This window comes from Apus apus, chromosome 4 (genome assembly GCF_020740795.1).
Source record: "Apus apus isolate bApuApu2 chromosome 4, bApuApu2.pri.cur, whole genome shotgun sequence".
Classification (NCBI taxonomy): domain Eukaryota; kingdom Metazoa; phylum Chordata; class Aves; order Apodiformes; family Apodidae; genus Apus; species Apus apus.
This window is the reverse complement of record NC_067285.1, coordinates 75,823,958-76,069,684: the sequence shown is the minus strand read 5'-3', so window position 1 is coordinate 76,069,684 and position 245,727 is coordinate 75,823,958. Positions and strand designations below refer to the sequence as shown.

Here is a 245,727-nt window from a genome sequence, read left to right as displayed (position 1 = left end):
TCACTGAGGGCAAAAGTGTTTGGTGGCAAGAGACTTGTTTGCCCTGAAGAAGTTTGCGGTGCACAGCAGTCAGTCACTGCCTCTCAAGGAGATCTGCATGATTTGACATGTGGCTGCTAGGAAAATGGTAGAAGGTTAATCCTAAATTTTTTTGCAAAAATGTTTAGACTCTCTAAATGTTTCAGCTACAGTGATAGGCTCCTTATTAATAAGACTGACCAGGACCTAGATTGTGCTATCAGTGAATGATGCAGCACTAAGTCCCTGCTGTGCAGGAGCAGTCTAGCTTTCCTTAATTCAGGAAGAGGGAAGTCAACCTGATTTGTAGAAATGCAGAATAGAGAATATAGAAAACCAGATTTATTTATTTTTCAGAATAGTGCTCTGACATCAGTGCGTCCACAGGAGAAAATGACATAGAAAACATCATGGCTGTGCAGCAGAAGTAAGACAATTTCTTTGGGTTGGGGTTTTTTTGGTATTCTAATTATTAGGTAATTCTAGTCTGTGTTTAACATTTGGCTTGCCAAAGGTGCCTGAAATCCTCTTCACCCTCACTTCATTACTGCTGTGTTGTGGCAGTCATGACAATTATGATAGTTTTGCATAGGCTTAAAAACATGGCTTCTGAGCTTTCTGGCTTTTTTCACAGGGCTGCCAAAATGTTTTAACTGGCATGTTCTTTTCAGTAGCTTAAAGCAAATGTGTTTAAAAGTGTATATTGACTTTAATGAAACACAAAAATCCACTTGTCTAGTTAAAAGGGTTTGTATCTGGCATTACAAAAACTCCTACAGTATAGTCTTTCCTGTATGTGCACAATAAATAGTGATGCCACTGGTTTCTGTGGAATATGCCAATGCATCTGTCATCTTTGGATTCTTGTAACTAATCTGCAGTTGTCTGCTTCTCAGATCTTTTCCTGCACTTCGATAAATGTTTACTAGTAAATCTTATAGTGGATTTGAGGCTTAACTTGAGCAAAACCAGTCATTTAAATGACTTAATGATTCATAAGCTGGCATGCTTGGATTATTTTTTATAAAAACAAAAGAGCTGAGAATTATGATGGTGGATGGTGAGGACATGGACACTAAATGTGGGGAAAAATGGGAATGAGAAAAGGATTTTGGAGACCTCTGCATATGGGACCTGAATCTTAGCTTATTTGTGGTCTTAAACTCAGTTATGAGACTCCAGCTCTGTGAAATGACTGAAGAGGAACTTGGATTTCTAAGGATGAAAATGCAGCCCTCAGCCTTTACCTAGTCTCTTAAGCTTGTATTTGTTTGCTGCTTGTATCTGGAACAACTCCTGTTGTTCCCAGGCAGTAGGCCCATGTTGTGTCATTGTTCTCATGTCAAAACATACCTGAAAATCAAAACTAGGCATCTCTGTTCCTGAAATACCGGGAAGGCTTGAGTTGCCTGGTAGAAGAAGACCTGGGGGTACTAGTGGATGAAAAGCTGGACATGAGCCACCAATGGCAATTGCAACCCAGAAGGCCAACCACATCCTGGCTGCATCAAAAGAAGCGTGGCCAGCAGATTGAGAGAGGTGGTTCTGCCCCTCTACTCTGCCCAAGTGAGACCTCACCTGGAGTACTGCATCCAGCTCTGGAACCCCCAGCACAGAAGGATGTGGACCTGTTGGAGCATGTCCAGAGGAGGGCCATGAAAATGATGAGAGGGCTGGAGCACCTCTCTTATGAAGACAGGCTGAGGGAGCTGGGGCTGTTCAGCCTGAAGAAGAGAAGACTCCAGGGGGACCTTACAGCGACTTTCCAATACCTGAAAAGATCCTATAGGAAAGCTGGGGAAGACCTGTTCACAAGAGCATGTAATGATAGAACAAGGGGTAATGGTTTCAAGCTAGAGAAGGCTAGATTTACATTGGACATTAGGAAAAAGTTCTTTACTATAAGGGTGGTGGCTCACTGGAACAGGTTGCCCAGAGAGGTGGTGGGGGCACCATCCCTGGAGACATTCAAGGTTGGGCTTGATGCGGCTCTGAGCAATCTCTTCTAGTGTGAGATGTCCCTGCTTATTGTAAGGGGGTTGGACTAGGTGACCTTTAGAGGTCCCTTCCAACCCAAGACATTCTATGGTATCCCATCTGCAATGTGGAAAAACCATTCAAAATGCAACATAATAAACATTACTATCAAATCATAGTAGTTACACTGAATATAATATTAGTAGATGTCAGAAAATAGCGTTTATCCTTTCCTTTTATTGTACTCTTTCCTGTCAACTGTATTATTTTGCTGAAAAGAGAAGTGGCTGTTCCTACTCAGTGGAGTAAAGACAATTTAAACGCAGTAAGGTTAGCCTTAGATTTCAATTATTCACAGTTATACCTGGCTTGTAAAAACTCCTCGTGGCACATGTAAATGAATAGCACTCAGCTGCTCTCTGCAGCCAACTCCAGTTGCCTGTATTATGGTTCTATACGTGGCATGCAGAACCCAAAGGTCTGATGTTTGCATTGAGTCCTCATTTAGATCAAAACCAATTCACAAAATGTGTCCAAATGCTAGATACATTCTAATTTCAGAGTGGTGGGAAAAACCTGTACAGGAGTGTGGAAAGCAGAAATTTGGCTATCACAACAAGAAAATACATACTTTAATTACAAAGGCAGAAAGAAAAATGTCAGGATTTAACAATACCTGTACAAGTGTTTTCCTGTCCCTGCTATCTTAGATGGAGTCCCATTCCATAAAGCAAATGGACTCTGATTTCCCCCCACACCCTCCTTCCCATGAAGGAAGGCAATATAAGCCTTCAAAATATCCAGATTCTTTAACGTTAGAACACATGGCTGGACCCTCAATTACTGCAAATCAGTGCGACTTAACTGATTTTGTTAAACTTTGCTGGGATATACTGAATATTTCCCCTGCTGTTAAATAGTGAAAGAAAATATCTCATCTGCCCTAGAGGAATTAATGTCTGAAAGAAGCTGAGCTGGATGATGTTCATACTTGGAAAATACAGAGCTGTTTGGGCTGTGTTATCCTTTTCTCAAAAAATGTTTGTCCCCACGGCTAAGGCAGTAGATCAAAGATGATGCTGTGTGTAGCTGCACTGTAAAGCATGGGAGACTTGTTCACTTTTGAATCAAACCTATAAATTTTCAGATCCACAATTGCATAGTAGGGTTTGGTTTTCTAACAGCTGCTAGGTTCCAAATCTTTTGTGGTTAGTTGTTGCTGTGTTTTCTCATGGCACATCTGTGGATGCTTGGGAGAGAAGATGAATCAGCAGCAGAATGACTTTAAAGTGGTCATTGACTTTGTTTTCCACAACAAGGGACGTGCCCTAGGTCAAATTTCTTATTTCAGCTGGTTGAACTTCTCAATAAGCTGAAGAATGCCAGTTCTGAAAAGTTTACAGTTCAAAGGCTTTTTCTCCACTCCTCTTTGCTAGGCAATCTGAGTGTGTCTTTTGAATACACACACAGATCAGGAAATTCTGCTTATTTTTTACTCCTTATCAAAGATTTACTCTATGCCTCTATCCAGCTTCTAAGTTTATAGTACACAGGTAACTCTATTCCCTTGCTTATCACTGAGATTCTTTCCATTCTGTAATTTAAGATCAGCTTTTTCATGGAGGGTAAGAAGACATGCAAAAAGAGAAATGTTTTAAAACTCTTAAGAAATGGGTACTCACCCTACCTAGGCCTTCAGTATTCTTGATTACTTCTATCTAATGCATATTCCTTAATACTGAATTGGTGATTTCTGCCACAGACTGCTAGACTTAATTCTCAGAAAGCTCGAGTGTTTCTGTTGAGAATGTATCCAGTAAATAGGAAAAGGAGAGCAAGAATAATGACTTTCAAATTCCGTCTGAAGAACCACACTGGTTCAGGACCAACTTCCAGTGGCCCAGTTGTGCCTGCCACAACCACAATGCTATTTGGAGGTCTGTTACGTGTAAACTTAAGAAAATGGGAGGCAATATTACTAATTTGTTCTTTTTCTTATCTCTAATATTCCTTGATAAGGAAATCCATGTTAACCTGGTGCCAAATGCATATAAAATTTGACCTTAACTGCAAAACACAGCAGTACTCTTGTAATTTGGTTTCTCTGATTTGGTAGTGCTAGTGAACACTTAGATGATCCAAGAAAAATTAAATACTAAAATATAAAATTCTGTGGTTAACATTTCTCATCTGTTCTCCGCAGCAAAGGACCAGCCAGGCTTGAGCAGTAATTTCTGAGTCTGGGAAAGCTGCTGCAGTTCTCTTTGCAAAGACTGACACGCCAGCAGTGAATGTGCCAGTGGGGAATGGGTGGGAGGAGAAATATCCCTGTAATTAAAGAGATCAGTGAAACATTGTTTGGTGCAACCATGACTATTTCTTTTTTTGACACTAAGCTATCCCTTAGGAAATGATGCTAATGCTCCTCCCCCACACTAGGTCAGTGAGGTTTGTTACTGGATGTGACCAAGCATTTGGATGCCTGGGAGGTGAGGACCACAACAGAACTTGGCTAGTTACGTGGCTGTGGGGCCTCTGCGATGACAGCTACATGACCAGAGCCCCTGTGTGCAGGCATAGTCTAGGCTGATGGCAGGAACTTCTGTTGGAGCTGCACAACAGCCTCAGACAGCTGAACCAAGCTGTGAAAGATGTCTGCTCCCGCAACAGTTCCTTCTCTTCAGAGTCATGCTGATGGAAAAAGATCAATCAGTAGGATGCGTCTGCCTTTCACTGTAATATATTTATATTGGCAAGCCTTTGTTGTGTGGACTCTGTGTAAGCATGTTACTGATGGACAGGATGATGTGGGAATTTTTCCATCTGCTCTGTTAGTACTTTTGCAGATCTGTGGTGTAACAGGTTTGTTTTTAAAGACTGTGAAGTATCACACTCTTGTCGCTGACAGTAATGGCGTGTACTCACGCAGCTGTGATTTAATTAGGCTACAGCCCTGTTTTTATTGAGTGATGGCTAAATCCACCAGTACAAGGAGTATCTTCCGTAAAGTACACGAGCTAGTTTGAAGAAAAATTATCAAACATGTACTTTTGAACTTCCTGAACTCTTATCCTCACATAATGCTAGCAAAGGCTGGAAATCTTTCTGGTGGTTAGTGTGTGTCTGAAGATTGGTCTGCATGATTCTCTTTTACAGTCCTGTCAAAAGCAACATTTTTAAGGAAATTGTTCTTTTTTTCAGGGACAAATACTAGATTCTGGTCAACTTCTGGTTAATATTTTTTATTAAAAGCTTATTTGTGTATTGCATTGGCAAAAGAGAAAAAGAAAGTTCATGTTCTTATAACTAACAGCACTGTTGACAAAACTACAATAGCTTATAGCTGGCCTATGTTATCTTTTTGCTATATTTAGTAATATAATAGAATGCTTTTGGAAGAGATACTAGACACTGAAATAGTGATTCCAAATATAAAAGAGGTCCCTAAGGCCTCTTTTGTAAGGTCTTGCTTATAACTTTAAATTACTTTTTTATAGCTAGAACTAGCATGTCTAGTGGCTAATTATAATGTAGCCTCTTCTTATACCCAGCCACCTCCTCTGTCTTTCTCATATGCACCACTTAATCTTCTTGGCCTTCATTTCCTGAACTATTAAGTCCATTGGACTCTTACTAAACAAAAAAAATGCAAACAAAAATGTGCTGTTAAGCACTTCACAGAACAGGAATGGATTTAAACATTTTCTTAAATGTGTGTTGAGGTGTTTTGCTGAATCTTAAGGGTTTTTCCCTCTGGAAATAAAGCGGCATGGTTCTAGGAAGAAAGCAAGCAACACAAGAGTACTTACAAATAGAAGTTATTTATACTTTTATTATCCTGAAAAAAAAAATAAACTAAATAGACATTTCAAACCTGAAATTGATTTCTTGGGTGCTGTAAGACTTAGATGTGAGGGGAAAGTACAGCACTTTGGAGAGACTGGGAAATGTTTTCTGTTTTCTAGTTTGAGATTTAATAGTTGTGATTCACAGAATTGGCCTACAATACTCTCTCTCCCTTCTTCCCACATTGTGTATTAGTCACCGTGGCTGTGATTTGGTGTAGCCCTTTAGTGTGTGCACTACAGCTGTACTGACCTCAGCGGGAGTTTCAGGTGCTTGTGAATTTTGCTGAATCGGGGACTTTAATTATGCCTTGAACCATGCTTAAGCAAATAATCCCAGAGCCTTCACTAACTGGGTATTTTAAACAAGCCTGCTGACACAGACACTGAGAGCAGTGCATGTCCCCACTGAAAGCAAGCACAGAGCAAAGGCCTTCAGTTGTTGTAACTGGGCAGCTCAGCACATGGATCGAGTCTTGTTCCAAGAAATCCTGGCAATGCTGACCCAAAAAAACAATCTGCTTTTGCGTCTCCAGTGTTAGTCATGTGGAGTCTCCACTCACTGCTGCTAGAAAACTGCTTAAGTCTGGGATGAAAAATTTATAGATGCAGAGTTTTATAAGGGACCAAATTATTCTCTTTGAGGAAAAGAAATAAAATGCTAGGTGTAAGCTAGACACTGGATAAGGCGTCTAGTATAGGTGCATAGGTTTGGTTTTGGTGGCAGGAAAGAAATACCTTTGGTATGCTGGAGGACTACTTTCCCAAGCTGTGAAGGAAAAGCAAGTTGAATGTTACCTGGGGTGACAATTTGAACAATAAACATTCAAAAGTGGGAGATGGGAGAGGGAAATATTTTTCTAAAACAGATATGGGAAGCTCTTCAGGGCAACATGCCCAAAGGGTTGGAGGGTGTAACACTAGTGCATATGCTTTTCTTTCTTCCTTTCTTTCCTCTTTCTAAAAAGGTAAGCATTCACTTTGGGGAAAGGAAAGAGAGAACTCTGATTCTTCATCTTACAGGTAAATTGGAACTGGAAGCGTATCAGTGAGTTGGAGCACTAATTCTGGGATTGGTACTGTTGGATATCAGCTGCAAGAAGTACTGCAATAATCTGACAAAATTACTGTGCCTGGGAATTGAATGGCTGCACACTCTTAACTAAAAAGATATATGGTGACAGGATGTGGTAAAGGTATGAAAATGAAGGCAAAAGTGGAACTTGTTAATGACTGCAAAAATGATGTGCCTTTCATGTGATGTATAAAGAAAGTAGGGCCTGCAGCATTACAGTGCTTTGTCCTCCGCAGGAAGGTACATGGATGAATACTATGCCATTGGTATTTGTATGGCTGTAGTTGCCATTTATGTGTTAATGTGGGTGTTCTTGTGAAAGAACTGAAAAATGCTGTTCCAGAATAAATGGATTTTATTATAGAAAACAGAGCTATAGATGGAGCTGTGATCCAGGCTGGTGATATATTTGTTTTGCCTATAAATTCTTCTGTCAGCTTGTGTGTGCTTTGCATAATGCATATGTGTGTTATAGATAAACCTAGAAAATTCTTCTTAAAAAAATAATTATATATAAAGGCATGAGAAATGCAAACAGCAGTGTTACTGTGAGAGAGCTTTTTAGGTAAAACTGGGCTTTGTTTTGCAGTTTTCATTTATACACAAGTATAAGTCTCTCAGGTTTGGAAACACTTGGAAGGTTGATACCATCGGGTCATGTACTGTCCTGTATGTTTTTTACTTTGGACAGAGGAAGTGAACAACTGATTTACTTGCTAGGCTGATACAGTACACAGAAATGGTTAGTATTGGTGACAGCTGTGATTTCTCAGCTGGTATAAGGATCTTCAAATGTGTGCTGCTTTTTGAGTTACCATGAGTATTTACTGCATCCTGCCCTTTATAGCATATCCATTTTATCATCAAATGAATCTCTGCATGGCTGCCTTGCACACGCCAAGGGAGGCTCATTAGGAACTGATACCCAGCAAGGGCTTGTCTCGCCTTCACATAAATTTGCCAGCACAGACAGTGCACACTAATTCCACATACATGGGTTTCCTCATCCCTCAGGGAACAGTCTATCTTATCAAAAACAGAATGACCCTCTTATCAGCATAACAGATTTATTAACTTACAAGAATCTTGTTTTGAAACCTCCTGCTGTGTTTTAAGGTTCCAGATGGCAAAACACAACAGCATGGTAGCAAGGGTATTTGTTTACAGCCTCCCCCCTCACCCTTCACTGAGGGCCTTGTCTTTGCCATCATAATTTCTGTGTGACGGGTACAGAATTCTCAAAGCAAAAGGCTTCCATTTACAGCCAAACAGTGGAGTTGAGTGCCTTATTTGTTTCCCAGTATATTTATTTTCCCCTCAAATGCTTAGCAAAATAGCAAGCCTAGATTAGTTAAAGTTATGAAGGATGTTGGAACTGGATGCAGCATTACAGCCAAGATGGGTTATAAAACATTTTGCTGAGTTCTGCTGCTAAAAATAGCTATGCATTGAAGCTGAGAAAATGCAGAGGCTGGATAAGGTCAGCTGGCATAACATTACCAAGTTCTTGCAATGGAGAAAATTTACCCACTGTTAGCCCACATGTTATTAAGGAGGTGGTGTCCTGCTGTCTACTGGATGAGGCCTTACTGTTTTAATGCTTATTCCATTTGGTTTTATGTTGTACTCTTTCTGTTTATTCCCTAGGCTGTTTTCTGCAGGATTGCAGCTTGTTCTTTTCTCTTGCATCGTCATCAGGCAATGGACCAATGTGTCATAAGTAGAATTGCTTAACATGTATTTATCAGATTGTTTATTCACATGTTTAACAGCTTTTGAATGACATTACTACAGAAAACCCCCTCTGTTTTTTTTAAGCATTTGCTTCTTCCAGAAAATGGAAATCTTGCAGTTTTCAGTAAATAGCATATATCTTATTTGAAAAATTGCAGGAAATATACTTACTGTCAAACCCTTTTGTTTTGTTTTAAAATCAAGCACTATTTTTTGGAAACCCCCCCAACCTTTCCTAACCTATTTATTTCTAAATTTCCTGAGAAAAATTAATTGAGCATCTCTTCTAAGTGGAGACATGGCCTTTCTATATGGGGTTTGAGGTCTATATCTGGTAATTCAGTTTTTTTCAGGTGCAGTCCTCTTTCTACAGTAAGACCTAAAAGTGCTTCCACAGAAAAAGACAGGAAGTATAGAGCTTTCCAAAGGGCTGTGTCAATATGGGAAGTTGACAACCATTAGCCTCAACTGAAGATGGGAGAACTGACATTTGGAGGGGAAAAACTAAGTGACTTGGCAAGTCTTAAAAGAAACTTGCAGCCTGCCCCCTGAATCTCAGTTCATAAGGACATTCTTCCTCTGAGAAATGTAAGTAGCCTAATGCTGTAGCATCTCATTCCCTTGCTAGGTTTTTTTCCCCTCTTCATGCATCTTGGAAAATCAACTTGGACCATAAACTCCTGGGAACAGGAACTGTCATCCATCTTTATTCTCTGAAATGGCTGGCATGTTCTTAGTTGTAGGAAATTAAATTATAAACAGAATGTAACCACTTCCTTTTTCTTTTTTTTCTTTTTTTTTTCTTTGTACAGTCTATAAATACATTTTTCCTTTCTTTTTCTTTTTTTTTAATTTTTCAAGTGGTGATCTTCCTTAAAAACTCATATTCCAATGGATTTAATGAGTGTTTGGGAGCCAGATGGCATACCATATTTTTTTCAAAACATTTTAAAGCACATAATAGACAACTAATGTTGACAGGAGTGCTTCACTGAGGTGTCTGCAAAGCAAATGCATTACTTGTTACTATTAGAGCAGAATAATTGTTTATGAAAGACATCCTGAAATTGAATAATGATTTGATGAAGTAAACAGAAATGAATTCTGCTGTGTAAACACTGCACACTCTGCAAAAAATGTTACTCGCTTGTATAGGTTGCCTGAAATAATTATGATCTGAGTGGAAATGCATGATGGAGTGTGATATTATGCAATGATAGTCACTGAAGTCCAGATTCAGGCAATTTTGCTGGAAAAATATTCAGACTGTGGGCAATTTTATGGAAAAAGCTACAGTTGCAGACAAAATAGGTGACTTTGTTTTTCCACTAAGATGGGAAGACAAAAGCATTTTCAGCTTGTGTGTACAAGGAAAAGAGAAATACATGAAGGGTATAAGCAAATAGAAGAAGGAATAGACAGAAAAGCAATCAACTTTCCATTCTAGTTAAGACTGGCTAGTACTGCAGGTACAGCTTAAAAAGTCATACCTAAAGAACCTCTTGCTTCAGAGTCAGCAGGAGGAGAGGCCAGCTATCTGCTTTTAGGAAAAGAGCAGGGTCTTGGATAAATGCTTGGTCTGCACATACCTTATCTGGTTTAGTAGCTAAACTGTGAAAATTATGAGGGAATTACTAGCTTGAATCTTCTCAGAATATTCATTGTTTCAGTTAAGTAACTCAGAAAAGGTAATCTCCAGCTGTTAAAAAATTTCAAACATGGACACCTGTACTTAATTCCTAAATTTTATTATTTTTGTGTGTGTGTAATTTTCAGTGCCCTTCAGAACTTGTTTTTTCAGAACAGGACCCTGCTCAAGCAATGGTATGTTGGTATGTGAGTCTTGTGTCTGTTGAAAGAACTTGGGTAAGGGAGAGAGAGAGTGTTTCCTTTTCTCAGGTAAAGAGAACATGATGTGTAGAAATTCGATGAAGAGAGGCTGAACTCTGACAGAAAGGGGAGCTTGTTCACAAAAGGTTGGGGATAATCTACCACTGGAAACAGAATGTGTAGAATACAGTATTTTCTGTATGTTTGGTATAGAAACAATACAAAACCTATTTTGGAAGCCCCATTCCTGGAAGCATTCAAGGCCAGGTTGGATGGGGCATTGAGCAGCCTGGTCTAGTGTGAGGTGTCCCTGCCCATGCAGGGGAGGTTGGAACTAGGTGATCTTTAAAGTCCCTTCCAACACAAACCATTCTATGATTGTATGATTATAGAGAAGATTTAGGCAACTGAGGAAAAAAATGAAGTGTATTTACAATATAGAGGTGAATTTTTCCTGTTCTGGAAAAAAACACATTCCTGTAGCACCCTACAGCTATATCAGCCTCCATTACGTGGCTTTGAATCAGGAGAGCTGTTAATAGCCTTTGCTATTTGTGGTAAATATTGAATTGTCTTTTCTATAAAGTGAATAACTGTAAATATATATGATTAATAACAGTTCCCTTCTGGAGTTTAGGGACAGTAGCTTCTGCCATCCTGTTTCTGTAAGACACACTATTACCTGTGTGTGGTCAGGCAGGAGTGGTTACCAGACCTCTTGTGGAAGCTAGAAAAATGTTTGCCTTCTAGTAGAATCTCATCATAAACTGTGCTCTTGAAAATCAAAACCTATGAGGAAAGAATTAAATAACCTTTTGAAATAAGCTATTTATTTTATATAATCAGCAATTACTTGATCTGACATAGTCTGGCTCAAGCAATAGTTAATTCTTTCCAAGGATGATAATGGCTTCTGATAATTTTTGAAGGAAATTATTTACTGTGATAGATAAATTTTTAAATGGTGTAAGCAATCATCTAAAAATACCTCTTCTCATCTTTAATGGCCTCCTTCCTACTTCATTAAGTGAGCTGATTGGGTATTATTATGATTTACTACTTTGTTGGAAGGACATACAACAGTAAGGGCTTCTGTATGTCACAAGCAGATGAAGTCTTCAGCTGCTCATTTAAGTACTTGAGTAGGATGAAATGACAGCAAACTATTTCTGCAAGGAGATGAGATATGAGACTAGATTTATTTAGGACAATCTGGTAGACAAAATTGAATGTTGGGAATTGAGTTCTTTGAAAGCTCTCCCAAGTATTACTGTGTGTGTTTCAGGCTGCAGAATGGGTAACAGCTGTAACAAATAATGGTTTTGACAATTCCTAGAATACTGGTGAAGATAAAGGAGGTGAACAGTCTATGAGATATGAGTGTTTTTTACTACCATGGTTGCCATTTATTATGAACTGTGTGCAAAATAATTACTGGCAAATAATCAACTTAAATTTTGCCAGTGTAAGTCGTTCTGTTTAGGGTCACAGCTATTTGCAATTCTGGGGGAATGACTACATGGTCCCTTGACTTGCTGCTTTCTGCCAGTAAGTAGATGTGCTACATTAAGTTGGTATTCCTCTACTTAGTAAGTCTGGTCTTCATTAGGGCTGACCTTGCAGACATTTCCATGGTCACATAATGAACATATGCTAAAATAGGTGAGGTTGCAATAACGGTTTAATGTCTTCATTTTCCTGCTTCAAAGAGCTTTGGTCTCTTCATAAATGTTATGAATTTCAAAGTGGATATTAGGAGGAATCATAGAAGTATTTCACTTCCACCTGTATCAGGCCTGCTGTTTCCTAGGGGCTAACTGCCAGGTTTATAAAACAAACACTTTACTTGTGTAAGTCTCTAGAGATTGTCATGAGAAGGGAGGTGAAGGCTACAAAAGGCAGAATGGAGGAAGTCACAACTGCATTGATATGTGGGAAAAAACAGATAAATGATGCAAGGTCTTGATTGGACTTTTACAAATGGCATTTGTAAGTGCTGTTCCTGAGGCTACTTATTTTCTCTATTGAGTATAGTGGTTGCAATTAAAAGTAAATTGTCTCTAATAGAACAGGACGAGAGTTAATTCAGTCATGGCTATTCAAACAGTCCTGCAAAACTCTTGGATGTCACTGTACTAGACTTGTAGTGGATACTCTTAACTTACAAAATATGCAATATACAAAATTGTCAGCGGTGACTCCTGGGAGTGAGACTTGTCTGTGTTTGGTGGTGCCAGTTTTACTTGTTTTACCTTGCAGGGAGATGCTGACTGCTCCATGTGATGTTCTTTGCAGTTTTGAAAAGCTGTCTGTCTGAAAGATGCTGTACAGAGCAGTGAGTTTGCTCCCTGGATGGCTGTTTATTTCCTCCTTGTTCCCAGTTCAGTGGCCAGACCCACTGGCTTGGGACACATGAGCCAAACACTGATAGACTCTGTGGCGGTGCAGTCCTTAAATGAAGCCAGATGTACAGAGGGAAGCAAGAGATTTTGAGAGACACTGAGATTCCAGTTACCTGTCTCTTTGGTCTGAAGTCCACTGATACACAGCAGGAGTGGCTGGTGCCCATGATCCAAACAGAGCTGTGGACAGAGGCTCAAAGTGCAGGAAAGCTTCTGTTTCTTGAAGAGATTTTTATGGGGATTGCGCAGTGGTGGTTATGTTTTCTTTCAATATGTAAGGTACTGTGGGGCAGCACTGGGAATGACTTGTTTGATTCTAGCAACAGATTGAGGAGCTTCTCTTTGTTCCCTTTGTGGTGTGCCTGATTTCTCAGCAGAAGCAGCAGTTGAGCGACTGTGCTAACTTAAACAAGGCCTCGCACTGCAGTGTGAAATAATACTACTTGTAGTGGGGAAACCTGTTTAGCCAGGAGGATACGAAAACAGTAGGTAATTTGCCAAAGCCTCTGATGGCTTTATTTTGTGCTGGTTTGCTGTTTGTTGTTTTTTTTGTTTTAGAGAAAAGGCTTTTCACAGGGGTACCAGGAACACGTTTCTTAAGAGGAAAAGGTTTACCCACATATTTGTTGAAAAAATACATGTAAATTGTACAAAACTACTTCATGTTGGCATGATAAAAGTTCACTCTTACAACACAGCAGCAAATATTGCAGATTTTGGACAGTTTGGAAAAACAGAAGAAAGTGCAGTGTAAGAAAAAAAAAAAATCAAGAACACAGTTATGGTAATTGGCCACTTAAATATCTGAACTGGTGTGCTTGGGGAAAGTTTGCCAAGTTGCAAAATAGTGGGAGGAGAGAGGAGTGTTTTTCTTTCGTACAACTAGGTGATTGGCTTTTTCCTCATTAGTTCATCTCAGGCTTTGCATCACTTGCCTAGAAGGCTGAGGCCATATCAAAGATATTTGGGAATGGCAACATATAGCTTGTTAGTTACATAATTTATATATATTTTATATACATGTGTGTATAATCTGTGTGTATATATGTATATATAATTAGTAACTAGATCTAATTTTCCCAATGCAAATCAGAAGTGCACATCTGATGAAAGGAATAACTCAAGCTTGACAGGAACAAAAAGTCTCGGAAACCTAAGTGCTGACCTGCCCAGGCAAAGTAGAAAATTATGAGGAGCCCTGATAATACTGGTCCCCTATGGTCTTGAGGAGAACTCACCTAGGGCGAGCAGTGATGGTCTTTTCTATCACAGGAGGAAATGCATAGTGGTTTATTGACTGTGTGAGCTGCCACCCAGTTATCATTTGGCCTGAAAAGAAGGAAACCACCTGTTTTTAAACTCTTCACTGGCTTAATTTTGTCTGAAGTCCATGACTGCTGAATTCCAGAACAATGTCCTCATCATCAAGTTTGCTTAAGTAAAATAAGTAATTTTTTACATGCCAGTTGAAAAGCAAAATAGTTTCTTGAATGAACTGTTCCCCAAGCTCTTACATCTCTGGACATTAGCCTGTAGTGTCAGTCAAATCTCTGTGACTCACCTGGATTTTTTTGTTGTTGTTTCTAGAAACGAAAGCAATTTCAGACTGATGATTATGACACTCTTGTTCAATTGTGTGAAACTGTAGTCAGTGACCATGTTTCCATTAAGATAGATTTGGAAACAGGTTTTATTATAGCTGAGTGGTCCAGCCAGCAGGCTTTTGTTTAAAATGGGACTGAGCAGTAGGTGCAGCCAGTTCTCCAGTTGCTTTGTCCTGGGTGTTACACAAAAGCCATCTAACGCGGTAGGTATGCTTGCACAGCAGTGCAGGAGCACTCTGAAAATGCTGCCGGACCCTTGAGCAGCGTGACTCTTTCATGTGTGACTTCTGGCAGAAGTTTATGAGCCCACAGACTTGGGCACCAATGTGGTTAATGATTTGTGCTTAAGTTCCATTGTAAATCTAGCTTCAAAATCCAAACCCAATAATAATTTAAAATAGGTGATACAGGGGACCTCAGTTACAGCAGCAGCTAGTTGCCCTGTTTTGTGTCATCGTGCTTTGATGTGCATTTTATGCTTTTAGATACATTAAATATCCTGTCCAGTTTGAAGATATTATGGTTTTTCCCCTCTTAAGAGAGAAATACTTACTTGAAAGCAGAAGCTCAGTTGTGTGGAAGAATGATTGAAACATTTTAAGAAAAGAAAAAAAAAAAATTAGGAAGTGTTTTTAATGCCTGAATGCATTAGGCTTCAGGGAAGACAGCTGCATCATTTTGTATATTGTGGGCAGGTTGCAAATGTATGTGTGTATGGTCACATAGAGAGCCATACCAGAATTATTAACTTACAATTCCACATTAATAGTAATCCAGGCATAATAGTGGCTGGTATGGAACTAGCTGTTACAGATCTGGACATGATTGATGGAGCAGGTCCATCAGCTCAAGTTCATGTATCAGGTGCTGTCCCCCAAAAAGGAGAGGTACTCAGTATGACACTGGTTTCTTTCTTGGATGCCACTAGCTCATCTTGCTTTAATGGGAAGTCTGTGTGAATAAACTGGCTCAGATGAATTCTGCTTAGACTAGCTGATCTCATCATTTACCCAGGCATCCGGAGGAAAAAGGCTAATGTCACTTTGGCCAATGAATGAACACACATCTTGTTTTAAACACTCAGTTAAAAAACAAGAATTGAACAGAATCTTGTCTGAACTTTTGAAAAGGATATTTTACTTGGTCAACTATAACACAGTTCTAAAAAAAATACAGTGAAGCTCATGCTTACTCTGTGTCAGCAAAGTCCTAACAGTACAGCAAAGATCAGCTTTTCTTTAACTTCTTTAACAAGGATGGCTCAGCACTCTGGATGAAGACAGAGATCACAAATAGGTTAAAGTCATAATTCCTAATATAATTTTCACATAAAATCTGCCTGCTGCTGTCCTCTTACGATATAGTGCTCATAGTTATTCTGTCTGTAGCACACACGTCTTCAGAGAAGATGCCATATCACTAAGGACGTTATTTTCCCCTTCTGTGTTCCTTTGCTTATATGTCTTACTTGAAGAAAAAGCCATCATTTCCCCCTGTGAACCTTGATCCTTACGCTAGAGACCAGAAGTCTTGGTCTGAGACTATTCTGAGTCACAGTCTCAGCTCTCTTACTCATCACTGGGATCTCTGACTTTTCAGAATATGGCATATTCTGAAATGTTACTGGATCACAAAATCTCATTTACTCTTTTGAAAACAGGGCCAGTTTACGATATAAATATACTTGCTAAAATAAACTAATTTTGCACAACAGCTTTTCTTAAAGATTTTTTTTTTTTTTTACAAATGTTAATTTGTTTAGTAATCTAAATCTGCTTTTCCTTCTACATGTAAAGACTGATCCATTGAAAAAGAATCCTACATGAATACATGTAATGGTATTAAATTCTCTACAGCTCCCCTGGAAACATTTATAATCTGAAATCCTGAATAACTACTTTCAAGTCAAAAGCAAGAACTGTAGGAAGTTACACTCCCACTGAGCTCATTGAAGCTCCAGTGTGATTTTGACTCATTACTTTGTGGAACCTTCTAATGGTATTTTTTTAAATCTTAAATATATATATATATATATATATATATATATATATATATATATATATATATATATATATATATAAAAATCAAGAGTGTCCTCTCATCCACAATTGTGCTCAGGTTCATTCTTATTTCTCAGGTGGAAAAATGCCTTCAGGAGGTGGGACTTGGGAGTCCACAGAAACTCCTCCAGCAAATCATCAGACATGTTAATAGCATTACTGTTAAAACATAGCAGGTTTTTTGTATTAGTTTAATTGCATATAATGAAATTTTTTTTGGTTACTAAGTGGGAACTCTCACAGGTGTTTCATTACTTTGGGTTTATCCATCTTTGGTTCCAGTTGAGCTCTGCTGGTATAGTTATGCCGCACGCAAGATCTTAGGGAATTTGGAGCAAGGAAATACGAAGGGGGGAATGAGGGACAGGGCAGCGAGCAGCAGGTTAGCGAGGCAGCCTCCCGGGCCTGGCCCCAGGCCTCCCGCTCGCCCCGGCCCAGGCCTCCCGGGCCCGCCGCCCTTTCCCGCCGTCACCGGCGGCAGCGGCTCCCGCGCCAGGCGCTTCGCCCCCGCTGCGCACCCGGTGCCGCCCGCGTCCGGGCGGTTCAGACCCGGAGGAGGACAAAAAGCCTCCGGAGGGAAAGCAAGCACAAAGGCGCTGGGAAACCAGGCGCCCTGAGGTACGTTATAAAACCCGTTTTTCCTGCAGTTTCCTGGGGCCACGAGCGGCCGGGGCGGGGGGACACGCCGCCCGGCCCGGCCCGGCCCGGCCCCGCGCCTCGGGCTGCACCTCGAGTCCGGCCGCTGGGCAGGGAGCAGCGGCCCCGCCGCTGCCGCTGCTTCCGCCTCCCTCCGGCCGGCCGGCCGGGCCGCCCCCGGGCGCCGAGGCCCTCCCCGCTCCCCCCCCCGCTCCCCGGGGCGGGGCCGGTTGGCCCTCGCGGGGCGCGCGCGCGGCCGTTGCGGGCGGCGGCAGCGGGAGGGCGCGCTGGGCCGGGAGGGCGCGCTGGGCCGGGGGGGCGGGGCGGGAGCGGCGGCCCGGGCCGCGGGAGGGCGGAGGGAGCCCGGGTGTCTGCGCTTTCGCCCGAAAACGGGAGGGAGAGGAGGGGAAATAAAAGGTTTGGGGCGAGACGAGTACGGGTTGTCCGCGGGGGCGGGGGCTGGGGGCGATGTCCTGACCGGGCGGCGTGAGAGGGCTGAGCTCCGCGGCCTGCGCGGCCCGGCCGGCTCGGTGTCCCGAGTCGCCGTGGCTGGAACGTTCTCCGGCCGCCTGGGGCCGTGCGCCGTGAGGGGCTGGGTAGCGGCAGTGCCGTTTGCGGGCCCTGGTGGTCACAGGTTCAGTACTGCGTTCTGAAAGCAGAGAAGGACTCCGGAGGGCAGAGGTGGAACCGGTGCTTGTGTGTGCTGCGCGGCGACCTGGAAAAGAACCTGTCGCTCAAAAGGTGCTCGTCTTCCTTGCCTTTGGTTGACCAGGGAGTGTAGCTTTATTCGTCCTCCTTCTGCAGTATTCCCCAGGTCACACCTCTAAAGAATCTGTATGGCTCTTTTGTGCTAAAGCACAAATTGCATATTGTGGTGTTGGAAGTAGACCTTGTCCGCCTCCCGTAAATACCTAGCTGTTGCACAGGGGGCTTTCACTCTGCTTCCAGAGAATGGTAGAATCACCAAGAGCTTTTCCTTTGGAGAGAACAGGAAGGGTAGATCCATACATTTTAAAATTTTCTCCCCACAGGCAGCTGTCTGGGTCCTGTGTAGCTAAGCATGTTAAGAATTTTTTGTAAAAGAGCATATATATATATATATATATATATATATATCTGACAGCATTTATAAATAGTATAAGATGTCTCACGTGTCATTGCTTGGGGTGGAGGAGTTAGACAAGATGACTTCCAGAGGTCCTTTTTAATCTATATTATTCTGTATTTCAAATAAAAATAAGAGAGTAGGTATGGTCAGTGCTGGTAAGAACGAAGTACAGAGGAGGAAATGGAGAAAAAATCCTAGCGCAATATTGTTGCAACAATCCAAGGGACTTTGTGGCTAAGTCTATAAGAGGAGAGCAGTGGTGGTGGGGAAGGCAGACTAAGACTGATGCTAACAAATCTGTCATCTGTCATGGGTTGCCTTTAGTCTGCTAAGACCATCAGAGGTTTAGTTACTGGGGTTCAAGACCTCTTGATTAATCTCTTGCAATCTAGCTACCTAATGAAGACTGCCCAAAACTTGGTGAGGTATCACTGTCTTTTTTTATCACTAAATAATTGCTTTCGTGCAGGACGTAATTTTGTATGTATTCTTTCAAAAGGGCCACCACCTGAGAAGCAGATATTTAATCCTCTTCCAGCTCTTAGGAAGCCAATTTAAGCTTGCTAGTGGAAGTAGACACATGGGGTTACTTTCTGTTGCAGAAAAGGCTTCTCTTTCAGGCCCTGTCATAGAAGACTAAAATCAGTTTGCCATTGTATGAGTTGATGGTGTCCTTGTATGTTTGAGACTCTGTGCTTTTCTGGTTATTGCACATCAAAAAAGGTATAATAGACCTAGGTAATGCAAAGAGTGGGCTGGCAGGATTAAGAGTTTGGACAGTCTTAGTGAGATACAGGATGGCTTGCATGGGTGTAAGAGTAACTAAATAGACCCAGAAGAGGATACAGGAGGAGAGTAATGTGCAGAAGAGTAGCTTCAGAAGTTACAAACAGTAAGGGAATGGTATGAAGAGAAATGCACAGTAGTCTCTGATCAGAAAGCAAGTTAAGAACAAAAGTAAGTACTTTTTCATAAATAATGAAACTTTGTTGACTCAGGATGTTATGGAGACAAAGTTTAACTGGGTTCAAAAAGTATTTATTCATCTGTATGGAAAAGAGGTTAATTACTATTGCTTGGATTCTGGCTGTGGCTTGTCTGGAAATCCCAGAACAGCTGATTGGTTTCTAGAAATTGCAGAATAAAAGCTCGTTCTACAGAAGTTCTTTCTCTTAAACTCCTTTCTAGACATCTGAGCTAGCTAATTCACAATCATATCACATTTCAAAAAGTGTTTTTTTTTCTTCAGAGGTAGAAACAAAAAAAACCTAAGGCTAGTGGTGAAACATAGTATTATGTAGGGTAACTTAGTATAAAACTAGTGTGAATGCTGTAGTATTAGATCATGCTCAGTAATGTTTGTAATGTGGAAATCCAACACAGATACTTAAGATGGGGTGAGACCTTGAGGTTAAATTACTTTAGTACGAGTAGTGCTTACAAGAACAATAGAACTACTAGATTGGCTTTGAATAAACAGCTGTACAATATGTTATGGTCTTTAGATAGTAAAGTAACACATTTCATCAACTGGATAGGAGTTTTAACCCTAGAGTTGAAAGGCTAGGTTACATGTGTAATTTTTTTACTAGTTCAGAAATTATTAAGAACTAGCTTGCATTTGTAGAAGTGGTGTCTAATTTAGTTCAAGTATTAATTTTTTGGTGAATAAAAAAATTAACAAACCCTAATTCTGTAATCTGATGTTACAAAACGCTGCAGATTAGTACAGGCTGTGATGCTGACAATAACAGTGGTTATTCTCTGCTATATTGAATGTGAAAGTCATAGTTGAATTGCAATTTGTGAATTATTTTTGAAGATGGGCAAGGTTTGTGCCATTTTCGGAGGATCCCGAGGAATAGGAAAAGCTGTTGCAGAATTACTGGCACAGAGAGGCTGCCGCTTGGCAATTATTGCTAGAAATCTGGAAGTAGCCCAAACCACTGCACGTAATCTTGGTGGTATGTATACTGCTATGCAATACTTTCTTCATTGTCTAGTGATTAGTTAACTTTTAAAAGTACTAAGTAATAAAGTAAACCTCATTGTTTTACCTAGATTAAAATGAAATTAAAAGCTGAGAAATTTGAAAGAAAGCCATATCGGTACAATTTTCACAATACTCTTTGGGAAAGTTAAGTATTCTACAGTTTATATCTTACGGATAGAACAGGTAAGATGAAGAGAGTTGTTCAAGATCACAACAGGGTGGTAATATGAACTGAGTCATCCATGGTTCCCAACCAAGCCAGAACTGACCAGTCTGAGCTTCTGGTTTCAAAAGGCTAAATAAAAACAAGAAATTGTCATGTAACTAATCAATACAATACTTGTAAAATTATTTTTATTTAATTCTCTGGTGATAAAATGGGTTTCTCATGTTACAACTAGTCCAATGTCTATTTTAACAATTGACTTGATAAATTCTGAAGAAGGTTTATGAAGGGTATACTGTCTTTTGCTATTATCATGTTGTGCCATTACTTCATTACAGCAGGACATCTGGCACTTAGATGTGATGTATCCAGTGAACAAGAAGTCCAAAATACTTTTGAGGAGATGCAGAGGCATTTAGGTCCTATTAACTACCTGGTTAATGCAGCTGGAATCAACAGGTTAGTTATATGTTACAAGATGATATGTAACTCTAGATGACAGCATCTTCATGTAACATGGTGTGAAGGGCCTTTACATTTAGTAAGAGTATTGTTAACGAGTACAGCTGAGAACAGTATTAAGCACTCACCCAAACTTCATTCCTGATGTGAAGGTAGAATTCCAACAGGGGATATAGCTTTCACTGTAATTTCTGTTCTGAACTTATTAATTCCCCCTCTACTCCTGTTTCTTCCATTTCCCCCTGAAATGGTTCAAAACAATGTTTGATACCTATCTGCAAAGGACCCTTTGCTGCCAGAAGAATGTCTAATTTTTTTCTTGCTACGCATCATCTTTGCAGTGTCATAATTTTGAATGCTAGAATCATATAAATCCCCAATAATATTCCATGAATCAGTGGTGTTTTATTATGAATAAATGTAATCATTGGGATTGTTCAGTGAGTTCTTTTGGGTTTTTTGGTCTGTTTGTCAGGGATGGCTTGTTACTGAGAACCAAGACTGAAGATATGATAGCCCAGATTCATACTAACCTATTGGGAACAATGTTGACATGCAAAGCTGCTGTAAAAAGCATGATACAACAACAGGGAGGTGCTATTGTCAATATCGGTAAGTTGCTTGTCTAATCCAGTTGGATTCTATGCAGTAGTTTTTTGGAAAGGTTTAGCAGGTGTAACATGCTGAAATGTTGCTGATTACAATTGACTAGTTTCTTTGAATTTAGATCTCCTGTGTTTAGCATTTCTTCATTAATGCTTATGTAAAACCAGCATATTTCAGTAAAAAACACTTCAGAATTTATATTTTATTGAAAAAATAATTTTACCATTCTCTATCAGCTCTTTCAGTAGCTAAATCTACTGACAGCTAGTTATTCACTAAGAATCAAATAGGTACAGTTGGTTTCTTTTTTTTCCTCTTTGCAAAGGTATTTTTTTAGAAAGCTCTTGATTTTACACTCCTGGTGCCTTTTGGTCAACATGAATATACGGATTCCACAAAAATCACTGATAATCAAGGTATTTACTTATCCCAGCAGTAGGCTATAAAGTACATTTAGTAATATATTTTTAATTCCTTTTCTTATAATTTCATTTTCCATTCCAAATTTAAAACTAAATAATAAAGCTAGTACAAATTTTCTAATTAGTAATTGAATCTCTCCTTCTATTTGATGTTTATTTTAGGAAGTATTGTAGGACTTAAAGGCAACTCTGGTCAAAGTGTATACAGTGCTACCAAAGCAGGATTAGTTGGATTTTCACGCTCTCTTGCTAAAGAAGTGGGGAAAAGGCAAATTCGAGTCAACGTGGTTGCTCCAGGTTAGTTCCTACTTCCTTGACTCTTGCAATACATGATCAAAACTGCTGGATATTTCCTGTACCCTGAAAGTAGCTTCTATTATTTTCTTCAACTTTTGTAAGTTAATGTTTTTCAGTTTAAAGTGCAATGTGTTCTTGTACAAAACCTTTAGGATTTTAAGGGAACACTGAGAAATTTGGAACAGTGTGTCCACCTGTTACTCTATCCAGTATTACATAATAAATTTCTTTTTTGCTTGGTTCCAACTTTACATCCTGCTGTCCTTGCAGATGGGAGCATTAGAATTCATTACATACAGACAGCTACCCTCATCTCCTGCTAGAGAATGCTTATTTGTTATTAGAGAAGCATGAAGGACTACAAGAAGCTGGTATGAAAGCATCCTTGTGTATCCCTGTAGTAAAAGGAGAGGTTCTGGAAAGAAAGTTTTGCAAGGACAAGGCTGTGATTTCCTAAGACCATCTAGCCCAAGCAAACCACCACCCTTAAGAAAAATCTTTGTCTTTTCTGACTTTTTGCACTTACAGCTGTGTACTCTGCAGCTCACCTTGTCCTTGCTCTAATGCCTTTCAGACCTCTTCATGAAGCAGTTCAGCTTGCAAACTAGATGGGTAAAATACTTTTTATTGTTAGTGATTTGAACAGCTTTATGACAGGTCCAGAGCCATTGTAAAAGGGAAGAGCTGTGCAGTAGAAAGCAAAACTAGGACTTTCCATTTTGGTGGTAGCTAGAAGGCTGATCAAGTCAGCTCTTTTTGAAGCTGCAGCTTATGTGAAGAGAAGTGCAGCAGCAGGAAAACTGAATCTCAGATTGTAAAGTGTCTTTCTGATATGTCAAGAAATATTCTTACAGTGAATGCTATCTTAGAAATGATGCAAACAGTGCTGTAAATTCCAAAATATAATAGAAACACTTGCAAGCTGCAGGGGTTTCTTGCCAGAGATTTCATACTCATGTTTTTATTTAGAGTGTTTTGGTGAAATAACTATTTTGTCTTTCTGCAAAATGATGCTAAATATGGTTTTGGGACCAAATTTTAGTTACCTTTTTATTTATTTATTTTTCTTAATGGACTTCTAGAGATCAGTGCATTTTGATTGTTACATCAGTGCTTCCAAAACTGGGAGATAATTTATTGCTTAGGTTAAAAAATTGGTCTTGGCAATAAAATTATGTGGACTGACTTCTGAAACCTTGAAGAGTGGTAGCTGGCCCTGAGTCCTGGTAGTAGATTTCACTTTGGAGGATTCCAGGGAAAATACACTAGAGGAATTTAGTTGAAGATTAGGTAACTCTTCAAATATCTCTCCTCTCTTAGGCTTTATTCACACAGAGATGACTGCTCATTTGGAAGAAGATGAGTTGAAGAAAGCAATTATCCTTGGAAGATTTGGAGAGCCTCGGGAAGTTGCACAAGCTGTTGTCTTTCTCCTAGAGTCCCCTTATGTTACAGGGAGTACTCTAGTTGTAGATGGAGGTTTGCAGCTTATGACTTAAATACTACCTAGAATAAGCATCTACTTAAATGTCATTATGGGAGTATATAAAGATATAATAGTTAAAGGGAGGGGTATGGAAGTTAGTTGGAGATTGATATATGTAATTGACTTGATATTATTTAATCAGAGGAGAAATTCAGCAGCGGTGAAGTCCAGTGTGTACATTTAGCTACCTGAAGAGTCCATTTGGTATTATGAAGTCTGTGCATATAAGAATTTGAAAAAATCTGGTTTTGGTATGTTGATAGTTTTAAATAACATGCTGTATAATTTTTAAAGCACTATATTTTTTTGAAGTTATGTTTTCCAATTTGGGATAGGGTCAAGATTTTCTTTCAAATATCATGTTACACAAAAGTTAATAAAGCGCAGATATGCTTATGGCTTGGCAGGTATGATTGCATTAAGTTTTTCATCTAGGGTGAAGGTTGCAAACTGTATAATTTTTTATTCTTATCAATCCCTACAAAGTGGCAAGCAGTTGCCTTTGGTTTTTGTTTCTTTGCAGCTAGTGCTACAAAGCTAGGAGCTTCTAGATTTCCAGCATACCTAAATTGTGTTTAGGAGATTATATGTAATGTGTTTTTGTATCGACAAAACCTGCTCAGTACCATTCTTGAATGTATGTACAGCAACTCATTTAATCCGGTAGCACGTGCTATATATTGAAGGACTGTTCATTGGTCACTGGAGTTGCTAGTTCAAATGTCCAAAACTGAACAAACAAACACTCGCTGAGACCAGTTGCCCCAGAGCCATCTACATCAGTGACCGGAGCATCGGATCTTGGTGGACAGGGTGGATCAGAGCTTCCTTCAGCAGAGAAAACCCAGGTAAGAGGAGGAAGCTGCCAGGACCTGGCAACTTTCACAGTAGGGGCTGATGTGGTGCAGGCATTGCCAGGGTGATGGCCAAAGAGAGCACTGCAAGCAGCCCTTGGTGCTTTTTCTGAAATTATTTTTAAATTTTTTTCTTCCCTGAAGTGAGTTGAGTGGAGCAATCCCCTTCCTGAACTGACCATCTTGTGAGAGAGGGAGGTGAGGCATGGGTGGAGCTACAGCCCCAGCGGGCTATTTAAACACCTCAGGAGTGCAGGGGTCACAGATCCCTGTGCAGTGATCAAGATGGAACAAAGTGGGTGTGGTGAGTCATTTAGGCATGTCCTGGCAGTGTGCCTGCTTAGTCATTCGAAGGACCAGCTATGGTCGCAACTCGGCCAAAGGCTGTTGTCCAAAGAAATGTGGAGACCCAGACAGGTCCCATGCAAACATGTAGGTGTGTCCAGGCTCCCCGGCTGCAGGGAGTGCCTCCTGCATCCAATAGGGGATGAAGGGTCTCCCTGTTCTCTCTGTTGTTAATATATTTATAGAAGCTCCTATCCAGAATAGATATGAAGCGCTGCTGGAAGACAGCCAGTCTAATGGGGATGTGGATGATAGGCAACCTATACCAGAGGTCTTACCATGGTCAGATAGGCCTTCCAGCCATACAACAGCCTCTTCCACAAGGAAGAATAGAAGGTCGGCCCTCTGTTTTCAGAAGATGTAAGGGGGGTAACTAGGAAAGCTAAGCCCTCCTTGGAATTAAACCTTGCAACAGAGGTCAAGGACAACAGAAAGGGCTTCTTCAAATACATTGTGAACAAAAATAACAGTAGAGGCAGTATAGGCCCATTGCTGTACAAGGTGGGTGCCCTGGTGACAGGATACAAAGAAGGCTGAGTTACTGAATGCCTTCTTTGTCTCTTTCTTTACTGCTGGAGACTGTTCTTAGGAGCTCCAGACCCATGACTCCCCAGAAGAACTCAGGATAAAGGAGGAGCTTACCTTGGTCAATGAGGACTAGGTTAGGGTCCATTTAAGGAATCTCGACATCCATAAATCCATGGATCCTGATGGGATGCACCCATGGATGCTAAAGGAGCTGGTGGAAATCACTAGGCTACTCTCCATCATTTTTGGTAAGTCGTGGGGAATGGGAGAGGTGCCTGAGGATGGAGGACCCAGGTAACTATAGACCAGTCAGCCTCACCTCTATTCCTGGAAAGCTGGTGGAACGACTTATCCTCAGTGCTGTCTCTAGGCGTATCAAGGATGAGAGGGTAATTAGGAAGCTGATAGCCTTTTATGAGGACATAACCAGGTGGATAGATGATGGTAGAGAAGTGGATGTAGTTTATCTTGATTTCAGTAAAGCCTTTGACAGCATCCCACAGCATCCTCACAGCTAAACTGAGGAAGTGTGTCTGGAGGATGGAGTAGTGAGTGGATCGTGAACTGGTTGAAGAAGTCAGAGAGTTGTGGTCAATGGGACAGAGTCTAGTTGGAGGCCTGTATCTAGTGGAGTCCCTCAGGGGCTGGTACTGGAACCAGTACAATTCAATATATTCATGAATGACCTGGATGAGGGAACAGAGTGTGCCCTCAGCAAGTTTGCTGATGACACTAAACTGGGAAGAGTGGCTGACACACCAGCAGGCTGTGCTGCCATTCAGCGAGACCTGGATAGGCTGGAGAGTTGGGTGGAGAGATGTTTAATGAAATACAACAGGGCAAGAGTCTTCCAGCTGGGAAAGAACAACCCCATGTAGCAGTGTAGGCTGAGGGCTGACCTGCTGGAGGGCAGTGTAGGGAGAAGGGACGTGGGGGTCCTGGTGGACAGGATGATGACCATGAGCCAGTGATGTGCTCTTGTAGCCAAGCAGGCCAGTGGCATCCTGGGGTGTATTAGAAAGGGTGTGATTAGTAGATCAAGGGCGTTTCTCCTCCCCCTCTACTCTGTCCTGGTGAGGCAGCATCTGGAATATTGTGTCCAGTTCTGGGCCCCTCAGTTCAAGAAGGACAGGGAACTGCTTGAAAGAGTCCAGTGCAGAGCCACAAAGATGATGTAGGGAGTGTAATATCTCCCTTAGGAAAGGCTGAAGGAGTTGGGTTTCTTGAGCTTAGAGGAGACTGAAGGGTGACCTCATCAACGTTTACAAATATGTAAAGGGTGAGTGTCAGGAGGACAAAGCCAGGCTTTTTTCAGTGACGTGGAATGATAGGGCAAGGGGCAGTGGGTGCAAACTGGAGCATAGGAAGTTCCAGGTAAACATAAGGAAAAACTTCACTGTGAGGGTGACAGAGCACTGGAACAGGCTGCCCAGAGAGGTTGTGAAGTCTACGTCACTGGAGATACTAAAAACCCACCGCCTGCATGTGTTCCTGTGTGACGTAGTAAAGGGGATCCTGCTCTGGCAGGGGGGTTGGACTACATAATTTTTCGAGGTCCCTTCCAACCCCTAACATTCTGTTATTCTGTAATATTCGGAGTTGGAGCTGCACGTGCAGTGGTGAACAGTACAGTTGCAGACTTTGCCACATAAAAGACTTCACTGACTCTATAGATGTTTTGAAAACACCTATCCCTTTCAGAGGGTGAAATTAAGTTGTTTTACTTTATGTCATCTTGAACGCTCTGTTCCACTACTGTGTTATGTAGATGCTCTTTAATATGTATGTGTAGTCAATAAAATAGCCATCTATTTTATTCAAAGCAGCTTTTCAAGCAGAGTAATTATTAAGCTGTAAATGATCCTGAATGCTCCTCCCTTGCTGAAAAATTACCCAAAATTTGACCTCAGGCTTTTCTATTGAGGTCAAGTAATTTTTGGTAATCAATGTTTTTATCCTCCCTGAAGAAAGCTATGAATATCGCTTAGGACCTTCACTTCTTAGCTCCAGTGTTGCATCATGATCCAGATGTGGATTCAGCTTTTGAAATTACTTCCCATCTTGGCACAAACCAAAGTACAGAAAGAAGAGATCCCACTGATGATAACTTTGAGTCTTCAAAGTCTGAGATTTTCTTCATTTGTGCAGCTGGGAAATGTTACGTGTGTGCCAGAAAACAGTGCATGTTCAAGCTTCTCGCAGGTATGTATTGAGAAATGATACAATAAATGGTTGTATATTCAGGGGGATTTACGGTTGGTTGTGTTATCACTTTGGAATATAAAACATCACTAAAGCTAGTCCTTTCAGGAGTCCTTATCTTACTTCTTATCTCTTTGTAGAGGGGTAGCGTTACTTGCTGTGAAGAGTTGTCTCTGCAACAAAAATAAAATTGCTAATTATGTTTCTCTTGCATAGGAGGAATTGGTCAGAGAACAGGTGAATTGTTTTCTGAGGGTGCTGAAGGTGTGAAGGACAGCTAGTACTCCCATTTTTACTAGTCAAGTAGTAATATGTCAGTAACTTGACTGCTACCCATACCTGTCCTTAATGTTTTAGAGGCAAAGTCTGTGTGACACACCTTGACCAGAAGCCAAACTTAGGAGGCTGAAAATAATTTCCCCTGAGTGAGTTCTGACCCTAGTTATTATTATCCCTTTCTTTTGGAAGGTAAGGGAACTGTTAAATAAGTTATTAGCAATGGCATTTTTAGTTTATATTTGTGATTAAAACCTGAAGTAACACCCTCAAAAGAATCTCAGCATGCTGCAAAGGAATTTTTTTTTTTTTAATATTGCAGTGCATACTGTATTTTCATTACTGATGTTTCTGTAGGACCAGACTGAAGTGTTGGTAGCCTAAAAGTTATATTTCCTAAAGGCATTTTTTCCCTTTTTCTTCAAACTGAGAACTAGTTAAAAACGGTAATCCATTTTAGCATTTACTGTGTACACCTACTCTAAGAAATAATGTTTGCCAGATTAGGGTTCTCTCTGGCTTTGTATGATCTCTTTGACAATGGAAGTAGTGAATGCATAGGGTAGTATCAGATCAAGGGTGTGGTGATGTCTCCTTAGAAGGCACTTGTACCTCCAGTAATTTGTGATTGATATGTTGAATCTGCCATTTGTTAGTTCTGTTTGAGCAGAAAGGGGCAACTCCACTGCCAACTGTTCATGGCCACCAACCCTCCACCGGGTGCTTCTACACCAGCACAAGTGGGCCAGCTAACATGCAGACAGGATGGAAGGTGTGTGGGGAGAAATACAGGAGGGTCTTGTTCAGGAAGCTGGGGAGCTGGTGGCTGCCCCACTGCAGGGAGGACTGCAGTGGCAGGAAGGAACAGCACAGCGCCGATCCACATAGAATTGTTCTGGCTGAGAGTCAGCCATGAAAAGCGTCTGGCGTAAGAGTTGGCGGTGGACAGTTGTCCTAGACCCCTGGTTGAGGCTTAGGGGTTCTTATATTTGATGTGACACTGTATCAGCCCTCTTATGTAGGCATCTGTTGTATCCTGCCTGCCTCTGTTGTTTCTGTTTCAGACTTAAGAGTTGTATTTCCTTTAGTTCCTTGTTGCTGGAATGCTCTTGAACCTTATGTTGTCTTTGTTGTCCTTTGCTTTACTTTTCAATTTTCTTGAGGGAAGAGCAGGTGGAACCACTTAGTATCCACTGTGGATTTATCTGGGAAAAAAAAAAGAAAAAAGGGTGTTTTGTTTGATACTGCTTCCAAAAATAATACCTAATTGTTTTGCCTTTTCCTAACCTTTACACTTAAATTTTCATAAGCTATATAAGAATACTATATGAGTCCTGAATATGAGTTCATTTTCCTTATATATGTATTTAGGTCTGATTTTTTTTTTTACCAATGTGAATTGTTCTCATTCATCTACAGTGAAATCTGCTGATTTTAACACCTGTTTCCTCAGTGAAATTGTTCTGCAATTCGTATTTTATTTGATGAGTTGATATCCCGTTTGATGACTTTACAATGTTTTTTGTATCAATATCTTGCTTATTTTTCTTGCTTTCATTGTATTTCTGGTGTGCCTGTTATATCACTGTCCTTGATTTAAAACAGACATTTAGGTTTTATCTTGCACTGTTAGCATTTATGCACAGCCAAACACAAATATTTTGGGGTTTTTTGCATGTGGTTGTCCTTGAGTACTTCGCTGACATGATTTCTCAATTAAAATTTGAAAACTTCAGTCCACACTTTTGCTAGATATACAAAGTTTCCGTGATTTCTTTCCTAGTGGAAGTGAGAGCATGTGTTCTTATTCATCTGATGTTTCTTATCTGCCATATTGCTTAAAATTCTCTGTAATCTTTTGTTAAATACCATTGGAGTCTTACTTCTGCTTATCTCTTAAGAAATGTGTTTGTAACTTACAGCTTGCTGAAGTGAGCTTACTAACTTAGTCTTCTTTTGAGGCACAAATTGCAATTGATGATTATCAGTTAAAGTTTCTAGCATGACACAAAACTTTGGTGAGGTGTATTTTTAATATTGCAGCTGTAAGAAGGAGCTGTCATGAGGACCAACTTTTACAGACTTTCTTTTATGATAACAGATGCATTTGAAGTGTGTTGAGCGTGTGTCGAGTTACTGTGTCAGTGTGTGCTATCCCATGAAGAGGTATCATTTTGGCCTCCTGAGGGCAGCCCATCCTAAGGCATTATTATATTGGCAATATTCGGTTAGTGTATCTGTAGTTTTAGGAAAGTGGAGTTGCCTGTATAGATACCAGCTTGATAGCTGGCATTGCTGTTGCCAGTTTTGTAAAATCCAAATCCATACATCCTCAGCTATTTGGAGATGTAAGGCATGATTTTTAAAGATGGAAAGGATTTAAATGAGCTCACTGAAACTTTGATAGAAAGTGATTATCTAAATCCCAGTCTTCAAAATGTTGCATAGTGTTGGGTTGTACTACATGAAACTGAAATGTGTATTATGTGACTTTTTTTTTTATTAAAAGCATAATGTAGTTAGTTTAAGTAAAGCAAATGAAAACTGAACTTGTACAGTACTTGTAATGAAAACTGAACCAAGTACACCCACTTAGTGCAAGTAATCAGTCAGTCATTGAAAACACAGGGCAAATGTAGTGGTGGAGAGAAATCTTTAAAGAGCACTTTAAGAACACTGCTGAAACCCCAGATTACCTTTTATTTTCACCCACACATTATTTTCAGTTTCAGACCATGTGCTGAAGGCTCCTTTTTGCTGTAGATATATCTATTTAGTTAGTTACAAATATTACCTGTACCTTGCTGGACATGTTTAGATCAGTATGACTATGATCGCAACAACTGTTCTATTATTTTATGCTTTTATTTTTCATATTAACAACTTGTATCTGTTCAAATCTGGGGTATTTTTTGTTCATTTCACATAGAATAAAAGACAACATTGAAACTTACAGCCCTATGTATTTCACTCTAAATAACATCCAATCCAATTCTACTATTTTTTCCTTCTCTTTTCCCTTTGTGTACTTCACCATTATAGTGTCATATTCTGGAAAAAAACAGAACTTTCTGTCACAGTTGTTCAAACTAAAATTGCTATGGCTATTTGGCAATCTGGTAACAAATTGCCAGTTTGGGTATGATGATGTCAGACACGTTTAGACAATATATAAGTAAAACCCACTAGTCTTGTTTGGTATCATATGCACAGTGGCATGATGTCAAAGGGAGCGTGGGGGGCAGATGTCACTGAGCTATCACTGCTGTCCCAGCGGACAGGCTGCATGGATGCTCCTTACTGTTTCCCAGACTGCTGCCTGACACTGTTGATGTGGCCTTGCATGTGTAGCCTGTTGATAGGTTTGAAGCTCCTGCGTTATTTTGAACAATTTGTGTAGGGATAACTCCAAGTTGGCTGCATGTTGTTGCTGAAGCATGTTAGCGAAGCAGTTTGATGCTTTGTTAATTCTAATCTGCAGCTCTTCCAGCTCTGTACTTTTGATGCTAAAAGGATACGTTGCACCTCTTGTGTTGGAGGTTGTATTGTAAACAGATCTACACTAGGATGTTGAAGATGTGTTAAGTCACAGTGTTTTGCTTCCTGCTGCTGTCAGTCTGGCTTTCCATCCTATTTTTCCGGGTGGTTGGCAGACTTCTACTGAAAACTTCCTGCAGCCCTAGAGAATGTAGTGGCATGTGTCTTGTACTGATGCAATTTAGTGTGTGTATATGATTTTTGATGGTGAGACAGCTCTGCCAGACTGGAACTTCATCCATTCCCTGCAGCTTCTTGTAGCTCTGCTGTTGGAAGGCCTATAGAACAGAGAGCACCTGTAGTCTTAGTTTGCCATCATTTTTAGGGCACCAGAGTGGAAGTCATGCTAAGCTTTCTGCTGTGCAGTGAAGCATTATTCAGTCGATCTGTAAATGTTAGATTAGCAAGTTTAATTTACTATATGGCTTTGCAAAGCTCTTTACTAAGTTTTCTGTTAAATCTTTGTTTCTACTAGCAGTATGGACTTACTTCATAATGTGCTATTCTCTGTTTTTCAGTAATGCTAGTTATGTGCCTGTATCTCTCACTGATGAGTTAATGTAGTGTCTTTTCATTTGGAGGAGAACCAAATATGCTAGTTTATTAATAGGAGAGGTGAGTTTTCTTCATAAGAAATGATTTATTCAGACATACTCAGCTGAAGCTGTCCATGGAGAGGTATTTAACACTGCCAAAGTAATAAACTTAGTTTTGCCTCTAAAAGGACGGCTCATTTGAGCTCCTAGTTTGTATTATCCTTTGTAAAATAGGAACTATATTTCTACTGTACAAACTGCTGATTTATGTTCAGGTTCCTCTGACTTCCACAGAGATCTCAACCACACACACCAGGAGTTCAGTCCTGAATCCTGATTTGACGTCTGTCAAAAGCAGCCAGGATAAATCTGAACTCTGAAATGAGGGCACTGGAGATGCACTGAAAATAAACATTCTTTTTTTTTTTCCTACTTAAGGTGCTGTGTTCTTTTTGCTTCACCTTAGGCTTGGATGCCACTTTCCTTGGGCAGATAGGTCACTGATGTCTTGGTCCTTCAAATTAGTGACTGGATACACCGTAGCACTCCATCTCTGCTTTTAGAATGTACAGGCTGACCTGAAATTTGTTATTTTAGAATGACAGTTATTAGCAGTAGCTTTGCTTTTTCTTATGCTAATTTTTATATTTTGTGAGATAATCACAAATTTTTGTTCTCCTTTTATGAAATTCGTACTTTAATGGATTTTGATGCTCAGAAAAAGCTTAAAAATAATGAAAAAATATTTAATTCTTCTATTAAGATTTTTAACTGTGTTACGCTTTTTATATATAGGATTTTGAGGGAAAAACTAACAGCATATTTTAAATTTTCAAATCTGTGTTTTCCAAGTGGAAAGAGGATCTGGAGCTTGAAAAACTGAAATTCTTGAAAGCTGCTGTTCCATACCTGAAATGACATCATTGACATACAGATCAGGTTTTTGGATTTACTAACAGTTGGGCTGATAGAAGAATTACATTTGATTTTAGGCTTTTATTATACATTATTAAAAATGAATTAGTAAATTATCACAAACTACAGCTGAAATTAATACAGAATGGTAAGAAAGGTAAAACTTTTATTGTAGTTTAACAGTATATTACAAAAATGTTCAGTGAATCCTGATTCTGAAGTAGTGTAGGAGGAAGTGAGTTAATATGTTAGTAAGAAACAGACTTGTGCATTATACTATAGAATAACGTGGTAAAACAGGTTTTCTTTTAGACAGGCACTTTCCTACAAAATGACTAGCAGTTTCTCAGATGAATGCAGCAGGTAAAAGCTCCAAAATCCACTAGTTCTTCATCTGCAATACTGTAGAGGTTTGTTGACTGTTGTATGGGAAGTCTTATCTTACTAGGAATTGTCAAAACTTTTTGCAGTAGCTTGAAAAGGTCCTGTCCTTGGCAGTGTATTTTCTTTACCCTCAGTTCTTTGTAGAAACGTCTCTCTGTGATGTCCAGGCCAAGAGTCAACCAAAACCAGCCTGACAATACACTTCGTTGTGTGTTTAACAGAACAGTTTCAGGCAAAAAAAAAAAAACAACAAACCACCCTAATCCATTTAGTGTGATGAGATTTGGAGAGCTCCTGCAGTAAATGATGATTCTGAGTGGTGGCCATGTGCTGTTACTGTTTTTTTCATTTTTGTTCTGCAGCTGTTTCTGGACTCATGCTACGACAGAACTAGAAAGTGACAGTGGTTCCAAGACTTGGCCCTTAGCCAGGGTTTACCTGTTGCCCTGATGTTGTTCTACAAAGCAAAAAAATTCTCCTTCCTGGTGGTGTTGAACTGAAGTTCATTCATCTTCCTGCTCTATATAGCTGCTGAAATAATTGCTGTACAAATACTGCTCCTTGCAGTCTGACTTTTTTTGCTCTAAGCACGAGGTGAGCATTATGTTGCAAATACTGACATTTTTACTGATGATTCAGTGCAATGTGTAATATTTTATGTATTAATCACTTTTGTAAAAGGATGCAAATTGTGGCTTAGTTTTGAATTTACAGCTTTAAGACATGTTAAAGAAAACTGTGTGCTGCCTGAAATAGACTATACATTTCTTGGGGCAGGAGCTGGATTTTCATCTGCCTGATGTGTCTTACATGTTGGTGGTTCTGTTCAAACAAACTGTGCAGGGAGAGGGATTTTTCTTTTAGCCAGCTCAGGAGAACCAGCTAAATGTCAGCAAATTCTGCCCCTTCATTGTATGGCTCAATGGCATGGCAGTGAATCAGGTCTTTTGTCAACATGCATTACCTGAGCAGGTGTTTCCCATCTCTGCATTAATGCACCAATACTACAGAGGGTGGATTTGGTAGCTGGGTCATGGAGCCAGAGCATGCAGCTGAACCCCTCAGCCTTGTGACATGATGGATCATGTGATCTCTATTAAATGTTTGGGCTGCTTGCAGAGATAAGGATGGAGTTGTCCTAATGTCGGGAATCAAGGCATGTATTAGTATACAACCTAATTTAATTAAAATAGTTTTTGAAAGTGATAATACAGAAATAAACTATGATTTATAATCAAGGGTTTCAAATTGGACCATAATTTGGTTTTGATCCCCAACCCCCAATTCACTGTGATCAAAAAAAAATGGTGTATGTTAACTGATTGTTACTGTTGTCATGAAGCTGCAGGGTAAAGGCAGCTGAAAAAACCTTCATGCATGGGAATTCGGTGCTTTTGACAGAGGTTTTTGTCATCATCCTGCATCTAGTTGCATTGAATTTTCAATTGCTTTGGATCTTCTTGGATTGAGCAGCTTCCTAAATAATTTGAAGTCTTCCCATAGCTAAACCTGAAATCTTGCAAAAAATTAGGACTTCTTTTAGTAGTCTAATGACATTAAAAAAAGTACACTTTCAGTTCATACTATCTATGAATGGTGATTAAACTTAGGAAAGTTACTTTGATGCTTCCAAACTTCCAGAATTTTGGCTTGAAGAGTGTGTTGTTTTCATGTGCCACACTTGTATCTGTGAATTTGTAAACCCAAACAGTCTCAGTAACTAAGGAACAGCACAGCTCAATGTTTTCATAAAAACAACTTTGCTGCTTAGAGATATGATTTACTACTTAAGTGTGTCTCTACATATATACGGAGGAAAAAAGTGATGATGACCTCATCTTAAACCAGCTCACAAAAGTGGTCTTAATTTTTTAGTCTCTAAGCCAAAGACAAATTTACTGTATGCAGACAGAACTCCAGTGCTTTTTGTTGCGTATCAGCATGAATGTCCGTACTCACTTAATTGCTGCTGAGAAAGTTCTGTTTGTAGTGATCAATGCTTGAAATGTAAACCTAAAAAAAAAATTATTATCTTGCATCTTTCCCGGTATCTTTGCACAGAAAGGAAAGAATGAGAAGCTAGTTAATATTCAGGATTTTACAAGTAAATCTTGACATTGAAATTTTTAAATTTTGATATTGCTACCTTAGAAGATTGTTCTTAAACCCATTTAACAGCACTTGGACCATGCTCTTTACTTAGAATCAGTTGTAAGTGATGCCATATTGCAATTACTAGACACACAAAATGTACCTGCTTATTTTCTAACCTATTAAAAAAAACATCCTCAGGTACTTCAATTTCATAAATGTTTCTCAGAATTCATGGGTCACATTTCTCTGTTTTAACAAGATTCTAGGTTACAAGCAGAATATTCTGATAAATTCTAATAATTTTTAGATGCCCTCATTTAATCTGTATTCATATTATTTGTAAGTCTTACACTTGGATGTTTCTACTGAAACAGTTAATAGTCTTTACCAGAAGGAAAACTTTCTATTTGTGTAATATTTATTGATGTTAAACCCACATTATATCAGCACAACAATCCAAAGTAATGATAATACATTTTTTTTTATAAATACAAATAAAAGGTGGCAAAATAATGCTAGTGAAGCTAAACAAAAAAGTGTATTAGCATGTCACAGTTGAGAAAAATTTGGCAAATGATATGACATACTTTTTCTAGAATAGAATCAGATTATTCCCAGATAACAGACTATGACGTTAATCTAGATTAACGATCCCCAAAACTGGTCATATCCTGCACCTACTACCTTATGTGCTAAAGTTTATTAGTCACTAAAAACAAAAAAACAAAAAAACCCAAACTTTGTGTACTTACAAAGCAATACGTGTATAGCAGTAATGCAATATATGGTGTACACAATTACAAAATTTAAAAAACCCCTAAGTACAGGACTTCTGAATAACTGAACTGAGATAAAAATCTCAACACTTTTATTATAAATAATGAAAGATACCATATATGTGCTTCATATAAGGAATACAGTGTTTTCCTTTCATAGCAAAGTATGCTCGTACCATCAAATGCTCATTTTTCTTGTCAGTCCTAGAAATTCCTCCATCCCTCCCTCCCCTTCATCTGAAATTCATTTGGTTCTAATATGAAACTACTTAGTCAGGTATGACTGTGGTGGGGCTCCAGTTTGATATGGATTTGCCTTGCATTTTGAAAGCAGCCTTCAGGCTTTTCCTCTACGGTGCACAGATGCTACCCTTTAAAAAAGAACTGTCATTTGCCTACAGTCTGGAGAATAAACAAAATGAAAGATAGCAGAGACAGCTGCTATGTTAAGATGACAAAAAAAAAAAAAAGAAAAAAAGGGAAAAAACAACAAAATTGATTTTTTTTTTTGTCCATCTTCATTTTCTGCTTCCTCAGATCTGCAAGTTTATCAGGTGTGGTCTGTATTTGTAATTTAGATTCATATCGCAGTCTCAACCCATTTTTTCACTTGCTATACATTTCTAAAATCCTCATACACATTACACAAGCTTTACACGGTTGAACATACCATACGTACACTCCCTGGTTTTCAGCTCACCTTAGAATTTCAGATTCTTGAATGGGAGTATTAGAAGGTTACAGACTGGCTTCAGGAAATCCAGAGAGGTCCAACATTTTGCCCTGTCCTCCTCCCACCCCTTGCAGCAACCTACTGCAGTGGTTCATACTGTCAGCATTTTTTTTCCCATCTAGTTACCAATATTTATAGTCTGAAGTAGACTTAGTACATGTCCACTCTTTGTCTTCATTTTCTTGAAGAGGTTTATTTAGTTAGGCTTAAACTGTCTTTGCTGTATGTTTGTAAGTAACCCTCCTCCTGGATGGCAAAAATGAAAACAAAAAACTGTAGTTATGGTGTTGATGTTGCTTTATGGACTTGTCCATACTAACAGCATTTAAGGCAAGATATTTTTCATTGTGGAACAGAAGGCAGTTTGCAGAGCTACAGCATTTGCTCACGTTTCTCTTTCTTTCCCTTCCTGTTTTATTCTTATAATATTGCACATGTTTGCTGTAGCTATCAGAATGCATTGCCATTTTAGAACTACAGATTGCCAGTCTAATTTTCTTTGTGATCTAAGGGCTTCAAATAAAACCTCTTGCACCATTAAGATTGTGTAGCATCTACTTTCTGCTTATGAAGGCACGTAGTGATAAATAGCATTTTCTTCTGACAAATCTGTCTCTCTGATGTATTTTCGCTTTTATGAAAAGTTATTCATAAGAGCTGAAGCAACTTAGGTATAAGGAACTGGTGAACGTGATTTGTTGTGCAATGTGTACATTTCTATTAATAATCTATCTATTCTTCTAATTTGGTATAATGAATACGGAATATACGGTTATTGTGTTGGTTGTTTAACTTTTGTACTTGAAGGTGTCTGCCTTTGCATAAAGTGACATAGGAGTATCATCGGTCAAGGCAATGGCTTTCAGTGTTTCTGCTTTGAAAGAAAATGATGGAAGTGGCAGCTGGATCTACAGATCGTCACTCTCTACCAAGCCAGATTGCATTGTCAGGTGGACTGGGTTTGCTTCAGGCTGGAAAGCTGCTTTGATGTCTAGTCCTTGGTCACAAAGTGCAGCATATCGGCTGGCTGAGGGCCGCACCTTCTTTGGCTTGGTTGTCTGAGTTGGTTGTTGCCACTGAGCTATAGATTCAAAAGGAAAGGAAAAACATTAGCCATCCTGAGCTGTGCAACAGTGTGCCAGATACAAAGTCAGCACTTTGTTAAGGAGATACTGATTTTTGAGCAGAGGAAACCATTCTATTATTAAAGGTAAGCTTGTTTCATTTCTTGGTGTGTTTTGTTGGGTTTTTTTTTCCTCAGCATCTAGTTTCACCTTCAAAGTGGTAAGTGAAACAATAGTGTCTCTGTGTGTTACTTTGCCTTTTCGGCATTGCTTTCTGCCTATTCTTGTGTCACTGAGAAGAGGGGATCAGCGAGGGGTTTGTTTCTGTGCAGTAAATATTATCGTGACACACCTGTTGGAGGGCTAATTGTTCTATCTGAATCACATTGCCATTGCCACCCGTTGTATGCTGAATAATGTTGAGCCAAGTCTCTTAATTCACAAGTCCCTCTACCACCACCACCCCTGAAACCATTCTTTATCATTCCAATCTCTCCCTTTCCCCACCTGCCACCCCCTTTTAATTCTTGTTATAAGAAAACTGGTAAGAGGTTTGGGTTTAAGAAAACATTCACTATGTAAGGGACTGCTTTGGAACAAACCAAATAATTAAGCAGAAGGCCATAAAAACATCTACTACACTTCTGGTAGCCGTCACAAGTGCATTACAGAGTAATGTACAGAAGGTTAGGGAAGTGCTAGCAGAGCAATAGTAATAATGATCCACAAAAATAATGTAACCATGCCATTATCTGTTAATTAGCTGTATTTAATATACTAAGCCAAAACAGAAAACATGCATGCTTGTTTTGCTTTAGGTATCTGAAAGATGGTGCAGTGTACTTTGACAGAGCATTTGTTGTCTTGATGTGGATCTTACTATTGAGGAGAAACTATAAACAAAAGAGAGAGAGACCAATGTAAACCACTCTGAACAAACTGAAATTTACAGAATGTTGCTTTTGAGGGGTTTTAATGTGATGAGGATAAAGTCACTTACTGTAAACATCCAACCTGGCAGTGCAAGACACAATCCCAGCCTCATTCTTAGCTGAAACAGTGTACCAGCCAGCATCCTCCTTTGTAGCTCCCTGAATAAGCAGGCAAATGTAGCCGTAGTTATCCTGGTGCATGCTAAGCAAAAAAAAAAAAGTAGGAAGTTACTATTTCAATTGCAAAACAGTGTAGGCTATTTTAAAGTGTAAACAATCCTAGTTACAGATTAATTATAGTCCACTTTTAATTAGTGTGGAATTTCCTCTGAAATTCGCAAGTGGAAAATAAAACCTTGAGTGTGCTTGAATATTTGGGCAGTTTAAGATCCTATACTCAAAACTAAGAAGCAAAAATGCATGAAGTAACTTCTCTTTCACAATTACAGATTAAGACATCTGGAAATCTGGTTTAAGTAGAAAGGATGCGAGAACTTACCCAGACTTTCTGGGGAATGGATAAAAAACTGGAAGAACAAGGTACTGAAAATGCTCTTAGTTATTTAGAATAATGTATTGCACTGTCATATCAGTAATAAATCCCTTTTCTTGCAATGTGTCAGGAGTTTGCTTTTAAACATTTGTACAAAATGCTATCAAATATTGAAGACAAGTTTGTAGATCTTAGAATATAAAAAAATTGAATCTTATTTCACTTCACAGCAGTTACAGAATCAAGGTTTCTGATGAGAAGCAGATAGCTTTATGTTTTCACCAGCAAATTTCTGTAAGTCTTTGTTCTAGAGGAGAAAAACTACTTCTCCACATCTTAAAGGCTGAAGATAGTTAATTTAAGTCCAAGGCTGAAAAACAGAACTAATATTTTAATTCCAAATCAGCCACCAGGCTGGCTGCAAGTTTGAGTAAATGTAATAAAATGTTACAGTAACTAGTTATGAGCTGCTGTTCACACAAAGCATTCTTAAGACCTTCAAGGTTTTCATTTGTGTTACAGGACAAATGTTCTTTTACATGATACACGGGGAGATTATTCTAAGTCAGTCTAACCTCACTCGGTCAGTGTTGTACGTAAGTGATTCATTCTCTTTCTTCCAAAATATCTGAGGAGATGGTTCCCCAGAGATTCGACACTCCAGTCGCACTGGGAATCCCTCTGTCACACCTGTGTTTTGCAGCTTCTCTATAAACGCAGGTGCTTTGTGTACTTCCTTAGCTGTGAAAATAAAGATTGCAGTCATGTGGACACTAATCTGAAAACACAGCCTTTCTTTCAGCAACAACAACATGCTAAAAAACAATAATGAAAATTCTAAATTGACGTGGGAAACGTCAGTGTTGCCTTCATTAATCACTAAGTCCAATCCGGGTTCATCCAAAGAAGACAGTCACATCAGTATTTAATAGGGAAGAAGTGAGTGCTAAGAGAGCTGAGTGGCTTGCTCCCTTCCCCAAAAGAAGTGAAATGCAAAGCATGAAGACTCAGTAAACTGGCTGGACAATGCTTGTTAAACAGTGCTCCTTCGTATTCCATAAAAGGATGGACTTTTAGTTATTGAAGGAACAGCTCTACCAGAAGGCTTGAATGGCATTAGTCTGACATACTGTGAAACACACAGATCACCTCATACCAGCTACCTGGTAGATCCAGGTCTGCAGAAATTGCTGTTAAAAACCCCATTCATGTAAATAGTCCGGCTCGTGGACTCAACTGTGGCAACAGCCCTTTCGCTCTTGCTCTTCTCAAGTGTGCGCACAGGGCTTATCTGTCAGTCAACTTAGGTCACAACATAAATGTACCACCTATAACTATGTTATAGTTCTATTACTGCCAGGTTTCCTTTTCTTACTCCCCCTCCCCACCACTCAGCCATCTCACTTGATGCCACTTAAGAGTCTCCTTTTTGGAGTTATCCCTACAGTGCTCAGTGTGGAAGCACGGCACGAAGATGTTACCTGCAACAGTGAGCTCCAGGCTGAAGGTATTTTCACCAGCTCGGTTGCTGGCGATGCACGTGTAGATTCCAGCATCTCTGGCTGTGACTGGTTCTATGATCAAGGAGTGCACACCGTTCTCACGCACTAACATTTTGTGAGAACTATCAGGCCGAATTGGTCTTCCATTAAGTTGCCAACTTAAATCTGGAGTTGGTAATCCACTAACCTTAAGTGTAAACAGAATAATGGGAAATGGTCTTAGCCATACAAAACACCAGAGGCGTCCTGACTTGTTCCTTCAGAGAAGCTTAGTTTTGTTTGCTACTGCAGGTGTACCACAAGATTTAAAGATGTAATTCTGTTCTGAATTACACATTGACTCAGTTGTATTAATTTACTTACTTTCTGGCCAACTCCCTGAATTCCATGATGTCTTATGGGCGTGACTGAAAAAAGATCAGTGTTTTGATATGATAGAAGCTAAATAATAATACATTGCAAAACAAAAGGCACAGTGACACCTTTTGTCTTTATTTTCTATTGTTTGCTCTTCACATGGAATGAGAAGATACTCCTTTCTAGATTAACTTATTGTGGAAAACTTGCAGACAAACAGGTATGAGCTGACAAATTACTGAACTCTAAGTTCCACTCCTCTTAGGTGTAACCCAGTGACAGCTCCACCTGCAGTAGTTAGTGCTTGGTCTGTGTGAACAAGTCTTGTACTTATGAAAGCTGTGCCATTGGGTACTACTTGAAAACAAATAGCTTCATCTCCTAAATATATCAGCATAAAGTAAACAGAGGTAATCTAAGCCTTAATTAAATCTGTTCAGCAAAGTCATAAATCAAGATTATATTGTTTGAAATTTCAATGGGGGATCAAAACTCAAGTAGTAAAAGGGCTTTAAACAGAGAAGCACACTGTCTTACAGTGTATGCTGCTTCCCTCCACACCCCACCATAGCACAGTAACAAAAATCAGTTTCCTCTAAGCTATAAGATTTGCCTGAAGCACCTTCGCTGGAAAGGGGGACAAGCTGTTATTACTCATGAAAAGGGAGATTAGTCAACCTATTGACAGTCAGTGAAAGTGCCAATAGGAAAAATAAATAGCTTTTAAAAGAAACAAACTTGTTTTTTGAGTCAGCTAATGTTACCGAAAAGCTGCTGCTACCCCAAGTGTGATACTTGCCTTGCAGTCCATTCTGCATAGTTTGCCTTCTTGAACAGTCAGGTCTCCAGGAGCCTGCAGAAAATGAGGCCGGAAGAATCGTTCCTGAATTGGTTCATTTTCATCACCACTGTCCCTTGACCGAGATCGTGGTCTTAAAATAACATGAAATAAAGGTAAATTATTTCTTTTTCTCTGCTAAATCAGAAGAACCAAAATAATTTGTAAGACTGCATTGAATTCTGAATCACTTCTTTGACATATACCATAATCACTCTATATTTACACACATACACTGGTAGCTTTTGGCTCAGACTGAGATAATTATAACACTATACTTACTAATTACTTTCACTTAATTCATATGTTGTGGCAAAATATAATCTGGAAAATAATCTTGCTACAGAATTGCTTGCAATAATAATGTATTTATACAGGATAGTATTTTTGTTTAGAGTCTTTAAATCACTGAAATACAAATAAAATAAGTCTGTAGGCCTTAGCATGTAGCTTCAGCTCCCCATTTCTAGTGTCCTGCGTATTTAAACCCTCCACTGTTACTGATTACACCAGAAAGTGCAGGTATTTTAGTTAATCATATTTACCTTTCAAAAAATAACAAGACCTAAAAGCTAACTCAACTCAGTTGAGAAGAGGCTTGCCACATTAGGCTTACTTGTAATCTCCTCTTGTTCTTGACTACTCAAGACCATACAGAAAATTCTGTGGATTGAAGTGCTGTGGATATTTTTTTTTATTTAACAGGTTTTTTGTTCGAGGTACTCTCAAACATTTTCAAAGCCACCAGATTGTGGTGTCAAAACAATGAGAATTTAATATGTGTGCAATAGGAAGAAAATATTTTGTTGTTAAATAGTTCTTCATAAATGTACTGTAAATAGATTAACAAAAAAATCTCCTGACCCTAGCAACAGTATCAGTCACCTTAACCTTCCACAATATCATTTAATCCATTTTCCACATTGGCTATTCCTGCTTGTTAATTTAATCTATCAAATCTTCTTCTAAGTGGTTCTTTGTTTAACTGGATTTTTTCCCAACTGAAATTAACATTATTCTATCTGAGCGATTTAGTAATCAAAGAAACTTGTAATTGAAACAAAATTTTAGATCTGTTTTTAGATCTGTTTTTATCCTTGCCTGATCAGCTCCCAGGGATTCCATTCTGGAACCAGCTGCTGCCTACAATAACATTGTGTTTCAGCAAAGAGGAGCTATGAAAATAATCTCCAAGATACCTTTTATCAATGACACTTTACAGTGAAATTCTCTCTTTTCTGAGTTCCATTTTCCAGTAACTTTTGCCAGTGTTTCTGTTTTGGCCAGTATCTGCAGTATATGTGGCTATACTGAGTTTTCTGCTGCCCAGGGACATTTCTTTATACCTTCCAACTGTTATATTTGGAAAACAGGATGCTCTACTACTTTATGGAAAATAAACACTCTAGCTGCACACTCTGTTCCATGGGGTTGTTTAATTGGAGTTGCTTGGATTTGGTGTATTTTGTCCTTCTGTTACTGTGCTGTTTGAATTTTAACCAGTCATCACTTTTCCTAGAGTATGATCTGTCATAAATAGATCAATTTTGACTTTTAATGATCATCACAGGCTTCCCACAGCTATAACTAAAGGCAAAAGGGGGGAGGCAATGTAGCCCATACTGCTGATTAATGTAGGAATGGACACTGAAATGGGCAATGCAGACTGGCACCTTTGCACACACTAAAAGCTGATCTAACTATTCAGGTGTCTAAATCCAGGTCTTAAGCACCTAACATTTTTTGCCCCTCCAAGCTGCCTCAAGGTACTTTCAGCAGTTCCTGCACTACAGCTCATAGACAGCCCTGAGCTCTAGCTGGGGAGGTTCTAACTGGTTTTTCCAGACAAACATACCTTGTGCATGTAGATGGGATGGAAGACAGATAGTAATAAAGAAAAACTGTACTCGTATCTTCAGGCAATTAGTTCTGATAGACCAAGTAGAAATTATGGTATCTAGTCAAGTGAGTGCTACAGAGTGCAAGCAACCCATGTAAAATCTGCCTTTGTGGTATTCACATTCATCCTGTTTAGATGCTGTTGATAAGACTCCAATAAAGACCCAATAACTAGGGCTTCTTAATGTCTTGCAAGGCTGAGCCAAACAGGTTACTAGTACCACAGAAGTGTAAAAAGCCTGAAAGCCACCATATCACTGCTAGAGCTGCATAAAAAGGCAGCACTGGTCAAAACGGGGTGGGGGGGATTAAACCAAATGAAACAGGAAACAAAAAGGTTAAGAGTTTGCGGCCAAATATAGGGGGTTTTGGTAGTATGTTCTTGAATCATGAAAACTAGGTTTTAAAAATTACACATCTGTAAAGAAACCTAAATCAGCGTGCTGTTTAGTCTAGAGTTAGAAATAATTAATGCATTTTTTTAACTTTTTTGTGAATTTACCTCTAAAGTTGCAGACTATTTTTAAGCCTTTACCTTGAGAGGTGAAACTAGGGCTATTTTAATTCTAAAACAATTTGTGGTTTTAAAGAAATAATGAAATTAATAGAGCCAAGAACTTCAGATGTCTAGGAATGACAAATTGCAATAAACTGGAATACCCTCAGATTAGTTGTGGGTTCTTTATAGTTGTGATGTGGGCATTAAATTGGAAGGATTATTTTCAGCAATACTGACATCATGTACTAAATGCGTCCAGGGGAGACTCCATGGGTTGGTGTGGTGCAATGCACTAGGAATTTCTGTGAGCAAGAAGCTAGGAAAGACTATGACTGACCATATGATAATGATCACTAATTTGAGATAAAGGAGATTAAGTTCAAATTAATTCTTTACTTGAGAGTAGAGGCAATAGGAATATTTCTTTTTTAAATCTTGCTTAGATCTCGTGCATTTTAAGATGATGTGTTTGGTGCTGTGGCTGCAGTGCACGGCTTAGGTGCTACAGCACTGAGCACTGTGTCATCTGAGAGATTGAGTCCAAGCTTTGTACATGTCAAACAGTTCAAAAGTTCCTCCTGCCCATAAAGCAATGGTAAGAAGGTAATATTTGCAACCTAAGCAAATTTCAGAAAAATACATTACATTGAAATAATGACTATAAAGAGTGTTTTAAAATGTCAGTGACATAGTGAAGATGAGAAAAAACAGAGTTCTGCCAGAATGCATTTTGTATGAGATTAAAAATACTTCAGGAAAAAGCTTGTCAACAGTATAACCAGTCATAAAGTTCACTAGGTTAATAATAATTTTTACCCATTATTTGCAGGTCTCAAGTGCCTTACTGACTGGATGCCAAAAGGACACAGCTTTTTTTTGGCTGTTCTCACACTGCAGGGATAACAGGGTATTCCGCTCCATAAGCAGCCTGAGCTTTGGGCTTAACAGGCCTAAATGTGCGGTGTTGGAGGCGGAGCTGGTAGGACACCTCAGCAAGAGAGAGACCTTGGGAAATGCTTTCAGGACTGTGGGAAGCCCAGTTTGTTCCATCCAGGAATAAGACTACTAAATTCTTTTCAACCAACAACCTCACTTCCTAATACTTTCTAGTTACCAGATGGGAGGAAGAGAGCCTGCTTCACATGCAGCTGTTATACAGTATGTACTGCTACCACTACTAATAGTTACAGGAATCATTTGCATATCAACTATGTAATTACATCTATTCTATATTTACAGTTGTACAGTATTGAGATTCTATGGCCATTGGAGCCATTAAAGGTGCCCCATCACAGCAGAATCCAGAACCAGAGCCCTTGAAAGCAGTTCTCTTTGGGTAACCAAAATGCATTTTTTAGTATTGTCTAAAGCTGACTAAATTGTGCTAAACAGCCTCAGAAATGCTTTGGGTAATGGAAAAAAAACAAGTTTGAAGGGAAAATTCCCTTATATGGTCCAAAAACATAAACCAAAGCTTCGTATGTGAATAACTGTAAACTCACCAAAGATAAGTTTAATGCTTTATTTCTGACTCATAATTCCTTAAAAGAATCTGAACTGAAATCACTGAAATACTAAACTATTTCTAAAGTAAATCTAATAAACTTCTTTGGCATGCAGTTATTTCTGCCGTTTCTTTAATGAATACTTATTAGAAGGTGCAGAAAGTAACAGCTTCCTGGTAGAATTTTAGTCAGATGAAATGTTTTAAATAAACATGACAACTGGTAGTGTAATTTGAGGTAAGGAGTAATCAGTGAACATCACAAAGAAAGAGGGAGACAGGAAAAATTAAAGATACTTAAAGTCATGTCTTTTCAGAGGTTGCTTATATGTCTCCAAGCTTTGCAGAAATGTTTATATAGCAGAGGTCACATTTCTTCCTGAATGCCATACTTTTAACTTCTTACTTCACATTCTTTAGCTTACAATAATAATTTTGCAAAACACATATTATTAAAATTAACCAAAAAAAAGCCAGAACACCATCAATTACCTTCTTATGTGAGGCTGACCAGAAGGTGACCAAGGACTGCGGCCTCTTTGATTTACAGCTTGAACCATCAGCCTGCCCGTGCAGCTTACTCTGCCCTGTTACGAAGATGGAGAAGAGGAACGTTAAAAGACGAAGTATGGGATACTAATAAAAGTTCAACCTGATCTTTTTTTTTTTTTTCTCTTTTTTTTTTTTTTCCCCCCACCTGTTACAGATTCTGTAACACAATGGCTTCTTTCACTAACTCACTGAGAAACATTTGTGAAGATACTTTCGGATACAAAACTGTTATATCAGCTTGCGCTCTTAACACAGAAAAGACTGGAATAATTGTAACTATTACACTGTCATGGTTAAAATGTTCCACCTGGAAATTTTTCTTTTAAAAAAGACTATTAGTACCACCAGTAATTAAGTCCTTAAAACAGAGGTCTTTCTGTGTATGGCAAGTGGACAGAAAGACAATTAGTTCAAGATCTTGACTTACAGCATTTGGTAAGTGTTGGCTGTTAATGAACAGAGCTGCTGTCTCCAAAGTGGATTGAGCCACTTGATCTGGTGGTGGCACTGCTCAAAAAAAAACCCCATGAATGTAAGAGAAACAAAGGAATTCTACAAGTACTGGAAGGGTCCTCTTTGAAGAGTGAGCTTGGCTGGAGGGTAGGAACTGCACTGAAGCCCACAGGTGTGCTGGTGGAGATAGGTCAATCATCTTAGGTTTTTTTCAGTGAATGACAAATAAAATGTGAGCTCTATTGTATTTGGTTCCCTTTTTTGTTGTTGTTTTTTAGAATACAGGTTGTTGACCACAAGCACTAGGGCAAGGTGTTTGGAATGGGACTGTGTGCAGCCAGAACTGCTGGCCCCCAGGGCTCTACAGAATTCACCATGTAAGAGGTAAGAGCATCTGGTGGTATTAATAAATAGAAACAATAGATAAAAATTTAAAAGCCATGTTTAAAAAATAACACTGTAGTAAAAATTTATGTACTTTTATATAGCAATGCAATAACTTTAATAACTTTAAAATTATAAAGTAATTTGATAAATGATAAATAGCTGTCCATCTGTCTCTCTGCCCCCTGGGCTGGCAGCACTAAGGCAACATCCACATCAGCGTTGCAGTGTATTTCAGTTCTAAGCTGTGAGCTCCACACTCAAGTCTGTCAGCATAAAAGTGACAAGTATTTCTGCCACAGTAATTTGAGGGATACAGATGACTGTTCATTAACATCCCATTGAAAAACAGTTTCACAAGCAGCCTTCAAGTGGCAACAACTTTTATGTTACTGTTGGACTGGTAGAAATGAAGTCTCTGTGTCCCACTTTTATTCCCATGACCCATTTGTCCCCAAGACAAATACTTGCATTAAGCCAGTGTGCATGACATGCAGCAATTTCTAAAGCAAAACCTTCTTTCTTTTCTGTGTTACAAGACCATTTAAAACATCTGGAACAAATACATTTCTATTTTAGGCACCACTGCATATTAATCTTCTTCTGGCAGGTGATGAATTCACACATTTTGGGATAATTTCTGTGTGTCCCAATACGTGAAGGCATCACAAATGGAAACACAAAGGAAAGTAAGGAAATTGGACAAGGAAGAACAAGCAGCAAGCCAAAAGTTGAAAAAGTCATGGGATGAACAAGGAGAAAGCAATGAGCTGGAACTAATTAATGAGAAGATGGCCTAGAAAATAAGGGAAGTCCAGACTGAGGACTGTGAGTGCATACTGTGAAGAAGTGGAGAGAACGGGGTAAAAGAAGGTGAAAATCAGGACTCAAGTCAAGCCCACACAGCTCACAGAAAGGGGGGGATGTAACCTATAAATAAAGGCCTAACGCAGGCAAGGTTTTGTGTTTGTCTAGGCCCAGGGTCAGTTTGCTCTGGATTAAGTTAAATGGCAAATCCCACTGCAACCCCCAGAGGTTTGTCAGAACCTTAATCCAGATCACAGCACTTTACATCACAGGCGATGGCGCCTGCTGCATTAACTACCACGGACCGTTTCCAAGGTGTGTCAACAATTCATGTTACATACATAAATCCTGTAGTATTAGTCCAGATTGTGAGATGGCATAAACTGGCAGAGCTTTAATGAACTTAATCCTTTGCTTTAATAAAATCAATATCTATCAGCTAAGAACATGCCTTTTTGCTTTGCAGCTTGGTGGTTCCAATAGCAATGACGAAAACACAGCAACAGCAAATATCTACCAGTCCATCAGAACTCCTGGTGTAGGCTCCCTTATATTTACATATTTCACTTTTCTTAAGGAAAGGTTGCCAAATTTGCCTAAGTTTGTGATAGCTTTGAGATGTGGACAACTTTCCATTAGAATTGAGGAGGCAATGCCAAAATTATTTCCACTCAGGATGACTTAAAAGAATTGGAATCCAGATCTTTGAGTGTGAAAGGCTAGTACATTAACTCACAGCCCTTCTTTGCCTCCATTGTACTGTTAAATGCATAGTAGAAGCAAGCAAATAGTAGAAGAGATAAGTATGTTTGCTTGGGAGTTACACTGTAAAGAAAGAATAAAACAGGCTTGGTGAAACAGATGTTTTGTTTAGGGGAGCCAGAGGAGGATGCTTCTGGTTCTTCTCCAAAGAGGGGGAAAAAGCACAGATGCAAAATTTTATCATTTAACAAAACTGCTTTTTCAATCCCCAAACTAGAAACAATACAAAACCAGCTCATTTTAGTACATCTAAACACCCACAAACAAACTAGGGTCATCAATGACCAGAACTGATCATTGTGGGTTACTGCTGTAGCTCATTAAACGAGCAGTATCCAGAGTAACAAATGCTAAAAAGTAGGCTCTAAATATTCAGAGACAGAATCCAGTGCCCAAATACAAAGGTTTATTCACCAAATACTTGGTTTATTCACCAAGTTCTCTAAGACTTTGGGTCACCCAGTAGCACCACCTATGGAAGTTCTGTACATGCACTAACACAGCAATTACAGGAAGATGAACAGGATTGACTTCCTAGCATGTATGTATCACTTGAAAACCTGCTGCGAATTTCCTTAATTTAAATAGTACCAAGTGTTATAATACAATGGTCATCTCTGTGTAAAAGCTCCCAGCTTGACGAATTCCCTTGGCCTTATGCTATTTCGTTATTATTTCTTTATTTCTGTTATTTGTATATGTAGAAATAATGTTTAAACTCCCTAGATTTAAGCACTGCAGTTTGTGGGCTCCAGCCTGAAACTGCTGTTTGCGTGTCATCTGCCTGCACAGTCCCATGTGCTCCCAAGCAGGCTGCAGTGTGAGCAGACTGGGCAGTGAGAGAGCAAGGCCGAAATGGCAGTGTCATGCTAGGTAACCCTAGCAACACTCACAACAGAGCACAACACGCCTGCTTAGATTAAACTGTGTCTCAGTGATACAGTTTGTTATTTTACAGTGTGATTCTACTTGCAGGCTGGGTCTTGGCAAGATGTTTGGTGCTACGGAATAAAATAATTCATTACATTCCCTAAAGCTACGTTACTGCCTTGATTTCTCACATGCAAGCCTTTCCCCTCAATTTGCTGTGCTGTAGGAAAAGTGGATTGGAAAAGTTGCTTCGATCAGATGTGTGAACTGTAAGTTTAGCTATGTCAAATCCACTAGCAGGTTTCTGTTGTATAACTCGGCTCTTGTATTGGGTCTGCGAAGAACAAATAATATTACAAAGCTGTTACTGGCTTTGGGTTCAGAAAAATGTTGCTTAAGATTCTGGAATCAACACAGGAGACCTCCCCCTGCTACATATGAGGGGCTAGAATATTTTGCCTTTCAGAATTGCAATCAGAACTGACTAATGTAAACATGTTGAGGTGTGATATACTCCCACTCGTTAAAAAAAGTTGGCCTCAGCCAGTGAGTACTGTCAACAAAAGAAAAATTAACTCGCTGGATTGGGTTACTTCTGCTGGTAAACTGGATTTTTTTTTCCTCCCTTTAAAGAATGTATGCTCAGTTAGGATACTGAGATGTTATCAGCTGAAGCAAACGGTGGAAGAGTGATTAAAAAACAACACCCTTCCCCCCTCTGAAACCTCAAACCATAGAAAAAAACCTGCTGTTGAGTTGCTAATCTCTTGGAGGTAGAAAGGTCCCACCCTACTGATGCAAGATGAAAACAGAAATCGAACTTACATACTTTATGGTGACTTCATCTTTTAATTAAATCATGCATACGTAAGATGAGATAGTTTTCTGAGGATTTATGTCCAGGAGTACGTTTGCTCTGGAGCCAAACCTTCATTTACCTGTGGGTTAGCAGCCATAATAGTGTAATTCCCATCATCATCCAGGGTGGAGGCTGCAGTATGCAATGAGCAAGTTCCATCAGGTTCTCTTTGAATTCGGTAGTGATCACTTCGTTTAGAAATTTGCTTTCCATCTTTAAACCAATAAATCTGCAGGAAAAAAACAAGGCACAGCTGATAAGAAGTGGGTGCTCCTTGTCATCATTTCTTAATTAATAGTGCTAATGAATCTTCACTGCTGAAAACCTCTCTGGTAAGCATTAAAAGAAAGCCAGTTTGATCAACTAATATAAATGCAGAACCACTCTCCATGAGCCACTTCCACTACAAGTTACTGATTTGCAGTTGTTCAGAGAGGAAGACCACAGCATGAGCAGTTTCTGAGGAAATTCACAGGTGCATGAGGGCAGTACCCATCCTGAGGACAGAGCAGCAGCCAAACAACAACTGAAAACAAATGTCATTACAAAGAAAAGTTCCATTTCAGAGATCACTAATTTTCAATTTTTATTTCACTTCAATCTAAAGAAGCTGGAGAAAGAATGCTCTTGCCTTTTTTTTTTTTTTAATTTATTTTCCTGACCATAAAACAAGCAATTATAGGAATAATTAGTTCAATGATGAATAGAAGTAATGATCTCACTGTTGAAACAAAAGTTGCATCTCAGATCCATTATGCTGACTGGACTGGACCAAAGAGCCAGAAAGGGACTGAGCTGCTCACGCTGGCGCTGAGCCGCTCAGTGTGTGAACGGGCCAGCTCAGTGTAACCACAGGATTGAAACCAGCAGTGTCACCTCGATGTGACAGGCATCTACAGAAAAGGACAGCTGTACAAAGTAACAGGAAATACTTCAAAGCAAGTCAGCACATAGATGGCCTTTAGGAATTCTATGCCAACACCAGTACCGTTCCAAGCTGCACAGAACAGTTACATGATCTATCAAACAGAGGTCTTTTCCATTACTTTTCTGATACATAATTTTATTCCCTGGCTGACCCGAGATCTACTTTCAGACTGCCAAAAAAATGATGTATGCAGAATAGTATCTTCTAGTAATCCATAAATTACACAAAAAACATGGATGTATTTTTAATGCCTCAAACTTGAGGTGAAAAAAAAAATAAAATTCAAGTATTTTGACCTAGCTTTGGGGTTTTTTTTGCTATATTTAAAAAATAATATAAAACTTGAAACTGAAATCTGCTGGAATGAAAAGAAAAATCTGGAGTATGCTTGAAAACACACACAGAAATATGTGAAAAAATTTATGCTAGGAAGGCTGTACTCAGCTCCCCAAACCAATATTTGAGTAGAACATTACTCACTTGTCATTTCTGAAGCACGTATTATTCCACAAGGTCAGTGGTGTTCAGCATTTCTTTAGGCACTTGTGTGGAGACCTACGCAATTTCTGTGAAGTTAACTCATGCAACGTAGAACAAATGCATTTGTCCTGGTTGCATGACTGCTGGGACTATTTAGCATGAGGAAAACACACATTTTCCTCAGTCAAATTCCTGAAGTGGGAATTCAGATCTTGGAGTGAGGAAAGGGTGCTGGCTTTCCAGTAAAAATGTAGTGACAAAACGAAGCACGATTCCTGGTAGAGGTTAATATGCCAGGTTTTTCATATATGCCAACATTTCTAAGCTCTAAAGTCACTCACTTGGGGGGAAAAAGTTAAGGTTATACTTTTAAATTCCACAAAAATACAACGGAGAAAATTTTGGAGGGAATGAGTGGAAATTAACCTTAAAATTAATTACCATGTATGGTTTTTATATTAACAAGCATTATGTGTAACAAGAAATGATTTCATTTCCTCACTAGCTGGTTATACTTGTTTCCCATTTTGTCTGTCAGCAGCCTTGCAGAGACTGTGGTGCTAACAAAAGATTTAGTCATGTCTTCTCATCAGCTGACAGAGCACTTACTGGAGTTGCAAAAGATGTTTGATCACTTATATACACATGCTAATGGATGCTGGTAACAACATAGCTGCAAAAAACGAGTTTTAACTTGCATGCTTTACATGTGTCATAATGTTGCTTGGAAATCTACTGCATTAAGTAGTAATTATTTAATAACAATGCGCTTATCAGAAATATCAGGAGACATGCCAGTAATTATTACATGGAAATACATGCAAATATTAACTGAACCAGTTATCCAAATATCATGCATATGTTGTTCAATACTTATTTCCACTAAGTTTAAAAGCACTGGCATCACTGGCTTTTACTTACAAGTAGTAAATTATTAATGTTACTTTCATCTGACGTGGAGTTACTAAGTAAAACACTACCACTGCTGGAGACAATGGCCCTCGCACTCAAGTATTGTTTTATTTTCTAGGATACCTTTAATAAATGTACCATTACACTATGTAAGCACTGAGCACTGCATCTGGATTGCTTTGATTTGCACCAGATTTTCAGAAACCAATGTGTAATGACTACAAATACAATGGAATACACAGTACAAAAGGGGTTTTGATCTGGGCAGCAGAGGCATTTTTAATCACTAAGAATTATATTCAGCCATGTGAAGAGCGAGCAGCACGAGCTTTATGCAACATTCATGTTGCATTAACTTTTTGTGTGGCATTGTCCTAATTCTGAAGAGAAAGATCCCTTAAAAAGAAGTATTCCACAATCCCTCCTGTATCACCACAGATTCTCATTTTAATGAGAAAATTGTTCTACATTACACTGAAGGTTATAACCAACGTAGACTCAGATATAAAAGGTCGTATTTATGAAAACAGAATTTGTACATCAGTATTCAATTTACATGGCATGTTCAGGGGAAAAAATAATCAAGCCAACAACCCGCTTAGAAAAATCCCTTGTAATGAAGGCCAGATTTTAGAAACACTACAGTCCTTCCCAAAGCCATTCCTTGGCAGAGCTGACAGAATACTTAGAAGGGAGGAGCTTCAAGTTAGTAAATTATTTCCAGCTTTTCATTTGCCAAAGTAAAGAATTTATTCAGGGACAACACTTCCATCCAGCTTCAGAAAATGACAGCAGAAGGGCAGCCCTCAGCCACTAAGCATTTCAAAATTGCTATCTTGGCATGCTCTGGCAGATGAGGGGAAGATACAGCGTTTGACATCTGCAAAGCCCAGCTGACAAGCAACCATCCAACAGGCCTGAAATCCCTTCTATCCCAAGCAACTTAAATTGCAGAAAGCATCTGCAAGTGAATGCAATAAAGGGTCATGGTCCCAGGTGCAAGAACAAATCACCTCTTAATGAGCATAGGTTGAGGCTGCAGGAAAACAGAACATGGTATCTGAGGATCAACGTGCATTCACATCACAGTCCCCTGTAATGCTGCGCTTCAGGGGAAGCACTAACAATGTGGTTTCTTGGCTGTGCCATCTAACACCAAAACAAGGAGAGTGAGGGAAAGGAGACATCCTCTTTCACCCATCTTAGATCAGATTAAGATGACTGTGAAACTACACCTTAATTGAAAACTGTGAAAATTAGGGAATGGCTAAGTTGACTAAGGCTGACTCATAATAGGTGATCCAGCAACTCAGTCAGAAGCCTCAGGCAAAAAGAGCACCTCTCCAGCAGCCTGTGCCTCTAACACCAACCAACACGTTTGCCTCCCACCCTTGTTCAGTGCAACGGACTCTTCTGCACTGTGACCTCAAAAGTAATGCTGGACATCAAAGGCTTGGTTTCAGTCAGACTGTGCTAATCTTCTCAGAGTGTGTCTTCAGTTTAGTCTGAAGCAGGAGTGCATTTTTGATATGAGTATGCGGATCAGCCCCACTTACTTTACAGTGGTTCACATCGTGTTGTGGTCTTGGAGCACAGTATTGGATTCCTTTGAGATGAAACTAAGCCAGAAAATGTGCTCCAAGAACACATCTAATGCGCAGCATCTGCTTCAGTCTGTGGGATGAGATTAGAGCTAGCCTGAAGTAAAACCTCCTGAAAGGCAAGCAGGGATAGATACCTCATTCTACAAATTTGCTTCTTCTGGTCTGCACTACTTGTTAATGTAGATGGAGCCCTAGTTCTCTGTCATTCTTTCTCTGCTACTTGACAAAGTCCATTTTTTCTTTCACGGTTTGTGCAGTATCATACACCGGTATCACTGGACATGTAAAGACATTTGCATTTATCTCTGTCCAAAATCCTAAATATCTGTAAAACTGTCACTAGATGAGAGACTTAGATGTGGCTGCTACTGTGAAGATCTTACCTAAGAGAAAAGGCATCTTTGATCTCGTCTAAGAAGAAAAGAACACCTATCCACAAGAGGTCACTGTAAGAGCTCCAAGGACCTCACAGGGAAGATACTGGCTTTGGCAAAGAAGTTGAAGAAGCTACTGCTGTTTGCTTGCTGCATAATGAGTCAGATGATTGCCAAGCAATTTCTGAAATGGTTAAACACAACCTACCAAAAGAAGGCATTCTTCCAAACTAATGACATAAACATTTACATTTGCTAAAAGGAAATGCTTCCCAAGCCCAACCCTCCCTCAGAAGCTCATTAAAACCTCACCATCATGTCTCATCTTGCTGCTGGGATATACAGGAGCTTATGGTATTTTAGTGTGCCCTCCTCTAGCTTTCAATAAAACTTGGTCTTGCTAGGGTGTGTAGATACAAACTCTGAAACACCAAAGAATACTGAGATACCATGCTGACTTCTGAAGCAGAAGCAACAATTTTTGCATTAGGATGTTGCAGTGCCTGAGCTAATTACCCATGTTAACCTGATGAGGCTGCTTTTGGGACTACTGTGCCAGCTCACATGGGGTTTTCTAGCACTGCACTGCATTCTGTGGTACAGATGTACCCTGCAGGTACCTCTGAAAATGATGGAAGTATTACTTCTAGGTAATGTAGCTGAGATGAAGTCTCAAGAGCAAGTAACTAAGAGACGAACCCTCATAGTAGGACTTTTGCCTACTATAAAGCTCAATAACTTGAGTCATGTCAAAAGAGATTTGACAATTTATACCAGCTAGGATCTGTCTTGTCAGGAGATGTCTGCTCTTCCTTTAAGATGCAGTCTATAGGGTCCAGGGGCTCACTGCAAGTTACCAACACAGAACAGTTCAGAGCATTTCTAGGAACATTTACACTCTCTTCTTACCTTTGGCTTTGGATTTCCTGCCACTTTGCATGTAAATGTGACTGGCATTCCCTCAAAGATTTTGTAATGCTTCAGCTTTATCTCAAAATATGGTGACATACTGTTATCAGTGGGTTCATCTCCATGTTGCACCTCATCATCTGATTCTTCCACAGGAGATCTCTCCAGCCTGTATTCAATTTCACTGATCAGTCTTTGCTCAAAGCTGGAGACTTTATATTCCTGTCAAGTAAGAAAGGTACATATTAGTATCCAGCTTCAACATATCGCTCAGCAAGATGTGTTCCTAGTATGTTGTGTTGTTTTTTTTTTTCATTCTGTGGATCTTTGACAATCTATTAAGGTTTTACATATAAAAGGAAACTGTATCTTGTTGAAGAACACTGTAATCCGTGCCTCAAATAACTTCCCTTTTGTTTTATACGAAAGACATCTGGTATGAGGCAAAAATTCTATTTAATGTTATCTTAGGATCTAATTTATAAGAGGAAGGAAAGTAATTGGCTGCTTTCTTTCCATTTTTTAAAAAGCCTGTAAGAATAAAAGTATTCTGGAGCAGTCCATAAAGACAAAAGAAACACAATAATATTTCCTTGATGGTACAGGCAGATGGGGGGGAGGGATTTGTTTCCAGATGGCCAGAAAACCATATGGTCCACATCTGCTATTTGCATAGATCTGTACCAAAGGCTGCACCAGAAGGCTAAAATGGTTTTGGTTATGGTTGCCAGTAAAATGAGGGGAAAAAAATTGAGAAAATGTAACACTGGCAGTCCATGATAGTTGCCTCCCTCTATTCCTGTTGCTTTGGTTCCCTTTGTCTGGTTAAAAGTGTCACTCCTTCCTTAAAAAACAAAATTTGTCATAAAAGACACAGGATGAAGAGTGGCAAGTTTCATCCTGTGTAAAACCCTACTGCTTGCTTAAATGCTGTATTCAGATACTGGGAACGTTACCGTGACACAGAGTTATGCACTTGCTTGACCTGTTCACTCTTATCTACTTCACAGTACAAAAGTCCTGCTTTCAATCTTAGTGATAACAAAGATAATGCCAGAAAGCTCAGAAGCAGAAAAAAAAAATAATAAAAAAATTAGCCAATACTCTCCTCACACAGCAGAAATTCAGGCACTCTTTCAATTGACCTTTTCCCATTGTCTCTGACCCTTATTTTATTTAAGAGAGAACACATCTGCTATGAAACCTCCTTTCACATGCCCATTCTCTACCATTGACTTTGGTGTGGGAATTATGTGTGGTCTTTCTACTGTCTGGTCACAGAACCCCTCATAGCCCTCAATAACAGTAAAAGTGGAAGAAGAGAGAAATACTTTTATAAACTGCAGACATTTTTAAAAATGTCTTTGTTCCTTGAAAGTTTATCATCAAGGTAAACAACAAAGTAGATATGGTATATATACAGAGCAGCTGATTTGGATGCACAGCAGTTAGGATCAGTGTATGTTATCATGGCAGAAAGCTCCTGGAGCACACACCATCACTGCGGTTATGCGGTTAAGCTGCTGCACTCAGACAATTAGGCTTAGAAACAACTTTAATGCCTGGAAAGGAGTGCAGCCCAAACCTCCCCAGTTACTAGTGCTAGGTGACCTCTTACTATTAACCAAGAACAGCAGAAAGGAAAGGGCAAAAGACGATAGAGAGAGAGAAAAAAAAAATAATCAATGGACAAAAAGCAAGACAGAAAAGGTGAAAACATTAACCTTTTGAATATCCACAGGGCTCCCTACAGAAGCACCAACAGAGCGAGCTTCCTGCAAGGGTAGAAAAAAAGATCAAGAGGCAGAAAGAAGACCAAGAGGCATCCATGACAGTTTCTCAGAGTTTTTATCAGGAGGACATACTTTAAGTGGTAACATAAGCAAACAAATGCTACACATTTCCGAATAGCAGCTCCAGCATCTAACAAAGGAGAACATGTACCTGGCCTTTCAAGCAGACTTTCTGTTGTGGTTTTGGTCTGCATCCAAAAAAGTGCAGATTACACACATAAAGAGAAGGTAGTTTCTAGATAGTAGGTGTATTTTTGCCTTGAGAGACTTAAAGGTCTCGACAGAATAGGATAAACGGAAGAGTTTAAAGCAGAGAGCAGACATTTGAGAACTCTCAACCTTATTCAGCATGGAAAAAATGAGCAATAGGCATGTGATCCTCCAGTTTACTCCACTGATATGTAACATATGACTCCTGTAATCAAAAGCATCCTATCTTGTGTATATTTACTGTCTCATGTAGGACTTCTTTTAAGAGAATCACAGCCCATAAAAAAGAAAAATTGAAATATATTTTTATTTTCCTATGAAATTGTAGAATTATGTGGCACCTGTATAGCAGGCTCCTCTTCTGGTTCCTGTATATTGAAGACAGTCGCAGCACTGTCTGCTCCCAGCAGCCGACGAGCCATTTTCTCCTCATACGTCAATCTCTGCACAGAAAATAAAAGGAGGATGAAGAAGAGGGAAATTAAGAAAAGTTCTTGTTTCTCATTAAGAACTACAAGGCAGTTAGACAGTAATCAACGCTTTAAGTAATGCTAATCAAGACAGAAGCAATATGTTTCTAACAGAAATTTTCTACCATGGTTTGTAATGCATTTTTTTTGCATTACAAGTGGCTCTTCTGGCTTAAGCAAACCCTTGCCCTGACTCTGCCATGTGTTTCCATCTTCTTGCCAGGAACCTGGGCAAGAATGAGCAATAGGAACTGCTTAAATCACCATGGCCATCAAAAAAGTGCATGTCAAATCATTCCAAATCTTACTCCTAGTCATTCTGCTCAATTTTAACCTTAGAACGACACGGCAAAAAACTCTGCCAAAAAAGCTAAGAAGATACTTCACTACTTGATTATTTTGTCAAAAATATGACAGCTTTATAGAAAAATATATTCTCTAAGTTTTTTTAATTTCTATTTCTTTTTACTCTGTTGGTAATTAAGGACACAGCTTATGAAAGACAATTTACACTCAAGAAGGTAAGGCAAGCTAAAAGAAAAACCTGAAGTGCACAATTCACTTTTTTAATTATTATTTTTCCTTCTACATTCAATAACACATTTCAGGCACTTTGACACTTTCTTACAAATCAACAGTGAATGAAGGGTGAACTCATTACATGGTGAAATGCTTCATTTAAACAGAAAAATGAAGAAAGAATGGAAAGTAAAACATTACATTTATTTAACTCTTCAATTTTTTAAAAAGCCTGTTTTAATTAATTTTTTTAAGATGTCATATTGTAGCTAAACCAGCAGGCTGAGACTCATGAAAACTAGGTACCAATCATGGCTTAGTTACAAATGTCTAAGCAAGTCATGAACTTTTCTTCACTTTAATTTCTCTGTGATCACTTTAAGTGCCCACAGCCATGATTACACAGAATCACCCAAGACAGGAATCTGCAAGGCAAAAGCCTCAAGGCAAGTGCAAAAGCAGAGTTTACTTGGTTCAGTCTCCCACATCATCTGATCACAGTTTGGGTTGTTGTTTCTTTTTATTCCTTGGGCCATGTGGGCTTTCTCAGGACATTCCATTCATTTGTCCAGGCCAAACATACTCTCTCACTTTCCAAAATAGGCATTGACAATCATGCTCAGACCACCTCCTTTGAAAACATGGGAACTTATACACTATGGGAGTGGTTTTGCTTAGCCGCTACAGAAAACTGCCAAACCCTATGCAGCCAATGGAGAAAGGTTCCTTTCTCCATTGCTGCTACACAGCAGCACCAGTACCTCTGAACATTTTCCCTACTTCACTCTTATTAAGAACCAGAATCTGCCAGCTGTGGAGTAGGTGGTCTGACACAATGGGCTACAACACCATAGTCCTCAGACACAGTAGCAAACATTGCAAACTCCTGAGCACAGTCCAGAGAAATGTAAAGTGCACTACCTTTCAGTGACACCAAAGGTATCCCGAGGCATTCAGATGCTTTTGAAAACATTTCATGGACAGGAGTGGCACTCTACATTTAAAAAAAATATTTTCCTCTAAGAGAGATTCCTGCTTCAAAGATATTTAAGTCCATGCCTTACTAACACTAATCAAGTCCTCGGACACTTGCTGCTTATCAGCACTGAGAATTTGTTACTTTATCTTTTATGCGTATCTTAAAATGCACAAAAAATTGACACATTGCAGATGTGCATTTCAATGGTTTGATATATTTGCCCATTTTAACTGATTTCTTGACTTCTCAAGCAGAGAGTTAATTCTTAATAAAATCTTCCCGTTAGTACTACAGATTGCTTTTTATTCTACTGGTCAAAAAAGTCCCGCAGCTGAAGGATCTAATGATGCCTGAATCCTAACGGATTTGTTTCTCATGATGAACTGCCCTGTCCCTTTCCATTGTCCACTTACCACCTATTCTTTCCCTCCATTGTCTGACAGCTCAGCAAACGGTAGAATGAGCTTAGACTGATCACGAGCTATGCATATGCTTACTGGCTAACCACTCAGTGATGAACAGTCAAAAGCAAATTGCCTCGGTAGCTGAAAATACCCTTGAGGTACTGTGCAGGCTTCTTATGCAAATTAATCATCTTTGAGACATCCACTGCTTTGAAAAGTCCAAGTAAAGTTGCCCAACAGAAGAGGGACTGATAGGCGAAAACATTTCCTTACAGAAATGCAGCTTTGGAAATGCAACTTAAAATAATAAATCTATAAAATATAAGAATAATCACAGGATTATTTTATATGCAGCACATCTGAGAAACTACCCTTGATGCCCACTCTCATTCCCCAGAGGATTTTATGTTTTTATACCGGTTGCCCATTGTTCAAAAGGTCTTCCTTGAAGCGAAGTTTTCTTTCCAGATCCTGAATTACAGCATCTTTTGACCCTTGAATCTCTTCATCTGATGCTATCCTAGCAGTTCTGCCTGTTTTCTTGGGAAATCCCCTGCAAAACAGTACAGGAAAATTCATGAGCTCTCCTCAAATAATTGGTATTAGGAATTTGTCTGAAATCACTGCCATTAGTGAAGAAAACTACATCATGTCTTTGAAATTAGAGGTCTGGCATCTTAACTATTATGCTATCTTTTCTAACATCACTGATTAAATGGTTAGTTTCAGGACAAAGTTGAAACTATGCTTTATTCATGCATCGGTTAAAATAGGGCTCAGGACTGTGTAGCAGTGGCTGTAAACACCACATACTCAGAGGAAACTGAGAAAACATGAGCAATGGCAATAAAGCACAGTGAGAGGAAACACAAAAGAGAAAGCATGACTAGATAAGTGGGGATGGAAGACAAACTAGATTCCTGTGAAGTACCAGGCGGACAAAGATCAGAAAGGCATAAGACAAGGCAGTTAATTATTAATTTACTATATTATTTATTAACTAATTCCTTGTTACAGCTTTGCAATACACAATGCATAACTTCATGTTTATTCTTCATATCTCTGTGAACACATACAAGGAAGGCAACATGCAACTGTTGTTTCTGAAAGAAGAGGCATTCACAGGGTCTAGGTTACACTGACAAAAAGGAAAATTTATGCCTGTAAAGCAGTTTTCAGCAGCAGTGTTTCACAGTGGAATAGCAACCATTTAGCACTTTGAATTCACTGGGCTAAGCTATTCCTCATACCAGTATACAATTACAACGGCACTTTCAGGATGTCTTGCTCCCATTTTCTAGAAAGGCATAGGATTTATTTTTTTTCCAGCCTGCACTCATATTTAACACTTTCCAGTAATGTTATGATGGCTCTGCTGCTGGAAATGCCCAACAACAGCAATTTCTACCAGAGATCAGCTGCTCTTACAAGTTGTAAAGAAATCAATATTGCTATCAGTATTTGAAACCTGTAGCATGTCCTGTTTCTCCACTGAAGTCATACATTATCATTTAAAACACTGATACTGGTCCAATATTAGCTTTGGGGTCTTTTCTTAACTTCATTGCCTAAATAAAGCTCAGCCCATTACATGGGAATGACTTAGGCAAAGTATGGAACTGAATCTTCAGCAAGTGTTTTCAATGGTAATTTTTAGCATTAGTTAAAATGAAACAATACATATATGCTGTCAAAAAGAAAAAAAAATATTAAATTAATAGATGGAGAAGACAATAATTTGAAACATTTCTGTCTAAATTCCTAAAACATTTCATATTCATTTACTTAAACTAACTCTACAATGGAAAAATGGTGAAGTTCTTGTAAACTGTTTTCACATTACATCACAGTAGAAGAGCAGACATTTGCCTAATGTTGCAAAAACCCAGACAACAACACCCCTCACCCTAGAAATACTCAGCCATTAGCTGAAGACCACCTCAGTCACCCAGCAGAATAATTCCCTCAGCATTTGACCAGGGATGTTCTCAGTCACAAGTAACAAAGTCTCCTCCACTCTGTTTTGGTGAAGAAGTCAGGAAAACTATCCCTTCTACAGGGAAGCAAGAGAATACTAAGAGGAAGGGGTAAGATGTCTTCAAGAACGAGATGCTCCAATAAGTCAAGAAATTTGGGGACAGTAAATGTAAAGGAAGATATGGAAAGAAAACAGACAGGAGAACGTGGGAAGAAAACTGGTGAAAGGCTGGTAAAATGTCTCTCTCCTCACAGACTCTCTCCTCACCTTCCAGCCTCTTACCCCACCCAGCCTAGCACTGCCATTAAATTGAATTTTGTCACTTTTTGAATAAGGACACACACACACAAGTCCAGCCAACTTCAGGGCAGCAAATTTCAAATTTAGTTTCACCTTGAAGAAGCCCTGTATGAGCTTTTAATGGACACATGCATCCTACCTAGAAAATTCCAAGTAATACATTAAGAAGCTCAGTTCAAATTCTTACAGATTTCATACTTGAGTGATAAGAATCTTAGCAGAAACAGGCCTGCTGATGCCTGGCACTGAAAAGCCTGTCAAGGTAAAATGTACAGTTTACCCAAGAAAGGCACAGTTCATGAAACAAGGGGGATGGGCTGGAGTGGATTTCAAGTGAAAGCATTTTCTGAAGCATTATCAGTTATTGCTGAAAGTAAAAACCCCTAAGCAAACACACCCATTTTTAAAAGGGGAAGCAGTACCAACAGAATTACAAATCAATAATTTCAACATCCCTACTAAACATAAGAAAAAATTATTAAAGTCTGTTTCAAAACAATGTAGGGTAATAAGGAAATGAAAATGGAGTCCTATTAAACCTCACTAATTTCTCTCTCTCTCTCAGGTTCAAGGGCATACTGATAGGCAAAAAGAATACCCTTGATAAACTTCAGTTTATGTCATCTAAGTAAACCTTCAAGGAGCTGCAGAAAGTTCCCAAGTAAATTATGGAAACAGAATCTGGCTGAAATGTCTATTATGTGGCTGTGTAACTGCCTGAAAAACCTTTTATGAGAGTAGTATTTTTTTTTTCCCCCCTCTATCAAACTGGAAAAATACAGACCAATGTGGTCTTTCAAAGGTCTGTGTATACTATGTTCAGTACCTAGTATTTCAACTTTAACAACTGTAATACTGAAATAAAAAAGCACATTTATTAAACTGGCTGATGACAGTGAACTTGCAACTTACTTGAAGGTAACAACTGTCATTTACAATTAATATTAATAATTAATCTAGAGGTAGTCTAATGATGATGAAACTCAGCAAAAATGTTCAAAGCATGATAGGATTATGAACGGAAAATTAGCACTAACATATTAAGCATCTCTTAAGAATCGGTGATACTAAAATTTGGATGATCACACCATTATTTCAAAAGGAAAATAAACATAATTCTGGGACACATTAGCATAAGACATGAAACTTCATTTTTTTCCATATCGTTGCTGTTGGACATTGAAACAGTTTTACTGCTGCACTTACAGAAAAATATGGCAAATTGGAAAGTTTTAAGAAAACTATCAGATAGTGTAAAAGCATTGCTTTTGTGACAAGCTATGTCACAAACACACAAAAATATCTTATTTAGTCAGGAAATGAGGGTGAAGACAGAGAGGTGAATCAAACATAAAACATCAGAAAATAGCTGACATTCAGTGATTCTCCATATCCATTGAGGATGATAAGCAGACAAGAACTTGAAGAACAACAGGCCTAGCTTAGACACAAACAATGTAGAACTCTCCTCTCTCCACCCTCCAAAAATGACAGTTAAACACTGGAACAAGTCACTTAGGAAGGAAGCTCAGGAATTTTACTTAAGAACAAGGTATGCAAATATTTCAGCAATGGCCTGGGGATACGTGGGAGCTTTTAACAAGAGAGACAGACTTCCTAACAACCTTCCAGATCTCTGGTTATGTGCCAGAACATCCTGAGCTTTGCACACTGGGTGTGGATGTGTCATCCAAGATCTGGTCAAGGCAATTTGCCTTGCAATTCCTCTTCTCTTTACTTACACTTACAAATTAGTATTTAAGCAAGGATGTAGTCAATTTAAAAATAGAACTATAAAAATGAGTATCAGTCAAAATTTCTTGAAATGCCTTTAGAAAATCTCTCTCTTTCATGACTATATTATATGGGGGCAATAAGAGAGGTGCACAAGGAAATCTAATTCTTCCTGCAGATGCACTGTTTCCACCCACCCGTTAGAATCTCTTTCTGTACATATGTACATTTTAAAATATTTACATAAATGCATATGTATGTCTTATGATATACGTTATTGAGATTAATTTCAAAATGTCTACAAGGCAATGGCAACAAATAGAAGTCTTTGGTAAATCTACCCTTTGAAGCACAGATCGATTCACCTTGAGAAGTGGTCAAGGCAGCCTGGCAGCAAACTTCATTCAGCTATTTTTGCAAACATTTTTCACCATCCTTACATGTACTTATCTGATGCATTAAGCTCCTCAGATTTCTGTCCTTCTAAGTGACTCATCAGCTTTCTTTTTGTCTTTTCTGAGGGATAATATTAAACAATCCATTCTGCCAATTCATTTGTGTATCTGTAAGTTCATTCTTTACCTGATGCAATTTTCAGAGTATATTATGAGTATTAAGGTAGCAGGAGAGAGCTGGCAAAGGCGTATTTCAGTATATTGACACCATTAGTCTCAAGCACGCTACCACCACCACAAATGTGCAAAGAAATTATCTGCCTTTGAGAATCAAGCTGAAATTCTCATAAATTTTAACCACCTCTGAAACATGCATCACTTAAGTCACTGAGGGCCTGAAAACAGAGATAGATAAAAGCACACAAAGCTGAATGCTTTTGTTCTGAAAGGGCGCAATGAAATTGCCAAAACTCGGTCATCTTAATTCTCACAGAGATTTTTGACAGGAAAGATTTTTGCAACCTCGGCTTGGCTCTCCTTAGTTTTTAATATCTGCCCTAACATTTATTTAGAAAGAAGGCCAATTCAGCAGTTCTTTTAATGTTTTTATTACACAGAGCGCATGCTGGATGCAATTCCCTCTTTTCCTATGTACCTCTTACAGTGTAAACAAGGGCAACAGGCTGGCTGTTGTTATCCTTCCAAGAACAAATTCCTGTTTGCAGCCAACATGGCTCCATTTCACAGAAATCCAAATCAGTTCTCTGGTACTGAGGTAATGAACAGTAACTTGATTTTTACTTTAAAACTAAAGCCTTCCAAAAATACAACTAATTCCTGCCCAGTTAACACATTTTCATTTACTGTAAGAAGAAAGTTACTATAAGCACTGGAACAGGTCACAAACTCTGAAGCAGCAGCTGCACATTAAAGTTGTTTTCGTCTGATCACTGTGGAGAGCAGGAGTCAGCTCTATTCAGTAATGATGCTAGGTGCATCTGAATTAAGGGAATGCCTGAGGCACAGACCTAAGGATGACTTGCACTAAATGAAACAAAGGTAACAAAAGTTCAATTTTTTTCTGCTACCCAAGGGAAGTTTATGAAACTGTAGTCGGGAGGAAAAAAAAAAAAAAGGAAGAAAAAAATCATCATGCCTCAGCATTGGATAGGATCAAGATGGACATGAGTAATACGTATTTCTGAGTAAGTCAGATCCTTCTTCATGATTCCACAAGGCAGAGAACAGCTCACCTACAAAATGCATGCCCACCACCACAACCTTATTTTTCTAAGGCTTATCTTTAAAAATGCATTTTTACTCATTAAAGGAAGAAGTGCTAGTTTTTCATTCTCCTTTTCAGTTCCTTCCTCACACAAGCAAGTTATCACTCTGCCTCATGCTGCACTGGTTACCAAGATATATAAGTGTCATTTGATTTTCAAAAGACGTTCACATATTTGGAAGTAAATTGAAAAAATACTACTGATTTTGTAACCAATAATCTTACCTGCATTTCCAATTGTTACCACCATTATTCTAGAACTGATTGTCAAGAAGAAATCACTGAGGCACTCCTAAAAAAAACCAAAAACCACTGGCTGCTCCTGAATGTAGAAAAGGCTGACATAGTCCTCATAATACTGAGACTTTGAAAGCAGGTAACTGCCAGAACCACATGAAGAAAAACCTATACTGGACTGAGAAAAGACAATATATCTAAAATATTAACCTTTACTCCAGCTGATGAAATGCTGCTGGTTAGTCTTCATGACTACCAAACACTGTACTTGGCTTTTATTTCTGTGTCATTCAGATCTGCTTAAAGTAAGGAAGTTGTAAAATTAAGTCCCTCTGAGAAAAAAAGCTGCAAGGCAATACTGCAAACAGCCTCCGTCTCTTCTCAACAAAGAAGTATACATATTAATTCTCCTAGTTATGTTAATCTGTCATTTTACAACATACTTAAGCAACTGCAAATACCATTTAGGAAAATAACCTGAGACATATATCTTGGAAATTAAGATTACTAGATGCAGTGATTATCAGGATACAGTAGGTCAATTATTTTGGCTACTGTCTATGTCTTGATGTTAAATCCTTGATGTCTACTTTTGAGCAATTTCAATTGATTAGGTCTGTGGCACAATCTGGATTTCAAAGTTAAGTGGAACGACCACACATTCATATTATTTTTAAAAGGCTGATACTGATATGTATTTTATTATAATCAAGTGCATATGCGTAATAAAAAAGTGTTACATTCTGCAAAAACAAAGCCCCCGATATGAGCCTCTTCTTAGCACAATCAACAAGAAGTGATCTGGTATCACAGAAAAACCACTCAGGTGTTGGTCTAACAGCCACAAATACTACCTAAGCCATGGGAAAAGGAGGTGCAATTCAAGAAATTAAATAAAAATGGTCTAATGGACAAGAACAATAGCTTAAGAAAATTCGGGGCTGGGAATAAATGCAAACCCTAATATTTGCTGGAATTTTTCCATTTACAGAAATACTTGTCTTGGAATGTATTTTCCTGTTATCCAGGTATAAGAGGTATGACGGACTAAGTAGCATACAAAGATGGGGAGAGCTCCTCTAGAAGCAGGAAAATATCCCGACCTTTCTCCTCAGTTGGATGTTGGACTTTTTAATCAAAGCACTTCCTCCTACACATCCCTGTTTTCACATCAATCATACTGTAGGTAACATCCACCTTTGACATTTGTGACAGACATAACTTACAGAAATGGTAAGCATGCAGTCTACATAGCACAGCAATACAATTTACTCTAAACAAAAAGCTGGCATTTGTACCACAAGATTGCTGAAAGCTGCAGGAGAAATGTAGCTTTTGTCAGTGTGGTCACCATCATTGCTAACTGACTGAGGGTACATAAGGGTTACTAAAATATTTGCCTCAGTGCTATTTGAGACAGAGTTCAATGGACAAGTCACAGTACACAGCTGCAAGAACAGACCAGCAGCTCTGATTCAAAGGGAAAACAGCCCAGATCTCTCTCTGATATGGCCATCCTCACAATTCCCACAGAATCTCCTTTAAGATCTATATTTCAGGTTCTTGAGATTGTTAAAACAACAATTAAATGTATTATGCACAGTGATAAAAGCAGCTTATTTAATTACATTTTACAAGATACTTAAGACAATCTAGTCTTCAAACCGATGTCCCCAATTTTCCATTCTTTTCCAGAAAGCAGTAAATCTAGAGTCATGTTCTTTCATCAGTTCTGTACACTTAGGGTATTTTCTGTTTGTGTCTAAGGCAGTATTACTGAAGATACCCACTTTAAAAAAAAGTCTACTTTAAGGAAAAGTGTCTGCTTTAATAAAATACTGTAATACTGCAATTTCTGAAGTTGCTTTCAAAAAGATATATGTACAACTGAAAATACATGTTTTTATATACTGAAATCCATTTCTCCAAGTTAGATGAACCTAAATCTTTTTGTAGGATAATTTATCCTGTTATTTAAATATTTAATAAGCAGTCACTAAATCCTTCTAATGGTATTAATTCTGCTTTCACAAATGTTCATATAAATGTACCAATGTGGGTACCTAGAATTTGCACAGATATTTATTTCTTTTCATACAGATACAATTTTGTTGTTTGTTTTGGTTTTTTTTTAATCAACAGTGAAGACCAGATTCTAGCTTCTACAGATTTAACTGTGGACAAAACCCCCTCAACTCTAGGTTTCTGCCACATTAACTCTGCTCCCGGCAAATCTTTTGAAACTGAAAGCTAACCAGGGTCCAACATATACACCCACCCTAGAGTCTTATTTAGGTAAAGAAATACAATTTTTAAGAACAGTTTCCAGCAATATTATTCCACCCAAGTTTTAGCTCAGAAATAACTGACAAGTGTTCAAAATTCCCTTAAATACTTGATTAGCTATGCAGTTCCACCACCACTTCTAGTTTAATAACACTATACTCTGGCAAGACATGAATTCATCGAATCTGCCCCATTAAAGAAAAAAAGGTTATTCCCAAAGCTAATACAGCCACAGTCACTGTCTGAAAATGCTGGTAACTTCAATGTGGGATATATTTTATTCTAACAAAACATAAAATTGGTGCAAATAAATGCTTAAAATGGGCTAAGAGAGTGAGCACAGGAATAGAAGAGTTAGAAATGTTCTGTCTGACCTCTTATCTAATAAAAAGCACAACACCTTGGATTAATTTCTTTTTTAAGTAGAACAAAGATGATGCATACAGTGGAAAGGAAATGCCTGAAGAAAGCTGATGGAGGGAAGGTCTAACCCCATGAGAAGAAATAAAGACTGCTGGTTTCTATACAACTACTGTGTCTTCCATTTTACAGAAAACTTCAGTGATTCTTTGACCATCCCCAAAAATAACTATCTTCAATCATCCCAAAAATAATTATCTTCACCTGCAATGTTTATTACTTTACCTTTCTTCTGCTCCTACCAAAAAAGCAATCCAAAGAAAATAAGAATTATGCTTACTAAGTATTGATTCGAAGGAGCAGATTATGCTAAGATTTAGTAATTAAAAAATTATCAAAATGTATGAAAAATAAACAATTATTCAATAAATTGCACAGTATATCAAAATAGGTAACTTTTGAAAATAGTTTGCAGAATTCCTTTGTCTGTCGTACAATGTTTTTTGGTAATACAAGAGACTCTGACAAGGCTAAATAATAATTTTTTTCTTTCAGTTATTTGGCCATCAGTGTCACAATACTCATGCCTGGGAGAGAAGAGAATCGAGTAAACAACTATGGTAAAAAGACCATATAATCAAATATGAACAGTGTATTACCAAGCCCCTGAAATACATACACAAAAAAGACAAGGCAAGAGGAAATAGCCATGTAAACATGGAAAGCAGACAGAAAAAACTGTTTGAAGAGCATCTTATCTCTTAGATATGCTTATCGACTTGATATTGAAGTGTTGAAGAATGTAAATGCAACGACAGATACAAGTCTACTTCCACTGGTGTTAAAGTAAATATAATGATAAATCATAAAGTTACCACCTAAGGAAGAAATCCTGCCACTTCAAACACTGTGTTGGGCATCTCTAGTATAAAATGTATCTCCTTCCATGAAGGGTATTTCAAACTCTGCCTAGTTCATCTTCAGCAACCTACTATCATATTCTTAGTATCACCACTATATAACTGATTAAGAAGCAGAGATAAAAGCTAAATGGCTTGACTAGCATTTTAGGTGCTGAGCTGAAACGAAACTTTGAATATTCCAGTTCGTTCCTTGCACCCACTCTGTATAGCACACTGTCAGGGAACAGGATCGTCCTTTTTCATCAGTGGATCTTGGAGGTGTCTGGAGTACTATAGGCTGATGTTATGGAATATTGTGAGTGCATCAAAAGCTGGAATGTCTCAGAATGGTAAATGTGTTCAATAATAGAGGATTTGTAAGGATGGAGCAAAAGGTGAGGGAAAAGAAGCAAGAAGTGAAGATGGGGGGGGGGAAGAACTGAGACAATAGCACAAAGCAGAGGAGGCCAAAAGCAGTTGAGGGCAGGGAGACAAGGAGAGGAACCACTCCCGAGCAGTATGAGAATGATGGGTAAAAGAATGATTTTACTCAGCAAGACACACCAGACATTCGTAACCTATGTAATAAAACAGAAGAGACCAAGGAAAAATGGGTATCAAAGATACATAACAATAGTTTTTTTGCATCATGCAGTAACATGTTTTACTATGTTTTAATGTTGTAATTCGATGACAAATGCTCATTGTGTACGTGCATCCATATATATATACACACACACACACATCACAGAATCACGATTCTGTGATATGTATATATACTTAACTTATACACATACACATTCAGCACAGTTAACATGATCCAGTTCCCATCTGGACTACATCTCCTGAGGGAATGCAGGACAAGCAGCCAACCCTCTCATCCTCAGCTCAGAGCCTGAGGCTGCTGCCTTGTCCTGAAGGGTTAGACACACACCATCCCATGCACACCCAGACTGGCTGCTGGGCTTCGGGCAGTGAGGGGCACAGGGAAGCACCCTTGCAGGAGTTCAGTCTCTCTGCCCAGAGGTTGAAGGGAATGAGGAAGATGACACCTACTGCCTCAAGTGAGAACATGGAGCACAAATGTAGTGTATGAGGAAAAGGCTGCTCCCAAAATCTGTGGGACACAGCAGAGGCTTGAGCTGCTGCTGACACCCTCACAGCACACAGAAGGGAACCTGAAAGAGAATCTAGCTCCTATTCAGAACTATATAGCTGCACTAGAGGCTTTCCTGGAAAATCAGAGGTAGTTGCAGGCTTCTGTGGGCTGTGCTTACCTGTCAAGCTGTCAGTAAATTAATCATGCAACTCTGCGTCAGTATCAATAGCGAAATTCAGTCAGTGAAAAGGACACAGTAAGACAGAAAATTACTACTTTTATGATTGCAAGGTCAAACTGTACTATTAATTCATTTTTTTCATAACTCTATTTTATGGCTAGAATCCGTAATGAGCCATATGACAGAAATTAAGATAAATAAATGCTTTTTAAAGGATATACATGATTTATTACTTCAGTATCTGTCTGCTTTCTTCCTTCTCTTTTTTTATATCTTGGACTGAAATAACAGAAGTTCCCACCACAACGATACGTAGTTGAGCAAGTCACCTAGATACTGTATATATGTTTAGACAAACTTCTAGACAAAGCTATAAATAAACCTTGGATACAGCTATTCTCATTTTTGTTCTTCAGCATGTCTCTTTGTTCTCTAAGGATGGAATGAGATTCTAGTGCCAGTGGAAAGACAAACTGATCTATGATGGGAGCTGACATGCTCCAAAATACTATTTTGGCCTTTAGAGAAGACAAAAGGGGAAAAGAAGTATGCGGAGTTGTTAGGGGGAGGGATTCTTTTTGTTTTTATGCACTGCTTTTCTAAATCCCTTCCTAAGCCTCCTTCCAAACTTCCTCGGACAAAAAACTCTAGCCAAAAGTCAAGATAACATTATTTCTTGTCAAGACGTATACTTTAATAGCTTATATATGAAGTAATCACAGATCTGTAGGGATTTCTGAACAATGCTCTTTAGTAGGTATTTCTCTACCTGCAGACATAATAGGAATATAGATTTCAGGTATCCCTAAAGTTGTGACTTTAAAAGAACTGGGTCATGAGAAGGTTTTTATTGGATCTCCTTCCACTGCCTGGGGCATGCCGAGCCTTTTACTGATCCTTTCATATTTTCATCAACTCCAATTTAAAGTTTTGGCTTCTCCTCTTTTGTCCTACTGTAGGACTCTTTCAGAATCTCACTTCTGTAAGGGTTAGAAAACTGTATCCCATTTATCGCACAGAGGCATTTCCCTCTCTGGTAGCAGGTAAAAGGAAAGGGCCCTAGAAAATTATAAAATGAAACAAGTGCAATAATCTTCCATACAATCTTCAGTACAGTTAAAATCAAGGAGCTCATTAGCTAATACTTACGGAGGCGTCACTCCTTTTGGGAGGCCCAATGCATTGACAGAAACGGGTGGTGGCTGGGATGGCAGCATGGAGCTGAGAAAAGCTGCTGGAGACTGGCCAGAATTAGGAAATCTGGGACCTGGAGACAGGCTGTGGGAAGGTGAAGAAAGTGAAGGAAGAGGAGGGGGTGGAGGAGGTGGAAGTGGAAAGGAATCACATGCTGGATATGTAGCAGTTGGACTAAAGACAGGTGGAGGTGGGGGTGGAGGGGATGGAGAAGAAGGAGACCAGGCATACTCCCCTTCTGGAGCAAACTGCTGAGAGAAAGGGGGAACTGGCATTCTTCCAAACTGTTTCTGAGAAGCAGTTGGAGACATAGGAGAAGGAAGGCTGGATGTAGATGATCCTGAAGATGGAGTCACATAACCTGAAGCAGGGCTGATGTTCTGAGCAGCAATGAACTGCTTAGGTCGAGCATAGTTGAAGGAGCCGGAAGACTGCATTGTTGGGGAAGTATGAGAGTTAAGAATACTCATTGGCACAGGAGAAGTGACAGACTGGCTGGACTCGAGCTCCTGGAAGGAGGGGGGAGGAGGAAAGGAAGGAGAAGAGGGAGGGTGCTGATGATGCTCAGGTTGTTGTTGGTGACGATACGACTGGCCACTTTCTTGCTCCAGACGAATTTGGTTCTGCAGCTGCTGTATTCTTATAGGGTCTCTGTAAGAAAGAAAAAATAGACAAAAAGATCATCAGACAAGCGGTGCTCATTGGGGAGGAGCTAAAAGTTTCACTGAGCTATGGTCTAGGAAAGTCAGAACGCAGGGAAAGTTCAAAGTGTTTGCATATCTTGAATAACCCAATTTCTTTACAGCTAAAACGCTGCGACAAAAGTTCATTTTTTTGAGCTTATGATGCAGGGAAAACAAGTATATGCATAATAGCAGTTAACAGAACCTTCAACTCTTAAAAAGTTAAATTTGAAGAAAAAATTAAGATGCTGTTGATATTTTAAAGGAGCAATCCAGCTAATACAGGTAATGGTAAAGATGTTTAAGTTCTTAAATTCTTCTTGCCTATTTCATTCACTGGCCCTGTTTCAGTAATAAGCTTCAGATATTTAAGCCATGACAACTTCAACCTTGATTTTTCTGCGGTAGCCTATCGTGCTGGGTTGGTACTGGCGTGGTTTTGGTAGCGGGGAAGGCCTCAGGGGTGGCTCCGGTAAGAAGCTACTAAAAGCTTCCCAGCTCGGGTGGCCAAGGTGGAGCCATTAGAGAGACAATGGACGCGCCTCTGCGATTACCATATGAAAGAACTGATAGAAGAGCAAAAGCAAAGGAGCAGGTAGAAGAGCTGTGCTGGCGAGGTGAGAGCAGTGCCCAGCGGAGATCCCGAGGTCGGTGAGGAAGAAGGGGAAGGAGGTTCCTGAGCAGAAGTTCACCTGCAGCCCACGGAGAGGTGGCAGCTGTCCCCCTGCACCCCATGGAGGAACAGAGCAGGTCATCCCCTGAAGGCACCAGGAGGGGCAAATGGGGACCTGCAGCCCATGAACTTGGCTCTGCAGCCGTGGAGGGCCCCACCCCAGGGGAGGTGACTGTTCCCAAAGCAGACTGTGGGCAGCCTACGCTGGAGCAGCTCCTGAGGGAATGTACCTCTTGGGAAGGCCTCATGTGGGAGAGGGTCATGAAGGAGGGAGAGGCCCCATGGGGAAGCAGGGAAGGACTGTGAGGAATCCTTCTTCCTGAGGAGGAAGGAGCAGCAGGAACCACCAGCCTGTGAACTGACTCTAAACCCCATCCCCTGTCCCCCTGTGCCGCTGGGGGGAAAGAAGAAGAGAAACGGGGAACAAAGGGATTTGGGCCCGGGAAGAAGGGAGGGGTGGGGGTAACGTATGTAAGCCCTGCTCTGTGTGTTGTCTGTGTCCCGTGTGTGTTTGATTAGTGTTAAGTTAAATTGTATCTTTTCCCCAAGTTGAGTCTGTAAGTCTGACCTTAATCGGTGGAGAACCCTCCTTATCCTGCGTCTCAACCCAGGAGCTCCTAGTTGGGCTTTGTGCTGCCCATCCCTGTGTGTGGGGGGAGTTGAGCGGCCCTGTGACTGGTTCTTTGCGGTTGGTTAGGCACAAGACACCTGTGCACCTGTCTGGGCCTATTAGACCTAATTACTGCTATACTTTTAATGAGGTGCTTGGAAGCAAGGAACCTACACCTGTGTTAGAACCACCCATGCATCTGTAGATGAGCAAAGACGACTTCCATGAAATGTGCAACCTAAGGAAATGGTGAACTGAGCTTCTTCATGTCTTTGGTCCTACTTTTTTTTCCAAGGCTTTATTCTTAACTGTAGGTCCTGAATTCAGCAGGTACTGAATATAGCTCTACAGAATTACTAATTGCAGCTCAAATAAAGTCAGGATTTCTTTCAGAAATATAGATATTAATTAGCAGAACAATAAACACTAAAAACTAATTCGCAGGAGCACTCAAAACTGTTAACGAAGTAGTAGGAAACAAAAAAGGCACAATGTTCAAAATGTTCAGCAGCAAAGCAACACAGACCATGCACGGGCTTTTGCTTTTGCCCACAATGCAGTTGTTTGAATGACATTGAGATAAAAATTAACTGTGTGGTCTCTCATCTTAAAATACATCAAAACTGACTTGCTTAAAAACGGTCACATTCCAGCTGGAAATCCACTTTATCTCAATACTCCAGATGTCTACAAAGTTTCAGCACATGCACATATACCTTTTCTGTATATTTAATATATAAATACTTTATAATATACAAGTGTGTGATTGTTTTTATATAATTCAGGTCATTTATGCAGAAATTTTAGAAGCTGTCTACTTAATGCATGGCATATGAATGTATGATTCTGGCATAAAAAAAGATCACCTTCATGGCCCTCCTCTGGACTCACTCCAGGAGCTTTATGTCTTTCTTATGTTGAGGGCTCCAGAGCTGGACAGAGAACTCCAGGTACAGAGCAGAACAGAGGAGAATCACCTCCCTCGACCTGTCGGCCGCATTTCTTTTGATGCAGCCCAGGACACCATTGGCACTCTGGGCTGCAAGTGCACATTGCTGGCTCATGTTGAGCTTCAACATCAACCAACACCCCCAAGTCCTTCTGCTTAGGGCTGTTATCATTCCATTCTCCACCCAACCTGTATTTGTGCATGGGATTGCCCCAAACCAGGCGCAGAACCTTGCACTTGGACTAGAAAGTCCTGTAATACTATTACTTTTAGCTCTTTATGTATCTTCAGCCTATTTGCAGACCTACTGTCCAATAGATCTAAAATTATTTACAAATAATACTTATTTTTCATCATAATCACCCCTAATTTATTTTTTTTATTTATTACAGAGAAGCTAAGGTTAAAAAAAGGGTGAAATCTAGTACTGTAAATGGTGTGTTGAACACAGAAGAAACTTAGCTGTCTCCAACACTCCTATGTTTACCCAATATGTGCTGAAAGCAAGTCAGAGTTTCTTGGCTTGGGACTTTTTTATTTTCATTGCCAAGTCACATGGCAATGTGCCCAGCCAACAGCATAACACAAATGACCATCTATGGCCCTCTCAATGGTAAGTATACTACTGCAGTGCCCACCACTGAACTGCTGCTGTACCAATCTAGGCAGAAGTACAGAGCAGATTTGGGGTACGTCTACAAAAGGCTGGCAGACAAATACAAAGTCACACTAAGCTTGACTTGAAGCCACAGCAATACACATGCCTCTGTGTCAGGGTTTTTTACTTCAGGACAGCACCATCTCCATTTGCAAAGCTTTTGATCAGCTTAAGGTCCAGACAAAGCAAGCGCATGTCTGCTTGAAAAATAACATGCAGACATAATGATTACCACATCAGTCCATGTAGCAAAAAACCTAAAGACCTTCTTAGAGCAAATTTTCATTCCAGTGGTAGAAATGCATGATCCTTGTCTGCAAAGGAATGTTCTCCACCTCATAGCTTTTCTTTTAACAGCAGATGCTGCCCTATACTTACTGATTTCTTAAGCAGATGTGCCCTAGGGATGTATCATTATGAAGAAGAAGAAAAAAAAAGAACTACCAATTCACAAGTGTTTCTTTGCAACTACAGCTACATCAGTGGAAGCTCTACCTAGGTCACTAAAAAGGTAACACTGATATGCAGCAGATACAGAGAGCTCAGCAGTCAAAATTATGCAAGGGAACCAGTCTGTTATGCTGCCCTCATCAGCAGGGCAACAAAGGCAGCATTTAAAAAAAAAAAAAGTTCAATTGTTCAATTTTTGGATGATAGTACAGGAAAAATTAGTTTAATTTTAATTACATCCTCTTTCCAATTAGCTGAAATATGTTTAGTAATCCCAGTGTTTTAAAGGGCACACAATTTCAGGGGACACATCAAGCTTTTTCAAACAATAGAGAATAAACTTATTTTCTCATGCAGATGTTTTGGATTTGCCAAATAATTAATTATTACAACATAAGAATGAACAGTTAAAAGTAAATTCTTTACTAAAAGTCAATCAGTGAACCGAGGAAAAAAAAAGTCATAACCAATGTGAATATTGTGAAATTTCAGCAACTCACTAAGAAGTAGGCCTAGCAGTACATAAATATTTTCAAAAGGTCTGCTTCAGGATTTGTGAAATTATTTTAAATACCAAATTTTCTTACTCAGGAATTTGATACACATTTCCAGATGTTCTAATACGATTGATAAAACAGTTAAAAGAAATGCAAAAAGTAAAGCAGTAGTATTTTCATTGAAGCAGATATTGATTGCAAGAGAGGGAAGAACAGTATTTATGCAGTTAATATTTACAGTTTGAATATGTACTTATTTGCTGTCCACAATGCTTAATCTTTTCTTATCAGCTGCTAGAACAGGAAGGCACAGACTTTTCACCTTCACTTACAAATCTGTCTCAGTTTATTTTCCACTTTTATGTATATCTTTCTAACTGTGGAAAGAGGAGATGGGAGAATGAGAGGAAGGAAAGAAAAGCGGTTAAGGATGAGGATTTATTTGATCGCTAGCAATATCCTGTGCTAAAGGATGTGACACTGAATAGAACTTATTCCTGGAGCACTGTTTATACTGCACTTTGGTTTACTTTATAATCTTAAATACTGAACAATACAATATATTTTTTTTATATTTCTGTTGTCTATTTAGGCATTTTTTTAAATATACAGGTGAATAACAAGATCCCAAGTATTTCTACAACCTTGCTTTCCTCTCTGTCATTTCTAAGAACAAGGAACTGAATTAAGATACAGCAACTTATTTTTTTAAAAATTAATTTATTTGCTTACTTCATGGAAATGGAGCTAAATTAAGCTAAATGATAGAGAGAAACATTTGAAAACAGATGTTCAAAGGGAAGACTAGAGACATTAGGTTTCTTGGTGAGGAACTACAGAAAACTATCTTTTTAAAAGAAAACCAGTCTGGTCATATGAGAAAACAGTGGACAGAAATGATCAGAATCTTCTCTAAGGAAGCTGGTACATACAGCGTATTTTAATAGTTACTCAATAATTCACATTTTGAGGTATGCACTTGGTTTAGATAACAGGCTAGTTCATATTTTTATCCCATTTTCAAAATGTTTTTCCTTCCTGGTAACTTCTTTGTATCACACTGTTTTGAAAATTAATAGAGCAATCCTCTCCTTTGAGAGCTTAACTGTCAAGAGCCATCATCAGGAACCATAACCCCAAGCCTAGGCCAAGTGCCTGGACACAGTGCTACAGAGGAGGAGAGATAGGTAGATCGGTTGTACACCTCTGCAACTCTCAAAAGGACCTGGCTACTGGATTGCAGAGTACATTACAGCAGATGGCATTTTCAGGAATGCAATAAAACCTTCATACTGAAAGTTCTCTGTCAGGCTCATTCACAGATTCCCATTAGGATATGTACCAGCTTTATTTTTATCTTACATCCCTGAGTTCGTAAAGTTCATGAAAAAAATTGTATTTGGAGGAACAATGCACCAAAACCTCTTTTGGAAAGACCCCACTATTTGCAGTGTCATAACCTCAATATAACCTACTATTCTATGGATGTTTTACACACAAAAGTTCATATGGAAGCCCTTATATTCATTCTGTCTTGCAAGATGGGTTTCTGTAATGGTGGGGAGATGATGTCCAAGCCTTGAGAGGAATCAACCATACCCAAAATGAATCCTATCCATGTAGTGTCCACCACAAAGTGTGGTAAGGGCATTCAAGTTTATTCCATTTTTTACAAAACAATATGCAAAGTAGATTGAAATAAACTGCCACAGATAAAGAACTAAGATGAAATACAATTTTCTATGTTACAACTTTTTTAATTCCTGGTTTTGGCTCTCCTTTGTCCTCCCTCATGATTTCAACAAAAGAAAATGAGTGAATGGAAAGCAGATTTTAAAAAAGCAATCTTTTAAAGAAAGAAAGAATCCTATGTCTCTCATGTATGGAAGCACAACAAGCTCATTTTTGTCTTAAGTCATTCCTGAGTGAAAGCAGACTGGCCCCTTCACAGTCTTTCCAGCAATCTGCCCTTTGAGAAACAGACAGTACAGTTCTACAGAATTATACTGAACTGTAACTCTGAAATGGAAGTACAGGAATATTTTGAATTAAAATAACCAGAATTAACACAAATTAAGCTTGAACTAGTTTTCTAAATTAAGATTTGAAACCAATGCCCCAAAACCTCTGTATTTGCATCTTGGGGTAATGACTGATCTCCATGAATTCTAGGCCTTCCAATGAAAGCCTAGTTTCTAAATCAATATTGCTTCAGAATCATGACACTGCTCTACAAAAAGAGAAAGAGTCACCATCATGATGTGTTAAAAGTCAAGTGCTCTTCTCAGGTAACACTGACTTCCATGTCAGTAAATATCTGTTTAGGTATATTCTTATACGTAAGTATTTATATCTATATTTAGATATTTATACAATGGATGCACAATTTTTAATTATAATTTATTACAGTTGAAATGTATTAAAATTCAGCTATACCTCATTAGCCTCTTGGCAGTCCAAATAAACATTCAGACATATTTTTTGTCTGTGCTAGCAGATTTCAGGGAGGATGCAGGGCTGTCATTATAATTTAATCCTTATCGAGTGCTATAGCTAAGAACCTTCTCCACCAGTTGCAACCTTTAAATATTTTTATTACTTGCCCTTCAAAGCTTAACAATTTGAAAAATGCAGATTTGTCACAAATAATATTTTCCATATTTCAGGTTAATATACATAAGTGCTTATCATTAATTTTACTGTAACCTAATGCAGTTTCCGGAAAATCACTATTGTGCAAGAGCTAACACAGGTACTGTGTTATGAGCATACTATGAAACTAAGCTTGACTTTTCATCTGAGAAACTTCATACACACAAAAGATGATAAATGTAAACCATCTGCATTGTACCTGCATTGTTTGTGAAGTCTCTTGTAAGGAAATCCTGCTGTAATTTGGCTCTTATAAAACTTTTCTGCCCATCCTAAAAAGTGCCTAAAAAGTGGCAGTTGTATCTGTGCCTGTTTTCCACTATTGTTTGATTATCTTTCAAAGGCATCATGGTAATTTCTTACTTAGGAAACCAACAGTAGTAATAGTGCCAGTTTTCAGTGAACCCAAGCAACTCTTTTAGTGACTGGAAACATTTTTCATCTCTCGATACCACTGCAGGGACATTTTTCAAAACATGCACCAGTGAGATAACACATTTAGCCTGACTACAGAAAGAGAGGAAATTGTGCTCTTTGTGCACATTCATTGTTTCCAAAAGTCATAAACACACAATACAGCTTTAGTAAAAAGGCTAAGCTTCATATCTCTTGTAGGGTTAGATCTTAATAATTAGTCTGGTAGTCAAAAATCTGCCTGGCTTGGTAATTCAATAGTGCTACATAACTAGTGCACACAGGTAACAAGTTTTACTGGTAAAGGAAGCAAAAAGTGTTATGTTATTAAGAGGTAAATTGTATTAAGGCATTAACAGCAACACAGGTTTCAACTTACAGCTGAATTTGCCCTAAGTGTAGGAAATACTGACTTGGAATGCAGGAATGAACTGGCCTGCAAATGAACAAATAGGTTTTCTGCCTCTGATTATGCTATAGCTTGTGGAAGCTTATATTTTGTGACTTATACCAATTCAAAGAAAGTATGGGAAAAAAATATTAAAGTTTGAAAAACTGTAGTAGCCTAAAACCAAAACTGAACAGAAGATGGACTGCCATGCCTCCACTTCTAGATGTAATATGATACATTTTCTCCATGCTGCCACTGACAGTCCACGCACAGGTTTGGTTTTGGTTTTTTTTTTTTGTTTTGTTTTGTTTTTTTTTAATTTAGTTTAAATGAAAAAAAGAGAGAAAAAGAAAAAGAAGCACAGGAAAGGAAATCAATGCATAAAACCTGGTATTTATATGAAATAAATACATACGTTTGAGATTCGCCTGCTACAACAATACGCCTTACTTTAGCTGTCAGCACCATCTTAGTACCATAAAGTTTTAGTACTATACCATTCTTGCTGAAGTCCATCTATACACATAAAGATAACCCCATCAACAACATGCACTAACTTTTATGGAAGGACAACAAACACCAGGAAGTAACAGCATCTGCTGAAGACAGTAATAATCTTCCCGCCTGGTTCTCAAGAGCATAGGAAAGTGAAAATAACTTGCTCTCAACTTTCATGACATTGATTAAACCAATGTAATCCTAACACAATTATATCTTGTGCTCAATCCATGTCACGCAACCTAGGTTGGCAACCTCAATGAAAGTTATGGCAGTGAAAAGAAAGATACTTAAAAGGACAAACAACCATGTAGACCCTCTGCACACAGAAGTTTTCTTCTAGGGTATCTGAAGTTACTGCCATTTTAGGGATTCATATAATCTAGAGACCTTAGGCAGATACACTGGGAGAATTTTTTCTCCCAGATGCCCTCTTAGACAGCCTTTTAAAAGCACTGGTGAAGCCCTTCTCATGCATTAAATGAAGAAACAACAGACTTTCACTGCTTCCCTGCTGTTGTTCTCTGGCACCTGCAACTGGGAACAAATAACTACACCCTCCATGGGACATAGCTGCTTGGCTCCCGCTGCAGTTAAGTTTGTTCAGGTATGGACAAACTGTTCCAGCTTTCTTCACCAAACAGGCTAGCTGGTAGACAATGCTCTGGTTAAGTGAAATATTCACTTTGTGGCAAAGAAACAGTATATAAAAAAACAGCTGAAGTGTCCTCAGTGTTTGCATGTGTTGCAGCATTGCACATAAATATTTCTGTATGAAGTTGGCAAATGCTCAATCAGTTCATGCTCAGCAGACTCATTTGTGGGCTACACTCCCCACAGAGCAGAATGAAAACTCCAACACCCACCAGTAAAACAGCAGCAACAGAATACCTTAGTAAAATGAAAACACTTGGCAGAGTGGCAGATGTGCCTTATGTCAGCTACTGCATTTAGAAGACTGAAAAGAACTCTTTGTAGACTTGGCTGTAACAGTAGACTTAACTTTATATGCTCGTGTAGACTGGTAACATCTTTTGGCTTTATCACATTTTTTTTTCTGTCAGCAACTTGCATTGATTCCAGTGATACCTGCCTGACATAGTTTTGTTCCTGATATAGAAGAGGTCACAATCTGTTAATATGTGGATCTCTATTCATCTTGCTGGACATATTCTGAAAAGTGTTTATATGGCACTGTCACTTCTTATCTAGCTAGACATGTACTTCAGACGTGCAAACTTTGGGGGTTTATTTTGTTTTTAAAAGGCATCTTCCCCAAAGTGTAAAAAAGACAAGAAAAATTATGACCCTCAAATCTAGGGGTGCTAGAGCACCCCTAGATATGCAGAGGTACTGCTTATTACAACTGCAGCATAAACATAATTATAATGACGACGTCTTAGGTAAATCCTAAGGTGTACTTGCAGCCTTACTCCACGACTGAATTCTATACCTTACAGTAGACTTTCCCCATTTTTTGTTATAAACCAAAAAAAGTGAATAACTATCAGCAGAATTACTGAGCAAAGGCAAAATCCACCCACAGTACACAGATATCACTGTAGTCAAAATACACTTTTAAATATTTAGAATATACTCTACTACTGAACAGACCTGACCAGAACTAGTCCCATTCTCTGTCATCACAAAAAAAACAACACATCCTGAAATGACATGCATTTGGAAACAGACACTCAACTTGAATGAGCTTCATGGGCTGGCAACACATGATTTTAAATAGTATTATTTCCCAGGCAAATAGATGTAGAGATTTTATAGTGAGAACGTAACTTTTTAAAAACTTTTTTTTAACTGCGAGCTAACTGTAGAGCGCATTGTTCTGAAAAACTTAAATGGAATACCTTACATATAACTGACAGAGTAAATAATTACTTCTGTACTTTGAGTGAAAATACATTCCATAAAGATTATTCACTTCAAATACTATTTATTTCTTAGTATATCAAGTAACCTTGGGTATAGGAGACTTGTACAGTAAGGACTTCTTCCCTGAATTAAGATGTGCCTTAAGTGATGTATAACGACAATAAAAAAGGAATAATACAGGTAAATTGTGTAATGATAGACACTTGTTATAGCCATACACTGTGGCAGTGATTATAAACGGCTGGTACCTTCTCTAAAACTATTTTGAATCTCGCTTAGTGCTCAGTGAAAGGAGTCTGCCTTCTTACCCAGAGAAAACAAGAGGAAGGACCAAGTTTCATTTTTTCCAAATAAAAGCAGTAACCAACCTGGTGACTGGCCAAAAACAAGGAACCACATGGACTGGCACTTCTCCTAAGAGGACAGTAAGGACACATCAGCATTTGTGCTCTAGCTTGGATCAGAAATGTGCTTTTTAAGTAAATCTCCTACTGCCCTCATTTGCTCATTCTCCAGTTTACATCCTAGAGAAGCTTCTCAAAAACATGAACGGGTTTTCTGTCAGGTGAAACAACTGCAACAACCTCCAGCCACTAATGGGCTTCAGTCCATAGGAACAGACTAGAGCTAGTGCAAGGCAAAAAACCAAAACCCACAAATTCAGTGGCTCTGAAACGTATCATGTAGATACCGTGCCCTCAGCATATTTTTTTCACTCTACAGAGCCACTCCTGTTTCTGTGTACTACTTGCTAATGTAAGCTATGCTTACAGAGATATATAAACTGGCATGAAATATCTAGCTATACCATACAATCTAGAAGGCTCCTTTCTTCTACCATGCAGTAAAAACCTACCAGAGAAAATAAAGCTCTCTTGTTCATCTTCAGTTTGATCACAGGTCAGTCTGTAAAACGCTAGTTACAAAGCAAAGTGTATTCCTCAAGATGCAAACCTGTTTTGTCTGACAGTTAAGAAGGAATAGTCTCTCTTTATGGACTCATTGTTTTGATGACTTATGCACCTTCCTAGCCTGGAACTGCACACTCTTGGAGAAATAATATTGGCCTAGAAAAAGCATTTGTCTGATTTGAGTGTCCCAAGTTATATTTCCCATATTTTTATTTATTAAGGTTAGATTCATGTTAAAATGAACATTCCAGAATAGATGACAAGAAAAGCGTTTATTTGTTCCTACAGTGAAAGCCAATTTAGTTTATCTTGACCAAAGACAGTTTATGTCTTGGCCTACTGAAAAAGGTTTTACATTGACTAGTTAGCAATGTGCTTAATATAACCTTAATATAGCTAAAGTACATTTGGAAACTACTGGTAAATCACTGTTGGTAAACTGGAAAAAAAAAAAAAAAAGAAACAAAACATGTGTTTTTTTTAATATTATTGTAAGTGCTAAACAGATTCTCAAGTCAACACTGCCTGTATGCAAAAATCTTTTCTTCAAGGATCAAGACCACTTGGACTGCAAGCTCTCCTTTACCTCACAAATATCAGATGATAGAATAAAGAAAATCTTATCTGCCTGTGGTTTAATAAACAACCTATAGCTTGTAGGTTACTTCAAAGACAGGGGGATTTTGACAATACCAAAGTTGGTAGCACTACAGTCAGCAGCAGTGTGGATCATATGGTTCTTCCTGTATGAATCATGAGATTCCACATGATCCACTGTTCCTCTCAGCAATACTCAGATCATGGTATAATGCTGATCTGTCTTCAGTGTTCCTTCTCACTGACCTCCCTTTCTCTAACTGCTGCTATCACCACCTCTTCACCGCCCCTGTGAGCTTCCAAAGTGTTAACTAGAGCGTAGGATAGCAAAATTGTAAATAATGTGATTTTTTAAAAAAGTGAATAATGGGAAAAGTGAATAATGACAGGATGAGAGGAAATGGCCTCCAGTTGCGCCAGGGGAGGTTTAGACTAGATATTAGAAAGAATTTCTTTACCAAAAGAGTGGTTGGACACCGGAACAGGCTGCCTGGGGAGGTGGGGGAGTCACCATCCCTGGAAGTGTTTAAAAGAAATAGAGATGTGGTGCTTAGGGACATGTTTTAAGCACTGAATGGGTAATTACATTATGGTTGGTGGATTTAGGTTATGGTTGGACTTGATGATCTTCAAGGTCTTTTCCAACCAGAATGATTCTGTTTCTGTGAAAATTAATTGCTTTACCTTCTACCTCACTTCATATGCTAGCTTCACTGGAAAGGATGTGTCACTCTTCAGAATAGAGTGACCTAAAATATCTTTGTCTACAAGTTTTCTACTGTAAACTAACCGAAGGAGGGCCCCGAGGATGATCCAAGGGCTGCATCACCTCTCCTATGAAGACAGGTTGAGAGAGCTGGGGTTGTTTGGCCTGGATAAGAGAAGGCTCCAGGGAGACTTGGAGCAGCTTTCCAGTACCTGAAGGAAAGCTGCAGGGGAGGGACTACAGGAAAGCTGGGAAGGGACTTTTTACAAGGGCTTGTAGTGATAGGACAAAAGGTAATGGATTAAAACTGGAAGAGGGGAGATTTAGGTTAGACATTATGAGGATATTCTTCAGTGTGAGGGTGTGGAAGCACTGGAACAGGTTTCCCAGGAAAGCTGTGGATGCCCTATCCCTGCAAGTTTTAAGGCCCGGTTGGATGGGAATTTGAGCTACTTTGTTCTAGTGGACAGTGCCCCTGCCCATGGCAGAGGGGGTTGGATCAAGCACTGGCTGGACAGTCAGGCCCAAAGAGTGGCGGTCAATGGAGTCAAACCCAGCTGGCAGCCAGTCACAAGTGGTGTTCCTCAGGGCTCAGTGTTGGGACTGTTTCTGTTTAACATCTTTATTGATGATCTTGATAAGGACATAGAGTGTATTATCAGTAAGTTTGCAGATGACACCAAGCTAGGCAGGAGTGTTGATCTGCATGAGGATAGGGAGGCTCTACAGAGAGACTTGGGCAGATTGGATCATTGGGCTACTGTCAGTGGTCTGGGCTTCAACAAGGCCAAGTGCTGGGTCCTGCACTTGGGCCACAACAACCCCAGGCAACGCTACAGGCCTGGGGAAGTGTGGCTGGAAAGTGTCTGGCAGAAAAGGACCTAGGGATTCTAACGGAAAAGCAGCTGAATATGAGCCAGCAGTGTGCCCAGGTGGCCAAGAAAGCCAGTGGCATCCTGGCTTGTATTAGAAATACTGTGACCAGCAGAAGTAGAGAGGTGATTGTCCCCCTGTACTCAGCTCTAGTGAGGCCACACCTGGAGTATTGTGTCCAGATTTGGGCACCTCAATTCAAGAGAGATAGAGGTGCTAGAGCAAGTACAGACGAGGGCAACAAAGCTGGTGAAGGGCCTAGAGAATCAATCTTAAGAAGAACACCTGAAGGAGCTGGGAATGTTTTGTTTGAGAAAGAGGAGGCTGAGGGGAGACCCCATCAGTCTCTACAACTACCTGAAAGGTCATTGTAGAGAGGTTGGTGCTGGTCTCTTCTCACAGGTAATTAGTGACAGAACAAGAGGAAAGGGCTTCAAGCTGCAACAGGGGAGGTTTAGACTGGACATTAGGAAAAAAATTTTCCACAGAGAGAGTGGTCAGACACTGGAATAGGCTGCCCAGGGAGGTGGTTGAATCACCATCCACACCTGGATGTGTTTAAGGGTCATTTGGATGTGGTGTGGGTAGATATGGTTTAAGGGAGAACTTTGTAGAGTAGGGATGATGGTTGGACTCGGTGATCCCAAGGATCTTTTCCAACCTGAATAATTCTACGATTCTATTTGAGGTCAGCCACTTGATTAGACAATGCAAAATCCGATTATTTTTTTTGCAGTGCAAAGAATTATTAAATGAAAGAAAAAAAGCTAGAGAAACCAGAGGATATTTTAAATTACTGTAGTTTTGGCACAAAAGACAAAATAAGGCAAAGACATTTCAGTTCTCTGACTAGTTGTGCCATATTTTAGGGAAAGAGGGCACCCAGATTTCCAGAAAGACTGAGCTTAGTATTTTTATTTAGAGGAAAGTCATTTCATCCACGTACAGTAATCCTTTTTCGCTTGCCAAGACTCTAACGAGTCCATGCACTTAGACTTACCACATTAATTACATTCTCACGCCCTAAAGGCAATGTTGTCTGAAGCTGTCCATTTTTTTTCATTTCATAAACCTTCAGAGACTGCAGTTTTCCAAATGGACTTCAAGAGTTCAATACTGAAGTTACTTTAAAAACAACTAATCCACCAGACCTTAGTTTTAAAAATGGGGAAATAAACTTCACTAAGAAGAATTCATAGCACATAATTCTTGCTGTACACTATCCAGGCAATACTTCACAGATTAGTTATGTCTGATCTTCTACACTAGGGAGAACTTTTGTCCACAAAAGCCTAGTACTAGAAATGGCATCTCATGATCCAAGGTTTTTTTTGTTTTGTTTAAATATGTCTTATGTTTAAAATCTGTTATTTGAAATTAAGAGGAATCTGTAAGGCTAAAGGCCCAGCTTGATTAACATACTTCATAATTGCAGGAAATGCTTTTCAACCCTTAGTTGACTCAAAATTTTTTCTCATGATTTTTTAGCAGCATGATCTACTTCCCTAATGAATCATTCAGATTGAATGAGAAAAGATCTGTATACTTGGAAATAGCAACAGAATCTCACAATAATTTTGAAATCCTCTATATATTAAATAGCTTTATCTTTTCAAAACAAGCTCCAGATGTGTAAAACAATGACACTTGATTTGTAATAGGTCTAAAAGATCATTTGCCTTTTTATTCTTGCACTTCAGTTTGCTGTCATGTTGCTCCAATTCTCTAGTCAAAAGGAGACACACAGGGAAGTGTTCTCATCATCTCATCTTTGGCATCTCACTTACATGAGTAGTAGTACAGCCTCCCAGATCTAGCAAAACCTCCAGAGTGCAGTTCAGAGTGTGTAAATTAGATGTTAAATATCAGAATGTATGAAGACCCTCTTAAAAAAGCATATTTAGAAGTCAACCCAATAAATCAAACACTTTGAAATGAGGACATACAATTCAGATTTGAGCAGAAAACACATAAAACATCCAACACATCCTCAGTAATGCAGACAAAACCAGCACTACTCAAAACTTTCCCCTGTCCACAACTTAGTAGCTCATAAGTCAACTGCAGATCTTACAATACATCACACTATTTCACACTCACACTGGACTTAACATTTAACTTATTAAAGTACCAGCATTTTTTTTTCATATAGATTATGTAGTTAACGAGTGTGACAGCTCTTACTTTTCCTCAACTAACAAATGTACTCGGCTACTCTTGATAAGGAATATTCTTTTAGGTGGAGTTAATATCAGTCCAAAGTTCCAACACTACCACACCCAGCTAGGGTCACAATGTAGGAGTAAAATTAATAGAAAAGGTCAAATTATTCAATGACATTATGGAGTAACATTGTTAAAGTCAGGAAGAAATCTTGTGATTATTTATCAACACCATCAGCTGTAGAACAAAGAGCTGAACACAAACCAAGCAAAAAAAAAATTACTCATTAAAAAGGAGACTTGTTTATTCATTTAAAAGGCAGTCCTAAAGGAAAGTCAGAGAAGAAAATCAACAAAAGATATGCCAGACTGATTTTAAACATCACCAAAAAAGCACAGTATCACACTGTACTCTGTATGAAGTTTACTGCAAATATTTCAGACCTGAAGACCAGACCGGAATGTGTTTGGCAGGATTGGTTTTAGTCACATAGGTTAAATGTGAAGACATCTGCATTGCTAAGGCTAAAAAGACTCAGATCAATGTAAATAACTTCCTTGTATTTTGTGTTCTTTAAACAATCAGCAAAATACTTCAATTAAAATGTATTTCTGTATTAAAAAGTATTGTTTAACGTATGTTGCAAGCAAAAATGCTAAAAGATACCCTAAAGTCTTTCTATGCACCAGGAGCCAATCTGGTATTTACTTTTCCCAAGTTCAACATGTTTTATTTCAGTAAGATGCACCCAAATCTTTTTATAATTATTTCCATTGCATATAAACATAATCTTCTGGTATTAGTAAATTAGCTTGGCTAAATATAGCATGGAGCACTCATGTTTTATGGGGCATTTTCTTTGGTATGCAGCTAATATAAATAAAATGAGCAAAGAGAAGCTGGCAGTGTTCCACTGACATTACATCACTTTTCCTTAATAGGAAACCTCTCTGCAACTTAACGTCTTGCTTTAAACACTCAGAAGTGTCCACAAAGTCTTCAGTGAAGATTATCATATAAGGCCAGTAGGTAGCTGCAAAGGACTAGAACACAGAGCTGGAGCTCCCAGTACAACATTGAAAAGAGAACTTCTAATGAAAACCACCTTTAAATTGCCACCAATTGCAGATCAAGAGAATTGCATAATCTCTAATAAAAGATAAGTGTAAGGTGTACATAATACCAGTAAAAAGAAAGGGATGAAGTTAAAATTCCTATGACTTGACTTCTGTAGACTCAGCATTTCCTCTAGAAACCTTAGAAAATTACAAGCTAAAAAGAGAGGCCTAATCCACAGGTACAAAGCTGGAGAGGGACAAGCATCTACCATGTATTTATTTGCTGATTACTCTTTGTGATCATGAAAAAGGACAAGCCCTCTATTTTGTGGTACCATCGGCACCATCCTTCATCTCTACTATGATGTTACCTTGAAGAAATTGGTTAATCACTGTAAAATATTACATGACATTAGTTTTTAAGAGCCAGGTGTTACCACCCATATGTATGTTGAGCTTTTCACCACAAATAATAGGACACTATGACTGTACGCAGTAAAAATGAATTAATTGTGGAGCAAAACCCCGTGGACCTATAAGGTTTTCTGAGAAAAAGATAGTCCTTGCACTCACGTTTTTGCATCTGCTGCTGAAATTGCTTTTTATCACTCAGCATATGACACAAACAATAAAGTCTAGCATGCAACACAGTACATGAACAATAAAAGCGTCCAAAGAAATTTATGTTTATGCTGTAATTAATGTAAACATAAACTCCAGTTATTGAATTTCTAATGCACAATTGCTGAGCACTAATCCAACTCCTGCTTCAAGCCTGCACACAGTATTTGCTGGCATGGAATTTTATTGAGAGCATAATTTATTTAGGCACTGTCACACACACACAAATAAAAATGTATTTGCCACAGTACAAAAAGTCAGAGTAGGTCACTTTGTCCTCTGCTTTTTCCAATAAAGTTTGAGAGGAGTTCCCTGAGTGGCTCCTACTGTTTTTAGTTGCAGCTGTGCAACATACAGTCTTTGTTACTTAACAGTAAATGTTGCCATGTTTATATCAGTGAGTCTAAGAAAAGCAAATGCTAATCAAGCAAAGGTATGAAGCAAATCAATGTAAAATGGAGTACACTGAATACTACTGCAAATGCTTTCATTTAGGAATCTCGTGGTCTTAGGATACCATGGATTCTCTGTCCCCCTTACTCAGTAAGACATTCCCAAATACTTCTGTGTGCCCTTCCCTGCTCTTTCGCATCCAGTTTTGATGGCACAACAATTTAGAACCCTTGCAGCAGAACGGGCAAGTGAGTTAAAAGTTGAATGTAACCCTAGAATTTGCATGGATTAGTGGTTCTGGTTGTTGGTTGGGGGATTTTTGTGATTTTGTTTTAAGCTTTGGGGTGTTCTTTGTTTTGTTTTAAACTTGGATCTGTTCACAGCTTTCATTTAAAGAGCAGCCGTCCAAAGGGTTCTGCAAGTGCCACAGAAAAGTAGTGCTTGTCCAGGAACAAGCATCTGAAATCTGGACCTCCCTCAGCTTGCACTGCCAGCGAGGAAGCCCCTTCCAAGGTAGGGTTTGTGAATTCACACCTTTAGTTTGTAATCATGAAGGTTAAGAAAGAACTTCTATATCCACTTTAGTTCTGAATGGCAGCATTCAAACAATGTCTTTATGTTCTAATTCACACATTAACTCAACTGCTCTAAAATTAATTATGTCTATAATGGAGTAAAGCCAAAGTTTAGGCTATAGCAAAGAAAACTGATTTTAAGCTAGTTAGTGTGCCCCATGAATAACTGGAGTAAATTTCACCTCCATTGCTGGAACTATCTAAAGATTTCAAATACAAGGGTATCTGTGCAACAACACACTCTCTCCAGGTACACAGTACAGGCCTTCAGTTCACTAAAAATGCAGACATGTAGCTAAGAGTTGACTGCCTGAATGACAAAGGTATAAGTACCAATACAATTCACTTGACAAGTTTTATCTTCGGGTACTTTTGTCGATCCATGAATTGGCTATTTACTAAATAATTATGTTTTCTTTATTCTAAAACTATATGCAGAATTATCATCCTCATTTTCTAAAACATCACTTTAGCAGTGATTTCAATTATTGCCTACTGTTCAGAAAAGGTCAGGGAAAGCAGAGGAATTCAGTTAAGACTCAAACCACAGTTTTAACTAGTATGGCATTTTTATTTATCTAACATTAACCAAATATTAGTTACGATAAAACTTATCAACATCTACTAACTGGATGACAACAGCTCCAGCTAAATAAGTTATAATTTGCCATTAAGTTTCAACTGTTGTACTGTGTTGCATTGTCATTTTGGAAACAGAGAAAACATCTGCTAAAATGAGCTGTAACGGAAAAAATTCAACTGTGAGTCTCTCTTGCTCATCCATCCTAGCACTATTATTATGCAAGTTAGCCTACTATATATAGCAGCCACAAGAGGAACTGATGCTAGCTGGGCATGTACATGTTGAGTCTATCATCTTTTTGTTTTATGACAGGAAAAACAAGCTGCAACAACTTTCCAAATTTGTGTAAATTAATTCTGGAATTCAAACCATTAGGTAATTTGTTCAGGCACACAGACGTTCCACTGAAACTAATGGGACCAATGGTAATTAGTAGCTCTGAAAATCAGGCAACTTTTATACTAATTTAACTTCATTCAACTAAATTTGAAAATTTACATTTAAAATTTCCTCATGTATGACACTAATTTGTTTCAAATTTTAGTTTGTGCTTTAAGAGTAACTTTTTAAAAGGTGAGTTAAGTATCTCAGTAATTTTCCTTTATTTAAATGCCACAGAGATTCTTGGAGATGCAAAGGTTTCATCCAGGCCCCTAGTTAAGTCCAATCAGTAGAGACAGAAACAGAAAACATCTGATTAGCATTTGATAGTATAATTGAAGTGAGTCAATCTCCACTCTTCCCAGAAAACTTGTCATGAAGTCTAAATAGACTCTTTCATCTCAGCCTTTATTAGCATATTTAAGCAGCGAAAATACAGAAAATTCTCTTTCATGCCTGGGAGATGTCTCCATAAACAGAGGAGTGTGGGAAATTTTTTCTGGATGCTAACAGTGTCCCTGGTGTTACACTGGTCCTTCCCAAGTTTTAATTAAATATTCAGAGCACAAGGAACACTTATCATGGCACACAAACCCAGGTAATTTAAATAACAGTGACTAATAACATCAGCTGCTTCAAAAACTAGAATAGAAAAACCTTCCTATTAAGGGACATAGCAGAATTTCTCAGGAAAACTTCTTTTGCTAAATGAAAATGGAAAAGGCAATAATATACAACTTGCAAAGATCCATGTATGTGTATAATAGTTCCAATTTCAGGTACTATTAACATATTTTAGCATCTTTTATGGTGTACACTGTTTAAACTTGCTTTGTTACTGCTATTTAATGATTTGACTGCCTGAGCTACAGGAAAGCCACAAAGATACCAAGTCTTCCCAGTATAGACAACTTTAGAAAAAAAACAGTAATTTTAAATTAAAATATGAATTCTGTATTGCAGAACTAGCATAAAAAAAACGCAAACCAAAATAAATTAAGTCTTGAGAAAGCTCAGACCAATGAAGCCTCACTTAGTTAACTGTGGCTTATTAACCACTTCTACTAATTTTCAGCACTATTTTATCCTACAGTATTACAGCTTAGACATGTTGCTTTTTCCTGTTTTGCGCTAGCAAACTAGACATGAAAAAAAATCAATTGGACTAGTCCACAGGCAGAATTATACCAGAATAGATACTCCTACCACAACAGATACTCCAAACTACTTACACGTACACACTTATTTTGGAACAGAAATATCCAAGTTTAGAGCTAATGACATGTAACTAAATTAAATTAAACTTGACACTTTTCTAGAGACAACTTTTATAACTTTCTGTTATTCCGAGCCTGACTTGACATGGCCTAAACATGATGTCCAATGCTCATTTCCAATTGCTCATCCTTCAGTTTTTAGGCCAGTGTATAAAATTCATCAGCAAAAGTAAATGTGATCCCAATTTTATTGGCAAATGAAAAAATCTTAATATGTCACAGATAAATCTCAGGAGTTAGCACCTCAAAGAGAATTTTATTAGAAAGGCAGTTACTAAAAAACTAAGTATCTCAGCAAAACTATTGTCTAAAAAAAGGCACTGAAATGGTTTCATTAAAGCAAAAGCATGATAGTTTAGTTTACACACATGCCCTTGTCCCTACAATATGTCAATCTGCACATCAATGGACAGTATTCATGAGACAAAAATCTGAATAATGCAAGACCTGGTAACAGATACCAAGAATGTTAGGCACCATCAGCAACTTACAGGACAAGAAATTAATTTAGACCTAGATGTATACATGCAAGAGCATCCACAAAAACTCTGAAACACTGAACTGCTGCTCAGACCAATTAGGGAAATAAATGTCCTACATCTTCTGAAAAGCCCCTTCACCACCTGTTTCCTGTCCTTTATGCAGCATGCTGCAGTTACCTCTACCAACTACAAAACACATATGAAAGCTTCCATTATTCTATAAATTTCACCAGTGGCCAGGGGTTTTAGCAAACCCTAACTTTCCTAAGGTCAATTAACTGAGATACTAATTATATTGGTAGCTTCCTTCCTTTTTAAGTAATTCTTGTGAAATACATTTTCAATTTAATTCAAAACAGTGGACAACCTGTAACAAAACTCTTGAGGAATCCTAAGTAATTAAATAGAGGAAGCACTTGAGAATAATCTCAACAACAAAGATTAAAGTCTGTAACTCAGGAAGCTTGACAGCAGATTTCTGTGATTCTTCCTCTATCACAAAGACCATCACTGATGACAGAGACAATTTCTCTAACTCAAAAGCACATTAAGTATTATTTAATTATGGCTTTATGAAGCCAATTTTTAAAACAGTTTCATCAATTAAAAAAGTACTATTCACATGCCTTACAAGTGTCTCCCAAACATCCCAGTTTCACTCTAATTAGTCAATGCGCTGTTACTGTGCCTAACCAGCTTTTCTCTGCCAGTATTGGAAATTCTGGCATACATACTCAACCTTTTTGGAAAAAGGGAGGATACTTAGCAAAAATATTAGGCATCCCAGAGCTTTGTATGTTTATACAAATTCACTCAGCCTTCCCAGACTGTCATCTACTCCAGATCAGCTTCCGGCCTATATGCATTCCAATTCTATTCTGCCCTGCTCTTTATCAATGAACATGTTACTTCAAATATTAGCATTGCAAACAGTTCCTCTAATTCACTACTCATAGAAGAATTCAATTAGTAAACAGGGCCTGTCTTTTTCATCTGCAGGCATTAATGCTTAAAGTACAAACATCTATCTTCTCAATCCAAAAAAGGACATAACGTGAGCACTGTGTTTTAGTTGCAAACCAATGATTAGCCTCAGAGAAACATGGAGCTCTTTTGTAGTTCATTATAATTAACTGTCCTCAGGTCACTCCCTTTTCTAGTTAAAATCACCAAAGCAGCCACCAAAAAAGTCAGAAGTTGGTACAGAAACGTAAACTTTACAAAGTTGCAGAAGTACTACAAAACAGTCCTCAAAGAGTGTTCAAGTGAGGATGATGAAGTAGCCTTGCCTGGCACTTTGTAGGAGAAGCAGACTGCAGTCAGAAGAGGATGAAACTAGTATTTTATTGCCTTTTAGTAAAACAACATGTTAAATCTAGCATTAAAAATATCAGTACCTTTTCTGAACTGAACACAAAGAGCCATGGCCATAGATAACAATCAGATCCCTTTAAGAAGTGTAAGAATGGCTTGCTTTACCTCAAGACATACATGACAAAAGATCCTGAAACTAATTTATAATTACAACATTAGCATTCCCATGTTTATGCCCTGATTTATTACTGCAGCCTGTAACAAACAGAACATCCATTACCTGTCTGTGTGGTTCTGGGGTCTGAATTTCTTGATACTTCCCTGAACCTGCAGAGTCACTGTGATCATTTTTTGTGATCATTTGTTTGTGATAAAGAAACTTTGAGTGAGGCCTCATATATCAGCTAGGTGTCTTGAAGCTCAAAAAGACAATTGCAAAATGCAGCTCCTTAAAAATGACAGCTCACTCTCCAGAAAGCATTGCTTCCCTCCCCAGAAGATTCCTCAGGAGCTGAAATTGGGTCCTTGATCTTGGCTGAACTAGTGACGCATGTGGTCAGTGCAGAGTTTCCCCACCCCAGGAATGGATCCACCATACGCTGCTCCGTGCGCCACATGACATGCCTTTGACATCAAGACTAGATTACTGCAGTATGTCCCAGCTAGCGCTGCAGAGAAGGCTGATGTGTTGCTTGCTGCTGGTTGCTGACAGCAGCCATACAATTGGTGGGGGAGCAAGGGAAACCTGGCCAAGAGATACTGATTTCTGAGTTTTCTAATAATTTTCTGGGTATTTGAGTCAGATAAAGGCCATTATTCACATTAATTGGCCTTTTCATTAGCATGACCATTACATTTTGAAGGGATGGGGACACAGGAACCTAGAGATTTGGAATCAGTAATTTTTATTTCTAAAATCTCAGAAACACTTAAAGACACTTTGTTTTATGGGCCACAGGCAACCAGAGAACTAACCTCAGGGTCAGCAGCTAAAAGTTCATTCTTTGTTTGAGAAAATGTTAACATATCACCTTGAGTTTATGTTAATAGACACTCCTTTTTTTTTTTCCTCTCCATGTATGTGGACAAATCCATATGCAATACTCACTCCTCTAATTCAGCTGTATTTATATGAAAGCAGCTTCTGATCTTGGCTTTTTTAATCCCTGAAAGCTCTGTGTTCTATGAGCACAAATGTTCCTGACATACAACTGATACTACAACCTTTTTTCTGTGTTTTTTTTTGTTTTGTTGTTGTGTTTTTGTTTTGTTTTGTTTTTTTGTAAAAGAAAATATTTAGAGGGTATTTTAAAACAAAGCAGGAAATGGAAGCAAACATTTTTCAGAAATTCCCGATGAACAACTTAAGAAAAAGTTAAATGGTTAATCACCTCAAATCTCTAGCAGAAACTCCAAAAGCCACTAAAGATAAAAGAATGTAAACCACATGTAACATCCTAGACATTCATAAGACAACATAATGTACTTTCAATATAGTTTGAACTTACATGGTTTCATTTTATAAATCAGATTTCATATGTCTGCAGAAACTGACAGAAGAGGTGTCTCTTTTTTACATTACATACACATCTCCAAATTTTTGAAATATTAAAAAAAAAAAAGAATATTCATAGGAATCAAGACCTTCTCCTTTAACATAGCCAAGTATTGTGGCGAACTGTTTACTGCCTAAAAAAATAGGCTACAAAGGTATATGTGAAAGAATAAATGTAATTTGGTGAGGACAGCGAACTTCAGCCTGTGAGATTTATCAAAGATGTGTGAAAATTATCAGGTGTCTTTAGAAACAGAAAAGCAATAGAATCAGATGAGGAAACATGTCTGCTGTGGAAAAGAAAACAGAAGTATCTGACTCCTCACTGAAAAGAATCTGCGGTTTATAGAGCAAAATACAGTCTAGTGGCTTGTCAGTTGAGTAATACTGATGAAGACTTCTGAAACCTAGGTACTATTTCCATTTAAATGTCTGAAAGCCTTGCATCAACACCTCTGTCAGTGTGGATATCAATACTGACTCAAATTTTATTATTATTTTTTTTACCTAATTCTGGTTTTGGGCACCTCAGTTTTGCACAAAGTAAATGGCATCATCTTGCAACAGGCTCACCATCAGAAACACAATACTAAGTAACTCATGCTTTCATGTAATGCCCTCAAAGTTTTGATAGGAAGCAGATGACACACGAATAGAGAATGCATGAAAATACCTCATCCACAAAGTATTATTACCACCCATGGGCTTTTCAAGGTCTCACTCGTACTAAAAAAATGTATTAGATCTTTGGCCACCACCAAATACACTCATAAATCAGGGTGCCCTCCTGAAACCTTCAAACACTGAAAAGAAAGGCTTTATATTTCTGAGCCAAAGTACAGTGAGGTGGGCTGGAAGAAATACAGCACCACTGGGTTTCTGCACAAGGAAACTCTCCTTTCATTTGTGCAAAACCTTCTATGTTGCCTTGGTGAACATGCTCCACTAGCCAAAATTGGCTGTTGAAATTGTTTTGCACTTTAATAGCTACTTTAAACAAATCATCCCCATGAGTCAGATACAGATTTTTACTCCTCCTCTGTATGGACACAAACACATATATATATTGCATGCCATCACATACCATTGCATACCATCACATACCATTGCATGTATAAGCAGACAGAAACAGACTTGCATTACCTTATCTCATTAAAAAAAAAAAATTTGTATTATCTGTTCTTTGAAGTCAGAAACATAAATTCTACACACATCTGCATGTACATACTCATATGGTCTTTGAAACAGGACTACGGGAAATAATTCTGTTTCTAGTGACTACTTTGATACCGTGAATCAGCCTATTCAGAAGAATAAATTCAGCCATGGAGTAAATATGTAAAAACACAACAGAATCCAACTACAGGAATAACATAATGATCCTTTTTAAGGATGAGTCTTCCAAGTTGTGAGTAAGGTGCAAAAATGGGTAGGAGCAAACCCAGCTTAAAGCTTGGCCTAAAACCAGCAGGTTGGCTCTCCAGAGAAAAGTTGTTGTAACACAAGCAGGTCTTGATTTCAACCAGATTTCTCTTTTCAGTGTGGCTGGAGAACTGAGGTCATACTTCTTAAATTATTCTGTAGCAGAAGCAGCACCATACTCTTTCTATTCTCTGGACCACAGACAGGAGTTCCTAATGAAGTTTCTCCAGCTCAAAAGATACTGCCTTCCTGCATTTCTTACTCTCTGAAGCAGGTTCTTCTCTATCATAGGAGAGGAATTCTTTTAAAATTGCAATTTAAAAATTCAATCTAGCTGACTGAATCTCCATCTAAATTCCATGGGTTTAAAGCAAGGTTCAGCAATTTTCTTTTAAGTGCAAACATTAAAACAATCCCATCCAAGATCATAAAAGCAATAAGTTTAAATACTGATGTTGTAAACTTAATTCCCCATGTTTTCCCATTATTTACATGCACACCTCAGGTACTGTGTGGCCTTAATGGCTACAGTAGCACACAAGATAAGAATACCAGTCTTCACTGTGAATTTGGTGGGGTAGTTGGCTGGCATAAATGTTAGCTTTACTAAACCAGATTTTTGTGTGTTAATCTATTTTTACATCTCAGCCTGGAATAAAAAAATGTAACCATGTTGCCAATGAAAACCAAAAAATCTTTTCCTGTACATTTCTGCTGTCTGACACATCATGTCTACAAGTAACCGTTTTTCTCTAGAAAGCCTTCACTTTACACAAATCCCAAAGGACAAGCGAGATATGTGCCATCTTAGGAACATTTACAGAAACTTGGGATACTGTGGCAGTACAGTATAGCAGCTCCTGATGCACAGCTCTAACTCTTAAACTAAATAACCCACATTTTTAAGGCTGAAGTATGAACACAAGATCACTTTGCTGCTTTCTGTGTGAAATATTCTACAGTGAACTGTGTTATAAGACTGGTTTCTTCAAAACGAAGAATCAGAATCGTTCCTTTCTTCTCCTGTGTTTTAGACCAATACACACAATAGAGACCATCTTCTGAAACTGGTAACATTTCAAAGTGGTATTGCAAGAAGAGTATGTTTTGGTGACATGAAGGAATAAAATTTCCCAGTCTTAAAGAAAGGCCTGGGAAGGAATGGAATGAATTCTACTTACCTACTACCAAAGGATGGTTTTAAATAATCAAAATTAATCCAAGATTTCTTGTTCAAATAATATCTGGAGATACACGCACACTGTGCAAACTAGGGAAAGTAGCTTCAGCTGTTTCGTGGCTCATAACACGCAGGTGCACTAGGCAGAAAAAGGCCCAGCAATAAATTGAGCCCATATTATTTATTTATTTATCTAAAAAGAAATGCCATTTATCTTAAACTCCTTCCCTTTGTGGAAAAGTGCTGGGGAGTGCCATACACAATACACTAATTACAATCACCTTCTGCTTCAATAAAGGAAATACAGACTTCCTGCCTTGGCAAGGGCTAGAATGTCTTAAGCAGGTGGGAGAAGGACCATGTTAAGTGTCTAGACAGCAATGTGCAGGAAAAATATTTCCTAAGTTTGTGCGCTAATCCAGAAAGCACATTTCACGTATGTGGAAATAACTGCCTTAATTATTGGTCTCCTACTATAATTATGACAGCATAGTAGGCATTATTTTTTTTAAATTATATGAAAACCACATTCAATGAGCTGTAAAACTCTGACACTCATGGTAACACAAGACTCCTCAGTTTCTACAGAATCACCAAGGCTGGAAAAGACCTTTAAGATCATCAAGTCCAGCCTATGACCTAACACCATCACATAAGAGGTTAAAATGAGTCTTCTGGGCATACTTTAACTTGGTTAGTAAGTACTCTATGTATTCTTCCCAGTTCTTCCAAATGGATGTATTATCACTATGAAATCATTGCTTAGTATTGCTATTACTGAGTGGGAGCTTCACTCCAAAGGGAAATTTATTACTTAATCTAGCACTTGAAATGCTCTCTGGTAAGAAAATGGGAATATTTCCAAGATGAAAGATGATTCTTTAATAAAATATTCCTTAGGCATATTTTGATTAAATAACATTCCCAGCATGAAATAATTCAATTAATTAATATGTTCTACATAGCCCTGAAATTTTACCAGGAAAATAAAATCTTAGGGCACCAACACTTCTCAGGTCACTAAAGGTCCAGTAGGTCCCCAAAAACTTTAAGATTCCTTTATGGGAGAGTAAACAGCAAATTATAAAACATATGACAATAACAGAGAACACTTGATATGAAAATTACATAACTAATAGGGCATATGCTTATTTTAAACAGCTTTTAAAAAATCGAAGTTCTTTATCTTCATGTCTTTCGGCTTTAGTGCTTACCACTATTCATAATCTACAGGAAATGATGCTATACACACAGATAAAACCTACACACATGACATCACACTAACTGATGCTCTACTCTGCTCCCAGGCACATGGGTCCCCATTAATGCTGACATGAGTAAAATCACAAAGCAGCTACTTTAAGCAGAGCTAGTTGAGAAATTAATTTGTTCTTTGAAGAATATGATAATTTGTCGTCAAATACATCATTTTACAAGTAGATCAGTTTACTTTGCCCAGCTGAGAACCAGGTAAACTTATATAAGCCCAATCTCTCACGGATCATTTTCAAGCAGACCAATAGAAAGAAATTCTGTACAGGAGGGAAAGAAGGAAGTCTCCATGTAAGTGGGGTGCCCAGAATCCCACAAGTCACTACCAGCCAGACTGTTCCCTTTGACTTCCAATACCCAAAACCCAACAGCTGAACATTACTCATCAGATTTACCACCGTGTCCTTGCAGAAATGGAGGCATGCTGTTCTAACATAGCTAACATAGCTATTACGAATGGCCGTTGCAGTCATACAGACCACAAAGTGGATGACAAAACTGCAATCCCATTCCTGTTTGTGGAGAGGTTAGGTTATCATGCTCTCCATAACTTTTGTATAAGCTCAAAAAATTGTTCTGTGCAGAGCAGAGAATAGCAAGTTGCTTTCTGTTGCTTGGAAACATAGATCTCAATAATTACTTTATAATAATTGTAATTGTACGAAAACAGTAATTACTGTAAAACAACACTTTGAAAAGTTTTCTATGTTGCAATCATCACACAGCCTCTGCAAAGAGAAAGCAAGTAATCTCAGGCTATTCAAGAATTATAGGCCTACAATAATAGGTGCATGAGTGTCCAGCAACATGAGCTTGGCCAGGACAAAATATATAACTCTCCTGCTCCTAGCAAGAAAAAGAAAAAGAAAAAGAGAAGAACAATTTGAAAATAATAGACTAGGACTTCATTAAGCATGAGACATTAAAACATCATTTTACAGCAGTACTTGTTAATGTAAGCCTGAAACATCAGGCTGCTTACTGTTACTTAAAAATCAGAATTTAAATTTTCAGAACAGTTTTTCACTGACAAAAAAAATAATTTGCTTGGCTAGCATAAAATCTAAAAGAAAAGCTATGTGACATATATCTGCCAACTGCTATCAATGTTTAGCATACATCCACCTTTCAGATTTTAGGAAAGCTTGTGTGGCAGATTGCAGTGCATGGTAACTTGGTAAATTCTGACTTTGAGATAGTAGAAAACTGATAAACACAAAGATGAAAGAAATGTTTTTATCCCAATGAGATACTCTTAATTCTAACAAAATACTACCTGCATATTGCTAACAGTTTCAAAAGTTTTAAGAACATCTGTATACTTCCTACTCATTCTTCCCCATTTCTTTTATTGAATCTCATTCCTTTGCCCCCACATTTTCCCCACACAGTTTCTCCTCCTGTCCAGGAAAATTAGTACCAGAATATTATTTCACAGATAGCCAGTTCCTTCAGGTTTTGTTCCCCATTCAAAAGCAGAATGCAGCAGAATTCCTCTCAGAATTCTCACAAGTATTTGCCCCCTTTTTCACAGTGAAGTGGTATAGATACAATCAAAGCATGGCTGAGAGCCATTTAACTTTTTGTGTGTTTTTTCTAACCTCTTATCAGTTCTGTATCTTAATCCTTCTATGTCTGGTATGTATTGTGAATCACAGACCAGCTCTGGATGCCTGGGAATGGTTGGGCTTCATTAAGAACATCATCATTAATTTTTCCCACCCCAGAACTCCAATGTATTTCAACGCTAACAGACTTGAGACTTGTGAGTGGACATAAAACTTTCCGTACAATATGTAACACAATTTATGGAGTTAATTTCAGAAATATAAGGTTTGGTCTCAGGAATCATGGTTTCAGGCAAATACAGCCACAGAATACTGTGGAAAAACAGCTCCTTGACCTCAAAGCCTAATGAAACATTGAATGTGTCCGCTCCTATTTTTAGATGTATGCTCTGCAGTGCCATATTCCTTAATATAAGGCTGACCCAAATGTTCCAACAGCAGACGTTGGTTTCTCTTTGATAGCCAATGCATATCTCTGCTTTCCAAGTTTCTGTAAACACATCATTATAAGGAAGGCCAGTCTTACTTTTCCCAGCCTTCTTTCTAATTACGCGCCTGCTGCCAGGAAACTTTCTCTTTTTTTTTCCTTCCTTCTTCTTCTACTAAAATTTAAACAAACGTCTGCTACAGACTTGGAAAAGAAGAACAAAAAAATATCTCCAAAGCCTTTAGTGTTATAAGTTTCAAAGTTACTAAGTAACACCAAATTCCTTTCAACACGCAATGATAAACATTCGACAAAAAAGTTAGGTACAAGAGTACATCACTGCTAGATCACCAAATATGTCTTCCCTACAGACTAATGAATTCCACAGGACAAAAAAAAACCCAACAACAAAACATATTTTGCTTGAGTTTGGTTTAATTTTGGTAAGAAGCTATAGTAAGTTTTCTGAGTCTCCTTTCTATTGCCAACTCTCTTTTTATCGAGGAGTATCACCGGATTCCTACAGAAGTCCAAAGAAGGCTGCGAAAGCACTCATATTTTACTGCTCTGCCACATTTACTACAACCTAATAACTGATATAGCAAGTCCTGAGATACATGGGTACAGTCGCTGCCCCTCAACAGCATCCTCTCTGTATTAGGAAGCACCAAGCAGATGGCCAAAGTCGGCAAATAAAGTGCAGCAGCCAAACTCGGGTGCAACTACGGACGATGAGGCAGGCAAGAAACAGTCGTGCAAAAAATTAAAACAAACCCACAACCCACCATCAAAAAACCCCCACAAACCTCGAAAGAAACGCGGCCAGCCCGATTCCATTACAGCACGGTTTCGTTTGCCCTGACTTCTCGCTTTCCATCACCGCGCTCGCCTCATCTAAAGAAAACAACACGGCGCACGACCTCAGGAAAGCACCCTGCCATCTTACCTCGGCAGCCGTGTTCGTGGGCAGCTCTCACATCCCCGAGCCCAGGCTTTGGGGAGATGCAGGAGCCCGGAGGCGGCGCGGCGGCCGCAGGTACCGGGCGCTATATAGGGGCCGGGCCGGGCCGGGCGGGCTCCGCGCCGTGACTCAGGAGCCTCCGCCGGCGAGTCCCGCTCCGGCAGCTTCACGTTAAGAGTCCCGCGGTCACCCCGGGCTCTCCGGTGCCGGCGAAAGGCGTTCCCAGGCTGCTGGGAACGAAGGGCTGGGAAATGGGGCGGGGAAGGGGGGGATTCCCGCAGCGAATCGCCGGCGGGTTCGTCTTTCTAAGCCTTAACTACTCTCCCCTCCGAGCTGGAGGAACTGGGACTTTCTTTACACTTTTTGCTAAAAAAGGCTGGGGTCCCATGCTGGAAGTTCACTCTCTGCCCTCCAGGCACTCGGCATCCAGAGCCAGGAAGAAAAGCTTGAGAATCGCCTACAGGCAGCTGCAGCGCCTGCTTCTGCTTCAGGAGAGCAGAGGAAAAATCCCAGGCTCTTCCATACTGCCATGCAGATGCACAAAAGTGCTGCCACGAGAGTTTGCATTAGCTTTTCTGCATAGGAACAGTTTCTATGATTTCACTTGCCTGCATGGCAGAATGGGAAAGGTGGCCACGTGTTGTAACAGAGAACGGCAGAAGCAACATCTCAAGTTATTACTCCAAGCTTTTTAATACTTTTCTACTCTTTTAAAATATCACTTATGCCACTAATAATCACTACTAAGTCCCTGAGCTCCCAGCTTAAATTGAATTTAAAACTTATTCCAGAAAAACGATATCACCTGCACACTTTATTCACCTGTTCTATGAACAATCTCCTGCATCTTCCTCACCTGTCAAAGAATAGCACCAGAGTTCAGAGAACATGTTACAAAAATAATGCTATTTTGCAGTCTAATTATGCAGAACCACTCAGAGTGTCAAACACTTACCATAAATACATTAATTACCACTGCATATTCCATTAAGAGCATCATTTGGAGGCAGATACTTTTGTTGGGGTTTTTTTCTTCCTTTTTTTCCCCACAAGAGATGAAGCCTGAAGAACAGATTTCTGTTGTTGGCCCATACTCTTCTTACTAGAGCCCACTTGGTTTGGATTCAGTGCTTTCTTACAGACTACATGCCAACATCAGTTTTATAAGTAATCACAGAACACAACTAATAATTTGTAACATCTACTTAAACATCTGCTTAAAACAAGATGGACAATCTCAAAAGATACATCTATAAAATCTCTGTTTTCAAATCCATGCTCAGTCCACAGAGGAAATCAGATTTTTCTACAGTGTGGACAGGAAAAAGAAGTGTATGAACCTGTTGCCTTCTGTATCATTACTATTAAACATACTGGACAATGGTTAAGAGATTTTAGGACAACTGAAAGTAATGGCACTCCTTTTTCTTCTTTTATCCCCACATTCATAAAATTTGGGTTGGAAGAGACTCTAACTATCATCGAGTTCCAACCCCCCTGCCATGGGCAGAGACACTCCCCACTAGACCAGGTTGCTCAAAGCCTCATCCAATCTGGCCTTGAACACTTCCAGGCATAGGGCATACACTCTTCCCTGGGCAACCTGTTCCACTGTCTCAACACCCTCACAATAAAGAATTTCTTCCTAATATCTAAAATCTAAATCTACCCTCTTCCAGTTTAAAGCCATTACACCTTGTTCTTCTATGACTGCATGTCCCTGTAAAAATCCCCTCCCCAGCTTTCCTGTAGGCCCTTCAGGTACTGGAAGGCTGCTATAAGGTCTCCCTGGAGCCTTCTCTTCTCCAGGCTGAACAGCCCCAACTCTCAGCCTGTCCTCGTAGGAGAGGTGCTCCAGCCCTTTGATCATCTCTGTGGCTCTCTTGGGCCCACACCAATTGGCCCCTTCCAGCCAGTGTGTATTACAGTTCAGCTCTGGATGCCTGGAATCTGTTTGGTTTACACAAGAACATCATCATAACTATTTTGCTCCAGGTATCAGCCTCCAAAATGAGCAAGGCATCTAAAAAATTTCATTCTATGTTGGATGATGCAGAAAAAGGTGGCACTGAAAATTCCCCTGCTTAGTTCTCCCCTTTCTACCATTCAGCCCTTGTTAGGACTCAGAACTCAATCCACATCACTCAGTGGGGCTCCAGAATGCAACAGAGAGAACAGAGGAATGCTGCCAACTAGGAAAAAGGGAGAGTGAAATTAAGCATATCCCCATTGCTAGAACAGAGAGTGACATGCCAGATCATGGCAGCAAGAAGACTGGCACTGCACTAGCACTCTGTTTCCAATTCTGGTACGTGACTGTGGGGAAGAAGCATGGTAGCCCATACACATAGCATTAAGATAGTACAAAGATAGTAAGAGTATTGCTCATCATTAGGCAGGTCTCTGTATGATTTTGGATAAGTATGCTGGACAAATATAGTTTTTTATCTAACAAGCAGAACACAGCTGAACCAGTACTAGCTGCAAATAATCTAACATACACTACAAAAATGGACTGATGTATATTAGGAAAAGGCAATTATAGAAAAAAAGTACCTGGACTTCACATCTTTTAGCTGCACCTTCTCCTTTGTGTTTGATTATAAAAGAGTGAGTTCATACTGCAGCAAAGGCAATCAACTTCTGTAACATTTTCTTCTATCACAGCTCTTACATTGCACACATTTTGCACATATGTACCCAGAATTTTGGAGAAGAATGTAATGTCTATGCCTATAGGCTTGTGTTCATGGGAATGGAAGATGAAAGCAAAAAGACAGCTTGTGCACATCAGCTTAGTTCAAGATACTTGCTTCACTGTGATTCCACAAGCACAACTGGGCATGGAAAGTGAAAATGAAGCTCAACTTACTGGGAACTAAACATGAGGCACAATGTGAGATAACGAGCCAAAGAGAAAGGAAACAAAACCATATGCTTAACTGAAAACTTAATACAATCTGTGATTCTTTCTTGTAAACAACTTTGCCTATCATTCCAGCTCCAAGAACATTTGTTTCTAGTTTAAGAAGTTTCCAACTACATGTACAGCATGACTGGCAAACCAAAATGAAGGGAACTAATATACACTTTAAAAGACAATTGCATACAACTCCAATTAAGTCCTAACATTTAAATGAAATATTTAAAATGTAATGAGAATTATAACAAACAGGTTTTTGAAAAATGCAGTAAAAACCCCAAAAATTATTTCTGTGAACTAATGGAGATAATGGTAAATGCCATTAGTAAAACAGACAAATATCAAACTGACTGAAGCTGTATGAAGTTTCTTTGCTAGCATTCATTCAAGTTTTGAGAATCCTCATAAAATGAAGATTTTTAAATGGAGATGGATTTCTGAGAGAGTCTGTCAAGTTCTTAAACTACTGTGGAATAATTTGTGGTATTTAAATGAAACCTTCTTGCTTGCAGTGTAACTTAATTGAAGGAAATATGTTTTAACAGAATGTACATACATTGTCATCCAAAACAGCTAGTTTCCAGGTGCTACTATACTATAAATAACTACATGCTTCTATTTCCTTTCTCCAGTTGGTCTTCCCAGTTTTCCTTCAGTATGATACACAAAACTGTAGCATTCTATCTGATGAATAACAAGACATTAAAAGCTACAATGGAGTGCAGAATTCTGATCATGCTCGTTAAAACCAGATCTCTCATATTTGTGAAAACAAACCAGAAAGTTTTTCCAAAAAGAAAACAGCAATAAAAATACCAAAAAATGTCTGACGTCTAGGAAGAAGATGTGACTGAGATTCAAATGGTGTTTTCTACATGGGGGAGATAGATGACATGAGACTCTTTTGGTCTTAAAAGATGGAAATTAATTCAAGAACATAGGCATGCCTGTAAATCAACGCAAAGAGTATTCAGCTAGCCACAGTGGAGCTTTGCATCATATTACACTTCAAACATCATTAAGTTCAGATTAAAATGGCAATAACTGACACTGAAAGACTAGGAAAGGGAACCAAAAGAGTTACAAGCTTTCAAACTGATTCATATGCAGCTGACTGAATTCAACGATTTATGGAACCCAGTTCAGCAGCCTCCCTTTATTTCTTACAGAAAGGAAATGCATCCCATTTACACTAGCTACGCAAAATTAGCTTTGACATGCCAACCATTGCGGAATCTAAAATTTTTATTTAAAACAAAAAAACTCAATAAAATTACATCCCCTCCCATATTGTACTTGACAACATTTAAAAGCTTTGAGGAAGGTTATATAGCAACCTTCCAATACCTGAAAGAGGACTATAAGAAGGCTGGGGGAAGACCTGTTCACAAGGGCATGTAACAATAGGACAAAGGGTAACAGTTTCAAGCTAGAAAAGGGTAGATTTAGGTTTGACATTAGGAAAACGTTCTTTAATATGAGGGTGGTGAATCACTGGAACAGGTTGCCTAGAAAGGTGGTGGAGGCCCCATCCCTGGAGACATTCAAGGTCAGGCTTAATGGGGCTCTGAGCAATCTCTTCTAGCTGGAGATGTCCCTGCTTATTGTAGGGGGGTTGGACTAGATGACATTTAGAGGTCCCTTTCAACCCAAGACATTCCGTGATTCTATTCTATGATTACTAAACCACAAACAGGACACCTATTTTCTTAGAAGCATGAGAGCCTGAGATTTCTTTAGAAGGCCTGAATGCAAAGTTTTTCTAAAACCAAAAGGGACTAACTATACCTCTGAAATGACAACTGCCAAATGTGCAGCAGTACAAAGCATTTAGCACTGTTTCAAAAGTCTCCTGAATTCCGCATTACAAGCATCCTGTACTACCTAACTTCATTGGTGTTGGCAGACACTGAGGCCATAACTGTAAATTGCTTTGCTTGGTATTGTTTCTTGGTGATGAAATTTGCAACATCTCAACTAGGAGTACCAAGTTGTTTGTGGCTTTTATTTTTCTTAGCACTTCTGGAAAATAAAGGATCACACATTTGTTATAAGAGAGATTACTTAAGTAAACATTTTGCATCACTTTCAATTCTGCCAATACACATCAAAGTTATGAGTTTTACAGAGAGGAAACCATGGCTACAGCCAACATTTGAAAGGAAATCATACTGCAAAGTCTGATCTACTAAAAGATGATTCAACAAAAATAAAATTGAGGACCTTTTTCCAAACTCCTAATTATACATAGAAGAACGCAAAAATCTTAATTTTCTATTGCTGAGATAACTTTATAAGAAGGCAATTACCATTTTAACAGACATACATGCATACACACATATGTATGTGTACACACATGAGGATGCAGTGACTCATGGTTAAGTCTTCTTTCTTGTAATACTAACTACTTCACTTTTCAGATTAGATAGCAAAGGTGTTCAGGGCACAAAATTGTTTAAATGACATTGATTTGACTTGCTGTGTAACTCCTATACGGCATGGAGAAAAAAACATGGGTGTACTACACAGGCATTTTCTAAAAAGCAATCGGAACAGGGATGGTTGAACAACAAGCAAATATAGAGAAATCAAGCATCCCAAAGGCTTCCTTAAAGTACCTACATACTTGGGTACCCACATTCTTAGGCTGTTTTGACCATGAGTAACCCATGAGAACTTCCTGGCCTGCACAACTTGTGGTATAGCAATGTGCATGAGCTCTAGAGATAGCTACATCAAATATAACAAAATATAACCTGTAAAACTACTCACTCCTCAAACTCAAAAGGATTTTGACCCTTGTTAAGCTGCCGGTTTCACTAACACTACAAAGGAGAACTATTTTGTAAGTTTTTGTCCAATTTCTTTTTGCTTCCAAGCTGTGAGACTGGTTCTGCCCTGTATTCATTTCCCAACTCTTGCATCTCTGCTTTACACTTTCATTCTCTCTCACTCTACTACTCTTCTCAGATTCTCTGTTGTTTTGGTGGGGTTTTTGTTTGTTTGTTTTTTTAATGAAACAAACTACAAAGACACTTGTAATACTCTTATGTTCCAATCAACATATTGGGATAAAGAGCAAAATAACCTTGCCTAAAGCTTACCCCTCCATGGTTTTGTTGGTATTGTATCTATGATTTCGTCTTTACTTCATAGTAAAATTGGCATAACACTCTTCAGCTGTGATATTGAAATCACATGTGCAAGCATCGCTGTGGATCTATGGCAGATCTGCCTCCACTTCAGATCCTTAAATTGTTAGGAGCCTTATGTAAAGTCTCAGGTGGTTGCAGCACCTTAGTTCATGTGATTGTTTGCTATAGAGGCTGTGAATTTAGATGTTCTGTTGCTAATGTTTTGAAACCAGAGCAAACCAGGCCAGTATGTTAAATGTTACTGCTGAAGTTTGTGCCCACAGCTCTTTAGTTTTCTCTGATCTAGCTTTCACACAGTCAGCAGCGACCACAGCTGCTCCTTCATTTACTGAATATTTCCGTTGTGTTGATTCCAGCTCTAAGTCTGAAGTGAAAAGGTGAATGGTGCTCTGTGCCTTTTCCAACTAGGAATAAGACCTTTAAAATTCGGCTCATATTAAAAAAAAAAAAAAAAAAAGTCCTGAGATTCAGGGGATTAGGATCACAGGGAATTAATTCCATACCTATGTTTAAAGCAGCAGCTTGCTTGCATTTCTGAAATCCTTCAGTATTTTCCTACGAAATAATTTTGTCATGAAATTATTTTCTATCAGATTTGTCAGGATGGGTTTTTTACTTGTAATTTTCTTTCTTTTCTCTTTCTCTACTTCTCTCAACTGCAGACATGTCAGCCTTTAGGGGTACATATATACATTTTTAGATGAACTTCTGAGTTTTCATTAGAACACTGCAGTAGACAAAAATTCATAACGTGCTTTCGGAATGCTTGAAATCATCTACAACGGGATTTTTTCGCCCGGCAGAGGAAGACTCATTTATCTTCAGGCTGCTAACCAACGGGGCCAAAACCCCCTCCTTTATAAACAGAAATCTATAAAGAGCTTTCAGAAACATCAGAAAATATGACAAACACAGCTTGAGCTCTTCAGCTCTGCTGGCAGAAGATTACAGAAGGATAACGTGAGGCTGCATCCCCTATCTTTACCACCGCGCTTTTACAGCAGCGAGCAGCTTCCTGCAGAAAGGCGGCTTCCCCGCCATCTCCCCCCACCCACCCTGCTCCTATTCTGAAATCCTCCAGCTCCAACTTCCTTATTTGGTTGCCGGGACTGTTCTTTGTCTGGCTGAAGCCCGGGCTGCCCCGCCCCCGGCTGCAGCGGGACACCCCGCCCGGGCCCCGGGCGAGCAGGGGCAGCCGCCGCCGTGCCCATGTAAGGAGGGAGCAGCTCCCGCGCCCCTCGGGCAGCCCCTTCCTGCGGGACGGGGAGCGGGAATCCTCTGGAGAACCGCCGCCAAATGTCTGTGGTGGTTCCTCCCTTCGTCCCCCTTCCTACAGCCTTACCTTCCCGGGCACGGAGCCCCGCTGCGTTTCCTGAGCAGGATCACTTTTGTGTGTGTGTTTTAAGCTGCCCTAGCGGTGTGTGCGCGCCACGGGCAGCGGGGAAGGCAAAATGAAGTTAACAAAGTTGTAATGTAAAAAACTCACAGATTCCTGTCATGTTTTTCTTTGTTCTGTAGAACAGGTTACAGCCTGCCCTTTTGTGGGTTTTACCGGTGCTTCCAGCAGAGAAAAGGAATCCTTCAACACTGCTACCTATTTTTAAAAGTGAGTTTTATTTCACGCTACGTGAAGAAAGCAAACGAGACTAGTTTTGCTCTCAGAACATCCCTAAACTCTTCCAAGTAGCATTACAAAGAGCTGCTTACCTGCTGGAAGTTGATAAAAACTTGCTAGCAGAACACTCCCTAGTGTTATTACTGTTGCTTGATTTTTATTTTTAGGAGTGCATCAGGTACTTAATGAGAAACGTGTATAGTTAGACTGTAAATTTGATACGTAAAACCAACAGCAACCAAGGAAGAACACTTAAATAAAAGAAGTAGCCCTGCTGGTGACTGTATTTTTTTTTTGTTCACATAGTTTATATTTAGTCTTTTTTGAAGTGGAATATCATAGGCATTTATGTAATAGTTATTTTTTTAAATAAATACTAAGGAATCCTGCAGGAAGTTATTTCTTTACATTTAAATGAGAAAATTATAACTGTTCAGCAGAATATATACTTAGTGTGTCCAGAATGACAACTGAAACAAACGAAGTTCATATGCAGAGATATCTCTATCTGACTAAGGAGATTACTGAGCTGTGACTCCTTAAAAGGAATACCCTTCACAAAGTAACAATTCAAAATCAGTTGAAGTCTTGTGAGACAGTGCTCTCTAAGGCAGCGTGACAAGAAACAGTACTTTGCAACAAACTAAAGAAGAAATTGGAGCTAAACTTCTAACTTTCTAGTTCTGTTCAGGAGTCTGGAAGCATTCCTATATTTCTCAATATGGTTTCTTAGTATTAAGTTGTGAAAAGAAGTCCTTAAGTAATGCTAAAAGTTCCGTCATTACTGCAAGCTTCTGGGGGTGTTAGGGTGAAGCAAAAAACAAGTAGCAGACTGGAACAAAGAGAGCACCGTGTTCGGTCACTGATGTATAGGACAATAGTGACTGTTCCTGTGCACAAGTGCATGGAAAATAATAATTAGGAAGAGTATAAAGACCACCTTTCTATAACACTCTTTCAGCTGCACTCAGCACATTAAGCCAGTTGCATTTTCAGCTCAACAGAAACCGACTGGTATTTTTATATTGCATTCTTGCCCTCAACAGAGGTCTGAACAAGTTTGTTTACTTGTGAGAAACTCTCAAACTAGACGAGCTTAAGAAAACAGCTTAATAAGACTAGCAAAATAAGAAATATATTGACCATATAGTATTTACATTACGTACATAATCTAAAAATTCACCTCAGAAAAAACACAACCACCCAACAAACAATTTATGGAAAAATAAGAATAACAGAATGACAATTTGGTAGAATTTATGTCCAGAAAAATCTCCTGGTTTCAAGTTATTTGTCTCAAGATTTATTTATAACTGACACTGCAAAAAAATAAAATCCAAAATACAGAAGAAATTTAAGAAGAAATTAAAAGTCATAAGGACATATGATTGTCAACTAGTGATTTAAACCAAAATTGGATATCTCATGGAGCTCATCCACTCCACTACTAATGGCTGCAGCAGTACAGGTTTATTTCAGAACACCACCATCATCTCCAACAGGTGTTCAGGCTACTGACAAATAACTCACTGCTGATTCTGCAAACAATTTACTGTCTTGGCCCCATCATCTGACATCAGTTCTTCTGAATGGAACAAATGACACCATGATAGATAAGTTCAGGGTAGAAGGACATATCCTTCGGCCTTTGAGTTGCTGTGCTACATTTGCTCTTTTGCTATTGTGTCATATTGCCTTCTGCACATAGAAGTATGTCTCTGCTGAATGAGGATTTTGCAATGCTCTCAAGAAAGCTATCTAAAAACTAAGATAAATGCATATGAAAGCTTAGGCCTCTACCCTGGCAGAAAAGATGATCTCCTAGAGATCTGGAGATCATCCAGATGATGATGATCTCAAGCTCTACTCAACTGACTTTCAGTGATAATTCTGGGCTTCACTCTGTCTGGTCAAACAGGTTTCATAGCACAGGTTTTTCTCTCTCTGGATACTCCATGGAGTTAAATTGCTACCATTGATCCCAGTGGCAATTGTTCAGCAAACAGAGCATGTGTTCCCCATGCCCATGCTTATTTTGGTAGCTGCCAGTTTGTGCTCGCACAATTGAATCCTCCCTTCCCCTCCCTCAGTGGACCCACTCACTCAGACTACTCCACTGCACACAGTAAATCAACAGTGGCAACTAGACTGATCTCTGGCAGCCTTTCCCACTGGCTTGAAGTGCTGCCCTCAGAGAACTGCTCTGTATGCTGTCCCACCTGCACTTCTGCCAGAGTGTACTCCTGCTGTCCACCTCCACATGAATGTTACAGCAGTTTCATGTCGTCAAAAATTAGAAGGCTCTGCAGGAGCAATGGAAAAGAAATGTGCCAGGAACGATCACATCATTAACCTGATAGGCCTGAGTAGTTTTACTGTCTATTGTATATGAAGGTGTTAGGTACCAGTGCACAACCGTTTATCAGGTTTAGAGTACTGGTAACAGCTGTTCCAACCTGCTGCTGGGGAACACTGAATTAATAAATTACAAAATCCTTTAATATTATCAAAGGAATTATGAAAACAATTGAAAATCCTCAGCATTTTATCAGTAATGAAACTGAATTCCTGTACTAGTGTTCAACCTTGTAATAAAAACTAAGAATACTGGCATTGTAACATAAGCACTAAAACATTTAGTGTTATTGTAAAGCACATTCAAGAACACAATCATATTTTTCAGACATAACAGCCTAACATATTCTAGATGTATAGACACACATGCTGATAATAATATATTTAATACAGAACTTCAGCAAATTTCTTGCCAAAGTATAAGAACATATATTGATTTAACTGATCAAAATAATTATTTACAGATCTGTTGTACCCAAACACTCAAACCCTCAACACCTTTCCCTCCCACCTCCTCTGCTTGGAGGAAGGGGTTTTTCTATTGGTTTGTTTTTTTAAACATAAGCTATCTGGAAGAAGAGGCAGATGTGATCATCAGTGCCAGGCCCAGAACAGTTCTGTGGGAGTTCAACTGGTTATCTCCAGTTCTTTTGAAAACAGACAGTTTACTTCTATTTTTGGTTAGTTTCTTTTAAACGCTTATTTTTACTCGGGTAAGAAGATGTATTTTGTTAAGCCTTTATCCTTTGGCTACTTAGTTTCTTTAGAAGCCTTTAAAAACAGACTATCTTAAAAGCCTTTGGAATTCCAGTGGACAGTATCAACTAGACTTTACTCATCCACATGGTTCATGTTGATTCTTTCTAATAGTTTGAGTAGATTTGTGAGGTGCTACTTCTATTAACAATTTCCCCCCAAAAAAAACCCAAAACAAACAAGCACAAAACCAAACACATTATTTTCATTATCTTACTTTCTTTACTCTAGATCACACTGTTATTTCTATATTATCCACCAATTTATCAGAATTTGGGTTCATCAGTCAAGACTTGTCCCCTGAAAGTCCTTGGAAAGCCTATTTAAAAATCATTATATTTGCTGCCTTCAGCTTATTAGCTAAATATACTATTTCAAAGTACCATCAAAAATTTTTTTGGCCAATGTATAATCTGTAGGCTTAATATGTTTTTCCTTTCCTAAACAGTGTAGGTATTCTTGAAAGAAACTCACATTCACATTGAAACTAAATGGTACTGCTTGCTGCAAATTTCTCCTAGAACTTCCATAGAAAGACACAGAATCCACACATCCAAGTGCACAGGTACCCACAGGCAGCCACGTAGACAGAAGAAAAGGATGGTTATCTCCCAGTTTAAAATTAATTTGTTCAGTTTTGCTGACCATTAAAATATATTTGTATGGAGTCACAAGAAAGATGGAGACAGGGCATTTCTATCTTGGTGTTTTCACCAGGATAAGAAAGGCAGACAGCTGATACAAAAAAGAACTCGACAGCATGCACTACATGCATGAACTTAGAGTGCAGCATTATATATCTAAAACTATCTGTGCAGAAAAGCTTTTAATGATGCTGTAACTATTTTATCTTAAAATACCTTTCCCCCCCCCTAAGTATTACAGATTTTTGTCAAATAAATATAAGTGGGACTTTAAAAGAGTGCCATCTTTTACTGAAACAAAAAACCTTTGCTTAATATCAAGTCTTTGGTCAAGAATATTTAATTACTACACATAAATTTGTTGTTTGAACTGAATAATCATTTAATCTTAGTGCATGCTTTTCTAATTACAGACCCACGTGAGCAACATTAACAATCTATAGATCGGAACGAAAACCCTGTGCATTCATATGAAGAGTATTACCAGAACGTTCAGTGCAGAAGTACTAAAGCACATCCTGAGGGAAACCTGAATGAAAGCTATACTGAAATATAATGCAGTTATGAGTGGTAAAAATTTGACTTATATTTTACAGCAGCAGCCAACAACAATGCTTATACATGAGAGAGTTGGGCACAAATTCACAGGAATAGGATATTCTCCACATGTATAATCGAAATGCCCCCTTGTATTGAATTTAGATCTGGAAAACATTTGCCAACATTTTTTCATCAAAATGGAGGGAATATACAGAATGACAGTCAATTGCAAGTAGATAACCTCTTTCCAGTCTGTTTTTTGTGAGAAATATATGCTGCATGGCTTTGTTAAATGACAACTAGTATTACCTGCAAGAGGTAAATAGTTAACAAGCACAGACTACATTGAGGAGTGGCAGAATGAAATTAAGAAATGACAAATTGAAGCTGTCTATAACAGAAAACTTGGCAGCATTATTCCACAGTTAACTCGTCTCAATCTGTTGAGCAAAATAGAAGATCCACAGATCAGGCAGTACTAAACAGAGAATAAAGCAACATTAGCTCATCAATACAAAATCATTTTTATATTAGCCCTCTTGGTGCACTGTACTAGTGAGATCATCTTCCTTTGTAGGAGTCGTGTTTATTAGATGCTCAGGAGAAGACCAGAACTTTTGAGAGACCAAAACCTGCTATGATGTATAACAAAAAGACATGTATTGTGAAGTCTTGGACTGTCAATGCACAATATGTTACAGGAAATTTTGTCCTTTAGAAACCAGGTTTCTTCTTCCTAGACATTACAACATATTTAAAAACAAAACAAAACTTCAGTAGTAATTTGCAGTAACTGATCTTGTGGGTAATGTACTCCTAGTGGGAGTTCAGAAAGACTTAGTGTGAAGATTTGTGGACAAGATTTCTATGCTCTGTTTACATTTTCTGGGAGCTTAAGAGAAAACAGTCTGAAATAAGCTGCAGCTAACATGCTACAGGAAATGAAGGAAGAGAACCAGACTCCTCAAGAAAGATTTACATTTATATAATGGTGATGGCTATGTTTTGGCTCAGAAAAAGGAATGCAATTGTTCTAAAATACATGGAAAAGCTGTTGACTGGCTCTTCTCCTTACTTAGTGGATCATGAACAACTCCAGCACTGAACTCTGTATCAAAATGCTTTTTAAGGGAGCTCTTTCCCCATTGCATGGTGCTTTATTTACAGACAAAGCCTTTCATCAACAAGTCCCCTCTCTGCATGGCAACCAAGGAGACACTAAACCAGCACAACTCTCACCTCTGCCAAAAGTGTTAGTGTGAAACCCACCAGAGTATTTTCCATGGTTACAGGAGAAAGTGTTAAGACAGTTTAGTAATATGCTCTTCAAAGTACAGCATCAACTTCTTTAAAAGATGTCCACAGCACATTGCCAGAAGAACCTGGAATCAGCTGCTAGCTGCTTTGCAAAATTTCCATTTGTGCTGAAGTAAGGCATGCAAATATCTAATCAGAATATTTTTTATGGTTTTGTTTGTTTTGGTGTGGTGTTTTTTTGTTTTGTTTTGTTTTTATTTGTTTTGTTTTTGTTTTTGTTTTTTTTTAAGTTTTATACAGAGAAGTTTTAGGTGCCTTTGAAATTAAAGTTTTGATGTTGAACTAACACTGGAATATGCTTCTAACATCTTAAGGATGTTCTAGCATGTGAACTCTTCTGTAGAGAATTAATTTACTTGGCAGAGGATCTTTCTAGTGCCAGAAATAAGTATTTTTTTCCTCTATACTAAGCTATGCCTATATTTGGCTGGATCACAAGCTATTTTATTTTAAAATAAACAGAAACCTTTCCTACCAAAAATTCAGCTTTGCACATGCTCAGTATGACATCAGAATTTCCAGACGGATTTTTTCCAGTAGGTTAGAAATCCATGGATCATACAAATAAGATTGTCTACGCTAGATCTCTGGACTGTTACTGGCTTAGCAAGACTTTCTTAGAAATCCTCTTCTGAAATGCTGATACAAGCCATGAAAACTGAAAGCAAAGAGTTTGTTTTGCCTGCATTCCCAAAGTTTGCTCAAGATAATGACAGGGCAGCTGGACGAGATTCGCTGTGAAGGTGAGAGTAGAGATTAAAGGGAGATCATAAAACTAAGTTTTTTACTCGACTTCTAAACTTCATGTAAGTTTTTGTGATATGGGTAGAAATACATGAACAAACTTGTCCAAACTAATTTTAACTTCAAGATTAATCCAGTTTTATATGCTCAATTTCCACAGAAATCCTTTAAGAGAGAGTTTGCACCATACATCTCTTTCTGGCCTTCTTAGCAGTATTTTTAGGAAGCCTCAAAATTTGCATACATCGCCTGTTGGGCTGAGATGAAAATAAACAAAGGAATAAGGTATCTTAAAATTTCATTTCCAGAAATAAAGTACTGTTAAGAAAAAAACAAAGTGTTTATACTGCATTAAGCCTGAATATTAAAATGCTACATTTAATTCAACCAGGATTATTGCAACAGTTTTGTAAAATCTGTGAGGTGTAATATAAGAATGTTTTGATGTCTCCCTAAGATGTAAATGACCTCTTAATCTAAATAACTTCACAGTTATCACTGCATTTTTGCTATCTAATTTCCAGTGAATGCTGTTTTTTTTTTTTTTTTTTTTTTTTCCAGGACAAGAACTGGTAAAAAAAAAAAATGTACCATGGCTTAAAATGAAATTTCTGCTATTTCGTCTTGAAGTTTGGTTACAACTTTTGTCTCTCTCCCTGTGCAATTCTATTAAAATCAGTGATTTGCACTTTAAACTCAGTTAAAACATGCAATAAATTGCCCACATTTCTATTGTGAAACAGAAATGCCAATCCACAGATGTTCAGAAGATTCCGAAGTTCCTCTTCTTTTCTAAAATAGGGCTTTTCATCATTAAAATAAAAAATAGATTGAAGCAAAATGCAAAGTCTCTTTAAAAACAAAGTTAAATAAGTATCATGGATTTGCCAGTGACAAAAAATTCTGAAAAGTCATTGAAGAAGCAGACATATAGACTTTCTTAAAAGCAGTTATATTCTAGTTATCTGCATAGGCTTTCATTAGGTACAACACCTTTGTAAGTATGCAACTTCTTAAAAAGATCATGCTCTGTACAAATCACAATTTTGATTTTTTTTGTCTTACATGAATTCTCTTGAATGACATTTTGCTTCCACATGGTTGTATTAGTTTCTGAGTTACTACTGGAATGTGTAAGCAGGCTTTGAAATTGTAGCAGACTAAAAGAATGTGGACAGAGTGCGGCTGCTAACTGATGACACGTAGGTGCTAACAACCTTTGATACTTCCCCTTTTATTGTTTTAGTTCGGCTACAAGGCAGCCTTTTTTGGACAAAGCTGACCAACACACAATATTTGTATTGGAAAAGCATGACAAAGACTGTTACGTGGGGTTTTGGTTGAGGGATGCTGGTCTGGGATGCTGGACTTCAACTCAAACTTCTAAAGGTAAAAGTTCCCTTGGGAAGATAAGGGTGCTGAGGGAGCTGGCGGAGGTCATTGCTAGGCCACTCTCCATCATCTTCGGTAAGTCATGGGTAACTGGAGAGGTGCCTGAGGACTGGAGGATAGCAAATGTCACTCCAGTCTACAAGAAGGGCAAGGAGGACCCGGGTAACTATAGACCGGTCAGCCTCACCTCCATCCCTGGAAAGGTGATGGAACAACTTGTTCTTGTCGCTATCTCTAGGCATATCAAGGACATGAGGGTCATCAGGAGCAGTCAGCATGGTTTTATTAAGGGTAAATCATGTTTGACTAACCTCATAGCCTTCTATGAGGAAATTACTAGGTGGATGGATGATGGTAGAGCGGTAGATGTGGTATATCTTGATTTCAGTAAAGCATTTGACACTGTCTCCCGCAGCATCCTTGTAGATAAGTTGATCAAGAATGGGTTTGGTGATCAGGTAGTGAGGTGGATCAAGAACTGGTTGAAAGGAAGGAGTCAGAGAGTTGTAGTCAATGGGGCGGAATCTGGTTGGAGGTGTGTGACAAGTGGAGTCCCTCAGGGGTCGGTACTAGGAGCGGTGTTGTTCAACATCTTCATCAACGACCTGGATGAGGGTATAGAATGTACTCTCAGCAAGTTTGCTGATGACACCAAGCTGGGAGGAGTGGCTGACACACTGGAGGGCTGTGCTGCCATTCAGAGAGACCTAGACAGGCTGGAGAGTTGGGCGGGGAGAAATCTGATGAAGTTCAACAAGGGCAAGTGTAGAGTTCTGCATTTGGGGAAGAGAAACCCCATGTACCAGTACAGGTTGGGGGCTGACCTGCTGGAGAGCAGTGTAGGTGAAAGGGACCTGGGGGTTCTGGTAGACAGGAGGATGACCATGAGCCAGCAATGTGCACTTGTGGCTAAGAAGGCCAATGGCATCCTGGGGTGCATTAGAAAGGGTGTGGTTAGTAGGTCAAGAGAGGTTCTCCTCCTCCTCTATTCTGCATTGGTGAGGCCGCATCTGGAGTATTGTGTCCAGTTCTGGGCCCCTCAGTTCAAGAAGGACAGGCAACCGCTGGAAAGAGTCCAGTGCAGAGCCACAAAGATGATTAAGGGAGTGGATCATCTCCCTTATGAGGAAAGGCTGAGGGAGCTGGGTCTCTTTAGCTTGGAGAAAAGGAGACTGAGGGGTGACCTCATCAATGTTTACAAATATGTAAGGGGTGAGTGTCAGGGAGATGGAGTTAGGCTTTTCTCAGTGTTGACCAGTGATAGGACAAGGGGTAATGGGATCAAATTGGAGCATAGGAGGTTCAAGGTGAATATTCAAAAAATTTTTTTTACTGTGAGAGTGACAGAGCACTGGAACAGGCTGCCCAGAGAGGTTGTGGAGTCTCCTTCTCTAGAGACATTCAAAGCCCACCTGGATGCGTTCCTGTGTGATGCACTCTAGATGACCCTGCTCTGGCAGGGGGGTTGGACTAGATGATCTTTCGAGGTCCCTTCCAACCCCTAGGATTCTGTGATATGCCAAGGTAGCAGAACTGCAGGCCAGTGCCTAGCTGTGATCTATGGGATGCCAAAAGTTTCTTGAACTTCTGCAAAGATCCATCTTGAGAGCAACTGCAACAGTAGCAGACCGCAGCTCTTAGGCAGGAAGTTTAATTCATGGTCTCGCCAGCCATGCTGGTGATTGATCATTTGCATATTCACTAATTCTACTGATATCAACAGTATGGGTACTGTCTACTCATATTAGTAAAGGAAAACTGGAGAGTCTTTTGAATTTATCTTCTAGCCTAACAACTGCACCTGGAAGAGTTATTTTAAAAGCAGTTCAGAACATTTGTTACATATGGTATGATCAAAAGAAAAACAAAACAAAACCATCCACCCAGCCACCAAATCAATGAACAAGAGCCCCCAAACCCATATCAAATGAGGATTTTTCTGTATCACATCAACAGTGTCTTCTGGATGGAAAAGGCCTGCATTGCAGACTTATAGGTCAATAAACTGATACTGAACAAAACTGGAGTTTTAAGAATAACTTTTTCCCCAGCAATGGGTTGTTGCCGATAAAGAATGACTGATGATTATATCTTTTCCCTCAAAATTCTACTATTTTGATTATACTGAAAATGCAATATACTTGCAGCAAGGTTTTGCTACAATACTATGTCACATGTATGACTGACATTTGGAGAAACACAACACCTTTTGTTAAAAACACAGCCCTTGCAATTAATATATGCTAACATATAACACTGGCTTACAACATTTTATTATGGTTGTCTTGAACTTACAGAACTAGAAGAATCTTTTTTTTGGGAAAAAAAAAAGAACAAACCCAAACCACTAGGAATTCTGTAAGAATGGTGGAAGGGGAAAAGAGTAAGACAGCTCCCCAGTATACTAATTGCCAAACATATTCTTGGACTACTTCTTTTCCAAATTAAAATTCTTTTTTTGGGTTTGGCATGAGAACTCCCTATAGGTATCTCGTATAACGAAACACTTTATTTTGCTGTGGAGTCTATTCAGTTTGTGAAGAGTCTGTTCAGAAAAAAACGTCTGTGTTCCTTTTACAACTTTACCTTTCTGTAAAACCTATCCTTCCTTCAGCATCTTAGGAGGAAAAGAGAAGGTATATAATTCTCTCTAAGATATTCTACTCTGTTAGCTGAAATTGTTAGTATTTAGAATTTTGCTGTAGGATGTTTACAGGATTTTGCTGTAGGAGGTTTACGCTAGAAGACTTGGGAAAAATGAATTGTCTAATATACTGAAATCAGCACCTAGAGAAAATGCTTCATAACATAATAAGTATACTGTCAAGACCCTTATCTGAGAGTATCTGGGCCCAGGAAAAAAACACTGTCTCTAAACTGAATCAATATTCCTTGTATAGACATTTCTAAACTGAACTCCTGTTATGATGACCTGTTCAGAGTAACAAGCTGAACTGTATGTATCTCTCACTGAATATTTATAGACTTATAAAATAAAAAGGCATTCCAACTAACAGCTGTCTATAGCTGTAGTGAAATTTTTTGTATGGCCTCTCTCACTAGATTTACTGCAGTTCCTATACATTATTTAAATATTTTACTTTTTTATTGTAGAAATATTTTACCAACATTTTCCCCTTTAAAAATATAATAAGAAAATCCCCAGCTCGGTCGTCCAGTGGTTGTAAAATAACCACCCTCTGCGGAATTCATTTACCCAAGTAACACTTTGGGGAAAAAAGAGAATGGTCATGGGAAAAGGTTTAGCCATATTCATTTATAGGTAGCGGGGCAACAGCTCTGAAGGATGGCCACATCTCTCCATGACAGGCCTCCAGCACTGTTCTAGCTTTGCAGGGGAAGAGCTCCCAGCTGATGTGTGGTTCCTGTGCCAACTTCCCAATACCCCTAAAAGAGATGGGCATGCAGAGAAACTCAGAGGAGAAAAACTGGTGGTGGCAGCATGCTTTACTCCAGTGGTCCTTCTCTAGCCAAGAACCACATCAAACTGCTGCTGTGAAGAAGAATATGAAAAAACTCATATTTCAATCCCAGGAATTGTTCAGGGTGCTACAGGAAGAAAGCCTCAATAATCAGGTTTGTCCCAAGAGGCTTCTAGATTTCAAGCAGCAGCAACACCACATTAAGAATCTAATATAGGTGTGAGGAGGTGAAAGCATAAGAATTACAAAATCAGAAGGAAAAGGTTGTCTGAGAAAGTATTAAAGATAAAAATTGTATCAGTCTTACAAAGAATGTGGGAAGTTTATTTTGACTGGACAAATGTTCTATAATTCAACTATAGTATACAAAGTAAAATATAAAAATATTATTATTATACTATTTAATATTTTATTCATAATGAAATAAGCACATTTGAGATCTCCACTAAGTACATATACATATTTATCAGTGGGAAATTATTGGGAAAGGCTACTGTAAAATAATTGAAAAGCAATCCAGATGTAACACCGCTAAAAATTTGACAACATGAGGCTGAATTCCCTCAATTTTTTCAGAACCAGTTTTAAGCAGCAGTTCAGCATCTCTAAAAATGTGACAAGGGGAATCACTTTTAGGATAAGCCATGCACAAATAAAAACACATTTCTACCAAGAGATGTCTCAACCATAGTGACTTGACTACCCTTAAGAGTGTCTTTTCTCAGGATCTCATAAGGCATATCCCAAACAGAGGAATTCCTCAGGCCTTTACCTCTTGGGGGACAGTAGAATTGGAGAAGGAAATTCCCCAGTTTGATTATTCTCACTCTGCTACTAAGATTACAACAGTTGTCACCTGTGACTAATTCAGAAGTTTATCACAGTATTTGTTTGCTTCTTCAAAACAAGTATGATTTATGTCACAGTACTTAGAGTATTGTATTTAAAGACAAAAAGCATGTTTAAACAACTCCAGAAACAGAAAACAAACCACACCAAAAAAAGTCTTACCTTTTCAATGAATAAAGGAGGAAAGTCTAGCATGGTTACTGACGTCTGAACTATTTGTTGCACACAGCCTCCCCTTATCACTAGCTGACCTTTTCCACTGGTACACAAGGAAGTCAGTGTCTCATTACGATCGTAAGTTACTTTCTTTTCCCTGAATATTCTCTCTTGTGTTTTAAGAATCTTTTGTTCTCCCTAGCCCACCATAGAGAAAGATACGCAAAGTTCCTCCTTGGATACAGTCAGCTATGTAATTACACCAGCTCACGTTTTCTTAGGGCCTTCAAAAAGCTGTGCCTCTTTGACTGATTTATTTGCATCACTATTTCATGGCTTGTGCTTCCAAGAAATACTGTATAACTTCCTTTAGTACTCATTCCAAAGAACACAACACACAGTGTTGTGAGGAAACAGTCCCACATATATGTAAAAGGCGATACAATGGGATTAAAAAAAAAAAATCCCAGTAAGCTACTAGAAAATTATGTCCTAAATAATACTGCCAGAACGGTGTTATTGATAGTGTGATTTGATACATGGTCTAGGATGTGAGTCTCAAAAAATACAATGAGCCTGATAAGGCTGATCACTACGTGTACTTTCTTATCCTACTTTAATTAGGTTTTGCCTGGATAGCATCTCATACATTCTTCAATAAAACAACATTTAAAGGTCTGGGCTTTTGAAATAAGCTGCTGCAATTCTAGTCACTAGTCTGGGACACTAAAAGCCACCAAAATCCAACATCACAATAACCACTGAATCAAAGCTGAATCATTTCAGACAGAGAACTGGTAAAAGAAAAAAACCCACAAAAACAAACCCAAACAAAAGGAAAAAAGCAACCCACACTTCAATAAAGCCTGAAGGAATCAACTGGCTTCAGGCCAAAACATGCTAATGGAACACACATTAGCTGAGAAAAAGTGAAATAAGTTTCCAAGAGTCATGGAACTTGTTTAAGATAAATGCTTAAGATACAATGGTACTGGGAAAAAAAAAATAAATGCAATTCCACTGGACCATTTTCCAAGTGTCTGATCTTGCATTCCTTGTACACCCTAATTCCCTTTAAAGTAATTATGAGTTTAGGCTACATGCCAAGGTTATATAACTGTCTTAAAAGACAAATGCACGGTAGCACAAAGCAAAAGTATAGGATTAGGAGAAAAAAATCCATAGCTGTGGAATCAAAACTAGAAATTTAGAAAGAAAAGAACAATGAAAATAGCTAAAGGTGAGGTACATTTCTACTCCTGTTCTCTAGAACTGGAAAATATTAAGGAGGAAACTCAGAGTAAAGGGGGTGAAATTGGAACAGTTAAACAGACTTGTCAAATAACAAAAATATTTGAGTTAGATTTCCTAAACTACTTTAAATAGGAGTAAACTAATGAGATGACATCTGAAATTGGCTGTACACCCACCACTTTGGTTGACTACAGGATCAGTAAGGCAGAGGACAGACATAAGCTAGCATAGCTGAAAAATGAATACAAATATAGATAAAGCACAGATGAAAAGTATTATAGAGCAGCTGGAAACACAAAGAAAGAATTCTGTGGATCTATACTGATGGTGTAACTTTGAAAAATATTCTCCAAGTATGAAAGGGCTTTACAAAACAAACAACTTTAAGAAGTGAAGTTAGACATAGCCATACTACAGAAAACAGGCTGTGCTACTCTGAAAGGCTATTGTAATATTTCTGATTGGTTTAATAAAGTTACCTTTCAAATAAGTCCAAACAGACTTGCTAATAAAGATCAATAAATCCTTCACATAATAATGTCACACAAGTATGACAAGATCCATTAATTGGGCAGAAAACAACTGCCCAAAATTAAACGGGAAATTCTAACCTGTTTCATTCCCCGTTACTTTTCTTCTGTTATATATTTTGGTTACATTTGCAGGTACAGTTTCTTGTATGGTGCAAAGTTTTAAAGAATTCCTGGAAACCTTTCAAGACATTCATCAATGTCAAGATTTTTATCCTGTAGGGAGTCATGTCAGAATCAACACAACAAATGTTACCATGAAGTACTGCTAGTGAGCCATTCCTACAAGAAAGTTTCTCTCTGTACCACTGCACAGAACAGTCATATCTCATACACATCTATATTTTGACATCCCCTTTTCTAAAATACCCTGCACCAAGAGTAACATTTAAAGGATTTTTCTTAAAGGTGTACTTAAGCCATGTTCTGCACCAAGGATGCAATTTCCATGCTAGTTTAAGCTGATGTAAACTTGCGGCAATGCTGAAAGGGTGCCACTGTGGCTGAAAAACTAGGGTGTTATTATTATTATTATTACTTTTCAAGTATTTTGTCTACCTAATTCAGCTGCATGATTTCTGGTGCCTTCACAGGGGAAGAAGTCTTAAGAAGGGGGTTGGGAAAGACAGGTTTACGCTTTTTGCAGTAAAATATAGTCCTTGGTGCAGCATGAACCAGTCAACAAACTACATGCTGAAAACAATATGAAGACACTAAATTTTGCCATACATCTCCTTGGGGAATACGTGATATGTGAGATTGCAGTTGAAGAAAGTCACAAATCATAAACTACCATACTTAAAAAGACTGAACAAACAATACATAATGAGAATACCTAAAATGCTTTTTTTGAAGAAACGATGAAACTCAATGGATAGCAAATTGACTGAGTAGCAGGTTACAGGTATTTCACTGAGAGGACAGAACTCCACCTAATTAAGAAAGCCAGCTCATTTATGAATCAGGATAAGATTTCTCTTACCCTTTTTCCTCTCTGTATTGATAAAAGTTCCCTCTGTTCCTAGTTTGCAAACTTACAAAAAGCCCTTCTGACAGCAAGGGCACACATGCTCCATTACATCTTGCAGTCCTATCCAAATGGTGTAGAATGGTTTACTTAATACATATTGGAGGTTACTAATCATATATTGAATTTACAAGTTGAAACCAGAGAGGTAGCTAAGCCTTTTCAGACGCTTACATGAATGTTGATGTTGGTGATAATTCAGAAGATCTTGTGAAAACAATAGACCATGTAAAGATTACAACAGCCCATATATGACACTTAGGAGGCAGATATGAATAGCATTTGAAGACAGATATGAATTTAAGCAGTACTGTTTTCTATAAACTGTTTCTCACAAGAATGGATATGTATGACTCCCATTCTTCAACAATAATAAGCAGTACCTTTCAAATTCTTCTTTATATGGATACCAAATAAAGAGCTATGGTATTATCAAATACTATAATTTTTGCTGTTGTTTCTACAAGACATCAGTAAGATTTTAGAAATAAGTGCAGCACAAAGGTCTCATTCCCTCTTTAATCCTCCAACTAGCAGTCCAAGGAGCAGAAGCAGACTCCTACTTGGCAAAACAGCCTGGTTTGTGTATTTCTGTTGGTGGATGGAGAGGTAATTTGCACTACTCCACCTATTTGAACAGATTTTTCTCACTGGCAACGACCTTCACATTGGGAGTGTGTTGCTAACTACACTGGCAGAGAGAAACCTCCAAATACACATGCTTGCCATTCTACCCATCCAGCACTACCAGCTCTGTCCTTCTGCAGTCCCATTGCAAGGTCTGGGAATGTCAGCTACATAAGGCAACAGGACACTCCATCTGGAAAGAGTCACTACTAAGTCTCTTGTGTCTGTAATCCATCCTTACTGAATACACTAATGAATTATGCAATTGTGTTTGAAAGTGCTCATCTCAACGCAAAAAATATCACTCAGCCATGCAACTAAGCCTATTTGTGTGCAACTGCCGTAAATCTAAACCACAGTTATCTCAGCTTCAAGTCACTGGACCAAGAGATATGTGAGGCAGTCTGTCTGGCTAAATTTCCATGGGACAGGTCATGTCTCACTGCAAGGGAGTGGGGGAAGGGAAGCTATATCGAAAGTCTTTCAAGAGCTTCCCCGAGCATTTCCAACTACTTGGCAAAGAACTCTTTAGGATATATTAAGACTAAACTATGATGCTGGGCCAGTTCACGAGAATAATTCTGACCACAAATAAATTTCAGGGATATTGCTTCATACTCAGTCCAGGACTTAGATAGTTTTGATGTCAGTCTTGATATTTTGCAGGGCACTGACAAGCACTTGTCTTGTTTAGATTCTTCCATTGGGAGCTTCAACTCTTAACTTTCAGTCATCTGTCCAATATAAGATGAAGCTCTCCTCTCCTCTCACCTCATGGTTAAGGTACATAAATTAATATTTAAAATTATTATTTTTTTAATGAAAAAGAACTGAAGGAGATTTTAGTCATTATCATACACAGCTGATTAGTAATTTTCAGTCTCAACCATTTCTTGATCCCTAGTATAGCAGCAGTCTGGGGAAAAAGTAGAAGGAAAGTACATGAAAATAAATCAAATGCTACACAGCTTATGGTACTGAGACTGCTGTGTTACTGAAAATGAACAGTCAAAGCACAGAGAAGAAAATCATGATGGCATGTTGCTGCTACAACTACCATTTGTAATAAAATCTTCAATTTCTGTGTAAAGTGAATTTGCAGATTAATTTGTAAAGTGTTAGTAACTCAAAAAGTGGAGGTTTTTAAAAATGGTGTTGTTCCCTAGTGGCTTGATTCCACCAGTTAACAGTCCTTATTAAAAAAATCTGCCAGCTTTTATAATCTACTAGATGGTGGGTGAAAGTGAATGACTGCTTTCACTGAAAAGATTACAGACTGGTCAGATTCTTCCCAAGACTTTCAAACTCCTGCCAATATATTTTAACACAATTTTGAACATAATTTTAAATTTTTTAATTTTCAATTTTATTTTTAATTGTATTTAATATTTCAACTGAATACAATGTTTTAAAGCAAGCGGCCTTGCTTTAAATCTTTACGCTCTGAAGATACAACCAGACATTCACAATAAGTCGAGCACCAGCTTAATTTTGAATGTGTAGGTTATACCACATTAATTAGAAAGTAAGCATAAATAAGCAAAAACAGTGGAACTGCCATTCTACTTGCTTAATATATTTTTCATGAAAAGAAAGGGAGCTTTAAATGAAGAAGGTATATTCCCAGATCCTGAATATATTTTTGAAAGAATATATAGTATGACACTTTCCTCATCATGGAAAATGTGGATAACAAATTCACTCTTTTCAGCAATATTTTTTACTTTGGACACGATTAATATTTGAAGGAGAGATACAAGCTATGCTAAAGTTATCTGTCTTGGTACTTTGTTTTTCAGTTCAGACTTCTAAGAGCGGAAGCTATGAGCAACTTAGCTTAGAAACTAGCGAATGACCAATAGCATTGATTTGCAAGGACATGAAAAGAAGACCAAAAAAATCAGGCTTCCTTGATGTGGAAGTAAAATTTGAGAAGAGGGGATGGTGCATCCTTAGTCTCCTCATGAGATAAAATCGTAACATGGCTTGATGGGATTCCTGGACACTGAAATGATCCTGAAGTTGGCTCTGCAGGCCAATAACCTGAAATAACCCCTGTGAAAGCTCTCCCCTTACTAACCACATAGGAGGTGATGCATCACTGGCCTTATAAAATAGGCTTCTTGGTGTGCATTAAGTAGTGTGAACAACTCATACTCCTTTGCAAGCAACCTCTTTTACAGTGACTAGTAAGCATTTGCCTTATGTCAAATGCTGAAAGTTTTTTGCCAGACAAAGAACTCACCACAAAGGAAAATAATTCCAATAGTTTGTTGATAGGTGTAATTGCTCTATGTGGTGCTTGCTAGCTAGACCTGCACTCTGCAAAATACCGCCATTAATATCAGACCTAACCTGATTTTAAGGCTGTGAAATCATAACTTTTAACAAACCAGGAAGTTTTTTCATGGGACCTTGGCTACTAAAATAGTAGGTCTAATAAGTGACCCAATATTTTGAGAACTGTTTTAATCTAGGAGCATTTGAACTTGTTAGGGTCCCAGCAATCAGATTAAGTTTGAAGTGCTTCATTGGTGGTCATGAGTAAAAATAAAAAAGTAAAATATCCTGACAATCAAGAAATTACAATAAAATATGGGCTTCCTGAATTGCCTCCTGTAGGGAGGTTAAACTAGGAATCAGGGCATTATAGCATGCCTTACTGTTAGACCAGTGCCTGGAATTATCTGAAGGAAAGACTAAGTAACAACTCATGTTCTGTAAAATTCAGTGGAAGAGCCTTTAAAGCCTCTTTCTAGTTTACAGAAAGTGGCTACAATCTTCCCTAGTAGAGTTTTTCCTAATACAATAAAAAAAAAAGGTCCATTCAGATTCTTCTCTAAAAGGCAATGCATGACTGTTCCTCATTCTGTTTCCAAGCAGACTGATAAATACATGCAAACAGATACATGCCCACAGGGAGAAGAGTCTGGTTCAGCAAGTTAGTATAATTCATTCTGAAATGCTTGATTGTTCTGTCTGGAGCAGCCAGTGTTTTTCATCTGCCCAGGAAAACCCATTTTTTACGTTGCCACTTCAGTAAAAGAAAGCCATTGTGGAAGCTGACTTAGTTTTTGCTTTGTGTAAACAGTTTAGGATCATATCTTTAAAATGAAACAAACCAGCTGCAATGTACAGTTTCTAACAGTGCACATGGGTCCATACTGCAGCCACCCACAAATATCTAAGCACAGATACCCTACAACCACTTTTATGGATGTTTAGACTAAGTGCTAATATAAACACTACATGCAATTATACATATACTTTTTTTTTAAACTTTATTTCCAAAAGCAGAACTATGATCAGAAAAAAACACATACAGACCCATTTACAAAACTGGCCTCAAAAACTCAGGATATTGCATTAAAACAGAAAAACCCCTTGGTGATGGAAATTTGACAGCTCACAACAAAAACAACCCCAAATGTTTTTGGATATGCACCAGGGCTTTTGATCAAGAAATGGAATGACTGCATTCTAATTTTTCTGGTCTAGTTTACTTTCTTTCTAATTCTAAGAAAAATATGCAACTGCAAATTTAAACTGCAGAAAATGAACAGTAATGTCAGGAGTAAATGGTATGTAGAAAGTGCAAATTATTAACTTATGGGGAAAGCAACATTTGCCGTATTTTTTTACTACTTTAACTGTTTACCTCAGTTTGTACTGTTAGATGTATTTTAGCCACACAGTTTGATGCCTCATATAAGACTGATTTGAAAACTGTGACAAATTTTGTGAAGTGTCTCTATGGTTCTGAAATTATCATAACTCTGTAGAAATTATCATAATGTATCTTATTCATAGATTATAACATTTTCATTACATTTTAAAGCTGTTTCTGTGTCTCAGACACACACAATTGGTCTTGGCACAACCCAAGAGAGATGAACACACAGCTGGGGACAGAGAATGAAAACTTTAAGTAAGTGGAACAGAAGCATTTTCCATCAGTAATTTTAGGAATTTGTCTTTTCCCCTCCTATTCAGTCTTTTCTTCATCCCTCTAGGCACCATTGTTATAGTTTCCCACCTCTCTGCTAATACAATTGTTTGTGAAATTAAACTCTCAGGTGACAGAAAAAATATTTCTGTTAAATAATTATCTATTTTTTGTCACCTCAGAGACACACCATTTATTTTGTTATTCTTTCACAGATCAGTCACTAGCTGACCCATGAAGCAAAATTCACAGTTGCATTAGAGAAATTCTGATGAGAATAACTAGTACTGAAGATACACAACGCAAGACTCCCAATAGCACTGTCACTGTGCAACAGGAAGAAAGATGAACTCACTGTGAAGAAGACCTGTATTTGCTAATTTTCATATTAGTGGGTTTGCCTGGCTTTGAGTAAACAGAAGAAAAATGGAAGGAATCTGGGGAGACGCTACTATGTTTGAAGACACAAGAACTGAGTTGGGGGGGACAGAACAGGGGGTGATTAGGATACTCATTATAGCAGCTTTGTCTTTTCAGTTACCAGACCTCAAGGGACTGTAAATCCATGATGAGTAATAAAAAACATTAATGGAAGGTGCAAATGAACTAATGGATAAAGATCCTGGGCCAAGAGTCCTTTCTGTTAAACTAAAACCCATTTATACGGCACTGTTATGAAAACAAACAAACAAACAAACAAAAACCAACACAAAGAAAAGCAACAAAAACATTTCTCCCAGTAGACTTATTGAGCAGAAGGCCACCATTGCTTGAACAGCAGGTGTTCTGAAGCCACAGCTTCACATACAGATATTTCAAGTTGGCATTATTGCTATTAGGAACCTCCTGCTTGCTGTCCCTGCTTTAGTGGCAGCACAAGCATTTATGCAGGCATCTGCTGTATGTACTACTTCTCACCTGGCATGGTATCCTGGGCTAGTTTGCCCTCTGCTCCAATGGAAGAAGTGCCATGAAGCCAGGCTGGCTCAGGAGAGGCCAGAAGAGGGTGACAGCAGCTTTGACTTACGCTTGTTTAAAGTCCATAAATGAGACTACAGCTTAAACTAATCCTCTCACATCTTTAAGTACTGGCATATTGAAAGCAGATCAAAGCAAAAGAGGCCTCCTGGAGTGTGTATCACTAATATTATCTACTATTGGGAATCCATTAAAAGCCTATGAAAAAAAGCCATATAAGCTACAGAAGGCTGGAAACCTGTCAGGCTTCAAACCATCTAAGAAAAGTGGGTTTGCTGCAGCTAGTTTAAAAGCACCTTGCTACTATCAGAATCTCTTGCTAAGAAATTATTCTTATCATTAAAAATTCTATGAAAGAACAAAGCTATACAGTGTACAATAAAAACATTCTTGAAGCAGAACACTTTCCTAGGCTTTCTGTGGAGTATGTGGGTCACTGGGTTACTACACCTGCCCACTAAAAATAATAACTGAAGGTGTGTAATTAATTGGTCAAGAAACAACTACCGTCTTCTCTCCTACCCAGATCATGCTTACAGTTGTTTGGAGTAACCTGCCTTGCCTTGGCAGGCTGTCTCAAACTGATTGAGCTGAACAAACCAGTTTTAAAGGGACAGATTTACTCCACCTGAAACATATTTTGGCAGTTTGGTAAAACTAGAATGTAGTTTGCACTAGAGCTATAGGTATTTTTTGCTTTGTTTAAGAAAATTCTCATATAAAATTGACCTTGCAACTATGCACCACCAAAAAACTCAAGATAATGTAGGCTCACTGCAGAAACTGCAAATGCACTACCAGAGTTTTACATTTTTTTGTGCAGCTTTGGCAGCCTTCTTTTGTCATAAATGACGTTTATTAAAAAAAAAAAAAACAACTCCAGTTCAGCAAGCTTAGATGACTACAAATTTGCTTCTAACAGATTGTGTGAAGACTGACCTCTAAATGACCGTGTAAAACCAGCCTCATCAGTGAGACTCACACTCATGACACACTGAAGATAAACAGAAGACAAAGCTCAATTGATCAAATGAAGTGAGCTGTGAAAACATCACGTGAAGTGTCAAAAGACTTCTGAGTGATATTCGAGTTTCCTCCCACACACAGGTTGGAACTAACCCATGCAGTTAATCTAGCAACTAACAGTATCTCAATCTGGAACCAGCTTTTTCCTGTACTGGAGCAAAGCAGAAAAATACAGCCATTTTTGATAGTTTAATGGAACAAATCTGACTGGGCCTTAGCTTAGTAGATCTGATCCATCAACTGTATAGCCAAGTTGGCACCCTGTCTGTGGCGGGATAGTGAGTTCTTCAGATTTGCTCTTGGAGTGATGTTGAGGAGATAGTTGTAAACACAGCTCTTGGCAATCAAAGCCAAGAGAGAAAGGTCAAATGTTAATAATTTTGAATCTTTGAAGAATTAGAGGCACAAAACATCCTAATACTTTTGAAGTACTAGTATGCTATGTCTAGTCCATCAATAAACCTGGAAGCAGATTCAGAGGTGTATATTCAGCATAACCATCAAATAAGGGAAAAACAAGAGCAACAACAAAAGAACTCTTAACAAACCAAAACAATTGCAAAAGTCTCTTCCAGGTAAATACCACAGAATTGAAAGTGAAGATGCCTAGTGCAATGACTATCTGACATAATTTCCAAACTCTTCTTGAGTACTAGAAAATATTTTTAAGTGAATGAATCTTTCACAAGAATTATCATAGGAATCCATACACACATACGCATACACTCTTATCTACTGCAATAACCATAGACCTAAGCAAATTTTAGATCAATTTTGTTCATAAAAGAAATTATCCGATAACCCTATTATTTCCACATTCTAGAAGACTGGCAAGGAATGTGGCTGGCTTCTACTCTAACCAGCACAAGACTAAAGTGTCTTTCACAAACTTGCAGAGAGATAATTACTATGGTCTGCAAATATTGAGAAGAGATTAAATGATTAGCATCTGAAACTCCGCTTCTCCTAACTTTCATGTTAACATGTATAGCTCATTTCAAAGGGTCTTACAAAGATCTATCCCTTGCCAACCAGGAAAAGAAAAGGATTTTGTGGTGTCAAAAGATAACAAAATCCATTTGAATTTCTGGCTAAAATAAACTACAATATTACTGGGTTTTAAAATATATTTCCAAGAAGCTACATACACATAGGGTATTAAGTGAATATTCCAGAAATGTCAAAGAAAATCAGAGTCAGGTCATTGCAAATGAAAATGGGGATCTGAAAAATTATGGTTTGGATATTTCTGAAGTTTGACATTGATTGCTAAAACAAAATTTACATAAATACCTTTGTCTTCTCAGAATTGTGTCTGCATTTGTATCATAGTTAGAATTTGCATTATTTTGTATTTATAATACTTTCTCATTTTAGAAAGAATATTTCTTTCTTTTTCACTTTTTCTGAAGTTAAATGTTTCTCCTTGTATACAGAAAAAAATAATCCTTCCTTCTAACACCAAATTAAAGAAATAAAGTACTTGAGCTGAAACCCAACCGTGTTCTCACAGCTTATGACAAATCCTCTGATTATATATAAAAAAATAGATTCTGATTTATGGAGGACACTAGGTGGTATAAAAACAAAAAATAGAACTGGTTTAAATATTTAAAAGTGTATGGATCCCCATACAAGCAAGAGCAAATGGGTACTGAGAACTCAAAGAATGTGCTAGATATTTTCAGCAAGGTCAACAAACAACATACAAAGCTGATAAACTAACTGTCTGAAATCCGGACTCTAAAAAATGTTATTCTGTCCTTAAATAATACTGTACTGCATTTTCTGTTGGCAAAAATTTGATGTAGTTTCCCAATGTTTTTCTGAAACATTCCATTGGTGAATAAACATGAAATGTACAAGTGGTATGCAACAAGTTGAATACAAACATTTCCTATCCCTAGTATTTCCTTTAATAACTTACATTTATGTTGTCTAAACCTGCAGTAATTGGTTTCACAAGACACTCTAAATCATACTAGTACTCATTTGTTATTACATTTTAACTTCCATCTGTAAAGCTTTCAGAATATTTTTATCTAGAGCATCAATTCTAAATGTTTCTTTCCAGGTATCACCTGATAAGCCTGAGCAGTCCAGAACTTGGTCTTTCACCTCTAGATTATAAATTGGGATTTAGATGTGGCTTCAGCAGGGGTTCTTAATACGTGCATGACTTTTTAAGAAGGATCAGATTTTATATTTCAGAGCTGTTGTTTTGTTCTGAATTTTGTTTGCCATAAAGAAAGGCTATAAAATACTATAGCAATATTTATAACAGGCAGGTATATAAAAAAACGCTTTCATCTACCTCACATTTTACCACTAAGTTCAGGGAGTTTTCAGCTATAAAATTGTATTAATTGCCGACTTAGAAATTATTTTTCAGAAAAGTTAAGTGATGATTTGTGGAATTACCATTTGTTCTAGTGACTTGAAAGTGTATTCTGAATTTGCCTTTTTGGAAACAATGGCATAACTTTTTTAACAGCCTAAATACATGTCAATCATCAGAAGCATCATTCCAGTGAGCTACAATAATTTCCTTTCAAGTTACATAAAGCATTTTTTTTTTTTTTCTTAAGTAAGTGTTAACTTTGCCTTACTTTAGTAAGGTTGGTTCTCTGGCAGAAATCAGAGAGGCTTGTTTGGAAAAGGATTTGATATGCATGCTCTCTCCTGCTTAAAACTGGCAGAACACACCTCATCTAAAAAGCCTACTACATCAAAGCCTGGGAAGCTTATCCACTCATATATTTAGCTTATTTAAATAAAAAATAATTATAATAAAAAATCTTTGCCTTGTCCTTTGGCTACTTTTGATGAGCTGTATTCTAAGCAAAACAACTTTGTGTCAATATTTTCTTGAAGTTCCCATGCTCATTTTCAAAAGCATGTTTTATATAAAAAAATTTCAAACCTTATGAGTTCCAGTTTGACATATTTATGAAAAGCAGCAAGATATACTAAATTAAGATAATTTAATTCCATCTTTCACATTTTTGTGCCAGTAACTTGCTAGTATTAATTCACTTTTCATCCTGGCAGTAGAACAATACATGGAGAGGCAATTTACATCCTCCTTTAGTGCCTTCTTTTTAATTCTAATGGAGGATTGGCAGATATATTTAAAATACCTATTTACCAATTAGCACAGATATTACCATGTGTTGGGTAACTTCTATCCCTGACTCAGGCTAAACTGAAAGGCTTTCCTGAAATTCTTAGCTGATTTTTTCTCATGAAAACGTCCTGCTATAGAACCATTCATATGCTGATAGATGGTTAGAAATTAGACTGTATGGAGAATAAGACATGACTCTGCAATAATGGTCCTACATCTCTGAACAACTGACATTAGCTCCATAGCTTACAGCAGAGAGCCTTAAATGAGGTATTAAAAGCCCCACTGTAAGAGGATTCTGACAAAAAAATGGCATCCCCTGCCAGATGCTGCCTACGACTAATGTCATAGAAACAACATGGAAACTTGAACAAGCAAAGTGCTTGATTACAAAAGCTGTGATAGATAGCCCTGCAATACTTGGAGGGCAAATCTGGACTATCCATTGCCTTAGTTTTTCCTAATGAAACACAGAATTATTAGAATTTACCTTAGCCACGAAAATACTGTTCAATTCCTTAATTAGCTGCTGATAATGCAGCAGTATATCTAAGAAACTGTTTTATCTGTTTCTACACTTTCTACACAGAGGGGTTTTTCTCTCCAATTTTATTCAGCCTGGGAATATTGTGAGAATGGTATTTAGTACTTCATGCTGAAATGAAATGATACATTTCTATTGTGTTTGCTGATAAATAGCACCATGTTTATGTGTTTTAATGGAAACTGAAGGCACACAGTTCTGACTTTAGGGGCTGAGTTGGCAGTTTGACTCAAACAGGCATTTACTAGATAACAAAGTCTGAAAATGTCACTAAAGTCCATTTTAGACTGTGTTGAGAGTTAAGTAAACACGATTAGCAAAGGGGCCAAAAGGGTAGATGTGAATTTCTCTTTCAGACAGAAAACACTGTTTATCCTTTATTGCTTTGGGGAGGAACAGTTTAATTCCCAGTGAGTGTTTTAAAAGCAAACAAAAGTTGGAGTGTATCCAACTCTAAATTCTAAGCAATTTCAGCAAGCCAATAACATCTAAGACACTATGACAATTATTTCCCTAAGTATTTAAAATACCGCAGAATTTAATTTAAAAAATGATAAAGTGAAGCACTTAGGAAGACTTCTCACTTCTGTGTAATCTCCAATGACAATTTTATCCTGCTAGCAGTTATGGAAGTACTGAATTTTAAAGATAGAATTAATATATATATTTGGACCTATCCATTGTCAGAAAATAAACCCAGACTTTCCCAGTAATGTTTGCCATTTCAGTACTGTAAGTTTTGAATGTCCAATTAAAAAACATTTTCCTTAAAAATTCCACAACAGAAAATATTACTACTGAATTCAGAAATGTGGAAAATAAAATTACTGTAATCTTTTAGATAAGACCAGAAACAAACTCCTACAATAAAACTGTTGTCACCTCAGGTTGGTTGCGCTTTCTCTCTGTGAGAATGCAGCTACCAGGGAGAAACACAGCGTCACTGAACCACAAAGCTGGATGCTTCAACTCATGTGCCAGATCCTCACTTCCATTCCTTTTGCTAATCTTGAACACCTGAGAAGATTCTGCAGAGATACAATATTTGCTTACCCAATTCTTATTATATAAGCTGAACTAGAAGTTTATGGCATTGAAGTGCTGTGAATGCAGGTCCTCATTAGAGGCTTTAAGGTTAGTTAAGTTTGTTTACTTTCCACATTCTCTTCTAAATTACAAACAAACAAACAACACAAACATGAACTGTAGTTGCCAACACAAACGAAAACCAAATCCTTAGTTATGAAATCAGCTACAGGTGAAAATGTAAAATGGAAACAGGTACAGATAGGAAAGAGGAAAAAATACCAAAGCACTTGCACAACGTGTTCAATGGCAAGGTACCTTATGGAAGTCCATGAGATAGTGTTAACACAGTAATTCATAAAAAACTCTGAATACATGGCCTTATAATGTCAGTACCATTAAAAGAGACCAGTATAACCACTTAATATTACAAGGAAGAACTTACTGGTTCACTAGAAACATTTCTGTAGTATCTTTAATGAAGTCTCTTCAGTAAGATTTTTTAAATTAAAAATTCAGACCTCTACGCTGTCCCTTCAAGGTTTTACCCACTGAGAACTTAAATAATTTGATCTGCATTTTATATATCTGTCAGGATCATCCAAATTTTTAATTTCTCCAAGCAGGAAAATGAATGCAATAGCTATATAATAAACCAGAACTCACAGACAAGAAAAGGAATTTCTACAGAAACTCTTAAGTTATTATATTTGAAATGGAAAATATGCCATGAGTTTTCTCTCTGACTCTGTTAAGAAGCCTTTTACAACTCATGAAAACATGACAGTGCAATTAACTCAAAACAATCCTTATCCTAAATTGATTATGTTAATAGTAGTTCATCTGTTGGAATTGTGAAGGCTTTCTACCAGAATGAAAGCAACAAGCAGAGAGGGAGAAAGCAAAAGTGAGAGTGAGCGAGAGAACACGAGTGACAGCAAACGAGGAAAAGGGACTGAAGGAAAAGTTACTTTGAGCTCTAGTTACTTTAACTTTTTTTTTCCCTATTACAATTATTTTAACAAAAGTGTTTTAAAAAGAAAAATGTAAAGAAATTAATTTCTTTAATTGCACTTTTAAATTTCTTAAGCCATTTTTCATGCAGTAATCTAAGCAAGATAATTTTTTCTCTGGGTTGTTATTACTATCTCCCCATCTCCATTTTTCACTGGAGAAATGTATCAACAGCTGCAAGAGGATTTGAGTAAACTGTTACCCCTTGTACTGAATTGACTTTAATGAAATGAATGAAACAGAGAAAACACTAAATATTTGTAAATTTTCAGTGCTAGTATACTAAAAATACAAAGAATTTTAATTGTTGTGAACTTCGAGCAATTTTAACTGAGTGTCTTCACTGAGTCTTAGTTTTGGTTTTTGAAACATAGGTTATATCCTTCAACTATTCTTTGGAAAGTAATTTGTAAAAGTCTGATACCTGCAAAGGACAGATGTTACTGAAAAGATTAAATAGATTTGAATGGCATTATACCAATATTGCCTAAATACATTTTTCAGCTGCTGCCATCCTCTGGATGTCAAATCAGCATACTTAAAATGGATTGATATTTTCAACTGTATGAAATAGGCAAATACGCACTCACTCCCAGAGAGAACTGGGGAGTAAAGAGTCAACAAATCAAAGGTTATTTTGATTATGCTTTTTTTTGATTGTACAAGTTTACCTCATCTGACTTTTGTTATTTTCCCTATTATATTTCACATGATTTCCTATCTTGTAATCTTCTAGATAGTTTTCAAATTTGATTTTCACAGCTAGTGAAAACCCCAAATAAATGTAAGTAAAACTATTTTCTGTGTCTGCCAGATATTTTATATCTTCTGGGACTTGTGACCTAGGAGTTTAGTGTTTGCACAGTCAAATGAGAAACAGGTAACCTGTAGGTCTGATCAATTTGGCTTCAGTTATTCTTCAGTCACCAAAAATTGTATTTATTTGCATAAGCATATTACTGCTTTGTGTTGCAGGTATCATGTAAAGTGTGAAAAGCCCCTTCTTGGTGAAGAATAAGCATGATTTGGGGACATTTTCACGGTCAATAACTAAACATGCAGCTTTTTCTTAGAATTTATCTCACAAACAGCTGTTAGTAATCAACAAAGTTTATATGTAGAATATGGTGAGCCAGAAAGCATCTTAAAGAGAGAAAAATCAGACCTGGAGCATAAGCTGAACTTGAAATAATGTCTGACAACTGGTATATTTTGTTTGCTGTTAATGAGGCTGACTAAAGATCTAATGTATGGAACAGTAACAATCTGAAAGGAGCTATGAAAGGATGAAAAGTTGTAGAAGACGAGAATAGAAGATATATGCAGAGAAATGTTGGATGAAGGCAGTAGAATGGTAGAAATAGAAAAGGAGAAAGAATAACATTTGGTATTTAGAAACTGATGTCTTGAAGAATTAATGTCAAACTATATAAATGTGTTTATGAATAACTGCAAAAGAACATCTTAAGAAATCTAACAGAAGCCTTATGGCATCCTGGCCTGTATTACGAATAGTGTGGCCAGCAGGACCAGGGAGGTAATCCTCCCCTTGTACTTGGCATTGGTGAGGCCACACCTCAAATTCTGTGTCCAGTTTTGGGCACCTCAATACAGGAAAGACACTGAGGTGCTGGAGCATTTCCAAAGAAGGGCAATGAAGCTGGTGAAGAGCCTTGAGAACAAGTCTTATGAGGAGCAGCTGGCGTAACTGGGGCTGTTTAGTCTGAAGAAAAGGAGACTGAGGGGAGATCTCATCACCCTCTAAAACTACCTGAAAGGAGGTTGTAAAGAGGTAGGTGCTGGTCTCTTCTCAGAAGTAACTGGTGATAGAAGAAGAAGAAATGGCCTCAAGCTGCACCAGGGGAGGCTGTCACTTTTCACGTAACAGGTTGTCAGACATTAGAACATACTGCCCACGGAGGTGGTTGAGTCACCATCCCTGGATGTGTTTATAAGTCATCTAGATGTCACACTTGGGAGTATGGCTTAGTGCTGGACTTGGTAGAGTGGGGTCAATGATCTTGAAGGTCTTTTCCAACCTAACCGATTCTATGACTATAGATCTGCAGTAAAGTGAAGGCATATAAAATAATTACCAAAACATTTACAAACATTCTCAAAATAAGGTTTGCAAAGTGATAAGAAAGGATGAAACAATTGTTTAATACTTCAAACCTATGATTTATTACATTTGTAATCCATGTAGCAGTAAGAGAATGGGACAACTGTGGAAGTATAAGGAAAGAATTTTGTGACATTTTAATATTGTGATGTAGCTAATCAAGGAGAATCAGGACAGCAAATACAGTGGGGTACAAGAAGATCTGTGAAGAGTATGATGACCCAATGGCTTTTGTCATGCCATCAGAACTAGCATAAAAAAAAATATTAATAGAAAGCACAGTAGAAAAAAGGTTAGAATAGTTTCTGACACAGCAAGAGTCTCTGTCTTTTTTGCACAAATCAGGAGTCCATATATGTTTATCACTAAGACTTAAGGACCAATCATATTGAAAAGGCTTGAAGGGAAAGGGATTGCTTAATTTCAGAGCGAATCTTATTTTGTGGGCCTGAAAGACCATCTTGAGTTGCCCCGTATAGCTGTGCCAGAAATAGAGGTGGAGAAAATGAGAGCAGTTGATCTTTAAAAGCACGGTTGGTGAAGGATCCAACACTTTTATTAGGATTAAACCTGGTCCTAAAATCTCTGTCTTCCACACTTCTGCACTATCCAACTCATCACTGCTGAATCTGCTCTCCAGTTTTTTTTATCTTAGCAGATGAAAATATAATCTAAATCTGACTTTAAAAACCCAAAGTATAAAAAGCTACAAAAGCTACATTCCTACTATGACAACTCCATGGAAAGAGACAGCAATAACCAGCGTTTGATAAAAAGACATACAGAATTTTTAAAAAACCTTACACATACTACAAATGGCAAAGCTGAAGCCACTGAAGGACATAGGGAAAATTCTATGTGTCTTCTAGAAAAGATTTTAGATGGAACCTTGTTTTTAAAAAATAGTGTGTACATAAATCTTTCCTTGTTCTAAAATCACTGTTTAATTAATGTATCACACCAGTTATCTAACTGCAATTTTAAATAACTTAGGTATTATAAATAAAGACAGTTCTACTTCTTTGAATTACATGATTTACCACAGAAACGTGACAAAGGTGAGACGGGGGGATGGTGAACAAAATCTCAGTGGACAAAATCTTGCACTTCATTGAAACATGAAAAAACATAGGCCATACATGCTTCTTAAATAGTTCACAGAAACAAATAGAAACTACAAGCAGAAACACTACTGTGGTCAACATGGCTAGGGAGAGGGAGAAGGAAAGGGAGAGGGAAGGCAAAAACTCAGAAAATATACAATAATATCTTTCAAATACATGCAGAATATGAGAAGTGTTTTCAAATACCAGTCCATAAAATACAGATGGACTCCAGAATCAAGATAGGGGAGATAACAGAAACAAATTTCAAAGAACATGCAAGAAGCTAATTATTTGCCTGTGTAAAGGCATGTGGATTGAAGATACACAAATTTCTAGTTGTACTGAGTTGATGACTCTATTCAAGCAGAATACCTGCTGATTACCGTAACTACCATTCACATAATTATGCTTATGCATATAATGAATTACTGAAGTGTCCATAATACTTCAAAGGTCATACTGTCAAAAGGAACTTTGTATCTGTCTATTTAGCTATGCTAACTCTACTGAACACATTTTCTAAACAAAATGAGAATTGGCAGAACTAGCTTTGGCCAGTAGTTCTCTGGGTGTCTTAAACTGATATTGGTTGACCTTTCAATTCATTTACTTGATCAATTTTATACTTACCAAAGAACATGATAAAAAGTATTGTGAAAACCTGTACAAAATGTACAAGGGAATTTTATAGAAGGCAAATTGTATTTTCTAACATTAATCAACTTCCATGTCATGTGTTGATTGAGTAAGGATTTCCAGTTTCTCATTTTGTATTAGAATACTAAGTGCTTCTATGCAGAAGTTTTCCCATTTCTTGACAGACCTGGGCGCCAAAGGATGTAGCAGAGCGATCTTCTGTCCTATTAGTTAGAAGGTCTTAGCCTGAACCAGACGGGACCTTTCTCTAGGAAATCACTCAGAAAGCAAAAATGACAGACATATTATTGGCACTTCAAAATTTTGTGTTACTCTCTTCGTCTTTTCTGCAAACTAAAGAACACGAACACCACTTGTCTCAGTTTTGAAGTTTCAGTATTTACCTGCTACAGCCTGGGAAATGGGTTTGAAAATGCCTGGAAAATTGAGGCAGATCAAAACAAAGACGGTGCAAAAAAACCCACCAAAACCATCAACCCCTATATTCCTTCTCACCTCCCTTCCTCCTTCTACCCAGCAAAAGACTGTATCATTTCCAAGTATTAAATCCATCCAGTTATTTCAGAAAGAAAGGGAGAAACAAAAACCAGCAGAAATATTTTGTAAGTCAAAATGTTTCATCTCAGTGCTTTTAGTTATGATTATCATAAGACTATGATAAGCTGTTTGCAGATGAACAGTACAACATTTCCTCTGGTATTTTATGGTTCAAAGGTGGATCATAAACTGCTGGCATACTGATTTACTCAACCTTGTTAAAGAAAAAGCAAACCACCCCAAATGCATGATCTGCCCCACACCCCGTCAACCTTTGTTATCTTTATTTTGTAACACTCTGGTTATTTATGCACCCATACAATTCCAGCACCCACTGAAACTGAAGAACATTCTTAGCACTTAGGCCAAGCTTCTTGTTTCCATTTGTTTCTTAGAAAAAGCCTACTCTTCATACCTTGGGAGGAACTGGGAGCAACAGTTGGCAAAAAAGGTATGAGAGAGGCAACAGAGCTATGAAGTGACAGCTGGACAGAAAAGAGATGGAGAGCATTCTTGGAGATACTGAAGATTTTGGCAAGCTTACAACATGTGTGTAGCTTAAAACTTAAACCACACAGGCTCAAACAAGTGGCTGAACTCATGTTAATTTCCCTCCGTTTCCCTGCCTATCACATAAGCTGGATTACTTTCAGTATTAAAATAAAAACCTGAAAAAACATAGAACACGTGTGCATAACATGCTGATGGCATACACACTACACATATTTTATAACTGGTTCAAGGATATTTGACTTTTCCTGTTAAAATACTGATTAGTCTTTATGTAAGCAGGATGTACATTTAGTTGTCTCCACCTACTAAACATCAGAAAACATCAGTGCCAAAAGAAGAAAGAAAAATCCTAGCAAATACATTTCTCTGCTGCCTTTAACCTTTCTTCTTGTTGATGTCCATTGTTACAAAAAGATTCAAACTTCTGTTTCTGCAGATTTTAAAAGGCTTGAAGTTCATTTAGGATTACCCTTTAACACTATGTTAACAAAGGCATTGGTAAAAAGGAAATTTCTCAGCAATAACTGCCACTAGTTTTGGATCATGCTATTCCTTGGTCTGAAATAGACAAAGTAACTGAAATCAGAACATGCACAAAAACCCAATGAATTATTCTCACTTACTATTTCAGGTTACTATCTGCTATTAGATTTTCATTAAAATCACCTTAAGGACTGGAAAAAAAGTAACTTCCTACTGCCTGAGAAGGTTGCTTTTAACAGCAGACTGACTAGCACATAATTTCAGTATTCAAGTTATTTGTGACTGTTTTGAGGAATATGGAATAAATTGTTGACATGTTTTCATGCAACTTCAATGTCTAAATGAGGAATCATGTAAGGCACTGGGATTAGAACAATCTCATAAAACTGAATTTAAGATAATATGAGCAAATGTATCATTAATATGTAGCATCAAATCCATCAGATCATAGAATTTTGAGGTAGAACTGGAATAGTTTTATATCTCTTCAACTTCATGCAGCTCCATTAGAACTGACATAACTTGCTACAACTCAATTATGGCATTTTCACAGCAGTATTATATATTTATACTTATTTTTCTGAACATACTAAATACAGACCATCTAATTTCCTCAGCAAAATTGTGTCTTCATTCTCATTTTAAAAAATGGTGCCTGAATTGTTTACAGTTCTCTAGGAAAGAGCCTTGCTTTTAGAAGTGTTCTTTTAGTCATCAGAATATGAAGATAGAACAGTTTAAAGATTTGTAGGAAGATTTAGGATTTAGCATCATTTTAACTTCAAGAAAATAGAATTATATTTTTCATTCTAGACCTCTCATTGGGTGTCCCTGCACACTTTTTTAAAAGATGGCCGTCTCTGTAGCTGCAACAACCTATCAGCTGTGCAATATTTAGTCTCTCATACCTGCAAACATCTATCTACTATACCACAAGATGCTCAGAAACTTTGTTCCATGGATTTTTTTTTTTTTTGTAAAAACTAAACAACATTCCCTTCCTTCTTTAAAAAAAGTGAGATACAGAGCATGGTGAATAAAATGCGACTTTCAACCTGTATTTCATAACTCTTCCTATTTCCTCTCTTTCATCCCCCAGTCTCAGTTTTCCACAGTCATCTAAGATCACTAAGAAAGTCAACAAATATATTGGCTTAAACTAACCTCATCTACTTCATTCAGTCCACCTGTGTGCCATGAGGCATTCTAATACTTTTTTTTTCTCCTTCTCAGCATTTGCAAATTTTGCTTAAGAAAAGGGGCCTAAGAAAATGGAGACAAACCCCTATTTCTTACCAGATTGTCTCATAAAGACTCCTCTATTTTTATATATTATTTGTTAGTAAATCCTATACCCTAGTCCTAGTACAAAATGGGCCTGTTGATTAGTAGTCACTGAAGCAGAAATTCTTCACAAAAGTTTTCCTTGATTTATCTCTAATCCTGTTAAAAAAATACTGGTATGAAATAAGAGAATGAAACAAAAGCACAAAAAATTAACCATTCATACATTAATTGTGACAATAAACGTAGCAAATGCTCAGGACTTTTATTATGATCAAATGATTAACTTTGTGTGCAGTTATTCTACTTTACATTTTAGCAAATGTTGTTAGTATTGGTTATTTTTACTACAGCAGAAAATAGGTGTAGATCAAGGTTTCATTGTGGGTTGAGTTTAATAGCAAGATAGGATCCAAAGGTCTTTATCAATCCTGAAAGAGCACAGCAGATGAAACTAAAGCAGTGGATCTGGATAGACCTTTGCTCATGAATCCAAAGTTACTTGTTTACCATGATTGCTAACTCCTAGACAAAAGAAGCATGTCACAATTTTCATATACAAATTAAGTCTAGTTCACTTCCAAGTAAAATGCTATGAATGTTTATGACTTTGAATTTTGTTCAGCCTTATGGAATACGGGACTGTCAATTATGCATTACTTTATGCCTTTTTTTCTACCAGAAAGTACTACAGAGGAGGCAAACCAGTGTCTTATTCTCTATAAGAGAACAAATTTTAATGTGAAATTTCAGACTCCATGGACTCTTAAATGATTGGTTTTTTAAAATTTAAATTACTGTTTTTATAACTACATAATTTCTGTAATAGCCCTGTTTTATTTTTATCCTTGCATTTCTGTAATGACAAAACTTTGACTTTCCACATTTTTGCTGTATCAAATTTATCCTGAATATATACTATACATCTTTCTGATTCATAGTTCTAATTCGAAATTAATAATATTTGCTTTTGGTTTTTAGCAGCTTTTGGAGAAATATGCAAAACCCACTAACATATGGTTCACTGCTGAGTCACTTATAAGAGGTGTGGAATTTTTCTCGTAATTGGGAAAGGCTCCTTTACTTTTTGTTTCGTACAAATGATGACAGCAGAGCTCTGCCCTGTGCGTCATCCAAGTTATGCAAGGTTATTCAGGTTTTTATCAGAAGATGCAATAACTTCAAACAAAAACTTACATAAATGAGTGTTTAGCATTCAAATTGAGAATTTCTGTGTTCAGTCTTTCTTAATTTAGGATGCTAAGGCACATCACATTAATATATACATCAGTAGAATGGGATGGGAAGCAGTTTTCCTATATCACATGTCTTCTCACCATTTCCAGAATGTTGATTTGCATAAGAAAAAAATGTGAAGCCTTCAGAGCTCTCAGTACAGTGTTTCGTCTCTGGGCTTCAAAGGCCTGGGATGTCCTAGGCAAGATGAAGGACTTAAACCTGACTTTTATATATTCCAAGGCATTCATCATTGGATTATATGCTATTCTCATGTGTTGTTTTTTCTCTCCATGTCTTTCTGTTAAAGTCTAAACCGTGACTTACTACTTTTATATACATATATCATACACAATTAATAAGGAAGTAATAATTTCTTCCAGTATCTTTAAAACCCAGTGACTGGCAGGAGAGCCATCACCAACATCATAGTATGTACATGACTAGAAGTACAAGTAAGTTCAATCAAGTTAAAAATACTTTCAGTGATGAGAGAAAGATAGTGAAATAAACAATTTGATAAATGGCACAAGAAACATTCTATAAATGACTGAACTAGAATCTTTGCAAGTATGTCAAAGCCATCAACTACAAAACAGAAGAAACCATGAAAGAAAACTCAGGAGGAATGGAGACTGAAGTGACAAATAATTCTGTTCAAGAAACAGTATCACTTTCACAACCAGTATGAACACAAGTGTTCTGAGATAAGGAAGTTCTATCAACTCACACAGCAGGGACTTGGATGCATATCAACCAGATTAACTCCTTATCTTTAAGAAATATAACCTCACGTCTTCCTTACTGATCTTATGTATAAATTGATTGATAGCTTTTGAAGTGTTTATGATTAATTTATTCTGTGTATTATTTTTGAAAATTAGACTTTTCAGTACATTAAAAAAACCACCAAAATCTCAGAAAAAAACAGGACACAATATGGCCATATCTGTTGAAGGAAATACTGATTATCAACAGGTTCATAAACTGCCAGAAATTTTTTCTTACTGCTTTTCACTTTTAACAGGGATTATTTTTATAAATTAATACCTGTCTTTCGTTTTCACTGAAAAAACCCCAAAACATTGTCAAAGTGAACCGGGTGAGATCGAATTTGGGAATTCTATGCATTGATCTTCTTCACAGCATGTGTGAGGTGTGCTAATGCAGAATACTACTTCTAACAAAAATGAAATGAAAAAACTGCTGATCATTCTACAAGGGCAGGTATTGCTGTGCTAATTTTAAGGGTGTCAAACAGGTCACCTCCTACTGGCTTCTTTTGCATTTATGTTAGTGGATTAACTATAGAAAGAAGGCTATCAATACCTTCACAGTTGTTCTCTGCATTTGCAAAGGAGGAGCATGGAAGAGAACGACTCTCATTAGGATAAATAATCTTTCTGATCGTTCTGTGTGACAGACTAGAATAGGTCACAGCAACAGAGACCAGAATTGCTGAAATCGGGTTTTTTTTTCTCTCAGTCCAAAGTTCTTCCCACGTTGTCTACGTAAATTCATGTTGAAAACAAGGCATGATAGATTATTGTGCCTTTTAACGTGTTTGCAATTATATTCTAAATTCCGTACCAGAAAAATAGATGGCATTGACTGCTGTCCCAGTTAATTCTATATATAATATTCCCAGAAAATTATGTATACTATCACACTAAAGTCTGTTTTAAATATTCTCAGCACTAGGCTGAGGCAACAACTGATTTAATGGATTAAGGATTACTTAAGTCTCTGTAACCGCAAACTAAACATTTTGTGGGACTTTAAAAACACGTTTCAAGCCTGAAAACAACTACAGTAATTCTTTGCAGCATGCCAGCTCTTGCATTTTACTGAATTGTGGTAAATAACTATTTATAGATGTTGGTTACAGCTGCATTGCCAAGGTGCAAATGTACTTAATATTTCAAGAATGAAAAACACCACCACCACCAGACCAAAGCTATAATTTCCAAACTCTTTGCAATTACTTTTAGTGCTGGCTGAATAAACTATTTTCAAAGAGCTCACAGATAAAATTGTTAAGTAAATTATGAGTTCTATAAGCTTGAAAAGAAAAGTTCTTGAGGAATTTTAAATCAGAATCAGTTTTCATAAAAAGCAAAACTCATTAATACTATTCAGAAGCTTCAAGCTTTCTACGTAGCCAACATTACATCAAATAATATATAAAAAACGTTTAAACATGTTTGTTGTTATGCCATTGCTAATACATGTTTCTTCTGTCATCAAATACTAATACTCTATGGACAGATACAATTGCATAGGTAAGTTCACTTCAAAAGGGATCATTCTCGTGGTTAAGAGTTACTTTACTACTCAGCTAATTTTACTGCAGTTATTTTGTTAGCTTTGACTCATCAATTTGGACATCACTAACCAGCAGGATTCTCATAATAGCACCCTCCTAACATCATTATGTACAATGTTCACCTCTGTTTATATGTTGACTCTGTGTTTACAGACAAAACAAATTTTTCACAAGTTGCAGTGAACATTATACACTGGGAAGTTTAATACACAGCCTTCTTTCCTTTACCTAGAGCAACTTCACTTCTGGGAAAGAGCTTCTTGGAAAATGTGCTTTTTACTGCTCTATTGAAGCCACTATCTCCTTTCTTCACAAATGGGTCTTGCAACAGATGTGCTGGGTACAGGGCCATATGGCACATACCTATCATCTGAAAGTCATCACCCTCAGCAACTTCCCTCTCATACATGCTGTCACCACGGTATATATTGTTATTCCACCACTCTGTCTTTCTACTTCTGCTACTCCTTCTACTTAAAATGACAAAGAGCAACAGAAAGAAAAATAATGGTGAGTGCAGAATGGGAACTCTGTTGGCTTGCTGCCTCAGACATGTGTTTGAGTGTTTAAAACAAGCACATGATTGCTAAAAGAACAGCATTTTTATATTTTGCAAGTTATCCTGGGAAAACAAGTAATTAAGCAAATCACCTTGCTAAGCTTGAAGACCATATTTTGTGCTTCTTCTTAAACATATTTTTAAAATTAATAATCCTTTCTGATTATTGATGAGAGCAAAATAAAATAGCATTTTAGTTCCTTTGTCACGTTCCAAAAACTCTTTAGAGAAATGGAAAAGAGGAGTCCATGCAATGCTAAAGTCCAGCTGTAAGTTAACAGTCAGTGTAAGATCACTCTTCCTTAACTAAGGTATAATCACTAACATGAGGGAAAAATGTTATTATATTTTTTTCCACTTATTTCCGTCCTCTCCTTGAGCTTTTAATGTCCAGATTTTTAGCTGTAAAAAATACCATTGTAATCTAGCTGGCAGCAGAATGAGTTACATGTTATATATGAACACAACTTAAGAGAAATTTAAACATTACACACCTGAATGTCCACTGACTGTTTAAAACTAAGAACATTCAGAATTAAGATCACTCACCAGTGTTTAAACCATAATAGAATGCAAGAATCTCAGGCTACTATGACACTCTAATATAGTGACTAAGAATAAAAGCACAAAGCAACACTACCACTTCTATTTTGTGACTTTATCTGAAATCTTTCTTTAACATTTAGTATATATTATGTACTTCCTTTTGATATAGCACTTTGCAAAAGCACACAGTTCTTTCTTGTGTTTAGCTTTTTGGAACATAAATCACAACAGTAAGAAGATTGTTTATGGGACAGGCACAGTCATTCACAGTTATTTTTCTGACACTAAATTGCTCCAGGCAAAAATTTGCTTTCAAGAAATATCAAGTTTATCGGAAACAAACAAAAAAAAATTACTCACAGCTTTGGTTTGGCAAGCACAGGTGGTGGTTCCTTGGTGGGTGAAAGCAAGACAGCTGGAGGTGGGATGGATTTATCACCATTTGGCTTGCTGTTAATCATTCCATTAACTCCATGAATAGGATGGATACCATTTGTTTTTTCCTCAGACAAATTGAGCTGTAGTTGAAGGGCTGTCATACCAGACCTCAGCTCAGTGCTGTTTGCTTGGTGGGTCTCTGAATGTTTCTTAGCTGGCATCTCAAGAGAGCTAATTTCAACTGGAGGAAGTGGTGGGAAATGATGGAAATCATCACTGTTGGATTCTCTTGTCAGTGATTCATCATTAGAGCTTTCTGAATTGGCTAAAAGAAATAAAAAAGAATGTCTCTATGACAAGTCAGAGACAAAGTACATGCTGTATTTTCAGTTTGTTAAAGGTGAGATCTCTGTGCAGATATTTTTCTAGTTGATAATTTATACTGAATCAGATACATGACTGGCTATTCATTTTCTGACTTTGCCCCATGCAAAAGTCACAATAAGGAACATTATGGATCCCTCTAAATCGATTTCAGAAATCCAGCTGCTAACTGACATTGGCAAGCATGGGCAACAATAGCTGAAACAGCATTTCCTCTTCCTGGAGTCTCAGTATCACTTAAGAAAAATTGCTTTAAAAATGCTGAATAATGTATGTATACATGGCATGTTTGCAATGGCAGCTGGGTCAGTGCATTCCACAACAGTATGTATGTAAGCATACCATGTCATAGTTTTACAAAAGGCATATGCCACCTTTGGTAGCATAATTTCATCTGCTTCATTTTGCCTCTGCTGCCATCTAGTCTCAGACCCCTAATGCTTAAAAATCTGCCAGGCTTGTGGCAGACACTTTAAAATGTATTTTACATGAATAAAAACATTAAACTGGGAAATGAGCCAGTAAAAACATTCCATTTGCTTTATATGAATACTCTGAGGTTAACAAGACCTCAAGACCATGTCCTACAGCAGCTCTTTTCTACAAGGGAAGCAGACTGATAACAGGTAAATTAATTATCTAAGATTGGTGATTAAAAATTTCTCTTTCCCTTTGTCACATACCTGAGCATACAACTAGTTGTGCACTGCTTGTTACTGAACCATGTTCATTTGCTGCTATGCATGTGAAAAGTCCTGAATCTTCAGGGAAAGTTTCTGCAATTACAAGTGTACATATCTCTTCTGGAAATAAAGAGAAAAATAAACTGCATCATAAACTATTTCATCTACCAAGTAATGTTTTTGCATTGTGTGTTAGAAGGACACCAGGACACACTCCTTATGTGAATAAATGCTGGGAGAGCTGCAGAAGAGTTCAACATAAATAGCTTTAATGAAGATCACTTAATATCTAAAACAAGTAATTCACCAACATAAATTTTCAACAAGGGCCTGTCTTGAACAGTAATTTTGCAGTCACAAGTTTGCGCAGACATTTTACACACTCAGTATCTTAATTTTTATGCAGGATAGTACTAATTCGTAAAATTCCATGTATTGTTCTCTAAATAACATCGTCAATATGAATGTCACATGATTACTTCTTTCCCTGAAGTTCCTGTGTTTCATGCAACATTTCAGATCAAATTTCATTCCCAGTAAAACCAGAAACTATTTTATCATCACTTCCAGTTAGATTTTCTGTATAAATTGACCAGAATTAAAAACTCTGGATGCATAAATATTCCCTCATGCAGAAGTTGGGAAGATAATTTCTGTCTCAGCACAACAGTAAGAATCGATAAACTGAAAATACAGTATGCAACAGCATCCCCAAAAAACTCTGCAGAAAGCTGTGACACAGATGTATTCTGTGGATGTTTGAAATCTGTTTGTTCTACTTTGTTATGCCATAATATTTTGGTTATACCAGGGCCTCAGTAAGAAAACTTGTATGAAGGATGGACTGTTCATATTTCAGGTTTGGTCTTGCAGTAATGTTTTCTAAATCAATTCCAACAATTTATAATCAATGCATTTAAATATCTAGGCATATTTTTTTTCCATATTCTTCAAAGAAGTAACTTTATTTTATCTCTAGTATTTAAAAAAATTCACAGTATATCTAATCTAAATAATTCTAGTATTTATATAACATATTTAAATAGTTTTAGACCTGGACAATGTTACATCATGGATTTCTTTTATTAATTAGGAGTTTGTTTTGCTCATACTAACTTTCTAGTCTTGAAAACAAAGTAGAAGAGTTTTAGATAATTCAGTTCCATTAAAAAAAAAAAAAAGCGCATTTTGGACATTTATATTGAATCCCACATATTATCACAGAATCAATTTTCATATGAAAATTATTCTGTAGAAGAGGTTCATTAAGGTGAGCTTCATTTCTTTTAGTTCAAAGAAGGAAAACATTTTCTAATAGTTCTTTTCTTTCTTTTTTTTCTTAACTTTCATTGTGGAATGGCAGACCACTGTCTTGTTTAGGCAGATAACAAAAAAGTAATGGAATTTTTCCAATTATAAATTACAATGTATCCAAAAACTTCCTGTGCTGTAAATGGGCTAAAAATGAATGACTAACTAAATGTTTGGCACAGAGTTGTTTTTCAGACAGCAGAACATGCTTTTTTCTTGGCAACACAAGCCAGTTATTCAGTATAGCTGCAAGAGCCATGTCTGGTAATACTGTAGCACGTTGGATCTTATCTGACCCAGATGAAGATTAATGACTCATGAAAGGTCTTATCAGGAAAGCAGTGAGTAACACAAGCTAGTTTTTGAACTACTGAGGTCAGGTTTTTTTTAGTCTTGGTGTGTCATACACAGTTGAAGCTGTATTGTTAACCACACGTGTGCACTCCTGGATTGAACTGACTCTGGGGATGCAATTTGATACACGCAGCAGACTAGTTTCCTGTTCATTTAACAGCAGAATTCTGAAAGCTGGATATTTCAGGACTGCAGAATAAAATCACTCCCACTGTGCTGAGAAATGTTGTCTGAATGAGGGCAAAGGTACTACCAAATATAAATCCCAGCAGCATTCCTATTTTCCAAACAGCAGGGCTAATTAATGCACAACATTCTTTCAGGTTTTTAAGCGTGTAAAATGATCACATGAGATGAGCTGATCTTTGCTCTTCACTGATAAATAATTGTAATGGATTCTACTGTGATACAGTTTGTTTACTGAAGCAGTCAGTATATTTGAAATTTATGTGTGGTAAATTTCAGTAATCCTTGTAAAATAAATTGGAAGTAAATTAGTGATGAAAAGAATCAGTTTAAAAGTGAGTTTTCTCAGCTGGATGAGCAAACTACAACACATCTGTGATCATTCATGAGAACACTGGCTAAACTGAAAACATAAAAAAGCCAAAGAACAAATCAAAACTCAGCTTGGGCAAAAAGCATGTGTGAGTAACATATTGCCATTGTCTTTACTCATTGTGCTCCCCCCAAACCAAGAATTGCTGACCTCCAAGTCCTTGCTAAAAGGTTTACAACTGTGGAAAGCATAGAAATAAAATACTAGTTTGACAAAATAAATGTTCTTTAAAGATTTCCATAACACTCTGGTGCATAGTGCTTTTGAGTATTTTTCTAGCTTTACATCCTGCCTTATGTAATTATTTTCCTTCTTTGCTAAGTAGAATCTGATGATTTGAAGTAAATAATGTCTGTTCTACGTCCCAATCATCATCAGCTGACAAATAATTTAATCACAAAAATGCGTTCCAGAAAGCAGCTCTGAAATGCTGTTCTCAGGGCCTTAAAACATATTTAACACTTGACTAAATGAATACAAAAGCATTCTGTTCACTGAAACATGTAAAATGCTTAGGCATGCAAGTACTTGATGATTTTGTCAGCTATTTAGAAATAATATCACATTTTACAGAGTAATCCTTTCACTTTATGGTTTATGACTCCATTAGGAAGAATAACCTTTGTTAAGAAAGAAAACTGTTGCATTTTAACAAATTCCATTGTTGGCAATGTGTTTACTTCAGAATTTTTCTATGTATTACAATTAAGGTTGAGTAGTTCTTTTATCTGCACCTTCATCTCCAAATGTGATCATTAGCTTCCTCCACTCTAATGCACGTAACTATCCTGGGAAATAAGTATGGCCTTTTATTTGTAGTTGTTCATTATGATGCAATGAACAGAGCTATCTCTACAGATGCAGCTTCAAAACTGTGAGTTTTCTGCTACACAAAGACAGCAGGTAGTCACAGTGGTGGTTTCCTGGTAAAAATCCAAAACAATCCTGCCATCTCGTAGTCAAGGTTGTCTCTTATTCTCCCTCTTGTTCCCCAGCTGTCAGCTGTAACTAGAGTCTAAGCAAAACAATGTGCCTATCAGGTAACTCCTTCTCATTAAGGTATCTGAGCATTTTTAGTAAAGAGGGTGGGGTTGAAGACCTGTAGATTCCTTAACTTTCAATAACACAACAAGAAAAGCATTTCATTTACCTGTTATCACTATTGTATACAGATTTACCCAGCCAGGCAGCTATTCTGGCTTATTTAATAGGCTTCATGCCACTCAAGAAATGAAGAGGCAAGTTTTAAAAAGATATACAGAACCGATTATGTTTGAAGATATCTCAAAGAACACTTAGAAAGTACTAAGTATAAAACTAAACAACAGCAAATGGGATTGTGGGCAATACAATGCAGTTTTAGGGTACAGAACCTAGATTACAACATATGTAATCAATACCTGAGATGGCTGCTATCTAGCTAGTTCAGGTACAATAAATAGGAATATGGCTATGGCAGCTTGGATTTTAGTCCCTAAAGTAGTACTCAGGTTTGAGGAGAAACTTACCCACTTACCAGGGTCAAGGAAAAATTTATGCCAAAGTTTACACTGAGGATGTTATGATGGTGTAGATGCCTAAGCCAGCTAGTTTGAAGTTGTCAGGTGCATACATTGGAGCTGAAATCAATGTATTCATCAACATAATTGTGATGATTAATAAGTTTTAAATATTTACAGTTGAAGAGGTATAGCAGTATTTTGTTTTAAATCACCTAGTACAAAAAAGATGAGAGGTATACTTTGGATTTGGTAGCATCAACAAACGAGGACAGGCAGAGCAGTCTGACTTAAGATGGGGTCACTGACAGGACCAGAACTCTGTAGGCACCTTGTGAATGCAGCCTACAATTGAAAAGGTACATTGACAAGCAATAGCACGTAGGTTGATCAGACCACCTTTAACGATGGATAATTTTAGTTTTTCTCTTCATTTGGCATCTTGAGCTGTGTAGCTCATTGGAGATTGCTCTTGTCAAGATCAGCAGTGGAAGAGAGAGACAGATTCTTAGTCTTAATTCTGTTTTCACAAAAAAAATGCATACTGACCTACTGAAGTTTGTGTATTTTGAATTTCAGCAGCTATCAGAAAGCTGACTTTCTTGGTGTGAGGAGGCAGTAAGGATTTCTGTGATACTTGCCCTATATTTTCAATTTCAAACATGCAGAAAGACGGGGGGATTTCTAAGGGAGTTACTTATAAGAGTTGAAGCTCTGGAGTGATGACTAACTTTTGAGATGTTTTTGGTGAACATACACAGTATTGTGCTTAGGAAAACAAAAGCATGTATATGTGGCAATTCCTTGGCAATTTAAGAAAAATTACTTCATATACTTTTCTTCTTACATGCCATTAGACAATTGTTTTAATGTAATTCAATACAGTTTGTGGCTGTCTCTAGACAGCTGAGTAATGGTCAAAATATCAACAGCTGGCAAATGACTCCATGGGATTTTTCAGTCTCAGGCAGCCTGTTCTTTGAAGGATTAAATCAGTGTACAGTCAAAACGTCCAAGAAAAAAGTAGAAAGCAGGTAATTTGACAATCTGTGATGTTGGCTTTAAGTAATCTGACTAGCTATTAATTCACAAAGCAGTCTAGAGAGATTTGTGATGCAAACTGATTTCTGTCTAGACAGAAAAAGGAGTGCAAAACACATTAGGGTAGATAGAATGGACCCAAAAAAATGTAGCCAAAAAGTCTCCCTTGCTTCTTAATTTCTTACCTGTGTGAGTTCATGGAACATTTTTCTTTTAAATCATTAATACTGCCCTAGCAAAGGATAACAAATGGTTTTCAGCACTATAAAGTGTTTATTATGGTTGGACTTTGGTTGATAGCCAGCAATTAAAGTCACACTACAACCTATTACAATTTATGCAAAATGTCAGGAAGTTACACACTTGGAAACATTTTTAGAAATCATGTCCATCTTTCAAAATCATGAGTGGTTATCTAGCATAGGCATGTTGCTTTCCCTATCAGTCTTGCACACATATTCACCATCTGCGCTGAGTAGCAGTTGTGTATTTGCTTATGAACTATTTCCTCTCCAGGTATTGTTTTGTCTGGCTTCTTAGAATATGAAGTGTATCACAAACCAGTGCTGTACCTGTCACATTTCTGGTGCACATCCCAGATTCCTGTTGCAGAAAATTTAAGATCCTTAATGACAGACTAAAAACCAGGGTTACTTATTAATGGTATTACTACTAATACACGAAACACTGCTAATTATTTATTCCAAAGGGAAATATTTACATTTTGCCCAAAGTTTATTTACATTCCCTTTGCATCCACAGAGTCAGATCCTACACAAATAAGCCAAGGAGTGTCCTGACATTGACTCTAGTGGAAAGTAAGACACTGCACATTATTTAATAGGGATTAATAGGAACTGATACATGCACAAATTTCATAGGGATACTACTTAGCTCAATGATTCCAGGGAGAACAAAATACTGAACTGACACTCTTTCATAGGTTTTGAGTAGCAGGAAGGTGTTTATAAATATATTTGATGAAAGAATTACAAAAATCAAAACCAACCAACCAACCAACAAAACCAACAAAAACACCCTGTTGTCAGGCTTTCACTACTGTTATCTCCATTAAACCGAAATTATAGAGATACCAGAAAAGTATTCTGAAATGCCTTCCTACTCTTGGTTTGCCACTTATCTTGAGAGTGGTATGAGATACCGTGATATTAAATAACTTTTCTTTACCTGTGAAAACTCAAGAATGCACCTGTTATGTAAGGGTCTATTCCCTAGTACTCTTTAGAAAGCATCGGGTATGTTCTCCCAGGGTCTGCATGGACATGGTCCCAGGGTCTAACTAGACATGGGAGGGAGAGCATTCAACACAGTCAACATGATGGTGGGAGTATGTGTGAGAGCTAGCAAAGTGATGATTTATTTAGACTCAGTATCCCACCTTTTATTTCCCATTTCAGGGAGTACTTATTTAAGGAAATTGTTAGCTTTATGAACTATCAAGTATATTCTTACTTATTCCACATATCTGTCAGATATACTAACCTTGCAAATAACAATACCAAAATATTACTTAGTTGTCCATGACAAAAAAAATCTTCTAGCAAGAGGCATAATATACAATTTCCTTTGTACTCAAGTATACACATGATGGAATTTTGAACCTTTTGTCTCAAGCAAGGAAGTGCATCTCCTTTCTACTAGATAACACTGCATTCCTACTCTAAAATATTTTGTTAATTTAGCATTATACATATTCTGTTGGCTAATGAGGGCAAAGGGGTAAAAAAGATTGCCAAATAAAGCAAACATCATTAATGATTGCAAGTTTTGAGAGAAGAGTTTCAAATTAGATATAAAAAAGAAAACCCCCAAAAGGTATGCTAGTAAACTTAGACTTCATAGAAACATTTGTGTAAAGTTTCAACCCTTTCAGATACTTTCTATCACATCAAAAGAGAGAGTGAATGCAGTTTAAGTGATTTTGTAGAAAAGAAGTGCCTATTAACAGTGAGGTAGATAAACTAGGTACTGTTCTCATAATGTTGGTGGATTAAATCTAGAAAAGATGTTACTACTTGGACAGGAAATAAGTTTCTCTGGGAAGGGGAAGAAAGTCAACACATTGATCAGATTTTCTTTTTGTAAAGGTATCGAGAAAACAGCTAAGTTAGGAGACTTATTTTGTAATAGATATTACAGGAGAGTGTTCCAAGAAAGATACAGAATTGAACATATTTCAACACAAATCTATTTTCCTTTTTTTCATTTCATATCTAAAAGCTTGGTATAATATTGAAACTCTCCTCAAACTGTTTTGTACTGGAAACAGCAAACCTTTTAAAGCAAGGTTCAGACTATATAATTGTCTTCTCTTCTATATGTTATTTGACTTAGAAACATTAAAGAAAAGAACTAACATTTTTGGTCTTTTAGCATCCACTTACTAGTCAAGAAACTATCACAGATATGATGACATATAATGGAAAAATTAAGCAGCCAGAGAAAACCCATAGTTGGAAGAACACTTTTTGCTGCTGAAATCTAGAATTTACCTTGTGAACAGGCTTGAAAAATTCAGTGTGCCCTTATCTTTGAGGATCTGCTTTTACTTGCATTTAAGACACTCCACATCTGCAAAGCTAGATTGGCAAAACTAGCATTTAGTGATGGGGTGTTATGAAATACTTATGATTACAATTTGGGTAATGGAATTTTGTGGTATTTATCTTTTTTCCTCAGAAGCATGCAAATGGCTTATTTTCTGAGAAGGAAGTTTGTCTCAAAATTTAAGCTGTGAGACTCTCCTTGCTGTTCTAAATGGAATTTACTGTTTAACTAATAAAGGAATTGATGTAAAGGACAGTGTAGATTATGGAAGTTATGATAAAGAGGCATTGTCTGTAAGGGGGTTTCATATTACCAACGCTCAGCAGAAACACTTTTCTATTTATGGCTTTAGCACAAACTCAAATAGCTAGTGAATCAAGAGATTATTTTTTCATATGATTCTTACCAGGTTCAGTTGCAGATCGTGGCTCTGCATATCACATCATAAGTGGGAGAAACAAACAAGAAAAATTGTATTAGTGATTACATTAATAAATGACAGTATAATGAATGAATATCTTATACCGAAATACTGTAGACAATTACAGAATCTGTACAGAAACATTACAAATAAGGAAGATAAATTATCTGTTGATGGCAGTAGTCTAATTATTACTTCTAGCCATTATAATCACTGAACTGTGAGGAAGAGAGGACTCCATCCAAAACCCAATACTGACAGACTAATTGAATGATCTTTCCCCACACAATATCAAAAGTAGCCACTTCAGATTATTGACTTACTCTTTTGGAGAATTCTGAAGTCTGGAGAATCTTTAATTTCAATGCCCTGTCGAAACCACTTAACATGAATGGGAGGGGGTCCTCTGACCCTGCATTCCAATACCACGACTTGTCCCTCAGATGCTGTGGAGTTTTGTAGCTCCTGAAATATAATAATCACAATTCAAATGAAGTTGGAGCATTTTACATTTCTATAGTCTTTTCTTCCCTTCGTATTTCCACTTTATTTTATTGTATCATTACATTTTTGCAATAGACATCTTCTGTGAGCTGTATTTTCATTCATTAATTTATCGGCTATGCAGTTAAAAATTACTGAATCTGTTATTTTCAAAAACATTCTTAATAAGATCAAAGATGGAAAAGGTGTAGAAGTACTTAATTCGTCAGACCATCACAAGCAGATAGCTGCAGTCTGACCTTTCATTTTTTATCTTTCTTCCACAAAGTGAAACGAAAATTTTGCAACTAGGTACACAGTAATTGGCTTGGTTCTGAGAGACTAGCTGTGCTGCTTTCAGGTCAGCCTCTAAAATGTGGAGTTGCTTTTCCTCTGAGCAATTTATAATCAACCAGGAAAATTAGATGACACAAATGTTATTAGGATATATTATCTTGTGCATGGATAGCTTCTGAAATGGTATTAGGGCTGTAATAAAATCTGAAAAATTTCAGGAAGAGTCTAAACCTTTAATGAACAACAGTGAGAGAGGAGAAGCACAGCACTGTAAGTAACAGAATAGACAGGAGTCAGACACTATGGATTTCTACTATTTTCTACTCTTACTAGAAGTTTCTTGCCTCCCCACCTTGCAGAAACCGCATTCTCTAACCCCCTGCATTTCCCCTCTCCACTGTCCTGTGACACCTGCAGTATCAATGCAGAACTATGAGGGATAGAGTCAGACATTTCCTGACATGAGAAAGGGGCACGATAGAGCCAGGCTAGATAGTTGTGGTGAACAGAGCTTACTCTTATATCTAGGAAAAACCATTTGCTGTTCCATAGCTTTTAGTCAACTGCTTTTCTGCAGTACCAACCAGAAATACCTTATTTTCTTCATTTTGACTTCAGCAAATGGGGACTCAGTGGTAGTTAGTGCTATGGAAATGCTGGTTTGAATGTAAGATGAAAGAATATTTTTTAATTAAAGTTGTATTTTAAAAAGTAGGGAAACGTGCTGTCCTTTTTGTTGTTACCGTTTGGAAAGAATGTGATGATAAATATTGACTTAAATAGTTACTAAAGAATTACGGAATAAAAGTTTCCCTTCTAGCCAGTCCATGTCTTACATTTTACAAGGCACCCCAATGAATAATATTTGAACTGCTCTTCTGACTAACATACCTACATGATTTTTTTTTTTCCTTAAACAAAGTAAAAAAAGCCTGTGTTATTTCTTCTTGTGAATGAGGCTTTATCATGTCTGTGAACTGTAATTGGTCCCTACCTTGCCTTACTTCTCAAGGGAGGACAGTCATGGCCATAAGACAAACACATACAGAACATTCATGTAATTCCATTAGTGATCTTAGGCTACAAGGCATAAGAACTTAATTGTTGCAGTGGAGGAGTATTTTCTTGGGAAGTAATGGACACTGTAAAAGTTTTAACATGAGTAAACATTCCTGCATTAGGATATATAATCTTGATATTTCCTTCTGTACTATAGTAGTATGATATAAAAATGATGGATAAAACATACCTTTGTAAAAACGGGTGCAGAATAAGTAGACTTAGGTCCATCCACACGGTGCAGGTACGAAGTAGGGCTTTGAACCTGCAAAGCAATGCAACAATGCTATAAAATGGGAAGAATACTGATTTCAATAACATGGCCTTCATAGACCTATGGAATAATGCAAACTCTCAAATGCACAGTCTCATTTTGGTATTCACTCCAGCACACTTCTTGAGTGACATCACTATTTCACATCTGCCATATTTCCAAAATCAAAATGCAAGCTTTAAAGGCTACTATACTTCCCATGATAATTTTGTATCCAATTGTCTTTGCCTTAAGTATTTTGAGAGTTTGACTCCTGTTAATGTCATTCAAGTACGTCCTTTGCACTGAAGCATTTTTGCCTTTCCTGTTATTACATCTCTTGACTGATAAAGTAATAAATAAACCTAGGTACTCAAAGTTAGCCCAAGATAGGGGAAAGAATTTACCATGTACAGTCTTAAAGAGATTTTTATTTTATTTTTTTTATATGCAAACTTGAAGCCATCCACCGTGGCATTAAAATTTAGTGAAATTTAATGAGCATTTATTTTCTACATTTAACTTCTAGGTAGTAAAATTTAGTTTTCTCTAATAGGCTTGGAGAATCACAACAATATTTAATTTAATAAGAAAATGTAAAACTTTTACAAGAAGTACTGTAGACATTCATTTGTATTACATTGTCACTAATAAATTACATACTCTATAATTTTCATCAGCACCAGATCTGTCAGCTGCTCACATGCTATGCTGATACACATTGTGTAAGAATTCATGTGTATATTTACTTTAATGCCCCATTCACTAGATACACACTTAATTTTAAAAAATTGTCATTCTTAATATATTAACATATGTTTATAATGCAATAATGTAATTCCTCATAATGACAAAGTTTTTCAGGACTCAGAAATTGTGAAATAAAATGTAAAATACTTTTACTAATTAAAAAATCACTGTCTAAAAGTACCTGCTGAGTGGGCACAGAGATAGGTTGAATTACAGCTGTGGTCACTCCAGACTTTGGTGTAGAAGATCCTATTGTCAGGGAAACAGAGGTGGTTTTCTTTTGAGCCCTGGAAAAAAAAAAAAAAAAAAAAATATATATATATATAAAGAAAGACGACTTTCTAAGATCACAATATGATCTGAAATCACAATATACTAGTTTGTAACGGATAAGGCACCTTGTATTTTCTACATCTTTACATTTGTTGTTATCAGCTGAAGAGACTAACATTGGAGGAAACTTGAGCAGAACACAATCTTTTGCTGATTTACACTTTAACATCCAATTGAAAAATATAAACTAAAATGTATTTTGTTTATTGAATTGTAGGCCACACTGTTTTTTTTTTTTATGGTTTTGTTTTGTTGGTTTGTTTTTTTTTTGAGGCATAGAACTGAGTGATTACAAATGAAGACTTGATTAACTTAAAATTAGTTCTGAATTTGAAAAGCTGATATCAACAAGTTGAGTTGTCAGGGTAAGGCCCAAATTCTGCAGTTATAATACTACACATTTATGTGACATGAGAGAAGGAGAAAAGACAAGACATACACAAATATACCCCAGATGCTTATTCCAATCTAAAACTACTAAAGATTCTCCAGTGCCCCTTATTAAGAACATTTCCACATCATTCGTTCTACTTTGCACACTTACTGTGGCATAGCTCCAGATTTTGATTTGAAACTTAAACTTTCAGTCTCTGAATCTGTGGAACTGGCACCTGGAAAATAAAGTATTTTCAATAATCTCATATCCTTTTACTGATGTATTTAATGTTTACATTACAAAGAAAAATATGCTGCTTTTGCATTAAAGTTCAAGAGTTGATAACTGTCTGTAATAAACTACTGCAGTTTTTCTTAGCTGATAAGAGATTGTAACTATGTACTTTAGACAGTTACAGAAATTGTAATGATGTCAGTTTCATTGCAAACTGTTTTCCATAGGCTCTTAGCTGTCTTCCTTCATATTGAAGCAAATATGGCCAAAAAAGGAAAAATAATCCTGATTACTACAATTTTGCTGGAAATATATAATTTTATCTACTTGAATGTTAAAGCTTAAGCAAACATAGCTTATACACAGATAACAAATCAGCCTTAAGTAAGAGCAACGTAATACAGCAAGACATTTTCAGACTAAATTTGATACCAAGAATCTCCACAGTTTAGACTATTTATATTAACCTGCATAACATTTATGTACCGGTATTTCTTGCCAGTGGAAGTCTAGATATAGTGTACAGGTTTGGTAAGACCCTGAACTCACTTGAAGAAAAAAATATGAAAACATTCATTCCCTTTGTACTAAGTTTGCACAACGTTTATTCTAGACATTTGTGCTGTACATACTATTCCTCAAAGGATATGCAAAGCTGTTATTTTAATTCCAATCATAAGAAATTCATTATCAATATGCATAGCATAGCATAGACTAATTTTAATGGAATAAAGCTTAGACTGAGGCACCTGAGTATCCTATTCATTTACAAAGTTTAGACAACAAAAAACAAAGCAACAAATACCACAGAGAAGGTAAGAAGAGAGAAGCAATGTCAAACGAGCAAAGTGGGTCTACAGGAAAGCATTTCTCTTGAGCAAACCATAACCAAGTCTTGTGTGGCTGGCCCTGCTGCAAAGAACGTACGAGGCACCATTGCCATCGAGACAATGTACAACACAATGCTTGTGCGACCGTCATCTGGTTTCCTTAAAGACCATAGCGGAGGAGCCTAACGCCTTGTACAATCCTCTCTCTTCCAAAGCTACATGTAGTGAAACTTCAAGATAGTACTTCCACAGAGTAAGATTTTACCTGATCGCAAAAAAGGAATTTTAAAATATTGCTGTATCTTTCTATCAACCTGCTTCTTCCTAAATGTTGCTTGTTATTATAACTATACACAGTATTATATATTTGTTTATATCTGAGTATTTTTAAAATAATTCTTACTTCTGTGAAGAAAAGTCTTACTAGAATCCATAAGATTCAGAAATATCTCAGGGATTTTGCTTTGTATCCTGATGTGGGATAACAAATCTCTGAAACATAATGAAAGAAATCCTGTAATGGCACATCTGCCATGATTTAGCTAATTTATAGTGAAAGCTTCATTGCTTTTTTAATCAAAAGCTATTTAACCATTTTGGTATGGTATTATTCAGACTTGTTTTGTGTATCTCTTACAGTAATTTGTTTTATGCTTTCAATTAACCATTTACATTCATTTTAATGTGTTCCATAGCTGGTAAAAGAATACTTATTACCAAAATCTTTCAAATATGCAGGAATTAAAGTAAAAATCAGTATTAAATTAATATAATAATGCCTAAAATACATTCATCCACTGAAAAATTAAATCAATCATTTTACTCATGGTATAGTCATTAACTTTCCTCAGAGAAAATAATTATTAATTTTGAAGTCAGCAAACATTTTCACAATTACTAGCAGTTGCTTCAGGAAAAAACCCAGACTTTTAACCTGACCTTAAGTCAGGTTACCAAATAGGAAGAATTATAATACATTTACCTGTGACTGAAGAATACTCATATAATAACAGTGGAAAGAAGTTCAGAAATGTGACAGGGATTACTGCTATTATCAAAATTATTTTTCACACGACAGAATCACAGAATCCTAGGGGTTGGAAGGGACCTCGAAAGATCATCTAGTCCAACCTCCCTGCCAGAGCAGGATCACCTAGAGCACATCACACAGGAACGCGTCCAGGTGGGTCTTGAATGTCTCCAGTGAAGGAGACTCCACAACCTCTCTGGGCAGCCTGTTCCAGGGCTCTGTCACTCTCACAGTAAAAAAAAATTTCCTGATATTCACATTGAACCTCCTATGCTCCAGTTTGCATCCATTACCCCTTGTCCTAGACATCACTGAAAAAAGCTTAACTCCATCTTCCTGACACTCACCCTTTACATATTTGTAAACGTTGATGAGGTCACCCCTCAGTATCCTTTTCTCCAAGCTAAAGAGACCCAGCTCCCTCAGCATTTCCTCATAAGGGAGATGTTCCACTCCCTTCATCATCTTTGTGGCTCTGCACTGGACTCTTTCAAGCAGTTCCCTGTCCTTCTTGAACTGAGGGGTCCAGAACTGGACACAATATTCCAGATGTGGCCTCACCAATGCAGAATAGAGGAGGAGGAGAACCTCTCTTGACCTAATAACCACACCCTTCCTAATGCACCCCAGGATGCCATTGGCCTTCTTAGCCACAAGGGCACACTGCTGGCTCATGGTCATCCTCCTGTCTACCAGAACCCCCAGGTCCCTTTCACCTACACTGCTCTCCAGCAGGTCAGCCCCCAACCTGTACTGGTACATGGCATTTTTCTTCCCCAAATGCAAAACTCTACACTTGCCCTTGTTGAACTTCATCAGGTTTTTCCCCGCCCAAGTCTCCAGCCTGTCTAGGTCTCTCTGAGTGGCAGCACAGCCTTCTGGTGTGTCAGCCACTCCTCCCAGTTTAGTGTCATCAGCAAACTTGCTGAGGGTACATTCTGTACCCTCATCCAGGTCGTTGATGAAGATATTGAACAGCACCGGTCCCAGTACCGACCCCTGAGGGACTCCACTAGTCACAGACCTCCAACTAGATTCTGCCCCATTGACTACAACTCTATGATTTGACATCACCAGTCAAATCTTTGATTTACAGAGGGTACTACTTTAAAGCTAACCATATGCCAAAGCTCTGCTTGTTTCTCCTTTTCCATTCTTTATCTTACTCATGCCCTAAATAAATAGTAATCTACCCATTGATTCTTGGGACATTCCTTGAAATACCTGAATTAATATGATGTGCTGTTCAAACTGTGTTGCATTAAAGAAAAGCAGAGGAACATCATAAAAATACCACCAAACCAAATGTCATCTTAACATAAAGAACCAAAAGTAAATTTCAGCTTAATTGTATTTTCCTGTATGTGTTAAGTATCTTATTATTTCACCTCTTACCTTCAATGAATATTTCAGCTGATGTACTATCTGAACCAATGGAATTTGAAGCCAGACAAGTATAGCGTCCAGTATCGTCTTCAAAGGCTTCTGCTATAATTAGTGAATGAAGTCCTCCACTTCCAGAACAGATCTGGATGTCGGGGTTATTTTGGAGTTCTTTTCCTTCACAGAACCATCTGCAGCCCACACACATTTAGAAAGACAAAGAAAAGAAGAACATAAAAGATTGGTTCAGGGTCATTGCACACAAGAAGACATTACACTCTGCTGCAAAAGTCTGAAATAGTTACTGAAATCTTTGAGTTGTAAAATGGCATTCACAAAGAATTAACTTGCTGGAATAATCTTTGTTTAAAAGGTAGTGAGGCATTTCTGAATGCTAAGGAAGTTGTACACACCTACAATTTACAGGTATTCCCTGTCCTGTTTTGGTAGAATTAATGCTTTCTGCATATCTTGCATACTGGCTTGCTTTGACCACAGTCCACAGAATCACAGAATATTAGGGGTTGGAAGGGACCTCCAAAGATCATTGAGTTCAACACCCCTGCCAGAGCAGGACCAAAACTGGGGTAGGTTACTCAGAAAGGCATCCAGACAGGTCTTAAAAGTCTCCAGAGAAGGAGTTTGCTACTCTCCTTAATACTCACCAATTCTCCACAAAGCATGTTTGATTTTGTCTGTCGTGCCCAGCCAAACTCATATAATCCCACAGTTCAAATTCCTTATTGCTGAACTTCAAATTGGTTTACTCCTGCCTCGACTCAGGAACATAAACTTGTTTTCTAGCCCTGTTTTTTTAATGTATGTATATAATACATGTTTCACTACTGAAAAGCATGCCTCAACAAAAGGGATGGGTTTAGGTACAGGCAAAACAGACACTTCTCTGAGGTGACTTATTACAAGGTAAAAGCACAGCCTATTTTGTTTATGTCAGGTCAATCCAGTGCTTTCCAGTGCAGGCTGCCTGAAGAGCTAGTTCATATTCTCAGTCTATGTTACTTCCATGAAAAAACTAGCTCCCATCTTTTTTCTGTTTGATTCCCTCATATCAGCTAGTTCTATCCTCATAGACTACTCCCTCATTTATATATATCTCTAGCATCACAGCAACTTTGAGAAGGGGATCATTCTCAGATTTTCCTTTTTTCCATTCTCAGATTTGTGTCCTGGAAACAAATTTTGCCAAGTTACAGAATCATAGAATAGTTCGAGTTGGAAGGGACAAGGAAGATCATCTGCATGTCTTTCTGAGCTGTTGTCCCACAAACTTGCTCTGATCATTATCACTCTTCTTTCCCTTCCTTTTACCCCATAATCCTAATCTGTGCTTTTCCATTTTGCCAACTCAAAATTAAAATCTTCTTGTGGTGAGGAGAAAGACAAAATTAGTGATTTTTGACAGTAAGCTTCAAATGGATCTTTCATTCTATTGCCCCATACACTTTTAGTTTCCTACTGCAGTAAGGGATTTTTAATAAATAAATAAATAAAACACTGACATTTAGGCAGTCAATTCAAATTAAAAGATGTCAATGTATTAAAAAGAACTATTTCAAAGACTTAAAATCTGCCACCAAAACAATCTGGTATTTTTCCTTTAGCTTGTAGATGTTTATGAGACAATGATTGTAGTTATGTTCCAGTAATACTTCCAAATGAAACTTGTTTTTTAAATCCCTATCGGATAACTTTCTCTTCTCTCAAAAAACAAAATAACTCCATGGTGTTACAGAACACCCCTACCTATGTATAGGAGAAGCATGCAACACTACAGGATGACAGACGCCACGTGATAGCGATCAGTGAGGATTGTTTAGAAATAAACTACCTCATTTTTATTGTTCTTTTTTTTCTTGTTAAGAAACCTAACAGATTTACACATAAGACAATTCCCCTTAATAGCATCCAGAACAGTGGGCAAGCCCTCTGTGTTTATCAACAACAGATCTTTCATTCCCGAAGGAAAAAAAAAAAGTGTTGATAGTGACATTAAAACTATATGTAATTGTCTTCTGTAATTAAAAGACTAACAAGTTCCATTTCTATTTTCTGTTGTGCCCAGACATCGCACATAGAAAGTATCATTTTTGGAACGAAGTAACAAACTTCCATTTGTTTACTCAGCAGACCCCTTTGGCCTACTTTTACAACTATTGGGCTCAGAGACAAATCTATTCTGTCAGCTCAACTGCCAAAATGAACATTTCTCTTCCCCGTCTTCCCCTCCTTTCCTCTCTTGTCACAAGTCCTCCCTTCTCCTGGTGTGAGGACCTCTGCTACTATTTCTATTTACTAGACCTTCAGAGTCCTAACCTCTGTGCAGCCTTTCCTAAGCTATGTTTTAAATGACATGCACAAGAGGGAGGTTAATTCAATTTCTAGACAATTACAGACAAGAGCCTGTAATATGAGGCTCTACTTAACTATTGGTTCTGTTTTTCTTTCCTTTCCAGAAACATCCTGCAAAGCAAAACTTCTCCTCCAAGCCTAATTATCTTCTCAGATAAGATCCTGTTTTAGTGACATTAGAATTGTAAGGCTTTCTGCTGGCTTCCAAATCCCATGCTTGCAAAATATATAATAAACTGTGATAAGCATATGAACTGAAAATAAAAACCCCTTTTTTATTTTTTTTTTCAGAAGATGCTTAATAGAAAAATGTGGGGGTTTCTTGGGAGTTTTTTTGGGTTCTTTTAGGAGGACAAGTTCTCTGTTCTTTGATTTATTCGTAGACACAGTTTGCCTCAGGTAGTGGGAGCTATTCTTTATCACTGGTTTCGCTGGTTGGGACTGAGACTCATTGCATCATAAGAGTGACATACCACTGAAAACGAGTCCTGACCTGCTACATCAGACACTGTCTGGCAAAGAGAAAAACACATAAGTAAGTAATTCAATATGAAATCATTTCAGCCACCATTAAGGTGATGTTTGAGGAGTGGGAAACAGGCCTGGTGTTGGACTGAGCTGTTTATTGTGGAAAGAAGAGTTCAACTTCACAATGGGCAAGAGCAGAGTTATTTGAAATGAAGAATAATGGAATAGACTCAATTATATTCTCTTTCCTTTTGTCTTTGCATTTTTTTCTTATCTATATGGTGATGGAAGTGAGATGTTTAATTAACATGTTTTTTTTTGAAGATTACATCAAAATTAAGTGAATTAGAAAATAACTCAGTTGTAATACTCATCCTGCAACATCTTGGTAGTTACCAGCTCAGTTCAAGCGAGCTTGTGAATTAAAAAAAAGGTGAGCTAATAAAATTAAATGAAGTATTTTTTACATAAACACAGACTGAATTTTACTTATCCCTCTTTTATATAGTATGGGCTGTTATAGAGCACAAAACTGCTGTCTGCAGGTCCCATCAGCATTACTGCCATTACACTTGGAATATTCACAGTAAGAGGATTTTCTGCTCCTAAAAAGACTGAAAAAGGATGAAAATAAAATCTTTGAAGCATTTTTTCTGCAGAGGAATCACCAAAGCAAGCAAGCAAGCAGAAATTATTGTCAAAGGGAGACAGAGCCAAAGAAACAGGAGGGACTCATGGCTAGATACAGAAAAACAGCCACAAAGCAAGTAGAAAGAGAAAATTCCAGCTATATGCTAAACAGGGCATCATTAACTCACGTCCAGTCTGTTCCAGCCCACTGAGCCTCTTGGGGAAAAGAAGATTACTATCTAACTGTGAGAAGACAATAATACTTCTGGAGAGCCAAAACCCCTCAAATCGAACAAAAAACAAAGACAGAGAGTAACACAGAGGACCAAATACAGTGCAGATGCTTTGTGAAAAAGAGAATTCCCTGTATAGAGAACATTGATTTAAATATACATTTATTTCCCAGTTTCTGGATACTGAAAGTACAAAAATTATCTTCTAATTTTCTTATTCCTTTGTTTCAGGTTCTTAATACTGCACAAAGTGTGCTGACAGAAACGAAACAGGCAGAGAGACCAACAAAAGGTTTTGCACATGTGTGTACATATCAGTTTGCAGAAAAAGCAGTAAAGCTTGCATCCTAGCTGTGTTCCTGCCAGCCACGCTAGCCCTCATGCAAATTTGTGGAGAACTGTTCCGTGGAGAGAGAACAGAAACTACTGTATGATGTCAGATAAAGGCTGGCTAAAAAATAAAATAAAAGGAATATATATTTTATGTAACTGGGATTAATTTCATCAGTCATTTAAGTATCTTGCCAGTTTTCAGATTAGACTGAGTTTCTCTGTTCATTCTTACTTCTTCATTCTCTTTCCTCCTTCTTCATTCTCTTTCCTCCATTTATCTTCCTGCCTGAATTTCCACTCTACCACTCTTTGCCTTGCCTTTTCTCCAACTATGTGTACTTTTCACCTACATTGTATCTACTGTATTTTAAAATGACAGCAATTAAGTATTTAATGCAGATACTGAAACACAATCACTAGACTGGAAAGTCAATACTCCAAGGGAGCAAACCAGAGGCATCTGGGTAGCAGGAAAACAATGGTTAAGATACTGTCTTTTCAGGCTTCAAAGCCTACTTTGCTATTCCACTGGCTACATTACTGTATGAGGGCAAAACAAGAACAGCAAACAACAAAGGATAGTCAAATACCAGGTGAGTAGCAGTTCATGCACACTGTCATCAAGTAGCAATTCACAGAGTTGCTCTCTTTCACTTTTTCTTATGCCTTCACAACTCTCCATGCATGGAAATGCAAATGAGCACGTGTGTCTGGGATTTTAATGACTGTGAGCAAAATATAAACAGAGTTGAACAGCACACTGACTGAGTAAGCACCAGGGCTTTAAGAAAAACACTTCAACTTCTCTCTAATGCATAATCCTGCTGAAACTTGTGCTTTTTGAGAGTCACTGAGGAATACAGAGGTTTTCCTTTCTGCACACTCTTAAAAGTTTATTTAAAATGGCAGCTGAAGTGAAACTTTAAGATATAGCCTTAGGGAAGAATTATAATAGAGAACTCTGACCACTACAAAAAGTGCAGAGAGATAAGTTGTAAATTAAAAAGTAATTTTATCCTTAGTGGTGTTAAGTATGTCCAGCAAGAAAAGTTAAAAATAAATACGGTGACTTTCCTGTACAACCAGAGTTAGCATTTCCACCACAATACTGTCTAACTTCCATTTTGTTTTTTTTCCAAATTCAATTTAAGCAGTCCAACACTTCCAAACTTTAAAATATTACTACTTAAATAATTTAATTTGATTTTTAAAAAAATCGCCTTCGCCATATAAGATTTAGAGTACACTGCAGTAATCCGATTATTCAGTTCTTTGCACACTGCTCTTTTCTTGTGCAACGTGCAACACAATAGAGAGTTTTAAATATGTGGCCTTGATGTGGGTAAAACATAATCAGTAATTTAAATAAATATATATATATGTTACATTTATCATAATTTCACTACGTACTATTAACAATTACAGAGAAGAACAATTTAATAAAGCAAAGAAATTCTAATTTACTAAAAGGTCATTGTTTTAAATTGCATGCCTTTGTGCTAATCCTGCATTCTTGTAGAAGTCTGGAAGATACGCATGATGTGGTGCAGTAATGAAGTATCTGGATGTAAAGGGAAAAACATTGAGATTTGAACAATAAAATTGAATTATATTTCAGCCTATAACGAAGAAGTTTAATGCTCCTTTTTTTCTTTATAGAAACCAGAGGTAATATATCTTAAAGAGGTACCTGTTGTGTAACTTATTTGGATATGTAATCGAAAGCTGTTTGTTTGTGATTAATAAACATCTCTGTCATAAAAGGCTGTGTAGGAGGTTAAGGTAATGTTCACTACTGGCTACTCACTTCTTGCAGGAGTAACTTTAAAAACTGGCAATGTTCAGAATTTTTTTAGGAAAATATCTAAATATTTAATAGAAAAACAATGAAAAGCACCTGGCAACTTCTTTGTTGAACTGGCTTCAAAGCTTCATAGGTAGGTTTATGACAAAGAAACCGGGGAAATTACTTTTGCTGTTGACAGTACTGTGGTGTTGAGGCAAATGATATTTCACAAATGCATCCAATGTTATCCAAATGAGATACCACATTTCAGGTAATCCTGTTTCATCATGCAGAACAAAAACATCTGTGCAGCTGTATTAATTCAGTAAAAACACCACGGAGATCATATTTCTTTAACTGGTCAAACAAGCAATCAGTACTAAAGGAAAAATATCTATGTTTTCTTCTCTAACCAGAACGAACAAATATCTCATGACTATAAAGAAATTTATTCTAAAAAAATAGTGCTTATGTTACAGTTGATCTTCATATATGAAATACCTTATGCTGAAAACTTATTTTCCATTTCTGAAGTCCTACATACCTTCCTATTTTTATTTATCTTCACCCTACCCCTCAAGATTTTTTTCTTATTTTTGTCCATCACCAAAAGTGCCTTATTACACTTGATCCTAACTGCATGTTCTCTGAAGACAAAGGTATTGACCAGATGCAGGTGTAACCCATAGATTTCACAGTTTCAGAAAGCTTACAAAGAACTTTCTTTTCTGCATTTGAGCACAGGCTTATGCTATAAATGTGTCACTTTCAGAAGCCACAATTTAACAGACAAATAGATGTGAATAGAAAGTTCAGTTTATTCTATATTTGGGTAATCATCAGATCAAGAAAGAGAGAAAATATTGTGTAATCTAAGGACAAATTATGTCATATAAACTGCAAACCACCTTTTACAACAAGTGTGTTGATTATTTGCCACACATACAGCTAGTTATTTAAAAATAACGACGCCTTCTCATTTAATTGAGAAACTTCTATAACAAGTGATTTTACACATATATAAATTTACAAATTACATGTCCATGTTCCTGAATGTAAATAAAAAGCATGACTAAAAATCCAATACTATTTTATATGCAATTTAAGAGACTAAGGTTTCCATACTTATAAACGTCAGACATTTTTGAGGGCTGTTTGACCCGTTAGATAACTGCAGGTTAATTTAATGAGATACTTTCTAGCAGTAATTTTCTTCACAAAATGCAGAAATTTTATTGCAGAAGTGATCAACAGTATTTAATGTAACAATTTCCCTACCTCATTTCTTCTGGGGCAGTTTCTTCACACTTTACTATTTTCTGGAGCATTATTTTGTACCTGACATCTTCAAGTCTATAGGAGGATATTTTATATAATCTCCTATTTGACTAAGCTTGAGTTCCTGGCACATATATGAGTACTACCTCCACTTACAACTCAGCCATACATCTGAAATAAATCTCCTAAAGTGACTTTTGAGGTGAGTGCAGTCTGTGCAAAGATGGCCAGGGCTTCTTTGCAGCTGTCGAAGAAGTAACTGCTGTCTCACAGGTTAGCCAGACTGAAGAAGGATAAATCAGAATAATCAAAGGAAAAGTTACTACTGTCTTAAAAAGTGGGAGAAGGTATCTTCTGGCACAACAGAGGAGTCGAAAGAACTCTATGCGCCATTCCAATTACAGCTCTGTATTTCAGTAACAAAAACAATCACTCAACAACTTGGATGGCTGCACTTAAAAACATCTCATTTTTTTCCAAGCTTTCATTAGGTGTTGAAATTGAAATAGATTTATTTCATAACAAAACCAATACTGACTGACAACAAAGCACCTTCAACTTCAGGATGCTAAGTCGCTAAGGGTCGATTGAAAAAACTCTTCCCTTCACTTAAATAATTTAAATCAGATATAAGACCCTAAAATTTAGTCATAAAAGCCTGCAAGTATGAGGAAAAAAAAGGGAGATTGGATTGGAAAGAGCAGCAACCTGCAGTAATGCAACAGTTATTTATATATATATATATATATATATATATATATATATATATATATATATATAAAATAGATTTTTTTTCAATATCATTAAATATGAGATATGGCAAAATAATTGAATAGTTGCAAATTTCTACTTTTTTCAGCTCCCAAATTACACCACTTAGGTTTGGAAAATGGCTGGGTTTTTTTATAAATACAGTAGCAAAACCATCTGTAACCATTCACAAACTGAAACCTGTGAATACTAATGGATCATAATTTAGCCTGCAATTTGCAAAATTATTTGAAACACATTAAAAATGAAAATTTTTCATCCTTCTGACATATCTACAAATGCAATTCTCCATAGTGGGTTAGTAAAAACAAAACAGAAGCCAAGAAGCAGAACAGTAGATACAGAAAAAGAATGTTCGTATAGTAGTTTTGTGTTACTTTTACCTGTATTTCAGAACACTTTAAAATTTTTAGGTGCTATGAGTAGTAATTGAGAGGAAGAATGAAGTAAAGTACAATTTCAAATTAAAACAGCAAAGTACATACCGCTAATGTGCACTCAATTAATTTCTTAACATGCCATATAACTTTCTCATTTTGTCTTTTTAGGTTTCATATTTGTCTGGAAGTTTTTTTTTTTTTTCCTTTTGAAATACCTTATACATTTCAATCCCCACTGCCAATTCCAATAAACGTGGAAGTTACCTCCACGTATCAAAGCACATGGGTGGAACAGGTTATAAATGTGAAGGATGAGGAATGACAGTCATAAAAAGCTTGACAGTAGCTGACTCTGCAGTTCTGTCCCTAATATTATTGTAGATGCTTTAATTAATTTTTAAAATGTAATTCAGGTTTAAATGATTAAATGATTACCAGATAAAACCCTTCATTTTTCACACTTTTAGAGTCTTATACTCTCAGAAGTTTATCACAGAACTGCGAAATACTTTATACAGAATTCAGCACTGAACACAAGGGAAAAAACAGCACTGAAACACACACTTCTTGCATTTAACTAGCTACTAAATAGGAGCTCCTGTAGTTTTAGGGCATGAAATGCCAGACACTGAGTTATTATTCAACTGTGACATAGGCTGCAATCACTGTGCCTTTTAAAGGCACAGTTAAATTATGCCTACAGAAGAGTTATCTACAGTATTGTAGCTGAATAGATAAAACTTATTAATTGCATCTACAATATTATCTAAACTAGACCAGATTAAATACAAAATTAAATCCTACATAAAAGATAAAAAACGTGTTTCATTCTTACATGGATACTGTTCATGGAAATACGGAATCACAGACTTGTCAGAGTTGGAAGGGACCTCTAGAGATCATGTAGTCCAAATCACCCGCTAAAGCAGCCTCCCCTAGAGCACATTACTCAGGACTGCATCCAGGTGGGTCTTGAATATCTCCAGAGAAGGGGACTCCACAACCCATCTGGGCAGCCTGTTCCAGTGCTCCGTCACCCTCACCATAAAGATTTTTTTCCTTATATCTAAAGGGAACTTCCTGTGTTCCAGCTTGTGCCCATTGCGCCTTTTCCTGTCACTGGGAGCTACTGAAAAGAGTCTGGGTTTGTCCTCCTTCCACCCACCCTTTAGATACTTGTAAGCATTCCTACTATAATCTCCCTTTTTCTTACTTCCCAGTAAATTCCAAGCTAGAGACAGTAACTATAACTTGGTTGACCAGAAGATAAAATACTTGATTCATGCAGGTCAGGGTCAGCAGTTTGGTAGGTGAGGAAAAAGGAAGCAAGCTGTCAGCAGTTTTGTCAGTGCCTTGCATTAAGTAAGACAGCAGTCAAATTCCCACAGTGAGACTCAGCCTGCAGAAATTGGCATCATTCTACAGGGTCTCACAGGATGTAGAGAACAAGCACCTCAGTGCGCCACTGACTATGGTTTTCAATATTAGCAGCAGCTGGGGTGACAGCAGAGGAAACTGCCATCATTTGAAGCATTTAAGATCAGGATGACCTGTATACACAGACAGTTGCAACAGTGGAGTCTGTTTCATGTATTTACAGATAACAAAAGCAGAAACCCTATAGTTAAAACAAATGGTTTGGCCAAAGTTGGTGTCATATGGCTTAAGGTTCTATGTAATAATTTGTGATATAGATAATAGCAATTTTCATCTCCTAAAAAAGTTCTCGCACAAGTGCCCTTAGGACTAGCAGGAAAATAAAATGTGAGTTTTGAGTATTTATGTGGGGTACCTGACAAAATATATAAACAAAACCTCAGAAAAAACATCTCAAGCCTTCTGTTTAAGAAAACCCCAATCACTAGTAACCATTTACACTCTGGGTTTTGGGGTTTTATTTGTTTGCTTGCTTTTTAAATAAAAATGTTCCTAATATTTTCTTGTTCATAAATAAGATCAGAATTTTGTAAATAAAGACTATTGTGCTGCTTTGGGGTCTTGACAATTTTTTGGTTTGAATGTTTGTCTTCAGTAATGCCTGAAACAGTGAGCAAAAGCAGAAATACTGATCATTCAAGTTCAATTTTAATATTTATTTTTCTATACAGTGTCTTCTTAAGTTTTATGCATTTTGAACTTTTTATTTTTCACATTTCTTTGACATTCCTGGAGCCAATAAGAGCTAAATAGTGAAGTCCCAGGAATAATGCAGCTATTTTGCGCTATTTTTGAAAGGTTATTTTTTTTTTCTCCAGTGTTGTTCTTAACTTACAGATGCAGCCTTTGCCAAATATGCTGGTGTCTCCTTCATCCATACAGCTAATTCTTGCTATCTTGTATGCATTCTTTAATTTGTAATTCAGGCTCAGTGATATTGACTACTTTCTTTATTTATATGATGACTGGAAAAATTGAGAAAAATATTTAAAGCTAAACTCAGAAAAGGAAATTATTAAAGCTAGATCTAAGGTCACCTGTATAATCACTGAAATACAGCAAACAATCTAAAAAATTAAACTATTGATACTAATTTATATCCAGAAGAGCCAGAGAACTTCAGAGACTTTGGAAACTCACACTTGTAACATGTTAAATAGTTTCTAAGCCTACCAGTCTAGACTGAAAGTGGAAGCTTTTTCAATTAATTTCCAACATTAATTAGCAAAACAATACATCAGCAATACTGATCATAGCTGTTCTGATTCATAATATAATATTATTAGAGACATTTTTCACAGTTGCTGGTGGAAAAAAAGGCTTGGTCTCAGGATAACAGCTGTCCTCTTTACATGTACTTTTCTCGGGCATTCTATTTTTTTAATCCTACGTCAGAGGCAAGTAAAATCACAGACACAACAAAAAACCCACCCACTAAAAGAGCTAAAATAAGATTCAAGACTTTGGGCTACCAGATAACATCTGTGGTGTCCTAGGATAGATTTAGAGTGTGCTATGTGAAAGAGTCTAGTTGAAAAAGTAGATAAGAAGAAGGGTGGGGAAGGAGAATTCCCTGTCTTTGAAGCCTCAGTTCTCCTAAGGCAGCAAGACTTATGCCACCATTTCCTGAACATCCTTATAGACAGCATCCCTTTACAGAAATTAAGAACCATAGGCTTGCTTTGTTTATGTAAACAGATATCTGTCATTAGGGTTAATTGCTGCATTACTCTGCATTTAAAAATCCACAGGGACTCTCTTTAGAGGAGGATTACATTCACCACCTAAGACAGACGTGAGGACTATGCATCACCTTCACCTAATTAATAATTATTACTTATGCTATCTGTTCAGATAGCACTTAAAACACCTTTATACTCTCTAACTAGCTGTGAGGCACAGCACAGTTCTCACTTGGGACTTCAGTTTCAGCCTCATCAGACAAGATTATATCCATGGTTACCAGTCATCAACATGGTATGATCCAAAAGCATCCATTTACCATTGCTTTGTGTTTGGTCACTATCTGCATAGCTATGGCTAGTGCCTGCTTGCTCCAAACATTCATCACTTCCAAAATTCTTCCCGTCTACAAACACACACTGGTCTAGCTAGCCATGCCTCAAAGCAGGGCCTTTTGTATTTTGCACAACCATTATGAAAACTGAAATATGAACAGTACTAAAAAAAGGGTTTACTGGAGAATCAAAAATTCCATAGGAATCCAAGAGTTTAGGGTCAATGCTCAAGACTGTTTTAAGGTTTACTCCTTTTTTGCAATTGAATAATTTATACATGCCTGCTGTGGCCCATGTAAATCCTGGAATTCCTTGATCGTTATTTCCAGCTCTTTTCCATCATACCTCTCTCTGCTGTTTGAAAAACTGACTGAAGAGAGGAGATCTATTTTACACATGAACAATGCAATACAGACAGCACCAACAATACAGTCAGAAAAGTCACGTAATAGATCATGGAATGGATTCTCTTAGAAGCTCTGACAAAGCACACGGAGAACAGGGAGAGGATTCAGGACAGCCAGCATGGTTTTACTGTGGGCAAGTCCTGCGTGACCAAATAGTGGCTTTCTACAATGGAGTGACTGCATCAGCGGACAGGGAAAAGCAGTGGATGTCATCTGTCTGGACTTCTGCAAGGCCTTTGACACAACTACAACATCCTTCCAAATTGGAGCTATATGTATTTGATGGTTGGACTGTTCAGTGGATAAGGAATTGGCTGGATGGTCGCATCCAGAGGGTAACGGTCAATGGCTTGATGTCTACATGGAGCTGGGTGACAAGAAGTGTCTCTCATGGGTCTGTACTGGGACCAGTGCTGTTTAATATCTACAGCAATGATACAGACAGGATCAAGGGCACCCTCAGCAAGCTTGCAGATGACACCAAGCTGACTGGTGCAGCTGACATGCCAGAAGGACCCAGACAAGCTAGAGAAGTGGGTCCTTGTGAACATCATGAGGTTCAACAAGGCCAAGTGCAAAGTCCTGCACCTGGATAGGGCAATTCTTGTTATCTTGTTATCAATACAGGCTGGTGGATGATGTGATAAAGAGCAGCCCTGCAGGAAGGGACTTTGGGGTACTAGTGGAGTAAATGTTGGACATGAGCAAACAATGTACAATCACAGCCCAGAAAGCCAACCACATCCTGGGCTGCATCAAAAGAAGCATGGCCAGGAGGTGGAGGAAGGTGATTCTCCCCCTCTACTCTGCTATTGTAAGACCTCACCTGAAGTACTGTGTTCAGAGAAGGCCATGAAGACAACCCGAGGGCTGGAGTACCTTTCCTATGAGGACAGGCTGAGAGAGTTGGGGCTGTTCAGCCTGGAGAAGAGAAGGCTCCAGGGAGATCTTATAGCAGCCTTCCAGTACCTGAAGGGGCTACAGGAAAGCTGGGGAGGGACTGTTGACAAGGGCATATAGTGGTAGGATGAGGGGCAATGGCCTCAAACTAGAGCAAGGTAGATTTAGATTGGATATTAGGATGAGTTATTTACAATGAGGGTGGTGAAGCACTGGAACAGGTTACCCAGAGAGGTGGTGGAGTCCCCATGCTTGGATACATTCAAAGTCAGGCTTGAGGAGGCTCTGAACAATGTGATCTAGTTAAAAAGGTCCCTGTGCACTTCATGGGGGCCTGGACTAGATGACCTTTAAAGGTTCCTTCCAACCCCATATATTTTATGATTCTAAATATCTATTAAGTTTCAGAAGAATGATAAATGTCCCTCTAGTTACAGATTAATACTTGCATACTCTCAGCAGCCCTATAAAGGCTGGCCTAGAGATGTCTCAAAGACCAGAATATTCTGATCTTTATGTGAAGACACAGGGATATTCCCACCTAGACAAAGCAGACTTTTTTTTTTTTTAAAAAAAAGAAAAGCTGTATTACTGTTTTAGCCACATGACATTGTCTAGTATGAAACCAATTCAAGTTGGTTCAGAGTATTCCATGTGCATTAACACAGTAAAACTGAACATTCACAGCACATTACCGTATCAGAGGCAGGAATGTCAAAGTGCTGTAATATACATTTTGACCTCTGATTAATTCTCACAGCAGTTATTTAGAAATATTCATAGCCTTCCTCTCTGCATTGTGCACTTCAAAGTTACAAAAACTTCAAATAATTTTTAAACATTTACATCCTAGTTTACACAAGGAAGAAATTAACTAACAATGGTTCGTGAACCCTGGTTAAAGGTTGGGGTTTTTGTTTTGTTGTTTGTTGTTGTTGTTGGTTTTTTTTTATCCAAAGTTCATGTGTCCTGGAAATTAAAAGAAGAACTAATGTTAAGCAAGAAACTAGTTCAGAAGGATGTACACAACTATATGACTGATTATTATCTTCTTTATTTCTGCCATCTAATTTTACAACCCCAATGCTTAAAGCTAGCAAAGAATCTTGTTTTCGTTGTCTTTTGGATTTGATGTTTTAGAATAATACATGCACGTTATTTCTAGATAAATTACCATGTGTGCAAAACTACCATAAGAATTGTTCTTCATCTTTACTTCATCTTCCATCCAGAGGAAAGAATAAAGAGTGTTTTTCAATACTACAACTTTTTACCGGTTTTCTAAATTTGAAACTCCCTGGACTTGTTTTCCCATGTAGGAAGTATCAGTATAAAAAACATTCACCATCTAATTCTCACATTTGAAGGAGGTTTGGATGAAAGTCTTATATCAAGTGCTATGCATCCATTTATGGAAGAAAGGATATAATTGATAAGAAAGAACTATGAGAGTACTGAGGGAAGAACAAGATTTGATTAAGAGTATCTATTTTAGAATAAAGAATATGCATAAAAATATAACAGTACAAAGGGCCTACAATATAGAGTATTACAATATCATCCTTCAGATTAGGGATATAGATTGTACTAGATAATTACAAAACTTTAATAAAGTGTTTAATAATATAAACTTTTCACTCTTCTTAAGAGCAGACCAAAATGCTAATTTTGAGAGCAAGCAATTAACCTGTGTACAATCAAAAAGGTGATTGCCCTTTTTTTAAAAAAAACCCTTTTTTTACTTTCCATAATGTATTTGGAATGGAATATATTTACTGAGGTTTATGACAGGGAGATGCTCACTTATCTCTATTGTTTTCTCTCTCTCTCAAATCAGGTCACCAATTACCTTGTAGTGTAAAAAAAATTCCAGAGGTACATTTGCTCTCATTTAAGAGACACATTGTTTCTATTCTATGCAAAATATTCAAATATACCATTTCCCTTTTGTTCAAAGAAACATTAAAAACTATTTTTTTTAACCTTGTCTTTACCATTAAATACTATTATTCCAACTCCTAGCCTTTAGGCAATTAAAAAAAAAATAAATTATTTGAGTACATTCAGCCAACAACTTCCACGTTAAAAAAAAATCTAAGTTGGAGCCATGTGGTCTCAATCAGGCAGTAAAAAACTCCCTGTATTTTCTCAAATGCACAACTGCAGTATGCCCATAACCTCTCTTTTAAATCATCTTAACCAGATCTGAATCACTCTCACCGCAAATGATTCGGTGGCCCTGGAATGTGCTGGGGTAGACAGTTGCTCTGCAATGAACATTGGGACATTTCCCACTAGTGTTAAGAGAATAGTCTGCAGGAAAAATAAATAAATAAAAAAAATCTTTAAAAGTTTAAAGCCAAGACAAAAAGTGACATCACAGTTCAATCATTCAAGGAAAAAAGGAAAAAAAAAAGGAACTACTGCCTAATAAATCAGTGCTGTGTGCCACAAACCACAGCAAGCCAACACAGCCAAAGAACAGCTTTTCTTGCTGAAGCACAGATACCACAAGCAGCTGGCAGAAGCATGTGTAATTGTATTCACAGAGAGCCAATGAATCCATAAGCTAGCCAGACTCAGAGAAGCTGATCAATTACAAAAGCAGAATAACCATGATTTCAGTAACTGCACCCCCTTATGCTACACTACAATATTTCTTACCATGGGCTGCCAAATTTTTTTGCACAGATGAATATGCATATGGCACTTGGTTAAAAGTTCATAGGCAGATTACCTATGATCAAAAAAACCCCTCTGAGGTATCTGCCTTACCTGGATACATGCTACTAGCCTTCTCCACTGCTCCCCTCAAGCAAGTAGGAATAACAGGCATAAAGCACCTTAGCTTTCTCAGCACATTTTTGAAGGAGTTCTGAAATACTACTTACATGTAAAGTTACAACAGAGGAAGGGAGAACATAATTCTCGGGGGCTCCTAAAAGTCAAGATAAGCAGCAAATGAGCAAGCTTTCCTTAACTAACTGTAAGATTCTTAAAGGCCACTTCCTCTTTAAAAGTTTGTCTTCAGCCTGAAAGGTTTATTTCAATTTTAATAATCTCAAAAAACAATTTAAACATGTGGCCAAAGTGATGTGCATTTAAAACTGGAATAGGCCAGGGCTGAGATGTTTGAATTCAGTTATTAACCTTCTCATACTTCATGCATATTAGAATCCAGGTATTTCTGCACAGACTCATCTCATTGCCAAAATTCACAGTCAGTAGGAAATATGTTTTAACATATCAAAGCAGGAAAAATAGCATAGAGATGTTGGATTTTTCCACCACATTCATGAGAAAAAATGTCATTATAGCATCCATGTAAATTGTGAAACTGAAAGCAGCTGCTGAGGCAACCTGACATGGTGCCATTAGCAGGGGGGAGCCCAACTCAGGAAAATACTATTTCATTTTTAGCTCTGAGAAAGAATCTTTGCTAGTTCTAGTGTGCAATTCCAGTTCATTGAATAACTTGCCATAAATAGAGCTAGTAACTGCTACAGAAAGAAATGTCTTAGTGTATGGCAAACAAAACGTGTACTAAACATCCTCAACAGTCTAATGTAGGGCGTGCTATCCAGCTGAGCACTGTTTTGCAGTCTTTCCATAGTAACAGATTATAGCGAATAATTTCTGCCAATGATCGCAGAGTATTCTTCCAAATGAAGAGTGAAAGTCAGAATGGGAGAGCTTTGGTTTGGAGATTCTGCATTAGAAAAAAAAACAACTTTCACACCCCAAACAGTTAATTGACTGTGCCTGCTATACTTTGCACAATCACCCATTTGCTCATTCAGCATATTTTTCATGTGACTGGATTCACCTTCACAAATTCCTGATAATCAGCAATTAATAAGGGTTAGGGGGAAGGAAATGCTCACCTTGTCAACTCAAAATATTGGAATAACTACTTGAAGTAGCCAGTGGAGCCAGAATTAAGGGAAGGGAAAGGAAAGCTTTCCTCTTTTCCAGTTAATTGTCCCATTAATGCTACTTTTCTTTTTCTTTTTAAAGTACGTAAGTACACTAAATTACCTGGTCTTTCCCCCTTTGTCAAATTTATTACACAATTGAACTTTTGAGTTTCAAGGTTATCTTATTTATCACTTTATTAAGATAACCCATGTAGCAAGACATAATAGCATGCTGATAGCAGTGCTTATCAGTAGCTTTTAAACAAATGGGTCCCCAAAGTGAATTTCCTTTGACAGCTAGGTGGCATTTTTGAAAGGAAGGCATCTGGATTAACCTGCAGCTGTGCTGATTATTATAAAAATTTTCCTAAAGACAAGAGAGGGAGATGAAAAAAGGGTCATTGTAACAAAGTAATCCATTTTGCTGGTAAATTTAAAAGGCAGCAGTGTTAACACTTTTATAAAGCAAGAACAGCTAAATCATTTTGCTTACTAGAAGAAAACCAGGTTTCTTTTTGCAATTCCTGTGCTCTCAGAGTCACTTATCCAAGCAGACACTCTCTCTACTGTACATCAGCTTTCACTTGCATGCCCTAAAACAGTAGACCTTCAAAGCTTTTTTTTTTTTTTTAAAGCATATTCACTTGGCTCCTAATGTTGTGAAGGAGGGGGTGTGTGTGCTCTGAATGAATGCCAATCATTTTAAGCAAGTGTATTTTGGGTTCCTTTAAACTAGACAGTCTAGGTAAGCATCTCATCCCTTTTCACTCCCCCATCCTTCTGTACTTTAGCTCTATTTGTATCCTCTGTTATGGAAGATCTTTACTCCCCAGGTTCAGCCCTACCACTTAAAACAAATGGGTTACTCTGCTAGTTAAAGTTACTCTACACTACATGCAGTTGAAAACAAAACAGATTTGCAAAAAAGCCCATAATGAAGCCATCTGGAAAGCTTACTAGAACTGTACAGGTACAACTTTGCTACATTCTTACAGTGGTTTTTGAAAAGGAAGAAATGAGGAACATTTTACTGCTAGGCACTGTTCCCGAGACCACTATAACCGAGCACACGCTGTATGATTCACTCACATACTTCTTTCCCCTCCTCTATTGTAGTAAAACAGCTAAAGTACCTTATTGTTTCTTGCACTTTTATACACATTTAATGCTGGCACTTACCGTTGTGGAATAGATGAACCCCCACCCCCCACAAAGAAGCTGGTAGCTGGTGGTCTCTGGATCCTTTATTTCTTGACTATCCTCGTCTCTTAGCTTTGCTGCTCTAAATTCAGCCTAGTTTGCAGAAGAGCACAGAAAAAAATTAATAGACAGCCGAGCTGCCAAATTCCAACCACTCACGATCAGCATTGAAGACGTTCTCCCTAGTTCTGACTGATTCCAAAGAACAAAGCCTGCTGGCAATGAGGAAGCGGAATTTAAGTCCTCTGGCTTCAGTCCAACTGTTGCTCTTGCTTTTGCTTCAGCGTACGTGAGAGTGTTTGTATGAGCTTGTAATGCATGTAATAGATGGGGGCTGGGGAAAAAGAGGGTGTGTGTAAGGGGAGGAATGCTAGTCATATCCAAAAATAACACAAAGGAAGTAATGCAGCAATCCGTCTACCCTCATTCTCTCCTCTTATCACATGTACTGAGAGCGTCTGTACCCAAAGATTCTGATCTAAGAGTAGGTAGAGAAAAATTCCAATGTGACTTGCAGCTCTTTTGATTGCACTATTAAACTGTAACTGAGGAGCTCTACACTTACAAGGACGCGTTACAAAACACATGATTTAGTAGCAATCTACTTGACAATACTGAAGCCAGAGTGCATGTCACACTGTGTGCATTTATTCACACACTGGAGAGAAAAAACAGAAACTACTGTTGAAGTTTACTAAGAGTCAGAAAAAATAGCATTACTTTTGCCTATCCAAAAGTTACTACATTCCAGTCCTAGGTATTTCTAGATACTTCTTCATGTTGATTTTTAAAATAGCAAATATTGTAAGTTAACAATATAATACAGAAATAGGGATACTAAAATCTCTACAGTTTAATTATGCCCTACTTTTTCAGGAATCTTCATAAACAATTCCACCTTCAGAAGAGTACTCTCTGTCAAAAAGAAAATCAACATCCACGGCACAAGCAAGAAAATGCTCCAGAACAAAATAAATTTCCTCCCTTGATAATCAGAAAGCTATAATGTAACAATAGTAACTGTTTTTGGGTTGTTTTTTTTTTTTGGTTGTTTGTTTTGTAAAGGGCTTTAGAATATTGGTTTCAGTAATTACAGGCCTAAAAAATCTTAAAAATGGTCATTAATAAGTGAACAACAAATTTAAGGGAAAATAATATAAGTAGTGATAGCCCCAATTTTTTTTTTTTTGTTACTTCTATTCAATCTGGACTCTGTCAAATAAATTTGAGGACAACTGAAACTACCTATATTCCCAGAAGCAGTCTCTGTGATTAGTTAAAATTTCTGAAGAATCTTTATTATATTCAGTAGGGCTTCAATCAAGTGCCCTCAAAATATTACAAGCTAACACAATATAATTTATACTTGTATCAGACTACTCTCTGCGAAAAGTAGTACTTTGCAGAGAGTATTATTAGTTTTAAAATGTTTAATTACAACATGAAAATGCAAAGAAAGGTCAAAGCAATTTTGGATTTAATTTCATCTCATGTATAATAGTTTAGCCCAAGATTTTGAGGTATCTGACTTGGCACTGGGTTTTTCAGAAAAGCAAAGCTGGTAAATTTCCACAAATACTAATTCTCACAACAGAAATAAAAGTGGAAAAGCAGAGAGAAAAGAGTTAGAAATTAGACTCCAGTGTGCCAGTTTCAGCAACGATAGCATAAAGCAGCCACCTGTTTACACAAGGTTTTGTTCCTTAGTATGGGAGACAGTGTAGATCAGACCTCATGATTTCCATATCCAGGGTCAATACTTTTCCTGGACCTACCTGCTTTTTAATAATTTAGTAAGAATTATGGAACTTTGGATAGGAGCTTAGGTTTTGTAGAATATATATATATATACTTCCCTACATTCCCATTACATTTAAGAAATTATGGTTCTTTTCCAGAAGTAGTAGCAAAAAGAATCATTATGATAAATTTTAAAACTACAAATACACTCGATGTTGAAGGTAAATCTCAGAATCCTATAGAAACCATCTGGAATGAAAGGAAGTTATTATGATTTAAGTTTGCCTTCCTGCATATTCACTAGAGACTGAATTTCAATATATTGCAAGGCCATAAAAGTTACAGTAAATCGAAGTCCTACATCAGGAAGTTCACTGAGCTGTACTGTGACATGCATTCTTTCTGTTGGTACTTTACTCCTTGGCAGTGTTACAGAGCTTGGCTCCCTTTGCTGTCTTGAGGTTTGAGAGCCCAAATTTAACCAGACAAATTTCACATGCAAGAAAAGATGAAGAACAGATAAGATTACCTGAGAGCTTTTAGGGCACACCTCATCTCATCTTGAACATCAGCGGCACTGAATTTGCTGAATTGGCTAATTACAGTTCTAACTTGAAAAACATACGCTTTGAGTGGACAACAAACCCATATTTAGTTTCATTTGCAACTGAGTCTCCAGATGATAGAGGTTAGTCCAAAACCCCGTCTTAGTCCAGACACTTGAGTTTGGTTTGCTATTATGAAAAAGCACAGGCCTGAAATAATACAAATTCAGCAAAAGCATGAAATCACAACATGGAAATCACAACATGAAAATCACAACACAAAAAAAGCAACCAAACAAATATTGTTCTGGGCTGCATCAGTAGAGGCATAACCAGCAGGTCGGGAGAGGTGATTCTGCCCATCTACTCTGCTCTGCTGAGAATGCACCTGGAATAATGCATACAGCTTTGGAGCCCTCAGCACAAGAAAGAGGGAGGTGGGAACCTAGTGATCTTTAAGCACTCTTCCAAATTTAACCATTCTATGATTCTATGATTCTATAATGGGGAGCTGTTGCCTGTTTTCCTCTGTCTGAGCATTGCTCTCATAACCAAACCCAAATCTATGATGCTTCTTTCAGAAGAATTTGAAACTCAAATAACCAGAAACTCAAGTAGGATATGATAAAGTAAGGTTAAGGAGTTCAGTAGCTGATATTCTACAACATTAGTCTGTCATACAAATAATTACTAGTATAGGTATCATGTTCTTGTTATTCTCTGATGTCTACATAGATGACAAAGATGTGCGGCACAAAAACAGTACCTGGAATTTTTTGTTATGGTGGAATCAGTGAACTAAAGTTTAAATTTTTCAGGGGAATCAGTTGCATAAATGATCACTACACTAATATTGTTATTATTTAACTCAAATACGTAACCTTATGACATTTAGGAAACCTATGACAACTGTACATTTGCATATTTGCAGTTCATCTGCTCCTGGTAATATGTCTTATTTTCTGCCTGTGAACAATTCAGTTGCAAGTTTCATATTCTGACAAACACTTGTCAGAATTCAATTTGTTTTCCAGTTTCTCTTATTTCTAGTTAAGTAAGGAAGGAGAAGAAAAGATATATTATAGCTTCTTTCGTTGTAAGTTCATTCTTATTACACACACGAATGAGGTGCTTTGTGGGAGTACCACTTTGTCTGGTAAGATATAGCCATCATAAATTGGTTGCTGCCCAGACCAGACAGCTACAGTAATTTTTTAAGCATTAGATAAATGCATAAGAAATCATAATCAGCAAAAAATAACACAGATTTAAATGACTCCTGAAGGGTGATCAAACTGTTCTAAGTAATGTCAGAGTTGACTACCAGTAGTAGCTTTGAAAAATAAAGGTTTTCTGATATTGCTATATGGTAAGGGCCATTCAGAGAGATTTAGGTATATCCTCCTGGACTCTTTGCATGAAGAAGTCAGTATATTTAATTTTTTTGTTTCCCCAGAATTGTAATATAATATTATAATAGACATAGTACTAAGAGGAAAAATAAACTAGTAGCTTCTTTTGAGCACTTGGTAGACACAAGCTCTGGTAAATTGGGCCATTTAATAACTTTCGCGTCTTGTGCTCTGTACACACAAATGTGTTCCCAAAATAGTCTATGTAAATTTGACATTCAGTAGTAAAGGTCACACAGTGCTGGGATGCAGGGAGCACTTGTAAGACAAGGGCTATAATCAAATAAAAGAAACAAAACTGGTGAAATATGCAAAAAGCTAAAACATAGGTCAGACAGTCTGTATTTTCCTGATTCAGACATTTTCCTTTTAGTATCTACACACCTTAGTTGTTCAAATGATGACCCATGCTGAGTTTGTCTTTGATTAGGAGAACATTTAAGGGTGTTTTGCTTTTTCTACCCATACAGCATCTCCACGGTTTCTGTGACTACTGCAAAACGTTTTGCTCATCTCCTTCTGCCTCTCCACAGCTCCTAAAGGCTTGTGTCCTTTTAAAAAGTGGAAGTGTTTCTGTGGCATAGGTCTAGAGAGGAGCTTTTTCTCTGTAAAGATAATGCATGAAGTATTTGTATGTTCTGAAATTATTTAATGTTAAAATTTCATTCTCTGAAGGGTCTGTCTTTGGGGTCTCTGGTGTTTTTATTTGCAAACATTGTTAATTAAGTTATACATAAAAAGTGAGAATGTAGGACAAGTTATAAGAATCTTAGAATCACAGAATCATAGAACCATTCAGGTTGGAAAAAATCCTTGGGTTCACCGACTCCAACCATCATCCCTACTCCACAAAATTCTCCCCTAAACCATATCCACCAACACCACATCCAAACGACCCTTAAACACATCCAGGGATGGTGACTCAACCACCTCCCTGGGCAGCCTATTCCAGTGTCTAACCACTCTTTCTGTAAAAAAAATTTTCCTAATGTCCAGTCTAAACCTCCCCTGTTCCAGCTTGAAGCCATTCCTTCTTCTGTCTCTAATTACCCGTGAAAAGAGACCAGCACCAACCTCTCTACAATGTCCTTTCAGGTAGTTGTAGAGACTGATGAGGTCTCCCCTCAGCCTCCTCTTCCTCAAACTAAACATTCCCAGCTCCTTCAAGCGTTCTTCATAAGATTTATTCTCTAGGCTCTTCACCAGCTTTATTGCCCTCCACTGTACTCGCTCCAGCACCTCAATATCTCTGTTTCTAATACAAGCCAGGATGCCACTGGCTTTCTTGGCCACCTGACACTGCTGGCTCATATTCAGCCCCTTGTCAATTAGAACCCCCAGGTCCTTTTCTGCCAGACAGCTTTCCAGCCACACTTCCCCAGGCCTGTAGCATTGCCTGGGGTTGTTGTGGCCCAAGTGCAGGACCCAGCACTTGGTCTTGTTGAAGCCCAGACCACTGACATTAGCCCAACGATCCAATCTGTCCAAGTCCCTCTGTAGAGACTCCCTATCCTCATGGAGATCAACACTCCCACCTAACTCGGTATCATCTGCAAACTTACTGATAATACACTCTATGTCCTTATCAAGATCATCAATAAAGATGTTAAACAGAAACAGTCCCAACACTGAGCCCTGAGGAACACCACTTGTGACTGGCTGCCAGCTGGGTTTGACTCCATTGACCGCCACTCTTTGGGCCTGACTGTCCAGCCAGTGCTTGATCCAATAGGTCATATGCTCATCCAGACCAGGAGCAACCATGTTTTTTTTGAGAGTTCTATGGGGAACAGTGTCCAGTGGGCTTTGGAGATCCAGATAGAAAGGGGATGAGTTCAAAGGCATCAGAATAAGTTTAATGAATGAGATCTCTTCCACAGAATCCAAGGTCAGAATTAAAATCGTAGCTAAATTGGAGTTTCGGAGAAAACACAGGCTTTTCAAACCAAATATGTATTATTTTTAATGGTACCTACAAACTACAGCCTCAAGCAGAATACCCTCAAAGATTAGTATCTGTATCATACTGACAGTATGCGTTCAGACAAGTTTGATGTTCCAAATGTTTTATAGCTGCATCATAACATAAACTGATAGAAATATGTATTTGTTACAATTACACAAATAATCCTCCTCATCTGCACTTGAGCCTGAAATTCAGTCAAACCACATGAATGATGTTCCAGAGCACTCGAAGAATGTTTGCGTCTCTTGTGTAGATGCTAACAGGAATTCACCAAAGACCAAAAAGCCCAAGAACCATTTAAATAACTATTACTTTCCAAATCAGTTGCTACATCTGATTTTAATGAAAAATTGTTTATATTTAGGAGATACATGCAGGCATCACAAGCCCAAACAAGTCAAAGGGCTGACGTATTAGTTCATAGAGTCTGTGAACATTTGTTTGCTTATTGAATCCATGGCTATCTCAGGATAAGTATACATAATCAGCCCTGAAAGAAGTTCCGTTTAAATTGCTGAGTGATTAAATGTAAAAGCACCTTAAAAGGCTGCATGAACTAGGATAATGATAGGGTGGATATGAGTACAACCAAATATTTCTAAAACTCAACTCATCTACTTGTTTAATTCATGCATTGTCCTTATGATTCATACATATTCTGCTTAAGGCTATACCTCACGGGAATTATTCTTAATTGCTAGTGAGTCGGAAAATCTCATGGCTGCTCTGATGCATCTGCTTATCTGTAGTTTTAGTTCATCTTATTTCTCATGTTGACAGAACATACAAACCTGCAGTGTGGAAATGGGTAAAGATTCTCCACTTCGTTCTGCCAAAAATTAAAGACACAAGTACTTATTTCTGGATAGTTCACATATGCCCAGAACTGAAGATTTCACAAATAAGTGACTGCTTTGAAAGCTATTAAAGAGAGTTACACTTCTTCTTTCATAAGAAACTATAAATCCATATAGGGCTAGAGAAAGGTGTCAGTTTTAGTAATAAAAAATTACAAATGACACTTAAAATTGTTGCAATTCTTGTAATACGATTTTCAGTGTCAACGTTCCCTAGTTCTGCCCCTACTCTCTCCTTTTTCTTTTGTTTTCTCTTCTTAATTTTATTTCATACCAATATCTTCTAGCATTTACTATACAAAATCTATGAGGAATGCCAGGAACAAGTGTTGCTCAAACGTGACCTTACACTTCCATTGTCACATTACTAAAGAAACTGGAACCACAGGCATTTAACAACTGCTCTTTCCAAGCAAAGAAGGCATAATGCTGGGGGACAACTGACAATACCCAGAACTAATACAAGTTTAGTGTCCTGAAAAAGCAGAGCAATGGCTATTAGTTCTTAAAACAGTGCTTCCAGCATTACCAGTACATCCTTCTCTATGCAAACTGATGTCCAAATTGTCAGCAGGTGTTGCTGCTGTCACCTGACTACCAAATCCGTTTTAGCTGAGAAACAAGAAGTCAAACACGAAAGACTGAAGCAGCTCATAAACAGTTGTCTTTTAGTTTAGAGAAGGTGGTTTCCATAAAGTAACAAAATAATCACTAACTCCTGTACAGTATGCTCTTTTTTTTATTTATTTTTATTTTATTTTTTTTTACTTTTCTATTTCATTTGTAATTCTAAGAATTGGTGAAGAACCCAGTACATGAAGGAGAACCATTTATATTATTTCTTATCTTAGTTCATTTATTTTTTTAATACAAACAATACCTAAGTCCTTATGCTATGAACTATCAGGAGTTTAATAATAAAATGTAGCAATACAAGAGGTTTGTGGGGCCCAAACATTAGCCCATCATATATTCCATATTCTTAAGATGGGGTTTTTGTTTTTGAAATCATGGTTCTTTTAAAAAGTATAGTCATCGCTTTAACCCATTTTAGTTGAGCTTTTAAAGAACACATTTCTGCAGCCTCTATTAGTGAAAGGAGTATTGAATTAAGCAATTCAGGTACTGCTGCATTTCCATTTAAATACAAGTATAATTAAAGATTGAAAGAACAAGCATTCTGCAAAAAAATAGAATGAAATAAAGTGTAGCTAAGCTGGGAAGGAAAGCTGCTATTTTTCTATGTTCTAGAAGTTCAGTTCTTGAACTCCGTAAAGTTTCTAATGGACAGCAAGGCAACTGCCATCTCCTGAAACTCACACAACAGTTTTTCAAAAGAAGTTACAGTTTTTCCAACAAAATCATGCAAAACTATGATCACCTTGCCCTTCTCATCATACAATAAATCCTTGTACTCTCAGCGAACAGCAGGTTTAGAACGAGCAACCACAAAGCTTTGAAAAGGGAAGAACAACCTCCTTTTAATGAAACAGTGATTAATTTAAGCCAAGTGAAAAATGCTGCATGTTTTCAAGATGTCTTTACTAAGCAATAGAAGCATTCAGTAGAGTTGATGGCTAGCCAGCGTTTATAAATTCTCATAAAAAAAGGAGCTAAACTGAAGAAAAAATCCCTTGTATCGCATTCTGATGCTAAATTATTAAGTACCTCTTATAGCCAGGATATTGAGACTTTGTTTAAAGAGAGATCTTACCTTTCTACCATCACCAGTGATTTCTAAGTGAGTTACAAAGGTGGCATAATTTTTGCTTCTCAAACTTTTGTAACATTAAGTTTTGAGAGATACTAGATATTAAAAAATTACTTTGTTCTGGAAGGTGAAAATATTTTCTTTATCTATGAAACAGAAAATCAGAAATTAGATTTGGATGTAAAGAGCAAGGACTAGAAATAACTTAGGACTTAACATTTGTCATAAAGGAAATATTTTTATCGGCACAAAATTAAATGAAGTATACATTTAAATAACCTGTCAAAAGTATACCTTACTTTTGAGTTTTTTAATGAAATCTCATTCATTTGGAGTCACCACAAAAATGTTTTCAGAATAAACTATGAAATGCCTTTGAGAATGATTCCCAGAAAAGAAATTTTGATACAAACACTCAGGATTAGGTTGGCTGGGGGAAAAATTCCCAGTAGATCACCTAGCAGAGATTGTTGACTGGACATAAGGGGTTCCCAGTTCATGCATCACCTGGAACGGGACTCCTTTGAACATCAATCAATGCTTTTTATATAGAATCAAGCTTGCTTTGGCTCTTTGGATAGCTGTAGAGTGAAGGTTGAGTTTTACCAGGCTGCCTGCTTCACCTACTTCTGGGACAAATCCCCTTTCATGATTTGAAAAAATTTAAAAAATGCTATGCAGGCAGATTAACTGTGCAGCAGTAATTCTTCAAAAGTAACTTGAGGTAAACCACATATTTCTATTCCTGAGTAACAAGGAAAATCAGTTCAGGAAATGAGCTCATAGGTAGATTAAAAAACCAAAATAATAATTAAAAAAAACCCCAAACCTACAAACCAGAAAAAGTCATGCTTAATATACAATGCTATTCCCTTTCTAGTTCCTCGCTGAAACCTTGAAGAGGATGGGGTATATGTAAATGCTGCTACATGGTTTTGATAGTTTTTTTAGTCAGTAGTAACGAAAGCTTCACAAGAGATTTTTTTGTGTGTGTGTCTTTAGTGAAATTTTAAAATAAGGTTTTTCTGTAGATTCTGAGATGTTTTATGTTACCAAGTTTCCAGCAGGTTGTGCTCATCAAAACAGCATTTTGGAAATATTTTAAATCACAGAGTCACAGAATCATGGAAGGTTAGGGGTTGGAAAGGACCTTGAAAGATCATCTGGTCCAAACCCCCTGCCAGAGCAGGATCACCTAGAGTACATCACACAGGAACGCGTCCAGGAGGGTTTTGAATGTCTCCAGCGAAAGAGACTCCACAACCTCTTTGGGCAGCCTGTTCCAATGTTCTGTCACCCTCACAGTGAAAAAGGTTTTCCTTATGCTTATGTGGAACCTCCTATGCACCAGCTTGCACCCGTTGCCCCTTGTCCTATCATGGGATATCGCTGAGAAGAGCCTGGCTCTGTCCTCCTGACACTTGCCCTTTACATATTAGTAAACATTGATGAGGTCACCCCTCAATCTCCTTCAAGCTCCCTCAGCCTTTCCTCATAAGTGACATGTTCCACTCCCTTAATCATCTTTGTAGCTCTGCACTGGACTCTTTCAAGCAGTTCCTTGTCTTTCTTGAACTGAGGGGCCCAGAACTGGACACAATATTCCAGATGTGACCTCACCAGGGCAGAATAGAGGGGGAGGAGAACCTCTCTTGACCTACTAACCACACCCTTTCTAATACACCCCAGGATGCCATTGGCCTTCTTGGCCACAAGGGCACACTGCTGGCTCATGATCATCCTGTCCACCAGGACCCCCAGGTCCCTTTCTCCTACACTGCTCTCCAGCAGGTCAGCCCCCAACCTGTACTGATACATGGGGTTTTTCTTCCCCAGATGCAAGACTCTACACTTGCCCTTGTTGAATTTCATCAAGTTTCTCCCTGCCCAACTCTCCAGCCTGTCCAGGTCTCGCTGAATGGCAGCACAGCCTTCTGGTGTGTCAGCCACTCCTCCCAGTTTAGTGTCATCAGCAAACTTGCTGACAGTGCACTCTGTTATATTCTATATGTTATTATATTATATGTTATTATATTCAGCTGGAAAAATCAGGCTAATTATTAAATATCAGGCAACTTATTAAAACATATAGCAAACAATTTAGGAAGAAATATGCACTATTCTTTTTTAATTATTTTTTGAAAATATTTGTTTGTTTTTTATATATATTCCAAAGTACAAGTTATTTGGTGTTACCTCATGCCCCAGCTTTTTTCCTTTAATTACTAATCTTCCCAGCCTTGACTGAGAGTCTTAGAGAGCCTAACAGCTTCTTGTATATAATTTCCAAAACATGGTTGTTTTGGTTTGGTTTTGTTTTGTCTTGGTTTTTTAAATAGAACTTTTTTTTTTTTTTTTTTGCCATATAATAGTTATACCTGGTCTCCAATCCACTGTCTCAAAGATCTGCAGTTTAAGACACATCTATCTGAACTGTGTTCTTCAAGTGTATATTGCCTTTCCTAAGGAACATCAACAAACAGCAGTACTGGTAACAGTATTTATGCTTATAAAGTAGTATATCTGCCTCTGAAGTACTAATGGTTGGAGATTTTTTCTTTTCAGATCACCCTCACATATGGAGTTTGTGTCCCTTTTCAAAGCTAAATTATCCCAAATGCTGAATTTTTTCCTCAGGCTTACTTCACTTGCAGTGACACAGTGATATATTTATTTTTATAAATATTCCCTGAACATTATCAGTGACTTTGGGAGGATTCAAGGAGTGATATCTTACTTCTACCCAGTCAACTTAATACATACAACTTTTTAATTTTACAAACAATAAAACTCAGGCAATTCTTCAGAGCTGAACTTTGACATACAATTTTCGTTTTCTCCACGTTCATGTGTTACAAAGCTGTGCTACACAAACCACTTTCTTTCCCCTTTAAGAGCATCAGCGTAAACCTTCAAATCTGCACTTTGCAACCCCTTCTATGCCACCTAGCTACCCAATATCATATGCTGTGTTGACATTGATACTTCTACTGTGGTACGTACAAGCTGACTCAGCAGGCAGCTGGGCAAAAAAAATAATTTTGCATAACAATGTACACCAACAAAAAGCCTTAAACTCAGTAGTTATATTAGGCCTGGTTTCTTATTTTAACAGAACTTCTAAGTGTTTAGCTTTGAAATCTCTGCTTAGGATGCATTCTGTTTGAAACCTGCCTCCAGTTCAACAATTATTATGCCAGAAAGAGGCAGAAATACTCAGTTGAAGGGCAAGCAGGATTGAAGTGTGGCCACACCAAAGAAACTACTTTCAAATGTTGTGGAGATACATCCAGAAGGCAAGATTTCATTAACAGTTGTGATTCTCTAAGATCATGGCTTCTACAAGAAAGGGCTGTCTAATCCTCTGCTAGATTTCCAGTTCTTACCTTGTGCTGAGCTAGCAGACATGGGCATATTTTTTCCTACCAGTCCTTTGAAATCCCATACTCTTTTAACTGAGGCTTTTCACCTGAGTTTTGTGTTTATATGTGGTGGTGACAAGATGAAAGAGCAACAAACAAAATCAGTGAAACAGGAACAGTGCTATATCTCTATTATAGGATTTTAAGAGATACTCTTTCATAACTTCATTCCATGTAAGGTGTCTTTATGACAAAGCTGAATTTGCAAAGTTTTACACAGAAGGAATTTTCAGGATATCTGAACAAGATTAGGTGAAATTACAATGTACATGTGCCTGGGCAATTAATATAACCAGTACATCAGAGGATCTTTCTGCACTAAAGCTTTTAAATAAGGGCAGCCTTCTTCATGAACGTCACTTCTTATAGATCAGTCACAGACGTAGCAAGGGCTAGGCAGGATCATTAGATGGGAGAAGTTGAGAAGCTGAGATGTCTTGACTCTAGTGTGCTATGCCTGAAGCATGAATCTTACCCTCACTGCTGCGCCCGCACCAGCTTCCTAAGAGAGGGTATGGCACTTTAGAACAGAGTCCAGAGCCCTTCCTGCCTGCTCACAAATGCTTTTCAGTGAGCTGCTTCCTCACTTGGGTGGGCTTACCTGGAGCATAGATAATACTGTCTACTTAAAGATTGCTCCTTGGTCTGGGTAGATAAGCAGGGAGCAAGTTACAGCACTACTGGCAGCCAGGATAGAAAGCCCAAGAACTATGCAGGAAGAATGGGGGTACCATTGCTATACTACCCCAAATGTCTTAAGCAGATATCCTGCTTCTCTTCAGTGCAGCATCCATGATCTTTGCATACCTTTAACAATAACCTCATGAACTGGAGGGCAACTGCCCAAGCAGATCTGGAAACACATTCTTAAAGATTCACTCTTGCAGCATGGCCAGCTGCTCTACAGCAGCTGATGAACAAATGCAGAAAGCATCCACAAAGCATTTGAATACTCCTTGTTTCCTCACGACTTCACTGTGCGCAAAAGGGTTAAGCTAGATTAAGAGAATTAATGAGTAATGCAGCTGGCAAGAAATTCTCTTTCCACTCACCAAAAAGCTGGCTTTTGTTTCTGCAGTCAGTGAATGAACTCATGCAGCAATACCTGTTGGCAAATCAAGGCTTGTTGTCTTGCTAAGATACATACAATACTGCCAAGTCCTTGATGTCTTCATGGATCTTTGCTATACAGATTGGTATGCCAGGGACTCAGCAGATCATCAAGCCCACACAGTGCCAAAAGTTACATCCCATTGCCACATGCCAGTCAGAGCTCTTGGGAAACAGATGGAGCACCTGTGTTTGCCAAAATTTGTTCACAGCCTCCCCTTTGGATACCACTGAAAATACCAAGCCCCTATTTAAAATCCAAGATGTTTTATTTTAAGCATGCAGTAAATTGATGCAAAATTTTCATTCCTTTCCCTTCACCCCTGCCTACTCCTATGATAGGTATTAATATTGATGGTTTATTACTTGTTGCAGTGATCCATGTATGTGGGAAATAGAAATAAATTTACATTACTTGCTTATTATATATTTATACAATTCCAAACAGGCAGAAAATATTGTTATACTCTAGCCTTAAGAAGAAACTAAAGCTTGTTAGGTAACAGTGCTCCATTTTCTGTAGGCAGTTTACCTCCTTTGTGAAGTGGCAAAAAGTGCAGATAAATTAAGTCTGTCTGTGCCACTATGATTCCATCAACAGCTTCTCCATTCCAAGGGCAGCATTGTGCAAACATTACCTGTCATGCTTTATAGGTTATCTGTAGGAGGACTTGATAGTAACTACCTTTCCAGCAGAAGTGTCTGTGGCAAGGAACCTGGCTGTTTTAAAGAGAACTACAATCTGCCAAGCATGTATCATGCTGAACTGCATTCACCCTTCAAGTCTAGGAAGATGGGATGGGCCTGGCCAGATCTAGCTCGTTCATAGACAACCACTTCATATTTCCCCTTACTTTACCACTCTTCAGAAGAGCAGCAAGCTGCTGCCTGACAAGGTGAGTCAAGTGAGAGATGCTACAAATAGAAGTTACTGGGGGTGTGAAATAGTATTTTAATTTGAAGAGCAAGCAGGTAAATACACACAAGCATGAAGAACAATATTTTTATAAAAATCACCACTACATACAGAAAAACATATTTATATTAAAATGTATGCATTTCAACATACAATATTCATAGAATCATAGAATCATTAAAGTTGGAAGGGACCTTAAAGATCATTAAGTTCCAACCCCCCTGCCATGAGTAGGGAACCCTACTACTAGATCTGGTTAGATCTAGTCTAACCCTCCCCTGGTACAGCTTGAGGCCATTTCCTCTTGCTTTATCACCAGTTCCTTGTGAGAAAAGACCAGCACCTAAATCTTTACAACCTCCTTTCAGGCAGTTGTAAAGAGTGATGAGGTCTCCCCTCAGCCTCCTTTTCTTCAGACTAAATAGTCCTAGTTCCCTCAGCTGTTCCTAAGTTACACTCTTCTATTAGATGTTGCACTCTTCTATTAGATTCTGCACCCCTTTTGTAACATGGATTCTCACACACACATTCTGGATAATGCAGGGCAATGTCACTGCAAAGCATATGGTAGTACAGTTGACACCATTCCCTAATTAAAGAAATACAAAGATAAGCTACACAAATGTGAGATCATTCTAAGCACTAAAATACAGGCAAATATTAGCTCAAAGCTAAGCAGGTAAATATAGAACTCTTCTTCCAGGTGACTGATTCTGAATAGCTGCTTTAAATTCCTGAAAACATCGGCATGCAACTGAAAACAAGCTATTTGAACTTCCATTTAACATAGAAAAATTTACTAAAACCTCCTTTCAACATATGGTGACTCTCAAGAGAGGAAGAAAAACACGGAATATTACATTTTTCTTTAATATTTGCATTTTTAGAAATCTAAAATCAAGAGGGAGGGGAGGAAAAAAAAGACGATAGGCATCCAAAATTCATCAGAATTTTGGAAGGATTCCATAGAGTGGAGGAAATATCTAGACCATACACTAGAGGGCAATACAGAGGTGTCTGAGGTATTGTCTGTCCCGCTGAGTAAGAACAGTACGCTAGGAAAGTGTTATGTCTCAGGACCTTCAACTTGGCAAAATGGTATCAATAGGTCTCTGAAAGTCAAATCAAGTTGAATGGAAAAAATGTCTAGGTATAAACATCAGTACAGATACATTATGCAGAGCACAATATCAAGGCTATAAGGAACATGAGAACTACAAAGAGCTGAGAACTTTTCTGCTGAAGATATTCTTCTACATGTATCCAAGATGAGACTTCTTAAAACTGACCAAAATAATCTAGTTTGACATTTTCTGACATTTTCCATTTTCTTTTTTTCTTTAAATACAATTTCCCCCTGCAGTTCAGTCATTAATACAAACCAACACACAGGGGCTGGAGAAGGGAGGGGTATGAAACAAAAAATTTAACTGAACTCAGTACAGCTGCTTGCAGCCTTTCTTTCTGAGATGTGTCATCTAGTATCTGTCGTTCTCATAACATGAGCTAATGGCAATGATAAATCTAGAGATTTTATCATTTTCCAGTCATAACCAGAGATGAAATAGGTTGATACCACATCAGTCAGAAGGATAGTAACATGGAACATTTTTGCCTAATGCAAAGCGGTGGAACTTACATATGTCAATTAGTGTATTGTGTGAGTTTAATTTTAACATGTGAACTAAACACCAACAATTTCCTTTAGCATCCTTGAAGTGCTCTTTAAAATGGGTGCTCTAATATTTAGCAATGAGTAGCAATTTGGAACTTGCTAATGTTAATATACGATCAACAAAAGATGTCACTGTTGAGAGAGATATAGATAACAAATTATTTGTTGTTAAATCAGAATGCTACATAAGATATCCACTCTTTTTACACCATAAATGTTAACTTGACAGCAAGTTGATTTATCCCTGGTGTGAACTGTCATTGTAAAATGAGACTCTAGGATATCACCTTTAAATTCAAAGGATAGATGAGTAAAAAAAGCACGACAACAAACCAAAACCAAAACAAACCAAGAGAATGAAGGACTACTAGCACCAGTGGCACATCCACATGAGAAACTGGAACTGCATCTTCAGCTCTCACAAAGAGACAATCCACACTGGCTCATTGCACTTGAATTACAAGCATCCATGACAGTTCTAGCTAAAATGAGGCTAAAAAGTGGCTACAAAATTGTAACCTCCACAGTTAAGCCTGAGTCCGTAGTATTCATGATAAGCAACTCCACAGTCATCAAGCAGTTATTGCTGCTGTCACTTTGGATAGAAGCTCCTGTTTACCCTGAGAGCAAAATAAATTGTGATAATGATGCAATGAACACCTGCTATTTAAACTCAATTATTTGACAGCACTTATTAATGCAAAAGGTTTATTTTCTTCTGTCAGCAAACTAATTGGAGAATATGACAACTAAAGTATTCACAAATGCATACCTGCTTGATAAACTTTGACCTGTAAAATATTTCAATGTTTAACTGAAAAGACTCAAAATGTATAAATTCCTGGTTCACTCAAGAGGAAAGGGAAATAATCCTCCTAAATTTACTAGAGTAGAATGCCATCTTATATTATCAACTTAAAATATTCTCATGTAAAAGAAAATTTATTTTAAAACAAAAATTATTGAGGGATTTAGATATACTTTCAAATATTAGTGACCTGTCCCAGTCAGCTACATCAATATAGCTTTTTCTATAGTCTGCCCAGCAGAACTTTATTTTCTATTTTCTATTTTTCTTTCCTATTCTTCATCAGTATTCATGTTTGTCAGAGTAAAACACGTCCTTCACTAATTCACAGAACATGAAAGTTAGTTTATTCTTGCAATGACTTATTGTAGCCTGTTAGATGCTTCAGTGAAACATCAGATATTTTGCCATAACAGAAAAATTGGGTGAAAAACATGGTCATATATCCTAGTCTATGATCACAAGATTCGCTTAGCTAAGATTTGCAATATTAACTGCATTTTTAAATGCATTTTATCTCAAAAGTTTGTAATAATAACCATTCTAAAAAGTATACGGTATTTGCCCTCCCTGGCTGCAGTGATTTGGGAGTGCAACATGGATTTAGTGGTACAGTTTGGGGTTTTTTTCTTCCCTTTCCTCTAAGAACATGCCTGCAGAAGGAACTGCATAAAATGGACACTTTTTTCAGCTTTCCACTTGTTCTTGACATGAATTTCAGTATGTTGTTTTTCAGCTGTGCATGCTTAAAATTAAATGCTTCCCTCATGATTTTGAGGTAGGCGTGTAGGATATTACTATAATGACACTCAGTGCGAACCCTTGTGGAAGATGAAATAGCATTCACAGTATCTGCAGATAATTTGATTTTACCTACTCACTCATTCCCTTGTAGAGTTCATCCACTTTTGATTTTAACACAGTCTCACACGCAGGATTTTACAAGAATCAAGACATATTTTTAGTGGTCTAGCCAAGATCACTTGTATGCAATTTGGAAAACAATGGATGTTGGCTATCAAGTCATTGTGTTTTCTATAGATTTCCTCTTGATTATCAATAATGACATATTTTTATATTCTTTAAAAGTTATTATGGGAAGTCTTTTGTTGTAAGATTTCTTCCTTTTGGGCTAATAGAAAAAGAAATAGTGTATTGCAACCTTGTTCCCTCACTTCTGTTGTCGGAACGCACAGTCTTCCACTAACAAGATGCTGTGCTCCTATCGAAGTGCAGGCCTTTTGGGTTTGATAGAAGCAACACTGGGAATTATAATCTTTACTATCATTTCAGGCCGTTCTTTTAGCGCTTACTCCGCTGTTTCTTCTGGTGCTTAGACACACATTTCTATTAATGCTTAATACATAGCAACTTAAAATTTGGTCTGAGGCTTTGCTGTACTATAAAAGTACTCACCAGAGAAAACTACCTTTACAAAGAAACATCCAGTTTACTATTAACACACAGAACCAAAGTAAGTAACTCCTGGCCAATACCTGCTTACCAAGTCAACACTATCCCTTACTCCCTGTACTTGCACAGAACCTGATACAGCCTTTCCTCCTTGATTGCTCTCTGAAGGCAGAGCTTTAAACAGACCCTCAGTTCCAGCTATGCTGTGGGACCTCTAATTCCCTCTGGAAAAAGAGAGGGATGTATTTATGGAGCGCACATTATTACTTTGAAAAAGCTAACTAGGAAATGGATAATTTCCACATAATCAGTAGAGATAACAGATGTTGGTCTTAAAAATCTCTCTCTCACACACACACAAAGCACAGTAGCCTCTGTTCAGTTGAGGCCTAAGGCCCTTCTTAAGTCGTGGACTTCATCCTATAAAGTGGACTCTAGAATTGCTATTACTTCCCCTTCAACAGAAAAAAATTAAAAATTTGTTCCTCATTCCAACTGGGAAATAAAAAGGAATTTAAAGTAGTGAAAATTTTCACAGCATGTAATGCCCATTCCACACAATATCTAATATTAAGCTTGATATCATATTATCTAATATTAAGCTTGATTTAAGTTTACTTGTACTTCTCCCCATAGGAAGGCTTTTTTGCTTATTCCTAAATTTAAGGCAAGAAGTACCTAGATCACAATATTAAACACTGATATTTGGCTGCTTCTGGCCAACAAAAGCAGAGTATTTCAGCTCTTCTCAGTGAATGTAGGCCCTTCTAGGAATAAGATCATTGGAGCTCACTAGCACCTGATAATACTGTTACATAGAAGTGATATCCAGGAGTAATAATAACTATATGCCAATTCTCTTTCAAGCTCAAACACTACTTTCCCTGTATTTCCTAATATGGAAGTGTGATATATACTGAAATCCTTAAAATGCCCACAGCTCCGAAAGACAGGTTCACTTCAATAGCTGAGTTTATTCACTGCAATTAATTTGGGTCAATTAGTTTATAAGCTCAGTTTGAGATAATTTAGCAGGTAATGCAAAGAGTTTTAATAAGAAAGTAAAACCCCCCAACATTAATAAACAAAAATCTAACCATCCACTATGAAATTTTCCTTTTGTATGTCTTTTCCAGTACTGAAGTTTAGTGGTTTCCCTACTGACTGTAGGGAAGATGTTAGTTTATAACAAAGAACCACCCATTTTTAAACCAAGTCAACTCTCAATTTTAAGGATGTAACCTTATTTATGCCTTTGGAGCTTTAAAAAAACAAATGAGAATGTTTTAACTTAAAAAGATGAGAAAAAGGCTTTAGTAGAAGTGTATAAGCATGAAATGACACTTTTTTTGTTTGTTTGTTTCAATGGCACTGGAGTTTTCTGCAGCTATGAAACTATAATGGTTCATAACAAGTCAATAATCTAATTTCCTAATACATTGAAAAACAGAGGTGAACAATGAATGACTTAAAAGAAATACCATGGAAGTTTTTAATTAAGATGCTAAATCTAGGAACATTCCATGATCAAATTCCTTTCGTCTTCTGTAACATACAGGCTTAATAAAAACAGAAGTTTGTCTACCTTTTAATCTCATTTTATCACTCTGCTGGCATGCTAATCTGTCATCAAGATGTGGAAATAAGAGACTACAAATGTTAATTAAAATAAGAAAATTCAGTTTGGATCCAAAGGAAGACATGAAATTCAGGGCTTGAATTGCTGTAAGGGTTCTATGGAAAGGTCAAGATCAAACATGAATAAATGCAATATACAATGATACAATTTTTGTATAGCCACAGTGAAATGGTGGAGAATTACCCTTATAACATATGAAAGGAGGCACCTGCCATCTTGCTATTACATAGACTAAATCTATTTTGTCACTTATTTGAACTACTTCAAACATCCACCTTATAGTGTCCTTATTTTTGAAGTTCTGGTACAAATAACCTGCTGCGCTGATTCTCATAAGGGTACTCTAGGAAAGAATATGAAACAACAAAGCTCTTTTTAACCAGTACTTTTATTCTACCTGCATGGAAGCTTCTTGACTAATTTTATACAGATTCTTAATTTTCCTTGTCTTTAAACACTCATTTATCTCCACATAGCCAAGGTAATTATGGGGAAACTTACAAAAGAGAATTAAAATTTAATGACTGAATTGTCATAAATAGCAAGCATACATGTTAGAACTTAAACACCTTGAAATGTTACACCACTTAAATGTTCTCTCAAAGCATCCAAAAATGCTTCAATCTATATAAATCCTCTTACGTACCACATGTAATAACGTTACCAAGTCCAGAAACAAAAGGGCTTCTGTATAGGTTAAACATAAATTCACACTAAATTCAGGAACAAAAACAAAAGAGGCAAAAACTGCAAGGGAAAAGAAGATAAAGGAAGTATTTCTTTGAGGAAAGAGATTAAAGTAAAACCAATGTATATATCCCATGCTTATAAACACAGAAGTTCTACTGAAAAATCTGGTTTATATTTGCCAGCAGGACACCATGGGCACTGGAGTTTTAAACTTTTTAAAGTCATCCAGTTTAGCTTAGCAGCTCACCTTTAAGGACCACGTGCAGAAGCCATTATATAAACTGACCTTCCGGGTCTTCAGATGAATTTGGCAGATAATTTTAAGTGACTTACTGAAACCATTATGAAATCTACATTATCAGCAGAAATCAGAACAAGAACATACTCTATATGCAGTGCAGCATTTTATGGCATAATAAATTATTTTGTATCAACATTTTTTTCAATCAACAACTTGTATAGTGCTAAGGACATAAAGTGTATTATCAGTAAGTTTGCAGATGACACCAATTTAGGTGGGAGTGTTGATCTGCATGAGGATAGGGAGGCTCTACAGAGAGCCTTGGATAGATCAGATTGTTGGGCTAATGTCAATGGTCTGGGCTTCAACAAGGCCAAGTGCCGGGTCCTGCACTTGGGCCACAACAACCCCAGGCAACGTTACAGGCTTGGGGAAGTGTGGCTGGAAAGTGTCTGGCAGAAAAGGACCTAGGGATTCTAACTGAAAAGCAGCTGAATATGAGCCAGCAGCGTGCCCAGGTGGCCAAGAAAGCCAGTGGCATCCTGGCTTGTATTAGAAATAAGGTGACAAGCAGAAGCAGAGAGGTGATTGTCCCCCTGTACTCAGCACTGGTGAACCACACCTGTAGTGTTGCGTCCAGTTTTGGGCACCTCAATTCAAGAGAGATATCGAGGTGCTGGAGTGAGTACAGAGGAGGGCAGTGAAGCTGGTGAAGGGCCGAGAGAACAAATCTTATGAAGAATGCTTGAAGGAGCTGGGAATGTTTAGTTTGAGGAAGAGGAGGCTGAGGGGAGACCTCATCAGTCTCTACAACTACTTGAAATGTCATTGTAGAGAGGTTGGTGCTGGTCTCTTCTCACAGGTAATTAGTGACAGAACAAGAGGGAATGGCTTCAAGCTGCAACAGGGGAGGTTTAAACTGGACATTAGGAAAAAAAAAATTTACAGAAAGAGTGGTTAGACACTGGAATAGGCTGCCCAGGGATGTGGTTGAATCACCATTCCTGGATATGTTTAAGGGTCATTTGGATGTGGTGTTGGTGGATATGGTTTAGGGGATAACTTTGTGGAGTAGGGATGATGGTTGGACTCGGTGATCCCAAGGGTCTTTTCCAGACTGAGATGTTCTATGATTCTATGATTATATAAACACTAATTTCTGTATGAACTCTGCAAAGTTAAACTATTCTTTCTGTGTTCAGGATATTAGATCTGATAAAATATACCTCCTTATTGCTTCAAAGTGGTTTACAGTCTACAACTTTTCAAAATATGGTCCTATTGGTTTTAATCTATATATGAAAACTGGCATCTTTTGTCTCATGGATTTAAAGTCAGACAGCTACACTGAATGCTAAAAAAAATTAACTTTAAGTAGCTCTTTAGATTCAAAATAGCTCTACTTAAAATTTGTGTTTAGATGTAGGAAGAAACTACTTTTGGACATTTGATATTTTTCGACATTTATTACTACTACTGGCACCTATACTGTCACGTCACCTATCTCTGTAAGTCAGAAACATTGTCTTTAAAACCTAAGATAAACCTATACCTAAAAGCAAATTTAAAAGAAAAGGTAGTGTTCTCCCTATTGGCCTCAAAGCCCTCTCTCTCTTTCCTTTCTATTGCTATAGAAGCATTTTCATGTAATATGTATTATTAATGAGCAGTTAAAAAGATTCCTTACTATATATACAAAATTTGTAAGATATTATTCTTTATCATATTAATTAATGGAATATACGCATATTGCAATATTTACTGAAAAATACTATATGGGTTTAAACTGAAATGAAGAGGGAATTATCCATAGCAGAAATGGTATTTACATAGAAAAGACCTTTAAACAATAGACACCTATAAGAAAAACCACAACATATTTAACATTCCAAATACTTTCTGGCTTATATGTTTATAGCTCATTTCTCTGAATTCTCTAAGTATATTCTATATTAAGAATATGTCCAAGAAAAAGCAGGCAATTTGGTATTTTGCAGTTTAATCTTCTATCCAGAGTGAAGTAAATGCACTTTAGGAACAAAATAGAGAATTAAAAGAGGCATTAGGTGGGATGGTAAAAGCTAATAAACAAAGGGAGTGAAGAGTATTTGTTTTTTTTTCTCCATTCACTGCATGTTTATGAACAATAAAAGGCAGATGAATGCAGTTCCACTAAGAGGCCCTTAACATAGTGAGGACTTCAAATAAACTGCTAAATATCACACACATTAATTCCTACTGAAATTATGACTAAGTTAGCATAATGGAGAGTACATTTTTTGGGGTAAATATGTGTAAATCATTAATAACAGAAAACTAAAAATGCTTCCTACCTAAATTCTTCATGAAGCAAACCTCAGCACTTTGTAATACTTTCCTGTCATAAAAGTGCCAAGTATTTACAATTTGCAGATGAGATCATACTCTAAAAATGTTCACATTAGTGAAACAGTGAGGGGGTTATCAGGAGGAGGAATTGTTGTACGGTGCTATTGGCATAGGAAAGCTGCCCCCATGTGCCCTGCCTCTCATTGGCCACTCTGGACCACTCGAACAATATTTATTGGTTGCTATGTAGACACAAGTAATTGCCAATTCATCTCATTAACAAGACTGAACCTGGTTCTGGTTGATAAGAGTGGTTACTGGTTGAATAAAGTGTGCTGATAAAATATTTCCCACTGGTAAAACTGATTGTTTTTAATAAATGCTTGAAGAATGTCAAACTCATGCCTTCCAACCTCTCATTTAACAGAAACATTTATTTGCATGCCATCTTCATTAGTCTTGCTTTTCAGCAAATTTGGAAAAATGATTCCTCATGTTTTTCAAAGGGTGCTGAGAATTTGTTGAGGATTTTCAGAATTTCAACCCACAAGTTCCGAGGAAAAGGACTTAGGGCTGGTAGTAGATGAGAAGCTTGACATGAGCCGCCAGTGAGCCAACTGCATCCTGGGCTGCATCAAAAGAAGTGTGGCCAGCAGGGCCAGGGAGGTGATTCTGCCCCTCTACTCTGCTCTGGTGAGACCCCACCTGGAGTGCTGCATACAGTTCTGGAGGCTTTAGCACAGGAAAAGACATGGAGCTGTAGGAGACAGTCAAGAGAAGGGCCATCAAGATGATCAAAGGGCTGGAGCACCTCTGCTGTGAAGACAGGGTGAGAGAATTTGGGCTATTCAGCTTGGAGAAGAGAAAGCTCTGGGGAGACCTTTTAGTGGCCTTCCAGTGTCTGAAGGGGCCTACAGGAAAGATGGGGAGGGGCTTTTCATCAGAGAAGACAGTGACAGGACAAGGGATAATGGTTTTAAACTGAGAGAGGGGAGATTTAGGTTAGATATTAGGAAGAAATTCTTCACTATAAGGGTGGTAAGGAACTGGAATGGATTGCCCAGGGACGTTGTTGATGCCCCATCCCTGGAGGTTTTTAAGGGCAGGTTGGATGAGGTTTTGTGCAACCTGATCTATTGTCAGGTGTCCCTGCTCATAGCAGGGAGGTTGGAACCTGGTGAGCTTTAAGGTCCCTTCCAACCTTAACCATTACATTCTAAGTTACATAATCATTCTAAAGTAATTCTACAATTTATGTTTGGTTGTTGGTTTTTTTTTTTGAAGTCCATTGGAGCAGCTGTATGACTGACAAGCTGACTTCATGCATCTCCTGAATAATGATTGAGGTTTCTGAGCTTTCAATATTATGTCTGGAAAGAAAAGTCATTACATACAAGCCTAGTCCATCAAAAAGCATTGCTAAGAAGTTAAGCCTTCGCATGTTAGGAAACACCAAATACAGAACACCTACTCTTGAGAGAATTCACTGAGCAGATAATGGCATTTAGGAGAAGAAAGGAAGGGACTGTTTGTTACCAGGTTTCACCAACACTTGCTAATGGCACAGGAAGGGCAAAAGGAAAGATCTGAGAGTCTGAAAGGGAACCGTTCTCCCTCCATTTGTCCTCAACTTGATATATTCATGCCCATTCCCGTTCCATGTCTTCCATAGCCTTGGCTTCATCAATCAACATTCAGACTTCTATACTACAAAATGCCTAGTTACTTTTTAGACAATGATTAACACCTAGGGCCTTTTTTGTTTCCTTCGGAATGAATAATTTTTAAGCACCTTATTTTCAGAATTAACACTGTGAGATAAAAGGTGTTATCATTTATTTGCAAATGGGATTACAAAATATAATTTGAAATATTTAGCAGCTGTTTTTTCAGAGAAAACATAATGCTGTATGTATTGAAAGTAGGTTTTCTTTTACTTTCAGCTGCAGCTGAAAATGCTGACTTCAGTACTTTGAATAATATACTTATTTTTCTATATTCATTCAATAGTATTTTTTCTAGCTTCAGCAAAAATAAGCTATGAATCCTAGAAAAATCCTTTCTTGATTGTACCCCTCATGTCATGAATAAGATGGGAAAGGGGGGAAAGTACTTACATAATTAAATACATCAGTGTACGGGTTAAGTGCAACTTTGTTTACTACAGTTTTAGTCCTTGACTTTATAGCTTCAATATTTTTTTTTAAATTGAATGTATTTTTACATTTCTTAGAACAAGCTGACAAGATAAGTTCTATCATACAGCATCACAGAAAGTTACAGAATACCACCAGAACCTTTTAGTCTACCATGAGAACATACAATTTATTACATATTTCTCTCTCTCTCTCTCTCTCTCTCTCTCCTGGATCACAGTTCCAGACTCCTTATTCGGGAGGCTGCATCATCCCCTCATTCCCCAGTTCTAAAGGGCTTTTGTCTGACCTGCTCCTAGTTTGTACACAGATTCCAATAGTGGTCTCTTTGGTCAATCAGCACTGATCCTAAGTGCATGCTAAACTCCTGATCAAAGCTTTTCTTCACACTGACAGTCTTTTTAGCCTGATGAAGACCGCAGAAGTCCACCATCCCATAAAGGCTTTAGGCTGCTTGGATTGTTTTTCAGAGATGAACATAGCCAGTACAAACATAATCTTTGCCTTAGGGCAAAATTCCTCAATCATGGAACCACATACAAACTCAGGAAGGACTGCAGGTTACAACTTGGCCAGATCTGGGTGGATTTTCAAAGGAGTGGCAAAAGGCACATCTCTAGCACAAAGGTTGCCCTGTATCAAATTTCAAAATATGCCCTAAAGAACTGGCAGGAGAATATATATATCACTAGGCAGCATTTTCTTTTAATTTGGGCAAACTAAACACTTAATTTTCTGTTCATATCTCTCTTAAAAAGAAAAAAACCCAGAAAAATCCCACACCCTTAGCTGTCACAAAATCCTCCCAGAATCTTTTAATTGGTTAGGACTTTTGAAGTTAAGGGATAATGCAGCTGTAGTCAGCAGGTCTTCAAAGGATGGAAACAATTAAGTGAGGTGTGGATGCCCCCAAAGAAATAATTTATTATATGATGTCATCACAGTATCTGGCATCAGGAATCAGAATGCATGCAGTATTAACATGACTGATGCTGATTCTCCCATGCTATCCATGGTAGAATTCCTGCATGGGACTGGCAGAAAGAAAGAATCCCACATTCCCTCCAATGACAATTTCTATTGCCATATCCATCCTACTTCAGGAAGAGATAGGATCAGACTGCCTTGGTGGAAGACAGTGGTTGTGGGTCTAAGTCTTAATTCACCCCACCCCACTGGATTCTACTGGTGCCTTTTCAAGTTACATGAATATTATAATTGTTCAATTGTTCACTTAGACAAAAAAGTATCAATATCTCAATTAATATGACAAATATAATATAGGTAATGACATTTCAAAATAATTCTAAACTGAAACGCACTTTATGAAATAGAAGTTGTTTGGTACATAATAACATACTGTGACAGCTTTGCCCCTATACAGAAAATGGTGGTCAACAATTTGCAAGTGTCTTGAGAAAAAAAATTTCACTGTTCATATTTCAGCTGCATATTTTTTTCTGTACAATAAATAACAGTTCTTTTAAAGGTCCGTAAGTAACCAAAATCCTTTCAAGGCTGATTTGAAATACTTCCAACCATATAGAACATTTCTCTTCCTCCCACTCTCTCTGCCCCTCCAGTGCTATTATATAGATGCATACAACAGTGTCTTCATAAATGCCTTAAAAAAAAAATGAACAAACCTAGTTGGTACAACAAAACAAAAGATAATTGCAGGACCCATCACTGCACTTTTCAGGATTTATTACTGATATTGGCTCTGCCAAGATTCAGTTCTGTTAAGTGAAATGCTGCAAATATCTTACATTAGTGTTTGCCTTTAAGGTGACAGATTTTTACGGTAGAGTCATGAATAGCACATGCTGTTCTGTAGTATATATTCCAGTATACTATTGTTCACTAGCAATAAAGGTCCTTCCCAAAACAATGGTATTTTGTAGTTTTTCTCTTCTGTTCACATCCAGTTAAAGCACATTTTAAATAAATACAGAAAAAGAATTAGACTACAGACCACTTTAGAAACAAGAAGTCTGTTCTCTTAGGTGACAATCTAATTCTATGAAGCCGAGTAAAATGAAGCTAGTGTCTCTAAAAATATATTACTTTTCAAGTTACTTGATACCTTCACTCTCCCAGAGAAAATTTCCTGCTCTGGCTGATGGCCAAAGAGATTATATAGTAAGAGGCCATATCCTTTTGCCTTTCATTATCTAGGCTATATTTCATAGTGTTACAATGTAATCAAAATACTTCCTTTCTAGCCAATATTTGGCCCTAACACAGATCAACATTTTTTCCATTGGTATTTTTAAGTAGCTACCCTGAAGAAAACATCATTGAATCTCAGCATTTCTTCATTTTGTCTTCATGCTGTGATAAAAATCAGAAGTATTCTGTTAGATCTGTGATGACTACTCTCTAAGGGTTCTCAGGCTATAAGGTTTCATGAAGCATAAAATTAGAAAAGTGAAAGGGATTCAGATATTAGGTGAAAGGATAGTTTTATTTTTCTCAACTCAGAATAGACATACCAGAAGAGACATTTGTGGAAATAATATAATCACATATAAATAAGAAAAAACTTTACATTTAAAAAACTTGCAATAATTATTTGCCATTTGCTATTCTCACTTCAAGATCCTCCTTATTTCTGTGGTAAAGCAACAAAAAGCACAGTTCTATTTTCAAAACAAGGTAAGAGAAACAGAACTTGTTTGCCTTACTGAGGTTACACAATCCATGTATAATTTGTCTTACTGGAAGAAATTGGATTTTTGAACATCACATAGGAAACAGAGGGGTCTGCATGAGAGATACAGTGTCTTGTGCAACCACAGTAGCCTGTCATCTTTTCAGAATCAGTGTCTGTTTGTATGTATGGAACAGGTTGCAGAAGGTACACACACATTTGCTAACTAGGAGCAGAACAAAGGAGTCAAGAGTTCTGGACTCCAATGGTATCTCTGGAATGGAACATGATGCTCTGGTTACAACAACCACAGCTAAGTACAGACTTGTCACAGTCATTCTCTACAACAGAGTGACTTCATGACATTCTATACCACAGATGAGAGGTGGCTATATTAGGGTGCAGTGGAGCTACAAAAACACAGTTCAACTGAAGTCCAGTGAAAACTGCTACAAGACTAGAGGAAATGATAAGAACCTTACTTGCAGCTTGCACTGCTCTCCATTCATTCAACTATGCCTTGCCTGACTGATACTTGCCTTTCTTGCAAGTATTGGATATTTTGTGCTCTATAAGGAGAGAGTAACCAAAGGATTTCATGAGGTCTGTTGTACTACAGATTTATTTATTTCTATGAACTGTTTAAATCAGATAAAATGCCAAGCTCTTCTCTGTCCACTAGCTTACTCTGCCTCTCAGTTATCTCTCAGTGATACCCATGTTTCAATTCAAGGGTATAAGACTTGTGAAATAAGAGGAAAATAGTCTCCTAGTTTCCTCCTTACTGCACTACCTTTATTATAAAGGGTATTTTGAAATTGGAATTAGTTGTGCAACATGCGTGCTTTCTTGAAGCTTGGAAACATGAACAAATTGTAAGAATACTGAAACGAGTCAAGAGCCTTCCTGTGCCTCACTTGCTCTAATTGAACACTGATCAAAATCAAAGTCATCTTAGCATGCAGCCTCCTCTTGCTTCAGTTAACTAATGAACACTGACACAAGTAATTTCAAATTATGACTACAGAGTTATAATCAGCTTTAAACACATTCCTTTGGAATAGAGTCCTTTTTTACTTATTGTGCCTTTTTATTTATTCAAGACCTTGGGTTAAAGTGAACTCTTTAGTACAAGAGCTTGCATTATGACCTTTCCCCACCTCTCCTCTCTGCCCCCCAAAATCTAGTAACATTAAGAATACTTTAAAAATTTCCCAGAGCTATTGTGTAGAAAGACTGCATCTGTCAGATGTGAATTTCCCTGCAGCCTAATCTGAGAGTTTTTGTCATTCCATTGAGCCAAGAAAAGGTTCAGTTTTATTCTATAGGATGCACTAAATAAACCTAATAGAGCAACAGATTTAATTGATCTTATAGCTGGAGCTATCCTGCTTCCATTCAAGTAAGTTTAATTTTAGAAAAATACCAGATGTCTCCAATATTTTTAAAGCCTCAACAGTCCTCCTGCTTCCTTTCCCTTTGGCTCACAATAAAAGGTCTTTTTGGGAGTCAAGACTAAATAAACCAGATTGAACATTTGATACTCTGTGTTTAGACAGCTCTGTTTGTTTTGACTTTTTTTTTTTATTATTATTTTTTTTTATACAGTAGCTCTTTAAACTGCCTCGTAGGACTTCAAATAGATACCAATCTAATTTGCAGTTATTCATATAGTTTCTTTTGCAGGCATAGTGCTTCAAATAATATTAAGCCTACATTCACTGCAATAAATGTAAAGAATGACTAATTAAAGACTTCATGAGAACATTTAGTCTTATGATTGAAAAAATAGGATCTTCTCAAACTTTAGCAGAAATATGCCCAAGTATGTCAAGCAATATTCCTGCATTTTAATTTATATCATGTATGTTTCTATAATCTTCAATATGTCATGCAATTTGCCCATATTGTTCTATTTTTTTTAATTTTCAAGTAGGGAAAGTCCTTTATGGTACCATGAGTGAATTTCCCTTACATTAACAGTCATGTGCCTTCCTCCTGAGAAGATTATGCTAACCCTTGATTCACTGTAGAATAAAGAAACTAGCAAAGAAACCAACACAGCTTACATTTTGAATAGCTTACTGTCACTCCTAAACCAAGGTGCAAATACAGCTCTCCACTGAAATCCCTTCCAGTTCAGATAACAGGTATTAAAAATTATCATTACGCTTTTCAAGACATGAATGAGAAGTTCAGCGCCATGTTTCCATCTCAAAGGTGCACCTAATACACATGGAATGGGCACTGGAATAGCATTAAAAACAAAACAAACCAAACAGCCCCACATTGCAATATCTTTGAGATTTGATTTCACATATTAAAAAGTTTTTGATGCTTACTGATTTTTAATTTGGTCATGGATTTATTAACTTTTTTAATAACATGAGGAAAAAAGCCTTTTTTTTCAAAGAATCTTATCTCAGATACCTCCTATATAACCAACAATTTTGAGGGAGATTATAAAACTAACTAGATGGCTTCAGTTTTGAGTAAAGGAATAAAAAAGGACTGGGAAATAGTTTTGTACTGTTCCATACGTCTAAATGATCAAACAACAAAATAGATCCAATATAATGTGGAAGGTAAAAATAAGTTTGAAGCTATTTCCTGCGTGCTATTCACCAAACAGTACTTGGAAAAGAAGAATTCAAAGGTTGAAAACTTAAGTAGCAATAAGAAGAAATAGAGTTATTCTAAAGAACGACAGGACAACAATTTGATGAAGTCTTAACACATTTCATGTTATTTAGAACTTTGAGTTCAGGGCAGACGTTCTACTTGCGGGAAACCAAGAAAGATCAACATCACTATATGGAAGTGGAGTATGGCCTAATTCAGATGCAATTAAATGTGCCAGCTCAGCTGAAGAAGTTAAAAAAAAAAAAAGGAGACAGCAAGAGGATGAAGAAGAGGTACATCTAGTCAAAACTTCTAATTGTATTCTAGTGGGAGAAAATACCTTGCAACACATTAAGCTTGCTTTCATCTCCAAGTTGTATTTGAAAACCAGGCCAAATCTGAGGAAAAAAAAGTCCCTGGAATTAGATTCTGGATGTTACGCATAAGTGGAATTGTGAAAGAAAAAACTTTCTTAATACCTAAAGGGAAAAACAGAGACAGATGTGTCAGTAGACACATGCAAAGGGTTTTGAAGTCACTTGATTTCTTTAAGAGATATTTGCCCTTCTATGAAGAGAAATTGCTGTTTCTTGAAATACAGGTTGTAAGAAAAGATTGTAGTGTTGAATGTTCTTACAAAAAGAAAAGAAAAGAAAAGAAAAGAAAAGAAAAGAAAAGAAAAGAAAAGAAAAGAAAAGAAAAGAAAAGAAAAGAAAAGAAAAGAAAAGAAAAGAAAAGAAAAGAAAAGAAAAGAAAAGAAAAGAAAAGAAAAGAAAAGAAAAGAAAAGAAAAGAAAAGAAAAGGTAAAGGTAGATTGAAAGTATACAATAAAATACTAGGAACTTCATCCATTCTGTTGTATGCGATGGTCACCACATCTTCCCTGCAATTGTTTAACTGTAGTTCAATTAGTAGAAATAAGTAAAGGACATTTCTCTTGAAAGAAAACATGTAAGTATGTAGTTGGCATAAAAGGCAGTCAGATCTTAAACCTGCTCCCAGGAAGCTCTGCACCTTAGTTTTTATCACTTATGAGCAGGAGATCAGATTTTTATGTACAACAACGGAGTCCTTAAAGAGATGTCAAAACCAGAAAAACTAGAAAAAATAATTAAAAAAAATAATAAGAGCAGTGCCTGAGGCCTCTCTCTAGCATTCCTAAGTAGTGGCTATTTCTTCGGATCTTTCATTTCACCCATAAATAATGTGTTTGCATGTACTGTAGTTTCCTTGCGTTTCCAAGTCACAGAATGCCTTTGGCGTATATGAGAAGATCTATACACAGGGTTGGTGGTCGTTCATGTCTCCCACTGTTAGACTTTTGCATTCTAATAATCTTTATTAGGTGTGTCAAGAGAGCCTTTCTAAGGAACGAAAAGTTGCTTATTTCACCCCTGACATTCCTTATCTAAAGAAGCTACAGTAGTACTCTTCATGGGAAAATAAGAGATAAGCTGCCAAAAGTGCAGCTACAATGTTGCCAGCTACCACTATGAAAATGTCAGTAAACATAGAAAGCAGACATTTCACTTTGAACTGTGGTTAAGTTCAATACACCATTCTCGTACCCTAGAAACAGCTCTGCACTTAATGCAGGAAAGGGCAACCAGGCTTTTTCCAGAACAATGTTTTTTGCTTCCAGTTTGTCTCTCAAAAACTCTTACTGGTGGCAAAAGCAATCTTAATAGAACACCATGTAAGCTAAGTGTAAACAGACTTTAAACTTAAGCGAGGACTTCTTTATGTAGACTACTATGATTTTGTTTGCTCAATGGCTTCTTTGACATGTGTAAATCCTATTAAAACACTGAGTCAGGTTTCAGATAGTAATAATTCCTGCTTAAAATTTTAAGATTATAGCATTTATGTATGTATGTATGTATGTATGTATGTATGTATGTATTTTAAAAGGAAAATATGTAGGTCAACTGAGATTACTGCAACTGCTAGTTTAATTGCTGGTGCTGAATAAGTGGAATTGGCAAGGTGCTGTACAAACCGTAGTCAAGAATAGATTTGTCAGGCAACGCGTTTCAGTTCGAAAACAGACTTCACTGAAGTTCATGGGAGATTCACACCACATACTACAAAAATTATCTGAACATGGGCCTTTCCTGAGAAACAGAGTTGAATTTTGTTTTCAGAAATACTAGAGTAAATTATCTTCCTTCCTCTCACTTGAAAGTGGAGAACCAGTAGCCTAATTTGAATAACATTTTTCTAGGAAAAAAATAACTTCATTTCTTCCCTTCAGATATTCAAGACAAAGAAGGGAATTAAAAGAATACAAATAAGCTTTTCAGCAAGTGTGCTTTTTAAAGATTGTTTCTTATTTCTAAGTGTGTGATCCTCAGTGATTTTGGGTATTTATTCTATGACTTAAATATAAATTCCCTGTTAGACAATGCTCATTTTATGTTAATATAGAAAATACACACCTAGAGATAATATCCCCCTTCAATCCAACTTTCAAACTGCCTTTTCCACAAAGAGGTGAGGAATAGATACTTTTCCAAAGGTTATCTGAAAGACCAAATTAGAACTTATAATGAAATTAAGTGAAGGAGAAGAGGAACCAAAGGACTGCAAACCAATACTATCCTGGTTGTTCCCTTTGCTCTATCGCATGCAGAGCATGGAGTTGTCTTAACCAATCATTTGTATAACAAAAGCAGTTTGAACAATCTAGACATTACAAAATGTAGCAACCTTCAAATACAATAATATCAAGCAAAATATCCATACTTATCATACAAAACCCTGTAGTGTCTCTTAGTCAGTCAAATCACACTACACTAAAATCAGCATAGCAGACTATATAATTAGTTGAAGCAATAATTAATGAATTCAATCTATGTTTAAAATGCAAAGTATTGAAGCACAGCCCAACCTTGTGTGGAAGGCTGATATAGTAGAGCCATCCTTCAAACAGGCAGGAGGCAGAGAAAGACAGTCTGCTTTGAATCATGATGACTACGTTCAGCTAAAGGTTACCTATTCAACACCATACAGCTAGGGAAACTTAAATATTGCATCTCCCTTCTTATTCCAAAGCATGTTTTTTCCATCCTCATATCATGCAGCTGAAGAGTATTCCTTCTGAGAACAAAAGCTATGAAGGAACATAATAGAGTGGGCCTGCTGTAACAATTAAACTAAGAAAACCCTTCATTGAAAGACAGTTTCTCCATCAGTTTATTTAGAAATTTGCCCCAGGTCTTTTGCCAGTTGTGGGTTCTGGAGTGACTTTGGCTGGAATATTGCACTACGTAAGGTCATATGCAACCAATTTTTCAATTTTCAAATTAACACTTTTCTGGATTACAGCAACAATGGTTATTATTCTATCCAACAAGAGATTAAGTTAAGCTAATTGAGGTTGTGTTTTAGGTGTGGTGTAGTTTTGTAGTGGTTTTGTTTGTTTGGTTTGTTCTTTTTTTTAAAGGAGGGCAGAGGGGCCTCTAGTCAGTGATTTAGAAATGCTCTGAGAGTAAAGAGAGATTCTAGGCTGAAACTCTGAATCACCAGCCTCTGAATTTGCAGTCAGTAGTATGTTCTAGAATTGCAGCACCTGGCATCTGTAACAATTCCCCAGTTACAGCTGCAAATCACCATCTCCACTTACTTTATAGGTAAAGTCCCCCAAAATTACCTCTCCTGGGTTTTGTGGAAAACAGGCTTTTATAGATTCCTTCTGGCCATATGGCAAGCTTGAGGAAGCTCAGATAAAATCAGCTCTCCTTTGGTCCCAACCCTCAATAATTAAACTTGAAAGCCCTCATCATCAGCAACATGGTTTTGGAAAAAAAGGCAGAAAACATAAGAGTAACATTTACCTTTGTAAGGCTAGAAGTGCTTTCCCTTATTATTCCTAACTAAACAAGAGATTCACTATAGCAACTTCTCAAGCAAATAATAAATTGAGATTGAAGTTGTCTGTCTCTATTGTCTTAAGGGACAAAGGGTTGCAGGCTTTAGATCCAGTCAATATTAATAATAATTGATAATAAAGACTGTAACATACTAATGCTCTCCGCAGTGTACAGAAAAGATACATCAAAAAAATTAAGTTCAGCATTCTAGTATGGATTATGTTATACTGCTTCTTAACTACATTTCCAGTTCTCCCTAACTTAACATTTGCAGAATAATTCTTTCTAGCAGCAGCAATTCACAAGTATTCTTGGAGAAACTATGCAATTCAGAGAGATGAGTATTTTCTCCTCCGAGTTTTGTCCTTTTCTGAATTTGCTTTGATGATAAATGGTTAATCATAGTTTAGGAGACATAAGAGTCCATATTTAATTAAGAAATCTGTTAAAGTACAGAAACAGAAATTGAGATTATTTCTTCATTTTTAAAAAATCAGTTTGGAATATAATAACAATCTTCAACTATGAAATATTATACATGGTATAAAAATCAGTCATGCATGAGAGAACTCAAAGAATTCAGGAACATACATCTCATTTATTGATTTTAATGGAATTGACTTTCTGAGGACTCTCCATGCAGCAACTGTGAGAATCAAGTTTTCTGTGTATTAGTAATTCAGAATTAAGCCAGACCCTTAAAAAACAGTTATATTTCTCCACTTTTTCTTAATTTCTTCAGTTCTAAATAAGAATTTCCCTGGAGGATTTTTTGCCTTTTAAAAACCCACTGTTATCCTTAGTAACTTTAATTTATCTACTTGAGGCACATATCAATTGGTCATTGCAGGTTTTAAAAGGCTTTGGTTCATGCTGCTTCTAAACAGACCCCTTGATAAATAGCTATGTCAGTTATCTTAATGTAAGTTTCTACCATTTAAAAATAGACAATTCTAAGTGAAGAGATCTAAATGGAACTAAGAATGAAATTTGCCAATAAGCATTTAACAGGAGAAAATTTTTTTTGTATCTTGAGAATAGGAAAAATCAAAGGCCACTTCTACACGTAACATTGTGTTTGTTAATTTAATTTAATTAGAACATATTTTAATTCCTGCTATTTTCTGAACTCACTAGTTCAACAATTATTTACATTCAGATTCACATTTCCCAGGAAGAAGGGAGCAAATCGGAAAAGGTTTTGATGAGCTTTGCATTCTACTAATTGGGACATCTGATACTGGAATAAGAATTCTGAACCAGCACATTTTTTAATCAGCCTGTACTGAACAATAACACTTCAAACACTTTAAAATTTATAAAACAATAACTTACATAACTCAAGCTATACCTATTGTATTGCTTCTTTTTATCCACAACTATGTTTTAGCTGATTATAAGCATGTCAATACACTTATGCATTGTCTTTGTTTAAATAACCTGGGGTTTTTTTAGGGAAATAGGTGGAAACAAAGTCAGTTCACATTCAAGCTTTAACTATGGATAACTGCCAGGTTTCTATTTGATTTCTGGGCTTAAACATGGTATTACAAATAATATCTCTGTGCCCACTCACAGCCTGCACAGTCCAACAGAGGCATGTAATATATTCAGCTGTAGCAATGAGTTACTGCAAACAATTCTACCTTAAAAACCTAACAACCCCCCCCTTTTCTTCTTTCTATACATCACACAATGATAGTTTGTTTTAGACCTGAAAACATTTATTTACCCAATAACACTATCTGTTTTTGCAATGTTGTCTAACTTGACAACGAATAGGAACTCATGCCTACACACAAAAGAAAGACCCAGAATTATCTGTATTGATATTGCAGCTATTTAAGATAATACTATTGTATTGTAACTGGCCCCATTTTGGTTAAGTGAATGTAGCTTTAAACTATTCAACAGGGAATTTGTTTTTGTTGAACTGGGTTCTACTTTGCTCTCTTATTCCCAGGAGGAAACTGTGTGAATATTGCACTCAGCACACTTGTAAAAGTTTATTTAAATATAAGTAGTTTTCCTGCATGAAGAAGTGTTCTTCAACTCCTAGGTTTTTAGGGTGTTTTCTTCTTCCTGTCTCTTAAAAGCAAAGCTGTCATAAAAGGGACACAACTTAAAAGACCCACCTTCCCTATAAGAATCAGCTATCCGGAAATCATATACAAAGGATAATAGGTTCTGATAGCACCTGATGCTACACCTGGCCCCTAGTTACCAGTGTACTAATACTTTATCCATTTTACTAGTATGTCACAGTGAAAAAAACAGTGGAAGAACAAAATGCTAAGCATGCCAGGTTGTGGCCAAGTGTTAGAGTATTCTATGAAGATGGTTATCAACTTGCACTTGTCAAGACTAGTCTATGGGTGTAGAAGGCCTTCAGTTCATGTCAATTCCATTAAATATATGCTTCAGCTACTCACAGGGCAAATCTTTCAGTGGCCTTTCCACAAGCAATGATTTACTGTTGGGCCATTTGTTATCTTAGTGGCCATATTTTCTGTGATATTGAAAGAACTGATAGGTAGTGAGCGATGTGTAGTTGTCAATTGTACCCTAAATGAGAGATGGATTCTATTTGTCTAATATTTTTCCCTTGGCCACCTGAAAAGCACAACCTTATCAAATAAAAGGAGATAAACAAAAACTGTTCACACATTATACAAGCTGTTTATAAAGCGCTGAAATGCTCAAATAAAAGGCACTCAATAAGTACGAAGTATTAATTTTTTTTATAACATGAATGCATGCATACTCTGCAAGTATACATTACTAATAAGATGGAACAATGAATCACTTTGATTTGAAACAGCATGTTGGTGTTAGACTAACAGAAACATGACTTCATAACAAACTCGTTGTACAAAAATTTTAGTCCTCTACTTGCTTTGACCTGCAGGTAGCTGAAAAAACCCCAGTGTTTTAGGAGTGAGTCTACCTGCTAATTACCTCCAACCCCCAAGCATAAACTTATTACCCTTTCCCATACGAAGTCCAACCTATTTGAGTTCACAGTGCTCCTAGTCTTGAGTTATATACTCATCTATACTGAGTAGTATCACATTAACTGTAGTGTACTACTTAAGGAAAATAAAGTTCTTGGTGACTGGTCTATTATAAGCACTTTGACATGCAAGACTTCAGTACATCAGATAAGATACTTATGTATTTGCATTTTTCCCTTCTGCAACTTAAAGCAATCTTTTTATATACAGGTGAAATAATATAGATAGATTATCCTTCCTGATTTATTTAATAAAAGAATGTCTTCTCTACCCAGACTACCTACGTATATATTTAAGAAGTCTGATCATTTCCTAATTTCCAGAAACATGTTGTACTGAGTCAAATTTACAACACTAAAGGAAGTCCCCTAGTATTTCAGTTGTTTTTAGTTTTTCACTGTTCCTACTGATCAGTTCTCCATTTGTGAGTCACCTCACATGAGGCAACTGACAGGGGCACAAAGTAGCAAGTACGTGTCTTACATTAATTCATGTAAAAGTTTTCTAGAAGACAAAAGCTAAAAAGCACTTAAGTGTCCAAGGGGGAAACACCTCAGTGAAGGTTTATTCTGTTAAAAGCTAAACTTCCTAATTCAGTTCATTTTACTGTCTTAAAAGAAATGCTGTCTCTTCCCTACCTAAATGTAGGCAATGTTTTCTACATCCAAAAGTGTAAAAAAACCCAAACCAAAACCATGTGGAATGTGAGAACTCGTGATAATATAAAATGCAAAGTTCTACCTAAAGCAAAAGCAAGACTTCTTAAATTATTATATCCCTTGAACCTCCCTCCTACATGCTTTAAAAAGCTACCCAGGATTTTAATTTCTTTCATTCTGCAAGCCTCACTGTTGATCAGTGATGGATTTCACTGAAAGGAAGATTTTCAGAGGGTTCACAGAAATAACAGGTCTATTTACAGCTGTTCTTGCACAACCCATCTCAAAATGTGAGCACAATTGTACAAGGTATAAAAACAATACACCACTAATTCCTTGACTTTTCTGTTCACTTTACATCTCTGTACTCGAATAAGGAAATACAGATATCATGTGAAGGACTTACTCTTTATTTTCATATGCATCAGGGAGTAGGTAGGCAAGAGAAATTCTTTCACTCATACCTTTAACTTTGCATGGGCTTAAAGGGTAAGCCCACTGCCTATTAAATGATCCATGTTTACACTTCAAATAACAGAGCCCTATCAAACTCTAAGGCTTGTTAGAAAGAACTGACTTTCCAGATGGGTTCTAGAACTAACAAAATAAGCTACATTTTTACTACTGTTTAACAATGTTTCTTCTATGTTTGGTCTGTTACAAGGTTTTAGTCCATAGCCTTCTCTACCTCCCTCAAAGTCCTGCCATCTCTAATTTGCTTGTATGAACTGAAGATTTTCACTCATCAGCTATGAATGTTTGCAGAAAAGTCCTATTTGTTTAATTTCATCATCCACGTCTCTAAAGTTAGCTTTCACATTGTCAAAAACCCATTTGTAGGGCATATTTCAGACATAACAAAGTTTTTTCTTAGGAAAGAATGTTTAAAGCATCAAGTTTTGAATTGATAATTGTATTTACTTAATTTATAAAGCAACATATGGTATCTTACTAAGGTATGTCCTGTTTAAGTAACATTATTAAACTGCTGTAATTACCCTTAAGAAATTTAAACAATCCAAGATGAGGTATTGCCTTTAGGCAAATGAGCAAACATGTCTAAGAATATTAAGCATAATATTTTAAAAAGGATTTGCAATAGCACTGCATACCTGTTGAATATCGATAAGTAATGATGCCAGAACTTACTGACTCCAAATACTCCTCTCTATGAAAAGCCTCACCACTCCATCTCTCTTCACATTTCAGTACAGATAAAATAGTCCATTCCTAAGACATGAGAGTTCTTTCCCATTTCTGTTCTACTTAACATCTAGATTCAGTTTTCATTTTCACAGATCAGTACTTTCAATCTGTCCATGACAAGCAGATTGCTAATGTATTTCCTCACCATCAGACTTCTTGGCTGCTGTTGCTTAGCAGAATAGTGGAAAGGCCCAGAGACAGTATATAAAATTTATACAAATAAATGCTGAAGCATGAAGTAAAAGCGGCCTCTTGGAATACTGCCGCTGGCCCTGTTTCAGCACCACTTCTGTTGGAAATCTGTATCTTAAAACTACTTCAATTCAGCTTAGTTTTTAAACTAAAAACATCTAACATGGACAAAGCTATGGTAGAGAAAGAGTTTTCTGGAGACATGTGGTACCTTATTATTTCAGAGTTCATCCAAGTCTCATTCATTCCCTACGTAAATAAAAGGCGAAAGCACTTCACATACTCATATTCCATTGTGAGATAGCAGCATCATTTTTCTTATTTTAGAAGACTAATTTTTTAAAATTTGCTTTTAAGCTTTTAACATTAGCCATCAAGTACAGAATCAGTTTAAAATGTACTTTGACAGAATTCTCATCTAACCTTTCAGTCTTTTTATAAATACTAGTTCATAAATTATTTATTTATGGGGTATTAGCAAGGAACTTTAGCTCTGTATTCTTTTACGGAGAGACAGAGGAAGCAGAAAAAAAGAACAAAGAAGTGAACAGAGATTCCTTTAAACTTTCAGTAATGTAATCAAAAATACACCAAAACAGAGATATTGGTATTCACAATTAGATCGAGAAAAATAAGTAACTGAGAGGTAATTCTCTTCCTATTTGAAAGAGCAGTCCTTGTTTCAACAACTGTCCCACTGTTTTTACAATTGCCTCTTATAACATCCACCTTCATTTACCTAACAGGCTGTGTACTTCCTATTTTCAGGATAGAAAACCAAACATAAAGTATGCAATTTTCGAAAACAAAAACTATGAAAAAATTTCAGTGTTCATGAAAAACACTAAACTTTGAAGAAACAGAGACTGGTGGTGCACGGAGCCTGTATAAGAAAGATGAGGAAAAGCATGCATTGTATGCTCAAAACTGTTCTACAGAGAAAAGAAATACATGAAATGGAAGAATAACCCCAGTGTTCCCCAACTCCTCCTTTGGGCTTTTAGGAAACAAACAAAAAAAGCAAACAGTCCATGTCCTCTTCAGCCACACACACATTCTTGAGTTTAGATCTTTGAATATTCATTTTGTAACAACAATGGACTTCCTGGCCTTAGTTATGCTAAAATCAGCAATCTATTTTGTAAGATTTCCATAAATTATCCTGTTATCACAATCTGGACTTGTAAAGATCATTTCACCTAGGAAAAAGTCTGGTTCTCCAGGTATCCATTTTAAATATTGTACTCTGTGGCTTTAGACAATAAAGCAAGACACAAAAAGCTCCATCCAAGCAGAACATTTGATTATCATATACTACAAGAGTCTCCAAAAGCTTTTTCAAGCAGTGCAATGATGAATAACAAACATGTTATTTACCTAAAACAGGTTACAAATTGCTACAGGTAGCCACTGCAAGAGATTAATTATATAAACCCTTGCTTCCCATATAAAGCCCACTAGTTGAGAACACTGTTCTAAGACAAACAGAATAAAGAAACAGTTTCACAAGTCACTGAGGTGACTTTCATTGTTACATTCCAGATCTGCTCTGAAGAAAACTGGAACTCCAGGGATGTCTGGAGATGGACAGGACTTGTGCTAAACCAGAAAAAGCAAATAAACAAAATTCAAGACATAAGTAACATACCACGGTTCAATAAACCAAGAGTATAAAAGAAAATAAATGAGAAAGGAAGGAGGGCTAAAAGAACAGTAAGGTTAAGACTGCAAATGGCTATTATTTTGACTTGTACATGAAGAAAAAAAAAACAACCAACAAACACAACAAAGAAATCACAAGGAGTAAGAAAAAAAATATTCTTGTGACAGATGTCACATAGATACTCCAGTCACATAGAGCACATACTAATCATTTTAATTTGTTATAAAGAATTTCTGCAGTCACTGTAGCTACCATAATACTTATAGTCTAGTGAAGGCTGTTATGACACATTAAGCATCTCGCTGTTCAATAGCAAGTTTAGTTCTTGGACCCGTCCTCTGTCTTGGGCTAGCAAATAAGAATGGAATTAACAAATACTTTAAAGAAGCATATTTAGCTTCACTAAAGTTTCCATCTTGAATAACTTAAGCATGTATTTAAGCTTATCAAAATATTTGAAAAACAGAAGCTGAACCATGTGGTTCTAAACTTTGACCTGAATAGTTAAGATTTTACAAATGGACAAGCAACAGTTCTGAAGATTACTATTAAAGAGCTTATATAAAGGTGAGAAGAAAGATTTTTTTCAACAAAGGATACCCAAGATTATAGAAGATATTATTAAATACATTCTATTAACACACATACATAAACATCTACTCATATTTTATAATAAATCAGTAGTATTAAAGCCTTGCCATGATAGAACTAGAACACCTGTGCCTCCCACCAAGGCAGTGGTGTTTAATTACAACTACAAAATCTACACAATTACTTTAAGAAACAAAATAAAATGCTACCTCTAAACCACAGATTTCTTACTTGAAATCAAGCCTAGTAAAGAAACATAAACTGCATCTATGACATCCTTTGTGTTCCCAAGACTTAAAAATCTACCAACTGTTGTCTAGGCACTTCAGTCACTATTGCACACCTGGATTTCCACTCAGCTGCATAGATCTGTGTTAAGCATTACTTAATCTGGCATCTAATGCTCTTTACAGCTGTGTATGATTAGGGTACTGGGTGATCAGTTCTTTTATTATGGGAAGATGTTGGTGGAGACATAGTTCATTGCATGTTTTTAGACTTCAAAGTTTTTAAGGGCTGCAAAACTTGGTTAGTTTTGGGAAGCTGTAGAAATCAAGGTAGTTTTAGTTTTATTATAAATGTGACTATTGTACTTTGCGTTTGTTTCTATATTTTCTAAGAACAGTTCTGGATTATGTGCAAGTAATGTTTCAGGTAGGGATTCTGGGTACTTGTTACAGTGAAATTTAGATAAATGACACTTATGCAAAGAAAAGATTTATAATGAGAGCAAATAGATTCTTATAGCAAAGAAGCCCTGTTCTTGCCACATAGTACATGGGAAGTGATGTTTTTAATTTTTTTAATTTTTTTTTCTGTTTAAGAAGGAAGAGAATATACTTTGTGCTAAACATTTCAATACCTGTTTTTCTATAGAATGTGGGTGAACATCTGCAAATACTTTGATAATTAGTAGACCTCAGAAGGGATTAAATATTCAGGTATTGAGGTAAATGCTGAAGAGCTCTACGTCACTCCTAGCAGGGATTTGCTTTCTCTAGCTCAGTGCTAACCTGGGTGTTGGAAGTATGGCACTGCTGGTGCACTTTTAAAGAGAGCTGCTGACTGATACAATGGTTTTGAAGAGCAGTATAGAAAGTTTCTGTTTCAACTTGTATTCTATATGTTTTAGACATCCTCTACAAGACACATATCCTGAAAGTTCTCAAACTACCCAATACTTTGCTAGGCCTTATGTTGAAATCTGTGTTGTTCAGCAATGTTAACAGTTCTGACCAGTGACAAAACCTTTCTTGTTAGCCATCTAATTTTCTGCTGATAGTAAGCTAGGCATTGAATTTTGAGGAAATGTAGTGGTTCCTGAAATTTCAGGGCTAGTTTCTTCTGGAATTCAACCCTGAGATTCCGGTTGTGTGTCCTTCCATCAAAGTTTACTTACTTTGCTCTTGCAGAATGAAGTTACTTTAGCCAAGTTTTGTCACTCCAACCATAATACTTACAGTGTTACTTTCTATATGAAGCAGCTATGAACATCCAAGAAACTTAAAATTTAAGAGGTCTCCATAATCACAAAGCTTTTCAAGATAAATCTTACCCTTATACTACATTTTATGCTTTCTTTGCTTATAATAAGATTTTGCAACCTTGTTATCTTTATAAGAATGGCAGCAGGTTAGAGCAGGATTCTAGCTCCAATTTGAATAAGTTCAGGACTTTGGAAAGTTTCGCTCCTAAAAAGCTATGAAAAAGGAAGAAAGACAGTTATAAAGATTATTTGAATCCAAAATAAAATGGGATGTAGAGAAAATCAATAACATGTTAAACAGTCAGAAATAACTAAGTAGTTTCTTCTGAAGGCCTTTTGCTCTGCTGTAGATCACTAGGAAGAGCTCATGGCCAGCAGTGTTTGATTCTTTCTAAGTAGTGTAGCTGTGCTTATTACTAGGCTGGACAACTTGGCTGCTGGAAAAAAAATAACAATTTAGTCAATGCTTTTTTGTCACCATCAAATTATTGTTATTTCATGAAGTCTTTAGGAACTATGGCTTCTGGTTATTTTATTTCCAGCTGAGACAAAAAAATTAAAATCCCAGTTGCTCTCTACGTTCACTTACCATACAGAGTTCCAAAAATATTATTTTGGACAGTGGCTCTGTCAATAACAGTGGCTCTGTTATTGAAAATGGCTTTTCTGGGGAAAAAAACCCAAAACCAACAATAAATAGCACAAACAGAGTCTCATTTCTGCAGAATCTGGTAATCCTGCCTCATGACCCTATTTGCATCTCCTGATGAAGGTGTTCTGTGTTTGCTAAGTGGCTGGCTTTTATGCCTCACAGAACAGGTAACTGCTCAGCTTGTTCTATGGCCCTTCTTATGGCAACAACATTCAAAACCCATACAGCATACCAGCTGTTTACTGGATATTCAGGATATACCTTACTCGATTCCAGATCCAGAAAGAGGGGAAGTGATGTGCATAGGTGACATTATATAATGTTCCTATTAATCATAGGAGCTCCTATTAATCACACAACCATAAAGTGGTTTGGCTTGAAAGGGACCGTCAATATCATCTAGTTCCAACCCCCCTGCATGGGCAGGGACACTAGATCGTGATGCTCAATGCCCCATCTAACCTGGCCTTGGACACTTCCAGGGAGGGGGCATCATCGTCATCCTCACTGAGCAACCTGTTCCAGTGTCTCAGCACACTCATAGAAAAGAATTTATTCCTAATATCTAACCTAAATCTATCCTCTTCCAGTTTAAAAACATTACTTCTTGTCCTGTCACTACACACCATTGCAAGAAGTCCCTCCGCAGTTTTCCTGTAGGCCCCCTTCAGGTACTGGAAGGCTGCTATAAAGTCTCCCCAGAGCCTTCTCTTCTCCAAGCTGAACAGCCCCAACTCTCTCAGCCTGTCTTCATAGGAGGGGTGCTCCAGCCCTCGGATCCTCTTTGTGGCTCTCCTCTGGACTTGCTCCAAGAGCTGTACGTGCTTCCTGTGTTGAGGGCTCCAGAAATGGACACAGTACTCCAGGTGAGGTCTCATGAGTGCAGAGAAGAGGAAGAGAATCACCTCCCTTGACCTGCTGGCCATGCTTCTTCTGATGCAGACCAGGACCCAGTTGGCTTTCTGAGCTGCAAGTGCACATTGCCTGTTTATGTTGAGCTTTTCATTGGCCACCACCCCTAGGTCTTTCTCTTCAAGGCTGTTCGGAATCCATTCTCTGCCCAACCTGTATTTGTGCTTGGAGTTGCTCCAACCCACATGCAGGACCTTGCACTTGGCCTTATTGAACTTCATGAGATTGGCACGGGCCCATCTCTTGAGCTTGTCAAGGTCCCTCTGGATGGCATCCCTTTCCTCCAGCATGTCAACCACACCACACAGTGTGGTGCTGTCAGCAAACTTGCTGAGGGTGCACTTGATCCTACTGTCCATGACACTGCCAAATACGTCAAACAGCACTGGTCACAGTACTGACCCCTGAGGAATGCCGCTCATCACTGGTCTGCATCTGGACATTGAGCTGTTGATCACTACTCTTTGAGTGTGACCAGCCAATTCCTTACCCAATGAGTGGTCCATTCATCAAATCCATACCCTTCAGTTTTCAGACCATGATGTCATACAGGACAGTGTCGAACACTTTGCACTAGTCCAGGTAGATGATGTCAATTGCTCTTCCCTTGTCCACCGACGCTGTGACCCCATTGTAAAAGGCCACCAAATTCGTCATGCAGGATTGGCCCTCAGAGAAACCATGTTGGTTGCCACCAACCAGCTCCGTATTTTCCACATGCCTTAGTAGAGCCGTCAGCAGGATCTGCTCCATGATCTTGCTGGGCACAGAGGTGAGACTGACTGGCCTGTAGTTAATATTGTTATTGCCTATTGAGTGGACTACAAATTTTTCTGCATGCTCTCTTATCTTTTAAAAGAAAGAAGCCCTTTTCCCAGGATTCAGGGACAGGATTTTGGAGTCTCACCCAAACGGTATGCAAGTATTCGCTGTGTCCTTACACGGTTAGTACAGTCTCTTAGCCACCGAATGAGTCTTTGGATTTATTCCAAGGGCACCTCAACAAGCTCTCAATCGCTGAACCGCTCTGTACTTCCCCGGCCGCGGCCCTGCCCTCAGAAGAAATCCAGCCTGCGAGAACCTTGCCCGGGCTGTGTGCGAGTGACCTCTGCAGCCAAGACAGCGTCATTACAGAAACAAAATTGTATTCACTTCCAATACAACAGTTTTTGAGGTATAATTCCCATATTTTTCCTCTCTTGAACATCCACAATGTAACGGAGACTTAAGGGGAAATGTATTTTTAAGTGGGAACTTTGGAACAATGTTCTTTTGTTCGTAAGTAACATCTTTTCTTTAAGTCTATACACAATTTTTTGTGCTGCTGCCACATGAAGAATTATGAATAATTATAAAATAAAACCGATTTGAGGGTGGACCATAAAAGTGTATTAAACTGACTGACAAGGAGCTTTTCTACTGACTGAGAAGTTAGCATGAAGCATATTTGCTGCAATTCAGCAATGGTTGTATCTGCAGACTATTATCATAGCACAATTACGAGTTTCCGAAAGGGAAATACACCAAAAGCTACAAATTAATTGATACTGAGGAGAGTACTTAAAGTTATACTTGATTTTAAAATAATATACTGTTATGTCAGCAATGTTTCTTATGACTTATTCTGCTCAGTGATTACATTTGCTGTCTCATTTGATGAGAACCTACGGATGGGTAAAATTACCTGAAAAGTGTATTTTTATTTTTTTTTCCTTAAGGGTGGTCCCTCTGTCTCTTGCTAGTACTCTATTTTACAACTCGGAAGTATCAGTAACAGTAGGTTAGCTCTCATATTACCTAGCCCAACAACAACAAAAGGTTTATTAGATATTAACAGCTTGTACTGCTTTAGTATCCACATCAGTACCACTGCCCAGCTGCAGTATCTCAGTGGGGGAGAAGGAAGAATCTAAGAGAACAAACACACGAGGATGATTATATGGCTGTCATAATTGCGTGACTTGTACAATTCCTCTTTCATGCTTCATGAAATTCTGAAGGAGAACAAACAGCCAGAAGGTTTTTGCACCCATAACTGTGGTTCTTGGTGTTCTTGTTTTCTTTTGGTTTTGTTTGATTTTATTTTTTTGTTTGTTGTTTTGTTTGGGTTTTGGTTTGTTTTGTTGTTTTTTCCCCGCAGATATTTAAAAAAAATAAAATACCAAACAACTCCTCTTGATGGCATGACATGGCTGTCACGTGGCTTGACAGGCATTAAAATTTAGGCATTACAATTATATTTTGGGGTAAGCTTTCTGACCTGTTGGCAAGACTCATGATGTAATTCCTTTGTTTAGCATATTCAGATCCACAGCCTGTCTTGGTTTAGAAGTTCAGTTGGCTTCAGTCTTTAGGGCAATCTAAGCTTGAGTACATAACCAGTATACTCAGTGTGATGAGGCACAGCTTTTCTCACTTTGTATACAAGAACAACTAAATGCACTTGATGTCTCTATAAATGATCTTTCGACCCTGTACAAATTTCAGTGTCTCAATATTCAGCTTGTCTGGGATACATCATATTTGAAGACTCAGAGAAGGATAAAGGCAATACTGTTGTCTTCAACAGTCAGAATACAAGACTGTCAGGAGATATTTTCTAGAAAGTAACTTTTCACCTTGGAATAAAAGCATATACAAGAAAAAAGAGCTGTAATACGACAGTTCAAAGCTGTCCTTTTTAAATCTTGCTGACAAATATCTGAAACTTTCAAACTGACAGTTTTCCTCTGCAAACCTGTACCAAAATTTACAGACTTAAAAAATATGTTAAAATTATTTCAAAGGAGAAGTTCAGTTATGGTCTGTATCAAGACACTATTTATTGATGGATATGAATTCCTAAGTTTGCATAGCTGCAAGGCTACATGTGACTATCTGCAAGGAATCAGGGGTAACTTGATGCAAAATATTAGTAATTTCAAAGTGTTGAAAGACTTACATTAAAATATATGAAGAAATTTAAAGCACAAGTGTTATAGGAAAGTGACTGCTAAGTTCCTTTAAGGACATATCGAGAACTACATTTGTGTAGTCTTCAGATGTAACTAAAGAGCCTTACAGGAAGTTCTGAATGGGAAACTACAAATTCTATCCTGTCCAAACACGATTTCTTTGGACAAAATTTTCCTTTGAGGATATTAGATATGCTCAGTTGACTTGACACCAAAATAGGTTGTGAGTAACTATTAAACTAGATGTCTAATCTGCCTCTGTGTGTGTTAAGCAATCCTATTAGCATTAAGACTCAGACCTGTGAACTGGCAAACACTGTGCAGTGCTGGTTTACTTTAATTTATAGCAGCTTTAAAAGGAAAGAAAGAGAGTGGAAAACTGATATTGTCAATGTAGCTTTTATAGCTGTTATAGGTACCTGTTAATTAAGAACTTAAACGAACTGAGATAGCTGTTACTTTGTAATTAAAAAAAATAATCAAATGCACATACATTTCACTACGAAGTATGAAAAGAAGTTTTGAAATGGGGACCATCTTAGTATCTTGTAGAAATGTCTTATGCAAGAGGATATTTGGCTAGATTTTGGTTATCTCATAGTACAGACTCCAAATCCCATTGGTATGGGACTTAGAGTCATTCTAATTAATTGACAGTAAAAAACTGTATCAACTGCCTGACACATTCCCTTCAGGGGCAGATTATTAATTCTTTCACATAGATTAATGAGGTAAGAGTCACACAGAATGTTGTTAGAGCCACTTCTGTTTTTAATTTCACCATGAAGCTCTTGAATCCAGTAGAACTTCATTTCCCAACCACTAAACAATGAAATGCTCTAAGATAACTAAAGAGGTCAGAATCTGTTATTTCATGTGCTTGCTAACCACTGCATGAGCCACTGTTCTGAACGGATTACCTCTAAGCAGGTCCACTGTGATACCTGTCCTAAGGTATCTTCCACAGTCAGAAGATTATGATATCCAGTGACTTAGTTAAAAGGCATGCACTTACCTGACATCAGGGACTGGGTTGCCAGTAACTCTGCATTCCAGCAGGACTTTGTTTCCTTCAGCAACTTCCTGGCTCCGGAGCTTCTGAGTGAATTGAGGTGGTGAAAACTGATTCTCTTCCATGTTGATGAAGGGGTGGCAAAGGACCATTTCACTCTGATCGATGTTCTTCCTTTCAGAAAAGTGTTCTCCATTCAGATGAACCCCTGGTAATTTTGCTTCAGGCTCAGTCTCTTGATGTGGCTTGTCAAACTCCTGGTTCACTGAGGTACTTGGTTGGTTTTTTTTAGGAGACAGGTATCCGCTGTCTGGAGAAGAAGAGTCCCCATCAGGACTTCGGCCTCTTGTTTTTGCTGCCTGTCTAAATAGAGATGACAACTCCTCTATGAATGTGGCAGCTTTGTCACACAGCTTGTTCCTGGAAGGAACTTCTTCCTGGGATGCCAATTCAGACTTTGGTCTTGTCTTAGGCACACCTGGACTGTCTTTCTCCAAATGTTTTAGGCTTTTAATAAAGCTGGGACTAGCAGTTAGCGAAGGTGAGGTGCTTGTTTGCCTCCTGGAAGTTGTGACAAAACTACTTGCTGTTTGAGGTGTGGTGGATTGCTCTTTCTGATTCCCTGGGAAAATGTGACTTGTGGTAGATGAAGTCAGGCAGCTTGCTTGAGGTGTCTGTAAAGCATCTTGCTCATGCAGTTTGGTATCCCCTAAATAAGGATTTTCTGAAGTGCTCGAAAGAGAGGTGTTGAAATAATGAGAAAAGTCCTGTGCTGCACCCTGATCCTCTGATTCCTTCATGGAATTGGTGATGGCCTCCTGAGCTATGTCAATGCTCTTACATAACTCCTCCTGGGTAAGGAAGGCAGAAAGTTCATTCAAAAATTCCCCATTCTGTGTGTCTGATAGGGAATCAAAGAAAAAGTCATTGTAGGATGAAGCTTCTGACATATTTTCAGGATATCTCTTGTTGGTGCCTCTCTCTGCACAGTAAGCCTCCTTCAGCACTAAAGAATGAGGCAATGCCTGGGCACAGCTTCTGTCTTGCATCCTGGAAGACACAAATACAATTCCTTAATAAAAAAACAACTTGTCAATAAAAAAACCTCTATTATATCATGGGTCCTATAAGATAGATACAAAACTGGAAGAGCAGAACCCAACAATGCATAAAATACTGAATATAAGTCTTGTGTCTAGAAGAATGGGCCGGGGCTGCAAATCATCTAGGTGGAAATTAAGTGTAATTTTTTTCATGCATCTTTTTTCAGAACTATGGAGACATCCTTTATCTGTACCTTGCCTAGCACAAGCTCAATTCCACTGGCCAATCTGAGGAATTTGTAATTTCACATTGATACTATTACACCTATTTATTTTCTGATTTTAGGCTCATGATGATTTGGGGAATATCCAAAAGCAAAACACCATTCTAGTTGAAAACATTATGGGAGTGTGTATATAAGGATGTTTGGATTAGAAATTCCAAGTTATCCTTTCTTTAATATTATTTTACTTCTTTTGTTAAGGTTTTTAACTTATCAATTTAGTAGCACTTTTCTCAACAGTGATAAGTGAAATATCAAACTAGCACGTGCTAAAGTAAAACACTAAAAGAAATAGATTTCACAACCTCTGTGTTATCTGGTACCACAGAATTATATCATGTATATTCGGCACCAGTTTCACCAAGTACAGAAGCATCTATACACCTCCAGTTTTCTCACATTGTTTTAGAATGAGGATGAGCATTCTCTGCCTCGGTAAAGCCAGCAAGAAGCTAGACATCAGGGAAACTGCTCTTTTCCCAAAGGAAGAGTCTGCCCAAAACTCTCCTTACTGAAATGTATTTGTCCTGCTGGTCACAAGACTGCAGGCGTAAAGTAATCGTTATTTCTGCAAAGCTTTTAATTAAGTTGCATGTTTTTAATTACCTTTGAAAATTAAATTCTTCTGAAAATTTATGTAAGATAAATTCTCCACAAGATTTTAAAAAATATTTTCTCAGTATTTCTCCCCTGATAGATAGGTGGCTTGACAGCTGTGAGATGAACTCGGATGTATTTCACTTCAGATTGTGCACACTCCAATCACCTTTAGTCACTTCACAAGAGCTTACCCAGCACGGAGTCATTAACTGACTGATAGATTATTGAAATTCTTGGCCTGGCATACGCATCTCTTGATATGCCTGCTTGTCTTGCCAACAGATTACAACTCAACAGATTATACAACTCAAGTGAAGTATAAGGGAACAAAAGCATTTTAGGATTTCATACATGTTTCTGTAGAATACAGTGATCGGCTTATTCTTTGCTGGGATTACACCTTTCTTTCCTTTTATCTGTGTTCACATTGCAAAAAATTTAGCAACCATGCCAATCTCTTGCCTACAAAAGCTAAAAAAGTGTATACAGTATAATTGACAACCACATAGCAGCTTTAAAGAATGAATCTGAGAAGGCAAGCAAACAGTTGTTCTACAGGCTCAGCTGTTAAGGCATAAATTGGAGGAATGCCAGGGAACCAAGGGCTGAACCTGGAGAGTTTCTGCCTCCTTCATTTTGATAATTTGGTAAAACTTTGTATTCACATGAACAAAGGTGCTAGCTTACTATTTAGATAACCCATAAATATATGTGTTCCAAATGATATCTTCATTTAAATTTGATCCGAGCTTGCTCACGTCTCAAAGTGATACATGACATACTCAGACAAATTTCTCTGGCTTCCAAAACCAAGCTGCTCTGGTGTTTCAGTGGGGTACGGGTCAAAGGACAATTTAGCCTATTGCTAGCCACCCAGCACAGAGATTAATATGAGTGTGTTTCAGATTAACATATCTCCTCTTAATACTCAGTTTTATACTCTTCCATTACTCATTAGAAAAATATGATGGCTACATATATTATAATTTTAAAAGCCCAGTGTCTAAATTTAGGTAAATCAATCTGTAGATGGGTATTTACAGAAAGTCAAGGAATTCAAACATGCTGGTAACTGACAATTTCTAATGCTGATAAGCCTTCTTGGCAAGAAAAGTCTGGTGCCTAAAAATGGTTTTAAATATCTAGCTTTAGACAGCTGAATGGAAGCTTCCAGTATAAAGACTTTTTTTCAGTCACATTGTAATACACAAAATCACTGTGTTAGGGCAACTTGCAACCACAATGACCTGCAGGTGAAGTATCATTAACTTGATCATGTAGCATATAAGATCATAATTAGAATTTTTAATGCTATTTTAGCTTCTCCAAGTTAGACTATGATGTATTTATAACAGTTTTCCTCATCATTACTCATTAGGTAACCTGCAAAGCTAGATACTACGGCATTTGAAGACACAAACATAAAATACAATGTCCAGTTTTTAGCTATACTTTCAGCATTATTGTTTATAAATGATTTATGGGCTCCTGTTTGCTACATATCTACAAATTGCTCACATTTAAACAAGCATTTTAATATTATGCTGTTTATATATTTATGCAAAAAATAATATAGATGATCTAAGGAATAATACAGTAAATTCAAACTGTATTGTATTACAATAATCTCAGATAACATTTAAATAACTAATCAAATGAAGGTATTCAAGAGAAAAATAACAGAATGGGGAAAACTATAGACTATCAAAGGCCTCATTTCAGGAAAAGTATACACAAACTGAATTTGTGGAACCTGTCCAATGAAAAATTTTTACTTTAAAAAATATGAACCAAAGCAAATCTGTTCAAAGCAACAATATGAAAGAAGAAATGTATCTACTAAGATAAAATAAAAATGCACACATTTTTCCTCTGAATTTTGAAATCCTGGAAAATGACTCCCCAAAGTACAGTAATTAAATTTAGCAGAAAATAGAAACCAGAAAAATATAAAACAGACCTTACAGTGAACAGACCAATATGAAGAGTCTCAAATGTAATTAACAGCAGGTCAAGTTGCTTTTTTTCTTCTTTATCTAATTAAGTTTAAAGTTGCTCCAGCTATTCACTAAGGATTGCTTGGTCCTCAGTAAGCATCAGGACTGTGGTCTGTGTGTTCCATCTGCCTTCTGTGACTATATGATTCTTACCCCACTCATCTATATTTGGCAACTGAACTCATGTTTCAGCAGACTGCAGCTATCTGGAATTCCAGTAGAAGCAGCATTAAGCCTGGAAGTGGCAGAAAGATCTGTGCAATTACTACTCAGAGATTCACAGAACTTAATCACTTAAATGAGCAATTTTTGTTGTGTTTAACACAGTGTTTTAGGCTGTTTTGAAATACGAATCTGGAATTTTAGAATGTTAATTTTGCTCATGACTAAAGGGCTTAACTCCACAGGTCATAGAAAACAAAGTGTGTGAAAGCTAAATTTTGAAAAATTGTTTATTTCTACAGCATTTTTCCTTACTATACTTTTAAATTTTAAACAAAATTAACTACTTTTATTACAATAAATAAAACAATTGGCTTTTTCTACTAAAAGTAATGTCAAACCGATAGCTTCCTTGTGTACCTCAAAGTCTTCCAGTAAAAGAAAAAGCCATAGAATCATTTAGGTTGGAAAAGATCCTTAACATTTTTAGAGTTAACAACAGAAATGGTACATATTTTTGTAATAACAGATAATTATTATTCTGTAATCATATGCTACACTATAAAAATAAATTTACCTACTGAATTTTCACATATCAAAGGAAGCGATCCTATCATCAGAAAAGAAGAATGTCCCTCAGAAATTATACACAAAAGCCCTGGAAAACATGTATGCTTTAAAAAGGGCCCACAACTCTGGCACATATATTAACACTGAAACAATCAAAATGCATCTCTGGTTTCAATAGCCTTGTAGGGAGTAATAAGTTACACAGTCAACTATCCCTTTCTGGCTTTGTTAAGGAAGTCCTTTCACCTCATTAAGAACTCCTGTGAGAGTTTTGTCTCAGGAAAGAAAAAATGTCTGTCCAAGAACACGCTTGTGTCTTTTAAGGCATATAATTTCCTTTCACACTTAGTGAAAGGAAGAAGTAATCATGAATACTTCTGGTTTAATCTACAGACTTTATCACACAATTTCTACAAATGGAAATAATGTGTAGGTAAGATTGTTTCTGCCAGATGGTAGCCTATTTGGAGTCAAATTCTCTAGAGCAGATAGGAAAAATTGTAGCTCCAAAAAGGTGTTACAGACATTTGTCTCTTCTGCCATGTCCATTTATCTGCTCTCTGATTTGAATTCATTTTTTGGGCTGGTACTTGTTCTTAGCTCAAGGTCTTCTAGGTATTGCCTTTAATTTTTTACTAAAGTTTATTCCTTGGTAACAAAGGAAGTACAGTAGACCCACTCTTGTAACAGACGCTCACAAGAGACAGATAGCTCACTATTAGTCCCAGACCATCTCTATGTGTTTACCAAGTGCTGGTATCACACATTTTATTTCAGTGGTTAATATAGTATATTTCTTTACATATTCATATGAGTAATTACTGTCCCCTAATCAGAGCTTCAACAGATTCACTGTTGGATTAGGAGTACTTACTTATTTCACAATGTATACAAACCCCATTCCTATGACTTGGGATCCTTACTGTGTTGCAATGAAATCAATAAAAAGGATTTTATTTCATGCAATTTTACAGTAGTTTGAGTGAGTCAAATAAGAACAGAATCATCATTCTAAAAATTCCAGGCTAAAAACAGTACACAAAAAAGGAGTTGGTCATATAAGAGCATATACATACCACTGTATACCTAATTTTCAGTCAGTCACCCCACAGAGCAGAATCCAGGCCCAGTGTCAGGCACCAGCCTCTCCACTAAATGCATAAGCTGGCCACCTTAGAATGGGAGCCAAAAATAGCCTGCATATAAATAGTAACAAAATGCCTTGGGCTAACTTCAGCATTTTCTAGAGGGAGGGTTTGGAAAATCCTGATTCCTGGAGTCATGTTTAAATTGTCATTCCTAGAAAGAAAATAGATTTGCCTGGAGACACCTGCAGAGATAATTTTTTAAGGAACTGAGCTTTTATGAATACATTTGAACCAGTGATTTGTGTAAATCAGGTATGCCTATTACTTTTTGTATAGCATGATAGAAACATTTGCCTAGAAAATGAAAGACCTGTGTGCAATTTATTCCTAGGGGCTCAAACTGTTAATGTAACTCACCATAATTTACAGACTAATTAGGATACAGTATTATACAGCTGTGTTAAGCCATCAGCAAATTTTCCCAATGTCATTCTGCTAAGATTCAGGCAAAACATACTCAATAATATGCAATGACGTAGTAATTTAGCATTTACATGTAAATCTTAAAAATTAATAACAACACACAAAGGATATTATGCCTAATATGCTCACCACATTCATACTGCATCAACAGAAATATTAATTAGTAATAGTTTCTAATACTAGTCAGCCCAAGTCATGCAAAACCTTATGTCACAAACTATAAAGCTATTCTGGTTGTACAACTTTTCCATTCCATGTGATGAAGATGTTACACAGTGCAAAAGATTTTCATTATTAATTGGGATAAATATAAACAAAATATAAACCCAAGCATTGGTATTTACCCTAGTATTTTATGTACGTACCTGAGAAAGCAAAAAACCTATGTGATGGTCCCTGTTATTTTGTATCTTACTCTAAATAGCAACAGTATAAAATACAAGTAGATGAGCAATCTCCTTTCCAAGACCTGAAGTCAAAGACAGGTTTGTAAACTCCAAATAAGGAACTTCAAGAGCTGCTTCTACTTTAAGCGGCAGAGACAGATACAATCCCCTCAACTGGTTGCCACAGAACCCTCCAGTTATTTTCAGTCACTAACAGATGGTTTTTTAACTTCTGAAAGTTAAAAAAAAAAAAAAAGAAAAAAAAAAAAAGAAATCTTTTCACCTGTGCTTAAACCTACTGGGTTGCTGCCTTGCAGTAGTTTGATGTCATACATAGCTTTGTGGTTTTGTTTTCCCTCAGCACACAAACATGTTTAATTTTGCTTGTAAAAATACTTGCAAAGAAATCTTACATAGCTAAGCTGATCTATGTTTTTTTTGCATGATGACCTACCTGTCACACAAAGGGAAATAATTAAGTAATGTCAATGCTTCTCAAACATAATTTTTCCAAGTTTCTGAAAAAGTTTATCTGAGGATTTTCCTCATAAGAAACTGTAGAATTGCAATGAAAAAGCTCATACACCTTCAGTTTTGCTAGCAGTGGTCTAGAAGAAATACAACAGTTGTTATAATTGAAGTGTTAAAAGCACAGTTATAATAACCCACACCCTTCTTTTACAGAATACTTCATCAACTAAGTGACTGAGGGGTTGCAAGTAAGAACAGCTCAATAAACAAACATATTACAACTTCCCAGAATTGCCACAGCTGTGAGAAGCAAACTGTAAAACAAGAAGGAAGGTTAATACGCAACTCAGAAAGAACTAATAATGTTTCTTAAACTGGGGAAGAGATAAAGGCTTCTCAGTCCAAGATCTATGGTATCTAAGGTCTTGCTAAGGCAACCTACCTCAGGCTGAGAAACCTGTAATTCAGTTTTCCTTATCTCAAGACTAGTAGAACACTTGTAATTATTCTCTCTCAAGATGAAGTGTTTTTTAATAAATCACTAGGCAGAAATGTTAAAGCTGAACTCAAGGGCAAATTTTTTGCTGAGTGTCTTCAACATCAATTAATAACTCAATGGAAATTTGTTAGAAATTTGCATCTCTGTGCACTGTGATTAATACAGTTTTGCACCTGGGGCTGTGAAGCACAGATGCCCTCACAGGATTTAGCACAAAGGTGAAGAAACTAGAGCAAAGCTACTCGATCCTTGCCAGTAAACACCACCACAAAGGTGTCCCCGCTGGAGTTACCTGAGAGCTGGCAGTGGCCTGGGCTGGGCGGTGCTGCCAGCCCACCGTCCGACAGACTGGCAGCCCCTTTGCTTTTTCCATGCCTCGGTGTTTATCAAACTCCCCTGAGGTTCATGACACAAGTATTACAGACGTTTGTTTCTGAGCCTGCCTTTCGCCGTTTTCAAGCCCTTCCACCCACAGGCCCAACCTACGCGCTCAGCAGCCCGATGTGAGGCACTGAGGGAGAATGGCGGGTGGGGGGTTCTGGTGGGAGAAGAAAGGCAGGTGGTTGTTTGAGGTTGTGTGGCCCAGGCAGACCCAGTGAGAGGGGCAGCCTCAGGCGTGGAAGGGAGCCCAGAGCCCCGCTGGGTGAGGGGAAGGCACGGCAGGGAGAGGGCAGGGACCGACCACTGCAGCGACTGCTGCAGCCCGCAGCCCCCTGTGCCTGTGGTGAGCAGGGGGGAGTCGTGGGCCCACAAGATGTCAGGATGTGTTGTGGTGGAGTGTGCCATCAAACCTTTTGTCCTGGGGCCAGCATGTATGTTAGGCCCTGGACTGCTGATACATTTCTCATTCAAATTCCTCCTCAGAACAGAGAACATGAATAGACAATCTCATTTGCAGGTTCCGATATTTTTGTAATAGAAGTCCTTAAAAATGTATGTAGGCTAGGCTCACATCTGTGCAGAAGGCCTAGAGGAGGACTTTTCACTGCCCAATTTGGTTAAAATATTTAAGGCATATTACATAATAGTATTAAAGGTCAAGAAATGAGGTGTTAACAAACTCTGGAACTGACAGTCTTCTATGGCTTAAGTAGAAAGTCTATTCCAGATTTAACACTTGAGAATGTATACAAATAAGTATTTAAGCAGGTCTGTAATACAGCTGGTATTGCTAAAACAGAGGAAACCAAGAAATCCATTTCCTGTTGAATTAAGAAAGGTGGGAAAGGAGTGAAAGTTACAGAAGACAGGATTGATGCAATCTTACAAGGGTAGGAAAGAAGGGGTAAAATTTGGTGGTATAGCTCATGGCAATATCACTGATATCTGATAGTCTAGTATGTAAAGATTTCACATTATATGATAAATTTAAGAAATCTAAGCACCCCTTTTAATGTATTAGCTCATTGTAGTCCTACATCATTTTCTAAAGAAAGAAGGAAAAAAAAAATAGCTAAAACACTGTAACGGAAAATCTGTGTCACAAAAGTGACATTCTACTTTACACAGACTGAAACCTCATGTACTGTTTGAAAGAAAAAAAGCAAATCATAAATGTTAGGTAGTAAATTTAAGTGCCGCAGCTGTGCAAAACAGAATTAGCACTAGTCTGTGTCTTGAAATTGAGTTTTCTTTCAAGGAGTCCACATTCACGACCTCAGCTGTATTTTTGACTGGTTTAATTTAACTTCACTTCTTCAACTGTTGCTCATCTGTAAGTTGATTTTGTCCTGTATTTTGTTAATGTCAGTCATACTCATATAGCTTTACTATTTCATTTATTTTGCGAATTAATTACACTTGTCATCACTCCCTCTACCACAGCTAACAAGTCATCCATCCCTCTATGTCCTGTGCAGTATGGAACTCATTTTATAAATACGTGCTTCAGTCCCATTCACATTAGCTGTTACCTAGATACCTCTGAGAGAAATATATTTCAGACCAATCTGATTTTTTTAATAAAACCTGTTTGCACTTATGCGTATCATAAAGCTTTCATAGCTGGACAGTGAGAAAATGCTTTATAGCATCACATGGCATTTTTTATGTTGCATGTACTAAGCCTTTGTCAATGCAGCTGTTAGACTTTCCTGTTCATAAGGAAAATGATCTCCATTAGATCAATTTTAGCTGCAAGACTACAGTGCATATTTTAAATGTTTATATTCACAGCCAGTCATGCACTCAGATTTCTTTTAAGCATGTGAAATGTATTTAAATTGAGCAGACTGAAGTTCAGTAACAGATTAAAGCATCTTTCTTCACAAAGGGATTAACTTTGTAAAAGGAGTGTGCCTCTTTCAACAAACTGTGAAATGCTGAGCTCTAGGAAAATAAATATTTACTTCTCTTTTTCCTTTTATCATAATACAGCTTTACATTACTTTACCTTTGTAACAGCTATTGCAAGCTGTCATTTGATTATGCCAAAAGTACTCCTGTGGTCCATAGGAAGGCTCAGCCTGCCACCTAAAAACATGTCTGGTGCAAAGATCAGAGTAGACGGCTGTGTATTGCTGCCAGAAGCCACAGCGCTAAACAAAGACAAATGTGCAAGAATGTGACATCCATACTTCTGGAAAGAGGAATGAGTCATGAAGGAGGAACACCGAACAGCTGATTACTTCTACTATTAACCTCACTAGAACTAAATCTAAAAACAACAACAACAACAACAAAAACCATTAAAATACAGCTGGCTATATGGAATTAACTGCTGAGAGATTTGTCAGTCACTAGCTTCTATTAGGGAGACACTTAGCTTGGGGGTATTTTTGGAAAGAGTTTCCGTGGAGTTGGAGACACTTCAGGCCTCTTGCTTTTTTCTGATTGGCCAACAGACAGGTGCTGAAAAAGGTGATGGTGGAAATATTCCAGACGTGGTGAATATCATATGGACAAGCAATGGCAACTTACTTTTTGTTTTATGATAGGCTGTATCATATAAAAATATAACAAAATTTTTCCTTTCTCTCCTTCTGATGTGAAATGAAAAGAGGGAGACAAAGCACCAAATAATATTGATTGAAAATACAGCAACCCATGTTTACAATTTGGGAGTGGCATATTCTACTATGGCACATGTTTAATGGCTTGAAACTAAAACCATCTGTTTTTTTATCCTGCAGTGACATGTTCTATATATATGTATTATTCCATTGTAAAAGAATCATTTACTTTTAGAGATAAATCATGTAGCAAACATTATTTTTATAGGTGCTTTTAGAAAATACATAAAGTAAGCCTCAGAACTTGTGAGAAAGCAGGACCCTTTCCATGGAAATGAAAACCTGTGAGGCTGCACTGAAAATCCTTGTATTTCTTAATTTTGGAGTCAATTTACAGAACTTGGATCACCAAATTGAATTCACTGGCTCTGTCAAAATCAAGAGTTAGAATTTTGGCAGAGTATTAATTTTGTACTTCCAAGTACATCTCTCTCCAGCTTCACAGCTTCAGAACCAATGATTAAACATTGTGGGGGTACAGTTCTGATACTGTGACATTGATGGACTGGAAAAATGGAGGTCCAAGATTTTTAAGTAAAACAAAGTCTTAAATAGGTTCTGTGTTTAGGCAGGGTCAAGCTTTTTACTTTCCTTAAACTGTTATCATTTTGAGGGAAAATAGAAAATAATAAAAACTGCCGAGATGAATTGAGTACATTTAGAAAGCAGTGATGAAAAGCTGTGTGAAAATATGTTTGACATAACATGGTAGGCTCTACTCACCATCAAACATGACAAATGTGTGGTAAGATATGCACACCTCCTTTCCTGTCCTGTTTGATACCTTGGCTAGAATCAAGAGCAAGAGGCAATGTATGCAGTTACCTGCAGGTATATTTTTATATGCTTTAAATTCTACAGCATCAGATATGCACCTTGTATTGGATACTCCCTATCAAAGAAAGAAGAGGTAATCCTATTTTCATGTATTTCATAGTTGTTGAATGAAATGTCATTTGAACTTCCGTTATATTTTATTCAGCAATTTTCTGGCCCTCATATAAAGCTGATGGTACTAGTCTGGAAAAGGCAGTCACGGAATCACAAAATCACATAATCACCAAGGCCGGAAAAGATCTTTAAGATCATCAAGTCCAGCCTATAACCTAACGCCACCACATCAGCTAGACCACAGCACCAAGTGCCACATCCAATCTTTTCTTGAACACATCCAGGGATGGTCCGTTCCAACGTCTAATCACCTGCTCCGTGAGGAAGTACTTCCTAATATCCAACCTAAACCTCCCCTGGAGCAGCTTGAGGCCCTGCCCTCTTGTCTTGTTGCTAGTTGCCTGGAAAAAGAGCCCAGCCCCCACCTGGCTACAACCTCCCTTCAGGTAGTTGAAGAGAGTGATAAGGTCCCCCCTGAGTCTCCTCGTCTCCAGGCTAAACAACCCCAGCTCCCTCTGCCTATCCCTGTAAGACTTTCCCTCTAGTCCTTTCACCAGCCTTGTTGCTCTCCTCCGGACCTGCTCCAGCACCTCAATATCCTTCTTGAGGTGAGGGGCCCAGAACTGCACAAAGTACTTGAAGTGAGGCCTCTCCAGTGCTGTGTACAGGGGGAGAATCACATCCCTACTCCTGCTGGCCACACTATTCCTGATACAAGCCAGGATGCCACTGGCCTTCTGGGCCACCTGAGCACACTGCTGGCTCATTTTTAACCAGCTGTCAGCCAGTGCTCCCAGGTCTCTTTCTGCCTGGCTGCCCTCCAGCCACGCTTCCCCCAGTCTGCAGCGCTGCCTGGGGTTATTGCGGCCAAAACGCAGCCCCTGCACTTGGTCTTGTTGAACTTCATGCCATTGGCCTTGGCCCATTGATCCAACCTGTCCAGGTCCTCCTGCAGCTTCTTCCTGCCCTCTGGCAGATTGACACTCCCCCCCAGCTTGGTGTCATCTGTGAAGTTACTGAGAGTGGACTCAGTTCCCACATCCAGGTCATCAATAAAGGTGCTGAACAGGACTGGGCCCAGTACTGATCCCTGGGGGACACTGCTGGCCACCAGATGCCAGCTGGATGCAGCCCCATTCCCCATCACTCTCTGGGCCTGGTCATGCAGCCAGTTTTTAGCCCAATGAAGGGTGCACCCATCCAAGCCACGGGCTACCAACTTCTCCAGGAGGATGCTGTGGGAGACTGTGTCAAAGGCCTTGCTGAAGCCGAGGCAGACCACAACCACAGCATTCCCCTCATTCAGTAGGTGGGTCATCCAGTGATGAGACTGGTCAGGCAGGACCTTCCTTTCCTAAACCTATGTTTGCTGGACCTGATCCCCTGGTTGTCTTCTACATGCCGCTTGATGGCACGCAGGATGACCTGTTCCATAACCTTGCCAGGCACTGAAGTCAGGCTGGCAGGCCTATAGTTCCCTGAATCCTCCTTCTTGCCTATCTTAGAAGCATAGAATCATTAAGGTTGGAAGGGACCTCAAAGATCACCAAGTTCCAGCCCCCATGCCATGAGCAGGGAACCCTGCCACTAGATCAGGTTGCACAAAACCTCATCCAACCTGGACTTAAAAACCTCCCAAGATGGGGCATCAACAAGCTCCCTGGGCAACCCATTCCAGTTCCTCACCACCTTATATTGAAGAATTTCTTCCTAATATCTAACCTAAACCTCCCCTCTCTCAATTTAAAACCATTACCCCTTGTCCTATCACTACCTTCTCTGATGAAAAGCCCCTCCCCAGCTTTCCTGTAGGCCCCTTTCAAGTACTGGAAGGCTGCTATAAGGTCTCCCCAGAGCCTTCTCTTCTCTAGGCTGAACAGCCCCAACTCTCTCAGCCTGTCTTCACAGCAGAGGTGCTCCAGGCCTTTGATCATCTTGGTGGCCCTTCTTTGGACCCTCTCCAGAAGGTCTGTATCTTTCTTGTGCTGAGGGCACCAGAACCGTACACAGTATTCCAGGTGGGGTCTGACCAGAGCAGAGGCCTACAGCGGGGCTTTTGCATACTGTTCATTGCCTGCCACCCAATGGTTGTTAGGGACATTGAAATTAAAAATGTGTTCCTTAGTGAAATAAAATAATACCCTGTGCTAGCCCTTCTTGTTGCTATTTTGAAGTGTTTGCTGAGTTTGCAAACTATATTACACCTGCTAGAAACATAATACAGTGCAATATATATTTTTTTTTAGATGGTTAGAGAAAGTAAAGAGATACTGGCAACACGATGAGAGGAAAAGAGAAGAAGAAATCTCCAGTTTGTTGACAAGATTCCAAGAAAAGGAAGGAGAAAACAGAAAACTACCAAGACAGTAAACAACACATACAGTGGGTAAATAGGGGAATCTGAAATACCTTAGTTCAAATATTAGTCCCTTTAAAAATGCAGTTATATTATAAAATATAGGCATCTAAGTCTAGGCACTTAACTCTGTATTCTGAATGGCATGTTTGTCCGCATGCTTAGTAC

General features: G+C 37.7%; 2 protein-coding genes and 1 long non-coding RNA gene across 11 annotated transcripts; 2 read left to right on the top strand and 1 right to left on the bottom strand.

Moving 5' to 3' along the window:
* The first annotated feature begins 17,574 nt into the window (after positions 1 to 17,574).
* On the top strand, positions 17,575 to 24,117 carry CBR4 (carbonyl reductase 4). 2 transcript variants are annotated; one of them, XM_051616493.1, is made up of 7 exons: positions 17,575 to 17,922; positions 20,112 to 20,253; positions 20,787 to 20,907; positions 21,386 to 21,522; positions 22,101 to 22,235; positions 22,506 to 22,606; positions 23,556 to 23,651. In XM_051616493.1, exons 2-6 carry the CDS (start codon positions 20,112 to 20,114, stop codon positions 22,556 to 22,558), a joined length of 588 nt encoding a protein of 195 aa, XP_051472453.1. In that variant the 5' UTR covers positions 17,575 to 17,922; the 3' UTR covers positions 22,559 to 22,606; positions 23,556 to 23,651. The 2 variants fall into 2 exon arrangements, with proteins under 2 accessions (XP_051472453.1, XP_051472452.1); XM_051616492.1 differs by lacking the exon at positions 22,506 to 22,606 and having other exon boundaries at positions 17,580 to 17,922; positions 23,556 to 24,117.
* Positions 24,118 to 33,031: 8,914 nt separating this feature from the next.
* On the top strand, positions 33,032 to 48,623 carry LOC127383491 (uncharacterized). Its single transcript, XR_007889219.1, has 9 exons — positions 33,032 to 33,892; positions 37,709 to 38,111; positions 39,347 to 39,437; positions 39,913 to 39,986; positions 41,422 to 41,469; positions 42,087 to 42,203; positions 45,315 to 45,643; positions 47,273 to 47,378; positions 47,958 to 48,623. It is a non-coding gene; the product is annotated as an uncharacterized LOC127383491 (long non-coding RNA).
* On the bottom strand, positions 35,790 to 237,517 carry PALLD (palladin, cytoskeletal associated protein). Of its 8 annotated transcripts, XM_051616447.1 has the most exons (23): positions 235,606 to 235,757; positions 231,722 to 232,768; positions 165,486 to 165,664; positions 162,165 to 162,231; positions 161,469 to 161,574; positions 160,475 to 160,549; positions 158,769 to 158,910; positions 158,431 to 158,454; positions 150,693 to 150,812; positions 149,608 to 149,950; positions 72,165 to 72,860; positions 60,676 to 60,811; positions 58,228 to 58,329; positions 57,608 to 57,658; positions 55,884 to 56,105; positions 50,756 to 50,905; positions 46,482 to 46,576; positions 42,049 to 42,181; positions 40,872 to 41,079; positions 39,966 to 40,131; positions 38,966 to 39,099; positions 38,809 to 38,858; positions 37,893 to 37,982 (listed from the first exon to the last, which is right to left on the bottom strand). In XM_051616447.1, exons 2-22 carry the CDS (start codon positions 232,765 to 232,767, stop codon positions 38,845 to 38,847), a joined length of 4,209 nt encoding a protein of 1,402 aa, XP_051472407.1. In that variant the 5' UTR covers position 232,768; positions 235,606 to 235,757; the 3' UTR covers positions 37,893 to 37,982; positions 38,809 to 38,844. The 8 variants fall into 8 exon arrangements, with proteins under 8 accessions (XP_051472403.1, XP_051472401.1, XP_051472402.1 ...); XM_051616443.1 differs by lacking the exons at positions 38,809 to 38,858; positions 235,606 to 235,757 and adding an exon at positions 237,451 to 237,517 and having other exon boundaries at positions 35,790 to 37,982; XM_051616441.1 differs by lacking the exon at positions 38,809 to 38,858 and having other exon boundaries at positions 35,790 to 37,982.
* Positions 237,518 to 245,727: the final 8,210 nt, after the last annotated feature.

Coding starts and splice junctions, on each gene's coding strand:
- CBR4 (XM_051616492.1), top strand. CDS start 20,112: ATGGGCAAGGTTTGTGCCATTTTCGGAGGATCCCGAGGAATAGGAAAA. Junction 20,908..21,385: donor AATGCAGCTGGAATCAACAG/GTTAGTTATATG, acceptor TCTGTTTGTCAG/GGATGGCTTGTTACTGAGAA. Junction 21,523..22,100: donor AGGTGCTATTGTCAATATCG/GTAAGTTGCTTG, acceptor TGTTTATTTTAG/GAAGTATTGTAGGACTTAAA.
- PALLD (XM_051616443.1), bottom strand. CDS start 232,767: ATGCAAGACAGAAGCTGTGCCCAGGCATTGCCTCATTCTTTAGTGCTG. Junction 42,182..46,481: donor GGTCAGCCTCACATAAGAAG/GTAATTGATGGT, acceptor TGTTATTTTAAG/ACCACGATCTCGGTCAAGGG. Junction 39,100..39,965: donor TACAACACTGACCGAGTGAG/GTTAGACTGACT, acceptor TTTTTTGCTTAG/CATGCACCAGGATAACTACG.